General features: G+C 35.2%; 18 protein-coding genes and 2 long non-coding RNA genes across 31 annotated transcripts in view; 9 read left to right on the forward strand and 11 right to left on the reverse strand.

Moving 5' to 3' along the window:
* Ald1 (Aldolase 1) overlaps positions 1–619 on the reverse strand; it is a 14,973-nt gene extending 14,354 nt beyond the window's left edge. For 2 of the 3 annotated variants that reach the window (XM_053760976.2, XM_064436634.1), the window contains exon 1: positions 490–619. Coding sequence is in view for 1 of the 3 variants with exons in the window: in XM_053760975.1 (XP_053616950.1) it covers positions 383–425 (43 nt within the window). In the remaining 2 variants the exon portion in view is untranslated. Of the gene's footprint in view, positions 1–382 lie in introns of all 3 variants that reach the window. The other variant, XM_053760975.1, reaches the window with a different exon arrangement.
* Positions 620–2,437: 1,818 nt separating this feature from the next.
* On the forward strand, positions 2,438–10,077 carry LOC128679368 (fructose-bisphosphate aldolase-like). Its single transcript, XM_053761549.1, has 9 exons — positions 2,438–2,497; positions 3,366–3,481; positions 4,046–4,137; positions 5,535–5,709; positions 6,476–6,679; positions 8,187–8,302; positions 8,704–8,803; positions 9,280–9,479; positions 9,895–10,077. Exons 2-9 carry the CDS (start codon positions 3,370–3,372, stop codon positions 9,988–9,990), a joined length of 1,095 nt encoding a protein of 364 aa, XP_053617524.1. The 5' UTR covers positions 2,438–2,497; positions 3,366–3,369; the 3' UTR covers positions 9,991–10,077.
* A 5,332-nt stretch (positions 10,078–15,409) lies between these two features.
* On the reverse strand, positions 15,410–24,048 carry Orco (Odorant receptor co-receptor). Its single transcript, XM_053761481.2, has 11 exons — positions 23,905–24,048; positions 21,936–22,035; positions 20,861–21,071; positions 20,249–20,385; positions 19,453–19,613; positions 18,319–18,505; positions 17,560–17,773; positions 16,954–17,053; positions 16,571–16,675; positions 16,343–16,498; positions 15,410–15,767 (listed from the first exon to the last, which is right to left on the reverse strand). Exons 2-11 carry the CDS (start codon positions 22,033–22,035, stop codon positions 15,717–15,719), a joined length of 1,422 nt encoding a protein of 473 aa, XP_053617456.1. The 5' UTR covers positions 23,905–24,048; the 3' UTR covers positions 15,410–15,716.
* Positions 24,049–30,360: 6,312 nt separating this feature from the next.
* Positions 30,361–72,097, reverse strand: LOC128679384 (uncharacterized protein). 2 transcript variants are annotated; one of them, XM_053761577.1, is made up of 4 exons: positions 71,766–72,097; positions 67,323–67,400; positions 40,555–40,700; positions 30,361–33,895 (listed from the first exon to the last, which is right to left on the reverse strand). In XM_053761577.1, the coding sequence occupies exons 2-4, from the start codon at positions 67,390–67,392 to the stop codon at positions 33,269–33,271; spliced, it is 843 nt and encodes a 280-aa protein (XP_053617552.1). In that variant the 5' UTR covers positions 67,393–67,400; positions 71,766–72,097; the 3' UTR covers positions 30,361–33,268. The 2 variants fall into 2 exon arrangements, with proteins under 2 accessions (XP_053617552.1, XP_053617551.1); XM_053761576.2 differs by lacking the exons at positions 67,323–67,400; positions 71,766–72,097 and adding an exon at positions 48,033–48,500.
* Positions 72,098–73,899: 1,802 nt separating this feature from the next.
* Positions 73,900–88,308, forward strand: LOC128679331 (uncharacterized). 4 transcript variants are annotated; one of them, XM_053761478.1, is made up of 6 exons: positions 73,900–73,992; positions 82,897–83,138; positions 83,674–83,811; positions 85,787–85,910; positions 86,739–86,967; positions 87,501–88,308. In XM_053761478.1, the coding sequence occupies exons 2-6, from the start codon at positions 82,903–82,905 to the stop codon at positions 87,767–87,769; spliced, it is 996 nt and encodes a 331-aa protein (XP_053617453.1). In that variant the 5' UTR covers positions 73,900–73,992; positions 82,897–82,902; the 3' UTR covers positions 87,770–88,308. The 4 variants fall into 4 exon arrangements, with proteins under 4 accessions (XP_053617453.1, XP_053617452.1, XP_053617451.1 ...); XM_053761477.2 differs by lacking the exon at positions 73,900–73,992 and adding an exon at positions 78,432–78,675; XM_053761476.1 differs by lacking the exon at positions 73,900–73,992 and adding an exon at positions 81,420–81,446.
* A 6,789-nt stretch (positions 88,309–95,097) lies between these two features.
* On the forward strand, positions 95,098–106,367 carry LOC128679191 (uncharacterized protein). The gene is made up of 8 exons (XM_053761256.2): positions 95,098–95,273; positions 99,675–99,833; positions 101,602–101,761; positions 102,785–102,843; positions 102,996–103,192; positions 103,653–103,763; positions 104,840–104,942; positions 106,004–106,367. The coding sequence occupies exons 2-8, from the start codon at positions 99,695–99,697 to the stop codon at positions 106,153–106,155; spliced, it is 921 nt and encodes a 306-aa protein (XP_053617231.1). The 5' UTR covers positions 95,098–95,273; positions 99,675–99,694; the 3' UTR covers positions 106,156–106,367.
* A 2,931-nt stretch (positions 106,368–109,298) lies between these two features.
* Positions 109,299–119,664, forward strand: LOC128679190 (alpha-tocopherol transfer protein-like). The gene is made up of 8 exons (XM_053761255.1): positions 109,299–109,436; positions 114,160–114,311; positions 114,777–114,936; positions 115,410–115,468; positions 115,889–116,088; positions 116,620–116,730; positions 117,291–117,393; positions 118,198–119,664. Exons 2-8 carry the CDS (start codon positions 114,164–114,166, stop codon positions 118,347–118,349), a joined length of 933 nt encoding a protein of 310 aa, XP_053617230.1. The 5' UTR covers positions 109,299–109,436; positions 114,160–114,163; the 3' UTR covers positions 118,350–119,664.
* A 2,465-nt stretch (positions 119,665–122,129) lies between these two features.
* Positions 122,130–138,733, forward strand: LOC128679189 (alpha-tocopherol transfer protein-like). Its single transcript, XM_053761254.1, has 8 exons — positions 122,130–122,243; positions 132,475–132,634; positions 134,268–134,430; positions 135,508–135,566; positions 136,817–137,013; positions 137,226–137,336; positions 137,411–137,513; positions 137,738–138,733. Exons 2-8 carry the CDS (start codon positions 132,481–132,483, stop codon positions 137,887–137,889), a joined length of 939 nt encoding a protein of 312 aa, XP_053617229.1. The 5' UTR covers positions 122,130–122,243; positions 132,475–132,480; the 3' UTR covers positions 137,890–138,733.
* A 410-nt stretch (positions 138,734–139,143) lies between these two features.
* LOC128679187 (aldo-keto reductase AKR2E4-like) lies at positions 139,144–146,436 on the reverse strand. Its single transcript, XM_053761252.2, has 7 exons — positions 146,191–146,436; positions 142,998–143,084; positions 142,232–142,402; positions 141,510–141,626; positions 140,573–140,740; positions 140,151–140,351; positions 139,144–139,767 (listed from the first exon to the last, which is right to left on the reverse strand). Exons 1-7 carry the CDS (start codon positions 146,266–146,268, stop codon positions 139,579–139,581), a joined length of 1,011 nt encoding a protein of 336 aa, XP_053617227.1. The 5' UTR covers positions 146,269–146,436; the 3' UTR covers positions 139,144–139,578.
* Positions 146,437–147,476: 1,040 nt separating this feature from the next.
* On the reverse strand, positions 147,477–152,725 carry LOC128679188 (aldo-keto reductase AKR2E4-like). Its single transcript, XM_053761253.2, has 7 exons — positions 152,537–152,725; positions 151,856–151,951; positions 151,282–151,449; positions 150,705–150,821; positions 149,957–150,124; positions 148,848–149,054; positions 147,477–148,180 (listed from the first exon to the last, which is right to left on the reverse strand). The coding sequence occupies exons 1-7, from the start codon at positions 152,570–152,572 to the stop codon at positions 147,992–147,994; spliced, it is 981 nt and encodes a 326-aa protein (XP_053617228.1). The 5' UTR covers positions 152,573–152,725; the 3' UTR covers positions 147,477–147,991.
* Positions 152,726–157,595: 4,870 nt separating this feature from the next.
* slx1 (nuclease slx1) lies at positions 157,596–160,662 on the reverse strand. The gene is made up of 4 exons (XM_053761257.1): positions 160,117–160,662; positions 159,457–159,508; positions 158,869–159,060; positions 157,596–158,445 (listed from the first exon to the last, which is right to left on the reverse strand). Exons 1-4 carry the CDS (start codon positions 160,293–160,295, stop codon positions 157,996–157,998), a joined length of 873 nt encoding a protein of 290 aa, XP_053617232.1. The 5' UTR covers positions 160,296–160,662; the 3' UTR covers positions 157,596–157,995.
* Positions 160,663–160,920: 258 nt separating this feature from the next.
* LOC128679186 (uncharacterized protein) lies at positions 160,921–163,278 on the forward strand. Its single transcript, XM_053761250.2, has 4 exons — positions 160,921–161,171; positions 161,295–161,826; positions 162,217–162,420; positions 162,825–163,278. The coding sequence occupies exons 1-4, from the start codon at positions 161,086–161,088 to the stop codon at positions 163,149–163,151; spliced, it is 1,149 nt and encodes a 382-aa protein (XP_053617225.1). The 5' UTR covers positions 160,921–161,085; the 3' UTR covers positions 163,152–163,278.
* Positions 163,279–163,359: 81 nt separating this feature from the next.
* Pi4KIIIalpha (Phosphatidylinositol 4-kinase III alpha) lies at positions 163,360–196,493 on the reverse strand. Of its 4 annotated transcripts, XM_053761246.1 has the most exons (41): positions 196,307–196,493; positions 195,304–195,514; positions 194,205–194,926; positions 193,769–193,882; positions 193,023–193,200; positions 192,473–192,523; positions 191,764–191,864; positions 190,902–191,052; positions 190,193–190,388; positions 189,828–189,938; positions 188,868–189,041; positions 188,413–188,553; positions 187,911–187,980; positions 187,265–187,376; positions 186,631–186,642; positions 184,770–185,043; positions 184,209–184,310; positions 183,315–183,516; positions 182,459–182,596; positions 181,726–181,830; positions 180,901–181,092; positions 180,058–180,274; positions 178,972–179,172; positions 178,424–178,556; positions 177,944–178,018; positions 177,296–177,393; positions 176,481–176,612; positions 175,830–175,954; positions 174,662–174,808; positions 173,610–173,791; positions 173,041–173,170; positions 172,502–172,681; positions 171,401–171,521; positions 170,934–171,124; positions 170,488–170,554; positions 169,744–169,865; positions 169,250–169,438; positions 168,390–168,512; positions 167,674–167,797; positions 167,282–167,441; positions 163,360–166,413 (listed from the first exon to the last, which is right to left on the reverse strand). In XM_053761246.1, exons 1-41 carry the CDS (start codon positions 196,403–196,405, stop codon positions 166,188–166,190), a joined length of 6,399 nt encoding a protein of 2,132 aa, XP_053617221.1. In that variant the 5' UTR covers positions 196,406–196,493; the 3' UTR covers positions 163,360–166,187. The 4 variants fall into 4 exon arrangements, with proteins under 4 accessions (XP_053617221.1, XP_053617223.1, XP_053617222.1 ...); XM_053761248.1 differs by lacking the exon at positions 192,473–192,523; XM_053761247.1 differs by lacking the exon at positions 186,631–186,642.
* A 1,165-nt stretch (positions 196,494–197,658) lies between these two features.
* On the forward strand, positions 197,659–199,707 carry LOC128679320 (uncharacterized). Its single transcript, XR_008405745.2, has 4 exons — positions 197,659–197,777; positions 198,111–198,135; positions 198,478–198,534; positions 199,490–199,707. It is a non-coding gene; the product is annotated as an uncharacterized LOC128679320 (long non-coding RNA).
* Positions 199,708–200,193: 486 nt separating this feature from the next.
* Positions 200,194–202,017, reverse strand: LOC128679323 (luciferin 4-monooxygenase-like). Its single transcript, XM_053761463.1, has 4 exons — positions 201,970–202,017; positions 201,588–201,734; positions 200,989–201,154; positions 200,194–200,463 (listed from the first exon to the last, which is right to left on the reverse strand). Exons 2-4 carry the CDS (start codon positions 201,612–201,614, stop codon positions 200,336–200,338), a joined length of 321 nt encoding a protein of 106 aa, XP_053617438.1. The 5' UTR covers positions 201,615–201,734; positions 201,970–202,017; the 3' UTR covers positions 200,194–200,335.
* Positions 202,018–202,535: 518 nt separating this feature from the next.
* Positions 202,536–204,527, forward strand: LOC128679324 (uncharacterized). Its single transcript, XR_008405746.2, has 4 exons — positions 202,536–202,654; positions 202,986–203,010; positions 203,371–203,427; positions 204,310–204,527. It is a non-coding gene; the product is annotated as an uncharacterized LOC128679324 (long non-coding RNA).
* Positions 204,528–204,979: 452 nt separating this feature from the next.
* Positions 204,980–212,070, reverse strand: LOC128679321 (luciferin 4-monooxygenase-like). Its single transcript, XM_053761460.1, has 11 exons — positions 211,881–212,070; positions 211,347–211,554; positions 210,806–210,998; positions 209,865–210,011; positions 208,658–208,826; positions 208,180–208,314; positions 207,469–207,600; positions 207,009–207,089; positions 206,156–206,302; positions 205,557–205,722; positions 204,980–205,291 (listed from the first exon to the last, which is right to left on the reverse strand). Exons 1-11 carry the CDS (start codon positions 211,971–211,973, stop codon positions 205,164–205,166), a joined length of 1,599 nt encoding a protein of 532 aa, XP_053617435.1. The 5' UTR covers positions 211,974–212,070; the 3' UTR covers positions 204,980–205,163.
* Positions 212,071–212,871: 801 nt separating this feature from the next.
* LOC128679322 (uncharacterized) lies at positions 212,872–222,747 on the reverse strand. Of its 2 annotated transcripts, none has more exons than XM_053761462.2 (11): positions 222,360–222,747; positions 220,329–220,536; positions 219,656–219,845; positions 218,596–218,745; positions 217,872–218,022; positions 217,511–217,651; positions 216,972–217,100; positions 215,726–215,806; positions 215,071–215,217; positions 213,780–213,945; positions 212,872–213,143 (listed from the first exon to the last, which is right to left on the reverse strand). In XM_053761462.2, exons 1-11 carry the CDS (start codon positions 222,429–222,431, stop codon positions 213,016–213,018), a joined length of 1,563 nt encoding a protein of 520 aa, XP_053617437.1. In that variant the 5' UTR covers positions 222,432–222,747; the 3' UTR covers positions 212,872–213,015. The 2 variants fall into 2 exon arrangements, with proteins under 2 accessions (XP_053617437.1, XP_053617436.1); XM_053761461.2 differs by having other exon boundaries at positions 216,972–217,103; positions 222,360–222,746.
* A 909-nt stretch (positions 222,748–223,656) lies between these two features.
* Positions 223,657–231,478, reverse strand: nesd (nessun dorma). Its single transcript, XM_053761458.2, has 10 exons — positions 231,334–231,478; positions 231,046–231,226; positions 230,488–230,701; positions 229,984–230,213; positions 229,343–229,503; positions 228,820–229,030; positions 227,806–227,978; positions 226,971–227,078; positions 226,337–226,488; positions 223,657–225,889 (listed from the first exon to the last, which is right to left on the reverse strand). The coding sequence occupies exons 2-10, from the start codon at positions 231,224–231,226 to the stop codon at positions 225,796–225,798; spliced, it is 1,524 nt and encodes a 507-aa protein (XP_053617433.1). The 5' UTR covers positions 231,334–231,478; the 3' UTR covers positions 223,657–225,795.
* A 1,437-nt stretch (positions 231,479–232,915) lies between these two features.
* LOC128679294 (cytochrome P450 4C1-like) lies at positions 232,916–243,372 on the forward strand. 2 transcript variants are annotated; one of them, XM_053761428.2, is made up of 13 exons: positions 232,920–233,072; positions 233,590–233,687; positions 234,373–234,569; positions 235,539–235,645; positions 236,773–236,860; positions 237,244–237,429; positions 238,106–238,181; positions 238,811–238,967; positions 240,150–240,257; positions 240,836–240,904; positions 241,591–241,765; positions 242,358–242,537; positions 243,077–243,372. In XM_053761428.2, the coding sequence occupies exons 3-13, from the start codon at positions 234,380–234,382 to the stop codon at positions 243,262–243,264; spliced, it is 1,524 nt and encodes a 507-aa protein (XP_053617403.1). In that variant the 5' UTR covers positions 232,920–233,072; positions 233,590–233,687; positions 234,373–234,379; the 3' UTR covers positions 243,265–243,372. The 2 variants fall into 2 exon arrangements, with proteins under 2 accessions (XP_053617402.1, XP_053617403.1); XM_053761427.2 differs by lacking the exon at positions 233,590–233,687 and having other exon boundaries at positions 232,916–233,072.
* Positions 243,373–243,793: the final 421 nt, after the last annotated feature.

Raw genomic sequence — 243,793 nt, forward strand, 5'->3', positions numbered from 1 at the left:
TCCTAAATTTGGAATTCTAATAACAGCAACTAAGACATTGATCAATTTTTAATTATAATTTTTAAAGAGATAAAAATAATATATTATCTTGGAATACCTAAAATTCAAGTAACTTTAAATAATAAAATAAACTGAAAAATATAATATAAGATATTACTGCATTCATGATAAATTAAATGTTGTCATGAAACCATGATAGGTAAGATGACAAAAATGTATAATTGACATAAGTAACATCTATTAGCATTGTCATAGATTCAGATAGTTCTGTGTAAAGTAAAATAATAATAGTAATAATCTATATTTAAATACCTACGTCACAAGAACAACGTAAATACCGGGAAATATTGAGAAATATATAGGAAATCAGTAAAAGCATAACCTTTTAAAACTTTTGTATTACGAAAATTGATAACTCTTCTCATCAGTAGCTTATTAAAGAAGGATTATTTTACACTAAAATTATTTTACAAAAAATAATGTACTTACATTATTATATAAAAGGCCAAAATTTATAAAACACAGACACTCCCGAACTGATACACAGTTGGTACTACTGTCAAACTGCATGAAGTCGAAGAGAGGACAAACAAAAAGGTCATTTGAAGGTCTAGTGATAGCATGCATAACTAAACCATAGAATATGCCATCTATTGGTGAGAGCGCAATTTACTGAAAATTATTTTACGCCGTGCTTGCGATAGTAATAAACTTCAATTTAATAAAGTTATATAACCGTTAGATGGCGCAAAAATTAATTTTGCAATAGTATTTACATACGCACAAAATCAATATAGTAATCATTAATTAAATTACGATCAATACTTAGAAAAAATAAGTTCAACAGGTCAACATCACTATATTTGTCAAAATTGTAGATTTGCACCATGTTTTTTTTTCAGGCAAAGAAAAAATAATACTTACCTACCTACTTTGTTTTACCATGAATAAATACTCACAAAATCGTGTTTTTATCAGCATCATAGAAAGATAACGCTCCATACATTTTGGATAAAGACATGACTCTGGCTCATTGGCCTTGAACTTAGCAAAACCCATCTAAAAAAAAAAAAAGATGTTTTAGCATATCTACATTACCTACTAGCTGTTGCCCGCAGGCCCGTCTGTGGTAGCTCAGGTCATTGACCATATTTATTTAAAATTTCATCATAACGGTCTTGCGGTTTAGCTGCGAAATCTAGAAAGTCTTTCGAATTTTTATGGATGTAATATGAACATAAAGTCACGTGCATTTGTTATAATAAGTAGGTACCTAGGTATATTATGTGTAAGTACCTATACGAAGTAGTATAGTAAGAAGAGGATAGATCCTATTATGATTAATTTCAAATTTTTGAAAAAGGTGCTCGTGAGGAGATTTTCGTATTAGTCGCCGCCGGCTACACACTACTTATACCCCAAACAATCAAGGATAATCAAGGGATCAAGTTATATTTTATATAAGTACTTAGGTACCTACGTACTTTGTCACATGGGGCGAGAAAGAGGGGTTGAACAAAACCGAATACGATATGCATGTTTCAGCGATGACGAATGGATAGCCGGTGGCAAACTTCATGTCCGTATGGACATAAAAAAATTAAATTTTATTCATATTTTATTTTCCTTTGGTAAAAAAAATCATAAATAATTAATTTATTTGCAACCGTTTACAATATAAAGATCATATATAACATCTTATGTGATTTATGTAGGTAAGTATATTTTTTAAATAAAATTCTAATGACGCGATTAAGTTTGTACTTAAACAAGTACGTTATGTAAAATAAAGGAGAGAATGTTAGATTAAAGATAATTTAAGAGCCTCATGGCTGAGAGTCGTGGTCATTGCGTGGAATGAAACACACACAACAACTTTCTTGGCATTATTAATGGAGTGGTTTGCCATTGCCTTCTCCATTTCACACACAAGTTAATAATCAACCAGTGTGCAGGTTTCCTCACGATGTTTTCCTTCACCGGAAGCAAGTGGTGGTCGATGAAAACTACTATACATGAGTCAGATTGGTATACAAACTCATGTGGCACGAGTAGGATTCGAACTTGGGACTTTTCGATCCAAAGGCGGGAGTCTTAACCAGTGTGCAACCACCTTCGTATGTAGATATTTAAACACCAACACCGCTTGAATGAATACTATAAACCATAAATTATATGTTTATACCTAGGCTACTTCTGAGCATAAATACATACCTATTACCGTTTAATCATTATTTTCATTCTGTCTTTTTAATTTTAGTCGAAGTCCCATATAAAACGGTCGAGCAGTTTGGAAATTCGGAAAGATTGCCCTACACAAACAGACAGACAAGAAATATATGTGTTTCTGCCCGATCCGTTAATATATACTTTCCTAATCCCCATAATAAAATGTTTAAACAAACAGATAACCTTATCGACAAGTGATAACTTAATTATTTAAGTATTAAGTAACTCAGTTCTTGTTTATATCTACAATTGTGAGCTTGTACAATCCGTAAGATTTTTATTACAATTATATATTAGTAGGGTCCAAACTTCGCTCTGGTAAAACCATAATAAAAAAAAGTAACCTATGTTACTCCTGAAGGTTTCGTCTGTCTCTGTGCCAAATTTTAGAAAAATCTGTCCATATGTTTTTGAGTTTATTCAATCCAAAAAAATATACAAATCTTTTCTCTTTACAATTTTTATATGGAAGTGTGGATTTACTTTCATTACACTTCAAACACTTTTTTTGTTAGCTTATACATTGTATTGTTGGGCCAAGTTCTCTCTCTATTAGTCGTGTTTTATGTGCAGTTAGGTACATTGTTATATTTCTACAAGAAATATAGACATTGTTAATAAACAATTATAAAAAAAATCTTCGGGCATTACAGCGACTCACCCTGTTTAAATTAGTTTCTTACGGTATTTTTCTCAACAGTGGTCGTTCCATAATGTTGTCCAAAACTGTGTAGCTTTGATAAATATTATTTAATATATATCTATATATATCTATACATAATAAACTGTAAGTGTTACTATATTTGTTCGCGTAAAACGTGGTAGCTACTGTATGGAATTTGATGCGGGTTTTCTCAGTTGTATAGTGGATGGTCTAACTTAGAATCTTGTCTAGGTTTCATCGTGGTATATTACTTATTGAGCCCGAGGTATTGGAATTGTTAAGTTAAGAGCGAACGCACGAATTAAACGCGGGCGAAGACACGGGCAACAGCTAGTTTAGAATATGTCGTGAAAAAGTATTCAAAAAAGAACTTTACAGATGTAAAGTTCTAATTTTTGAATATTGTAAAATTGAATTTGAAGCAGACTTATATTGTAAGTATTAATATTATATTATTCTGTAAATTCTACAGCACCATGTCCACCACGTTCTCGTATCCTGACCCGAAGCTCCAGGAGGTGCTGAAGAAGACTGCCGAAGCCATTGTCACCCCGGGGAAGGGGATCCTCGCAGTCGATGAAACTAATGGTAAAATATCTATAACAATTGTTACTGGGAGAGAAGTGGTTAAAACCTTCCGCCTGTGATCGAAAGGTCCTAGGTTCGAATCCAACTCGTGCCACATGAGTTTGTATACCAATCTGACTCACGTATAGTACTTTTCATACACCACCACTTGCTTCCGGTGAAGGAAGACTTCGTGAGGAAACCTGCACAGTGTGCAGTTTAGTTTAACTTGTGTGTAAATCGTCGGTATCGTAGAGTTTACCTAATAGCTAACAAAACACTCAAATCCATACTATTTAGTCAAGTTTGGTCACAAATCTATAAAAAATTCTAAAACGATACTTTCATATTATTAGGTACTAGCTTAAGCACGCGGCTTCGCCCGCGTTTATATCCCATGGGAATAGTATTTTTTCCGGGATAAAAGGCCTTAACCTTGACCTTGACCCATGACCTTCTCCATAGTGCAAACTATACAACAAAAAAGAAGATTGGTTAATTAGATAGAGCGTGAAGAGGTAACAAACAAACTTACTTTCGCATTTATGATATTAGTTAGGAATATACAATCAACTATTGTTCCAGAGGGAATCGGTAAGCTGCTAGCTGGAGTCGGGCTGGAAAACACAGAGAACAACAGAAGGAGATACCGCCAGTTACTCTTCACAGCTGATAATGTACGTTATCCTGAATTTTTTAAGTGTATAATTAAGTCACATTTCAAAAAAAGTCAAGTTTTGTCCAAAGTCAGTTTTTCTTCGTTTGGTAGCTTACTATAATCCCTTCTTCTTGTTTCTTATTCCATTTTAAATAGGGTTGGCGCATGATGTATTTTCCTTCCACAAATGTTCGTATTCTATAATGCCTTATTAATTCCTATATTTTTCTAAGGATCAGTTTCAAATCAACAGGATAGCGTTAGGTAACAATTCAAGTGTTGAATAGGACTGGCTGGTATGTAATTTCAGGCAGTTAGTTTATTTGTCAGATTACTTTATGATATTTTGTCAGAAAGTGGTCAAACTGGCTCTAAGTATTATATTTATATTTGGCTTAGGTATTATATGTATAACTGAACGTGGGTGCATCGTAACCGTTAAAAAAATTGCATGGAAACAACGCTTGACGCTTATTTTTAAATGATAAACAATATTCACCACACATTATTGACAGTAATAGCGCGAGTTTGCAATGAATTTGTCTAGGTTGATGTGCTGTTGACTGTACTACTTACGCACAAATACGTAGATCTTTATTACACTGTGACCTAATAAATACTATATCAAAAAAATCTTGACAATATGTGCGTGAAACTTAAAACGCTCCTACACAAAGCAAAATCACTCCATGATTGGTTGTCATGGGACTGGATTTTGTTAATATTAAAGGAGGAAGGATATATTATGAGGAACATACGATTAAAAATTTCGTAGTTGCTATTTGGTATACAAAAGATTATTAAGGTAGGCAGATATTGTTATTGTTTATCTAGTTTTTCATAGCAACACTGGGCAGACGAAGCTGCGAACGTAATCTTTATAGAAAAATAATACATATACTTTTATGTATTTTTATCACTAGTACCGTGGATGGTGTTATAAGATATCATCATCTATGTAAAATAATAAGCGGGGTTATCAAAAGCCGTTGTTATTGTGAATTGCCATAGAAATCTTTAATATTAAACCTAAACATTGTAATGCGGATACAAAGTGTTATAAATAAAACAATATTATCATCGTTATAAGTACTATAAATACAAAATAATATGTATTACATTATGAGAAAGTTTATTTTTTGATGTAGGCGTAAGATATTATGATGTTTGTTACATTTTATTCATGCAAAATGTTCTCGGAGCGCACACAATGAAGCGCATTACTACTTTCCTCGAACGCACCATTAGCATCTAAAAGATGCGCTTCAAAAGGTGCCTTCTGAGTAATACAAAAACGGCCGAAGAGATAATACACAGAAATCAATATATATACTTACCAAAATTGTCTTCTAAGCTGTGGGATAATTAATAAAATATTAAAAAACATCAATAAGATAAATATTGAATGTTTCACAGGCACTATCAGACAATGTATCAGCTGTCATACTCTTCGACGAGACAGTTTACCAGAAGACAGATGACGGCACCCGCTTCATCGAAGTCTTGCAGAAGAAGAATATCATACCTGGTATCAAATTGGATAAGGACGTAGTACCTCTATTTTTATCTGAAGACGAAGTCACCACTCAAGGCAAGAAGTTTTGTTACTTTCTATTTGACATTTAACATATCCGGCAGCTTTCTAGCGATTGAGCATCGGAGCCCAGGGTCCATTTCCCTGCCCTTCCCCACGTCCCACACTCTTCAACATTCTTTATTCTCTGACCATATCGGCACGTATCCTTCTTGACACCCACCCGGCAAGATGACGTTCATCGAAAAATGTGCTTTAAATCATCGTCTGTAGACATATTTTACATTGACAATACGAGAGCTGGCAGTGAGCAGTCCGCTATTTTGTTATCATTGTAAAGTAAGTCTACAAAGTACACTTTAAATCTCAATTTCCAATGAACGTCATCTTGCTGGGAGCGGTGCGGTACATCTGTGCTATGGCCTTTAGGCCATTTTTTAATTTGTCCCTTCTAGTAGAACCAGGTGAGCAAGCGGACATAGTCGTTATTTCTTTACCCACTTAATTAATCGCCCGACACGTGTTGGTAGTCGACAAACTGTAAACAAATACCATTTCAAACCACGATATTTTCTCATGTTGAGAGCTATTAACTATAGTGCTATAGTACTATTTATGTAAATTGTTGTATTATACATAGTATAACGTAATTAAGGAAGGTCTACAATAAACCGGAATGAATGATTTGATAACAACTTTCAGTTTTTCCTGAAGTTTGACTAGTAGATAATGCTTTTAATAACCTTAATTCCTTTATTGGTAAATAAAGTTTGGACGAATAATTAAATAAAATTCATACTAATTAATATACGATTTATTTCAGGTCTTGACGACTTGGGCAAACGCTGCGCGGAATACAAAAAGCAAGGGTGTAGATTTGCCAAATGGCGTTGTCCTCTAAAGATTGGCGAAAGAACACCATCAGTACAGGCTGTACAGGACATGGCTCAGGTTTTAGCCAGATACGCGTCCATCTGCCAAAGTGAGGGGCTGGTGCCGATTGTGGAGCCAGACGTTTTATTGGATGGTAAGATGGCTTTACAGTACCGGAGAACTAGATGTGCCAACAAGGAGGATACATACTTGTGACTCTTTGTTATTCTTCTTCATAGTACACCACCACCGTTCCTTGTTATTAGATGTCGGCAATTGTTTTAAAAGTCTTGTCTAACAACTGTTTTGTGTTGTTATATTATACCAACACAATGTTTTAGTTTATGGAATATTTGTTATAAAATATTACTATATTTTATAACAAATTCATATATATATATATATATATATATATATATATATATATATATATATATATATATATATATATATATATATATATATATATATATATGGGATACTAACTCAACGATACTTCGTTACGATACTTCGTTGACTTAGTATCCCATAACACAAGTCTCGAACTTACTTTGGGGCTAGCTCAATCTGTGTGATTTGTTCTTATTTATATATATTTATATACTTATATTCATATTAATTGAATTTAGGCGATCGGAAAAAATTCTAACTAATATTATAAATGCTTGCTTTTAGCAAGTTTGTTTGTTACCTGTTACTCAACCAAACTTCTTGAAATTTTGTATACATGTAGATTGAAGTATGGAGAAGGACCTTACATCCTGGAAAAATAACTGTTCCCGTGGCAAAATTACGTGTACGAAAGTTGCGTTCCCGTCTTATGGTACCAGTTGTATGTACATGGCAGTTTTACCACGAATCGGCAGTGAAAAATAGAACCATTCGATAGGTTGAAGATGGTTTACCTATTTTTGTTTTTAAGTCGTTCAGTTGTACAGTCGACCGCAAGTCATGTTACCCTGCCTGGATCTTTATGTCACGGTAATAGGGTCGACTTTGCAATGAATTTGGGTAGCTTCATACGCTGTTGACTGTACCGAGAATCGACTTTCATTATTTTTCACCCTGTAATTACATAAACGTGAGTAGCAATCGATGTTTTATTAATAAATAATGTACTGTTTAAATTACTGGGTATGTATGTACTATGTGCTGGGGGTAACATTAATTTTTATTTATGCAAGTGTGGCCAGTGCCACACCTTATGACATGAAATTGAAATAGGTATAGGCTACAGATGGCAGGCGCCAACTTTTGTTTGAAACCATATTCTTGATAATAGCCTACAGGAGTAAATGGTAACTCACCAGAAACATAATTTTTGATGAGTTACACATTTCTAAAAAATGGGCGATTAAACACATCAAAATTTAATTGTTAGCACTAATTGCTAACATTTGGGCAGTCATCTTATGCTTCTATGTATCTATATTTATAAATGCGAAAGTCTGTCTCTGACACTCTTTTGCTAAAGAAACAACCAGAATATGACTCAGACGAGACTTGATAACATAGCCTATGAAAAAGTTTTTTTTAACCTGTTCCGTCCCACTGCTGGGCAAAGGTCTCCCCCAAGTCTTTCCAAGCCGCTCTATTCGATGCCAATTAAAAAGTTTAATTATTTATGTCTAAAACTAATTATAATCAAAATATCTTACCAGGCAACCATGACATCGTAAGAGCACAGAAGGTCACCGAAGTAGCGTTAGCCGCCCTCTATAAGGCTCTGAGTGACCACCACGTGTTTTTAGAAGGCACTTTATTAAAGCCCAATATGGTAAGTCTAAATTATACCACGTCAGGCAGGTGTCTGGTCATAAAATCACAGCCAAATCTAAACAAAAAGTAATGAAACAAGGAACACGTACAAGAGAGAAGGTATCCTGTTAAAATGTTTATGAAAAAGCTTAGATGTGAAATTTTATTTTGTTTATGAAAAGAATGAAAATGAGACGATCTTGTCAAACGAATTGTACTGACTTTACAATCTTCTCTTTTTCCCACTCTCACGTACATCCATCTCATTCAGGGCATTATTTTCTACCTTACTTTCACGTAGGTACACGTGTTATTGTCAGCGACGTAGGTACTTCATTTACTAATACCCATGAGTAGGTAGGTACATACATAGGTACGATTATTATAGAAACAAACACTACTTAAATATGTCACTTTTAGGTTACCCCAGGTCAAGATTACCCTAAAAAGAGTACACCTGAAGAAATCGCCGTGGCAACAGTAACAGCGTTGTTAAGAGGAGTACCGGCCGCAGTACCAGGTGTGTTATAGATGGATATCGTGGAATCGTTATATAACGTTTTTTTGTATGGTAGGTTTAAGTTTAGGTTAGTTAGGTTAGTTTAAGTTTAGGTTTTTCTTTAAAAATAAATACCTAATGAAATTCAATTTTGTATTCAAATTTCATTACTTATTTTTAAAGATAATAGGTATAACTAAATATTATTTTCAAGCGTCATCATGTTGCATTTATCAATATCGAACGAAAACGAGCAAAAAAGCCACGTTTTTTTTTGTATTGGAGATACAGTTTTGTTACATACAGAATTACAGACAGAATGACAGATAACGGAAAAAGGTAAAACCATGGATTTAGTAAGTACTTCGTACAACAGCGCCTACTAATTCCATGATTTTACCATCTTTCATACTGTTCATATAGTCGTGTGAAGATTAAGAAACTTACATTCTGACATTTATACTAGTGTGCAGTTTAAGAAGTCCCTTTCCTTACAGGGATAACCTTCCTCTCTGGTGGCCAATCTGAGGAAGATGCAACTTTAAACTTGAATGCTGTAAACAATGTGCAATTAAAGAAGCCATGGGCTCTTACGTTCAGCTATGGCAGGGCTCTGCAAGCGTCGGTGTGGAAGACCTGGGCTGGTAGAGATCAAAACGTGAAGAAAGCCCAAGATGAACTACTGAAAAGAACAAAGGTATGTTTTATAGTATTCTAATCCTAACTAATATTATAAATGCGCAACTAAGTATTAAAATTAACCTGCTCCCGTGGGAAACAACGCAGGCGAAGCCGTTATTATAGTAGGACTAAATGTTGCCCGAGGCTTCGCTCCTGTGGGAATTTTGGAATAAAATATAGTCTATAGCAATCTTGGATAATGGACCTTTCTAATGGTGAAAGAATTTTTTAAATCGGTTCGGTAGTTTCTTGGATTACCCGCTTCAAACATACAAACTCACAAACGCTTACCTCTTTATAATAATTGTATAGATATAGTACTTAGGTATTTGTATACCTACAAGTAGATTCATTATCATCTGCGTTCACGCAGAACAAACGTTGTTTTATCTTGTTATATCATATATGAATATTTATTTATATTGTTGCAGGCTAATGGACTGGCCTCTCAAGGCCTATATAAAGCTGGAACCGTGAAATCTGCCGCAGGAGATAAGTCCAACTTCAGTCAAAATCATAAATATTAAACTTATATAGAGCTTGAAATTCTGGTTACATCTCGTACATAATTTCTGTTTTTATGTTTTGTTAATAAAAACAATACCTTTTGTTAATTGTTGTTATATTTTTTTGTTGAAGTAGAGCGTTTATTGCCAGAAGGGCTTACCATAATAATTGATTTTATATATTTTTTATGTCAAAATCATAATATCCAAAAATAAAGTAGATACCCAATATAACAAAGTATATGCGCGAAAGCCACATGCGCGAAAGACAAAAAAATGATTAAGGGATGACTTTCTGAAAAAAATTTCCATACAAACTTGCTTCCCTTGGACGTATCTATCCACTTCCAACTAAAATTCCAACACTAGACTTACAATGCTTGGAGGCCGATATTGCAAAAACTTTGCAATGTCGGCCTCCAAATATTTTATAATATTTCATCAGTCGAGTGGAAGACATTCTTATTTTATTCCTGTACCTATTAGTTATTTGAATGTTTGTGCGAATAGTGTGTGAAATGGAGAACATGATAAATCACAGTAGTTAAGTATTAAGAAAATCGTTGAGTTTCGTTCCACGACCCTTCTCCACACTAGCGTTCGACAGTTCGCCAGTTGTATGTAATACCAATGTATACCACATTGCTGGTTTTTAATTGCGGCAAACAAAAGCACGCACTTGCCTTGAGGAATACGTCTAGAACCGTTTTTAAGCTAAAGTAAATTAAAACTAACTAAATTAAAATTTTAATTTTATATAAGTAGGCATTCATAGTATAGGCTGCAGAGGTATAATACTTATAAAAAACTAACGAACTAATTACAAGAAGAAGAAGTATGTAATATATGGAAAAATGAACGCAAACCTTCGAATAAAATTTACGTCGCTCATATTTTCAACGTGAACTTTTTCCGTCTACATGAGAATCGGCCCTCTGATTAATGATTTAATTTTCAACTTCTCCGAGGTATTGCGGAGTGCGTCGTTAAATACAATGGATGCTATTGGAATTATCCGGGTCATTTACCTATGAAATAGAGGGGGAAATTGAATTGGAAGATATGTTTGACTTCTCTGCCGACCATCTTTCAAAAAAATTAAAGGTGTTGGTCTCGTCCATATCTATTCATTCGTAACACCCTTCTTTATAAAATAAGGTTTTTGTTATTATAACTAATGTACACGCAATGTATTTTTTAATAAATTCTACTATTTCTATCTTTTAACCCATCTTGGGGAAATTTCTAAATAAATTAGGTACACAAATTTAACAAAAGAAGCTACTGAAAGAGGGCATAAATCTCGCTAAAATTAACTTTGTAGGCAAGCCTTTTTTTTGTAAATCGACGTATATTTCTGAACACAAATTCTAGGAAAGATTTGGCGGACGATTAACTATTCACTCTGTAATATTTTTTTCTTTTACTTCATTATTTTAATTTAAAAACATTTTCGACTTTGTTTAAGAATATTTTAATTAAATAATCAAAATAGTATCAAAAATCTAATTGAGACTAAAACTGGTGCACTATAAATATAAAGAGTGTACGAAACAAATTAATTTTATTTAAACTAGCTTTTAGCGAAAGTTGAACTGACATAATCTTCATACAAATTTAAATTTCATACAAAATATAGTCACTTGGGGTGACTATATTAGGGAAACTTTAACTTTGAAAAGAACTTTAACTTTGAACTTTAACATATGAAATTTTATCAAAATCGGTCCAGCGGTTCAGCCGTGAAAGCGGAACAGACTGACAGATAGACAGACAGTATAGATTTATACCTCATTGCGTCACATCACGACTCGATAAAAATACAACGCTTCAGCCAACCCTTTGCGAAACTTTGTTATTTATTTTTCAGGACAGGAAATGCTCTGTAAATACATCCCTTCAAATAAGTTACACATACCTTCCAAAGCATCTGTATTTTGGAGACAGGGACGAATGGGCCCAAATTTATTGGACAAACCTTCCCTTGGTTGTGTGTCGATTTGCCATAAAGTCAATTCGCCACTATTTGTAAACTCCAAACTTGTAACGTCGCATATGAAAAATAAATGATATTTTGTAATAAATACTGCAGCACTCTCTTTTCCTCTAAGCGTTTTTCTGGTTGTTTCCTTAACCGATGAACGTCGGAGCTCAGCTGTCACTGCCTAACTATCATATAAGTAATATACATGCAGAAGAAAGTTTGTATGTTCATTTGTTAAAAATTTCGCATACATAATATACTTAGGTTGGTAGAAGTACCTACGGAAAAAGATATAAGAGTAGGTGGAGAAATCTACACGTCTAAAACCGTGAAAAACTGTAACTTAATTATGTGTCCTCTTTACGAGTATTGTCACTAACGGTAATTTGGACATAAATTTATAGGTGCGAATTTTTAATTATGCCAAAAAAATTAAAGGCTTCATATTAAAGACCCTATTAATACATGTAAGTAATCAAAATTTAATATTATCGTTTATCACTAAAATTATTGAGGCTTGCCTTTATCCCAAAATATAATTGAATTTATGGACTTAGTTTGAAACTCCAATTATTCCAATTCATAGTTTATCGTGTTCTCTCTCTCTCGCGTGCATTGACCCTGGCATAGACAGAAAATAAATAAATAAAAAAGAATTGCCAGAATTTATCAATGAAAATCAACCTTGTGTGAACCGATGCACAGAACCTTTACTATGAAGCGTAGTAGTGAGGCACACTCGTAAGTATTATAACCAATGATTATAGATTTTTTTTGATAAATTTTGGATTTCGATTTTTTATGTTTTGACTATGCACATATTATCAATACATATAATAAAATCGAAGAAAGACCAAATTTGTACATTGGATATATTTTTTTAATTATTCATGGAATATACTTAGTTACTGATATAGATGACGAAAATATAGTTTTGGAATTTTTTGTTTGTCTGTCTGTCTGTCTGTGTGTCTATCTGTCTGAACGCGCATCACTCGAAATCTACTGGACCGATTTGCTTGAAATTTGGTATGTAGGTACCTTATATACAGGGTTGACATCTTAGATACATTTCATCCCAGTAAATGGTCAGGTTCCCGTAGGATAATTGAAAAACGAATTATGAATTAAAAATGCCTTAGAATCCCGAGTTAAAATCTTAAAGACATTTCATCCGGGAAAATGAGGAGGTCCTGTAGGAAAATTAGATACTTTTCATCCCGGTAAATGTTCAGGTTCCCGTAGGATAATAGGAAAACTAATTATGAAACAAAAATTCCTCAGAATCCCGGGTTAACATCTTATAGATATTTCATCCCGGAAAATGAGGGGGGTCCTGTAGGAAAATTAAAATAACAATCCACGGAGCCGATTTACTTTAAAATTTTATAGAAAGGTGTAAACAGAATATAAACAAATTGTTTTTATCGATTAAAGTCTGATATAGATATAATGGGCGCAGTATGTATCAATATATCAGTATAAAACTCTTCCGTTACTGAGTGACTGACTGACTGACTGACTGACTGACTGACTGACAACATACACCCGAAACTGCTGGGCGGGAATCTGAAATTTGGCATGTAGGTGGTGAGCACTAAGAGAGGATTTTTGGAAATTCTACTCCGAAGGGGGTGAAAAGGCTGAAATCTGTAAATATGAAAGTTCTACACTGTTAAAGTTAGTGACTTGAAGATTTGGATTTTGGTTGTTTACAACAACGTAATGAATACGTGTTTCAGATTTTTCTGACAATTAACCCTCAACCCCTTCATAAGGGGGGTGAAAGATTGTATGGGACTTAATACAATTTTCAAGATAAAAAGCTGAAAATTGGCACACTTACTTTTTGTAGCAAATAACAGTAATAGTAAATACAAAAAATGTTTAATTTACGTTTGTGGTTAATAAAAAACCGGGTTGTAAAACGTCATGGAAAATGGGACGGCACGTGTTGCAGAAAGCGGGAATGGGAGTAGGACCGGGAAATGGGAAGGAGACACGTAGTGGGGAACAGGACGGGACACTGAAAAAAAACATGATGGCACAATATGTGGGAAACGGTATATCTACTTTACATAACATAGCAGGAAGCGGGATTGGACAAGTTTGCGGGACGAGACACGCAGCGGGAAACAGAAAATTGAACTGAAGATGAGAAAAATGCGAATTTGAATCATATATGTTTACCAGTTTTACAGAGTACGCGATAAAAAAAATTCTGAGATTTTGCTATGAAATTCACGCGGGCGAAGCCGCGGGCAAAAGCTAGTCAGTAATATGTACTGATAGCCCCATTTTATTTTTTAGCATAATTAAAAATTTATGGTGTATAGTTTTCTCTAATATTCAAGTTGACCAATTAGCGAATTGGTTTTATATAATTTGTTTTATCACTAACAAAATTTTTATCAGAAATTCAAATTTTAAAAATGGTTTGTTTTTTTTTTTATGGCGAATTGACTGTTGTGGCAAATCGACTGTAACTTCCCCGTCCTACATCCGAGACTGAGTAGGTAAATAGTTGGCGAAATCCAATTTAGTACAGGGACAGTATAAATATTAGGGAACCGTGCAGGTGTATACTATGAAAACCTATAGAGGTATGTAGGTAGGTACATTACTTTGGAGTTATTATGGTGGTCTCGCTAGTAGTTTGTAGCTTTGAAAAATGCGAAAGTTTTATCCATAACACTTTCTCAGCTAAGGAGCTATTTATTAGATTTCTACTCGACTTTGATAGTATCTATACTTACTTATAAAAGTAGTTTCGTGTTAGCATTTATCGCAAACTAGCTTTTTGCCCGCGGCTTCGCCTGCGTGAATTTCCCACGGGAACAGTTATTTTTCCAGGTAGAAAGGTAACTCTGTGTCCTTCTCCTCACTTCAAACTACTTGTATGCAAAATTTCATGAAGATTGGTTGAGTAGATAGAGCGTGAATTGAGCGTGAGGTAACAAACAAATTTACATTCACATTTATAATATTAGTTAGGATTAAGATTAATCTCTCTCCAAACTTACTAATTTGGTAACTTCATCAATCCATGGTTCCATGCAATCCATGATTTATATCTAAGTAGGCTTACTTGCTTATGATGAGATAAAATTAAGCCTAGCACACTATAATTAACTTAATGAGATACTTTATTATACACCTATTAATATAAGTATTTTTTCTAAGGACATTATTAACTCACTTAAAAGTGACTTAAACCAATAAAAACATATTTGAACGATCAATGGCTCGCGAAGCCTATCGATATCAGTAATGGGATCTTTTAATGCCTATAAAATATTATAGGTTTACTTATCTCTGATAAAGACATTTCTTTATCATAAAGTAAAATATATTGTACTGTTTCTTGTTTGTGCAGACTAGATTGAGTCAAATGAATTTTCTAATGATAAGAAAATGAGAATCAGAAATGGTAACATATTAATAATAACGAACAAAATCAATATATGTGATTTATTCAAAAATATATTTGTTAGTACATACATTTAATAACAATTTGTAAAACTAGAGTAAAATAAAATGTTTAAGTATGTGCAAGATACTCACTACTTTTTAGTGACAAAATATAACGGTAAAACTATCTTCAACAATCTTATACAATTTTATATTTTTTAAATACTAGTTTTAATAAGTAACGCACAGACCAATTGATCTAGATGCTAAATCAGAGTCAACAAGATATATGAATGTGAAATTATGACTAAGCCATAAAAAAAATCTCCTAGTCTTATCGGTCGGTAATCGTCTACTTCAGTTGCACCAACACCATAAAGTATGTAACCACTGCGCCTAAAACCTGGAAATTAATCGCAAAATATATTATTGAACACTTTCATATTGAGACAGAAATTAAGGTATAATTTTTTTTCAACTGAAAACTTCTTTAGCGGCTTTGTACACTTTTTGATATGCGTGTGGTTTGAGGGAGGTTTTCTTGAAATTGTATGAAAATATGTTTGGGATTTAGTGAACATTTCAAAGCAATTGCGAAAAGTTGGAATTAGATTTTGTAAAAGCCAACAATGTGTGTGTGTGTGTGTGTGTGTGTGTGTGTAAAAGTTTATCTAGCTGTAGCATGTATAGTTTTTGAGATACCGGCGGGCCCTCAGACCACGCACATCACTTTTTGTGATGGTTAAAAAATGTTAAGCAAACTCGCGTCACACGTGTGAACTGAAAATTCGTAAGACGTCAAAAATGCACAACGTTTTTCACTACTGGCGGCACACCCAGAGTGCAACGCGTTTTTTTTTGTTAAAAAAATATATGTTCAAGTCTTTAAAAAATTAAAACAATTTTTTTTCTTAACAGTATATCAGTCTCAGAATTTGTTTAATATTACTGATACAATATTGGTTGATTAATACTTACAGAAGCGAATAAATCAAGTGATACCGTGAAGAACTTGGCACCAGAAATACTCATAGCTTTCTGACATTGTTGGCACACGATCTGCACGAAAGTCTTCGCCTCCTCGGATCCGTCGTACCATTGACAAGAATATGCGGCTTCCATCACTGATGAACTCTAAAAAAACACATAATTAAAAAATGATTATATATATTTTATTGTAAACAAGTCAAAACAAATTATAATTACCTCTTCTATGAGTCGGTTGCCGAAAATGCAAAAGTGGAATACTTGACCAAGAGTATAACTGAGGTAACCAATTGTACTAAATGCGTACACGTTTATACCGTCAATCTGTAAAAAATATAAATAAATAGTTATACAAGGAAACGAGGGATGTCTGCAATCCATACTTATATCAAATTTAGAATACGCATGGGGTTAAAGTTTGTATGAAAATCGCACCCAATACATTTAGCCGCCAACGGACCTGCGGGCAACAGATAGAATAAGATAGTTTCGAGACGCTAGCAGAAGCCTGGTTCGTAGCTCTTTCTCATATCTGAGAACTGCTTCTCAGCCATACAACGTCGGAGCTCAGGGTAGTCCGCATATATTTATCACAATCTCACCTTAGTCGCTTGATATGCCAACAGAGTCAGGGTGATGGTAGATATTAACATGTGGAATAGTAGAGCTGTACCGTAAGTGTCACCTATGGACGTCACCAACCTGAAAAAATGCTTTCATATATTCAGTTACACTAAAATATTCAGAAGTCCGTCGCATTACAACACCAACATTCGCGCATTTTTCACTTTACACTTTTCTCTTCCTTGATCTTCCTTTATTTAAACACAAGACAACTATCATTCTTTCACAATATTATCAATCGATTCTTATAATTGTCCAATTTAAAACACCAGTGCTCTCTCATTGAAGTAAGCTGTATGGAAATATTGAAAATGTCAACTTTCTCTCGTCTACTCATTCACTCTCGGTCACTTCATAGGTTCAAGCTGCCTCATACGTTTTCCAACGCATTGAAAATTGGCTCACTCAAACGTGCTTTGTTTAAACATCATATTATGATTTGAGTTTAGCAGTCCCTTTATTTTAATTACCTGCGTTCACAGCATTTTGTGCGAGTTTCCAATTTGAAATCGATCGTCGAAATCTTTTGCAGTATATCACACAGTCAACCAAGAATGTAATTGTGAATGTCTAACGTTACACACCTTACAACATGTTTGTGCCTCTCCACCCAATACTTGATGGCAGACCGCGCTAACATCTCCTGTTTCTGAGTCAGTCCGTTAGGGTTAGTATTCTGCTGGCCAAACGTCTGGAGCCTTCCACCGGCACCTCGCAACGTCATCCCAAAGTCCTGCTGAGTGGAATATATACCACGAATATCTAGGTCTGTTGCCTCTGGAACTTTTTCTGACTTTTCTGTGGGATTGAATTTTTGGGTAGTTAGGTGGTTGAACATGTGTTGGTCAAGTGGTTAAGACCGTCAGCTTTAGATCGAAAGGTGCCATCTCTGAACCCTGTACGTACCACGTGAGTTTGTATACCAATCTATGTAGTAGTTTTTAATAGGCCACTGCTATGTCAGATGCCTTAAGTCGACTTGAATAACATCTGACATCAGTGATAGTAATAACACACTCAATAAGAAAATAACTTTTTGACCTAATCTGATCAAAAAGTAAATGTAGTAAGAAAAAGGTTACTGGTCACCATTTATTTAATGGGAGCGTGGTCGTCAATTAGAATATACGTGCGTAAGGTAAAAATGGAGGAAGAAAAGTAGGGGCCCTGCGCTTCAACGCTTAATAGCTGAAAAAGCAATCGAGAAAGACTGGCTCTTCAAGTGTGTCTTATGTGTAGGGGACAGAAATTGATGTACATAGGTACTTCTGGCTTTCTGCACGTTTTGGTTGACTGTTAGTACAATAAATGTATGTAGAAATAAACAATCACACATCACTGACCTGTCGATGAAGCTCTAAAAAGTTCAGCAGTATTAGGTCTATACGTGTCAAGCGACGCGCTCAGCTCCATCAGAGGTTTCATGATTGCTTTCAAATGCTGCAACTGCTCGCAGGCAAAGATGAGCCACGAACAAAACATGACATCCATCAGATTTGCTATCATCATGGAGAAAAACAGCCAGTACACCTAAAATATAAACCAGTTTTTTATTATTACAAAAATTTTATTTTTGACTCGATAAAAAATATTAATGTCCACCCACAGGGAGTGTTATCTGCATTGAAAGTGAGACGACAAATTGTGTCTCCACCGTAGGACCTGGGTGCACCATCTGGGCACGTTTATTATTTAAGCGTTGTCATGGAAACTGAAACGACGACGTGAAAACTGAATCTTCACATCTGTGGTGTTTTATCTCCCAATTTCGGGCGTAAAGTCAATCTTTATGTGTCCCAATGTCCATGTTTAATCATTCACCATCATAGATCAACAAATAAAAAAAGTCAACATAGAGATGGGTTTACGGCCGTTTCGATATATCGATTTCAGTCATTTATAAAAGGACCGATAGATGGCGCTAAACTCAATTTAGAACCCGCTATGGTTTGGTTTATGCACGATGTAATATATAGATTGTCGTTATTTACCAAGTTAAAATTGCCTTCTACGTTTCACACATATTTTTGACTTTCCTGAGTCAGGCACACCTACTCAGGAATCGATCAACGTGACTCAATCTAATTGAGTATCAAATTACAAATATCAAAACAATTTATTCGCTATCTATATATATTTTAATACAGGTAGGTACAGGTATATTTCATGAAAGTCGGTTCAGCAATAAAGGCCGGTCTAGGCCGAAAGCTGCAAAGTGCTGCATACGCATTAGGTATTAACAGGAATTATAGAGATTTTTTTTCTAAATTATATTCAAAGTTTTTTTTGTTATAAATAAACTAATGATGTAGATAATGACACGCGATATCTGATGATCAAAATTGGAAACTATTGAAATATATTAATTTGAAATCTAATTGTTTTATCCGTATTTGTGTCACCGGATTATACCTTGACCTACATTTTTTCTTTTCTTGTTCTAATAGACAATTGATGTTCAATTTCAACAGTCTAACCTGGTAAGCAAAGGCAACTATGTACATAGATCCACTCATGGCATTGAAAGGGTACCAAGCCTTTAGTGGTAGACGAGGTGCAGGCTCGCTAATCGTTTCATTTGTCTCTTTATTTGCTATCAAACGGACGGACTCCCCGAAGAAGGTTATTGTTATCCAACCTGAAAATCAGAAATTCAATTATCTATCAATTCTAGGAAATACCTTTTGTAGTATTCGAGGGAATATTTAATTTTATTTTGGTTTTGACCTTAACTTTATTTCATTTATATTTATATTCGACCTTACATCGATCGTAGGTCATAATTGACGATTCCTAAAATATTTGGGTAACAGTCTGGTTAACACGGGACTTTGGAACGCTCTTGAACTATTGACACCAATATCAAGAACCTTATAGAATAGAATAATTTTATTTCCAAGTAAGTAAGATTAATACGAAAAAAAATACAATAAAATACATGATATATTTACAATTACAATACATATATATTTATATCCGTGAGAATTTCCAATTTCACTAGCTGCGCCCTGGGGTTTCGCTCCCTTGGGATATTCGAGATAAAATGCTATTCTATATATATAGATATCTGCTTAGCAAATTTCATAGAAATCCGTCTTGCGTGCTTGAACAGACGTCGAAACATATCTTGTTTATGAAATTAGTAGAATAGTACGAGTAGGATGGGATGTTGGATACTCATAAACAGTTCATAGCACCAACTAACTTTTATGCGGAAAGTCGGTGCATAATTAAACAAATTGATTGATTGGTGTTGGGTAGGTATGTACTTACTAATAACTGCGAAAATTGTAACCGCACAGATAAAATACAAGAGGCGCCGAATTTTCGTGAGAGCAAGCTGGTGGTAACGCGCGTCTGACTCCGTGAACAACGGGTGGCTGTTCGACTGGTTCCACACTGCCAGGGTTCTGTTAAAAGTATATGTAAATTCAGGACTCCAGCTAAAAAGTTGGGTAAAATGTTTGCCGACAGCGTGGCGCCGGCATTATTCAGAGGCTCGAATGCAATGTGAGAGGTTTGTAATGTCCGTTATGTAAACACACATTTCTCTTGATTCTGTGGTAACAATGTTCAGATATATAAGTATGTGATTCAGGGAGTTTTATCTACACGCTACCGCCGATCTATTGCGATACCTTTTATTTACCGCAAGAAAAAACCAGTAATATATGCCGAATCCAGTAAAGTTCTATGAACTATGTCGGTTATACAATATCAACAATAGTTGATATTGTATAACCGACATAAACTGTGAAAGCACCGCTGTATATCGATGATGGCTCTTTATACACCAGCCGAATTTTTGCAATGAAGGTCCTAGCCGGCGAAAAATCGTATAACCTCACTGTGCCATTGACTATTTATATTAGTAATACCACTCACCTGTAGAAGCTCTTCGAATTGAGCGCGAAAAACAGCATTTTAATAACTGTATGCGCGAAGAAAAGTACAGTGATGGTGTTCGCTGTGAGCTCGTTCACTTCGTCTGAATATTTCACCATGTTGACTGCCATGCACACATAGTTGACCACTATCAATACTGCATGCACGCTAGAATAGATCTTCCGAAGAAGCATGGACATGCCAGACTCGTCTGCAAACAATGTGCTTCTTAGTTTTCTGGATAATGATGTACCTGCCTAGACACTAGCACAACTATCACATTTTTATTAATTTCTTTAAATTAATTACCGAAAACTAAAAATAATAAGAATCTAATCGAATTATGCTGCACTAAATAAAATATGAAAGTATTCGATTTATATTATTTAACATAGTCACAATTTAGTACAAGGATTGCGCAAGAAAATTATAACAACTGTGTCCAATAAAAAAGTATGTATAATGCTTTCCAATGAAATCCTTTATCTAGTGTAGTATTATAGTTTCTTCTAATAAATAAAATTGATTGATAAAAATGATGGCACCATTGCTTGGTGTAGAAAAATACTGTTTTCAAAAACGGCGTTGCAAAAAGCAGAAAAAATTGGCGCTTTCACATCAAAATCTACGGGAGATTGTTTAAGCTGAAATGTTTGCTGTACCTACTATGAAAAAACACTGGGAAACAAAAAGTAAATAAAAAATATAATTTGAAATAGAAGATGAATTAAATATTTCCTCTATCTTCCATCTCACTCTCTCTAATCTGAGTGTTCTTCCGGTTTCTTCCGCAGCTTTTGAATATCGAAGTCCAAAGTCCACCCGCAGTCTTGTCTTTCTTCAATTTCTTTCGAGTTTTTCAAGAAAAATGTCATGTGAATGTTTATTCACATGACATTTTTCTTGAAATATCCATAGGTAGGGTGGCAAAGTACGCCATTTTATAACGTCGGCCTCGTGCATATTACAGTTAACATCAAAGATGACCGGCGAAATTTCAAGAACCCATTCTAACTGTCCAAAAATGTATTTGTGTACATTGTATTTTTGGACAGTTTGAATTTCAGGTAAGTACCTGAATAATAGTTGAACAAGAAGTGCCCAGCCGCTTGCATCAACTTGATATTCGGCATCAAGTCGGACACAAGGCCCTGTGTTTTCACTTTGTTCATCATCTGTAAGAAGATACATACATATTTTTTTTATTGAGTAAAACTATTAGTGCATGTGACTACGAGGGCTGCTATTTATGTATCCGGAATAACAAAATTAAACAAACATATATTATTACATATGGTTTTATTGTTTCTCGAAGTATTCTCCGCGATGATCTATGCACTTCTGCATACGATGAAACCAATTTTCAAAGCACTTTTTCCATTCTGATTGAGGTATGTCCAAAACGTGTGTTTTGAACGCATCAACGGCCTCTTCGCGGCTCGAAAAACGTTGACCACGTAATTTATTTTTAATGTTTGGAAATAAATAAAAATCATTGGATGCCAGGTCGGGGCTGTACGGCGGATGACCCGTCAATTCAATCTTTTGACCCTCCAAAAAATTATTTGTTTCAGCCGACTTGTGGCAGCTAGCATTGTCGTGATGAAGTATGATTCTGCGTTGTGGGTTGTTCTTTCGTATTTTTTCAAAGACTTCTGGCAAACAAATGGTGGTGTACCATTCAGAATTAACCGTCCTACTATTCTCTAGTGGCACTGTAGCTACATGTCCGTTGATACCAAAAAAACAAGCGACCATTTGCTTTAAAGTGCTTCTCGCACGAACAACTTTTGTTGGATTCGGTTCATCTTGAAAGACCCACACCGTTGACTGCTGTTTAGTTTCAGGGTCATAAGCATAGATCCAGGTTTCGTCACCTGTGTAGATATTATAAACAGCTTTTGACGTGCCACGGTTGTATTTTTTTATCATTTTCTTACATCAGTCGACACGAGCCTGTTTTTGATCTACGCTCAAGTTGTGCGGAATCCAACGCGAACAAATTTTTTTAACAATTAAATGTTCGTGTAATATCGCGTGTATACTCGTCATACTAATGCCCAGAGACGCCTCTATCTCGCGGTATGTAACATGACGATCTTGCATTACTAATTGTCGCACAGCATCAATATTTTGTTGTACCACTACCGATTTAGGACGACCCTCCTTAATTTCAACCGTGAGCATAGACCGTCCACGTTGAAATTCCTTAAACCAATAATACACAGTGGTTTTCGATGGTGCTTCATCTCCAAAAGTTAAAATCAGTTGTTCGATGCACTGTTTTTGAGTTAATCCACGCCGAAAATCATAATAAATCATCGCGCGAAAATGTTCACGAGTTAAATCCATGGCAATGAAGACAAGCTATTTTCAAAATTGGCGCCAATTGAAAAAAACAAATGACAGGGACATGAAAAATATTTATTCTCTAGCCGAAGAGTTCTATTTTCAAATGTTGTAATTACTTTTTAAATATTCTAGAATTATTGGCCAGTTCCGGATACATAAATAGCAGCCCTCGTATTTAAGCCTTTGGACCCTGAAAATGACAAATTATCGTGGACTACATGCGAAAAAAATGGCGTCTTCATGCCGCGTCTGGCGTCTATCGATAGGGTTTTATTTTGCAAAGAAGATCTTCTTTTATACTAATTACAAGAAATTATGTTATTTTGTCTCGTGGTACCTCGAAAGTATGAAATAAATAAATATCTACTGAGTTAATTACGAATTATATCATCATCAATTGGCTATCCAACTAGTGATACTCTTGCATCAGATACTTTTTTCTAATGTCCACAAATTTTTATATGGAGCTTGTATGACAATAATGTATTGTGATATTTTGGAATACGTGACTATTTTGAAGTCAAAAAGCATTTCTACTTTAATGAGACCGAAAAAGTAGTAAATCTTGGAAGTAATAAAATGTATATATCGTGTTTGATTATATAAACACATTCATACTTGTTGTTTACCCAGTCGACTTTCAATATAATTTAGGATTATACATAACGAATGTTTTAAATAATTAACATTACCTTTAAGTTTTATTTCAATTGTTCCGCTGTTAAAAATGATAACTATATCTTTATTCTTCTCAATCTCAGAAGAGAAAAGTATAAAATTACATGTTTAAAACTTCGTTCCAATCACTTAAAACAATCAAGCAATTTTCGAAAGACGTCCTATGCTTTCATATAGTTTCGATCGAGTGTCCGATTCCATCGATTTTTCCGTTTCATTGTCATTACAAGTTTTGCACTGACGTGTTCCGTTTCAAAGTCACACTTTTCAGTGAAGATATTAGGGCGCGTTCACATGAACAAATTCTTCTTCTTGTCGAGTCGGAATATCTTGTCAGACAGTGTTCGACAAGTCGTTCCGACAGAGTGATCTGATACTGATGATCATACTGATAATCGCTCTGTCGTTGCCCTCATTAAAGTCCTCCATTGTGAGGATTTGAGGCAGTTGGGGGACAGCAGGAATAACAAATGAATCATATATTAAGTTAACTTATTTTCTTTGGATTGCCTTCTGTGTGAAATTATAAGTAGTATAAAAATAAATAGATTCTAAAAATCATAATTAATCAAGTAGATAAATAAAATAATAAAATATGTGAAATGTGTGTTTAAATGTTGTAAAAAAAAAAATACAAATTCACTCAAATGTGAAATGTAACAACATCATTTTGTAAGTTTGATGTTCTTTGATTTCTTTTCGCAGCAGAAAACTGAACAACGCGGAATGACAGCTGCTACACATTCAGATGCCCGGACGACTAGAGCAGAACTAGTTTTATTACCCATTCAGGCCTGAAGAAGCATGTGAAGAAAAACAAAAGCGAAATCGCTTTTGTTTTTCTCAGACATAGCTATATCCCATCCATTCCAAGTATTTAATGGATCTCACTGACAACAATAAAAGCTTGTGTCAAAAATGTCATTTTTGTAAAAAAAAACTGTTGTTGTTTTATTTACTTTTTAAATGTGAATACGCCTTTACCACTGGGAATAAACATGTGTATTATACAGCCCAGCTGTGGTTTCTTGCTTTTATTTATTAATAATACGACTATTAAGTGGTAGGTAATACGGCTATGTTCTGTGTTACATCGATCGCTATACCTATTCAATATTGAACCAATTTCTGTTTACATTGATTTGTGTGTCTTGTTCGTTTGCTTTTTAATCTATGCTCCTGTCAAATATTGTCTGATGGCCTATTAAGTTGTGTTTATTAATCGTGTGTCATTTGTTTTTACTAGGCCAAAGTAAGTAGGTACAAATAACTTTGCCATGTCTTTTTGTGATTTTATAATAATATAAATTACTAGCTGCGCCCCGGGGGATTAAATACTTAGCTTGTGGTCCCGCCTTAGAATAAGACCACTCCAAATCCTCACTTGAATGTAGTAAGAGGCGACTAAGGAACACATGCCTTAACAGCTGATAGGTAACAATAGCATCCCGAAAGAGGGTTGACGTCAGACATGGAGCTGGCTATAAAGACACGTCAGGCGTCACAGCTCCGAATGTAACTTGGGATGAGAGAGAGAGAGAGACTTGCGGGATTTTAGTGTGTAATCTCCCGGATTTACTCAACCGATTAAAAATTAAAAATGAAAATCTCTAGTTGACAATATATTGTCAACCATGCGGTTAACTGGGTCGTTATTTTAAATTGTCAATTTTGCTTCAGGCCAGTTTCATCAAGAATTCAATCAACTACTCCATTACCTTCTAGTGGTCTGGTATATACCTGTGTATATTACAGTCTTTGTACATAAAGTTAAGGGCGGGATTTATCAATTTTATCTTAAAAATACTTTTACTCAAAGGAAAAGTGCCTCTATTTGGTTAACTACAAAGGTAGAGGAGGTGATGTATATATTTAACAGTTCAAAATGTTATTATAAATTAGCAGTCACTTAATTCCTAAATTGTTTTCATACAAAAGTTTTGAGATATCCGATGATTTCTGCCTCGCGGTATACCCGGAAAAAATTCCGGGAGCCATCGGTCCGGTGTCGGTGAACGCAAAACACGACGTTCACTGGATAAGGGTTAAATGAAAAAAAATGAAAAAATATTTATTTATTACACTTACAGAGTGGAGACTCCGCTTTTCCATGGGTACAGTTTATATAAAAAGAAGCTTGTAATTGCAGATCAGAAAGTATGTAGGTATATAGGTAGAATGTACGTTACTCTATGTGTATTTATATTAATAAATATACCTACAACATAACTAATTCGCAACTGTTTTAGGAAATATAGAAAATATAGTTTGGTTTTTTTGATGTCTATGAGACTACCTACTATGTTTCAGATGGTTAAATAAATATTTCTAATCTTCAAGATTTTAATTAAATTTATATATTTATTATTAATTTTTTTGCACAAAATAACAAAAAAAAGTTATGTACAAAACGACAGAGCCGCGGTCAACTTTTTATGTTTTATACACGTATATATTTGTTAATACATACACATTAATGTTATTTATATTTATTTGTTATACTTATATATTAACTAATAAATAAATTTTGATTTGTATAACATTCAACAAGTGATTAGTACGAAATGTATGTTAAGAAAGAGTAGGATTCTCTGACACAAGCATATTTTTGCTTAGTAGAGAGTTCTTACAATATGTGTCTTTGTACACTTTTAGTTAATGAAATAAACGATTTTTTTTTTCATTATTAAGAGATTATGTAATTAAATATGTTCCTATTAATCTCTCATCAATGGACCCAACGTACATAAACTGATGAGGCTATAACATCGGACATTAATGTTTGCGTATCCTTGATCAATATTGGTCCGGCCTAATCAAGATTTTCTATTAGGTGAACCGACGTCAGTTAATGAACCTTCGTTGCTATAATAGCTATATTATTGTCATTTATATTACTTTCATATATTATTCAGTACAGTCTACTACTCTCTTATCTCTCACTTCCACTTGTCAAAGTCTGAAATTGATGATACGTATATAATTCAAAATTTAGGATATCTCAGTATTTTCAATAAATATTATACTTATTTGTTAAATTATATTATTAACAAGATAGGTAATGCATAAATGATTGTGATAATTATAACATTCAAGGTAATTTCAGCACACACTGAATGGAATTTTATGGGGTTTTCATAGTTATAATAGAGAATGGTCTAATTTAAAATCTGCTATAGGTTTCATCGCGATACTTTGCTTAAAACCCGAAATATACTTAGACAATGACAAGAGTACGCTATACATGTAGGTGAAGCCGCGGGAAAAAGTTAAAAAATTGTTTTTGCATTGTATGTGCCTCGATCGTTTGCGATGGATTTTAGTATTCATAAAACACAAAGGTATCTTGTGTGAGCATTATGTAATTTTAATATCAAAATCATCTTGCTAATAATAAAGCTTATTAATGAAGGGTGTTTTAAAAGTGAGACGAGAACTATATTATATTATGTTGCAAAGGTATGTGTTTCATGAATTATTAATAACCCAAGTAAAACTTGCAGCGCTGCGGTGTGTGTTTCGAGTTGAAATAGTCGAAGAGCTTGGCTCCAAAAAGGACGACAAAGTTGAACCTAACGTAAATTTAGAATAAGAAGAAACAGAGGGTCCTGCTAATCCATACTAATATATTATACATGCGATGTATGTATATCTGTTCCGCTTTCATGGCTAAACCGCTAGACCAATTTTGATGTAATTTGGTATGCATGTAGTTAAAGACTCCCGTTCAAACTTACTTAACAGGCTACTTTTTTTCTAATTAAATAATGATATATCTATCTATTTATACACTTTTAAACATGTTACAATTACTTATTTTTATGTTTTATACACGTATATATTTGTTAATACATACATATTAATGTTATTTATATTTATTTGTTATACTTATATATTAATTAATAAATAAATTTTGATTTGTATAACATTCAACAAGTGATTAGTACTAAATGTATGTTAAGAAAGAATAGGATTCTCTGACACAAGCATATTTTTGCTTAGTAGAGAGTTCTTACAATATGTGTCTTTGTACACTTTTAGTTAATGAAATAAACGATTTTTTTTCATTACTAAGAGATCAACCCTCGAATGACTATAATAGGGGGTGAAACTTTATATATACTTACATAATTACTTGCTGCGGCCCTACAGGTCTTGGCCTCCACGACTTTCTCTCATTTCACTTTGACCTCCCGGCGCCAAATAGTTTTACTTCTACGGGATCTCATATATTCCGGAGTCCATTTAGTGATAGCTTTGACACAGGTCTGGTGTCCCCATTCCAAATGTCCCGCCCATTCAAAATTGTGGTTCCCTTTTGATGTTTTCATTTACTTCTTTACAATTACACCCAAAAGTATAGAAGTTTCGCCTAATGGCAAAAAATCGTATTGGGTAATACGATTTAGTGGAATTTGTGGGAGAGACTTTAGTTTCTTGAGGCAGAGGTGCACGGAGGCTGTAAAGAGAGCTAAGCAAACGGCTGAGGGAGGTAACAGGTGACTATTGCGCGGGTATCTTTCTCACACAGCGAATTTCCATTGATAATTTAATTTAATTTAATTTATATTACTTACATCCGTCAATGCCTATCTCAGTTCAACACTTAAATACCTAAATTATCTCTTGGCTCTTATACTATACTACCGAGTGCTGGAACAAGTTTAGTTAAATTCTGTCTGAACACTACAAAATTTACACAATGCACATTAATGTATTAGTTTATTCAATATTGAAACAACAAACTAACAGCATGTGATGTGTTCAATTATGGCGAATTTTGATGTAGTTTTAATTCTATCTATCTAGGTACCTTTGCTGCCTTGCTTAGCTAAGGAACAATTATTGTTACATTACGTACCTACCTACATAAATATTAAATATTTATTGTAAACCAATATTGTACTCTAGTTGATCTTAAAAAAATGGCTCGTTAACAAAAACTTTTATAGTCTTAGCATTTTCATTGCCGTGCATTAAATATTTGCATGTTTTGTAGCTGTTTTTTCACATTTGTTAGGCAACATCTTATATAACCATGTTTTCGAGCAAATAATGATTAGTGATGAGATCTCTTTATGATTTTACTGACATAAAGAATTTAGAAATTTAGTTCCTGTTTGTCAACTGCAGTATTAGCAAAAACAAAACTATCGTTTTGCCCTAAAAGGGAACTAAACCGTTGGACTAAGAGTGAGTAATGTGAAGCGTTCGGTCATAATGGACTCCGGGGACCCATTAGTTACCACGTCGCGTATTGTTCGTAGCCCCGACAAAGCCTTTAAAACTCAAACCAATTCTTCTTTTTGGATATTAACAAAGCTTTTGTGTGAAATGGCGGGGTGAGATAAAAGGCTGGGATTATATTTTGCCGTGATGAAAAATTTTAAATTGGATAAATGCTATACAAATCCAAAATCATGTTGATTTACAAAGAGTATCTAATAACTCCCATTCCGGTAAGCAAAGAATTTAGAGTAGCTGACGCATGCGTAAACGTAAGTTCGTGAACTTAGTGGCTCGATAGTTTCATCGTGGAACTGCTATATAGCATAGTTCAACAAAAAAGGTGTTAGTGACAATGCGTATTTTTGACATGTCAAAAATACACTTTTTTTCCCGTAAGTAACTCTAGACGTAGGTTTAAAGATCAGCAAGGTTAGCTGGCCTGGTGATGAGTCGCTGTCGAATAATTTTAAAATGAAATTTCAAAGTTCTTAACATCGTACGGCGTTCTTGATATCCTATATCCTAATATATTGTGTCCTAATATATAGTGTTTCTTGCTCGTAGTTCTCTACTCCAAGGTGTATATCAAACTGATAGATATCTTCATATGAAAGTCAGCAGATGTCGCTTCTATCTGTCTGAATATTCCAAGTTCAGTGGGATCCGGATATTGCGTTATTCCTTGCAGGAAGTTACCCTACGCCCTACATCTTCTTCACAGTCGTATTCCTCATGGCTGAGGGTCGTGGTCATTACGTGGAATGAAACACACACAACAACTTTTTTGGCATTATTAATGGAGTGGTTTGCCATTGCCTTCTCCATTTCACACACAAGTTAATAATAATCAACCAGTGTGCAGGTTTCCTTACGATGTTTTCCTTCACCGGATACATCTAAGTACACCTTTATTACAGAAGAAGTTTTTACTCAATACCGTAAAAATTCGAATACATAATATGAATGTGATTGTATATGAGTGGAATCTTGCAACTCAATTTTGTACCAGATATCTTCAACCGACTGAGCTGATTTTTTTTCTACGCGTTTAATTTGAGTGACAATGCATTATTATGTAATGTATAATGTGATGTCATACCCAGGATCCGCTCCCGACTGGGGAATTCCTCAACACAAAATGGCTTTAGTTGTAATGGCAATGCATTATTGTGATAAGCAATATCGTATCATGATTGGATTTACTGAAATTATAAGGTCATTAAAAAGAACTTCACATAAAATTTGTTCACAACATTTTATTGCACCGTGTAACAGTTGTATAACATCAGTTATTTATCTACATTATGATGTGTATGATCGTTTAACATTTGTTTTAAGCTCAAAACTATACAGTTATGTACCTAGTACAAATAAGTAAAAAAGATCCAATCAATAAAGCATATGTTTTACTTAACTTACATAAAAATATAATTAAAATAATTGCAATCTGATAGTATTCATAGCTACCTAACGTAAAATATTTAAATTAATAGTCATCACAGAAAGTTTAAAAAAATAATTAGATTAAAAGTAACGTGAGAAATAGACATTGTATATTTGTTTGTAAACTCTTTCTTGCACAAAGAAAACACCAACAAAAAAAGAAGTAGGTAAAAATAGAGACGCGTACATAGGCGGACTTATCCCAGAAAGGGATTTTTTCCAGTCAAACAAGAATTAAAAATTAAGAAAAATATATTACAAAAATATTATTTCACTATGTATGTCATTATTTTTAAGCCTCGAAACAAAAAGAGGGGTGTTATAAGTTTCATCGCTAAGTGTGTCTGTCTGTGTACGTGGCACCGTAGCTCATAAACGGGTGAACCAATTTGGATGCGGTTTTTTTTATTTGATATAAATCTTTTATGTGACGGTTCTCAGATATGTTTGATCAAAATCGGTTCAGCCGTTCAAATGTTGTAGCAAAATGAATATTGAAAGTCGGGAGTTTTTTTAATTTGTCCAACGAAACAAACTTGTTCACACTGATGTGAAATAAGGCTAGGTAATTATTTTATATCTCACATAAAAAATAATATACAAAAGTATTAAAATGCAAAGAAAGGTTACATAGGTAGTTTTCTAAAAGTTTAAATAGAGTAATCACAAATAATTTATTTACAACACTGAAGGAAGCACAAAGGTTTGAAATGCACAACACAGAGTAAGAATTTACAGATATTACTATGATTTCGGTGGTTAGTGATATAAAGTACAACAACAAGTTTCTAGTTAAACTGTTTCAGTTTCAAATTTGCCTATAAAATATTACGAGTGAAAGAATAATCTAATTAAAGTTTTTTTCTCTCACAAGTCTCATTAAATAAACAATCTTACCATAAGTCGTCTTTACAGCAATATGTATTTTTAGTAAATTAATTTCACTGTTAATAAATGTTTTATTTTACAATGCTTGTGATAATATTTAGTTTATTTTCGATAACAATACGACGAGTAAGTACTGTGACGATCGTTTACATGTTAAGACTCGAAAGAAAAAAACCTACTTTACAATGTCCCGTGTGAAATAAAATAGCAGATACACTGAAGCTAGCAGACGAAGCGAGTCTTTTGTTGTCATCTCTGTTCCGCATTGAGGGACATTTATTTTTTTAATTTATTCATTGCAAAATATTTATTGCTTAGAACATTTTCATCAATGGAGGAAATATCAAAATTGAAATGTGTAATCATCAGCTACAAGAGTTCAATAATAAATTAAGTCATAGGTAATTAATCATAAAAAATTAAGAATTGGAAGTCATTGGGAAAATCGTGTCAATGACACTTTAAAGTTGCCACAATAAAATAAATAAATAAATAAATGTATCAATGCTATTTTGATATTCTCTATTTTCCCGTTGCATAGTGGGAGAACCGATTTTTTTTTTAATTGAGCATTCTCAAAATGTTATTCTTTATAAGATTGTAATAATTCTATTACTTTTAAAAAATATAAGTATAGTATGTGGGTACCTATTACGTAGATTTGTTTTATTATTTATTTTTTCACTCTAAATAAATGTAAATAAAAATTAGACCCAACGAAAGTATATCGATTATTAAACGGTTTTATTTAGCTTGTTTAATAATATAGAATTTAACATTTGCAATACGTAGTCAATTTGGAATTTTAGTATTGTAAGAAATAGCTATAGTCAAGGTAATTTTAGTAGAAAAGTGTAAAAGTACCCTGGGAAACAATGTTACATGTCTCTAATGGTAAACGCCTACATAATATATTTTTAGATCCTAATCTAAATAAAAGTATAAAACAATGTAAAAATTATAATTTTGTGCGAAAATCACTATAGAGTATAAAATTCTACTTTTGTTTGTGTCTAAAAGACAGACATAGATGTGGTTTAATGCTTAGAATCACAAAACTGTAGAATCAATCATCAGTGAACAATAATATCAATATTAATCACAGTAATTTTCAAGAACTAACAAGAAACATGCACACTTTTTTGGTGATATTCATTTACTAACGGTACCTTTTTATGACGTCATCGACAGACAATGAACTTTCCCATAAAGTTTGAGCTATCAACCCAGGTGTACAAATTCACACTGAAAAGTGGAAAAATCAGTTCGTTTATTCTATCATAATACTGTGTATTTTTAGCAATTTTCAACCAATTACTTAAGTAGCAGAAAATTTAATCTCATTTATTTTCCAAACATTTTAGAAGATATTGCTAGTTGGCAAAATTAGGTAAGTACTAAGTTTCCAGGCCACAGTTTTGAAACATGAAAATATAACTTACTTTTACTCTCATCGAAATTAATTTACAGAGGTCGCGTTTAAATGTCTTTCTAGTAAAGATTGTTATATATATATACGGCTTAATAATTTCACTTATTGCAGATTTCTATGTGATCGATTAAAATTAACAAATAAATAAAGAAATACGAGCTATCGTACAATATTCCTAATTTAATCTATTATATTTTCCCATTATATTTCTTTTCTTGGCAACAATAGTAAATGAATAAATTTATGAATCTTATGAACAAAATATTCAGGCAATCATTTTAGGTTATCAGTGTAGCAGATTAATACCAACTTTCCACGTTAATTTATAATATGACTGACTAAATGTCTACTTCGCCACAATGTGTAACATTGGCCTACACTCAGTGCTAAGCTATCACGCAGCGAGTGTCGTGGGAGCCGGCGGCCCCTCCCGCCGACGATTCTGGGGGGGGCTCTGCCGACCGCCCGCCCCCGCTCCACTCCAACGCATCAATCATCTCCATCAACTCCTTAAAAACAGCTATCACTCTCCAATTATATTTCGCCGAGCACTCCACATACCCACATTTCCAGTGTTTACGAACTAAATTAACGATATTTCGTCTTTTTTCCCTGGAATCGCCGCAAGCGCTTTCAGCTAATGCAAGTTGTTGCAAGCCGCTTGCAGCCGACGGTGTGTTGCTGCACAGCAGATCCTGTTTATTACCAACGACGAGTACGGGAACGTTCCTCATGTCCCTACTTTCAACCATTTGGTCTCTCAATGTCCGTATGTATTGGAAAGTCTCAACATTTGACAGATCGAACACGAGAATGTATGCAGTAGCGTTTCGGAGACCGTAAAATCGGTAATGAGCCCACTCGTAGTACGAGTTTATGGGAAAGTATGGTATAACCGGCACGTCTGTTATTTTGACTTCGTAAAGGTGTTCGTTGATGATCACCGAGGGGTAGAAAGTGTGTTTTCTGTCTGTTGGCACGTATTCTTCGGAGAAGTCACTCCACACGAATTGCTGTAACAAAAGTTTTCAGTTCATTATAGAGACCGGGTATAGTCCATATATCCTAATCTAACTAAGTATAATGGGGCGAAGCGGATGACTCGGCAGAAAAGAAATCTTACTAAAGTATTAGTTGCGCTGCTCTCGATTCCTGTAGGAATTTTGTGGTAAGAAGTATATTCGTAAGTCTAATTGTATGCCAGATTTTGACAATACCACGCAGTAGTTCTAGCATTAACAAAACAATACATATAAAAATTTCTTAAAATGTGTATTTATACTAAATTAATAAACATATTTCCCACTCTAACAATTTTCATTTATTTTATATAGAATTGTTTTTATACAGACCCCTTAATTATAATTTATACTGAAGGTACATATGGGAAGCGTATCTATTTTCTCTTTATTTACGTAGGACTTTTGTTTGAAAACATGCGTGTTAACTCGGTGCTAAAATTGTTCTTATATAGCAAACAGCGTTATCTTCTCTTCAACAAAAAATTACGTATTCATATTATTTCGCTTTTAAATAGTTAACTGGAAGAAATCTTTCCATGGAATTAGTCGCCGGGTGCTAGTGCTTTTTCTGTTTCTTTTGTCTTTGTGTTTTCTTACACAATAAAGTTATTTCAAACAAACAAATTATCTAATTAACTATGTAGTAAAGGATTCTTTCAATTTTCGTAAGTATTGGTACGCACTGTTTGTACCTTCGCTTGTCCCAAATACCCAAAACACAGTGGATCTCATTTTCAGATCCACTTAGGATCTTAAGCCGTAACCGAGTTAGTTAATGGATAGCCCAAGTTTGGGACCCTTAATCAAGATTCTAATGAATGAATCTTATACAGAGGTTCTACCTCACGTATATAAATAAGTTTCCTTCAACTGGGTAACATTTGCTTTTGTATAGCCAGCGGGCAACCGCATTGGCGATCCAATGCGGTTATTGAAGCAGAAACTGACTTTGCCCAGCAGTGGGACTCAAAATTGCGCTAAAATATATGGTCAGAAGCGGCGGTAGACAAAAGGTGAAAAAAAAATCTAACTAACAATGTAAATCATTTCACTTTACTTATTCTCAAAAAAAAAAAAGATGACAACATTCGCCAGGTGAATTTTAGAAGCACGAAATCGAAGTCCACTTAATCGGTTTTCTCCAATATTTTTCTGGATTGTTTCTGCATTAATAAAAAAAAAAATAAGCGTCGAACGAATGCATCGATCGATCGTTTTTCATTGGTAAATTTGTTTCAAAACAAAATGTATGAAGTGATCTTCGATTGCGTGAGAATCGGGCTCCGAATGCACGAGTCCATGAGATTTGAACCAATCGACCACCGTCAGACTTCTCGTAACACTTCAATTGCGTTGTCGTGGTTTTCAGGGCTATGAGGCTGTGGAGTCAGGGGTCAGCGTAAAAAAGAAACCTTACAATTTCCAATATTCGGCTGTGATTTTACGACCGGTTACCAGCCTAACTTTAGCCCTCTTTACGAATGTTATTTTTTGTCAGCTTTGGCCGCCGTACCTGGGCTATGTGTCCTTTAGTCACCTCGTACGACTTCCACGGGAGTATATGGGGGGCTAATTTAGGGCGGAACGATACGCTGCAGTACAAACTATTAATAATATAAGCTATTAATTACGATTAATAGTTCAAACCATAATTGTCAATTAACCCAAAATCATGGCCACCCGATCTTAAACTAATTAAACTACACCAAACTGCGTCGTTAATCAAGCATGTAATTTCGTAATCAGGAGCCAAATCAGCTCACTGGATATGACAGACTTCACTGGAACAGTAAAATAACGCCTTTAATATATTAAATTTAATTACTCTGTTATCTTAATTTTGATATCGCAACGTTATAGAATGTTTTGATTGAAATTTGATTTATTTTTAAGAGTTATTTGTACTGTGAGTCCATTCGGTTTTTGCGATATTTTCTCTCAGTCCCCAAACATAGCCAGCTTGTGTAGGTACTAGCCTAGTAACAATAGGTTGTCAGGAAGACACGAAATGGACATTTATATTAATATAAATGAAAACAAATTCAAAACATAACTATAAAAGTAAATATAGATATTTTGCTAACCGGCTGGCTCCTAATGAGATGGATGTGCTTGCTTTCCTGAGGATTGTTTCTGGCAACGGGGTTCCAGTTTAGAAATTGCCACTCTCATTTCCTTCTCCTGGACCCCTGGTCCCAGGGACGAACAGTTAGGGAAGCTCTGTTCTAAACCACAGATTATATAATCTCAGCAACTACTACAGATTGCGACGAGTCCTACTATGTGTTCAATTATTTATTTAACAATTTATGTACAGTCGAGCGCATGCCACATTACCTTATCTTTATGACGTGATAATTTTAGTTTGACAAATCTATTTGCCCAAATATCGATAAGCATTCTGTCAACCTGTTATTGTCCAATTTATTTATGATTAATGACTATATATATATGTATATACACACTTGAACTATTTGTTAAAATTAAAAAAAAAAAACTAAAATAAAAAATTTGAAATTAATTCAGATAAAAAATTGACACTAAATTGCCGTCGTCGTGCGGTAAAGTTCCCAGAAGGCTGGCGACATTTCCTCTTTGTATGGCCAAACTCAAACATTGGCCAAAATAGTCACCAGCCCTTGGGTCCCCAGAGACATCGACCAGACGTGCGGAAATTTCTTTGTAAAGGGTTTTTGCATCCGCACCCCAAGGTCCCAGGGTCTTTACAGCAAAAGGCATAAATATGTATGGCTCTCCCAGAGATGCATATTTACGCCTTTTCCGCACTCTGCCGCCAACGCAGCCGCACCAGCCTTACAGGCAGTCGCTGCTACGTAGGATGGAGCTACTGTACCCGCGCACGTCGCATCCCACACCAACAACCGCCCATTTTTCCACGGAATGAATGTTATACCGTTAGGCCTCTTACCGTCATCTCTTGAAATGCCAGTAAGCTCTAGAACTGCTGGCACGCCGGCACTGGTAAGAGCGCGACGGATGATGTCATTCAGTGCAGCATGGCGTGAAATGCGGCCTGCACTACGGCGACAAGCCAAACCGTGCTGACCCAAGTGGTCGACATCTTCCCCACAACGACAGCGATGTGGTTCATTAGTTCTGGCCCCCAATCGAAGGCTCACTGCCAGACTAAAGGCAGTCTTGTCCAGTAGTGTACCTACACTAGCTGAAGGAATAGCGTTCAACCAAAAACCTGACTCTGGCTCACAGTTTGCCAAAAGACGAAATTTTATAATTGTATATGCAAAATGAGGGTTCATATTAAGTAGACGGTGGGAAGACGACTCAAATTTTGAAATTTGCTCATCAACAAAAATAAAAAACGCATCTTCCAATAACGGCGCTCCCAGGAGGTGAAGTGATTGCTCGTCTACGATTTTAATATTAGGTGCCAAAATATTAAATGACGTGATAATAACGGCGAATTTGAAATGAATTAAGTAGCTTCATGTGCTATTGACTATACACATAAAAACAAGAAAGGAACAGTAGAGGAGAAATCACAGTTGTAATTTTTTTAACCATTCTCTCTCTTGCCATTTGCCATCTGCTCATCTGAGCGTTTTTTCTATTTCTTCTTCAGTCGTTAAGCGTTGGAATCCAAGATCGTTTCTATTTCCTACTTTTTTCTTCCCCACTTCGCACTGTCATCGGAAAACTTCACTCAGATCATTGGCAAGCACTTCTTACTAGGTTACATGAAGATAATTTTCGAATTTTCTCAATTTGCCAGAACCCAGTGGAGTGTCAAGCACTTTGAAAGTATTATCATTATCACAATATTTTTTACACTGGTGTTTCTAATAATATAAAGGCCTTCGAATAGTCGTCAAAATAAAAAAATGTCATCTACCCTATCATTAACTTTAATCATCCCTAAACACACAAAGCTATTATAATACATAGTGCCACTAAAATATTCATAGATCCCGTGTTCTTAAACTGTGTTGGAATCCGACTCTATTACTATACATTCATATTATATAATGGGATTTGGGATGTTTCACTACATTGAACTAAATTATCGTACAACATAATTATACAGGACAAAATTACATACTTTGCATATTTCTGCAAGGTTAAAGTTAACGTTAAAGTTGACTTGTGCAACACACCCTAAATAAATAAAGAGTAATTTTAACAAATCTATTTAAATTCTTGTTTCTAACAAGTCTAGTGCTGAATACGAGAAAAATATTACGTAGTTCGATTTTATCTATTTCTTTGAAGTACCTAAGCATTCAATTTGTTTTTTTTTTTAATATGTAATTTATTTATGAAATTACAAAAGTATTTTAGAGATACGATTCCATAAATTCATACACATATTTCTAACTTCATGGAATCAAGAGCTCTCTTCGTTCCTCATCTGGCTAATAAACATTTTTTTTATTGCACATTGTTTTCAATAACATATTGTAAAAAATTTGCAGTACATGGAATACAAAAATTTCAATAAGAGATATAGTTGGTACAATAAAAAAAGAACTTACAATTTCAACTTTCCATGCCAAGTCCGTGCAACGAATTAGCCAATTTGTATGAACAAAAAAAATTGTAGGTAAGTATGTATTGAAACAGATTTATTTGGAAAAGAACTTTGCTTTATCATCTAAATCAAATCGTAAAATTTATGTAGTGGAAAAAGTACCCTGTAAAACACAATTTATTACTTTATAAAGTAGCAATTTGTGTAATAAAATTAATTAAGCACATGAAGTTAATAATGGAAGCCATTGTGCGAGACGACACGGGAACCTCATTTAGGCAGAATTTTGAAGTATATTACAAAAAAAAATCTACTAATTATAAATTATCACCATCTTTCTGAAAGATGGGCATTGATATTGGTGCTTGTTATTGATTTATATATATTTTAGATAGGTACTTGATTTATACTGGCTCTCGGTGGTAAAATCTTTTTAAGCGGCAGGCAACGGTGCAACGAAGAATGACAAAGTCAAATCATTTTTTCAGAGATTTGTACCGTTTGATTACAATAACACCGTTTGTATAAACTTTTGTTTGATATTTTTTCAACAGAATACACAAAGTTTTGTGTATGTTTACAGCAATTGTTCTAACGAATTCTGTAATTAGGCCTTTTTTATTCTGTAAGTTCTTATTAGTTAATATCAATTTATAATTAGAATTCATGAATAGAAATTTATAAATAAAAAAAAAGTAATATCACTTTATTACATTAGAAAAGTCACCGTGTACTTTAATCACAGACTTTAATAAAATAAAGTTTTATTCTCCTACTGAATAGAACATTCATTATGTGGAAAATAATGACCAACGTTATGTATAGAGTTCCGTATACCTATACAAATGATACAGCAGTACAGACTACAGCATATCTATCGATCCAACTTCATTGCAATATCGCCTCTAAAACCTTTACGTTAAGGTCCACACATAGTGACTCCACGTGCAGTTAATTGTACCAAGAGTACCGTTCCAATTTAGGCAAACCGTAGGATCGTATTCAGCAGGTTCTAATTGTGTACCTACCTTCTTTAATAGAAGGGTTTAATTTCGTTTTAATTAAACATATTAAGTGTTACATAATGTGGGTTTGCGTGGCGGCCTCTCCCACCCTAGAAAAAGGATCACTCCGATTATACGCATACCATAACGATGGCCACCAAAATCTATAATATTCTACGAAAATTATTTATCAAATGTAGCTTAGTTTGTTAAAATATTTCTTTATTTTTCACCAAGAAACAAAATAATCTGATAAAAACGTGATGAATAGGGCTTTAACATTTCGAAACTAAACACGTTGGAGTTTCGTTGTTTGTATAAATGCTAAATCTAATTCAGTCAATAGCACAAGATTAAACCATCCAGCGATAATATTTCCAGATTAACACCCGTTTAAAGCAGTTACAGAGGGAATGGGTTTAATTCTTTCATCTCACATAAAGGCATAATTAAATTCTCGACCGAGCTTCCGTACTTCCGGGGTCTGAGAATGGTATAATACAGCGATCATTAATTTGGGTTCAACGAAAAATAGAAAGCGAAATTTTTTCAGCAGTTTCTTTCGCGTGATATAGTAGATTATTTCCAGTGATACTTAATGCCTATGATTGCACCACGTATTGCGTGAGCCAAACGTTATTACATGGGGAACGTAAGCGAAAGAGGGTTACGTAAACTAAATTAAATTACGTGGAGAACACATGTATGGCGATGTCGATACCGTTTGATCCAGGCAGAAGATACAATTATTATGCTGGCTTGATGTGGTCAGGGAGGATGTGAGTGCCAATTTGCAATGATCAACTAAGGATGTCGAAGATCTATGTGGAGAAGAAGAAATCTCAACAACTGTGGAAGTGAAAACGATAAGATGAAAGAGACAGAGAGAACATAGAAGGTCGCTTTTACTCGGAATATATCCAGCCCGCATGATATCTTTCCTCCCCCTAAGTGTTTTTTAACATCCAGGTTGACAACCCAGGGAGAGACCTGGGTTGTTAACCTGGGTGTTCAAAATCAGAGTCATATCTTCAAAATTTTAATCGTCTATTTGAAATACTGACCCGTGGCTGCACAGCCCCAAAAGAAGCGAAGTTAAGAAAGAAAGAAAACGTTCCGAAAAGAAGATGGCGATGCACCTGGATAATGCTGGTTTTGCCCACGGCTGGCGCACCGAGCAGCACAACCTTGATGAGGTCAAGGCTGTCAGGGCTCGGCTCCACGCTGGGGGCCCCTCCCACTGTCATGGAGGCTCCTCCCCTCTCCAAGTAGTCCAAATCCAGTTCTGCAAAAAAAAACACACGTGTAAATTTTATGGTCATAGTTGATCGATTGAAATGGAAGCAGAATAGGAAGGCCGTTGACACAATAGGATTATAATAAAAAGTTGGTTGAAAAAGGGCCTTTTCTGAATAAATGATTTGACTATGTCCAAAATGAATGCGAAATTACGGCTGTTTCAAGTATGAGCTAGTTTGTATACACTCGACCACGACGCGTCTGGAAAGCCAATACCGCTCTCGACTATCAGTTGTCAAGCTTCATAAATAATTTGCAGGATAAACATGGATATGCAGTAGTCTATGTTTATCTATGACTATTTCAAATTGCTAACATCTGTAAATGCATGTTCAAAAAAATAATAGTAAACCTAATCATAATATTTTCCAGAAAATGTATCAAATAGAAAAAAAAAAACGGGGCACATATCTCGCTGTAAGACCAAGAAATGTCGCATTTATCAAGGGGGATTTAATTTATCTTTTATCTTTTGTAAGCAAAGAAAGTAATGTACAGAATTAAGCGGCATCAACAAAGCTAATGGAGCGATGCTGGGAGCTTATAGCCCGAGATAATTAAATCACTTAGTATAAATTTCTTTCAGCGGATATAATTCTTAGGAAATTAGAGATAAAATTCCATTTTCATTAACCATTTTTTTACATTCTACTTCCGTGATGTGAAATTATTCCACAATAAAATTTAATCAGTATTACATATTAGTATATCTGTATTACATATTTGTATACTTGTTATATAGTATATCTGTATTACATATTTGTATACTTGTTATAAAGTTAGAAATGGCACAGATTTACAATAAACTTTTTATCAACAGAGCGATGATGTTTGATTATTGTTTGTCATTATTTACTTAAAATATGTAGAAAAACATCAGTGAAGGAAAACATCGTGAAGAAACCGGAACACTGGTTGATTATTATTAATATCTTCTGTGTGAAATGGTGAAGAAAATGGCAAATCACTCCATTAATAGTGCCAAGAAAGTTGTTGTGTTTCACGAAATGACCGCGAACGACCCTCAGCCATGGCTGAGGGACTACGGAGGAATACGACTATGAAGAAGAAGAAGATTATTTATTAAACTTCTCCTTCTTTCAAATAAAAAATTCTAATAGTTCCAAAACAAAAATATTTATTTTCGAAAATACAATCAATATTTGACATAATCACATAAACTTATGGCTTTTTCTACCACTTAAACAATAGGTGATGCAAAGAGAGAAAAACATGTTTTATTTGTTTAATATTTCTTTACTATTGTAAAGTACTTTATTAAGTATGATATATAAAAAAATATATATATCGACTGCACTATGTGCACGTACATACTTCAAATCTAATTATTTCAAATCATATATTTTAGGTTTGTGTGAACTAACCTATCCAAATTTCTTGAAATTTCGCCGCTACATACACGTCTATACAGAGGGTGATACTTGTCTTGCAGCACCTGTATATGTTAACATTTTTTTTAATTTATTGATACCTAATATTAGTAATCTAGTTTTGTTAGCAAACAAAATAACGTAAAGCTTCACTGGTGAGCTGTGTCCCTTTGGTTGCGAAGTTAAATTCGTAAATTGTGATTAGGTAAAATTAACTCACAGTAAAATTTATCTCACCGTAAGCCGGATAAGACGATGTTCGTGAAGTCTTACACTGTTCTCAATCTTGCTTCAAATATTTAGCTTAGCATTTATAACATCGATTTTAATGGAGACATTTCGGGATTTGGAAATTGCGTGCTGACTTCGCTGTCTTAGGATTTTCGGGACAAAAATAACTTATCTATTCGAGGTTATAGACGGGTAAATACCGAATTTCATTCAATACCACGGATAGATTTTGCGTGATTAAGTAACACTATCATTCACATCCAAACGTTCTCATATCAGTTTGGTACATAACATGGCCGACTCGAGTAAAGGTACTTACTGACATCGCCGTAATGGGACATAACACAATTCAACTTTTCAACTTCAATTAAACTTTATGAAATACAGTTAAGTTTTAAAGTAAATTTATTCAAACATGTCCCACTAATCGTATTAGTATAAATGTTATTATTAAATAGACATACTAATTACGAAATAACATTGAAATTCTAACCTACCTACTTCCTAGTAATATTATAAATGCGAAGTTTGTGAGGATGTATAACTGTATGTTTACTACTCTACGAAAAATATTTTTAGACGTATTGTTATAAAATTCGGTGTACGTGTAGAATATAACATGGAATAACACATAGGGTACTTTTTATCTCGAAATTATCGCGGGGCGCAGCTAGTGAATCAATATATGCAACTGGAACGCGCAAGATTGAAAGAGAGACACAACAATTGTATCACAAATTGTGAAACGCCGGTCGTAAACAAAGTTATGAAACTAATTTTAATTTTATACTTTCAGAAACACTAACGCTATGCTGTACACGCACACTATGCCCCCGGGGCGTTGCAGTCCTAGCATATAATTTATACATCCCATTCAATTCAATTATAAATGCGAAAGTAAGTTTGTTTGTTACCTCTTCACGCATTATCTACTGGACCGATTGTTATGAAATTTGGTACACGGGTAGAAAATAATCTAGAGTAACACATAGGGTAATTTTTCACAAAGCCCTGGAGCACATATAGTTTTATAATAAACAAACGCACACTTTGCCGCTGTTTAAATTCAAAATTCTTTATTCAATATAGGATGATATACATCACTTATTGACGTCAAAAAAATTACTTAAACTCAGTCTACTGCCGACTTCCAAAGCGCAGGTGAAGAAGAAGCGGCGCAACAAACTTCACCGCGGCCTTTTCTCCAAAGACGTCAATTAACAAATGTAGGTCTTATACATATAGATATTAAAAATTAAGATAACGAATTCACATCATTATTTAAAAAATGACAAAATTTAAATAAATAAATAAAAATTTATAATATTTTCAATAAAATTATTGAAAATTGACAAAAAAAAAGTTATATAATATAAATAAAACTAAATGTACAAAAGGTACGTAATCATGTCTTAAATCAATTACATATGTTATGAGGATACTGCACCATGCTTAGGCTGTAGTATGTACAATACATATTTTATATGGTCCAGGGGCCATATAAAATATATGATGGCTTAATGTGCTCGTACCGTTAATATTACAATTTTCTGTCCCAGAGAACGGAATTCGCTTTCGATGCAAATCAACTTATATACGGCAATAGGCTTATAACGCCGATATGAAGGGATCGGTTCAATGTGGTTTAGGTATATTGGTTTTCAGTATTCTCCCGTAAGAGCCATTTTAGTACCTTGATGTTGAAATATTTTTATTATCTGTACAGTCGGGAACAGATAAATCTAACCCTCCTCTCTATCTAACTCACTACTACAGGCGTCAGGTTATTTTGTCCCCGACTGTACCTAACAACGAAAAAACTGTAGCTGTAGGTATTCTTGTGTCCAATTTTTTAAGCTCGGAAACTGTTGGGGCAGCAAAGTTATAATTTACATTTTTATACAAATAAAATTTTAAAACATACTTTTATTGTTAAATTATTTTGTAATCATAGTATATAAGCAGTACTAACAAATTATATGAGTCTCTGTTACTTAAATAAATAAATTCATTCATTCGTTAATCAAGCTGATCATAACTTTGGTAAAAATATATGCCAAAAGAAACGTTTACCTCCAAACATAAATTGGGACTGTGGAAAAACTTTTTTTCTGTATCAACAACATTATCAGCTTTTGTTTTTTTCTGCACTATAAAAAACATCTGTAGTAAAAAAAACATCTGTAGTAAAAAAAAACATCTGTAGTAAAAAAACATCTGTCGGTAGTTCTAACGGCCGTGGCGGTAGTAACACGGTTAAATGAATTTCCATAACTACCTTTAAACTTTCGCGTTGCATAATTATATACCTATGAAACGACAGGTATTAAACGCGCACATAGCTTTTTTATTTCCCACACGTTTCACGGACCTTGTTGCAAAGGTCCGTGGTCACTGGGCGACTGCTCAAGAAAGGTATGTGCGCGTTTAATACCTGTCGTTTAATATATAAAAGAATTTGCAGACCAACTACTTGTAGTAAGACTTGGTAGTAACAGGGGTAAAAACGCTTATTCTTTAGAGGTCCAATTCTAGGACGGAACCACACGCCACCTAAATCCAATCCTTATCACCTCACAAGTATTAATGCTCGCAAAATGGCGACAAAATCAATGTTCTGTCGGATTATTTTGATTTATTCTTCCGATGCAATTCCAAAAGCTGATTACGTTCATATTCCCGAAAACGCCAAAAATAAATCTGATTGCTTCGAACCCTTTTCAGCTTTTTGTTTGCCATTTTGCCGATGTCATTTCTGTATTTCACGTATTATTTTATCTTATTTTTTGATTTATTTTTTGATCACAGTATTTAATCTTTGATTAATACCTATTTATTTCTTTAAAAAAACTATTCGCACATAATAATTTATTTCTTGTCCAATAATAACGTCAAAGCATTAATACTGATATCTCTTTAATCTTATGTTACACTAGCTGCGCCCCGGGGCTTCGTTCCCGTAGGAATTTCGGGATAAAAAGTGCCCTATGTGTTATTCTTTATAATTATATTCGTTTCATAACAATCCTTCCAGTAGATTTTGCGTGAAAGAGAACGTTTGTTCTCTTTCACACAAAATGACAGGATTACGAAAGAGACATCGTCATATATTTTTTTAATAATCATTACTAATTTATTGAACGCTGGCATTTTCCCGCAGTTTCGCCTGCGTAATTTCCAGTGATTTTATTGGAAATTATTATCGTCATTATCTCGGGTTCCAAGCAGTGTAGTATCGCAAGTTAAACCATTTGCTATACTATTTTGGAAACCACAACAGTTGTTGCAAGACAGACATAAATTCTAAAAAAAATGTTTTGGTTTATATTAGTCCCATAAAGATAATACTGACCTGAAAAGTAAATATCATGATAATGAATTTGAATTGACTAAGTTTCCAATAAGAAAATATTTGTATAAAAATATCATAAAGACGATATTTAGTATTTAGCTTTAGATTTAACATGAACAGAGTCCAGTAACTTATTCAAAACAACAGAGAAATGCATTGTAATTAATATTAGTACTTAAGTTATTGTAATGATTAGAAATTAAATCAATAGTATCATTATAGTTAAAATATGTACTTGTATATTAATATTTTGACGACCTCGGTGGCGCAGTGGTAAAGTGCTTGCCTCTGAACCGAGAGGTCCCGGATTCGATCCCCGGTCGGGCCATGATGGAAAATGATCTTTTTCTGATTGGCCCGGGTCATGGATGTTTATCTATATATATTTTGTACTTGGATGTTTATCTAATGTATTTTTATAAAATATGGTATCGTTGAATTAGTATCCCATAACACAAAGCTCGAACTTACTTTGGGGCTAGCTCAATCTGTATGATTTGTCCTAATATTTATTTATTTAGTTGTTGCTTTAATATCTATACTGAACTACACATACATGTACCAATCTAGAGCTATTTGAATAAACAATAAAAAATATGACAAGTAGGACTATAAGGAATTCAATTCTCATCAGTACTAATGGTAAGAATACTTAGTCCGACTAATTAACGACTATCGCCTTACCCACCCGTTGATGTAGTACGAGGTGACTAAGGGATAGTATTGGTAACTGGTAGCAAGCAATAATGCAATAATGGTAATGCGAAAGTTATCCTCATAAACTTTCGCATTTATATTATTAGTGTATTGCATCCTCATGTATGCGTTTGTTTGTTACTCTTTCACGCAAAATTTACTGGACGAATTATTATGAAATTTGGTACACGGGTAGACTATTACCTGGAATAATACATAGGACACTTTTTATCCCAAAATACACACGGGAGCGTAGCCCCGGGGCTCCGCTAGTTCCATGTGTATTTATTTCCAAGAGTGTTGATGTTAGGCAGGCAGGTAAAATCACACACCATATCTTAAAAATATTATTTTTTTTATTTTTAAGCTGATCCTGGGCTTCGCCACAGCTCCGAATGAAACCTATATACATTCCTACATTTGAGGATTAGAGAGAGACACTCAATCGGACTACTTGGATTAGAGGAATCAAGACAACACACATTAAATTGAATTTAGGCATTATTTAATGAAAAGTAAGGGTCACTCACGTGTGACTATCGACAGAAAAATCGACTATGTAGTTTTAGTCAAGTACTTATTTCATTAATAATGTATATTTCTCACGACATTTTAATCAAACGATTTTAAGTTACTACAGAGATTTACACAGTTACTGGGCACAAAAAAGGGCGTAAATACAGCTTAAAACAAAACATACATCGTAGATTAAATAAAAAAAAGCGACGCAAAATATGAAAGGTGTGATCATAAAGAAGGAAGATACCTGACGCGTGTCTAACAGGCACTTTGTAACGTATCATATTAGGGGACCTTTATCGCTTCAAGGAGAATGTTATTACTTATATGCTGTGCGCGGTTTTGTCGTTCAGCGACATAGATGGGTTTATACCGGGTAAAAACGTTTACGCTCGGTTTGCGTTGCGAGACATCTCTGTTTAGTTATGAAATGCAAGAGTTTTTGCGAGATAATCGTATTGAATAAATGAGATAAGATATAAAGAATAAATGATAGGAAGGCAGAAATATTTTAACCATATAATTAGTGGAACAATAAATAAAAGACTATAAGTAAGTACTTTTGTAGTTATTATTAACTATGTAATTTTCAACGTGTAGTCCCTGCTAAAGGACATACAGCATTGGCAACTCAGGCAACTATAGCATTTCCAAAGGGGGTTGACGTCGCGCAGGCGGCTGGTTGTAAAATCGTCACCGAGTCTTCAAAACTGCAATTGTTACGTTTTACGGTAACCCCGAGCTCCGCGGCGGCGTCACAACTCCGAAAGCAACCGGCGTGTTAATACGAAATTGAAAGAAAAGAAAGGGTACATAAGTCTCTCTCTCTCTCTCTCTCTCATTTTCGAGTATGAAAACAACAAAACACGAATTTAATTCGCCCATCGAGGGGTTCTTTTAATAGTTTATGATCCGTCGCCTGATAAAAACTACAAAATACGAATCAAATTCGCGCACCGCCTAAAAATTTTACGGGTACCTGGAATTCAACGCGATTAAAAAATATGCATTTTTCAATAATTTTTCCCGTAGTAACAATAAACAAATAATATAATAAAGACTAGCAAGTAGGTACATATTTTTCAAGAAGACGGTCCAATTTTTCGCACGTGTTAATGACATAACTCACCAAGAATTTTATTTGGTTTTGTGCAATTTCCTCTGGGATTCTCATCGTCTTTGTCTTGTCTATTCGAATTGTCAAATCTATTCATCTCCGCACATCACATCAATTACACATCCTATACAAGTCACATATATTTTCACATTTTACTTCGTTTCTAAACATATATTTTATTCGAATATATCACGTAACTACTTTAACCCGCCCATTGTTTCATATTTAAATGATTTTAAAACTCATCACCTTAACAAATATTTCACAAAGTTCCATTTAAGATATGAATTTATCTTCTAGTCATGTTTAGTCAAAATCTCACGATATACTCATTTGTCACACGAAAAATCGGATATCGGAAAGAGTTGTAGTTTGAAACGAGGTCGAATTTTCTCGCCTAAGAAAATTGGCGGTAAAATTTCGCGCGCAACGCACCCATCCTCTCCGGGCATTCGGGAGGCACTGATCTTCCCACCCGTACTGCTTCATCTGTTGTATTCCTTTTATGAATAGAAATTACAGCCTCCTGAAGCAATGCCAATTTAACATCTTTCATCTCCTTTTTTCTGCTTGAACAATTTTTTGTCGTCCATTGTCGTTGGAATATTGGAAATAATAATGATCACGCACAAAGTAAAATTGAATGTTATCAAAGTGTTTCATTTTTGTGTCCACAAAGAAATCTCTAAATTTAAGGGAGTTTTATAAACATCCTTAAAATATAATAAAGATTTTGTTTTTCTATATCTTTAAATCAAGATGTTTTGTATCAAGATACGTAATACGTTTGTAAACCATAAATATTTATATATATCCAGAGAGAGAGATGATTTGCCATAACATTGTTAAATTAAAATCGTGAATATTTTCACATTGATTGAAAAATCCTTTTTTTCTTTATATCATACTAGCTGCTCCCCGGGGTTTCGCTCCCTTGGGAATTTCAGACTAAAAAGTACCCTATGTGTTATTCCAAATTATAATATATACCCGTGGACCAAATTTCATAACAATTGGTCCGGTAGATTTCGCGTGAAATCTCTCATCGGATGTGCAGTGCGAGGTAGACAAAGAAAAGTATAGGACATCATCGATTTCGACACAAACACAAAAAGGACCGTTATATACCCAGTGATGAATTAACGAGTGTCAGCGAAAACGAGAATATCTCTGGTTCATTTCGTGAAACGATTGAGCTTAGGAAATGTGACGCCGCGAAACCTAGTGTCAACGTTAAAATAAAACTCAAAATTTTGTAGATTCGTGATTTTATAACCGGCCTTCAACTCTCCGTGGGAATGCTATCGTTGCTTATCTTTAATCGCCTCGTACGATATTCACGGTGTAATATGCGGTGGAACCACACGCTTATTAACATTTTTGCCCGTGCTGGAAATCGAACTCAGAACCTCCGGGTCTTGGACGGGCGTGTTGCCACGGAGCCGGGTATCTCTAACACCAATAACTTTATACACACATAACTAAACAGTAATCTGTTTCAATAATAACTTAGTAAACTATATTCAACATTGTTTATTTAAAACGGTCTATTAATATCTGGAAAAACGAATATTTTATCATCGTTCACAAAATGAATATAGCATTATTTACATAATATACAAAACAAAAGTATAACACATTTTTTTCTTCACTTCTGCCGGAACTGCCGAGTGCCGGCAGAAGTGAAAACTTGAAAATTAACGTTGTGCACTTTTGACGTCTTAAGAATTTTCGATCAGGGGCACGTGTCCTGACACGAGTTAAACATTTTTTACCCATCATAATAAATGCACAACGCCGCTAAAGAAGTTTTCACTTCAAAAAAATGGCGGTAGATGTGGTATTATAGATAGTGTAATACTCTAACTATAACTCTACTAATAATTTATGAAGAGAAAGCATCTTCATTAAAGGATATGGGATTGTAATGTCTCTAGACACTATCAAGAGAAAAGATGAAGATACTGCCAGAAAATTATATTGGTGGCTCCACACTATCGCCATAGGTCAGACACATAGCCATATTGCGTAATTTGTATGTGAGTTTTAATTTAGGGCGAGGAAAAACCAGCAATGTGCGTCGAAACCGCAAAATTTTGCGTACCATTTACCGTCGCTGGAGCGAGCGACTCAGTTTTTTTACCGCATTTTTAGTAACCGTTGTTTTTAATACAGTTGGTTTCTAAAATTGATATTTTTAAAGCTATATATTAGGACAATATATAATATATTAGGACATATTACACAGATTGAGCTAGCCCCAAAGTAAGTTCTAGACTTGTGTTATGGGATACTAACTAAACGATACTATATTTTATAATGTATACATATATAGATATATCCAAGACCCGGGCCAATTAGAAAAATATAATTTTCGATCATGACCCGACCGGAGCTCCAACCCGGGACCTCTCGGTTCAGAGGCAAGTCTGCTTTTACTTTACCACTGCGCCACCGAGGTCGTCAAATTTATTCTTTTATTTGAGTAAGTATAAAAATAATAGTGAACTGTTGATAAAATATAAAATAAAAAATTTAAACAGCTTCTATTAAAATATATATATAAATTTTCAATAATTTTATTTGAAATACATATTTTATTTTATTTATTTATTCAAATTTTGTCATTTTTAATAATGATGTAAATTCGTCCTCCTAATTTCTAATATATATATAAGACCTATATTTGTTAATTGACGTCCTTGGAGAAAAGGCTGCGGTGAAGTTTGTTGCGCCGCTTCTTCTTCACTTGCGCTTTGGAAGCCGGCAGTAGACTTAGTTTAAGTAATTTTTTACGTCAATAAGTGATGTATATCATCCTAAATTGAATAAAGAATTTTGAATTTGAAAATTTGAATTTGAATGAAATGAATCGACTTCTATGATACGTATCATTAAATAATAATGTTAGCCATGTGCTTGAATGGAAATCGATGCCAAGTAAATAAGTAAGGGGTTATGTATTTGATTAGTTAGGCATCCTATCTAATATTATAAATGCAAGTTTGTGTGTTACCTCTTCACGCTCTATCTACTCAACCAATCTTGAAATTTTCCGCACTTGTAGTGGACATAGGGGGTACCTTTTATCCCCGGAATAATAACTGTTCCCGTGGGAAATTCACACGGATGAAGCCGCGGGCAAAAACTAGTTTTACGTTAAGATTTAACTTGACCTTTGTTATTTCATGATTTTAAGTGTCATGGAAGACGGTACAAACCTCGTAGCCCGTAGCGGCTACGCCAGCCAGCTAGAACACGCTACGGCGCAGCTCGTGCGTTCGTAGCACATTCGTAGCAAGTAATATATTCGTCTCTTACCGCGGAAATTATTAATGAACTAGCGACCCGTTGAAGCTTCACTTGCGTAAACACAACATAATAAATTATACATCTAACCCTTCTTTAGGAATCAATCTATATATTGGTGAAAACCGCATGAATATCCGTGCAGTAGTTTTTTTGTATTTTTCGTCTTTATTATCTTATCGATTTTTAGTCTTTATCGTGAACATACAGACGCCGTAGAAGGCTTTGTTTTATATTATGTAAGGACGATGTAAGGAAGGATTGACTAGCTGTTGCCTGCAATTCCGCTAGCGATAGCCTATGTTTGACATCGGTTCATTAACTATTTCCGTTTCAAATTTCACCAAAATCTAGGCAGATTTCGCCGTGAAAGTGGACAGACAGGCTTTCGTATTTATAATATCAGTAAGATATGATTATTATGGATATATGTGTTTACTTTGTATGGATCATTTGGTCTGATAATAAGTGATTATTTATTTATTTAATAAACTTAAAGATGAGTTCATCTGAGCACCTGCGTGCTGCCTTCGCTTAGACAAAATGTCATACTACGCGGGTTAAAGTCAACGTAAAAGTTGGACTGGTGTAACTCACTCTTAAGTCTTGATTATCAAGAGCAACATTTTGTTTCCACCTCAAGCCATTTCTAAAACCTTACTTTTTACTTGTAAAGGTGAAAAGCAAAGTTTGCCAGATCCACTCGATTTCAAGTTGGCAACTTCGTTAATCCTCGTAACCTCGGCGCTCATCGCCAGCCCTAAAGGTACGAATCCATCGTATAGATATTTATGGCCAAGATATTTTTAGATGTACTTAATTCATCTTCATTTTGTGCCTTGTGCGAATACTTTTCTATTCTATATCAAAGGTATTGAAAGATTTTATTTCAGACTAACTCCATATTGGGTTAGTATACAATACTAATAAATTATTCATTTATTTAATTATTTGGATCTGAATCCATCTCCGATACAGGTGATTATAGTAACTCAATGAAACTGCTAATTGAAGACTCCATATCCTCCCGTGGAATACGTACGAGGCGACTAAGGGACACATATCCTTGGCAAGTGATAGGCAATAATACCATTCCTAAGGAGGCGTTAGGCCGGTTGTAAAATCATAGCCAAATCTTCAAAAATTTTAGGTTATTTTTAACTCGAACACGTGAAGATGAGTGAGTGTGATTAAACTGTTGAATGAAGATATTTGAAATTTTAAAAGAGATTCTTTATTAAACTGAAAAGCAGAAGGAAAATAAACTTTGAAATTCTGCCAGTGAAAAATGAAATCAATGCGGCGTTTTCGATAGACAGAGGACTAAGACTTTCTGTACGGTTTTCTTTTTAAAATACTGTGGTTAAACAAAGCAGAGTTGAGATTTTGGTAATCTTAAAGCAAGAGGCATTTTTTGAGCTTGTGTATAGCACCTTAGACATCATCTTCGCTTCATATCACACCTTGTGATCAAAAACATCACATCACACCTTGTGATCAAAAACATCACATCACATCACACCTTGTGATCAAAAACATCACATCACATCACACATTGTGATCAAAAACACCGAAATCATTGATTTTTAAGAGATTTTTGTATACTTTCTTCATATAGGTCTTCTCTCTCGCCTCATCGCTTTTGGTGGAATTAGGCCTGGAGTGTTTTGTATCATTCTTTAATTTACCAACTTTTAGGTTACTTTGGAAAGTTCTATAAGAAATACGTAAAAAATTATGAGCGACAGATTTGATATTCTCTTTGAAAATTAATACAGCGTGAACATTTTTATTCTTCACTTTGATTGAAATTGATTGGAATTTGAAAATATCATTTTCGTAACTATAAAAATATTATTATTTGGAAACAAAATTTATCATTATAGTATATATTGTGCGTGTGATTATAATATACTTAAATTTTACATAAAGAGATATTATGTAAAAGCTATTTATAATATAAGCTATATACAAACATAGTGATGTTTATTCTTGTTATTGCTTCATTTGAGGTTCCTAAATTGAACTGAGTTGCATTGGAATCGTTCTGTAAAAGTTTATGGTAGACCTGCAGTACCTTACACATCTAACACACATTTAAGTACATATTTACGCAACTCAGTTCAATTTAGGAACCTAAAATGAATCGCATTCATAGAAAAAAATAAGTCGATGTTACGAATTTGCGATGCAGTTCAGTTTAGGTCGTAAAGTGGATCGCGTTAAGAGATGATGGTAAGCCCCCTGGTATTATAATCTGATTGGTGATATGACTGCGAATTCACCATTTTTGTTTTAAATATTATGATTTTCAAAGTTTGTTTTTGAAATACATAAGTACTTCATAAGTGGTAATAATAACAAATATGTTAGGACCAATCACACAGATTTAGCTAGCCCCAAAGTAAGTTCGAGACTTGTGTTATGGGATACTAACTTAACGATACTATATTTTATAACAAATACATATATAGATAAACATCCAAGACCCAGGCCAAAGGGAAAAAGATCATTTTACATCAGAGGCAAGCACTTTACCACTGCGCCACCGAGGTCGTCAATGTCGAGGTCATCACCACCACAGAGTGGTGGGATATTGTTACACGCCTTTAGGCAGGCGGTTAAGCAAGAAATATTCAAGTATATTCATTAAAATATGAAGTCGTACCTACCTATTCATTATTGGAATGGATTTTATAAATGTTTCCCTCGTAATCACATAACAGCTATGTATTTATAAATCACAGCTATTTAGCTAGAATATTAATAGGCATTACACATATCCGTATCATAACACAGTACCACATGTAATACAGGCTACACACTATCGCCGAACTCGGACAGACGCCGAAGAATGAATGTACATTGCGTAGTTTGTATGACAACTTTCGTTTATCGCAGTGAAACACCAGCAATGTATTGCGCCAAATTTTAGCGAACAGTTCAGCGATAGTGTACAGCCGGCATAATATCCGCAGAGTAATATCGCAAAATGACTCGAGCGCCGCGCGCTACTTCGCCGATATCCCCAAGGCAATAACGCAAAAAGCCTTATTCTCAAGAGAATATAGATACTCGTATATCAGATACTGGACCACGGTAATAAAATTAAAAAATATGTATCTGCAGTTTTTCATTTGAGACAAATTAAAGGTAACGCTCAACGGCTGAAGAAGACGCGGGGAAAATTATCAGTGGGCGAAGTACGCCATTGTGACGCAACGACAACCATATTGCAATGTGATTGGCTCGCTGCGTCTCACTTCGAATCGATTCGATGGTGTGAAGTGAAATGCAAACCCACACTAACCCCTCAGATCAGATGAGAGATAGATCTGTATAATTTTTTTTTATTTCGTATTTTTTGGTTACTTTCAAAATGATATTAGAATTTAAGCCACAGTTGACGACCTCGGTGGCGCAGTGGTAAAGTGCTTGCCTCTGAACCGAGAGGTCCTGGGTTTGATCCCCGGTCAGGTCATGATGGAAAATGATATTTTTCTGATTGACCCGGGTCTTGGATGTTTATCTATATATATGTATTTGTTATAAAATATAGTATCGTTGAGTTAGTATCCCATAACACAAGTCTCGAACTTACTTTGGGGCTAGCTCAATCTGTGTGATTTGTCCTAATATATTTATTTATTTAGTTTAGTCAAAGCATTTTATGTACTTATCAAAAGTAGATATACAGGTCGAACAGTATACAAAAAACATGATTGTGATCGAGTGCCAAGTGCCCCGGCGCTTTTGGCGCTTTGAGTAAACGCCCGATAAAAGCCTGTAAACGTCGAATAAATGCCTATTGTTTAGAAATAAAGTTTACCTGAAAATTTATATATTTTTTTATTCAAATATATAAATTTTCATGTCTACACACACTTATCTTCATTCAAATCTTAGTGATGATGAATGAAGATAAGTGTGTGTAGACATCAAAATCAAGCCATATTATTAATATAAATATTTAGATACATCAATGAGAATTACCTTTAAATAACGTTAATTTTCAAACTGTAATTTTACAACAAGACTGTGATTATTTAATGGCTGATATTTGATTAAAAAAATTGATTTACAAAATACTGATATTAAATTTCATTTAAAGTGAAGTTCGCACTTTACTTTTTATAAGTCTATGTTATTATTTTTTGTGCCCAGTGATTGGGCATTTATTTGGACGTAAACTCATTTATGCCAAATATGCCAAGTTTATGCCCATTGTGTCCATATTTGTTTCTTCCTTCGACCCATTACTTAACATAAATAAAATATAAAGAGATGACGTTTTTTCTTTAACTTTAATAAATATATTTGTCCTGCAGTATCTAGTACATTATTATTAAATTAAAAAAGTCTTTTACTGTCGTTATCTGTCATGATTGGAACATTATTGTACACTAACAAATACACCTTATTAATACACATTTTTTGCACAATTATTTGATATTGAAATATAAGGTACAACAACAGTATTTTAGGTACATCATTCATATGAGCAACCAGTTTTAGCGATATAGACCAACATTTAAAATACTCAGCATTCAAGTGGTGCTTCTCCAACTGAACAGGAAAAACCACTTAACAATTTTACTCGAAGTACGAACACAATAGGTATGTTTGAGTGTATTTTTCCTCCGCCATCCGAATGGTCGCGAACTCGATTTGCTCAAAAATTTTCCCGTATTCTTTTTCATCTACGATGCGGAAAAGAGTATACCTATTGTATCTATCGCTCCTCCCCTTATTCACTCGGGTAAAAACGTAATAAATTATACACTTAAACTTTCCTCAGGAATCACACTATCTATTGGCGAATATCGCATGAAATTCCGTGCAGCAGTTTATCGCGAACAGACAGACATGGTAGTGAACTTTTATAATATGTAAGGATAAGGATTTTATTTTGCCTTTAACATATTATAACAAATGGGAGATAAAATAAAATGGGGTCTTTATAGGACTAAAGAAGCTAAAACATTATTTTTAACTTTTGTCTGTCTGTAAATTTGTTTGTTTGTGCATCAAGCAAAAACTTCTGGATGGAATGTTTTGCGGTTCTCATAATTGTGCAGTCTAACTTAAAATTTGGTATAAATAGGTTTCATCGCGAAAGAACCCGACATTGAAATGAACGCGGGTGAAAGCGGGGGATAAAAGCTAATATTCAATATTTTATTGCATCTACAATGACAGGATGGAACAAAAAAGTATATTTGGGGGCCCTGTCACCTGTCAGGCACAGCAATTGGGAAATAATAGAATACTTATTTTCGCAGAATATGATAATTAGATTTTGCCCGCGGCTTCTCCCGCGTGGTTTTCATGATTTTCATACAAATTTTACCCTCCTAGTAATTTGGGATATATAGATTTTCGAAAAAAAAATCTATGTCTGAACTTGTCTTTATGCATTTCAATTTCATCAAAATCGATCCAGAGGTTTATAATAATATTTATATATTCGCATTTATAATAATATTAGTAATAGATATATTTCTTACATCATACGATTCAGAAATTCTGAAAGTTCTACATTTTTTAGGGTAAACACAATAATAAAAAAAGGATTATTACTTAATAAAAAAATCCAAACAAATTTCGCGTTGTTGCCATAATAAATGAGGTCGTTTAGCATACTAATTGAGATGGAAAATAACGAATTCGATAATTAAAAGTTAACAAGGCGTGGGTTCGTTAAAATAAAAAATATGTTTTACGCAATAAATAATTTCTTTGTTTTTGAGCAGTTAACAACACAAGTTATTATTTTCTAAATGGAACAAAAAATAATTAATCGTTTATTTTACTAAATATTACATTTTGATTATAACACGATAAAAAAATATTGAATTTGTTTATGTATTATGAGCTTTGTCCGCGGCCTCGCCCACGTGAAGTTCCTACGGCAACATTTATTTTTCCGGGACGAAACGTACCCCAAGTCCATCTCCGTACCTACTTCAAATTACATATATGCAAAATTTCAAAATGATTAGTTCAACAGATAAAGCGTGAATAGGTAACAAACAAACATACTTGTACTTTTATAATATTATTAGTTAGGGTGTTCAAAATAACAGGAAAGTGAACCCTAGGCACCAAAGATTAAGAAAACTAAAGACAACGATCGAGCTAGCGCAACCAAATGAGAACATTTCCATACAATTTCCGGCCTATCTCGTACAAAACGGCGAGATAGACGTTGTAAAGAGGCACACGATGAGAGACAAAAGATATTAGCACTCTGTCCCGTTTCCTCACGTGTATTTTCTAATACGCGTTTCTCTTTTTTGTATGCGAAACGATAGATATGACGAACATAGTTTTTTATGTCGTCAAGTATGATGTGCGTGCCAATGGTCTGACAACTAGGGATGCCGACGACCGTGCAAAGTGAAGCCTAAAAGGTAGGAGAACAGACCCTGGACTCCGATGCTCAACGGCTGGGGAAGAAACCGAGAAAGCGCTCAGATGAGAGAAAGAGAGAGTAGCCTAGTCAGTTGATAATAATAATTGCATTCCCAAGTACCTGGATTTGATGTCAGCGGCTGATTGGAAATAAGCAGAATCTACAATTTTTTACACGGCGTCACAGCCTCGAAAGTAACTTAAAACATATAAAGATGAAAGAGTTGATTATATACCATAAGCAACTACTATAGGTATCGCTTCTTTTTGTTTCCATTCACAAAATATTTCGACAAAAAATAATCCGGGAGAAGAAAATACTCTCTTTTATTCTCAGCGCGGGACGTGACACGATCTTAAGACACTCGCCTTATCTGCAATACCTCACGCACAACACGCGCACTCCTCATTTCCTGAATAGGGTTGAGGGCACGGAATATTTTTTGCGAAATTGTAGCGAAGGTATAGCGTTTATTTGCAAATATGTCCGTCGGTTGATTAGGATAGAGTTTCGATTCTAGCGTTAAAAGGGAGGGCGAAGTTCGTATCTTTTTTAATCGTTTATTTTTTTAAACTTTTCGAAAAAATTATATTTTTTGATCAATATCTAAAAAAAATCTTCTTCCTCTTCGTAGAGTCGACCGTTCTAATTGCAACACGTTTTAAACAAACGAATATACTTCACCCTTATAATACAATTTTGAAGGTATGAATTACATTATATTCACTAGTGGCCCGTCCCGGCTTCGCAAGTGTAAAAACATAATAATTATGATAGGTACACTGAAACTTTCCTCTGGAATTATATTATGTATTGGTGAAAACCGCATTAAAATCCAAGCATCAGTTTTTGAGTTTATCACGAACAGACACAATGGACTTTGTTTTATAATATGTATAATAATAATAATGACAGAACTTTTCTTTGACTTTCTACTTTTTGCTCATTCAATTTTTAATCCTGCACCCATGTCTCTATGTTGTTACACTTCGAAGTACGGAACCTGTGTAAGGAACCCTAAAACAATCGTTCCAACAAAAGTTTTCCCACTACAATCTTTACTATCCTAAGTCTTTGTATGTGTATCTAGTTCGTACACATAACGTAACAACTACGGGTAACTTTTATTACAAGTGAAACACGAGGTGGCCACAGAATACTTAATAGTAAAGCAGAAGATACTTTTGGTACAAAACCAAGAAGAAATTTTGGTAAATTAAAAAAAAAAAAACGAAAATATGTGATGTTTTTACAAAATTTCGATTTTGTTCGAATTTCTTTTTAAAACGCAAGAACATTTATTTTAGAATCTTGAAAACTCATGTATAAGATATATGCTTGCTTGTATATCACAATAATGTAGTCGAGTCAGTTCTTTATGCAATCCTAATTAATATCGGAAATGTAAATTGATATTATAATAGTAAGTTTGTTTGTTTGTTACCTCTTCACACTTTATCTATTCAACTATCTTCTTGAATTTTGCATACATGTAGTTTGAAGTATGGAAAAGGACATAAGGTACATTTCATCCCGGAAAAATAACTGTTCCCGTGGGAAATTAACGCAGGTGAAACTACGGGCAAAAACTAGCAAGTAATATAAAAAGAACTTGAGTTTATTCTATTGCGTTGTGCTAAGACTGAAAGCGCCCATGCAATCGAAGATACATTTTTATTGGGTTGTGCAAATACTGAAGACCGTGCGTATATATTAAGATACGTGTACAAGCCGGTGCTAATAAAACCACTGACAAATACCTCACAAGGGGTCCAATGGATCGTACCTAAACATCTAACCCCTACGACATAACCTGTGTTTATGTCTCTGGTCCCCACTCGACCTCAATCGGGGTTCACAAAAAGGGACGTGATTGGGGTACAAAACGCGAATTCTATTTTTCCCTGGCGACATTTTCTTTTTTTAACGATTGCAAAGTTAAACATGGAACAGGTTTTTTTTATTTAACCTATTTTGTACCAGCAATGGCCAAAACCAAAAGGTCTCCTATTGTCATGCCTCAGCTATTTACAGTTGGTCGTGGATTTAATAAGTACCTACTTTGTACGGAATACCTGATAATTACATGCAGTATATCTACTGTCATATGGTTTTGATATTATGTAGAAACTTATTTATTAAATATATTGCTGTCGTTATATGCTATTCCTATATTTTTGTCCATTTTCAATAGGACTTAAGAATATTAAAATATTTTATCTTGTATATTAACCTTGCGGATATAAGAACGAAATAAACCGATTTTAATCCCATTTCAAATGTCGTGTTTGATGTATTTTTTGATATTTTAACAAACGAATCTCCAAAATATTTACTTTTTATTTTATAGAAAATCTTTGTAAGTACTTAAATATTTCTTTTAGGATTTAATAACAAATAAATATCATAAATAAAATTGTCCGCTGCATCGAAACTTTTTTATTAATTTTGTTACGAAAATCGATCAAATTTTAAAAGTATTAACAACGTTTCATTCTCTTTTTCATTTTCATTTCATAATGCCACATGATAAATTCATAAAAATCTGCTTTTAAAGTAAGTTATTATCATGAAACTGTCATAAATTTTAATTAAACCATTAACTCTCATAGCACCTGCGTTGTGTGCAAAACCGTAATTAACCGGTAAAACTAAGAGACCCAGCTGGTTTAATCAAGGTAACTGCCGTAAAATAAATTAAGTTCAGTTTTTAACCTCTGCTTTAGAATCTGCTGAATATAACTGTTATAACAGTAACTTTACCCTATCATTTGATAGATCGGTATGTATAGCTAACAAATTATACAGTTTGGGACGTCGCAGCTTCGAATGTAGGAAATAGGAATACGCGAAGATGAGAGAGAATATTCATCTGTTGGATGATACGGATCATGGATACAAATGTAATACCAAATTTCACCCAAATTTAAATATGTGCAGTTTTCATTGAATATAACATAAGTATTTATTTTATGACGTTCATATTATATGATGTTTTTCAGTATGATGTCAGTAGTACTACGAGAAGTAGTACGATGATTTTTATTTTATTTTATAATATCCAGCATAGAGAAAACGAAACTAATTTTCATCCATTGTGGATCCGAGTGCAAGGAACACTGGAAACTAATACATTAATTAATTAGTTCAATAGAATAGAGCCAACAATTTCCATAATGAAAATAAGTGTCGTGTTCGCTGCTAACTGGCGTTTATGTATTGCATTAAACTGCAACTGCAATTAACTTAAGTACTATATGTAAACACTGTAAACGTGTCTTATAAACTACATTTCCAGTGGAAAATAGACGCGGGCGAAGCCTCGGGTAAAAGCTAGTATGAAATAAAGGTAATTACGGATAAATAACTGTGCCCAATATTCACACCACTGCCTGTTCAAACATCAAAGGCGTATGATCAAAGTAGCGGAGTAATAATATTCAATGATATTTGAGGTCCTCAATAATGTTGCCAGTTCTGAGACATCTGGTTATTTCCTTTGAGAACTGAGCAATTTGCGAGATTTGAAATCAAAATGGCGGAAATTTCAAGGGAACATTTTGAAACGGAAATATCAAGGCCTTCAGATTGATAGGTAATTAAAATATTATTGTGTAATGGTTTAGATGTCCACCTGTGATTCGAAAAGTCTTAGATTTAAATCTACTTCAGTAAATGAAAACACCGTGAGGTAAATTGATAAATTAAATCTGTTTCAATTAATTTTGCTTACTTAAGTACGGTCGACTGTACTTTGTCTGTGTCTGACTGTACATGACATGAATGTACTTAGAATATCACGTTCAACAGCATATTAACTTACATAAAATCATTTTAAATTCATACGTTCACATAACCTTATATAACTTGACGTCCAAAACGAAAAAAATGTGTTTCCTCGAAGTAAAACTTGTTGCGTAAGCTCTAATTGTGTGATAAAATAATGTATAATATAAAAGCTTGTTGTGTAAGTAATATTGTATAAATAACACATTTAACATGTGTACAATATTACAAACATACAAACAAACATTAACCTATAAGCATTTTGGTGCCATTTTGGAAAAAAGACCAGGTAAAATTCGAAATAAGAACTCCAAAAGATTCCAATTCGCCAAAGGAACTTGGCAAGCGCACATTCGAGATTGCCAACGTGCATTTTTGCGGCTGCAATTTCTCACTGCTCTCGTGCGCTGAAGAGGTTCGAATGCTGCATTTTTGAAATATATTCATTATTATTTGGCCTAGATATCTATCAATTTTGGAATGCTGAAACAACAAGTCTTTCCGAGTTTAGGCTCCAGCCCAGGATGGGCTTTGTCAAAACACATGTACAAAATGTATTTGTATAAAAATGTCTCTTTATTTCATTCTTCAGTCTTTCATGTTGGTAATTAAATGAAAAGAACGTGCCTATCTTCCCGCGCAGTTTAACAATTTTGAGTGGTGTTTGCATCAGTCAACTTTTACGAAAGACGCGAAACTGTATTATGTACCTGAGGAATTCTACCCAATGGAGAAGATAATGCACTTAATGACTTATTATCAAAGGTCACATTAGCGGTAGGTAATCTACTATTTTTCAAGCGATTTAGCTATGGCAATAAAACTAGACAGGTATATTTCCTAAATCAATATTTAGTTATTCAAATTTTCCACAACAAAGACAAGAATAACGAAACCTAGAATAAATAAGTAAATAAGGAAAAAATTATGTTGAACTTTGCTTTTAGTGATCGCCCCAAAATAATAATTTAACTTTAATATTATTCAACAAGCGTATTAATTATAACAGTAATGATAGTTTCAACAGTTTGGGGTCCGAAAATTTCTTGGACACCCTAAACTTTAATACGATTTCATAAAGTCCGCACGGGCGGAATAGTTATTTAAATAATTATTATGGACAAAATTCAACAAGCCACAGTATACTAAAATACCTACTTAGACCCATGCCCCATTGACGACCTCGGTGGCGCAGTGGTAAAGTTCTAGCCACTGAACCGAGATGTCCTGGGTTCGATCCCCGGTCGGGTCATGATGGAAAATGATCTTTTTCTGATTGATCCGGGTCTTGGATGTTTATCTATATATGTATTTGTTATAAAATATAGTATCGTTGAGTTGGTATCCCATAACACAAGTCTCGACACACTCACACACTTAACACACAACTTACTTTGGGGCTAGCTCAATCTGTGTGATTTGTCCTAATATATATATTTATTTATTATATATTTATTGCTCAGTTGCACTCCGTCGTGCTACGTCACACATGAGAAATGGTCGGTAGGACCTGAGAAGCGAATTCTGGGCTTCGACGCTCAATGGCTAAACAATACTGGTTGATCAAGTCATACTTCACAAAATTTGTTAATGTTTTTTCGAAATCCTTATACTTACATTTATAAAACAAAGTCCTTCGCCGACTAAGTCTTTTTGTTCGCGAAAAAACTCAATAATACTGCACGGATTTTCATCTAGTTTTTACCAATATTTAGTGTGATTCCTATGGAAGGTTTAGGTATATAATTTATTATTATTATTATTTTTACCCGAGCGAAGTCGGAACGGGCCGATAATATATAATATTTTAAGAAAAACACGACCCAATTAAAATGTATAATACGATTACTTGAAATAACGGCAGAATCAGTAACTTTATAACTTGTTCGTATTAATTAAAAGTTTAATGGACGGCGGGAAGCATCCCCTTATCATTTGTTGCCAGTTTGTGCGAAAATTACTTTCTAACGACTAGATAAGGATAAGGATTCAATTTGACAATCTCTAAGGCACCTACTACAGTAATATTTTTAAATAAGTATGTAAATATTTATTATTTTTTGTACCTTGCGATCTCTGAAGCTTTTCGGTTTCTTCTTTTGAGATTCAGATCAACACAATCGCCTAAGTACTCGTAGGCATGAAAAGGTTTATTAGGACCGCAGTGGCTGGAGCGATCTACTCTCATGAGAGAGAGAGGATGAATGGCCGAAAAATGTAGGAAAATGGATAATGTAACCAGGAAAACGCTCGAATCTGATGAAAGAGACATGAAAATCGTGATTGGATTTGTGATGATAAATAGTGAAAAACGCAAATTTTCTTTTTAAAAATCTATGTGAAACGCAAATTAAAAAAAAAATTAATAAGATGATTCATTCATCATCCCTTTCTCTCTCTTTCTCTCTCTCTCTCTATAGCAATATCGGCGTGAAATACACCAGCGTGGTGATAACATTTGTTTTTGTAAATATTCTTAACCTATTTCGTAAAATCTGTTCGTTAGACTATATTCTTAAGGTGGGGAAATAAATTTCCCAGCCGTTACAATATAGTACCTAGGCAAGTATAATAGCATACTCAAATAATGTTTAATAATAGTGTCCACAATACTACCACCTCTGTAACTTGTAACTGATGCAAACTTTCCCATCTTTAATGGCCGCCGAAGTGACAGCTGAACCAAGTTTTAATGATATTATGGTTGGCCAAAGGAAATTAATGGAAAAGGTAGAGTAAATAGAACTACCCTTTGACAACGATAATTATATTCTGGACACGAACTTCGGATATCTACCGGCTGCTACAATTCTGTGAATTAAAACGGATGCCTTGCGAATCTATTACATTGCTTAAGTTTGTGATATTTATGCCAATCCTTCGCAGATAGTGTAGTTGTTTCTGGGATACTGTATTGAATTTTTTTCTTCTTTTCTTGCGTGTCTATGGCAGATCTATGTAATATTGGATACTATAATTTGTCTGCCTGTTTTGAAAGTCCCAAAATTACTTAATTCTTTTATAGCATCTACTTATGGCCAATAGAGGCAGAAAACCTTAACTCTAATAACTACTGATCTTCTGATAAACTCATCTGAGCGATTTCCTGGTTCCTTCCATTGCCGTTGAGTGGGGAGCCAAGGACCCGCTTTCCTACTTTTTCATCTGCTATGGCATGAACATTTATTTATTAATTATTTATTAAATAAATACAATGACACGTGGCTGGTATGTAAGCTACTAGCATGTGTATTTCCACTTTAAAGCTTTCATTCACAGCTTTCATTAGACACAAGTTAAATATGCAGCTATGAAAGCACAGAGCAAAAGCTCTCAGAGGACGTTAACAAACACACAAGTAAAACATACAGCGTGTTTCTGAAGGCGAAGCTGTGAAAGTTTAACAGACGCTTTTAAGAGTCTAGTTGCATCCCGTGAGTTTGTTTACATAGGAATTTAGTTGTTGTTCCCAGGGCGCTCTGACTAGTGGTGAATTTTCAATTAAGATATGGGATATGTTAATGTGTTGTCGACCGTACCTCTCTGTATACAGAAAAACAACGTAAATAAAAATATATTATTTTGGTAAAAGATACATACCTACCTCTCGGGAGGGCGCCAGTCTGTCTGCGTATTAAGTTATTGTTTGTTTAGAAGGATGTTATTCTTAACTAAATATCAATACTTTATTATTCAACAAAGTCGCTTCTCACAGTCTGTCTGTCTCTATGTTATGTTTGTTATGCTATGATCTTTAAAAATAAGCAACGGATTTTGATGTGGGCTTTTTTAATAGATAGGTAGAGTGATTCAAAAGGAAGGTTTACATTATATATACATTTATTTTTGCCCTTGTGATCCTTAAGTCTATGTTTGTATACAAAATGTATGAAAAAAGAAGTAGCAATTTAGTTTATATTTAATTAAAATACTGAATTAATATTAAGAGCAAAGCGTCATGCATCAGTTTCGCGTATATTGCTATGCGGCGTCCCCAGGCGCTCGGCGCCACTCTGCCTGGCTCATTTGGCAGTTCTCCAGTTGTATAGATGCCCATTTAACTTGTAAATGTTACTTAACAACACGATTTTATCTAAGTTGCACACTTTTATGGCTTGTTTTCGTTTGAAAATAGTGGTTTTGAATTAATTTTCATCTATCCCTGACATGCCGTGGTGCGCCTAATTACGTACAATATACTGAACTAAGATAGTACCTCCCTGTGTATATCGTGATATAGTCAATTGAATTACTAATTTTCTTATAGGTTCCATGCAGGCATGATCACTCCTGATGGTGCGTGACCACCGCAACCAATGGACCAATGCAACACCTGTCACACGCGCATTGCTGATTTTGTGGCCTAGGATCTTTTGCCACAGAACCTTGTAATGAATGAAATGAAATTACATCGTCTCTCTCATCCTTTAAACACAATAATACACAATAATAGTGTGACGTGCTAAATAGATGATAATGCTGAGGGTCTCACAAAAACGATCTTTCTACCATGTTCTCAGGTGATTCCTAGTCATTAGCATGGCATCCGTGTCCGGCAGAAGGGGTAAACCCAAATAGAAAAGAAGATGAGGTAGGTAGATTCATATCTACCTACCTCAACTTCTTTTCTATTTGTTATCCTCACGGATGAGGAGAGCCGATCTCGAAGATAAGGCATCCCTAGACATCTATGCGATACATAAGTAGTAGCTACTTATAAAACAAAGTCACGTCTCGCTATCTGTCCTTATACGCTTAGATCTTTAAAACATTCGCAACGGATTTTGATGCGGGTTTTTTTAAGTGATTCGATTATGGTTTACGGGCCGCTAGTACACGTGTTTTAATATTCGTATAAGACGTGCATTTGTTAATTGACGTCTTTGGAGAAAAAAAGATGCGGTGAAGTTTGTTGCGCCGCTTCTTCTTCACTTGCGCTTTTGAAGTCGGCAGTAGGCTTTTTTTAATGTCAATGATGTATATTATCCAAAAATGAATAAAGAATTTTGAATTTGAATGTATGTCTAATTCAAACGAAACGTAGCAAAATTTTGAGGGAAATAAGACTTTGTTTTTACATGAAGCGCTTTCAGTGTGGCGCCTGACCGCCGCCGGTAACAGTTTGGCCCTGGGCCAGTGGAGCAGAAATCAAGCTCTGACTAAAATATATAATCAAAGGCGCCATGTAACAATGAAACCTGAAACGTTGTAAACAACTGGGGTTTGGGAGCTGTTACCTTGTTTGTCTCTTTTTAATAACTACTTTCGTTTTATTGATCTACTCGTATCGAATAAAACTTCGCCGCTGTCTGAGAAGGCGCTCCTACACTATAGTCACTACAAGGGCCGCATTATTATTTACTTTCATTAATTAACATTAACAGTTCTTTTTTAATGCCATATTATAAAATAAATAATATTAAAATACAAAGTAAGTACTTAGGTACTAAAATTTCGGAACTACCAGTCAAGTGTCGACTTTATTAAATAAGCGGAAAAGGAGATTGAAAGGAATCATATGAGTCACGACCTCACTTTTGCTTCTTATCAGACAAGAATACTATCAAGAGTACTCAATTCTAAAATAATGATCTCCGTAGCGTAGTTGTCACCACGGTCGGTGGAGGTCCTGGGTTTGATTCCCATCGCGGGCAAATACTTGTGATCACAGATGTTTGCCTGCGGTTTTGGGGTTGTTGTGATTGTTTCTGTATCTGTGTTTATGTCCATCGAACCATGGATAGAAACTTAGTGCTGGCCGTTCATTGAAAATAATAAAAAATGTGACTTACGTATAGTGTACTTCTTGTCAGAATGCCTGGAGTTCCTGGTAGCTTGGGAGGTGCGTCTCTTATACCTCATTATGTATTCTGTAACAATAATCAATTTATAACATACGTATTATTTATATGTGACAATGGACTAGCATCTATAGATGCCGAATTCAGTACGTAAGTGAAAAATTAGGAAACCGAATACGGGTTCCTACTTTTTCACTTGTAGACCATGGCCTCCGACGCTCATTGGCGGAGGAAGAAACTGAGAAAACGCTAAGATTAGAGAGAGAGAGAGAGAGAGAGAGAGAGAGAGAATATTCTGTAACAATCATCTACAAATAGTTGATGATTGTTACAGAATATTCTCTCTCTCTCTCTGTCCTGTTCCTGTCTGACTAAATTGCTTTCTGATATCAAAATCAAACCAAAATGATTATTTACACGCAGAGCGTGTATATTTTCCAATAAAACATGATCAAGAAAAGCCGCCCTAACGAGTAACAGAACGACTCCATACCATATCCTGTCGATGGCGTAGGAGGTGAATAGGGGATAAAAGAGTAGCGTTTTTGTATTTGTAATCTACACGCAAAGAAGAAAGCTTTAGGCAAGTAAAGCATTCTCCTGGACGGTGGACGTCTGGCAATCGGCCGGGCGTGAAGTCACAGTGGAGTTTTCAGTAAGATGTATATATGTTGACCCCGGTCTTTGGGGCGCTCACAACGGCGAACACCCAAAGATAAAAAACAAATCACATCAAAGAATTTATGAAAATTTTATTTTATTTATTTTTGTACACGCAACATAACAGTGTAAATACAAAGAAATAAATAAATAAATATATTAGGACAAATTACACAGATTGAGCTAGCCCCAAAGTAAGTTCTAGACTTGTGTTATGGGATACTAACTCAACGATACTATATTTTATAACATATACATATATAGATAGATAAACATCCAAGATAAAACTTGCAAAATAGGAAACTAAGTACAAAGGTACTACTTATTTCTATATAAATTTCTTCCAGTAGATCTGCGAAAGGAAAATAAAAAAGAAGAATTTGTGTTAATTTTCAAAAAGTTATTTTAGAACAGTAGTTACAGACGGAGGCTCCATTCCGTCTCCGTTTCGATGAATTATTTTATAACCTAAAACCGCACACTCCTCCGAACAAATTTCATCGTGAAACTCAGTCAGTGGCGTAATAAATAATGGTTCCAGATTACTCATTTATTATTTGTATTAAGCTGTTAGTAGGATTATTGTTTACTAGCCTATATGCTTTACCAGCGTCTATTTCCCACGGGAACAATATTTTGTCCGAGACGAATATTTGCGAGTTATTTTGGGAATCTTGGGAAAATCGGGATAAAAATTCATCTTAGAGATTTGTAATGTATCATATGTGCCCTAGATAAATTCTGTCGTAATCAGGAGCTAGGTCTAGACCTAGCTACTAGCCTACCCACTCTAGAGTGGCTTCGCAATTCTTCTTTCAGTGAGACGAAGCAAACCAATCACATTGAGGTTCCATAGAAATCTGCGTTTACTTACAAAAACTCGATGCACCATCCAGGATATAATTACCTCATTACTGCCTATTCACAATGTTAGTATATTTATTTTTATATTATGGATACAAAAGCCTCATTCAGTCTTGTAATTGGCATCGTCTTCCACAACGAGCAACTCCATTGCCATGACAACGGCTGGCACTTAGGACTTAGCAGACGAGCTATTTATGAAGCATAATTTTTACGTCAATAAAAAAATCATAATCAATCGTAGGTGATTCGAAAGAAGTTATGTTTTTGACGACCTCGGTGGCGCAGTGGTATAGTGCTTGCCTCTGAACCGAGAGGTCCCGGGTTCGATCCCCGGTCGGGTCATGATGGAAAATGATCTTTTTCTGATTGGCCCGGGTCTTGGATGTTTATCTATATATGTATATATTATAAAATATAGTATCGTTGAGTTAGTATCTATTTATTTATTTATTTATTTATTTAGTATCCCACAACACAAGTATAGAACTTGCTTTGGGGCTAGCTCAATCTGTGTAATTTGTCCTAATATATTTATTTATTATTATTTATTTATTATACCAAAGTAGTTGTTCTCAAAGTGTCCCACTGGTGGGGTAAGGTCTTCTTCTACGCTAAATGGTGAACAGACCTGTCCTGTTCGTAACGTGACTCATCCAATTTTCATTTGACGCAACCATATCTGATCATGTCGTTCTGGGACGACCTTGTTTTCATCGCCAGAAAGGATCCATTAACACTATTCCTGCAGTCCTCCAACGGTCCTATATCCGGTTATATGCATTTTTAATATAATAATTGTACCTAAATATATATATCATAAATGCTTCCTAAATGCTAAAATCCTAAATCCCAAATGCTTGCAGCTGCTTGCACTATTAAGTGCTAGCATTAGTATTTAGTGTGAAAACTCACAACTCATTATGTACATCAAACTAAGACATGAACCTGTGAACATTTAAATACTGCAAAATGTAATATTTACACCAACTTCAAGTGAATATTTTGGTTTTTTGTGAGAACTATAAGTTGGTTACTTTGGCCACAAAATTACCATCTGATACAGGATTCAATTCGTGTTGTTCTTATAAATTAGGTACAACATTTAAATATGTAAGGGTGAGTTGCACATTCAACTTTGACTTTAACTTGCGCAGAAAAACGCAAAGCTATTTTGCCTAAAAATATCATAAAGCATTCAAAGGCTAGTTTTAAAATTACTTATGTCCATGTCATATATCCAGGGCGTCAGATATCCCAGAGAGGATTTTCTTCATCGGGTGGACACACAGGTACCTAGATTTTATTTATTTACACAAATATATAAGAACCTATGTTTATTTATCGTCAAATAAGTATCTCTTTAACACACTTGCCAGTTCTTTACCACAAATCATTTAGAATTAATTATTGTAATCGTCGACGTCTTGTATATTCTGTCTGATGGACAGAGTTTTCAGATCGAAAAAGTATTTTTATTTAATAGCCAAAAGTAGCTAGTCTGCTTTGTCTGTCTTTGTAGTCTGAAATCGCATCGTTAGCAAGTTTACTTGCAGTTAAACTCCCAAACTAGACTCACTAACAAGTTAACTCGTGTTGTGTATCAAAGAAAGAACTACGCTCTCTGTACGATCGTAAGCTGTAACATTTTTGATGGGTTTAACATTTCTTTTCACCAAAGGAATACTAAAGTTTTCGTAGCATTTAAATAGTAAATTATAATTATGATAAAGTTCTACTTTCGTTAACTAAAGTTTGACGTAGGTATTATATAAACTGATTATTTGCTACCCGGCGACTGAAAATGAAAATATTTTTTAAACCTTTTACAATATTTTTCAACATTTGAATGAACAAGCGACGCCATCAACAATCCGTGCTGTTCCTTTGAACGTTTAGTTTTCGGTTGTTTCGCGTATACTTTTATTATCGCTATTAAATTTAACTAAATTACTTTCACGGCTTCAATTTGACGATTTATTTCGCACGTAAGAAAATGGATGGAAGTAACATGAAAGTAGTACAGTAATTACGCATACCTAAATTTTAACACGGCAAACTTATATGAAAATTTAAATGTAATAATTCTAAAGTGCTCTGTCTCTTACTTAAAGGCAACCTTGTCATCATAACTCCCCAGGCTATTAAATCATAAGCATCTTCCTAAATCATCGCCGAAAGGGGGGGGACATGGAAATGCGGATTGAACCTTTATAAAATAAATTGTGCGGAGAATTCACAAATTATGCCTTATGTAAATGGCAGTTGAAGTTTTCGATATCGGCGCAGATATGAAAATGGGTACCTTTGATATTGAACAAAGATTCGTGAAAAGCATCGCATTTTATTGTAACTTCGATAATGGAAAACGATGAAAGGGAAGGCATTTACGAAATCTGATTCATTGCTATTTTTAATCGGTCGTAATGTTAAAATATCCGGCTGATCCTGGCTGAAGGGGTTAACAGAATATTGCTAACATAATGTCATCAAGGATATCTGCGTGCCTAGTGACTTAAAAGTTCATGCGAAGTGGAGAGGAAAGAGTAGGAAAGTGGGCCTGACCCTGGGCATATGATCAATGGTCTATGGCTGTGTCGTAAAGCCATATTTTAGCTCAGAAGTGATTTCGTTCCAAAAAAAAATGTATGTAACGGGATGGAGAGGACACCTTAATATATTAGATAAATATATAGAGACAAACTACACGTACATGACTTTTTTTTTAATAATTAGGTATACTAGAATTTAAATGTTACAGTATCGTTTGACCATCGGATGTTCAGAAAATGCTCGATGTATTTTTTTTGCACGAGTACAAGAAGTGTTATGACTTATTTATACAGCTTGTGACACAATTCTAATACAAAACATATAACTGTATTTTGAACATGTTTTTGAAAGCCTTACCTTTTATAGCGTACGTAATTTCTTCAATTTTATAAAGCACAACCTTTTAAGAAGCCCAAGATATGACGTACTACACGGAAGACTAAATTTCACAATATTATAAGCTAAATAACAATTCAAAAATACCTAAATGAACACATTATACTATGCTATCAACGACAGATACTTTAGTCTTAATATTTTATGAAAAACGTCACAGAATAGCGCAAAATTTCGCGTATTATCCAGAAGCGTCATAAAATTACGTATTTAATACAAAATCTTTCAAAATGTGAACATTTTCATTCATAATTTTAAATATTAAAGATTATTTACGCGGAAAATTCGCTCCAGATTCATGTTTTTGACGTTAAGACAAAAGTGTTGCCAGTTAATGAGGACTGTTCTCCTTTTCAAAACATTTTTAGAATCTTATGTCAATGGATAATAGTAGTATTAGTAACAACGCTAACAAATATATAGGTATCAAACATACTCGTATGCATCTTATAAAACGAAATGTTAGCGTTAAAATGCTTATTACATTAATTTTTACAGGTAGGTATAGATATAATTTATATTTATTTATCTAAAACACATCTTAATTTAAAACACTGTGACATCTGGTAAATGTATATTATTAGTGCAAAATAATAATGCAGTGAAAACCATCATTTTCTTTCGCTGTAAACAAATATACACTATTATCAAGTATTTTTACCTATATTCATATTACTTATACTTTTACTAATGCTGGCGATCTTTCAAAGGTACCAAAATTTGTACAAATACGATTAGACCAAAGATAAAGAAAACTGTAATTTATGTTTCATTATTTTTACAATAAATTGGCTCTAATTTCAGTGTCGATCTGGCAACACTGCTTGACGCATGCGCGGCATTTTCCCGGGTTCGCCAGATGAAAGAACAGTTTTGGCACTTTTATTGATCGCAATCGCAACTGGATACGATATGAATTAACTATAATATTACAGATCGAAAATCAGCTTGAGCCTTCTAGACATCGAGCTACATGCCTTGATACGTAGTTAATGTAATAATAAAAACAAATAAAATAAAAACATTGTTTCTTACTGCTACACAAATACAATGCATATAATGTTTCCCTAGTTTTGTACTAGTCACAGGTTTTCTTGCGATATACGCCTTCAGTTTTCTACATTCGTCTCTGTCTAATGTGAGTCTTCTCCAGCGCCAGCAAACACATCTTACAACCTTATTATTTGCCGGCTTCATTCCCTCATTTCATTTCTCGGATACCAATCAGTCACTTTCCTGGTCCATTTAAAATGTCCATTTAAATTTCAGTCTTACAAAAGACTGAAAAAACTGTAATAATGTAAAAGAAAAAACGTGTTAATTTCTCAATGTTTAATATGTTTTCCAGAATAATGTTTTTCCACAACTGGGCAAAAGTCTGTCTTAGATCTCTGATTTTCAAACTAATAACGAGGTACATTTTAACCGCTTAGGGTGTGTTCGTCCGTCCGACCGTCAATTCTGACGTTAACTTTAACGTGCGCTGGTTAAAATCGATGTCAAATTTTACAGTGCTACCCATCCTCAGTCAAATAATGACTTATAACGGGCATATTGCAGCATGTTACCTGGATCGTAAATAGATTACGAACATCTAACAAATGCCAAAATCGTTTTATCTCCGTATAATCCATTATTTACAACAATATGACTGATGTCGGATAAGGAGATTTTGTACAAGGATAATGGCATTCCTATTTATACATCACTAGCTGTTGCCCGCCGCTGCACTCGTAGTAATCTATGTTTGGATCTATGTATTGCAAATTTAATTATTAAAGGCTGTTGTATGGATGCTCAGCTAGCAGAGAGTTTAGTTCTTGAGAGTTCTGGTACAGATCAAACTCGGTGCGTCGACTGTGATCTTATATAACCCAAAAACTAGCTTCCTGTGAGACAGCTGTTGCTAACCAGACGATGAGCTTGGTGTACATTTATTGTTTACTTGTTTTATTTTCTTTAAAAAATATTGAAAACTTCCGATGCCGTAGAATTTCTAGGTAAAACGAACACACACACTTCCTACGGAACCCTACCATGCTAATAAGCCCAGCTTCCTACGGAACTCTGCCATACCAAAACAATTCGGCGTATACGCAGGTCAAGGCGACAGAACCATGACTCACTCCAATCCACACAGTCGGTATAGTTGTGTCTGCGCGCGCGCTGCGTCAACGTCGCGCTATCGGTATGTTAATTTATTTTTTAGATATCAATACGTTTTTTTCCAAGTAAATACGCTTTTATGATAATACGAATAGTAAAAAGTTATAGATAATATCAAATCTATTACAAAAATTTAAACTTATTCATTGTGTTTTAGGAGGCTTTTCAAAGCTTGTAAAGTTGTAATCATTACAAAAAATGCTTTTTAAACGTTCAATTTTCGTTTACGGAATATTATATTATAATTAGGTACAGCGCATACCTAAACAAGACATATACACATAATATTTAAATTTATTTTATGATTATTAAAACAATTTATAGTTTAGTAATTGACTTATGTAATATTTAATATTCAAGAGATTTATCTAAAGGGAATTTTATTTGTTTTTCTGAAAGTCCGTAAGACATTAATTAAAAAACTATTTTTGTGAGCCGCCTCGGCAAATTTCAGCAAAATCATATTGACATTTTGATTTGGACAATATATTTCTTCGTGAATAGTAAATCATTAGCAATCAGGTAGGTAGTACACTAGTACACCTGTTTGTTTGTTCAGTTGTATAAAAAATACTAGGCTTACATTCAAACAAAACTGAGGACAAACGTATATATCGAAAAATAACGATGAACATGTTGTCAAATACAAAATGATATTATTTTGCTATCAAAACTAACAGCTAATTAAAGATATCAGTTAGTTAAAATATACCTAACTAATAAATTTATAAGCGAGTATAATTTTAATTAGTCTAATATCGTATCATTAATTATCTTAGGTTATATTAATGTTATTGAATTTATCGATAAACATATTAAGATTATAATTTCACCAAGCTAAGCATTCAGAAATCATTGTCAAACAGGTAAAAGTGATGTTACAATTTATAGAAATTCTTGACTCAGTATTTGTATCTGTGATTTATACGTATACACTGGGGGTAAGACTCAATACTTTATCTTCATTTGTTTATATAAAATATTTAAGTCATTTTATAACATAAATTGAAAAATAAGATAAGTAACACAGCGTATTAACTAACATTCCTCATAGTGTTAACGCTAATGTTAGATTTGAATCAAATCGCCTAAAGACACATGACATGTTACGATTACTACGTCCTTTGTGGCCAGTCGCATATACATTCGTGAAATAGTATAATCAACCAGTGCGCAGGTTCCTCACTTCATTATGTTCTCCTTCACCAAGTGATCGTGTAAGTGGTGGTAGATGAAGAAAACTACTATGCACATATATACACATGTGTCAGATTGGTTACAAAGCCATAGGTATGTGGCATGAGTAGAATTTGATACTGGGACCTTTCGAATTCCTTCAGTTTTTTTATTATAAATCACTAGGTGCTTCTTGTGGCTTCGCCCGCTCAAAACTCCCACGGAAACAGATATTTTCCGGGACGAAATTCCCTATGTCTTTCTCAATACTTTAAACTACATGTACGCAACATTTCAAGAAGATTGGTTTAGTAGATATAGAGCGTGGAGAGGTAACAAATCGAGAAACTTGTTTTCGCATTTATAATATTAGATACGATTATATTTTAAATTAGTTTCTTCATGTGTCTGTCTATATATAAAAAAAACTCGCAAGTTCAATATAAACCTTTTCTTATTTCCAATCCAATTTTCTTATTTCAAATCTATTAGAAATTGTACTGGGTTTGTAGTCTCTCGGATGTCAATGTAATTTTGTTTTGTTTGAGGGAAGTGGAATTCTGTAATAATATAGTGGCCAAGTGCGAGTCGGGCTCGCTGATTGGATTAGACTTGGATTGTTATTAGCTGTAAATCAATTTTCAACATCTATGCGGGGCGAGTATGTATAATATATTATCACTGTATTTTAAAATGTTTGTAAAAAAGTCGTAAAACGTTTCACAGAATAAATCTACGTTTCTACAGTGTCCTGATAGTTTTGAAATAATGTGGCTGTAACATACGGACTGACAGTACGAATCCACATTAAAGATTCCGTTTTTTTTTTCTATTTAGTGACGGAACCCTAAAGAGACCCGTATTTTCATCGCGATTTGGTTATCGACCCGGTCCTAGGTGGGCGGCGTGACGTCGCACGACGCGATTCAATGGAGTGTGTGTATGACTGAAAAGATAGACCACAAACTTTTTAAATATGTTTTTAATCACATTCAGCATTTTAAATAAAACAGTTATCCAAATAAATCCAATGTAATTTTAATTACTAAATAATGCTCTCTTACACAAAGTGAACGTATCAGCTGATCGGGTTTCAAATGAAGAATCGAAGTAGGTAAATGTTTTTTTAGTATACGTAATATTTAAATAGAGAATTGTGAATATTATTTACAGTTTAATAAAAAACTCGGTGTACAGTCAATAAAACATCAATTTACAAAAAATCATGGCAAATTCGCTGTTAACCTCGAAATAGAGGTTCATGTAGAGTAATCGACATACCGTTTCCCATGTTCTAATTCTTGGTCCAAGTATATATCAAGGCCAAAAATTAGAACACCAACTCAAATAAAGAACAGTTAACAAAATGTCTTTGTTCAAAAAAACCTTGTTTATCACTTACGTCAATCTCGCTCCATGCACAAACCGGTCGTAATTCACATGCAAATTATTTTAATTAAATCGTATAATATTCGAATTGTTTATTTATAAAGTGATGCATTATCTGTATGTATTTATTTCTCTCTGTGTTTTCTCAACCGTTATGCGTCTGAATGGTTTGAGTCCAGGACGGTCGCTTTTTCACGTCAAAATTTATATTAAATAGTATTTTCTCACAAGCTACAAACTACTGGAACGACCACCGCTGAGAAGAAATGCCGAAAGAAACTCATTTGAACAGTGTTGGTCCATATCATACCAGAAGGGCTTACCATTATTGTTTTTAACAATTTTTTTCTAATAATATATCAAAGTACCCAATGTGCATTTTGTGCATAGTAAAAAAGTATATCAAAACAGTATTTCTCCTACTTTCACGTATTTCATCCTCACGACATCAAGCTAGCACTTTTTGGGTTACAATTTTGTGGTACTGGAAGTATCATCTAATCTGTGGTTGTGTTGTGCCAATAGTATATGTAGTCATATGAATATGCGTTGGCCACTCCATATTATCATATATCTCATATACCATAATATATCTTACGACATCTACGGAGGGATCCGTAGATGTCACGCAACCCATTTATGAATACTGATGAACTTCAATAAAAAGCATTTTTTCTATTTTCTTCTATATATAAGACTAGTTTTCCTATATATTCCTTTGCATAGTTAATCGTCTATCTTTTTCGCACATACGGAAAAGAAGCAACAGCGGTTGGCAGACCTGTGTTGTGGCCAAGAAGCTTGGGTGCATGCGAGGTGACTTCCTGTATTGCTAAGATAATGTAACTTGTTCTGTACAGTCACCTGCATGTCAATCTAATAAATATAAATTCACACGTAGCTGTATATGTGCAGGTCAGTTTTTATATTAATCGCATCGTAACTCTTACGCGCCTTGGCTTAAAGAAGGGTCTTGCTTGACAGACCAGACGGAAAACGAAATAATTCTGTAAGGGATACGATTTTTCCTTTTGTGGTACGCCCTAAACAGATGTGTTTTACGTTATTGCACAATTATTTGTGCAACGTATGTAATATTTTTTTCCCGGAATTGTTAATTTGTTTTTAAAATAAGATACCCGAATGAGAACCAAATAAAATCCTAAGTAATCCCAAGTAATATTATTATAAATGCGAAAGTTTGTGAGGATGTATTTTTTACTCTTTAATGCAAAAGTTACTGGACCGATTGTTGTGAAATTTGATACACGGGAAGAATATAACCTGGAATACACCTGGAACATATAAGCTATTTTATCTCGAAATTCCCGTGGGAGCGAAGCCCCGTGGCCTAGCTAGTATTTAATAAAAACCTAATAAATCCTAAACCTATTAAATAGGTTTATCCTGGAGTTTGTCTGCTATGTTACAGACATGAAGACTGCCGCGAATGCTTGTAATGCAACACATGAGCACAATGCCTTCGTGACTATATTGAAACTGTATCAAAATTCTTGGTTTGTTGCAATTTGCGGTTGCGTTTCACGATCTGCACTGGAGTTTAGGTCTCAATTTGAATAACCAGAACTATTACAAAATCTATAAATATTGTATTGCATTTTCAATCGAAGGCTGCGAGTTACTCTAGATTGTGTCGTGCAGTTGTTGCACAATCGGGGTTTGTGGCGTTTCGGATTAGGCTTTCGTTTTTGCATGCATATAGTGTTTGCATTGTATTATTTTTTACCCAACTTTTGGCTTGCGCTTTTGTCTATTCAGATATGCCAGCACATTGTACATTCTTATTTTTTAAATTATTTTATTGGTCCTCACAAATGTTGCCGAGTTGACACACTAGGAAGATTTTTTTTTTATTTTTCTTATATTTATTTGAACAATAGATAAAGCTTAAGGGCGTACAATATGATATTTAATAGTTCAATAAGATGAGTTTGAATATAAAAGCACCCCAGTATCTTACTAAGTGATAAATGTTATTATCATTTCAACGATTTTTTTAATGATAGACTCAGATAATAATTTCTTTAATTTAGTTACTTTTATTTATTCGATTTTGTTTTGTGGGATGATGGCATGTTCTCCATTTAAAATGCGTACCCGTGGACGGTGAAACATGAAGGTATAATTAAGTTTTTCTTTTAATACCACATTGTAAAAAAAATTATACTCATGTTTTTGCAAGTCTTTGTCTACGATTGTCGACATCTTTAATTTCTTCTCCTCAATCTATAGGACCAAATACCCAATCAAATCATTTATTCAGAAATTAGACCTTCACAGGTACTTTTTCACGTCAATATATATATATTTAGACCTTCACAGGCACTTTTTCACATCAATAGATATATATATATTTCAAAATGATCGTCTTAACCACTAGGTTCCAGTGGATTTCCATCTAAAACACATGCACCGTCAACACGTCAATCATATATTCATTGCATTTTCGCCGCTATTACCGCAGCGTAAGAGTTTCGTAGTGCTTGATATATCCAGTTGACTGTATCATACACAACATTAGATGCCAGTAGACAGTGCTATGACCCTCATTATAACGGAACCGGTTCGCCGTTACTGTAAACATATAATAATGATTTATATTCCATATAATTTTGCACATTACAATCGAATTAAGTAGTTATATTTTTACAAAAGGAAACAAAATAGTCTAGTCATGTATTCCCACTAATATTTCTTCCAGAGAGATAGAAATACATAGTTTGTGACAAATGTTTAACCTTCGCATTGTTTATTGGAGATTCTCATAGGATAAGAAACTATTAATATTAATTCGATCTAATTCGCCTCCTCGGGAATGCCATTGTTGTCTATCAGCTGTCTAGGTTGTCCCATAGTCGGCTCGTACGACACCCACGGGAGAATATGGAGATATGGTCCTATTCCAGGGCGGAATCACACGCTCCAAAGAATATGGACACACGTACCTAAATCTTATTATACTGACATCCGTGATTCAAACACTAAACAATGCAAGACGTCGTTCTGAAAGACCATATTGGAAATAGCATTTGTGGAAATACCACATCCTATCACGAGTCCCCTTGACATTACACGTCTAACCATCAAATTAGGTCTGCATTTTCGCAACTTAAAGGTCGGTTGTACCTAGGTTGAACCTAGGTAGTGCCCATTTAATAACTACAGATTGACTTTTGTATTTTAGTATCCTTTTGTCTACTTGTTTTGTCACATCATGATAATAAACAAAATTTCGTAGGAAAGCAACCCTAAAATCACAAAAGGAAAATCATCTTATCCATGGACAATCGAAGAGAATATAGTATTTTTTATTAAAAATACAAATAATAAAATAAAACATAAATAATTGCAATATCAATCAAAAATGCCACCGCGAATTGTACCCGGTTCAAAAGTACCCATAACGCTAGCTGCGTTTCCTCGTTGGATAGCAATTGATAGCCTTTGAACCAGGACCCATCCGGAGCGGTAGTCATATCCACGACACCTTAAACGCCGTCATATCTCACCAACAAAGCACTTCGCCTCCGAACACCATGGGCCAGCCGTTTCCACGGCAACTGGAACAAACTCGTACTGATTCGATAAAACAGAATACTTGGCCATTTTAAGTCCCTTAAGCTGCCCTTGCAGCCGTCCCAGGAAAATGCTTGCTTTACTTTTGCCGCATATGTGCTTACACAATCGAATACCTAACTTGAAAAAAATGTATGGATCTGAATTTTCTTTCGTTATTTCGAGGTTACTTGTAAAGTCGCCTTCGTACACTTTGGTAACTAAACTTACGTAACCAGTTATAAGAGAAAATTTGTCTTTCGCTGTTTGGTGACAAGTTGTGAAAGATTTTTTATCCAGTACCATGGACTGAGCATATAGGCAAAAGTAGTAGCCAATCTAGGAGGGATATAATATAAAAATATGCTAACTGTGTATAGTAGTCGATTTATAGAATGTTTAAGTCTCAATATTATGCCAATCGTTTTTAAATTGTTGTGTTATTTGCAAGTGCTAGCTTCATTGCACAGAACTCACATAGCAATGGCTATCACAATTACTAATTATTACTAAAAAAATATCGATAATCAGTGTTTCCATGCTAATATTGTAAAAGGGAAAATTATTATGTTTATCTTTCTGTATGTTTGCGTACTCAAATTTAAATTGGTACTGATCAATATATAATGGAGAGGTTAAACATATCCTTGTTTCAAAACTAAGCCTGTAACAGAAAGTAATAGTTGTATTTTTTAAACAAGATAGTTTTTACTGCAGGCGGAAGTTTTACTCGAAGCGGTGGTGGTGTAATGGTTAAGACGCCCGCCTGTGGATCGAAAGGTCTCAGGTTCGTATCCTACTCGTGCCATATAAGTTTGTACACCAATCTAACTCATATTAGTATATATAAGTTTTTATAGACCACCACTTGCTTCCAGTGAAGGAAAACATCGTGAGGAAACCTGCACACTGGTGGACGGTTTAGGTCACGAGTGTGTTTGCGACTATCTGCCACTACTTAGATGGGTGTGAGTGTCATGTCAGATGCCTTTAGGCGATTTAGCAATAACACACTCGATATCATTACTGCAGGCGGAGTCTCGGACAATTGTAAAAGCATTGAATATTTACTTAACACAAAGAAATGAGATAATAATAATAATGTTTGATAGGTAGTTAAAATTATGTTGCATACAAAAAAGTGAACGTATTTCCCCATAGACATGACTCAATCGGAGGTCAAATTAATATTTTTATCTTTGTTACACGGTATGGAGACAAGATGACTTGATAGTGGCATTGCTAATGAGTAACAATCGGATATGATAAGAAAAAGAAATTATATATGGTTCCGCCCTAGATTCGGACCACATCCTCCTGCGGATGCCGTATGAGGTCAGTAAAATATATGTAAAATAATTAAGAGCCTAAGGAGCTAATAGACAAAAATAGCATTCCCAAGGAGCAGCAGGTCGATTATAAAATCACAGCTGAATATTCAATATTTTAAGTAGAGAAACTTCTTTCTCTACTTAAAATATTGAATAGGAACTAAAAAACTACTTTCGTTCGTCTCTCATTGACCACGATAGCTTGAACTAAACGCATATTTCTACACAGGTTTTCTAATATTTCTATAAATAATATGACTATGTTACCATAGTGGGAATGACACTTACATTACAACAGAAATGCAGGAATGGCTCCATATATACAATAACGGCTCTCACCAATGCGTTTTATTCTATTATTATTTTTTGTCTTTAACTTTTTGTACTGGTAATTTCTACAGTTAACTGGCTTTTATACACTTCCCGTAAAACATCACCAGACTAGTTTTCGTTTTTTCTATGGACCTTCGAGCCGGATCATGTATGAGCATGGTGTCTTCTAAAGAGTTAACATCATCGCTAACTACAGTAACTAGGTATTGTATGAATTATCGTTATGTTAACACATCGCAATTCAATCTTTCCGATATGGCAACATGACTCAAATTTGGCAACCATTAGTATTCAATTAAAAGTTATGGGAAGTAACCAATATGGTTACAGGTAATTTTCGGTATGCTAAATACTCATAACTATAGTTAGAACAGTTAAATATTTCAAATTCTTTTAATTGTGTTTACAAACTTTCGCATTTGATAAATTAATAGGATTTATCATCAGTGAAATAAAAATCGAAAATGTACTGCCCAACCACGGAAATTAATCCATCATTGTTTTCAGTTTTATTTCAACATTGAACAGAATGTTTGGAATCGAATATAAACTATACCGACTAAACTTAACAACAAGAAGGTTTTTGTGACTCCAATCACAGGGGGCACTGTAAGGTGTAAGTTTTTGCCATCGCAAAAAATCCGGTTACGATTGAAAGGCTGTAAATAAACTGTTCAACTATCTAAATGAACCTGAGCTGCACCAGTCAACTTTGATGTCAACTTTACATGCGCTGAAATCCCACTTTAAATCTACCTACGGTTGAACTTATTCATTCCTATCGTACTAATATTATAAATGCGAAAGTTTGTGTGTATGTATATTTGTTACTATTTCATGTAAAATCTACTGGACGATTTTTTTTTGGTAAAGAAACATCAGTTTACTCATTTTTCGTACAAAAAAATTAAAAAAAAAACGATCACTCGTGCGTTTATCTGTCCGTCCGTCTGTCACAGCCAATTTGCTCCGAATCTATTACTGGCCAACCTATAAGAATTCTATAAATCTTACGTACTCTTCACGCGATTTCAACTCGCACTTGACCGGTCTTTTATTTATTTTTATATATTCATTTATCAACATACGACACGTATTCATAGGTATAATATCAATTACAGATCAGGATGTCCCCTGCAGCGTCGTTTTCCAAGCGATGGGCTCGAGATAACCTGACCAGGGTGCCAAGCGACGACGAGCTCAAGATCCTGGAGATCTTCCCCTGGACCTGCGGGGGGGATGAGGGGGAGGCGGCGAGGAGGGCCAGGAAGTACTATAGGGCGCGGGGCCCAGGCGGCCTGAGCGACCTGTGGCATAATAGGCAGCCTGACGGGGAAGATATTCTCTCTAGCTGTCAAGATGCGTAAGTGTCAATATTTTTCGTATCACGTTTTGACATTGATGAATGGCCCTTTTGCAGCGAAGCGAAGTTTTCTTTTGGACGTAGGAACGAAGCCGCATATAAATTCTACCTAGTCTGACTGTTATTGGGGTCACAGTAATATACATTTTTAAGTGGATAAAAATGTCGAAAAGATGTTTGGATACTTCATATATCTGTCTTACCTATAAAATGTCTTAACCTAAATGACAGGCTTGCAATGACAGAGTGGATTGCAACAGTCAACTTTGACATTAACTTTAAACTGCGCGCTGCCACCGATTAAATAAATTGACGTACTTAGCTTTGTTTTGCGCAGGTGAAAGTTAATGTCAAAGTCAAAAAGTGCTATACTATTTTCTTTTGGAATTAAATTTTTATTTGGGATGTCCATTCTACGCCGCCCGCCGCCGCCGCCGCCGCCGCTACGTTCCCAGTGTACCTCCAGGTCAATGGGTTACGACAGATCTAAAATAAGGAAGAGTATGATTCACATACGATATTTTCAAACTTCCAGGTACATAGTGCCTCTCCGGACGAAGACTGTGGGTGACAGGCGACTCACAATGATCAGACTGCCGGCCCCCACGGCTATGGACCGCCCAATTTCTGCCAGAGCTTTGTTGGCAAGGTGGCTGATGATTCTGGACATCCGGTATGAGTCGTTATCAATAAAATAAAGTTGCCAGTCGTGTCTGTCTGTTTCTAAGTTTTCTTCTTTAAAACGAAATGAAATATTTTGATGCAGTTTTCACTGTTAGTTAGACATTATTAATGGTGACATAGACGGCGGCAAGAGCGGAAAATACAGTAGGAAAGCGCTCAGATTATAGAGAGAAAATATAGAAAAGGATATTTAAAATAAAAAAACTATCTTCGTGTAGTTACTACAGAATTTAAAAGAACACTTGCTTATTAACTCTGAATTATGAATATGGTTGACGTAGATTTATTATTTGCAATAATAAAGCCACTAAAAATGCATGTACGTCAATGCAAGTCTCAATTCGATCCGATTTTGAATTAAGCTTACCTACAACTAAATTAATAATTTAAATCTATGTTAGATTTTACAAATATACTAAACAAAGGCTATAAGAAAACTTCGGGCAAATTGTCTTAACGCCAAATAAATTAAAATCCATGCGAAGTAGCACAAAAGAATATTGTACCGCAAATAATGATTCTAATTCTTTTCCGGCTATACAAAAGGAAACTCGATTATAATATGAAACAATTACAACAATGGCTCTTTGTGACTATATTGAGGTCTGTTTGCACCCTAATTCTCGTCGGTGACAAGGAATATTCCTGCTAAATATTTACACCATCTGCGGAGATAATGTAAAATTAAAATATTTCGTTGATTTTCAACAGAATTAGAAGATAAAATGTAGCTTAAAATATTATCAATGACACAATAAGCTACTCAAGATTTTCTCGTGGATTTTTCTTTATAGAAATATTGCAACAAAATTGGATGTTTTTTTCGTTATGTTACAGTCAAGGCTTCGCTTTGGGAAAACCATAATTTATTATACACACCAAAACTTTCCTTAAAAATCACACTATCTATTGATTAAGACCGAATAAAAAAACGAATAAAAAAAGTCCGCTAGTTTTCAGACGCGACAGGGCGATTTCTATTTATAATAAGCAAAGAATATTTTTTCGATTCGATTCTTTATAATATAAACTTGTCCTTTTTACCGTTATTTCATTTTTGAATTGATCTGTTCAAAACAAAGTTGGAAAAATTAAAACATTCCAGACTAAGTAAACATAATGCTATACTCATATAGTTTGTATTTTTTTGCCGAATCTAAGTTATCGTTGATCGAAGGGATTGATTTCCTTCAGTGTAGCACATCAGTCTGCCCATAATCATTGCAAATTAGCCTCTATTACCACAGCATTAAGCCCAATGCAAAACTTTATATGCTTTTGAATACCAGCCATAACAAGATGTTTTTCTAATATAGATTCAGAACATGCAATACATAGTAATAAACTGTGATCCTTGATCTTGACATGTCATTCACATTCATGTCACTTCCTAAGAATCAGCCGCAGAATACAAAATAAAAATAAATAGAAGTGCACCATGAGTTTTTTTATAAAAACAAGCAGGCTTTAAATATAACAAATGATAATATATATATAAATTGAAGTTTATCTTTATAATAATACTATAGATTGTTGGGCAATTTATTTATAGCCGTTATTAAACAGTAATTATACTTATTAATTACAATAGCAATTATAATAATTAAAGTCACTTCTCATTTAAATTCGCTCCGCGAAGCCCGAGGTAACGTAAAACTCAACCACAATTCTGAAGATTCGGTTGTGATTTTACGACCAGCCCTCACGTAAACGTTAACCCTCTTTGGGTGTGTATTTTTGCTTATCAGTTGCCGAGATACAGATTTTATTGGGAGCACTTTTATGTTTTGCACTTTTTGATTTGTTACATTCAGGGTAACAAAGTCTACGTGCTCGATTAGGTATTGATGACAATGAACCTCAGAAATCGGCGGTCATGTACTTAAATGTATTTTAGGACGAAACCACCGGCCGGCCGGCGTGATGCTGCCTCTGTATTAAAGAAAACCACATTATTATTCCAGGTTACGTGAAGACCCGTCTCCATGTGAAGAAGTGGTCTTCATCGACGTTTCAGATCTCCAGCCGATGCATCTGAAGAGTCACTTCAGGAAGAGTTACTGGAAAGACTTTTACACATGTATGAAGGTAAATTTAAGCTAAAGTCACATCACACATCCACCGCTCATACGAGATCTGAGAGCAGGAGAGATTTTAAAGTGCATATTTCAATTATAAAAACCAATTTACTTAGAGAAACATTTTGATTGGTGCAGTTTGTGGAATAATTGAGGTGGCATTCTGTCTGTTGCCATTTTTTCGGAGCTCAAAGTGGAGTACGTCAAGCAGTTTTATTATTAGTAAATAGGTATATTTTGATTTACATTAAAACGAAACGTAATGTGTTGTTTTCACTGCATTGGATACGTACCCAGCGATCATGCAACAATGTTAATGAACTTGTGTGAGCACTACTAGGTATTTCAAGCAAAAAAGTAAAAAAAAATCTTCCATTTACTTCGATTTTGAATGGTCTAAATATTATTACTCAAAAATATATACTTCCTGGTACGGTATAACATCTATGGTTCGATTGAAGGAATTTCTTTTAGTACTTCAAATTTTTATTTCCTCATCAATCCACATGGTTGGGTTTATTATTGTTTCCTATTTTTATTTTCCGGGAACGGATACTCCTAGGAATTCATGGTTCCTGGAATGGAAGAAACACGCTTTTCTATTATTCCAATGTTTTGGTACACGGATAGAATGCAATCTGGAATAATACATAAAGTAGGTACTTCTATTCAACTATCACAACTGTAAAATATTACGACTTCAAACACTACTTTCAAATCAAAATTCAGTGAATTTATAAATTATATAAATTAATTATAGATAATATATCATGAAATTTCCACGGGAGCGAAGCCCCGGGGCTCAACTAGAAGTAAAGATCAATTTTACATTTTCCAGACGGCTTATCCTCGTCGTTTCGCCGAAGTCCATGTGATCAACGCACGTCATCTGAAAACTATACCACTCCTGCTCTTGCACATAGGATTGTACCCTTGGAAGAAGCAACGAGTACACGTGCACGGAACCGTAGGAGATATAAACCATGCCATGGGAGTCGACTATTTTCCTATAGAAAATTTGCCATTTGAGTACGGTGGACGGGCTGGGGCCATGAAGGATCTCAATGGTAAAGTATAGCAAAATATATCACAATTAACTTTTGCCCATGGCTTTGCCCGCGTAAATATCCAACGGGGGCTGTTTTTATCGGGCTGAACGGTACCCTATGTCCATCTCCATACTTCACACTATATGTATGCAAAATTTCAAGAAAATTAGTCTAGTAAATGGAGCCTGAAGAGGTAACAATCAAACTTACTTTCGCATTTATAGCAAAAAGTTGTACATGTATGTTTAGTACCCGAGGACGGAAGGATGTCGTACGAGGCTACTGTCGTACTATAAGGGACACAAAGCCTCTTTGCAATTGATAGGGAATATCATTCACAATCACAACCCCGATCGCAAAAGGGAAAATGCAAGGAAGAGAGAGTTGTTGTTTATAATATTAACTTTTTAATACCCGAGTTATATCTTTATAACTCAACTATTAAAAAAAAAAACTGGAAAACACCGAATGTGGAACATCGTATTTTGTAGGTACACTACAGTCCAATGGAGCTGAAATTGGCGATCCTTATAAGTAAATTAAATTTTCAGATGAATGGACAAAGAAACTCCTGCTGAACTCAAAATGGCTGCAATCAGAAGAGCGTAAGTTCTACGAGACTGAGCTGAAACCGGAAATGCGCACGCGCACGCGCCACAAGAGCGCCGTGCGCACACTCGGCGGGAACAACGAATCCTACGACATGTTGTCGCGTACGCATTCCTGTCGATCGCTGAATAAAATTGAAGATATTGACGAAGGACCCTATGGTGCATATAGAACTCTGCAGTTGACTTCCGATGGTGGATTCTATGTGTGAATTGTGAAAATAATTTATATTGATGAAATGAACATTATATGAAAATTGTTCCTATTAAATAATACTTATTTTCGTCTGTGAATCCCATCATAATGAAGGGGGATTTTATCGTAACGATGATAATTCAAACCAGTTTTTTTACCAAAATGAAATTTTTTGTCGCCAGAGAGATCATATTGCATATCTCTCTTGTCTTGGCAAAAATCACGTACAAGGGCCCATTAAATGGCCGAATGTTTTTCATTTTGTAACTATAAAGTAAACATGGCTGATGGCCATCCAAATAAAATAAAATCATTACATATCCGTTTACCCTTATCCCACTTTATGTGGAGTCGGTACAGCATGTCAGCCTGTCTGTTACTTACTTTGATTATTTTATTTCACTTTTAATTTTATCATACTTATTACGCAATAATAAGTATAGAATACAACAAACTGTCTTTATACGACTAGCTTTAATTGCCTGAATGAATACTTCATAGTTTTAAAAACAATACAGATTTTTTTACCACATTAAAATATTCATAAAATTTGTATATTTTGTTTTTTTTTTCTGTTTATTTACTGAAGTTTTTTTTTTCATATGGGGAGTATATACTTAATTGCACATCTATTACATATTATTTATTGTAACACATACAAATATTGTAAACCTAATCGTATCGAAACTGATATTTTTGATGCGAAAGTTTTGTTTGTTACCACTCAAAGAATCTTCCCGAAATTTAGAGATTTTCCAACCAATTTTGCATACAAATAAGACGAAAGCGAAGGACACCTTTCTTCATAGGAAGTAGATTCGGGCAAAGCTGCGGAAAATACTAGTCAAATGTAATATAACTAAAGAGTTATGAAGAATATAACCTGTCTTAATCTTAATCCTATTCTCGGGTAACAAGATCGAACCTCTTATCTGTTGAGCATTCTGCAGGAGCACACTGGTATCAAGGGAACATATTAAGTTATTTTATATATTTTACTATCCTACTATACAATCAAAACGCCTCATTTTCTCAAAATGCAGAGATAACAGAATGGCGTGCAATTTGGTCGAATGCAGCGGCGGCGGGTGAAAGGCATCGGTCTGCTAAGTGCAACACGACCACGCGAAATAAGTGTAGACACGTTTACACATTTACGACGAATGCATAAGTGTTTCGTCGTTTCTCCATCATACGGATAAAGTGAGAAAATCACTTAATCCGTGTACATATATACACCTAAAATACAACGGTTTATATACTTTACTAAGTCTTTGGATTAAACAGGATATAAAATAAAAAAGAAGTCATTTGAAAAATAAAAAAATATTTATTTAGCATAAATGTTATGCGCATCAACAAAAAATAGGAAAATTTGGTCTTGTCGCAAGAGAAGGATTCAAATTTGGCAGAGTATGTATTTGTGTCCAACGAGCCAGCATCCGTGTGGGCCGTTGAGTGTGGTCTGAGTCTGGTGGTATAAACGGTCCTCGAAAAAAGTGCCAGCTAAGATAATGAGCGGTGATCCACTAGCGACAGAGCGCTCGTGCGCTTTCTAATCGCGTGTACAGTCGCCGACAAAAATGTGTCGACATTTTGAACGCCAGCCATACTTTTCGAAAGATTTTAAGTAAATGAACGACAAATTTGTTTTAAGTATCTTCATTCAAATTGAATTATTAACCCGTGAAGTTTATGACCTCTGACATAATACGTAAATGGCTGTGTGTATTATACAGTCTCTCTATTCCTCTCTTCTTAGGGGTCAGCGTAAAAAAAAAAACTTAAAATTCGGCGGGTATTTCACAAACATCGCCATGTGAAATTTTAAGTGTATTGCATTCGATGGCCAGTATCTGAACATCAGAAGTAGAGACATAAGTATTTACACATCCTAATAGCCGCACTATTATAATGCAGTGGATCCAGGAGTATTTGAAAATTCTGCTAGATCCATTAGTTAGCAGTGGAACCTACAGTCCAGAACGAACTTATCGCGGTGAGAGTACCACAAATTTTAAAATATGTGCGCTACAGTGGGTTGCTTTTTAGGTTATAAACGTGATACAATGTAATGTATATACAAACACATATAATTAAAAAAATATATAAAGTATTCAACAAACTGCACAATAGTATATAATTTAAAAATATATAGAGTATTCAAACTGCTGCTTCTCCTGGGTAAATTGAAAGTTATCTTATTAACTTAAACTATTTGGACATTTTAATAAATGAAGCGAAAATCAGAATTAAATAAGGTCAGTATTTAATTCTGATTTTCGCCTCATTTCGTAAGATCTGTTTTCAATAAAATAATACATTATTTTTTTACAAGTTTCATGTTTTTATACGAAGTATATCTTTAGGTCTAAAGAGTGATAGACAAATTTCGAAAGAAATTACACAATTTAGAATATAACCTAGAATAACACATAGGGTACTTTATATCCCCCAATTCCCGGCAGCGAAGCCCCGGGGCGCAGCTAGTTATTAATAAAATAAAAACAAACAACTTGACCAATTCATATAAATCATCGGGCGTGTAAAATCAGCTCTGAATTTTCACAATAGTACCGTAATCGTATGTTTCTTCAAATTTAATGGTAATGAATCTGTTTGACACGTGAAAATGTGTTTTATAACCGAGGCGTAAGGGTTAATTTACCTTGTAGTAAAAACAACAGTTAATTCGAGGCAGCAAATCGGCAAGTGAACCTCTATGCTTCCACGCAACGCGTCGCGCACTAGTAAAGACGAATACGGTGACCAAAAATCGTATCTAATTTTTCAGTTTATTTTTAATCAAACGGATATTCAGAAATTTGAACTCGTAGGGATATTATCGCGTAAATTTTTATTACAAACAAACCTTTGGTTGCGAATAAAACTGATCATCGATATTTATCCCGATCCAATGCTCCGTTTGGAATGTAGGACAAAGAAACAAACACAAATTCACATTCGTAGTGTTAGTATGGATCATAGTATGATAATAGAAGATATGTTATGTTTATTCGGAAAGACCTTACATAAATTATAAAAAAGATGTTGCGTCTGTCCTTATGAACGCGTATTTATTTTTTATAAACGTATTTTTGTACAGTATTCGCCAATACATAGTGTAATTCGTGAAGAAGGTTTAGGTGTTTAATGTAATTTGTTACGGTTTTACCCGAGCAAAGCCGGAACCGGTCCGACTTTACTCGGGTGAAGCCGAAACCGGTAGTTAGTAATAAATCTATCCTAACATATACAGGTGAGCGTGAAGATTGCATAAAAGAAAAGATTATGCCAAACAAATAATTTATTTTGTTTAAGGTGTTAGCAATCCAGCCGTGTCCCAAAAAACATGATGCCTTTAAAACACTTTAATTTAAAATTAATAACAATTATAGATTTTAATTAAAAATTGTCATGTTAATATATCTATTATATAGAAATCTTGCGTTACTGAGTGACTAACTGACAGACAACGCACAGCCGAAACTACTGGGCGTAGAAAGCTGAAATTTGGTGTGTAAGTTCCTAGGACAGAGTAGGGGAGCACTAAGAACGAATTTCCCGAAATTCCCACAGGAAACGTACGTTTGGGCAAAAGCTTGTAAAATATAAAAGTCCTATATTTTCCAAACAGCGTGGACACCAAAAGAAAAACTAAGGTGGAATATTTATTGCTGTGTACTCCAAATTTAGCAACTCTTACATAAGCCGAATACACGCATCGCGCGATGTCTGCAAGGAGGATGACTGATGCAAAATCCGCTCCGATTGATATACTTTGATTCCGGCGGATTTCAGATTTCACTAGTATTGTACGTGTATGATTTCTAACAACAGTGTTATAGGCAATGTACAGGTTGCACGCACGTACCTTTTTATATCTCGGTAGTTTCGGGACGCGATAAAAATATAGGTGCGCATGCAATAAGAAGTTTAAAATTAGTTAATGTTATACGTACTTGTATGACCTCTTAATAAGTCTAGTATACCTATGTGCTAAATAAATAATAATTAACGTTTTATTTATAAGAAGTTAAATAAGACGAGGTTTAAAACTGAACTTAAATCCGTTCTTTGTTCAAATTCAAAATTCTATACATGCCTACATCACTTTTTGACGTCAAAAAAAAATACTAAAATATAAAAAAACCTCGTTTATTGGAAGTAGATATTAGAAAGAGTTTATGTATAAATTTTAAGCCAAGTATAAAAATAATCCACAGATACTAATCAATTAAATAAGTAATATGACAGAATAGAGTAGATCGTATCCAACAGCAGAATTATCGCAATATCTGTTTTATCTAGAGCACATATATTTTCTTTTTTTAAATTTTCAAATTTCTACCCTATTTGGAGAAATATATAAGAATCCCACAATGGCAAATACATGGAACGCAGCGCCAGCACACTGCACCGATACGCTGTTATTAAAACGTCACGGTTTGATTCTTACCCCGATCGGCCTTTAACAGTAAAAATTCGTTTGAATGCCGAAGAGAACTCATTGGATTTCCTTGCATTGGTGACGCGAGACTGTAACAACCATGTCTGCTATGATTTCCTCTAGAGACCACAAGATGGAGTTCTTCTAAACGGGCGTGAAAACATTTAATGTCTAACATTCTACTTGGGACAAAACTACATGATGGCGATGTATGTAGGATCTGTCAATAGAATTTTTACAATATTCACAATTTTGTAAAATCTCATCAAAATTTATTGTGTTCGCCAGGTCTACGTTCGCGGCGAACAACAAGTAATTTATTTATATACTAGATGTTGCCCGGGGCTTCGCTCCCGTGGGAATTTTGAGATAAAATATAGCCTATAGCAATCTTGGGTAATGTACCTTTCTAATGGTGAAAGAATTTTTGAAATCGGTTCGGTGGCTTCGGATATTGCCCGCCTCAAACATTTGTATGTTTGAGGCGGGTAATACACGAACTCATAAACGCTTATCTATCTCTTTATAATAATTGTATAGATTCAGGGCATGCAACAGCTTTATTGTGTTTAACATACTTAGTGCTTTACATTTTACAAAAGGTACATTTTTGTGGGTAGGTAAGTATTAGGTTAGCAAGTTTTTATACGACTTTTTTACTTCGCATTATTTCGGCGGATACATTATTAGCAAAACCCTAGGACAAGCATACTTTGAGAATTGTTGCTCTGTATTTTGCGTAAGCACACACTTTTTAGAGACATTAAAATGCAATTTTCTGTTGATCATCAAATAGTTGCGACACAAAATTGTTCCATCCTAAACACAGACCTGTGATCCTAAACTATTCACTCGGCTCGTCTCACCTTTGTGGTTTGTGTGGCCGTGACTATTTCTGCTTAACCGACTGCCAAGAAGTGTTATTATGTCTTTCTCATATTATAAATAGCGTGATTTAAATTTGAAGAATTTGTACAAATTTCATTAGTTTACTCTTTCCTTTCTTTAACAATTTCTCTCACTACTAGGCTAAAGCCTCCCCTAATTCCTTCCATGCATCCTATTCTAATTCATCTTACTCCTAAGTCATCCGACATTGCTATAAGTATTTACTTAAAATAATGACAGATGCCTTTAACGCCTTAATCTGACACCAGTTTTAGAATAACACACTCTATAAGAATGACTTGATATATTCATGACAAAATTTTACTTTAGACATGCTTCAAAATTCAAATCATTTATTCAGAAATTAGACCTTCACAGGCACTTTTTCTCGTCAATCTTTATATTTATAGTTATTTCTCACAAGCTACAAACTACTGGCTACTGGCTACAAACTTCAGACCTATACCTGTCTCATGCTAAAAAAGGATGTTTTGTAGTAAAACGTGTATCTATTTTTAACTTGAGTAAGCACTCACATAGACAAGTGCCTCTCTAAAATTAGATATGTAAAAAAATAATAGGTACACATAGTATAGTGAGCACCAAATCAAGCTACCCTAATCCATTGCAAACTCACCTATATAACTGACGCATAGAGATCCAGAGTGACTGGACGACTTAATGTGCGGTCGGCTGTACATTTACCTGACCACGAGCTATGGAAGCGAACTGTATGCCACAGTTATGCTATGACTCATTTTGCACTTGCACAACATAGTTTGACGGTTTCATAACGAAAACTATACACTGTATCACGTTGGACCCTCAAGCTAAAACAGATGTTTTGTTACCTATAGGTACTTATTAGTATAGTTTATTATTAGTATAGTTAGTAGTCAGTTTAAAGTATGGAAAAATTTCATTACGGAAAAATCTATTAGTGGACAATTTACGCAGTCGAAGCCGCGGGCAAATGGTAGTATATAAAATATTCTAAACTAACTTTTTAAAAGTAAGGAAAAGGACATACTTACTTTAAACTAATGTACAAAATGAGCATATATAGGTAGAATATCAAACAAACCAACCTTACTTTCGCATTTGTAATATTAATTATGATTAAGACAGGATATGAAAGTGTGTCTGTTTATCCTTCTTACACGTCAAAATGGAGCCGTGAATTGAGGAGAGCTGAGCCCGAGAGTAAAATAGGCTACGTTATGCCGAGGGCGGGTTCGCTGTCAAAATTATTAGTCTGTTTATAAATTTAGCCTTCGCAACTTTTCTCCACACGTATTTTTGTAATAGTAACTTGTATCAACATAACATCACGTTGTATATTTTGTAATAATTACATAGCTGCCATAGTTTAAACCGCGATTTGGGTAATTTTGTAACTACGCAATATTTCAACTCCAAATATTACAATAAATGATCCTATTCACTATATTAGAGGAACCGCAATAAACTAGGACCGCGGTCCTAGTTGTCGAAGCACTGAATTTGAGTTTCCTCGGGCCGCAGTGGAGTCAGTTGGGTAGATTGGGATCGAAGGACAAAAATACTTAAATAAGTTTTACAATAGCGGATATGTACTATATGTTTTGCTAACTATATGATTTGCTATAGATTTCTTAAGTATTTTAATGATTACGTATGACGTAATGTTCTTTATTAAAATAATTTTGAATATTTATTTTCTTGTCTTTAACCATATAAGTTCCATTCCGTATAAATTTGTTCTTATGTGTTCAGAATTTATAGTCTCCTTTTTAAATAGAATTTTACATGATCATATACTCTCGTTTACAAAACATTTTTTCCGTGTAGATAGAAATACGAAAACTTCGTGTATCTTAGATGTTACAGACGTCTTTGCCGTACATGATGAGTCATACATTTCTCGATTAATCTACTTATTGTGAACCCTCCATCCTCCCTCCTATTGCACCTGCAAGCGCGTTCATGGCGCGTGACGAAATCATAAAAAGAGCAGACTGCTTCTACCGAACCCATTCCCGAGAGCGCGTTTGCCCGCGCTTCGAATTTCAAAATTAATCATAGATTTTATTTTTTACTTTTTTTCCGGCCAGTGCTAAGAAAAACGCAAACACGTTGCGTTCAAGTGCCAGTGTTTGTATAGTTGAAAGTTTGGCGTGTGACTTGATATTCCATTTTAAAGGTGATTGTCATTTATTTAATTTTTTTAATAGTGTCCTAGTGATGTGATTTTGGATGCGTAATGGTAAGGTTTTCAGAACGAGTCAGATTAATAATATTTGCAAATTTGAAGAAATTGACGGAATATAATAAGACATTTAATTGAATTATGTAAACTACTATAGTAATTAATAACTAATAGGTACCTTATGGTCTTTTTCTTCATTGAACAATCGCATCGAATCTTAATTGAGTATGTGTGGTCATTGTTTTGAAGTATGTAACAATCATTTGTTATTCCTTATTTATTTTAATTACAATAAATTATTATAAACGCGAAAGTGACTTTATCCAAATGTATATTACCTCTTCACGCATTAAGTAGGTACTTATTCAATCTATATTTTATAGAAAAAAGTACTGCCCCCGTGGGAAAGACACGCGAGCGAATAAATACATAACAATAAAAAATTTCATTCAAACATTCGCCTATAAAATTACTGAGGACAGGCATAGAGAGATATATATATATAAAACTACAATTATTACAATAAAAGTACCCACGTACTTCGGTTAATAATTTATGAAAAACCAAAAATACTTTTCATGTCTATCTTTGATAGTCATTTGATAGTCATTCGTGTCTAGAATTTTCTACGGGCTTTACTAGGGTTGTAGGAACGTTCCGCGATTCTGGCATAGTTTTACATGATTTTCAATGCTTGATTTTGATTTGAAAGAATATAAATAAACACACTTTCATGTCTAACTAAAAAGTATGGAAATATGGATTAGCGCTTTATCACCGGCAATTTTCATCAAATTTGAAAGATTGGTGTCCCTATCTTGTCAGAAAGACGTTTTTGTTGCAACCCTAGTTTTCACTAAATTGGCTACTTCTTATAATTAGGTATTAAAAATAATAAAAAAGTACAGAATCAGTGGGCGTGAAATTAGTATTTGTGCTGCAAAGAATTCCGTTTCACGGGTTGTTATGGCATTATACCTATCTATATATATATAACTAAGTAAGTAGTGTATTTTATTCTAAGTATAGGTACCTTTCTAAACGTACGGTATTATGTAGAATAAAAAGATTTCATCCAGTCTTGTTGGCAAAAAAGTAAACCAAATAATCTATGAACATTTCATTGAACAGATAATAATTGTCGGTTATTTTTTTAATCAAAATAATCATAGCGCTTGATTTGTAATTTTTTAAATGATGTGCTACAACAGAACAAGTTATAATTAAAATTTTATTAGTTGTGTGTCCATGAAAATTTTGAAAATAAGAAAATAATTTCAATCCGCAAGATATATATCAGCTAGGTAGTATATAATTATATCATTTATCATTAAGTTTTAATTCAAGGCTCTGTCTAATGCAAAGGGGTTCAAATACATGAAAACTGCTGTCATAGACAGAATATTAACGATCTTTTTCGTCGAGGGTCAAAACTAACTTCTATTATGCAAACTCAAGCACGCAGCTTAACTTCCATACCAAGTCATGTCATTAGTCATTACTCCATGAAAGGGTTAAGGTGCACGTCCACTTTTACATACACATTGATAATTAGATTGGCTTCATACATCTAACTATATTGTGTATACCTAAGCAATACATCACGTGCAATTTATACTGATATACATAATTTACTTCACTTTTTCTAGCACTTCTGGTATGATATGGACCAACCAACACTGTTAAATAAGTTTCTTTCAGCGATTCTCCCCAGCATCATTCGGAAATGCCAGTATAGTTTGTAGCTTTTAGAGAAATTAATATCTGATATAAAATTTGAGGTGATAAAGTGCCTTTGAAGGTCTAATTTCTGAATAAATGCTTTGAATTTGTAAAAAATAACAGATTTTTAATAAATAATTTAAATAGTCACTAATAATAACCAATCATAGAGAAAGGAGACAGATATAGGTACATCTGTCTCTTTTAAAATTTCTAGTTTAGTCTCTTTAGTTAGTTTCTTTAGTCTATGATATAAATGAAGAATTCTAATGCACAGGCACAGGCACTAAACGAGAATGTATTTATTCTACGTATTTTTTGTCTCGCTTATTACGAGTACGGAGTTTTAAGCTAAATTTATCTCAATATCTATTTAGAAGCGGAGAGTAACCAGTAATGGATTTGCGTTCTAAATTTAAATAATAAAAGCAATCATTTGGAAAGTGTAATATACTAAATCCATAATTTGAGATGGAATGTTTTTATGTTGGATCGGGGCTAATTATAGACAAGAAAACATGAACAAAACTTATCTTCTACTTAAGTACGTAGGTACCGACAACACATTCACTTGTGCTTAGGTACCGTTATTGTTACCCATTATTTTGGAAGCATTAATTGAAATTCAATACTTAATATATCTTGCTTCAGAAATTCCTATGTGTGTTATTAAATCGTAATTACCTACCTACTAAACCAACCTCAAAAATGTGTAAGTTAGATATATATAATAAAACTAACAAGGGCCGAGTCGCACTCGTCTTGAAAAAGGTCTACTACTTATTGTAGTTGTTATCGACAATTATCGCACGTGAGTGACACGTATTGTTTATTATATACCATACACATTCAAAATATATTCATAAAAAAAAATATTCGTATTTTAAAAATTACCAGATTTATGTCTTCATTACAAAAAATAAATTAAGTACTTATAGTTTTTTTAAAACGTTTTTTGCACTTTTCTCTCTTCCTTATTCGAATCCGTTCCTTTTCACGAAATCGCTACCATAAACAAAAAAGAGAGAAAAATTATAGAACACATCAAAACGCTTTCCACTGTAAGTACCTTATAAAAAGTCCAGTTAGTTTACGATCAAACTCTAAACGATCAAGTAAAAAATATATAATGACAAGTCACGTACATCGATCTACCCAAAAACATTGTAAACTCACCTCTATTACCATGACATTGAGGTCCATGTGGGGTAACTTGCATGCAGTTGACCGTACATTGCGAGATACAATAAGCTATAGATTTTTTGGGAGGAACTGTCTTTAGCTGGCCAGTTGGCACTTGGCACATAGTTCAATAAACTGAGATAGTGCAGTGTTCAAGTAATAGCTTTTTTATAAATTGATCTTTTTTTATGGACGATACTTTTGTGCGTCTTTGGCCTGTTTCATTGCTCGCTGACGAATAGATAAATATATAATAATATATATAACCTAAATGTAACATCAAACAGAAGCGTTAAAAAGTGGATAATGGTGCTATGGACCAATCACATCACACAGATTTATTTAGTATAGTTAGTTTATCCTGTCCGATTACAATATGATATTTTGTCAGAAAGTAACACAGATCCTTATTGATTAATAAATATTCTAACTATAGTATTAGAAATCTAAAATAAGTTTGTTAGCTTCAAGCTTCATCCACACATCTAATCTTCTTGAAAACTCACAATATGTTACGAGTGAAGCCGCGGGGCAATAGCCTGAAAAAAATCGTTCGTTTACCCATACTAATGTCAATATTGTGGTCAAATAATGAATGCCAAAAAAATATTTGACCACACGCCTCGATCTGCCTCCTCAGACCAAATAGTGAATAACCTAAAATATTTGTATGACTTGAATGTTCCTAAATTATACTAAGACGCTTAGATTCATTACACAGTCAATTTTTACGTTAACTTTAAACTGTGCGCCGCCGCCAATGAGATAAAATGGCGTACTTGTTGGGTGCAGGTTAAAATTAAAGTCAAAATGTAACCGAATATTACAGTTCTTTCATCACATAAAATTATTACAAGACACGAAACTGACCAGTGAAAGCAATATAAAAAACACATAACTTAAATAACTTTTTATAAAAAACCGTTACGGTATTGCGTGACTTCAGAGCGGCGTTATTTTTAGTCAGGTAACGTGTAAGAGAAACTTAAAAAATATAAATGCAATTTCTTGCGTTAGAAAATATTTTTTTTTAAATGTAGAAAAATATATTTTCAATATAAAGTTTAATAACATATTTTTCTTTTAAAAAATAATCGAAACCTTTTTTGTACATGATGATGACATCAAAAAATTATTCCCAGTTTTCACCCGGGCAAATTCAATCCTCCCATTTACTTCTCGATTTTTGGTGGATCTGATGTTGCTCCTGAGGATGTCGTATATCGTACGACTAGAGGATACATAACAGGTATCTGATAAGCAACAATAGCATTCCCAAATAGAGTTGAGGTCAGGTAGATTGCCAACTGTAAAATCACAGCCGAATCTTCAAAATTTTAAGGTTATTATTTTACTCTGATTGCTGGCTTCACGCAGCGTCCCAGCTCCGAACACAATCAGAAATATCAGAAGATGATATAGCGTCTCGCGCCTCCACCTCTATTTTAACCAGAAGAAGAAGACCTATAACTTAGTGTTTCTGTGTTCCAGGACCAGTCCAGGCTGCCAAGATGACTCTAGAACAGCCAACAGGCGAGATGTGGCAGAAGATCCGCGAGGAGCTGAACGAGAATGCAGACACCAAGGACGCCGACCTCGCTCACATCAAAGAGTGGCTGAAGAAGGAGCCACATCTGCCTGACGAATTTGGTGAGTCGTCTCTCTTATGTGTTGTTATCCAGTTAGTTATCTTATATGTATTTGGCTGAAGTTACATTGTATCGGTGACACAAGCCAACTTCTAAGATTTTAAATAGGTAAAAATGTAAATAAGTAGTTATGAAGTAATCCAGAATTACAACACAATTTTAAACACGAAATTTAAAAGGTATCTAAGTTATTTGATAGTTAAAGTATATTAAATATTTAGTTAATTAATTATCTTCTTTTACTTTTAAATTGTCACGTTTATGATTATTTTAAAAATACATTTGATCATTATTTGCCTTACCTTTTCTAATTCATCTGAGTTCGGCGCAGAATGTCTTCTCCCTGCACGATGTTCTTTGAACTACCATCCTTACGTCACTGAAGGTGTGACCGTGATCCAAGCAAATACTCCTGTTCAAGAGCCTTCTAAAGGGGTTTGAAGATTTGTGGCATACCTACTGCCGCCATTTTGATTTTTTTTCAAAATCGCGGCCAGCCATAAAACGTATATAAATCGATAGCTGAGATAAATACCAACAAAAAATTTTAAAACAATGACCCTCGTAAAGTGTCAGGTTTCTGAGATAATAACCGTCAAAGTTGATCACGTGACATCCATAATTATAAGCAAGGGTATGTGTTCTGATGAATAAAGATGTTAAAAAAAAAACTTTTAGAACAAATATGTATGTTGCATTGTATCTGGATATATTTTTCAACTTAATAACATATTTTGTGACCATCTATGTGTGAGTGCAGTATCGTCATTAGATTTAATATGACATTTGACATTATAGGGTAAATGAAAGTAATAGGTACCTCTGTAAAACCATTTACTACATAACACAAGATAGGAATAATCATAAAATTAAAAATTCTCTTTACGTTTATATTGTGGCATAGTTTTATGGTTACCTACTTACTACAATTTCTCTTTGCGAAAATAGTTATATAAACCTGGATTTCTTTTTACATTGGCACAAAAGGGAAAACAATTAGAAGTACAGTTTCGGAACAGTATTTTTATTGCCCGATAAACAATTTAAGGCATCATGCTTTTAGTATACACAATTTAAACACTTTTGAGACTACAAACACAAAAATCACATTCATAACATCAATACAAAAAACACTTTTTGACTTTCTTATACACATAAAACAAGTAATAGTTAATTACTTCCTCCGCCACACTCCCCCCACCCCCGCTTGTAGTGTGTCTCGCTTGCACATTAGAATAATACAATATATAATCTATTTTCTTGTTATATATAACACCTAAAACAATACCTAATGAACAGTACGTCTCCATTGACTTTTTTGTCGTAGTATAAAATATTCTTATTAAGTACATAGTAGCCGCAACATGTAGAAATATCATGAGGCATAGTTATCTATGTTTTATTATTAATATTATCTTTACCTATTAGAATATTTTGTGTATGTTTACACATTGTTATACGCAATAGATGGGATTATAGTCGCTATTAAAAAAAAAAATAGAAATCACGTGATCAACTTTGACGGTTATTTTCTCGGAAACCTGACACTTTATGAGGGTCATTGAATTAATATTTTTTGTTGGCATTAATGTCAGCTATCGATTTATAAAGGTTTCATGGCTGGCCGCGATTTTGAAAAAAAATCAAAATGGCGGCAGTAGGTATGCCACGCTCCATAGTAAAATCTTCAAACCCCTTTAAATCCTGATCAAACTGCCAAGTGCCTCTTGAACTTATCACTAATATTATTAAATTTCGCCATCTTAAAGATGACCAGCGTATCATGACCTTCCTGCGCGGCTGCAAGTTCTCCCTGGAGAAGACCAAGCGTAAACTGGACATGTACTTCACCATGAGGACGGCTGTGCCGGAGTTCTTCACAGACCGCGACGTTAACCGGCCAGAATTACAGGAGATTCTCAATATGGTGTAAGTTTTTATTAAAATTATAAAATAATAATAAAGGTCAAATAATACAGGTTTGCATTGATGAAATTGTCAGTCGGTGCGAAAAACTGGCCTTTAAGCGAAAACCGGTTCGCACCACACACTCTGGTTGCATCGGTAAATAATCCGAAATTTTTCCTACACCTGTGTAAACCTTAAACAATATTTTTATCCAAACCTGATCTTTCTGCTTCATACAAGAACTTAATGAGACCAAACCAATGAGTAGGCAATAGTTGTGACTATTAATACCATGGCAATACATACTTATCGAAAATATGGAATCGAAAAAATCGGGTTAGAGCATAACTTATCCAAATCCAATCTGTTATATATTGCCCACAAAAATAAATTGTGACCTTCCCATCTATTTGTGCAGCTCACCGTAAGTAATTATATTGTTGACTGTATCGACGGGATACGATTAATTATAACCGTTTATGCGAGATGCCTTGCCTTCATTAGGTATGCCAAGCCGACCAATATGCTTTAAAACGGGTAAAAGCTAGCTTGACATATTGCACGTATCACGAGTAGTAGTACGAGTTATATGACTTTCAAGCACTCTCTCCAGCTTTCCTTTATTTCTATCAACTATTTGTGAATGTACTTATACTTGCGTTTTGCAGTTGTACATTGCTTGGTTTCTAATTGAGTTAAGCGTTGACTCAAGATAGAACACAGCAATGTACGGCGATAGATCAAAACATAACACATGTGATTCGTTTCTAATTTGAAAATTACTCATAATTATCTCTATCCATTTAGCGTAACTACTCACAAATTAATGTGTAAATTAGATAATGCATTAATTAGATGTTTTCTTTTAATCTAAGAAAAAAAGACTTCCATGTTATACTTACTTCGCTGGCTCAGCAATCCAAAAAGGATCTAGGGGTCCATTGCCAGAATTTTTAGATGTGATCTAACCCTGGTGTAAAGTGCTTAGTAAACATCCATTGTCATACCTATAATGTAATATTTAAATTATTTTATTTTTTTCAGACAAATGCCCCCACTACCTGGACTGACACCCGATGGACGACGTGTCATTTTCATGAGAGGTAATCTTAAAATTATATAATCTTACTCGACCAGGAGAAAACTAGGGAAAAATTATATACATATTGTGCTACTTGAACGAGTAATAAAAATTGGTTACCTATTGTATTAAGACGATAAGAGTTAATTTTTATTTCATTTAAATACTTTCTAGGTCTGGACAAGGATGTGCAAACGCCCAACGTAGCTGATGCCTTCAAACTGGCCTTCATGATGGGTGACGTCAGGCTGAACGAGGAGAAGGAGGGTGTCGCTGGAGACATTTACGTCCTAGACGCCTCTGTCGCCACCCCCACACATTTCTCAAAATTCACCCCCACTTTGGTGAAGAAATTCCTAGTCTGTGTTCAGGTTAGTATTGAAACAAAAATTGATTTAAACAAAATCATATATTTGATCCCTTTTTGTCAATCGGCAATAGTCCGATTTGAAACGGTGCTTGTAAGAATGATGCTTGTACTGATTTTTTTTGTTTCAAAATATTTCATAAAAATATAGTAAGCTACTACTTAAACATGGTAAGCCACTACATAAAATGCTTAGTAATTTTGAGACTATTGTAATCAAAAGAAATACAGTCACTATTTTGTTTTATAGTAAATTTAGTAAACAGATGCAAAATTAAGGTTTCATAAAAAAAACAAACATTTTTGAATAAGATACATACGTCATGTTTCGTTTACTAAAATCAGGGGAATAGTGAACGCAATAAATTTCATTTACTTTAACTCAACTATTTGACCACACGCGTGATGGTCTCTCACTCCGTATGGTCAATATTGAATAACCCAAACATAATGTCCTTTAACAGGAGGCCTACCCAGTCAAACTAAAGGCGGTGCACGTGATCAACATCTCACCTCTGGTTGACAAGATCGTCAACTTTGTCAAACCTTTCATCAAGGACAAGATCAAAGAAAGGGTGAGTACAGTCAAATCATCATCATCGCTAGTCATTTTGAAATCCCTATAGTGTCTTGTGAATATATAAACTCGTCGTAGCGCTGAGGCCACTGCCTCACCACGCTCCACTGCGCATGAGCGATTACTAGTTAGCTATAATGGTGGAGCATCAGTAATGTGGTTGTGATGTTTAAGTTAAGCACGAGGATGGGGCACTTAACCTTGCTTTTGACTACAATCCCCACTAATAGCGCCTTTCTTATGCCTGCTATAAATACATGCACTATCACTTAACAGCTCCCGTAACTTTGGCTCGACTCGCGGGCGAATTGATAAGTTTTAACTTTTGCATTCGGACAAACAAAAAATAGTATGTTTATTAGTATATTTAATAGTATGTTGTAACGCGAGCAAAAACTAACAAAGTTCGAAGCATTCTTCGTCAATAGTGTATAATAATCAATAGTTAGTAATAGTCTAATAGTATAACATCTTACGAATTCTTTTTCATTAATACTATTTTGTCGAATGGGAGAGGAGAAATATACAATAATAAATAATAAATTAATTATTATGCATACTTGCTAAATATCTACATCGAAATAATACTTAAAACCTTACTGTAATCCGTTAGGATAATAACGTCATAAACACTAATTGATATTAGGTACATTGCTAATTTTAAAAGCGTCAACTTTATAATTTATTTCTGTATATTAGTCATATGACCTATAGGTTTTGTACTTAAATAATATTAATATTCACTCACATCATACACCTCGGTTATGAGCTACGCGTCATTGCTACATTGCGTCGTGTCGCTCCGTTGTGCCCCGTTGTTTTCCATAAGGTTTTGAACCTGACGTGCGTTGACAGACGTCGAATCACCATATAATTTCTGAGGTGGCAAGTAACGGAACACGACGCTCGCATCGTCGTGCCAGATTTACACCATTGCCAATCTATGTGAGGACTATATTTAGTCTTGGTTGCAATTTTAACCGAATGGCGCACTTGTGTTTTTCTGCACAGGTTAAAGTTAACGTCAAAATTGACTGATGCAACGAAACCTTAAGGTACTATTTAATGTTTCAGATCTTCTTGCACTCCGACGCGAGTGAGCTCTACAAGCACATTCCCAAGGAAATGCTGCCAGCCGAATATGGCGGCAACGCCGGTAACATGTCGGATTTACACAGTAAGTGTACTGGATTACATATTAAATTAAACCAGAATTAAAATTACATACAAGAAGCTAAAGAATGTGTCTGTTTGTGTCACGCACCTTGGAACCGCTAGATAATTGATTTATATCATCATCACTTACTGCCTTCTTTTGACCACTGCTGGGAATGTCGTCCTTCTTGGTCTTAAAAAAACCAGTTTCGTCCGGATATAGGGCTCTTCTTCTATATACTAGGACTTTTTACCCCAAAATTTACCATAAAAAAATTAAAAATAAACAAAACATAAAATTGGGTGCAATAAAATAGTAAATAAATGCATATCAAGAATGACTGAATTTAATACATTACAATAAATCAAAAACATTATGTAATTCGTAACTGTTAAAAGTATTTTTATATTTAAAGTATTTTCTTATATAGGTACTTATATAAGAGTAGTTGTATAAACATTTTCAATTTAGCTTTATTTGGGATTCCTTTTTTTGCTGGATTTTATTCTAAGGATTTAATTTTAGAAATAGTGACAATAAGAATTTTAAATTTATTTATTTATTTTTTATATTATATTTCTACAGGTCTCATCTGAAAATCAGTGTATCGCCCCTCTGGGTGATATGTGTACTGAGATGGGCCTTTTTGTATTGCTGCAACACAGTACACTCGCTCAATTGTGCTATGTGAATACTGTGTTTTATTTTGTGTTTTTAGTCTGGTTGTGTATTGTGTTGTTGTTTTACAAATAAATGATACAAATATCTATCTATCTACATGATTAACTGTAAATTATATTCTTCGTTTAATTATGTATTTAATGGCTCTCTTGATTAGGACCTTCCAGGCAATCCAAATTCATATTGATCTTGAGTTTAGTATTAATAAATCTTAAATACTAATAATTTGATTACTCGATAATGCACATTCTCATAAAGACATAATGAAAGACGAAGCTAATGAAAGAGACGATGAAGATTTCCAACCTCTCATTCGCTTGTCCCGTGTCATCAGTACACCGGTATATCGGAAAAAGGGAAAATAAATATAAAAATAACACTAATATGTAATAACATTTCAGATGCATGGGTAAAGAAAATGGACGAGTACACAGACTGGTTCAAACAGCAAGAGGATGTGAAAGCCAACGAAGCCCTGAGACCAGGCAAGCCGACCAACTACGACGAGCTCTTTGGAATCGACGGTTCCTTCCGCCAGCTGGTCATAGATTAAACATAATTGTATTCTCAATTTAGTAGGATTACTGTCAAAGAGATTCTCATTATTTAGATAGCATCTATTACTATCGCTTTTCGAGTTACCAGCGTTAATTACCATACTTAATGTTGTCAACCAAAGGTTTTGCTCAATTAGGTGTTGATATTATTGATCTTTTAAATCTATCGGTTTTTTTAAACATTTGATTGAATTAAATACTCTTTTTTATTATGCATTTTTTTATTCTTTACGTATACTTTAAATTAAGTTTGTTTTTTTAATTTAAAATATTGTCAGTTTCTTTTTATAAAAGTACTTCGTTCTCCTGTGGGTATATCGTATTTAAAAAAACGTTATGTTGCTAAAAAAAATATAGGTACCTTCCGATTGGTGAAAATTTTTTGAAAATCGGTTGAGTAATTAGAAAGATTACCTAGGACTGCACAAAGTTCGAAACACGTCCTCTATATCAATAATATTAGTGGTTATTTCGACCTGGATGGTCCATTCATCTCCAACCACATTCCAAAAGGGATATCAAATGAGGCTTACGGAATATAGTTATATTCGTAAAGAATAAACACTTTTGTTATGTTATGTTAGCGCCATCTAGTTGTTCGAATCGTAACAAAGTGACGAGTCGAATCTTGATAGTTCAGCATACTGCCGGCTCCACACATCGCGGAACATTTCGCCGAATTTTGACGGATTTATACTGCTCGCGGATAGTGTGGAGCCGGCATTAACGCGAGAGTTTAATTCACTAAAGAATATCAGCTCCAGACCACCGCTCCGTTGTTTTGATATCCACCAACGGACAACAAGAATATCTAACGAAGAAATTGTATAATGCCTTGTATGAATTGTCGAACAGTTTTCCAGATTTGGCGGATTCGATATACATTGCTGGCTCTTCATTGTGGTATATAAAAGCTCATACTAACTACGCAATGTTCACGAATTCGCGTCAGCATGTGTCTGAATTCGGAAACAGTGTGCAGCGGGCATGAAGTTTCGACGTATGTCAACGCTAGTATTATAACGTTTGAAAAAGAACGGAGCCACAACGTAATGCTTCGTCGCAACGGAACAGCGGGCATGGCTCTTAAACACAGAACTACTTATCACCCAAATTTCTTGCACAAATCCGATGTAATGAATTAGTTCACTGTCAAATAGATTACGTGAAAGTAACTGAAGCGTTCAATCCACTTGCTCACGAGGTATAACTCGCTTGCAATATAAAAAGTAGACTAGCCTAGTGTGGCAAGTAGGTATCATGTTGAAATATCCTAGAATAATAAATAGGAACGTATGTTTACTGACGACGTGTGGTGTGATGCAGTGGTGGTCAAGTGGTCTGCTGTGACCTAAAAGTCCCAAGTTCGAATCCTACTCGTGCCACATGAATTTGTATACTAATCTGATTCGTGTATAGCACTTGTCATAGACCACTACATTCTACCAGTGAAGGATATATCTTACAGGAAAATCTGCACACTAGTTCAAACAGTGTGTATGCGATTACTTGTGCGACGAGGCAGATAGCCGTAAAAGACATATCAAATGCCTTTAGGTGATTTGAATAAACTATAACACCGGTGTTAGCAATTAACACACTCGAAAAGAAAGATTAGTGGGAAATGACCTCATTATGAATGAGATACAACAAATTGAATGGATCGACTTTTCATACAAACAAACGTAATAACCAAATTCAACGCGTGAATGTTTAAAGCCAATATTAACCTAGTTTCATATAGAAACTTATCCAAAATTTTCACCCACATAAAAATATATGCATTATATAAATACATTTTATCATACAAAATTAATCTTATGATATGATTTATACCAATTTTTTTCATTCAATCATTCAATGTATGTAGGTCTTCGCTCGGGGGAAACCATAAAAAATGCCACAGGCCTATCTCTGTGCCAAATTTCCTCGCCATCCATCATCCATCCAGTACCTAGTTTTTGAATTTATTCATTACAAACAAAAAAATAAAAATACAAATCTTTTCTCTTCATAATATTAGTAATATGGAATCTCTTCATAATATTAGGTATGGAAGTATGGATGTTGGAAAGTTTATAATTTATGAGGATGTAAAGACATGCAGTTCAGTGCTCCCTGTGTTTGACACGTGCAAGTTGAAAGCAAAGTTTAAATATGTAATTAAAATCTTGTTCAATGTTAGAAAAAAAAAACGTTTAATTCAACAGTCCTTTCTAAGTTTATGCTAATTTATTACACTGTGTTTATTACACAGAAACTGTGAACAGAGGAAAAAAAAGCAGGTAATATTTGTAGGTATTCGCGCACTGAGAGTTCCGTACAAAAGTTTGTAGTATAAAAACTTTTGTTTTAATCTAGTAATTAGTAATTTAATGATTTTGTTCATCACACGACGACATGGCAGAATATGTTTGGTTTACTTTATCGCAAACATGTCTGTACGCATATTCGTTAATAAATATTTTCTTTCTTGTAAAGTGATCATTTTCTACCGCCACGAAGGGAAGATCTGTCCGCCAGGCTAGGTATTGCTTCTGGGGGACACGGCTCCGACGGTGTCATGTCGGAGGTTGTACTGTTGCTCCACACTGCTCTGCCCAAGCGACCTGCTGCTACCAATTAGGAAACAATACCCGTGTACCGAATTTCATATAAAACCGTCCAGTAGATTTTGCGTGAAAGAGTAACAAACGTATTACCTACATGCTCACAAACTGTCGCCTGTCTCATCAATAATATTGGGGACGTTTAAATGGCTGTTGATGAAGAAGAGGAACAAACGATTGCTTCATCGAACGATCAAGGACAATCGATCAAGAATATTGGAAATAAGAAGTCAAAATGGTATATTATATTTTTTGAAATACAACAACAAAACGTTGTTACCCGCTCGATAAGGCCATGCCTTTTATAAGACAGGATTGGCTCCCAACCAGGGAACACGTAGATGATTTATTACAAGATCATGATTGTTTGGCCACACCACACGTCGAATGCAACAAGATCTCCCTAAAAACACTAAAAGCTAGCGAAAAAATGATTTTCGAAATTCGATATTTACGAAACCCTAAAGATGATAATTTTGGCAATTCTCGCGGTCCATTGGATTATGAAGATTGGAGTAAAAGTGACGTGTCGCAATCGCAAAGCAACGCAGCGGGCAAGGTCTCGATGTCTGTCTGTCGCAAGATTTATCTTAGTTTGCTTTGACTGTCGGTCTGGTTTACCCGCGTCGCCCATCTTCATATTGTTTACCATATTTCGGAGATTTAATGTGAGTTTCATTATAATGTACGGTAATAGTGAGAAATTTATTTCATTTAAGAAAATACTTAGCTATTTTATTAAAATTTTGATATCTATAAAGGAAGCTTTCCTTTTTATGATTTATGGACAAAAAAAAATATTTTTAAATTTTAATACTATATTTCATACAATTTACACATCACTATGAATAATGATTCAGTTTTTCCAGAAGGCTAACTGGTACCGAATGCTTTTAGCATGAAGTCCGCCCTTTGATACCATTTTGGTAAATTAAGTTTGAATAAATAAATAAATAAAATAAAAATATTTATAATACCTAACAAATAACACCCCTGGTGGGTACCAGGGTGCCGAAGGCGTCCATTGGTTGCGGTGACCACATCCCCATCAGGTGGGCCGCATGCCTGATTGCTTGCTCAATACTATTTAAAAAAATAAAGACTTAATTTTCATTTTAGATCAGAAGAAAGGATTTTAGATAAACTAGAATAGACCAATTTTCTCCTAATTATTCTTGTCAGTCTCCTTTATGTCTTATATTAGTAAAGAAATAGAGAATTATATATATATATATATATATATATAGACAAAACGTGTAACGGTGGGCAACAGCTGACAACCTAACTAAACTGCATCCAACATTGCCAAACAAGTTTATGTCTCAATCGGCAATGTATCGTAAATCCAACTACTAGAAATGATTCTAGTAGTTGGACTACAATTACACAAAGTTGGAATACATGAGTATTTATCGGATATTTTACAATAATTCACGATTAAAATACAGGCGCCAAAGATGGCCGTAGTTAATTTCAAAATCTTTATAAAATAGGTATATTAAGACTGAGTTATTGCACCGTCAACTTTAATGTTAACTTTGACATGCGCAGAAAAATGCAAAGTACGTTATTATAATCTAAACGACGAGGGTGGCGCGGCGGCGCTCAGTTTAAAGTTATCGTCAATGTTGACTGGTGCCAACCACTTTTAAATTTTATTTAAAAACTCTTTGTTATGACCGTAAAATTTTTAATTGAGAACTAAAAAATATTTAAAAATAAAATATGTAGAAACCATAACGCTAATCTTATTACTTAAAAAATCGTTTCCATAAACATATTATATAGGTACATATTTGACGACCTCGATGGCGCAGTGGTAAAGTACTTGCCTCTGAACCGAGAGGTCCCGGGTTCGATCCCCGGTCGGGTCATGATGGAAAATGATCTTTTTCTGAGTGGCACGGGTCTTGGATGTTTATCTATATATGTATTTGTTATAAAATATAGTATCGGTGAGTTAGTATCCCATAACACAAGTCTCGAACTTTGGGGCTAGCTCAATCTGTGTGATTTGTCCTAATATATTTATTTATTTATTTATTATTATAAAACAAAGTCCTCTATCGCGTCTAATCATACAGTTTTCACCAATAAATGTGATTGCTTAGGAAGGTTTAGGTATTTATTTTACCCGACCAAGTCGGAACGGGCTGGAATTTTTTTATAATTATTTTGAAAACTGCAAACAATCAGTAGCATGTAATTTTTTAATGAATACTTTATTTAAATGTATTTGTTATACATGTCACGATTTCAGAATTTTTTCATCTCATTATTATTTTCAACAATGAATACTTTATTGTTAACTAGATTTTGCCCGCAACTGCGCCTGCGTTTATTTCGTGCGTCCGCTCATAACTTATTATTATCGATATCTCGGGTTATACGCAAGGTGCGTATGCGTCGAGTTATGCGATGAAACCTATACCAGACTTTAAGTTAGACCTTCCGCTATATAACAGTAAAAACCGCATCAAGTTCAACCTGGTAGTTTTTGCGTAAACCGCATCAAATTCAACCATGGTTTAATTTGAATTTGAAACAAACGTACAGATTACAAAAATTAAAAAAAAAAAGTTTTGGCTTATATTAGTAGTCTCATAAAGACCGTCATAATTATTTCTCTATGTACAGACATAGCCCACTTACAGTTTTATTATATGTATAGATTGTTTTCACTTGTCATTACGTCTATATTTTCTTAACACTTTAAATTATGCGCGCGTCATGTCTCGATTAAGTAAGTGCTTATATTTAACTCATCACAATAATTTACGATAATCACATTGTTATGTGTCATTGTCTATGTTACTTTGTACAAGTTCATAGTCATTATCTTAAAGCGGTGGTAATCTAGTAGGTAGGCGTCTTAATTGTGGCTTTAAATCTAAATTGAATCCAACTCATATACTTAATACCACATGGGTCAGTACACTAATCTAACCCTCAGACCACACTATGAGGACTGAGTTTTTGCAAAACGTCGTAACTCGCTTATTTGTCTTTCACAAAATCTAATTCCATTTTTCACAATTCTTTTGGAATGTTTACTGAATCCCAAGCATAATTTCATAGAATTTCAAGAAGTGGGCCCTCATACCACACTCACATTAGGAAATTAAGTACAAAGGTACTAACTTATTTCCGTAAAAATTTCTTCCAGTACCTAGACCCGCGACAGAAAAAAAAATATCATAGTGATAAACTTAAATACATATTGCATATATAGATACTAATAATATATAATATAGGTACATAATATATGTAAATAAATATTAGGATGAACTGAAGAGGTAATGCGCTTCTTATTAGTGGAAACTATTATTTTTTACATCAATATCAAATCAAGCTAGGGTGAAAACAAAAATTATTTTTTCTTTATCAAATAATATTATTAAATTAAAAAATTCAAAGTTTCAGTTTCGGTCAAAAATCACGATTCCATAGTTTCTTTTTTTTTTGTCTCGGATCGTAGTTCTTATAGGCCACAATAGTCTACTTGTCATGAAGCTAAATCCTCTCTCCCTAAAAGCTACTTTACTCTAGTTGCTATCTATATAAGACGATTTTGTTGCCTATCAGCTATCAAGACTATGTCCTTTATAGTCCTTTGTATCCCTATATTGTCTCCAAAAGTCTTTGCGAACGCTAGACTCCGACGCTCAACGGCTGAGAATGGAACCGGAAAAACGATTGAGATAAAAGTCTGCCCTTTAAAAACCTGTATGTTTAAACGAAGTTAGTTTATAATATAATAGCATAGGTGCAATTTCGACAACACCATGACAACGTGGCCTTGAATGTGACCAGTTCATCAACCTTGGCCTGGCTCTAGCTAATGGAATATGAGGAAATATGTTGCCCCACTGTCCAAATTATGAGTTAGACATTGCAATTTGATTCACCCAATCTTAAATTTAAGAGTCCTATTAATATTATAATTATGTCAGAATTTGTGAGCATGTACGTTTGTTACTCTTTCACGCAAAATCTACTGGACCGACTGTTATGAAATTTATTACACAGGTAGATTAGGTATAATCTGGAATAACACATAGGGTACTTTTTATTAAGAGACTTTTTATTAAATTCCCAAGAGTACCTATAAAATTTTGAAAAATGTAAATATTTAGTAGCTAGGTGAATAGAAGAGAAAAAAAATAGGTATTTGTGGATTTTGGTCACCTAGGTGAGCCATCAGGTGATCACCTAGGTAATCAAAGTGGTATGAACCAAATGTAACTGCGGTTTTGTCTGTTGGAAGTTATCATTGTAAAGTGTGATTCTTTTTTTTTTGTTGTGGAATGAAAAAACGTTATATTAGCCCTATCACCGTTGAATAGAGATCCATGTTGCACAGTACAAAGAATAAAATCATATTACTACTTAGGAGTTAGGAATTCTTTCCTTTGTCTTCTGTACGTGACTTGAGATAATTAAAATTTATCAACAAGCTATCTTTCGAGACCTCTACGGGTCGGTTAAGATCATTAAAGACAGCAGAAAATAACTCTTATGTAATGTGAAGATTAAACATGTGAAAATAAGTTTCGTTTGTTGTTATTATATTTTATTTTTATCTTCTACAGATCTAATTTTCTTGAAATTCAACAATTTTTTTTTAATGTGGAATGTTTTTTTATTTTGTACTAACTATATTAATTTATGGTATAAATAAATTCCCTGCTGAATATGTTTCAATCTACCATATACGGTGTCCCGTGTCCCGTGTCTGTTTCGCCCCGTCTCCCATCCCATACATGACCCGTGTCCCTCCGCGTTCCTTTATACAACATACTGTATTTATATATTTGTAAAAAAATAGTATATACTGACTAGCTAGTTCTAGCTAGTTTTATAATAGTTGTAGCTTAAAGGTCATCAACAGACTGATATACTCGAGGTCCCAGGTTCGAAACCCAGGTCAGGTCATGATGGAAATAATATTTTTCTGATTGACCTAGGATATTTATGTACCTACATATGTATATAAGATTATTATTGCAACAGGCGTTACTTGGGGCAAAAATATTTTTTTTGTATGTATGTTTGTAACGCGATAACTTTCGAACTATTGGTCCGATTTTGATGAAATTTAAAAAGTATGCAGGATCTGTCAATAGAATTTTCAAATTCGTGGGGCATTAAAATAGATTAAGTCGAAATATTCACATTTTTGTAAAAACTCACCAAAATTTATTGTGGTCGCGAGGTCTAACTTCGTGGCGAACAACTAGTATAGTATTGTTGAGTTTGTATCTCATAACACAAGTTTCGACATCTGTGTTATTTAACTCCATGGATTTAATAAGTACTTCTTTGTACGGAGTATCTACTAATTCCGTATTTATCTGTAAATATTTAATTATTTATTGTTTTCAATTTTAGAATAATGTCAACCCCGGTGCTCTGTCAGCCGACTGGGGAAATGTGGCAACGGGTCAAAAGGGAACTGAACGAGAACATAGAGACCAGGGACCGGGACGTTGCCTACTTACAAGATTGGCTGAGGAAACAACCGCACCTGCCTGATCGGTGGGGTGAGTGGAAAACGAATGTTCTTCTTTCATCTGGACAAGAACAGTCCCCCATAATAACTTTAGTTGCATCCAGTGGCGAATTAATGCAATTGCTGCCAGTAAGCAATTAATATTATGCCGCCCCTTTTGCCGCCCTCTAAAATCTGCCGCCCTAGGCTCCAGTCTACTCAACCTAATGGTAAATCCGCCACTGGCTGCATCACAAATTGAACCTCGTTCTGGCATTGTAAGCTTTTATTTATCTTGCAATGTAACTGTCACTATGTATGCCCTATGTCTGTTATAGTGGAATCTTGCAACTTAATTTTGAAGCAGATATCTTCAAGCAATGGAGCTAAAATTTAGTTTAACAATTGACATTCAACGAACCCACGAACGGCAGCAAAGGGATCCAATAGGGGTTCCGTTTTTACCTTTTGACGTTCGGAATAATAAATTTTTAAACTTTGAACATCTGAATTGCAGACGACAAACGCCTGATGAATTTCCTCCGAGCCAACAAGTTCTCCCTGGAGAAGGCGAAACGCAAACTGGACATGTACTTCACGGTGAGGTCCGCATGTCCGGAGTTTTTCACCAACCGGGACGTCACTCGTCCTGAGTTCAAAGAACTACTAACCAAAGCGTAAGTTTCATAATTTTAGGTAATGCAACAAAATTCTTTATTTCGAAATCCACCAATCTTCTTGAAATCCTACCTAATATTATAAGTGCGAAAATTTGTGAGGATGTATTCATATTTGTTACCCTTTCACGCAAAATCTACTGGACAGATTATTATGAAATTTGGTACACGGGTGGAATATAACCTAGAATAACACATAGTATACTTATCCCGAAATTCCCATGGGAACGAAGCCCCGGGGCGCAACTCATAGACCTCATATAGTTACAAATAGCCAGCGCAATATGGAGTAAACAAACAACAATAGGCGCAGCGGACGGCCGTGTTTCATAACTTATTTTTAAAACATGTTTTGTTAGAAATTTGGCGCTGCGGACCCGGCATAAGAAGGGCAATGCATACCCCATTTCAACAAAAAAATAGTTAAAGAATATATTAATTATGTACTTATATGAATTTTTATTTAATTTCAGTCAAGGTCCACCTCTACCCAAGATTACTCCAAAAGGCTACAGAGTCACTATAGCCAGAGGTACTAATTCGAAGTCTTAATATATAAATAATAATAATAAATAGAGAACATACGTCGGCCCACATTATATACTCAGCAGTAAGTTTCGTGGGTCCGGTGGACATAAACACATATACGAGCAAAACACACCCAGAACCGCAGACAAATACCCAGTGATCACAAATGGATACAACCCAAATCTAACCCAAGACCACCAGATGGTGACCCGTTGACTTCTATCATCAAAAAATTTGCCACATAAATACATACCTATGTAAAAATTTACTTAAATTATAAGTCTATCGCAGACTTCCAAAGTGTAGGTGAAGAAGAAGTAGCGCAAACTGCACCGTAGCCTTTCTCCAAACTTTATATTTTCTTCCTCAGTTTATCATTTGTCTTATGAAAATTAAATAAAAACAAATGATTTGTTGTTTCTAGCGCTGGACGACAATATAGACGCTTCCCATTTGACGAATGCGTTCAAGCTCATTTTTATGATCGGTGACGTCCGAATGGGCCTAGAAGAGGAGGGGGTGGTGGGGGACGTGTACATACTCGATGCCGCCCGCGCTATATCGCCGAGTAACTTGGCTAGGGTTTCACCATCTCTTCTGAAAAAATTCTTAATCTGTGTACAGGTACCTACCCACTTTTCAATTATAACTTGACATTTTTTACTAGCTATTTGTGTTCCACTGTTGGGCAAAAGCTTTCTAATCCACGCATCCCTCCCTGTATTTGGTGTTTTCCCTCCATTTCAGTTCCACACTAAAATTTGAATTTATTTTATGTAAAATTAAATCGTCGCTGAACAAGATTATGACCGTTCGAAGTGGAGAAGATCCTGGACTATGGCGCTTTATTACTAAAGAAATAGCTTTAGATTTCAAAATTATTTGTTTATTTAGGTTAATATGTACATCAATTATTGACGTCAAAAATTTAGTTTTAAAAATATGTCTACTGCCTTACCTAAACCGGGAAAACGCAATTATCAAAGAAATAAAAAATAACATTCACTTGCGAAAACATTTACATATATATAAGCATGGAATTAGTAGGTAGGTACTCCGATTACTAATTCCATGCGTAAGTTCCAAGTAAGTTCCAAAAAAGGAATAGGTCAGTTGTGTACCGATTTAAAAAATATATATATTTTTAATTTGTAGGAGGCATACGCGGTGAGAGTTAAAGAAGTCCACGTGGTGAATGCTTCTCCACTAGTGGACACGATCGTGACGATGGTGAAGCCGTTCCTGAAACAAAAGCTGAGGGAAAGAGTAAGCATGATGATCTACTTATCAAATACTTATCATTAAAACCATGGGATCCCGTGGTCTAATCAAATGTCAAAGGTCTAAATCCTCTGTATAGTGTACCCACTCGTGTGTCAAAAATGAGTTTGTATAGCAATCTGTTCCTCTATAACGTTTTCCATTTTGACCATGTTTGAACACAGTTTGACCACGCATAACCTGCCTTAACAAACTAGGTAATGCATTGCTGCAGCAACTACTGCCGATATTAAAATAAAGATTACCACGCCATTGCAATTTCCAATCCATTAGAACTTAGAACTATGTAGGTACCATTGCTCAGTCGTGGTCCATTCGACGACGCAGCACGCTGTAGCTCCGTTGTTTTCCATAGTTTTAAAACAAACGTGCGTCGATGTACGCCGAAACTCACTGCTTTTTTCTCCTTTGTCTCTCGACGGCCTTCAAAACTTGCCTTCATGGCTCTTAACACTCGTAGACTTCCAGTTTTTGTTCCACTTCAGATTCTGAATTTAGTGAAATGTAAGACGTACCTAATTGCAGTTAAAAATATTACTTTTCAGATTTTCATCCACACAGACATGAAAACTTTATTCGAATATGTTCCAAAAGATGTATTGCCCCCGGAATATGGCGGTACCAGCGAATCTCTCGAGGAATTAACAAGTATGCATAATTTGATATACCTATATCTATCATTATATAAAACACTTCCGTTACTGAGTGACTGACTAACTGACTGACTGACACTGGCTGACTGACAGACAACGTAGAGCCGAAACTATTGGGTGTAGGAAGCTGAAATTAGGCTATCTAGATTCCCTGGGGAGTGTAGGGGAGCACTACAAAGGGATTCCCTGAAATTCGGAAAACGGAAACGGATTTTCAAAAGCTAGTCTACACTAATATAATAGCACTGTAGGGTATGTCTATTTATTTGATCGATTATATCTAGAAGCTACTATCAAACTGACAAGTTTGCCCCTGGCAAAATCTGCTGGCTACTGGCAATATTGCTAAGATTGAAAGATTGTCTGCTTAAAGAATACTTGCGTTGATATAGTAGTATTCGAAAAAGAAATGTTTTACACCAAGTCCAATGGCGTTGCACAACCGCCATGTTTGTTTTTTAACATCACCTATCTAAGAACACCCGGACAGCTAAGACGAATGTAACGATACCTCAGTTATGTAAACCCGTTTGCGTTTTTGGAAATATGAGGTAGGTACTTAATAAATAATTACTACGTCTCACTGCGAATCGACTCATATGCTGAGGTGTATATAGCAAAGTCGCACAAAGCACACTAGTCAATATTTTTCAGGTGCTATTCGAGGAATAGTTGAAATGTGTTACATCTAAACACATTGAGCTAACTATTTACTATATTTATTCTTGAAAAAATATATTTTTTTCAAAACTCGTGTATGTACAAGATCGAATGATACTATCATTTTTATAATTTCCAGAGATCTGGATCAAGAAGCTAGAAGATTTTAGAGACTGGTTCATTGAACAGGAGTCTTTAAAAGCCAACGAAGCACTCAGACCAGGCAAGCCGACAAACTACGACGAACTCTTCGGCATCGACGGCTCATTTAGACAACTTTCCATTGATTGAGAGCCTTCACAAACCATGGTGGAGCGGAGGTGCGCGGTTGTAATAAAACAAAAATCGACGAGAAACTAATTCGGAAAAAACACAAATGTTTAATTTCTTAAGAGTCGTTGCGATGGGTAATAGAATTTCTATAACGGTATTGTTCAACAACATTATATGACTGATGTTTTATCATATTTTTCAGTGTTTTATGATAAGTTAAATTATATTGGATTTTTGGAAATTATCAAGGTAAAGACTTTGTCGTTCATAAGGTGACGGGATTGATAATTTTATAGAATGTGCCTATGTTTATTGGCAAATTTTACAAGGAATTTAACTATATAATAGTGTATTTCTTTTCAATGTAATTAATTGTTTCAAATTCTGCCAGAAACTTGCAATTTAGGAACTCAAAAGGTGAAGTTGCAATATTTATTTCTTTAGTCTTCTTATATTGTTATAATTTACGCGTATACTAAATTAATGCAATATATTATTTAATATTTTATATAAAATTAATCCAAAATAGAATTTATTCTTAGAAAAAATATCGGGAATTACTCTTAAATTCATTTCTTATACAGACGAGAAAAACTAAAAATATGCACTTAACGCTTATTCGTGAATAGTTTTACTATTCACCTATTATTAGTGCGTAGAATAGGTAAACTGACACAGGTGTTAATGTCACTTTATTAAACAATCAGCCAATTGTTCCGCGATCAACAATCTTATCTTACGATGGAGACTAGTAAAGAGAGAGCAGGAAAGTGAATCGTGTGCTCCGACAACGATTATATTGAGGAAGAAACCAAGAAATTGCTCAAATGCGAGAGAGATTCTAACAAAAGGGTGAAGTGCTATAGTCAATTTTGACGTTAACTTTAACTTGCGGAGAAAAAACGTCATCTTCTCTAAGCGATGGCGGTGCAAAAGTTGAAGATGATCAAAGTTGACTGGTGCAACCCACTGGTTCAAAAGTACCTCGTTTGTTATACCATAGACATTGGTTTTAAGTTGTTTTATCACGAATAAAAAATGACAGTCGCTGATAATTTTTTTCTCGCTATAGATATATCATTTCCGATTTAAGATAATCAAATTTTCATATCGAAATTATCTTTAAAAAGTGTACAAAAAATAAAATGAAACCGCGCACTTATTTTTCGAACAAATTGATTTTAATTTTAGTTCTAGAAAAATTATGATAGTTTAAAGGGAAATGTAGGAAGACATGGTTCTTGCACACAAGTGTGATAAATTATAGCCACGTAAGTTTTTTTATATACATAATTTTTGTAAAAAAATTATAATAAAGTATTCTTAAACAATATTGATTTTATTATTTCTACAATAATCAATCTTACCAATCTGATTCTGTAAAGTATCACATATTGTTTTACCTATTAAAAGCCCAAAGTATTGTATTTCTTAAGATTCTAATTAAGTATAAGAATATACTATTATATTCATGGTTTCCTAACATATTCTCACTACAACATATAGTGCAAATTAATATTATTATTATTAAATATAGTATACATCAGACATTTGACGCACACCAAAGAAGCCTTATACAAAGTTGCGTATAGGTTATTAGGAGGGGGTATTTGTGTGTAATATTTATACAGGTGTGAAAATCTTATTCAGTCTTAACCAGTGTCCGTATCGCCAAACAGTTCTACAAGAGCGAATTCAGCATACGTTGCTGGTTTTTCCTTGCGGTGGATAAAACATGCCAAACAAACTACGCAACGTTCATTAATTCGAGTCGAGATCTGTCTGAGTGTGTGCAGTGCTCTCATTGCTAACGACAGATTATCACAAAAACTGACCATTGCTTCATCAGCTTGAAGGAAACATCGAATAATCTTCCCATTGTTTCGTCATTGCCATGCGCACAATGACTGCGTCACGATTCACGATAATCCTTTGTCCAATTTGCTGTAGTAAGCAGTTATTTTACATACAAAGAAGGTCTTGTTTCGCGTAAAAATTTAGACATGTGAATGTTTGATTTACGTGATTAATGCTATTTAATAGATTACGATGGAAAAACATGCGCATTGCAATTATTCTCATTATCGTAACTAGATTGATCATGCTTTCATCTAAACATAGCACTTTATTGAATATGCACGCTTCTGATAATTTTATGTTTCGTTATTAGGGAAAATCGAACCATCATCACAATAGCCCAAATTCAAAGCGTTTGTTTATTCAAATAAACAGTACAGTAACAGGCGGTCAGATTTTATATTCGGTGATTACTAGACCAGTGTCCAGTACATGTCTAGTCATCACTTAACAGCCATGAATTTTACCTGCCTTCTGTGTAGTGCAACCTCTCAACAAAAACTAATAAAGTACGCGTCATAACGCGCATACAAAATTTCTCATTACCTAATAAATAGATAAAAAAATATATAAGGACAAATCACACAGATTGAGCTAGCCCCAATTCCATCAGGACCCGACCAGGGATCGAACCCGGGACCTTTCCGTTCAGAGGCAAATACTTTACCACTGCGCCACCGAGGTCGTCACAACATTTACTAATCATTATTTTTAGTATTTGCCCTGCGCAGAGCTACAAGGTTTAGAAAACGTTTTTGTGCCCTGAGCGTCATCCATCCAAAAGATCATATTATGTTACCACTGTGCCCCAATCCCACCATAAAAGATTGACGTGGTTGAAGACTTTCACAAGATCCCAAGACCCAGGGCACAATATTAGACTCCCTGCCGAGGTTATCCCTAGATACTTCGTGTTGTAACACGAAGTATCTTCAAAACGGACGTGAAAGAATTTATTCTGTGCCGGCAACGCGCGTGTTATACCCCTGGTGTTGCAGACGTCCATAGGCTGCGGTGACCATTTTCCATCAGGTGGAGGCCCTCATGCCTGTTTGCGTGGTGAGTAGTAGTATAAAAAAGGAGGTTAAATTAAAGGTCCCTAAAGGGTTTATGACATTTGTGACGATCTACTTCATGACGTAAACAGGAAGTAATTGAATTATGACATCAGATCACAATTACAATACCATTTTACGATACTGATGAGAGGCATGACATTAATGTAAGATTTAGCAGAACTTTCATTTCCTAAAGGGATTCTTGTAAACATACAGATAGTATTATTTCGTACGTGTCAATATTTAGTTAGGCACCTTTTTCTCAATACGAGAGTGTTTGCACAATATGTCAATTCTATCTATTTGTTCTGACGTTTGCCATTTCATTCTAACCATATTGCCTTTGTCACAATTCTTAAGTAAGTTTATTGAAGTCCCTTACTATCTATCTTGTCTTCATTTTAAGCTACGAAATTACGTATTTTTACTAAGTACATTATAATAGTACAAATAATCAGCTATTGAACAATTATGTAATAAATCCATATCGTGGATGTCTAACGAGGCGATTAAGGGACACATCCTTGGTGGCTTGGCAACAATAGCATTTCCAAGAACGTCAATCAGGCGTCACAGCTCCGAAGATGAGAGAGAGTTAGAAACTGAATAATTATTGGATAGGAAGAATTAAAATCTTAATTTAATTAAATATTATTCTGTACCTGACACGATATTGAATCTTCTTTCAGTATATTATTGCTAACTAGTGTCAGATTTTATTCAAGTCGCCTTAAGGCAACTGACATGACGATATTGGGTGTCCTTTAATATTAGTAAGAGCACGAAAGTGGATAACTGACGAATAAATAACTACGAAATGTGTACACATGCCTGCTGCAATCAATGCCCGTGTGTTTTCTCGCAAGTATAATGAAATTCATTTCTCAACAGTGCAACTCAGTTCAGTTGACACAGAGTCTCGCGGTGCGGTGGTCGCCACTGCTTAACTCGTGTTATCGTGTTCAATTTGTTTATCTTTTTCTACATTACTCATAAAGTAAGTACATTTTCAATGAAAGTTTTATGCTAATTTTGAGTCAGAAGGTTTTCAACTTTTTGTTTCATTTTATCACTTGTCTATGGATCTTAATTAGTATAATTGACAATTAGAAGTAATAAATCTTAAATGAGATTAACATCATTTTTCTCTCATAAATTTTTAAACAAAGAATACAAAAAAAATTAATCGGTTTATTTTTGACGAAGTATATTGACCATTTTTTATATTAATATTTTTTATTTCATCCGAGGAAAATAATAATAGCATGATTAACAGTAAATCCTTTAGGAAATTGTCAAGTTTTTTAAATATTTAGTATGTAAATTTTACACTTCGTTAGCAATACTTCGTACTCAGTTAAAGTTAAAACTGTGGTTAAACGAGACTAACTTTCTTTATTCTCGTCTCCTTGTCGCTCGCAAACCGGATTCCACACTGCAAATATTGGACGAATGACATACTTTAACTTTTACCAAGCGAAAAGTGACTTAGTAAACAATAGACTTTCCCAACTTAATTAAAAATCGCTGTTCATGTGCACATACCACCAGCGAAGACTTTAAACATTTGAGCTGTATACGAAGGTACGTAATTAAATATTTTTATTGGCTACATAGTAAGTATAAAACAAAGTAGCTATCCGCTGTCTGTAGGTTAGGTTTATAGATATTTTATTCCCAAAAAAAAACACATAATCACTCACATGAGAATACAATTAAAGTGAATTTTACAATTTTACCTCGTTTGTGTATGACACTGCACTCAAATAACACATTCACATTCAGTTAATATTCCTACTGTTATCAAACCAGTTAATAATGTTCTACAATATACACTCTGTCTGTATATGTCCCTATGTATGCTTAAATTTTGAAACTACGCATCGGATTTTGATGAGGTTTTTTTTTACTTGATAAACTGATTCAAGTGGAAGGTTTAAGCGTATAATTAATTACGGTTTTACTCGAGCGAAGTCTGTAAACCGCTAGTTTAGAATATGAAAAAATGCCTGTGATTGTCTTATTTCTGAATTTGATTTGATTTGATTCAATCGTTACAGTTAAATGGTTAAAATGAACTGACTTATACATATGTACAGTCAACAGCCCATCAACCTACTCAAAATCATTGCAAAATACGAATTAACCGTTTGAAAGTAATGCTTAAAATATTTCAAATATTTAACTAGAGAAAATATTTTTTATCGCATTGTGTTGAGCACTTTTCGGTGAGTTTTAGTGGATTCATTGAAAAATTACATTTAAACCGCCATTGTGATCATTTGCGCGGGAATGACCGCTACGATTTTAAATTTTAAAGTACTTTTAGTATTAATGTGAAATTAATTTGTAAAAATATAGTCTATAAGCAGTACTAACAAATAGAGTCTCTGTTACTTAAATAAATAAAAATCCATTCATTCATTTCAAAAGTTAGTTAAAATTTATCAAATCTCTGCTCAAAAATTTGCATCAACAGAGTTGCCAAGTCGAGACAATAATGTCTGGCTCGTTGCAATATTTAACCAACATCTTGTAAGTACATAAGTACATTTCGCAACATCAACGAGCGCAACCTGCATCTGTACCGCACAGACACAGGTTGAACATGGTTTTTTCACTTGTTTTTATTTTATTGCACACGTCTGTTAACAAATCTTGCAATATTTTAAGTCACGTACCATTTACGATTAAACTGTTTCGAATATATAAAACAGATGATAAATATAATACTTAGTTATTCAGTTGCTGGTTTCGAATATATAAAACATACTATAATACTTAGTTATTCAGTTGCTGTTGATTTTTGGTTTCGTTCCAATTTTAGATAAAGAAAAGAAAGAAATAATATTTTTTCAGTTCTTGCATGCTCGTAAAGTTTCACATTATGATTGGATGTAAGCCGCCTATAAAATTAAATTTTAAAGCGTAAAGTAAAAACTTCGTCTATGAATTTCTTTTTTGCTCATGAACTTAAAATAAAATGTCATATAAAGGTAAAGTTGAAAAATTACAGACATGTAGGTATAGTGTATTTGTCTGTGAGCAAAATATTAAAAAAAATATCGCTTTACTGTTGTCCGATTTGTTGAACTAAGGAAATCGGCCCACGTGACCGCAGAGGTCTGGGTCTGGGTCTGGGTCTTGGTGTGTACAGAACATTTCTATAACCTTATACACAAATTTTACTTAAAATTATCTTTTTAATCAAATAAAATTATATTAAATAATAAAAAAAATTAAATTCCAACAAAAAATACCATTTATCTTTGCAATACTTTTTTTATTATCTAACGATTGAGTTGTACCAGGCAACTTTGTCGTTGACATTTGACTTGCGCGTCCCCCAAAATGGCATATTGCGTTTTTCTGCGCACGTTAAAATTAACGTCAAGTCAGTTGGCGGTGCAACCCACCCTAAGTATCAGATTTGGTTTGAACAACATATTTTAGTTGAATATAATAAAATATTATTACAATAACTGACCGCTCTGGCTGAAATAGGGTCAGACAATGTAATATTTTTATATAGGTATACAAGTGGTTTCTTTTTTTTAATACCACCCAGACATTTTTTATTGGATCGAGTATGACGCAAATGGCCAAGAAACCGAGCAAAAAGAACATTCATTGACTCAGTATTTTCGCCAATCAAAATATGTTTTCCTAGAACACAAAAAAAAGATTATACGCACTCGACGAAATATCTACTTTATAGATATTTATCCTAACTAATATTATAAACGTGAAAGTAAGTTTGTTTGTTAACTGTTCGTGCTCTAAATGTAATTTGAAGTATCATATGGAGAACGACATAGGGTTCTTTCATGCCGGAAAAATTAATGGTTCGCTTGGGAAATTTAGGCGGGCGAAGCCGCGAGCAAAAGCTAGTGTAATATAAAGTTTATAAAATTTTTTGTATTGTAATTATAGTTTTAATTAATTATTTGTAATTCATATCCATACAAATGTTATGAAGAGAAATGATTTGTATTTTTGTTTTGAAATTAACGATTTTGATGTAATTTGGCATAGTGACAGACTAAACCCTCTGGAGTAATATAGGTAAATTTTTATTATGGTTTTACCCGAGCGAAGCCGGGACGGGTTGCTGGTACATCATAAGCCAGACTCATATTAGCAGTTCATTAGTTTTAAACGATATTTCTATGGTTCAACTCCGCATGCATTTTATTAATTCATAGGTAATCGGATTAAAATGCCGGTATATGTAGCTTTCTGCTATCTCACTCATACAAATTGTATGAATGAAGCCGGATACGGAGTATTATCCCACATGTAGTCAATTACTTTATAACAACTGCTGTATCAATCGTGCTGTCTTTTCATCACGTTTAGAATTGATTGAGTCGGGGAAAAAATGGGGAATTCCCTTCAGAGCATGGTGTTGAGCCTACGCTGTGGTCAATTGACTGACGTACAGTACATTGCTTATTATAAGCTGAGTAATGTAGCTGCGCTCTAGGAATTTCGAGATAAAAACTACTTACATTTGGTTATAGCGTTATAACCTCAATTTGGGTTATAACCTCAATTCACACCATTATTTCCAATTGATGCTTATATTATTTTATTGCATTTTTGTAATAATTATTTTATTGCATTTTTATAACAATGGAAAGGAATATAAATGAAGGGAAACATCAAACTAAGTTAAAGACAAAGCTAGAAGATCTTTGTGTGTTTATTTTTTCATCTAAATCTATCTATCTATTACGAGTATTATAAGGAGGTAAGCGTTTGTGAGTTTGTATGTTTGAGGCGGGTAATCTCCGAAACTACCGAACCGATTTCAAAAATTATTTCACCATTACAAAGGTACATTATCCAAGATTGCTATAGGCTATATTTTATCTCAAAATTCCCACGGGAGCGAATCCCCAGGCAACATGTAGTTCTATTATAAAGAGGTAAGTGTTTATGAGTTTATATGTTCGAGGCGAACAATCTCCGAAACTACCGAACCGATTTCAAAAATTCTTTCACCATTAGAAAGGTACATTATCCAAGATTGTTATAGGCTAAATTTTATCTCAAAACTCCTACGGAAGCAAAGCCCCAGGCAACATCTAGTCATTTATATATAAATCACTTTTTAATGTTACAAATGCCAGTAGAAGATGTACTTAGATATAACTTGGACATTACTATCGTCACTAGAGCTACCTTAGGAACAACTATTGCAATACAATAACATTAGCGCTTCTGCCAACAATTCTTACCACGGCGTAAATCATCCAAGAGTTTTGAACCTTATGCTTCTAATCCCATAGCTCAATATTCCTCGTTACCTTAGGGCCCTAATGTTGTGTGGTAGTTGTGCAAAATTATTTCTGACGACATTGTCCTTGGAGAAGTACCATTGGTCGGGCGTGCGGTTATGGTGCGCAAGCGCAGTTAAATGTTACGAAATCAAAATTACAGCAGCAATCAACTAACAAAAGAATGCGCAGTAAAAACGTTCTTATTTCTAGGTATTACATAAAAAACCTGATGAAAATTTGGTATGATGTCGTTAAATGTCTTTTGATTTATTCTCGACTTGTACGAAACAGTGGTCTTCCTGTACAACGACTTCCTTCCTTTTGAGCTGTGACGCCCTGAAGTCCAAAGTCGAGGTAAAAAATCAACCATTACCTTTTGAAGATTTGGCAATGCTTTTAGTTGTCAGGCTGTCTGCTTGACGTCAACCATGTCTGAGGACTCTTCTCCATTTCACACATTAGCTGATTACTCATCAACTACTTAGTGTAGACTTCCTCACGATGTTTTCCTTCACCGGAAGCAAGTGTTTAAATATACCTCATATTTAAACATTCATGGTATACAAACTCATGTGGCACGGATAGGATTCAAACCTGGGATATTTCGGTTCTTTGTCGGGCGTAAACTACTACTACTGGACTACCACCGCTCCAGTCAAAAGCCAGAAATTGCTTAGCGATTAGTTAACAAAGCTCACAAGTAACATTCCAACGAACGGGATCGTTCGATCGCTTTCATATCGCGCACCCTCTTGCCCACTAATTCGTTCCAATGATTATTCCAAGGTTTATTCCAGTATCATGTCATATCGGTGCGATAAGATACGAATTCACAAATTTCCGGTAAATACAATCGCTAATCGATACCTATCATCCAATTTCGAAGAGAGTTTTGGTCATTGCAAATATGTATTAATAGCGATAAAAATAATCATCATCCGCCTACCCTTATCCGTGGCGTGTGGTCCCGCCCTAGATTAGGACCACTCCATATCACTAGGGAACACAAAGCCTTCGCAACTGAGAGGCAACAATATCATTCCCAAGGTGGGTTAACGTCAGTCAGATGGGCGGTTGTAAAATCAAATCTTCAAAATTTTAAGGTTTATTTTTACGCTGACTCTGGGCTTCGCGACGTCATAGCCTCGAATGCATCTGGAAACACACACGAATTTGAGTAAGTGTATCTACCCTTATCCCATTTTATGTGGGGTCGGTTAGCCTCCTCCACTTCTCCCTGTCTGATGTTAACCGATCTATTACATTCCCTAAAAGTAAATATAGTATCGGTTGATATGAAATCTTGATGCGTTTTCTATAATTAGGTAGGTACCTACCTACTGTTACAAAACGAATAAGTAATTTGATAAATCGCAATGCGCAAACGCAGATCTATTTATCGTTTTAAGGAAATATACGTGCAGTAAATGGCATAATTGAATATTTATGAACCTTCGATAAAATGAAACGCACTTCTTAAATAATTCCAAAAACATCTTCCTATTAAACTTTTGTTATTGGAATATATTTTGTAAATATTAAAAACGCCGTACTTATGTGAAAACACGTTGAAACAACAGCTAGCAAACAAACACAGAAAGTAAAACTTTACTGTTTACAAAAAACTCACAGACTTCATCGCACATGATACGAGGATAATTCTAACAATAAAAAGCCTTAATACACACGGTCCTGGCCCCAAAACCTAATGCCAGCTCCACACTGTCGCCGGACTCAGACACATGCCGACGCGAATACGTAAACATTTCGTAGTTAGTATGAGTGCTTTTATTTACTGCAAGGAAAACCAAGCAATGTATACTGAATATGCCATAGTTTGGCAAACTGTTCGACGATATTGTGGCACATAAAATAAAATACCTTGAAATGACAAGCAAAAGACGGATGATTTTTTTTTTTTTAATAACAACCACGGATAATATAAGGCTTGATATAGAGGGCGTTTGTAACCTTAATTTTCATATTTATATTTATAACATACTTGTTAACGTTAACGTTATAGCATCTATAATATGCACACACATCTTTAGCATAGTTATATGTGCGAAACTGGGGTGAATAACTAGTTTTAATAAAGCTTTAGTATTCATTAAGTAAGTCGACAGAAACGTACCTCTAGAATTAAATCAAGATGTCGTTGAAGCTGGCCCGTGTCTTGAATGCCTAATCAAGATACAGCTCTAGGCTAAGAATTGTTATTCTTTGTTTTGTCCCTTTCTTTCGAAAAAAATACTGCCAACTTTTGTCGCCAGCCACTTATTATAACACAAAAGTTGCAAATTTGAGATTCTATATCCTCATGTCTTTACAAAGATCAATGTGTGTTGTTCGTGAATTGGTTATTTCTGTATTTATTATGAGGCATGTGTTTCGCGCCCTAGAATAGAACCTCGCCCAATCTCCTGTGGATAGGTAACAACATAATTATAAACTAGGTTGCCATCAGGTAGACAGCCGTTCCTAAAATCAGACCCGAATCCAAAATCCATAATTGTCGAGTTAATTTTTTTACACTGACTCGGAGCGTCACAGCCGGAGTGCAACATGGAACACGCAAGTCTTGATAGTTACTAAGCTCTAAAAATTTGATTAAAGAAAATTTTCTGAGCTATCATAATCTTCCAATATTTAATGATAGATGTTGAAAAGATCTTTAGGAACAGGCGCACACCTAAGAGTTGTTGTAATCCGGGATGAAATTGTTCACTAGGAAAGCGTTCACTAGGTTCCAGCGTGCTCAACGGCCGAGGAACAAAGCAGGAATCGCTCAGGTGAGAGATCAACAGAAAAAAATGTGTGCACATAATCTGGATTCGTTAAACATCTGATATCAATATTATATTTGAAATCGATTAAAAATAAGGAAGAATACCTACATATAATTATGCATACGCCTCTACAGAACCGCATCTGATGTTACGTTGACCAGTCCATAATTATAATTTAAATCATTTATATGAAGACGTTGTTTTTTATTGCAGTTAGGTATACCAATTATATAGCTTAGTAGGAAGTTAAGTGGATATAAATGTGTACATAATGGAGGGAAATAAGAAAGAGACTAGACCAGATCTAATGCTGTAATATTTATAATTATTGTGCACATAGAAGATAATTAAATTAATTAGGTAAAATCTGGTGGTAATCTTCCGTGAGAGCGCGGTTTTACCCCAATTGATTGTTTGTAAACTGCCATCTCTTCTAGTAGGTATAAGTACGACAGGGAGAGGTGAATAGGTACGTAATCAGATATGTCCCACTTTGGGTATGTTTGTCTAGGTTTCAAGTTGTCTGTCCCGCAGGACCTAGCAACAAAATGACCGGCATTTATTCCCTTGGCCGTGAGAAGAAAAGAGGTTCTCTCTCATTTCCGCATATTCAGGTAGCTGTAACTTCGCAAAACCCTGACGTAGTCAGCGTAATATATAAACTTAAAGTTCTAAAGATATGGACTTCACAACCGGCCGCTTTCCTTATGTCAACTGCTAATGGAAATCCCAATGTTGCCTAGGCTGTGTCTCGATCCTTCATTTATTAATATGTGTACGTTGAAAAAATCTTTTAATTTTGTATACCTACCTACCATACCGAAACTAAATGTGCACATTATTTATACATTTGTTACGATCGTCTTAATTTGAAAACTTCGATGGTTTTGAAGGCACATAGCTATCTATATTTGGTCTTATGCTTGACAAAATGCAATTTCTATGTAATTTTGTGCAATAAAGTTTTAAATAAATAAGTATACGCTTTGAGAATAATATCAAATGTCCAGTACATTTACTTGAACACGGAACCAACAACTGTTGAATCACAATCGTGTGTCAATACAACTGAGTACTTAGGTACTATGAAATCGTAAAGTAAATTATGTAAACGAGTACCTATAGGAATGAGTACCTTATGACTTTCAGTTGTAATCATATAATTTTTGATGATGCATATGCCTAAAATAAGTATATAGTAAACAGGTGAGTTGATGTGACGTGTTTTCGTTAGCTTTTATATAAAAATATCTGCTCTGACGTGCACTTGCAAGGATTTATTTACCAATATATAACAATATGAAATTGACGTGAAAAAAGGAAAGGCTATATAGCCGTCAGTGGGTTGATGTAGGCTGATGATGATGATCCCCCCGACGGGTTCCCATCTTGTCGCGATGGTGGGGCTTAGTAACCGGGGGGGCTGGTCTGACACAACCAGCCACCCCGGTGAACAAAGAGGAACCCAAGGCCCAGAGACTTTGGTGGGTGCTCTGGGCCTGGTGGACGGTCCCCTCAGTAGTACTGCCATTGGCTGGTGACCCGCCACCAGCCTTTGGATGTGGAAACTAGAGGGGACCAGAGGTGGGGTCGCGGGGTTTGTCCTCCGCGACCACAGCGCGGCCGTGGCGCTAAACACGGTGCGGTGGGGCCGCAGGGGAAGAGGAGAGTCGGTATGTCTCTCGACGATCCCCCTGTCCTCTGCGGCCGAAGGGTGGCTGCCTCTGTATCGGGTGCAATGTGTGGGTGTCACCTGCCTATCACCTCTTGCGCCCGTACAGAGGCAGACTTGGGTGCCCTGTGGCACCCAAGACTTTGTGTGTGTGTTATGTGTGTTGTGATCGCTGGTCCCTTCAGGACCAGCGGTCGGTGATGCCCGCTCCCCCCGTCAGCTTTCTGACTGGTATGCGGAGCGGGCTTGATGGTCCGCGCCACGCTCGCGTGGCGTAAGGGGCGGGTGGTTAGCACTTGTGCTTGCTGCCCGCCCAGGTCGGGGCCGAAAGGCCGGCCGGGGGGGCGTCGCGGTCGAATGCCTAGCGACCCCGTGACGTCCCCCATAACGGCAGCGTGAAAACGCCCCAGGGGTTTAGTGGGTAGGCTGGGCCGACTAGCGGCCCAGGAGTCCCACACTCAGTGCGTAACAAGCATTCCCCTGGGTAAACAACAAAAAAAAAAAAAAGGCTGATGATGATGATAATGCTTATATTGAACACATCAAACAGTTACACAATGTTTTTTTTCTGTCAAATCCCAAATCGTACAATCTAGTTATGGCCAACGATTGGTATTTACAATAAAGAAAAGAAAAACTATTCAAAAAGAAAGCTAAATTATATTAGTATATAATTCAGATTAGGTAGTATTTGTAATCAATCGTAATTATACTGTAAAATTAGCCTGTGTCACTCTCAAACTATTTTTTTTAGCACATAACCTCAATCCAATGCTTCAAAAAGAATAAACAAAAACACTTTCACACCTATAATATTATTAGTATACACATATGGATGGATAGGATGAACAAGATAGTTTATAATTATTGGTTATTTTGGAGCTCTATATCTCTATAACTTAGGAATCTATTTTAAACTGTGGTATGAATTTAAATGCTTTGGGTTGGGGTTTAGGGGAAATAGTCATAATGACTAAATTTTCCTGAATGTTAACGTTTTAGTAACAGAGTAAAAATATCAAGATGAATCTACACTAAACCATGTGTGCAATAGCATGGTCAGATCGTTATCTGGTTATATTTTTGTACCATTATTATTTGGTAAATGCGTTAATCGCATTTTAGTCTCTACGTTTAAAGTTATAAATAACTTTGTATATCAAAATGAGGTTTTTCCCAAAAATTACATTTTTGACACAAAGCTTTTATTGTTGTCAGAGATATCATGCGTGCTTCAGGGGCAACACATTTGTTATAACCTTTTACTTTCCTAATCGTCGTCTGTTCTGTTTCTGGTTGCACTCTTGAGTGTGATCCAAATGATGGAAAAGCGGATCCTGGGCTCCGGCGGTCAACAGCTGAGGATGGAACCGGGAAAACGCTCAAATGAGAGAGAATTAATAAAGAAAAAAAAATTGAATAAGTTAAAGTATGAAGATTTGTTTATGTCACAACTTCTCACCAATCCAATATCTGTTTCAGATAAAAATGAAGCTGAAGACTCAAATTCTGGAGCAGCCTACAGGAGAGCTATCGAAGCAGATCCGAGTGGAGTTGAACGAGGACGTCACCACTAGGGACCACGACCTGGCGCAGATCAAGGAGTGGCTGAGGAAGCAGCCTCATTTGCCGGATGAGTGGGGTGAGTAGACAGGTGAACTCTTGCGCCATTCACAGAAGAATCATAAATTAATAATTGCAGCAGACTTCATCTTAAATCGTCAGAAATATTAATACGAAAAAATAAATATCATTATACACAATTAGCTATTTTACATCATGAATTACATCAATCAAACTTTTTTAGATTTAGATTTTCTTGCCAAAACCGTTTTATAATTATTAGTATGGGTCGTTTAGGTAAGTCCAAAATCGCCAAAAAATATGAATTGTTTTGTTATAAAAAATCTTAGGAAATACTTTGGATAACAAAGTGTTTCCTAAGATTGTTATTCAATTGTTATTCAAAATTGTTATTCAAAGTGACCTGAGAAATATAGATTTATAAGAAGCGTCAAATAAAAATTTAGGCTGGTCGCCTAAACTTTTACTTATTACGCCGTAGCACTAAAGTACGTTAGTATAAGTAAACATTTTATTGCACCAAAAACAAGATGCAATTTTGACACAAGACAACTTGATAAATGTACACTAGACGGCCTTACCGCTGGTGCAATCTCTTCCAGGCTACCTTGAGGAAAGGAGATACCTATGAATATAAATGGTGGTGCTAAGAGTAATGAGAATGAAATAGTAGATGTACTGACTGAATTAAACGATAATGAAAAATAACAATTGCTCTTTGAACCTGTACTTAATGAGACTGAATACGTTTTACCATCAATCGATTGGAATAAACCACACTTCAATAACTAATTTAATGATAATAAAAAAAGTATTACGTAAATGGGTATTTCCTTGTTAAAATCCTTGCAACTTTTAACCGCAAAAGCTTCAACATTGTTTTTTTTCGTCCTCATTTTTACACACCACTAACTAAAAAAACTTTGTTTTTTTTTTCACTCTTCGTCTATTTGAAATGTCAAGTCATGTTCTCTAGTGAATAAATATCCAATTTTAAAGCATTTAGAATTACAATTTAAAACAGTTCCTTGATCTAGATTTTTAGTTTTGTATGCTATTAAAAAAAATTCACCAGGATGTGTTTATACGTATACTCAGTTGCATATGAGCCGTATTCAAATTATTAGAAAATTCGTCATTAGGATTAAGAAGATAAGATTAGTATCATAGAAGGCTTTGAATACAATGGCAACGCACTAAGATAAAGAAGATTTGAGAGAACAAAATATTACATAAGTAAATTCATTTCCTTCATATTCAATTGAAATAATTTTATTGCCTTGATAAATAACCAGTTTCATAAATACCGGACAATATAGCCGATAAATTACTGTGTTTATAAGATGCTTCCTTTGTTAAGTAAATTATATCATAGGTAAGACTTGCAATTTATTGTTATTAGGATTCCGTTATTTTTTCTAAAATAATTCGTTCTCTAGCTCTTAAGAAAAATCTAAACCATTTTAGTATTTAGTTCCAACATAAATTCGAACCGACATAACTTCAAACTGTTTAGAGATTATTTACATTCGGAGAGATATTATTATTATTGATTCAAATTTAAATTCAATGTTTAAACTAAAACTGATCAATATCATGAACGATTTTCGTATGGTGTTTCGCAAGGTAGTGAACTAGGCTTTCTTGTTTTTATATTTTGTATCAATGTTGTAATAAATTATTTGTTTCAGAGGACCGGCCGCTGCTGACGTTTCTCCGGGGTAGCTCGTTCTCCCTGGAGAAGTGCAAGCGCAAACTGGACATGTACTTCACCATGAGGGCCGCATGTCCGGAATTCTTTACCGACCGCGACTGCGCCTCCTCCAGTCTGTCTGAAGTACTTGACGCCAAAGTGTAAGTTGACATTTTATGTATTTAAATGAATTTTTTGGAAGATACGTCCGTTCGTGACGTATGTGACTTAAAAATTTTGACAGAATCGGTTGTAAATCAGATTTAACCTACACTAAAAGGTAAGTTAAACAAAAGCTTGTAAAATGATGAAACTAGATTTTTCCAAGAAGGATATGCGTGCTATTGGTCTGACAATTAGCCGACCGTACAAATTGAAGAAAAAAAAAAGAAACACGTACCCTGGACCTCCTATGGTCAATTAAATGAATGAACTTTATTCTACTTGTTCTTAAACCATTCCTAAATGAAATGGATAAATTTAAATACTGAATAGATTTTGATATTGATAAAAAGTATTACGAACAAAAAGCATGCGAAGAAAATATTTATAATTATGATCATCTTGTTTTGGGTTCTTCACACTCTGACAATAAAAATAAACTCTCAAGTAAAGTGTAGTTTACTTTTTAATTATAGACAACAAAGTACCATATTTATTGCCAATAACTGTGTCATCATAAAAGGAAACATAGAAAATTAGCAATTACTCATCGAACGATCTTGAAGAGTCTGAAGAGTTTAGTTCAATCATTGCATAATCATAAGTTGCGATACTTACCTTGAGGTAAGGCCAAGGCGCAGATTAGTGGCCTCTGGTGTCCGAGATGTCTTATTGCTCATTGTTTTTCTCACTTTATCATCTGTATCCAATAGTGTAGTGGTTAGAAGGCCGCCTTCTAGACGTAAGGTCTCAGGTTTAAATCTAAATAGTGTTTTTTTACAGATTGTTATTATTAATTTAAAATCACAATTTCTGTTATAAGAAAATGTATCTCTTTCCCTATCTGAGTTCTCCTGTTCAATCCTCAACCCTAAAATGTCGGAGTTTAGAGTCTGCTTTTCTTTTTTTGGAAATTATTTGCACTTGTTATCACAAATATTTGCCTGCGGTTCTGTGTGCCGGCTTCTGTATTTGTGTATATCGGACCCGCGACACAAGCTCAGTGCTTAGTATGCTTGGCCATGTTTGGCCATTGAGTGTTGGCCATATATTTATTATTTTGTTCTTCTTTTCAGGCAAGGCCCTCCTTTATCCGGCCTGACACCTAATGGCCGGAGAGTGACTATCTGCAGAGGTCAGTAAACTTAACTTGACGATCAAGTCATACACGGCGTCTCTCAGAACATGCATTCCAATTAGCTATCCTAGCACAGATCAAGTGACTTTTTTGTATACTTTTTGACCTCGTAATTCGTGTCCTTCGTTATACGATTAGAAATATATATGTATAAAAGAAAATAATGGTAAGCCCTTCTGAGTTTCTTTCGGCATTTGTTCTTAGCAGTGGTTGTTCCGAAATTCCAGTAGTTTGTACCTGTTTGAAAATGCTTTATGGTTCAATAGCCTATGAAGGTCTAATTTCGACATAAATGATTCAAACTTTCAGTTAACATCCGTTTTTGCGATTTAGTTTAGGACATTATCATACATTCGTACCATCAAGTTAATGTAATGCATTTGAATCATTCCGTAAAAGTTGAATGTCCTGTCCTGCCTCTTGTGCTTACCCTTAGTACTAACTAATGGTCATAATAAACCAGTCACTTACCAAACAGGTTGGAGATACATTGAAAGAAGTGCAACAATATGAATTTGCAACATGTTTATGGCTTGAGAATAACGTAATTTTACGGCGTAGTTTGTTGCTGTTGATTTGCGGCCCACAGTACAATGACGGCTTAGGGTTATTTTTATACGGAAAAGAAAACACTCGAACGTGTTTTTTATAATCTGCCCTTTAAAAGGCTAGCTTCATTTGTTGTTTATCCAATTTACTTAATTGGCTATTCAACTGGGTAAAAAAATAAAACGTATGAAGGTATTTTTAAATAATCATACACGATAATTAAATGTTACATTGAACAGTTTTATTAATTACGTCATTTGCTATTTTTTCGAGTATATACAAAATGTTTTTGGACTCAAAATCATGAATTCAGTAAACTAATTCCATGGTCCATATAAAATTTTGTTTATAACATTAGAGAAAAGTATATGATTTGACTAGTAGGAGAATAGCCAACGTGATGCAAATATAAGTTTTTTAAACACGTGGTGACCAATATTCAAGTTGCGGTGATGTCAGGATCGGACAATGGATCTACTTATTTACTTACAGTTTTTTTGTTGATGATCTAGTGATAACGATGAGCTGTTTAAATACCTACCTAATTGTAAAAATTTCCATTCGGTCGAGTCCATAAAGTGTAAAATATATTTAATATTGATTATTTATTTTAGTTTCAATGATTTTAGTTTCCTATGACACTTTTTCATTTACATTTTAAGAAGACTTTTTACTTAGTTGTCTTTAAATGATTTCAGGCATCCATCCTAATCTGGATTCGCAACAAATCACAGATTCCTTGAAACTCGCTCTTATGATCGGCGACATAAGGCTCAACGAAGAGATTGAAGGTGTAGCTGGCGATATCTACGTGTTAGACGCGGCCGTGCTCGGGCCAAGTCTTCTCACGAAACTCTCACCGGCTACTGTCAAGAAATTCATGATTTGCGTTCAGGTACTTACCTATTTTTTTGAGTTCCGTAGCCGTTATGTTTGTCTATCTGCCCATCGTCCGTTAAAACTTCTGCTAGATGCCGCATTCGCTGAAGCTCTTTAAAATATAGTACATATTAATTTTTAAATGCCCTCAGACATGGATACGAAGATTAAAATATTTCTTTTATATGCGAAAATGTTTGTTAATATAACTTTTCTTTATATTTTCAGGAAGCTTACCCAGTGAAACTGAAAGAGGTGCATATTGTTAACACATCGCCAATTGTTGAGCGATTCATCAATTTTGTTAAGCCCTTCCTCAAGGAAAAGATTAGAAATAGGGTTAGTGTTACCTTTAAAGAAAATTCAAATAAACTTAGTTTAGCAGTAAAATAATTCGTTGTTCTTATTTACAGATCTTCATCCACAAAGAACTAAAAGATTTATACAAGTATATACCACAAGACATGTTACCTGTGGAATATGGCGGATCCAGCAGTTCTATGGACGAACTTCATGGTAATATTACAAAATATATATTTATAGCATTTTTTTTCTGTATTGGTGAAAAAATATAGATTCTGTACCGATAAATATAGCTTTTCACCATGAGGAAACTTTTTAAACTGTCCATATCACCTTGATAGCAAAAATATAATTTTTGAAATAATATTTCTTAAAAAAGATTTTCTCACCCCTCATTAAAACAGTGATTTTTAATTCACTTGTGATTTATATTCCAGAACAATGGAAGGCCAAATTATTGGAATACCGTGACTGGTTCATTAGCCAGGAGCCGCTCAAAGCCAATGAGACACTTAGACCAGGGAAACCGACCAACTATGACGAGCTCTTCGGTATAGACGGTTCATTCAGACAACTGGCGATCGACTGATCGTATTGTGTATCTGTGATATTTTTTATTTTAAGGCCGTATCCATAGTTAAACTTAAATGTAATTAATTTTATAATTAATTGTAGTTGAAATGCCAGACGGCCCTTAAAGTGTGTGAACCTATGTGTGAATTATTTTGCAGAAAAGGATATTTACTTGACTTGACGAGTGCACTGCCGTGCCCATTTAAACATATAATTTTGTTTGTTCATTTATGTTTCAGGATTTTAACTGTTAAATCACAATAATAATGCCTTATATATTATAAAAGAACATGAATTTAGTTTCTGGTGTTTTTATTACTGATGACTTATTGTACTTAAAAATCATAAAACATACAAATTAAAAAAATACTTTGTATTCCGTGAATAAATCAAGACATTTTTGATTTCATTTGATTGACCATGACCTATTTGTAAGCGACAATGTTTTTCTTTAGCTAGATTAATTTGTATACTTAGGTACCTAGTATTTTTTTTTCTGTAATGGACAATTTGATAATATTAGTAATATAGTACAGCTGAACCAATATTTTTTTCTTTTCTCATTGAAGATTCGCCCTTGGTTGCCACGACCAGATTTTACAATTCTGTATTCTGTTCTAAGAATAATTTTGATGTCGAATATGCTAACATATATGGACGTCACAATGCATTTTTTATCTGTTATAAATGTACACTGCAATTTTCGTTTTTCCGGTATACTACGTGAGTTACCTATAAGATACCTACCTACTCATAACAAACTTCTTCAAAAGTAAGATTAATTACATAGATTTTTGGTGCTAAACAGATAAAGATGTAATTTTGTATACTACTTGCATGTAATAAAATGTTTGTATGAATTTGTTTCTTTTATTTTTAATTATATTAACCTAGGAATGCCCTCGCATATGTAATAAGTGTTATCAAAAGCCATAGCCTAAATAAGAAAGAGTCGTTAGACAGTTTGGAAATTGTAATTTTTACGCGTCGGTTCTTACAAACATTACAGTGTTCAAATAGTGCGTAATTTCAATGTGCCCGACGACGCTGGCAACAAACTGATACGAATTGATAGTTTTGAAGCTAGATCAGAAGCGTTTGGAGCTACATGTTTCTCAGAGCGTTTCGACCGCTGCGGCCGCGCTCTCAATTTTGCAAGTTTTAACAAAGTAAAGAGAATTAGATAGAGAAAGAAGAATTAGCTTTTCTGTCTGACTTTAAAATAATTAGGTATTCTTTCAATTGTAGTTTCAAAATAAATGAAAACAAATTATTTAGGAATAATATTTTTATTCACCTTTGTATCTTGTAGGTACATTATATAAATTATTGCATCGACAAAATTCGAACATTTAATCTATGGTACCTACAAAGATACGAATACATACTTCGTCGTATATATCCAAAATACTGCGGGGTGCTGGCGACGAAAATATTTAAATCAGACATTTGCCTAAATATTGGCTCATGAGATCGAATATATTGGCCAAAATTACTCAAAAGCTGCTTGCAATCGGTCTATGTTTCATTCTTAGGAAGATCCAGCAGTGGACTGCTAGCTGTGGCTAATATGACTTGGCCCTTTTTACATTTCATTTAACTATTGAGAGTAATTTAATTTGAATATTTGTTTCTGCTGCTTCAGTTCAAGCTGAATAAGAAACCAACAAGCCCCACAGACAAAAACCTAAAACTAGGCCAAAATTTAATCCATGTTGAAGGGGTAGTAGGGATGGTCTTTCCAATCACTGTTGTCTAAAACACGTCGGTTCTGGTTGAATTTGCTAATGGTGACAATCTCTTCTGGCGTCAATTTGAAGTCGAAAACGTCGATGTTTTGTTGCAAGCGGCTCTTGTTGGTCGATTTTGGAATGGGAATAGTTCCTCTGTCGATCTGTAGACAAATAGGAATAACATTTTATTATTTATATGTTTAACTAGCGTTTCGCCTCGGCTTCATTCGGGTAAAACCTTAATAAAAAGTAGCCTATAAGGATCACTCCTGAAGGTTTCGCATATTTCTGTGCCAAATTCATCAAAATTGGCCCAGATAAGTTTTTGAGTTTATTCAACAAAAATACAAATCTTTCCTCTTTATAATACCTATTAGTGTGGCTTTGCAAATAGAAACCTCGGCACCTCCTTTATACCCGCTTATACCCCTGGCACCCAGTACTATACAATAGTTTCGCTTTATGAAAACATCAATATTATAATTAAATAGTTCAATGATCCTTAAAATTTCGTGAAAAACATTTCGATGAAACATTTTCTTACCAAATATCTGAGAACAACTTGGCTGGTGCTCTTGCCGTACTTCTTGCCGATGTCGACGAGGACCGGCTCGTCGATCCTCGGTGGGGGCGCGTCCTGGACGTCCCTGGCGACCATGAACCCGAACGGACTGTACGCCATCACTGTGATGCCTTTGTCTTGGCAGAAGGAGATCAAGCGCTCCTGAGTCAACGCCGGGTGGACCTGGAAAATTATCGTAAAGCCAAATTAGTCAAGATAGGTGGGATTCGCCGATACTAGCTCCCTGGATAAGGCTGCATGTAGCCATTTCGTAGACTACTGGCAGCTGCTCCAGCTGGCTGCAATGAATATGAATAGGCTTTTGCCTGTACTATCCAACAAGCAATAAAAAATCGTTTTGTTTTAACATTTTATCCATCCACACACAAAAATAAGTCACTTACCTCAATTTCGTTGACAGCCGGCACGATTTCGGAATTGTCAATGATCCTCTGGATCTGTGCGCTGTTGAAGTTGGAGACGCCGATGGACTTGGCTAGGCCCTGCTTCTTGGCTTCCTGCATGCCTCGCCAGGTGTCCAAGTAGTCAATATTGTCGAAGGTACCGTCGGCCTGTAAGTAGTTACATGGATTTCATCAAAATTACCACGGCGTTTCATCAAAAGTATGGCAGACAGATATAATTTCGCATGAAATAAATAATAAAACACATAGGAGTAACCCCAAAATAAGTAGTAAGAAACTTGTGTTATGGGATATTATTTAACTCAACGATACTATATTCTATAACATATATTGATAAACATCCAAGATCCAGGTCAATCTGAAAAAGATAATTTTCCATGTTGACCTGACTAGGATCGAACCCGGGACTTCCAGTGTAGCAGTCCGGCACGATGACCATTAGGCCACGGATGTCGTCAATTACATTATAAGTAACATTAGTACGTAAATTTTGCTACCAATTAATTTGTTACTGAAATATTGTTCAACATAGGTTGTCAATAAAGTTCTTCCTAGGTGTAACTACTTCCTTTAATTTATTTCAAAAATACATATACCTAAAGTAATTAAAATTACTTCCTAATATAATATACTTACATATTAAATGTATTTGAAGCAGTAGGAATAGACTTCTTGGGTAAAAGAATATTAACTACGGTTATAGATTTTTCAATATTAATTCAATATTAAAGTTTATTAATACTACTTGACTCGAAAAGCCAATTTAACAAAATATTTTCATGCAAACAATGTTAAAATATCTACACTCTAGTTGAGGTTTTGTATCTAATAGATAATATATAAGAAAATGGCGAAACACTCCATTTACCAAAAATGTGTGTGTGTATTAATGTAATTCCACATAATAGATACGTACTTTCTGTGCGCCGGGGGTGTGTATGAGGTACAAGTCAACATAGTCCAAGCCCAGCCTCTTCAGGGATTCCTTCAAAGCCGGCACTACTTGGTCAAACGCATGCTTATCATTCCACAGCTGAAATTTAAAAAAAAAAGTATTTTATATAAATACCATTAGATCTTTAAAAAACCAGTAATTTTATTTTTGTGTTGCAGTTTTTTACAATCACCAAAAATCAAAATTTTATTGGATTTACCTAAATATGAAAAATTTGACACAAAATACACAATTTTTTTACGTATTAACTACCTACACACTACAAATTTAATTTCAAAACACCTACGGCATACATATTAAACATACGACCTATCAGAAAATGATTAACGCATACGGGTTATTTTTATTCGTAAATAGGTATAACACGTAAGTAACATAAAATACTTACCTATATTGTCTTACTATGTCGTGACTAAGAACCTATGATATAATTATATGTAAAACTAGAATAGTACTTAAGTAGTAATAATGCAGATTCTCTGATTTTAGCATTTGAAAAATCGTTCATGTTTGCATTTTGTTTTGTGCTTGCTTGCAGTTTTAGTACCTATAAATTATATATTTTTAGGGGTTTTAAGATATATTGTTATTGCCGTTGTTTTGTATTCGAACAACGGCAATATAAAGACCTAAATGCCATAAGGTCCATTTTGATTTGGACGACCACATCATTATTTATTTACCTTAGTGGTGATAAACAAGTCCTCTCTCTTGACGAGGCCCTTCTTGATGACGTCAGCGATGCCCTGTCCTATCTCCTCCTCGTTTTTGTAAAGGGACGCTGTGTCAATGTGCCTGTAACCGGCTTCTATAGCGTCGATTATAGTCTGTCGCATGTTGGCTCGATCCGATTCCTGTCAAAATTTAATAGCATTAGTATGTACGACACATGGAATTAGTAGACGAAGTAGGTACCTAATTCCATGGTACGACTTCACATATTTTTCAAGAACGTATCTAGAAATTAACACATAAATCTTTATAAATCTCTAAGTAATTCCAAATAATAAATATACCTAGTTAAAAATTCGTTTTCTTTTTCATCTCTCTCTCTTCTGACTATTCCCGGTCGCTTCATCAGCTGTTAAGCGTCAAAGCCAAAGCTCTGTACTATGAGCTTTGTTGTCTCCTCTGTACAAGAGAAGTAGCCCTGACGTTAATTTTATATTTTTTATTGTAATTTGGCGTTCAGCTTCACGGCAACCTTAGTTATCAGAGAGGATATTTTATATTGGCGCAAATACAGCGTAGCATTGTCATTATCTGGTGTTCATGCGATACCGCGGGCAATACCTACCACTAGACGTCACTATAATAAATACTACTAACCCCTCCCCACCCCTTGACTGATGATATCCATCATGTTCGTTTGTTGAATGAAATAAGCTCGAAGATATAGATTTTCATAACATGAAATCACATTTGCAGAAGTAAAATAAAAATTCTTACATTTGTGGAATACGTGCCAAGAGCGAGAGTTGGAATCATGTTACCGTCGTTAAGTCCTGCCTTCGGGGCCTCCACCGAGACTACAACCTGTAATAAATTATTAAAATAAATACCTAGTACACAAGACTAAATGTTAGCCTAAATATTTCCGCTATTGGTAGTTGGGTCGATTTCCAGGGCGGGCAATTTGTACTTGTGATAAAAGATATTTGTCTGCTGTTCTGAGTGCGTTGGGACCTTCTCTGTCCACCAGATCCGCGATACACTTCGTGCTTAGCGTGAGTCCTTGTATTGTTCAGCTTTTGTTTATTGTTTTTATGTTAAATACACCCTATGCATTCTTTATTCGTAAAGATTTAAACCAACATGAAGTAGACATATACACACTAGTGGACCAAATAATCAACCGGTGTGTTCTTCGCCACTGTCTTTATCGGACTAAGAGCTGCAGGCCTACCATCAACTTTTACAGAACGATTCCAATGCAACTCAGTTCAATTTAGGCACCTAAAATTAATCAATACTATACTAAGACTAAAAATTAAGTCGATTGTACGAATTTGCGATGCAGTTCAGTTTAGGTCGTAAAGTGGATCGCGTTAAGAGATGATGGTAAGCACCCTGGTCAATGAAAATATATGAGTGTTACACGAGCTCATGTGATACGAGTACAATTCGAACCCGTACCGTTTCGATTACGAGCGATGTTAACCACTGAGCCACCAAATATTAAGTACCTACCTACCTACTGCAAACTAAACCTTGACTCATAGATATTTGCGAGATATAGTGTATTTTTTACAAGTAGGTACTCGTTGTTCGATTAATAATAGATAGGTACTTATGTATAAAATCGTGATCAATCTAATTGCATATTAGTCAGGTTGGTCAGGTCGGCCACGACTTTAGATACGATACTAGAATCATACCCAGCACAACTAAGGTATATTTTAAAAGTTGGACCTATGATCTTTTTCTTATATCTAATATCAAAAACTTAAACTTTAAAATAATATTAGTGTAAGTAAGAGAACTAGTGAGATTATAATATATTTTGAAAATATATAACTCATTTTGGGCATAATTGGGTTTTCAGTGGTACTGGTGTTGTTATAGTAGAAGTGTAGCTTCCCCCAAATACTTACTAATATAAGTGCAACTTAAAGGAAAACTGATGATATACAACTAAAGTAAAATATTTGACAATAATAATGAAATGAAAAAATGAATCGAGCAGAAATTGAACCCGCGCCCTTGTGTGCGCTATCTATTTAAATAAAGTAAAATATACGACAAAATCTGCAATCTATAATATCTGTAAAAGCAAAATTTTGGATGTAAAATAATAATGTTTACTAAAATAAAAATAATAATTTATTATTTTAAGAAAATTAATATAAGAGGAAGGAAGTACCTATCTATACCTATTACCATAATTTTCACATAAATCCGTTTTGTTTAGCAAAAAATGCCTTGAAAAAAAAAGTTAATTTGCATGTGCAAATTCTACAAACAAATCATATGAGAGCTTGGGATTATTCCAATGAGATAACTGGTTTAGACCTTGTTTAACAACAAAGGGTCGTTGACCGATCAAACTCTAAGCAAAAAACGGCACGCTTCCACTGCTTAGATCCACGGTAGCACAGATTATACAATACTTCCAGTACTTTTGGTTAAAAAATATGTAATACCGACTCCACGCTGTCGTCGAACAGTTTGCCAAACTATACGTCAAGCACTCATACGAACTACCTACGCAATGTTCGTGCATTCGCAATGGCATGTATTCGGCGCCGAGCCGGCAAAGGTATCAAGTATCTTCCTAATATGTAAAAAGTTTTACATAAGTGCGTTAATACATTATTATTAAACCAAAAATTGTATTTATTATTACTTATGAAAAATAAATGTAAGGATCTGGAAATAGGTGGGTTTTAAGTTTTATTGCCATTTAAAATATTTATCAAAAACAAATCGAAATCATTTAATCAGGTATCTATCTAAATATAGAAAGGTGACTGACCGACTTAATCAAATAAAGGAGCGATTCCACTGTGAATTTTAAAATGTTCATTGTTTGAAGTCTCAAGATAATGTTTATATAGCTACCTATCTTAGCTTTAACCTGCGGCTCCGCACGCAGCAAAAGGTAGGTACCTACATATAATCTGTCTACATTAGCTACGTCACTCGTCAGGTCTCCGTCCGACTATGTATCCTGCACACCTAATCAACCTGGATCCTATGCCGTTGTGACGTGAAAGAAAGACAAACAAACAAAACACAATGTCACTTAACAAAATGTCACATTAAATATTATTAATACGTGTATTACAGCATCTATGTGAGGTACCATTTATTTATATCATATTTATGCAAAAATATTACTATTGTTACCTCCTTCGCTACAGTTTCCTCATTCTGTTGTTTGTGGAAAAACACGCAGTAAAACTTGGCAAAAATAAGGGAATTAGCTTTTTTGTTTATTAAGGTTGTACCTTCTAACGTTACATCATAATTACCTTAATTAACTTTCATATTACCCCAAGTCCTACCAATATTATAAATGCGAAAGTTTCTGAGGACGTAGGTACTTATGTGTGTACGTGTGATGAGCTTTGACGTTTGAGTTCGTGCGTGTGTATGAATGTGTGGTCTAGGTGTAGCCAAAACATAGTTTGAATATGAGATTGCACATTTAAAAATTGACAAAAAACAATGAAATCTTTTTTATATATAAAAATTAAAACCTCTGACCACGAGTTTATAAACTGGCCAGTGGAAACGGCTTGCCTCTCATCTGCCAAAATAAGAGCTGAAGGTATCCAAAATGCTGAACATCTGTACATTTGACAAACATAGCTAAGAACACACTCGATGAAATTCTGTCTGTTATAAGAAACAACAATGTTAAGGTAAGCCCTTCTAGGGTGATGGGGACCACTATTGAAATGAGTTTCTTTCGGCGTTTCTTCTCAACAATGATCGTTCCGAAATGCCAGTAGTTAGTAGCTTGTGAGAAATTACTATAAAATTTGACGTGAAAAAGTGCTTGTGAAGGTCTAATATCTGAATAAATGGTTTTATTGATTTGAATTGCCACAAATATGTAGCCAAAAATTAATTTCGTTCAAAGCTACATAAGTAATGAAATTTCTCTTCAACAATAAAAAATAAATAATTTACTTACATGAATAGCGGCCAAAAGGCACACAGTCAAGGTCGCTAGGGCCATCTTCTCAGAGTCAACGCTAGGTTCACACTGCATGGTCTATAAGCACAGGAGCTTATTATATAAGAAGCTTCAAACTTGAAAAGCTGGTCTTGAGAGCTTCAACTTGATTTTATATACCTATTCAAACAACACTGAGTGTTTATCAATAAATCTAAGATAATAGCTGACTAAATAAATCAGCTAGCAGGAGACTCAAAGCCAATTTCGGGTACTGACTAGATTAGCACCGATTTTAATAGCACCTTGTTTTCACGAATGATTACGAATAATAATATCTATGATGATTAAATATATATGAATGATTACTAATAACTGCGGAGTAATAAATATATGCCATTTTTGATGTTTATTCTAATTCCTAATTTTAAACATTGTGCAAACATCACAACATGCGTTTTAGTAAGCACTTTAATAATGTCTACTAGTTTATACTGGTGTGTATGATACATTATGCTTTTATTAACTTTTAAATAAACACGATAGATAATCAGGCCTCGAACGGGAAACGAAGTCACGACCACGTAATGTGTATAAACAAATACCTACTTAGGTACTTCTGTGTCGACGCTCCTACAATATATGAATTAGATTCGTGGAAAGTGTCTAATTCCCAATGAACTGAATTACTTAGTCGATGACAATAGAAAAAGTGGTAAAACGAAACTTACTAATCTACCTACTTAATTATTTTTTTATAATTTGATCCTTTGAAACAGACTTTATCAGGTGCTTATAGCAATTAATCATTTGGTGCTGTTGAAATAGGTGCTAGCCAAATCAGTGGTAATCAAATGGCTAGCTAGTCAAATGGTTCGGGTATCCATTTATGGAAAAATAGGGAATTAATGAAATTTACATTCTTCATAACATGTTATGTTGCTAAAAGACCACCTACCGTTATATTAATTGGGTAGTTTTTTTGCTTTTCATTTGACAGGATTAGCTGGAATAAGATAAATAGCAACGACCTCTTCTAACCCGAATAAAGAATAAAGATATATTATTAAACATATTGAAAATAGAAGAAGGAAATGTCAAGATACTTATAACAACACGAGACACAATACATATATTTTAAAAGCAAAGTTGTTATCCAGAAATTCCCACGGGAGCGGAGCCCCGTGGCACAATGCACCAAGCATTTGTACTACGGACTAATATTTATTATAATACCAGCTACGTCTTAGAGTTTCGCTCCCGTGGGAATTTCGGGATGAAAAATAAGAAATAAAACAAATGTGAAGGTTATAAGAATGTATTTTATTACTGATAAAAATCTAAAACTTATGGAAATAAACATGGCATCCGAATAAGATATTTCACTAAAATCTACAATATTTCACTAACTTTTGCCCGCGGTTTTGCCCGTGTGAAATTCTCACAGGAACAGTTCCTTTCTCGGGATAGAAGATACTGTATGCTTCTCCCATACAAGTAATTCTATGTATGCAAAATTTCAAGAATATTGGTTGGTTAAGTAAAAGATGAAGATCATGATTTATCGAACCAACCAATGTCCTTGAAATTACAACAAACAAACAAAATCACATTTGTAATACTAGCCGTAATCTGAACTTTGCTTCTGTAAATTTTTGAGATATAAAGTTTTCTATACTTATGCTATTCCAGATTATATTCTACTTGTGTACCAAATTTCCTCAAAATCGGTTCAGCAGATTATGCGTGTCTGAGTGATAAACTCAACATCCAAACTTTCGCATTTATAATATTAACGGGAAGTCAGATTCATTAGAATTCACGCCTTATTGTAAGGAAAGTGGATATTCTCCTTCCAGATAGAGAAATCAAACACGCTGTGGTCCTGGTTGAAGCGGCTGATGGTGGCTACTTCATCATCAGTCAGCTTGAAGTCGAACAGGTCGATGTTCTCAGCTATACGAGCCTTGTTAGTCGACTTGGGAACAGGAATCAGGTCTCTGTCAAGCTGGAATGAGAAAAAAGTCAACTGTAAATAATATTTTAAATAGTTTAGTTCATTAATGTGTATCCAACATCCTGCCACTAGATGGTGTAGTCGTAAAATTCATCTTGCAGCCTTTAGGCAACTCGAATAAAATCTGACACCAGTGTTAAAAAAAAACACTTTAGTGCCCAACTTAGTATTAAAATAATTTAACATATTATAATATTTTTTTTAGTTTAGAGATACATTAAGGTGACTAAGGAATGTCTCAGCTTCTGTTATCCCAACAATAATTTGTTTGAGATAACGCGGAGTTTCAGACACCCCTGTCCATAAGATTTTGTGCGGGAGTTTGTGTGTAAGGAGGGCAAAAAATGTTACAAAAGCCTAGCCTTATTGACTAGTGTTAACAATAACACACTCGATATGATGACGATGATAACTCTTTCTTATTCTGTGACCAAGGTCTTGTGGTTTGAAAAAATACTGAAACATACAACAGGTACAAGAACATTTTGTGGTCTTCCAAATCAAAAGGCACCTTATGGCGGCTAGCACTTAGGTCTTTATTGCCCTTGTTTTGTATTGGAACAACGGCAATATAGACCTAAGTACTAGCCGCCATAAGGTCCCTTTTGATTTGGACGACCACATTTAATTTTCTTGTTTGTGTTAAGTACCTACTCACCGAATACCTCAATACAATCTGACCAGTTGTCTTCCCGTACTTCTGAGCAATCTTCACAAGAACAGGGTCGTCGATCTTCGGCGGCGGCGTGGTGGAGTTGTGGCGGGTGCGCGTCACCAGGAACCCGAATGGACTGTACGCCATTACTGCAATCCCTCTGCTTTGGCAGTGGGAGACCAGCGGCTCGGCCGTCATAGCTGGATGCACCTGGGTTTCTTATGCGTGATCAGGTGATCGTCGTTACAGAGATATTGTTTAATGCCAGCTCCACACTGTTGCCGAACTTGACACATGCAGACCCGAATGCGTGAACATTGCGTAGTTAGTATGAGTGTTTTTATTTACCACAATGTATACCGAAAGTTTGGCAAACTGTTCGACGACAGTGTGGATCCGGCACATAATGTGTATAGCGCATGACAAAAACTTCATAATCGTGCTATTAACCGTCGAGTGACTTCCTCGTTGGGAACCACCGATCTTGGTTACACCACCTGGTCATGCATTATCATAATAATGCATTGTTATCCAATACTGTATATTCTTATTGGTGATTTGGTAACTATACTAGCTTAGTTGACAAGTTTATATGTTTTTCATTTTTATTGTGTCGTTATTTGTCTGTGTAAACTGTATGTTATAATATTGTACAATGTTGTTATTGTTAAACATGATCAGTGAATTTGTAACAAATCAGTGTAAACAACTACTTTGGAAGAGCGGGCTCACCAAACACAAGTATTTTATACTTAAATGGAGGACCCAATCATATGTGAGCTATTGTAAAAAAGAGTCTAATAAAGATATTATTATTATTATTATCCAAACTCTCTCTATCATCTGAGCATGTTCCCGATTTCTTCCACAGCATCTGAGTGTCAGAAGCCCAGGGACCGCTCTCCTAATTTTTCGTCTCCACCTTCGGACAGTCGTGTTCGACCCAAGTAATTTAAACTAAACGTGTATATAACATTTCAGCTCAATCGGTTGAAGATATTTATCTCAAAGTTGCAAGATTCCTCTCATAGTTCGTAGAACAAACATAGTTATCCTTATTCTCATACATTGCAATACAGGCATTGCAATTTAAATAAAAGCTTTAAAAATACCTCTATCTGATTGACAACAGGCTTCACTTTACAATTGGCGAGGAGTCTGTCCACTTGAGATGCGTTGAAGTTAGAGATCCCTATAGACTTCGTGAGACCCAACTCCCTGGCGTCCTCCATACCTCTCCAGGTCTCGAGGTAGTCAATGTTATCCGGGGATCCGTCGTTCTGGAAATATTATTCTATTTAATAATTTAATACAAGCAGAAAAATCTGTAACTTTCACTTCAGAGGAGCAAGGAGAAAAACATATAATAGTGCCACTTCTTCCCTATAAACTTAATAATTTATATGGAAGAAGTAGCTCTTCTCATAGGCGAATTCAGAATTATAAAGATCTTTCCCCACACATCAGGCCGTGCCAAGCACGTGTAGGACCGTATTTCCTCAGTAGTTTAGAAAAAATAATATCGGAGCATTCATTGTATATAATCTCAATCAACCACGACAATTCTCGTGCCGTGTCTTTACTGCCACAACCCTGGCACGGCCCTGACGAGCTTTATTCCACCAATGAGCTTGCCATCCAGCTCCACGGCTTTTGAGTTTCGCAACTATTTGATCTGTTATTGTGTTAGTAAACGTATTTGTAAATAATTAATTCATAGATATTATACGCATAAATAACACAGGATAACAGCATCAGATGATTGAGCTGTGATACATGATTTGAGTCTGATTTTTAATGAGATTTTAAGATTTCAAATCTGAGCCTGGAATTTCTGTTTCAGATCAATGTGTAATTTACCTTGGTGGAAAATGGGAAATGGATCAGGAACAGATCGACGTAGTTCATCTTCAGCCTGTTGAGTGACTCTCTGAGGGTTGTGACGACTTGGCTCCGAGCGTGCCTGTCGCTCGGCAGCTGAAAGGATAACCATCGTAGGTTACAGTTCGGTGAATAAATGGTTAATATGGTGATATAGAGTGTAGGGCCGCTCAATCTATTTTCTTTAGAAACGTGTTTGTGGTTCTTAGGTAGAAAACATACTAAAAATCCACGTTTATGGGTGAAGATTAAAGGTGGGAGTTTAAGGTTCTCATTTATCTTCGCTAATACAACATCAACGCGGTGGGTCGCGTCAAGAACAATGTTATTCTGCCGAATGAAAGCGCTTACAAAATTCTCCACAACTTTTGTTCTATAGATATGTCAATTGTTTTGTTCACCTAACCTTACCTACCACTTATTGCTTCCAGTAAAGTTTATAAGAGAGACTCGTAAGTATACTTAAATATGACGACTGACGAATCAATTGTCTCTACTTCGTTAGTGTTCCTTTAAATATAGAAGTATACTTATAATAATGGTTTACCCGCTTTACCTTAGTCGTAATAAACATCTGGTCCCTGGAGACCAGGCCCTGGCGGACGGCATCAGCGAGCCCCTGGCCTACTTGCACCTCGTCATTGTACAGCACTGCCGTGTCTATGTGGCGGTAGCCGTCTTCAATGGCCCAGAATACCGCGTCCCGAACCTCGTCTACTGGTTTCTAGAAGTTTATATTATTGTCCCTTTATTTATAACTATGACTACACGATGACTACCTTATGTAGGTTAAATAAAAAAAATATGATATTTAAAACTCAATTTTAGCTAGGTATTTCATAATATTTGAATTCTTTAAGTAGTAACGAACTAGTTAGTAACTAATAACTCGAAACGACTCCGCCCTGTGATATTTTTAGATTCTGATGATTTTAAATTTTCGCTAAGAAATTGATAAAATGTGGTGGTCATTTGGGCCTAGATAGCCCTAAGTGAAAAGGAAAGCCGAAACGATGAAAACACACAAAAAGTTACGCACTGCCTTGACCTTATGTGCTACGCAAAGCATTTACCTATATCCTATATTTATACATAATTCATTTGGAAACCTTGATGTGATAAATACATACGTCATGAGCGGTTCCTCTTCCAGTACCAAGCGCCACAACTGGTATGGTGTTGCCATCATTCAGCTTCTTGCGAGGTGCTTCTCCTGCAAGGGCAATCTGGGACGGAAAAAGGTTCCAACATTAGCAAGGAATTCTGAGAAAGAAATTCGTGTGATTTTTGTGTAAACATATTTGGCATTTTGCCATTATAGTAAAGAGAAACATTTGGCTGTGATTTAACGACCGGCCGCCTGCCTGGCGTCAACACTTTAAAAATGCTATTGTTGACAATCAACTTTTATCCCAGTCACCGCACAAGACATCCACGGGAAGATATGGAATCTTCTTATCCTAGACAGGGACCACATGCCAGTAATTGTGTATGGGTATATGTATTACAACAACTAAGTACCTATATAAAATAAGTAGATTAGGTTCCTACCTATCTATTTAAAGATTTTATTTCAGATTGACCTGGGTCTTACATTATTTGTTATTAAAATATACTTATCGTCAAATTAGAGCTGACCTACTTTGGTGTTTACTCAATCTGTGTGATTTGTGCATATTATCTTAGTTATTTTTATATATCTTGTAAAAATTTCGTTCTGATAGGTATACCCATAGATTTTAGTAATATTAGTTATTAATATTCTTTATTTTGTAGTAATTAGTGCCGAACTAATCGAAAACATTACTTACATTGATCCCACAAAGAAACACCAGAATATAACGCATGTTCTCCCAACTAAAACTGTCACAGTACTAAACATAAAAATAAACCAGTTCCGCTGACTTTACTGGTATTTTTTATTATACATACTATATGAATGAAACTAGTTTATTCTACACAGTCGTACAGTAGTACTTCTGACCACCTTTTGTGGATAATGAGAGTACAGATAATTCTCAGCACAGCGCAGATATAAATGTGGACGTCCAAATCAAAAGGGACCTTATGGCGACTGGCACTTAGGTCTTTATTGCAGTTGTTCGAATACAAATAAACGGCAATAATGGCGTAAGTGTCCCTTTGGTTTGGACGACCACAAATGTGGACAAATGTGAGTCAATCTTTAACTATCTATTGGTGAAAACCGTACAAAAATCCGTCCGGTAATTTTCGAGTTTATCGCATACAGGCAGACTGACTTTATAATATGTAAGGATACTACTTTATATTATGTAAGGATATTTATATAAACTGCATTAATGTTGACAAAAGAACTTGTTCTACAAATTGCTATGCAGCATGTATGCAGCCCAGTCGTGTCTCGTTACCGTCTCGTCACATCACAAGGTTAAATTGTAAGTATATGTAATATCTATAAAGTCAGTTTTAAGTCGCTTAGAAATCCAGGAAGCCCGGTAATTTTTTTTTTTTGGGAAATTTAAAGTCTTAAATTTGACAAGAAAAAAAAAATAGTTTCTTCTGTTTCAATCATTATTTTGATTTGGCATAATAATTTTTATGCCTCTACGGTTTATCCGGCTCTGAAAAAAAGTAACAGTGTAGCGTGACAAAAGAAAGTGATTTCATTCCAGCTATTTGCTAATGGCTGAGCAGATCATGAGAATATTTACACAATTAACATTGCACATGGATGCCAAAGAAATTACCAACGGTTATGCGAGAAAGGAGTTTTTCATTTGGCGGTATGACATTAATTACGCTGATGTGGTGATAGGTAACTGTTTGCTGGCTCGCACTAAGAAACTTATCCAACGTGTGCAAAATTCATTTGCTCGATAATGTTTCTCTATACCCCGCAGAGCTCATATAACCCCATATCTCAATAAAAATGGTTTGCTAAACATGGAATCTCGTCGCAATCTTCACTTTTCAGTTCTACTTTTTAGTATTATTAAGAATAAATGTCCTCCCTATTTATTTGAAAAACTAAAGTTTTGCCAACGAGCCAGACAACCTGACCAATTGAACTAACTGAATTGATCTAGCTGCCTTTAGGGGGAGCTTCAGGTACGCTGCTACACGCTGCTGGAATAATATACCACCTCCCATAAGAACGTCATTTACTGTTATTACTTTTAAGACTAAATTAAAAAAATATTTAAGTAGTTCGCAGACGCATCGTAATTTTGCAGCATTGGAATTTTGTGTTTTTCTCATGTGTTTATTATTAATATTTTTATATTTACGATTTGATTCTAATTTATTTTAGTTTACCTAATATAAGTGTTGCGTAGTGCCACAATCTAGTTACGTAGTTATAAGTTTTAAATTTAGTTTTTAATTTAAGTATGATACCCGCAGAAAACCAGCGTCATGGCCCAGCCACGACACATGCTGAGTGTGGGCCACTTTGGTGCATGTTTTAATTCCGGATTTTATTGTCAACTTAGTTTTAATTGTCATTATGTACCAAATAAACTATTTTTCTTTCTTTCTTTAACAATATTAGTCGCAACTACGTCGTGGGATTCTACGATAAATAAATGGCACGTAGGTACAACTTTAATACATTTAGAATGGTGTCCATGAGAATAGCTATTTAAAGATGTTACGGCGGGCAATAGAGACAAGACCAGGAAAGATGTTTGACCACCTTAATCATGAAAATTTTATGAAATTATATATTACTGTAAGTAAGTAAAGTACTTTAAAATTTATTCCTAATTGAAGAAAAAGTCGAAGCTTGAAGACAGAAAGGAAAGCCAAGAATTCAGGTATAAGTTGAAAGAAAAGGCACAGGTTGTGTCGTATAGACTGATAAAATCTATGGCAGATGATAGATGAAAATTAAGACTGCTCCGCCGAATGAACAATGTTCAAAAAAGCTTAAATGGCGAGAAGACCCACCGCACAGCCATAAATAAGTCCTCGCCCTTGGAAGTCGCTAAACAGACTGTGCACTCAAGTGCTGGTATTAAGATAGTCAGGTTTTATGAGTCTCTTTTATCTGACTAGGTAGGTATGCTCGATAGTTCCCATAATGACACTGTAGTTTCACCTTGAAATCAACGGTGCATCGCTAGCCTGTCCCGATTACATGCTGTATTCAGGCTGACTTGATGGCAACTTCTGATGAAGCCGTGTTGAAATGACTCCGCTCTAGCAAAAAAGGATTTAGCAGCCAGTGATGTAACGTTAACCATCGACACGCAAAGAAGAATGCTTGATACAAAAATCTTTTGAAGCCACCGCCGACAGGCCTTTGACAATTGACCATGCTGTACAGAATTTATGAGTTGGTTGAATCGGCATTTCCTTTTACTCATTCGTGATTCAATCGCGATGAAGTCTTGACAACACTAGCTATTATATTGCAATCAACGCAAATGAAATGGGAAAGGCCTAGATAGCTGTGCGTCTACCTGGAACGCCATCACCCTGAATGTAGGTGTGACATCGAAGTGAATGTTGTGGAATACAAATTGATCATCAACTTTCCAGGCACGACGACTGTATGTAGGTTAATTCGTAAATTGGATACATTTAGAAAGAGTCACTTGGCTTAAAATAACACTGACACCAAAGTTTTAGGCTAAAACTAAAATAACAAAATCACAGTACAATCTACCTGACTTCCGTATCCGGCATACCTAGCTAGCCTAGTAATAGATTACCTGTTAGGACTACTAAGTACCCTTCGACTTGTAGCCGCCTGCATCTTTGTCTATGTATAAAAAGCCTATAAGTCCTCCTGAAGGTCTACTAAGTTTGCGCCAGATGTCATCAAAAACGGTCCGTATTGGCATTGTATTTATAACTTTATGTCGCACAAGGGACGTGCATTTTTTAGATTACGATATTTTTTTTTCTTTTTACGCTGAGTGGGAGGTAGCTATAGTAGTATAGTAGGACCTATATAATTTGTATCAGCAGTAAACACTTTCAGATTAGTGAGAGTCCAAGGTGTTAAACCAAGAAATGAATTCTCGGAAAGATGTAAATGACTCTCGCTGTTAATACAACTCTCATTAACGCCTTGTTCATAAAAAGCAATAGCCTACTCATTTTTAAACTTGAAAAAACTGTGCTTTAATCGATTTGTAAATACTCCCATATCTTTTACTTTTTTAGTTGTATCTACTTTTTACTTAATTCAGTTTGTGAAATGTTTATATTGCAAGTCGATCAATTAATTTATACATCCAGCACCAAAACGTGCGCCTCCGAACCAAAAACAAAAAGAAAGTTCAAACACGCGCTCCATATTTGTGCAACATTGATAATTTGCAAGAAATTGTTGCGGCGGCGGTCGTTTTCACACTGCGGCAACCGTGACTGCTAACTGTAAACGCATTTCTTACTGGCAGCACGTTTAAGAACATCCATATAGGTACGTACTTATTGGCATGGCACAATAGCTGGCTGCCACTGCCTGCTCATTCAGACGTGAGCCATCCCGTTAGCCGAACTTTCCGCACGAAGCGCGCTATGCCAACGGCGACATAAAACAAAATCTGACGTAATTTTTGGAGGGAACAACAAAAAAGATGGCGCACAAATTCTTATTTCTTTTAACAGTTTTAGTTATTATATCTTCCTGTGAAATGAAGAGGAGGAAAGACGCCTACCCGACAGAAAAACAGTTGGAGCTGCAAAGAAAAGAGACTACCCCAGTTGATTTTACAAGGCTTGTGGTGATGAGGGTGGTGTACGGACTAGCAAAAGTGCTCGGATTTCAGGAACCTATTAGTGAAGTGTTGAATGGTGCTTTCGTGCCGCCAGGAGCTGATGATGATGACGATGATTTTGATGATGATGGTGACGATATATTTGACTATTAGGTAATTTAATTACTAAATACAAAAAATGTTACAATAACACCAAAAATTAATTGCATTTATTATTTTATTTCAAAGCATATCATTTATTTTCGATTTGTTTACGACTTCATTTATTGTCTCGTATTAAGTTTTTAAGAGTTATTTATTTTTTAACTTATTTTTTGTAATATTGTAATATTTTTGGGCCTTGTTTTGTCGCTGTTTAGTTTGTTTCTATTTATAGTAGCGACAATAAGTAAATGATGTATGGTTTTCACAATATTTTTTTGTTTCGACAGCGGGCAAGCAACTCCAAATTATATATCTTTCTTATTTAATTAAGAGTGTATGTATTTATTTTTCTTCTACTGAGAGAAATTAGAAATATATAATAATATAGAGTTGTTAATATAAAATATTTATTTTTAACATAATATCTCTAATGTTGTTACAATGAGTTTACCACTATCTTACACAGCAATTGTACCTGCATAAATACGTAAACATAAACAAAGTAAGCAATATCATTGTTGAATAAGATAATTTTACAAAAATACTAAAAATCATGTAAATATGAAACAAACACATTCCTTTCAATGGAAATATTTTTTCATAATCTTTCATTACTTAGACTTTTTAATAACGACTGTTTTTTATATGATTTTTATATTGTAAGTACCTATAGAAAAAAGCAGTTATTATACCTAATAGATGAAAGTACCTAATCAATTTCCATGTTTGATCTACTTATGAACTATAGGCATTAGACATGCGCATGCGCACTATATGCATTTATATTTATTGCTTATTATTGTTATTACTGCCTTTATCTATAATGTCATATGAAAATGGAAATATTTTCACTTGTATCGTTGTATATTGAAGGAACATATTCCATATTTGAAAATATATTTTTATTTTACTACGCTAGGTCTATTTATATATTCTTAATCCACTTCACACGTTTTTCTGACTTTTTCCAGAATACATATTATGTAAATAATAGAATGATTAATTTATGCACGACATACTTATAAGTGTATTGTTATAAAGTATTTTATTTATTCATGTACCTGGTAGAATATATTAGGTAAGTAGGTATTTATTTTAAATCAATATATTTTATTAGGTTTTTGTACAGAATTAAAGATCTTCTTGAAACTAGCTTCCTTTTATTTTAACGTTCAATTGAAGATTTAATAGTACTAGATAGTATATTTTATCACTTGTGATCCGGAGACACAGTTGCAGAATATAAAGTTACTTATGCTTACCACAAAAGTACCAATAGGTAGTTACTACTGAGGTACTACGAAGGTTAGCGTAAAAGAGAGGTCTATGTTAAGCTGTGGGCAGAAAAGGGCTGAGATGACGATGCTTACTAAGACAAAAAAATGCGAATTATTTAAAAAATATATATATTTACGTCATAAATCATCACATTCAAGCGACCAGCGAGATTCGTTAACAACAAATCCCTTGTCTTGAGAACATAAGCCTTCCCGGTCACTGCCTTCATCGTCTTCCATATATTCCACGTTTTCCTCATCTACTCCACCAACGTTAACGCCGTCATTACAGCCTTTCATTTTCCTTATCAAGTCACCCCATTTCAAGTAAGTGCTACAAAACGGACATATTCCTCCTACGGGTAAAAATTCACACGGTTGAAGGAACAGTTTTGATAGACAAATCAAATGACTTATTAATACACAGCCGGGATTCACGCAGCTAACTTTTGAGGTGTTAGTGGTGATATAACTGAAGCACAGTTGACATTCTTCGTATATGGCTGTTCGTTTTATGTTTTTCTTCAAATTTCTGCTTTTCACGAGCCCACGACAGATCTTCATATGTTCGGGTGGGTTTCTCTCAATCTAAAAATATGTATTAGATAAAACACAAAACACTTTAAATAATTAAGAACGTGGTCAAAATATGGTACTTAACTAGTAGTAAGTCTAATAAATTAACTAATCTTGAAAATCTCAGCTTCAGATTTCTTAAATCTCACAACATCAAAGAGTTGTGAGATTTACGAAATCAAAGAGTTGTCAGATTTATTAAAAAATGGCTTAACATAAATTTATGGATGCCCCTAGCCAGCAAAGCAATATTTATAATTTAAAAAAGTAGTATTATATGTCGTAGAAGGCCCTTATCCAAATAAATCTTCGTCATTAGTCTGGCGGATACAGTTAATGATTTTAATTGGTCCTAATAAATTATTAAATTGAAAATGCGAGATTGCCAATAAAGAACTTCTTAATGAAATGAGAGATTGCTATTATAGAACTTACAGGAAATTCTTCAAAATATTCTTCTTCGAGCCACCTAATTATCAACGGGAGGCGACACCAAGGGCCTACTCTGACCATTTCTGTCATAACACGCAGTTTGAATTGGAATTCCGACTCTTTTCTTGGTATCTTCTTGAGATTAAGATGCTGTAACCTAATCGACTTTGTAGGATTCTGCCACGCCCATTCAAACTAATAGAAAAATAAATATATATCTTATTTAGGCTTTCTCTTATCATGTCGTGATCCAGGGGTAATTCGCGGCTGTGACGCCCAGGGTGCGAATAAAAAAATAATCTGTAATATTGAAGATTTGAACTTACTTGATGTCAGTCGTTTGATGGTTGAGGGCAGGCAGCCGGTTGTAAAATAACAGCCGAATCTTCAAAATTTTAAAGTTTTTTTAACCCTGGACTTCATGGCTTCACAACACCAAATGCAATAATGAACATGCAGAGATGAGAGAGAGCGTAGATTTATAATTGTATACTAAATCTACTGTGATAGAGTATGGTGTGGTATCTAAAATAATGGCCTTTTTAACCGACTACAAGGGCTGGATAAAACAGCAAATTAAACAACACTTACTCTTAGTGCTGATATGTTATTTGGAAAGCCATGCACAATCAACACCATTTTCCTAAAAAAAATAATAAGCTAAATAATCCTAGTTAATCCCTACTAATATTATAAACGCGAAAGTAACTTTGTTTGTTGTTCCTCTTAACAGATTATTTACTGGAACAATTGTTATGAAATTTGGTACACGGTACAAAATAACCTGGAATAACAAACACATTGGGTACTTTTTATCTCGAAATTCCCACGGGAGCGAAGCCCCACGGCACAGCTAGTTGAAAAATAAACCAGAAACTTTACAATAATTTCAATAAAGACACAATCAATATATATTAATTATATATATAATATATTAATTCAAAATTTCTGATAAATCTGAATATTACCTGCGTTAAATATTAGCTAATATAAGCAAGATTCTATCACTTGCCCACCAAATAAATAAGGCATATTTCCAGAACATTTGTTGTCCCACATGTTATTATCATGTTATCATGTGGCTTATGTATGTTTCATCATTATAAAAACTTAAAAAAACTGGCTCTCTGATCTCAGCGTTCCCAATTGCTTCTCAGCTATGGAGCATCAGAGGCCAGTACCTATCTGGGAAAACTTAAACTCTTTTAACTTAAAATAATTATCTGGTATTTAGCACATGTTGAAACTTACCAAGGCCCTTTATTACTGGTGCGGTAAGCGCCCCCAGCCCAAGTTCCTCTGTTATGTTGCATAATTCGTCGGTTGGGGTCTCTAGTATAACCAATGTAAATTCGACCTTTGTATTTAGGATTTGTACAATATAACAAATAGACTCCAAAGAAGTCTTCTACTAATTCTGGCGCGGACATTGCGGAAGGCAAGGCAACGGTATATCCCACATAGGATTACATCTATTTTACTGATACATGTACTTCATTTCTGTAATTCCTGAAATAAAATATTTACCACTTCGGAAGTGATACCTATCGATGTTTTATATAAAACCCTCAGGAAACCTTCGTAGTTTTCTGAACCGTCACGTCGCAATCAGGAGAAACCATATTTTTTTTGTAATATCTTCTACAAAACGTTGTAATTTCTGTAATGTAATAAATAATTGTTTACAAACTAAATGAATTCCCACGCAAACTTGGCCAACAACTCTATTTATTTCTGTTTTGTTCTATTCTAAATTCTAGGTATTGTTATTTGTTTACTTCTTTTGACATTGACAAGTATGATAACTCGTTTCATTCTACGCTTATTTTTCGCTGCTATGCTTAGGTACTAGTACAGTCAACTGCAGATTAACCTACCCAAATTCATTGCAAAATTGCCGCTATCATTATTTTTTTAAATACTTCCTGTACATACAATATTATATTTCCTATTCTTTGACCTATTGCTAGTAACTAATTAGTAATCTGTGCCTATTGTAATCCTTTACAGGATTTTGTTTTGGGAATCGGAATGTACATACCTACCTACTGTTATTAATATTTTGTAAATGTCAAAAACAGCTGTTATGTGCCTTGCCTGTGTTTACTAATTTAGGTTATAATAAAATACTTGCCGTATTCTTGCGGAAGCGGCTTTGTCAGCTCTTTTTCTCTTTTTTAATTGCGCTGTGTAACTTTGTTACTAAGGTACCTGGTTAAAATGAGTTGTAGTAATTATAATCTAATTAGTACTAGTGATGTGCCGGAAGACCAGCCTGGAAACCACAATACAAAAATATGCGGAATGTGAGTAGTAATGAACACAGTTTTAATAAAGTTTGTTTGTTTTATAATTACAACACAATATATTGTAATATAGCTAGTGCAAACTATAGCCACACCAATGTCTAACAGTCTTATTATTTTCAGATGTAATCTAAACACTAGCAAGTATTGCTGCCCAAGATGCGAAATACTTTATTGTTCATTAGACTGCTATAAATCTGAAAGCCACACAATATGCTCTGAAGACTTCTACCGAGATTGTGTCAATGAGGAGTTAGCTAACCTCAATGCTGATGACGACACCAAAAAAAAAACTATTGAAATTCTGAAGAGAATACAAAATGGTGAGAACCTCGAATTAGCTTATGATGAGAATGAGGCAGCTGCAGACTCAGATGATGAGGTGGCAGATGATTTGGAACAGAGGATAAAAGACTTGGACTTAAATAATGCAGATGAGATGTGGAACGTGCTAACAGAGGATGAGAAAAATGAATTCCGGGCTTTATGTAACGCTGGAGATGTCACATCTATAATACCACCATGGGAGCCGTGGTGGATGTACAGTAAGGAAGAAAAGTTAGTGGAAGAGGTCAATGAAAAGAATATGGAAGATGTGGAAGCTCTAAGGAATTGTCCTGGTTTGAAACCTGTGGTTGAATTTGGCAAACTAACTGTAAGTTTTAAAGCCTTATTTTGAATTAAAAAAAATGGCATTTTAAGAATAACTTGCTGCACTATTCTTTACATGATTATAGGATAAAATGATTCCAGGTTTTACTTTACCATTTTGCTATTCACCTCAAAAATCGTGAGGTGAATAGCATACCTCATACATAATTCATTTAAATGCATGAAACATGAACATTCCCACAAACTATTGTTATTCCCATTCCATTGTCTATTCCCATTATTTCGGGTTTTCCTTTCTTTTTCTCATGAGCCAGGTGCCAGGTAATTTGATCCTGTTGATTCTTACAAACACTTATATTGGCATATGAACTCCCTCTCATCTGAATTCTCTTAAAGTAACTGTAATAATAATGCAACTAAACATAATTTTCAGACAGTCCAGCCCTCAGCCACTATCAAAATGAACATTGCCAATGTCTTGACCGCTTATGCTTTCATAATGAGGTACTTCAACGGAGAACTGGAACCTATTGAAGGGACTATTTGCTTCCTGATGATTTGTGGAAATCTGGGCTCAAACACAAACTATGATGATTTGGCTACTGCTGTCGAATCGGTGGCACAGAAATGTTTGCAGGTTAGTATTTTTATTATTCCTTTCATATCAGTTAAAATTTTAGTTTATGGTTTATGGTTCTGTTCTAGAATTAGACCACTCCAAATACTCCCATTGAATAAACTGACATAAAGCCTTGGCCTCTTATAGGCATTCCCTAAGAGGGCTGATGTTAAGCAGTCGGCCGGTTGTAAATTCACAGGTGAATCTTCAATATTTTAAAGTTTTTGTTTAATCCAGGGCTTCACTGTTTCACAGCTTTGAATGAATTTGAGAACATGTGAAGATGAAAGTTATTAACATTTCTTAGAAAAAGATAAAAGCCTTCAATCATAATAGTGACCAATATGTATTATTATATTTCCCATGTTCTCATTTATATATAAATATTAATATACATATATTACATACTTACTTTTTTTCAGACTGAATTCATTGAGACTGATAAAGAGAGCTTAGAAGTAATGAAACACGACACTTTTCTCATATTACAAGGGCCAAGCCACGACAACAGAGATCACTACAGCAAAGCCGCCTTGTCCCATTTACACAAAGTATTTGGTGAGGCGAAGAAAACCGAAAAAGGGGACAAAAAGTCAAAAGAAGTAAACAAAAACGAATTCTCCAAAATATTCCCAGATCACAAACAGGAGCATCTTCCAAAATTAGAAGTCGTTAAACTGAAGAAATGTATGAAAAAGCTAGAGTTTTATTTGTCATATATCGAAAGTTATGGAATGGACTTTGAATAATAGTTTAATATTTTATTTGCTGTAGCAGTTATAACGAGCAAACTTCTTTTGTGTCTCGTTGAGCGTCCGCGAAAGTGTTATGGATAATCTGAGTCAACTAAAATAAAAATGAATATACTTACAAATCTTTATGTATATCATTTTTAACTTAGCTTCCCTTTTACTGATAATACATTGAGAACAATGGAGAATATAAAAAAAAACTTGATTTATACCAATTGCTTTATTTTCAACAACAAGAAATTGCAATCACAGGAATGTCATTATATTTCTTTACATACACTAATATATATATCTGAAAAATAACATTAACTGGTTAATAAGTTTTGTATACGGATCCAAAGTTTTGATAGTTTGTGTTACAAGGTTGTGAATAAATTGTATTAATGTTTTTAAAAAACACAGACCCTTTGAAACCATATTAAAACTAGAATACTACAATAAATATTAAGTAATATTTATAAATATTAAGTAATATTTCTTATAATAAGACCAAATATATTTAAATTAGAGATTTAAAGTGTCATAGAAATAAATATACTAGTTTCTCAAAGATTCATAGGTATTTAACTATTTCAATGTAATGTTTCACATCATATTCAAAATTATAGACATTTTCAGATAAAAATAATGGCATAATTGATACAAACGTCAATCAGTCAAAGATGCATGATGTATAACAAAATTTTTATGCATGAAAACTACCAAAAATAATTTAAATCTCGTAAATTTTTAGAAGTAATTAATTTAATAATAAACATTATTTAATGTTTTGTATTTCAATACGATAATTATTTCAATAATTATCGGTACAGTAAGTAAACCAACCAAACCGTAGGTTAAGAAACTAAATAAATATTACAGGAATAAATGACACGCATTAAAGCAAGTTCCGAGACTTCATTATATTTTATACATATATAAAACATGTAAATAAACATCCAAGAATAAGGTCAATGTGAAAAGATCACGTTCCATCTTGGCCGGACCGGGGATCGAACCCGTGACCTCTATCATGGCGACAGCCACAGCATGATAACCATTAGGCCACAAAGATCGTAAAAATTACAATTAGCTTGCAGAAAGCACAAATGTTTCAAAGATAATTTAGCTAATACAAAAATAAATTAGTTAAAACACAATAATACTTCAGTATCAATAATAATTTCATGGAAAATAGTAGTACCATAAACACAATTTCTTTTTCATGTAAATTACTTCAAATAATTTCTAAAAGTAGTGTATATTAGCGAAGTTACTATTGCCTGTGAAAAATGGTAATTATTTTGCATTAGGATTTTAAAATTATTTTTGCCAAAAATTATAAAATAAGCCTCAACATTTTCTAATATTTAAAATAAGTTAAAAGTCCAACTAAAAGTTATAAATATAATGACAGTAATTAATTAAGATAGATTCGCAATCAGCTAACTTTTACTATTTTTTTACTTATTTTTGAAATTATAACCCATAAAGAAATGTATATTTGAAACATTACTGAAATATTTATATATTCATGGATTTTAATATAAACTACTGGCATTAATATTGAAAAATAAGTACACATTGAAACATATTCAGAAGATGGACATTTGTTCTATTTTATTCGCATAAGTGTTGAATATTCCTAAATTATATTTCTACTTAAACCAATATCACTTTAAAGAATAAAATACCACAAGTCCAAAATTATGATATAAATCTCAAAGCAGATAGGATACTTTTGTATGACTTTTGAAAAGTCAGAATACGGCACATTTTTATTGAAGCCCAATGCACATTGTGCACGCAGGACTACTATAACTGTTACAATAATGATTAGATAATATACAAACTGATACTCAGTGGTGCTAGTGTTTTAAATTTGTAACAACAGATTTTAATTTTAACCAGTTAGGTACCTCAGGTTAAAGGATGCAGGCATACAAAAAGAGAAGTAAATACTTTTTATTTCCATCCCTATCTTTCGACAAATTTCAGCGAGAATGCTAGTGAAAAATTTCACAGTGGGTGCTACAATTTCAATAGGTGCTTTAGTACGGCCAAAATTATTTAGAAAGCAACCGTATCTGCTTTGATTCCCCCTCCGCCCCCCACCCGAACATGGCTAACAGGTAAGTTCAAACACCTTATTAACACACTCCCATATATTTATCTATTGCTCTTCGCTGCGCTACGAGTCAAATAAACTTATGTCAAAACAATAAATAACAGAAAATCGCCTTTATGGCGATTCGATACAAAGTTCCATACATTAACACCTAATTTCCAAAAAATAAATCGAGAACAGGTAGATTAAACACTGACGTCTAAACAACGTTGCAACGCCGGAACTGATTTCAGTTTTGCAGGTGATATTTTGTTCGCGATAACACTCCTCGCGTGCAACGCTGTGTCTGCGGATGTTTCGTAAAACGCGACGGGCGCAGTAAATGTAATTTACAAGACATGAAGAAAAAGAAAATATCATTATTCTACAACTAATAGGAAGATAAAAGCATGTAAAAAAAACATAGAACCAAATATAGAAGTAAATTAAAATATAGAAGAGACATAGAACTAAATAAAAATTTAACAGATTTATATTAAAACTGGCCTCGTGCGGAAATCGAACCCACGACGTATCATAAAATTTTGTTAAAAACATTACTGTTTAACAATATAAAAGACAGTTAATGTATATAGAGTGGCGGTGTAATAAATAGTTAAGACGAACCGAAAGGTCCCAGTATCGAATCCTATTCGTGCCACATGAGTTTGTATACCAATCTGACTTATGTATAGTAGTTTTCATCGACCACCACTTGCTTCCGGTGAAGGAAAACATCGAGATGACATTGCACTCTGGTTGATTATCAACTTGTGTGTGCAATGGAGAAGTCAATGGCAAACCACTCCAACAATAGTGCCAAGAAAGTCGTTACGTGTGTTTAATTCCACGTAATGACCACGACCCTCAGCCATGAGGAACACGACTACGAAGAAGTATATAAAGTTGTTACCTCGCGCAGCGAACACACTAGCCTAAAAAACCAACTAATAGGGTATTTGGTTCTGATAGTACTGTATCATATCATAGGTTCTGGTCCTGAAGTTGAGGAAAGAGTTGCGGATGACCGAGAGCATGTACGCCGCCGCCTCCTTTTCTGTGGAGTTGGGTGCGAACCGCGAGCGCAGCAGGCGGATGGTCTGCCCGCGGAAGCAGGGGAGGCCGGTGTCCAGCATCAGCGACACCATGGATATTATCGCTTCTTGGTATGGCCTGCATGTGTGTTATTATAAATATATAAGGACTAACACAATGTTACATGTGTCTTGATGTATTGTGTTTTGTGTTGTTGCGTTTGGAAAATAAACTTTCTATCTATCTTGTAGTTTGGAAAATGCTCCACCGACAAGAACAAAGTTCTTAAATTAATTGATTGATCTATCTATCACACTAGCGCCACCTACATTTTTAATAATTTACCATTTAATTATTAGCGATAATTAAATAAGAACTACAGGATATTATGCTGCATAAGTTAAAGAATTATATCTAAATAGTATATAGTATTATATTTTTCCATTACACAAAATGTTGTCACATTTTACGACAAGAATTTTGTATCGCCACCGATTTCTGTTATGTAAATTGTGGCGGCAATTGTGCAATAGAAAACTGTAATTCGTCTCCACTCCGCACGATCATCGACATCACTAGTTGTCCGACCATTGGCATATTATGCTTGACGACATCAAGCCAGCAATTCTTGGGTTTGCACTTTCTGCCAGGGCCAGGCGGGAGCGGCATAGCCAAACATTTGTTCTCTACGTAATTTGCCGGTCTACGCAATACGTGGCCGTACCATTGCAGTCGGCTCTCCTGGAATTTATCTACTACTAGCGGCCCGTCCCGGTTTCGCTCACATAACATTAAAATATACACCTAAATCTTTCTCGGGAACCACCACTATCTAAGGGTGAAAACCGCATAAAAAATCCGTGCAGTAGTTTTTGAGTTTATCGCGAACACACAGACAGACAGACGCGGCAGAGGACTTTGTTTTATAATATGTAAGGTTAAGGATGTCACGGAAATGAAGACTGGCTGGTGGCGCTAGTGTGGCCAGTCATTAAGAGCCACTGACCTGACGGCGAGGAAGGCCTGCACACAGAGCTCACAGAACCAGCGGAAGGGCGGCGCCTCCATCTTGCCGCCCATCACCATCACCATCTCGTCCGTCAGCTTGATGTCCGGCTCGAAGCCGAGGTTGCCGCCCGGAGACGATTCGAACATGAAACCGAAGTCTGGACGGAGATATAATTAAACATTATCGTCTCAGCCACAGGAAGGCCCCTACTAAAGACTCGCAAAGATCGATTGAAGATAGAAAATGGAATAAAACGCATTTTGTGAAAATTTCAGGTGTCCACCTATGTCGTTCGAGACATTGAGCCATCTGACGGACCCATATTGCACTTGCTACCAATAACTCATGCCAAACCTACTCATTCATCGTTTTTTCAAAATACTACTTACCGATATGTATGATGTGTCCGTCCGTGTCGAGCATGATGTTGCCGTTGTGTCGGTCCTTGATCTGGAGCAGGAACCCGATCACACTGTACGCCGCCATCGAAGTCACGAAGCAACGTCGCGCCGCCTGCGCCGAATTAAAACAACTTTTAGGGCCAACCATAGATTATCCAATATATTTTTTGGCAAGTTTTATTTTGCTAAATTACTTTATTAGAAATCACAGGACACCCGAACATACAAACAGAGGTAATAAAACATATAGACAGACAGAACATAAAAACAGTTAAGTTGTCTTTAGACTCTGGATATTTATTTATAGGTCTATGTACGTACACATTAAAATATTACAGAAAACAAGTACAAAGAAAAAAGGAAGTAAAGAAAGCTGTGTCCCACTGTTGGGCAAAGGTTGGACTCTCCCATCCGTACAGCAATGGGCCATGAAAATGGCTGATGATAATACACAAACCTGTATGAATTTGTAGATAATACGGGAGCCCGCACTCGCGAGAAGTTTTTAAAACATTTTCTGTCTCTTTCTCAGTCTGCTCTTTCTGACCCGACCTCTCCTTACACGGTGAAACGTATAACTATTTCTATATCTATGTATACACCTCTCAATACATAAGAAAGAGAGGTCGGACCGCAGATAGAAGAGATAGCAATACATCACAATAAAGTAGGGCTCCAATATTATCTATAGCCTCGTGACTAACCTGGAACTCCCTGGTGGTCTCGTCACCATATTTCTTGATGAAGTACTCGTACATGCCGATGTCTGTCTGCCGGCCGAGCTGGTCACGTGACTTCGCGTTCGGCACGCACTCTATCACGCCGCACTGGATATTAAATATATATAAATAAAATATATAATAAATATATACGAACAAATCACACAGATTGAGTTAGCCTAAAAGTAAGTTCGAAACTTGTGTTATGGGATACTAACTCAACGATACTATATTTTATAACATATACATATATAGATAAACATCCAAGACCCAGGAAAATCTTAAAAATATAATTTTCCATCTTGACCTGACCGGGGATCGAACCCGCGACGTCTAGTGTAGCCGTCCGGCATGATGACCATTAAGCCACGGAGGTCGTAATTATTAATATTATTATAATTATTTACTCTAATAGTCTTAGCACAGACTATAGACCATTTGCATGGCTCCTACAGTCGAATTTCGATCGTTCGGGGCAATCGTGGTGAGAGGTGCGGGGTCTGCTCCCAACGCTCAATATGCCTACCAACAGCCCTTGTTTTAGCTCCCAATTCGTAAGCTAAATGATGCGTTGCAACTTTTGAAAAGTAAAATTAACAAATATACTGTATCATTAATATTTTGTGACTATCGTGACTGTATTGGCACGATGCTGAAATCGGGGTGAAAGAAACGAAAAATACACGAGACATTTTTTTCTCAGAGACGAAGCCACAGACAAAAACCGGGCGTTCGTCGGGATCCACCTTTTAACATTAGTGGACCGCGGGCACCTTTTCCTGCCATTGATCCACCTCAGTTCACCTAGGTAATCTACGGGCATATTAATAATTAATAGAGCTCACCCCGGGCGCAGTAGCGACAACCTTGTACGGGAACAGATAAAGGTCGAGCCCCACTTGCTGGAAGATATTTTGGAACAGCGAGATCACTTGCAACGCCAGCATGTCCTGTCTCACGTCATCGCCCACTTTGAAGATGGCCGCCTGCCAGGACTCCGCTGCGATTGAAGTGAAACGGTCTTTTCCTTCTTCCTGAAATCGAGGATTTATTTTCAATGTTTTTATCATTTAATTATTACGCTGAAATGTTTATCACATTTGTCGATAAAAATATGAAGTTTATATAAAAAAATTGTAAAGTCAGTGATGTCAAAAATTGCCTATGAAGTTCTTATTCGACTTTTATAATATCCGACACCAGTGTTAGAAAGAGAAAGAAGTAGATAAAGAAGATTCACGAAAAAATCACGCCAGAGACTTGAATAGAATCTGACATCAGTGGTAAAGAGAGAGAGAGAGAAGTAGAGAAACGAGTTTGATGAAAAGTCATGTCTCACCGATGGAGGTTCCTCCCCTGATGCTATGGCCATGGCTACGGCTTCCATCTCAGCTATGCCGTATCTCCTCACTCGGAATCTCGCTAAGTAAGGAGCTTTGGCAGCGCTCTGCATGGGCGTGCCTGAAATGTGTATGAAATTTGAAAATCTTGAATGAATTTATGGTCATCATCAAGATGTACATAGGCTGTTATGGGCGAGCCAAAAAATTCCACAATTACCGATTAAAAGTCGCTTGCGTCTGTCTGCGACTTTGACACACACATTGATTGTAGACTTTAGTCTTGAAACATTGTGGAACTTCCGGCGAGAAAATATGACATGTCCGTAAAGACCCACGTTCAAATACATTTTTATACAAAATTTCACCCCCCATGATAGTCATTTTGTATGAAATGCTTTCGCAGATAATTTCACGCGGGCGAAGCGTAAACTAGTTTATTATATTTCCGTTCATCTGTAGTAAGGGTGTATTTAGACACATAAGTCCAAGTGAATTTCTCTGCGAAAGCGGAACAGATATGATTTTCATGCAAAATTTCACCCCCCAATATAGTAATTTGGTGGTTGATTTTTATTTAGACTTTATTTGGATTATATGTGTCCAAATAAAATACAGCCTTACTAAAGATGAAAAAAAAAATTCTTTCCAATCATTAATTTAGTATTTAATTACAAATATTAAATTCTTGATTGTGTGGCTGGTTGCATTTTATTCAATGATCCATTTAAATACACACTTACCACTCTTGTAATCAATGTCTACTACCATGGAGTCAGGATTCGACGGCAAGTAACAGCCCGGTTGTACCTGTCATAGTAAAATTGATAATAATTAATATAAAACATAAAATACCGTTTTAGAGAGGAACTCAAACGTTGCTACCGTGCCATTTTATAATTTTACAGCAATATATATTAGACTTTTTAGGATACCACTATGAATTACTTTAAAATGTATAGCTTTGATCTAATATTTGATTTATTTTCAACAAAATTCGAATGGACTAGTTAGAAAAAGCCGATTTTGGTTTCTTTATGAGTAAGATCTTGTTTTGTCCTTAGTTAGCTGTTATGAAGAAAAATCCTCAATAATTGTGCTACAAAGTATGAAATAGGGTCAGGCTCCGACTGAACTGAGGAAGAACACCAGTTTCTTCCGCTCTAATGAGAGAAAGAGAGACACTAACCTTAACATTCTTCAAAGCCTCCAGACACGCGCGTTTCCTCTCAGCACCTTTCGGGAACGGTCTTATAATGCCGCTGATGTTGGTGATCTGGCTGAAGAAATCGAACTCCCGTTCGTAGAATGCCTTCGCGGGCCCCGACAGGTCTTCCACTATGGACTTCGTTAGCCCCTCGAGGATGTCGAAAAGGGCCGCTGGGAATGGGTGAAACATTAAATTCACACAACAACTACTTATACAGGCTCACTTTTGATAAGTTGACACAATAAACATCCAGATGTTCTTTATAAAATCAATTTATATAAGGAATAATTTATTTAAGCTGAACTATAGACGGATAAACAGGGGCGCGGGTTCATTTCCCTTTCGATTCCAGAGTTTTTTCATCTCATTATTATTTACTACATAGTTATTATCTTAAACAGTTTTCTTAAGTTAATCATAAATAAAGAAGGGATAGCGAAACTTACTGTCTTTGTTATGCATCTCTTCGTCGGTGTACATGTTCGTATGCATGTTCCATATCAGCTGATGAGCCACGACTTGAGACTTCTTGGCAAGGGACTTGATCAACTCCGCTACGTAGCCCATCTACGAGAAAACAGGAGTTAATTCGGTGGAAAAAAATAAATTGAAAAATTATTATTTAAGTTTTAAACACAACCGTTTAATCACCCATATTATTCTGTGTGGTATTTTAAATTCTGTTAATTTCTATTTCAAATGTTTGGCCCAAGCATGGTGCAGTATCCTCATAACATATGTAATTGATTTATGACATCATTCCTTACGTTTTGTACATTTAGCTTTTTATTTATATATATTTTTTTGTGTGACAATTTTCAATAATTTTATTGGAAATACAACTTTTATTTTATTTTATTTATTCATTCAAATTTTGACATTTTAAATAATGATGTAAATTCGTCCTCCTAATTTTTAATATATGTATAAGACCTATATTTGTTAATTGACGTCCTTGGAGAAAAGGACGCGGTGAAGTTTGTTGCGCCGCTTCTTCACCTGCACTTTGGAAGCCGGCAGTAGACTTAGTTTAACTATTTTTTTTACGTCAATAAGGGATGTATATCATCCTAAATTGAATAAAGAATTTTGAATTTGAATTCAAAATGTATACTTTTTCCAAATGATAAAAACAACTTATATGGAAAAGTGTGTCTGATTTGACTTGATAATAACTACGTATTGTCATTAGATTATAGTGTTTGCTTATTTTAAATAATCTTTTTGTTCGTTATCAATCCTATTTGAAATGGGGTGGCGCATGATATGTTTTCTTCCACAACTAAATAGTGCGATATATTTTATTTTTAAATTCGTGTAATAGCCTATTGCGAGTCTCCTTACCGTGTCGTGTCTCAATGCTTGAATCAGGTGTAAAATAAAACTGCAGAGGAAGAACATGACGTCAGAGTGTTCACCGCTGCTTATGTAGACTGAGAGGGAATGTGGGCTTATACTGAAGCCTACTTCAGTATAAACCCACCCACATACATAAGTAAGGTCTATTATCATGGGTCGTAGCTGAAATGTATTCAATCCAGACTCACCGTGTCATGCCTCAATGCTTGGACCAGCTGCGGGATGTATAGCAGTACTGCGGAGGACGGATATGACGTGAGAGTGTTGACCGCCGCTTGCGCTGAGAGGGGATGAGGGGGGTATTGACGGCTGAAGTACGATAAAGCTTCTACTGGAGACACGCGGGCCCAGGTTACCATGTGCACTAACTGGAAGTTAATAATCATTACAAGTAAATAATGTACCTAATATTACTTGTTTTAAAATACTTATGATGATTTCGAATATGAAAGATTGGTCGTAATTTGAAAAAAGCCGGTCACGTGACTTGAACTCGCGGTTCGAGGATCCGTAACCAATAATACTTACGAAGTTGATCAATATATCTTTGCGTATGTATGCACTCATTTTGTATGAAATTAACTGCAAATTTAAGTTTGTTATTGTTTTTTTTTTGTGATACAACTATAAATGACCAAATTCGCGGAGGTTTCTTTATGTATATTTTGCAGGCAAGGCCACGTTTATTGGCAAGTTAAGATGTATAGGGATATAAAAGTAATCTAACCTCATGGGCGTCGTTAAGCAGAGTCTCTGTGGTGACCAAGTACTTGAGCGCTTGAGGCACGTGGCATACTGAAGTTGGCTGAGCTTGGACTTTCCTTCTAATCTCCGCTGTAATACCCTCGTTCTTTAGTCTGGGGGTGATAAATAAAGTTTACACAAGTTGACCATTTTAAAAATAAGTTCGGACAAGCTAATATGACTATAAAATAGAGCTGATTGATAATGAGGCTTTCTTCATCTGTGATTGTTATTGTGTGAACAAATTGTTATTTTGTATTAGTCTACAGTACTTTACACCTGCAATACAGCATATTTTACGTCCTAGCTTAGGCACCATTCCTTTTATATTACCTAATTTCAATACTAATATTTTATAGTAAACTAGCTTATCCCGCGGCTTCGCCCGCGTGAATTTTAAACCAACATGTTTTTCAAACAAACTTCCATGAGGAAAAGCTGCTCGCTGAGGAAACATTCTGATTCTGAGTTTCATTCCACGTAATGACCACGACCTTCAGCCATGAGGAATAGACTATGAAGAAGAGGAAACAATAAATTAAAAGAACGCACCTCTCTGGTAGGAATATGGCCAGAGTAGGACTGATATCCCAAGCAAGCTTAGCGTAGTCACGCCAGGTCCTGTCTGTGTTGGGCTTGGAGCGCCAGGTCGCTATATTGTCCTCTCCCGGCACCGCTTGCTCCGGCCGGCTGTGAGGATTGTGCCACGTCACCAGGAACTCTATTTCTACCGCCTGAACGGGAAAAAAGCGATGTTTTAACAAATTTATCAGTTTGTATACCAATCAGACTCATATATAGTAATTTTCATAGGCTTTCAGTGAAGGTAAACATCGTGAGGAAACCTGTGTTATTATTTATGGTAACAAAATATGGCTAGTAATGCCATCTGTTGAAGTTGTATTCCGTTGATGTACTTATTTTGACAGTTTGAATAATAAAGTCAGGTATATGTAGTAGACTTAATTCACCTGGGTTAGTTCACCTAGGTTAATTAAGTATACAATTATATTTGGTAGACTTAATTCACCTCTTTCTTGAAAAGATTTGGAACTTTTCTTTTTTTGAAAACAAGATTTAAAATTTTCCTATTTTTTGGAATGAGCGTGTACTTTATTAACCTGCACCAGTATGTATGTCAATACTTGCCCTTAAATGACCCTTATCTTTTATGATGCACTTATTGTACCTATGGATCTATGTGACTGCAATAAAGATTTATTATATTAGGTGACTTGAATAAAATCTGACACCAGTTTAAGCGATCACACTCGAGAAGAAAGAAACAAATTATGATGATGATGGGTCATCTCACTATGAGAATTTGCTGAAAATCCAATATCTCATCGAACAATACTTCGTTTAAATCGATCAATTTGATTTTGTGAATATTTTATTATAGTAAAGTAAATATTCACAGAACTTCGATAAATGTAAATACATCCAAAATTCAATTGATCATCAATGAGATTTGACTAAACCGTAGTTTTAGATATGAGTTTATTTTTTATTTCCAGTTACATTACCAATAAAACACGACGTCACAACATTACTAACTTCAACAAAAACGTCTAAGGGATCATCAATGTTCAAGAGAAACTCACCATAAGTTCCAGTATCAGGTTCCGTTTCCTGACATAATCCTTGACGAAGGTGTCCTGGGACTTGGCGGGCGGTTTCACGCTGCGGTTGGAGCGCTTGCCCGCCACGCTGCCCGCCCCGCTGCTAAGAGTCGTCGTCGACATCGGCACCTTTACAGATACAGTTTGATATCACGATATTTTCGTTTTCTTAATAACTTAATAAGTAACAACATAGTCTTAAATAATTTTATTTAAGACTGTTGTTACTTATTAAGATCAAAAGATCAAATATTCTATTGAAATATTTCTATTCAGATCCAAATATTTCTATTGAATGAACAAAGGATATAATATATATTTTTTATTAATAGAACACATTTTTTTTAGTATACAAAAAAGAAAAATATATAAGAAAATTGGTAACATATTGATACGTTAGTCGAGAAATTATAAGGTGTATACGGTACGATTTCGTGTTTATTCCCTCTAGCTTTGTAGATCTCGTAATACTGCGGACATATTGATTTAACTAAAGTTTTTCGTTTTCCACGTAATTAACAAAGAATGAATTTCTTAATAGTGCATTTTTACTAAATCAATGCCAAATATACAAAATATAAGTTTAACTCTGCTCTAAATAATACGGAACCTTTCAGGTAATAACTCTAACACTACAAATATATGAGGCCGTCCAAATCAAAAGTGACCTTATGGCGGCTGGCACTTAGGTCTATAATGCCGTTGTTCCAATACAAAACAACGGCAATAATGGCGTAAGTGCCGGTGCCATAAGGTCCCATTTGATTTGGACGACCACATATACTAATATCCACCCATAAATATATATACCATACAGAAAAATATTAAAAAACATAACTTCTACACTAAGTCAAAGCGGTGGTGGCGTAATGGTTAAGTTTTGGATGTGGATCAAAAGGTCCCAAGGTTCGAATCTTACTCGTGCCACATGAGTTGGCCACCACTTGTTTCCGGTGTAGGAAAACATCGTGAGGAAACCTGCACACTTGTTGATTATTGACATGGGTGTGAAATGGAGAAGACAATGGCAAACCACTCCATTACTAACGTCAAGAAAGTTGTTGTGTGTGTTTAATTCCACGTAATGACCACGACCCTCAGCCATGAGGAATTCGACTATGAAGAAGACACTAAGTCAACAATAACATACCGTATTGATCCAGCCTGTGGTTTGCCTGCTTCCTATATCGCTGCTGTTCACTGACGAGCGATTATCAGTGGGTGAATTCGATGTGTATATGCTCTGCTGACTGGAGGGGCCCATCAGCTCGAATTCTAGAGTAAATAACCTATATTTTATGAAACTTCAACAGACCAAGAGGAGGAATTAAAAATATTGAATAGATTTTGATGTAATTTGGCATAGGGGGCAGGGTAGAAGATGACAAGTTCAAATATGAGCATCTGCAATGCTCTCATAATTGTTCTGTTTTAAACTTACAATCTTACAACCTTCAAGTGGCTGAACTGGTGAAAATTTACGATTAAAATTTGCCCCCTAGAGGATGAAATTGTGGGGTGAAAAATCTAGTTACCGCAGTATAGTACTGTTCTTAAACCAAATTTGACGAATCGAGCGACGATTAAATGTGCTACTTACAGATTTTTCTTCCAAAAATTAATTTTCCCTTCATTCAAATTATTTATTTGTATAAAAATAGGTAATATAAGATGTTACATATTGCTTAGTGCCTATTGTCAGTATTTATTTGCTATGATCAGATGTGAATTAAACTCTTTTTTTTTCTTCTAAAAATCGAACCCCCAAGAGGCTGAAAATTGGGTGAAAAATCCCAGTTACCGCCAATGTCACTGCTCTTTAAGTACTTCTTGTCGGAGTGCATCAGCTGCCAGAACTTGATTAGAGACATGATGTCCTCCCTCAGAGCGCCGGAGGTTCGCGAAGGACATTGTAATCCTCTGCAGAAGTAATCTAGGTAAAACAATATCGGTTATTCATAATTCATATTAATAATGTTAATTTTTGTCAGACTTGTGTATACATACAATACGTATACAATATATTAGAACACAAAGTGCGCCATGCTGCGCCGTCAGCCATACAAAATTGGTCTTACTTATATTACCTAATGGTTGTATAAGTAAGACCAATTTTATATGGTAAATTCAAATTATACAGGTATATATCATAAATACTTTCATGATTATTTTTCTATTTATATTAAATTGTCAGACATTTATATATTTATTGACAGATATTACCTTTAACTTTTTAAGTTGGTACTGGAGACCTTGATATTTTCATATATTTGATATACATTTCCAATAACAACTTATTGGAAACCTAGTGGTTAAGACGCATATGAATTGAAAAATCACAGGTTAGAATCCTACTCGTGCCACGTGAGTTTGTATACCAAACTGACTCGTGTATTTTCCATAAGCCACCACTTGCTTCTGGTAAAGTAAAACATCGTAAGGAAACCAGCACACTAGTTGAATATTTAGTTTACTGGGACACACTAGTGACTACTTGCCATTAAATGGCGGAAGGTAAAAACATGTCAGATGCCTTTAGGCGATTGTGGCTTTGGTGTAAATCTGACACCAGTGATAACGAAGAAACAAAGAGCAAAAGACAAAAATATAAATTACCTAAACAAGCGCTGTAAACCCGCTCGCGAAGGATGTTGCGGGCTAACGAACGGGGTAAGATGTCGCCTTGTAGAAGAGATAAGCCGCAGGATAATAGCCTGTAAATATATTGAGATAAGACTTCAATGTTGCAAATATGGTACATAAATATTTCACAAAACGTGCATTACTGTATACCTAAAAAAAGTAATCTTCAGCATTGAAAAGGCGCGAAAAGATTAATTTTGAGCGTTTTGTGACATCTCAGGCATCCGTGGGCTGTGGTGACCACTTTCTATCATGTCGACCGCATTAATAATATAAAATCATGATTCTTGCTTAGAATGAATACAATTAAAGGTCATTTTTTAGCGCTTACTGCGGTGTTCAGGCGTCATGACCAAAAATGCATGACATATGAAATATATAAAGGAAATTATTTAACAAAAATGTTCAGTTAGTTTAATCGGCTCCTAAACTAGGGAAACCCTACATCTTGGGAAGCTGGAGCACCGTTACTATGAAGGCTTATTCCAAGAGAAAGAATATTTATTTGCTCAAACATTATACCACAGTACAAATAAAAACAAATGTAATGTGTGAAACAAAATTATACAACACATTTTTGTTATTTTTATTTATTTCATTATGTACATAAAGAATATGTACCTGAATCTCACTCCAACTGCTTCGACATGACGGTTAATATTATCATGTACATCGCCAACTGTGATTGGTAAAGATCTGAAAAGGTTAAATTATGTGAACCTCTTTTTTTGTGTGTGTGTTTTGACAATTATTTTCTCATGAATACATTCATAAGAAAACTAAGCATGTCAAAAGGTTATTCTGTTGTGTTGACCGTGAAAATAAATACAAAGATGTAAAGGATTAACTAATGTATGAACAAACCAAGAAACATTAAATAACTTAATTCTACATGGTAACGAAAATAGCATTATTTTTTGAAACTGTACAACACTTTAATTAATTACGTAATTTTATATTTTTTTGAGTATATTAGGCATCACTATTAGCACATCATTGTCATAAAAGCTCCATATATTTTTTTGTTTTTGACATAACAAATAAGTATCTGATTTGACTAGTTGGAAAGTAGCCAATTGGGCTTGAGATAAGTTCATTCACCTGTGGAGCAGACTGGCGAGCATCTCGACTTTCTCCAAGCTGTTATACTTGGCCGTCTCGGCCACTTCGCAGAGGTACCGCACCCACACCGCGTGCGCGGCTATGAATGGCGGCTTGGGCTCCAACTTCGTGCCTGCAACCATTTGTTTATGTACACATAAAACTTATATGTGACTAGGTATTTGCCCGCGACTTTCACCCCCAATATAGTCATTTGGGCTTTTAATTCTTGATAAAATAGTCTATGTTTGAACGGGATTTTTTAACTACATGCGTAATAAATATCATCAAAATCGGCCCATCGGTTTAACTGTAAAAGCGGTACAGACAGACTGTCTATTCTTATTTATAATATTTATATGGTTGTTCCGCAAAGGAAATTCGTAGCGTCTTGAGTTCTAAACGCCACATTCTAAATTCAAATATATGAGTTTCAGATCTTTGCCAGCCAGCAACTCTACAATCCGGGCTCATAGATTACGGATATGAGAAGATAAGGTGTAATAGATCATGGATAAAAGAAGATATGACTATCACATTTTTCTCACCTTCGTAAGCAGCCAAAGGACTGCACTCCTCAGATTGTTTGGAGAAGAGCCCCATCTTGCGGTCCACAGTGCACTGCCACGCGGCGAAGATCTCCTGCAGCAGCCGCAGCTCCAGGTCCGGCCGCGCGGTGCTCAGCCACTGCCAGCACTCCACCGCCACTGTCACCGCATCTTCGGTGAATATCTCCACTTGTGACCACGCTGGAATTATATGAAATATTAAATGTGAAAGTTTGTTTGTTTGTCCTTCTTTTCCGTCAAAACGGAGCTGTCTGCGGACACTGCGACCACCATTGCATTTTGGTGAATTGATATTAGCATAATTATATTAGTGTAACATATATTAGCATAATTATGCTAGTGTGGTAATTTTTTTTAGTTTTCGCAAATAAAGGAGACATTTCAAGTTTTTCATTACACAATGAAGTTTTACACACATTACACAGTTCACAAACTTCACTTCCACTCACATACGCTTCCTTCAGCGATGTCTACTATCTCATTCCCACACGCCAAATGACGGACACAGTTCCCTTGACAGCGCCCGTTCATAAAACAGAAGATTATCTCAAGCTGCTTTTAAACGTTCGCGTTGCATATATATATAGACGTTTCGGACCTTTGTAACAAGGTCCGAAGCGTCTGGGAAATAAAAAAAAGTTATGTGCATGTTTAATACCTGTTGTTTAGTACATAATCACTAGCTTTTCCCCGCGGCTTCGCCCGTATGCATTTCATAGTAAAATCTCGATCATTCTTTAGGAAAAATTATGAAGAGTACGTTTTCCAATTTTCAGCTTTCCATCATTAAAATTGTATTAAGTTCCATACAATCTTTTACCCCCCCCCCCCCCTTTTGAAGGGTTGAGGGTTAATCTCAAAAATGTATTCATTAATTTGTAGTAAACAACTAAAATCCACATTTTCGAATCACTAACTTCAATGGTGTAGAACTTTCATATAAAAGATTTTCACCCCTTTTCCAAAAATCCTCTCTCAGTACTCACCTACACTCCCCAGGGAACCAACATGCCAAATTTCAGCTGTACGTTGTCTATCAATAACTCAGTAACGCAGATAACTGACCGACAGAATGCAGGAGCCCCCTGGCAGTGGGCGCGGTGTGCGGCTGCGAGGGATGATGCTTCGCGTGCACGAGCAGCGCGGTGGCGCGCCACAGCGCGGCGCGGTGCGCTGTCTCGCTCCCACTCGCGCACGCTTCCTTCAGCGACGTCTGCAGTCTCGCTCCCACGCGCCATGTGGCCGCCTCGCCGCCGCCCTCCGCGTATACTGCGCCCGATATCTGTTAACGTTTAAGACCGGATGAGCTAAATCTGGAAATCCTATTTTTAATTGAACTTGGAGCAAAAATACATTTTTTGTATCTATGTATGTAACGCGATAACTTTCGAACCGTTGGTCTGATTTTGATGAAATTTAAAAGGTATACAGAATCTGTCAATAGAAATTTTAGGTTCGTAGGACATCAAAATCGATTAGTCGTTTTTGAAATATTCACTATTTTGTAAAAATTTATTGCGTTCGCGAGGTTCAAGTTCGCGGCGAACATTACAACTAGTATTATGAATGCGAAAGTTTGTGAGGATATATGTATGTTTGTTACTTTTTCACTGGACTGTTATGAAACTTGGTACACTAGTAGAATATAACCTGGAATAACACATACTTAATACTTATCCTGAAGATTCCACGGGAGCGAAGCCCCGGAACGCGGCAATTATTTAAATTAAGAGCAAAATGAATGATGTGAATTAGATAATGATACAATTAGGACTTCGCTGTTAAACGACGGTCAGTAACGCAAGGGAATCCTGAGTAACGCAGCAGAGTCTCACATAAAAGCACTCAAGTAAAATGAAACCCTAGATTACGATACAATGAATATAATAATAACGATGAAGAAGTTACCTCGCCAGCATAACGACTCCGCTGCGAAACAACGGCCAGTAACGCAGCGGAGTCCTGTGTAACGCAGGGTGGTCTCTTCTCCAACGCCGCTCGTGGTAGAGGCGCCGACATGCGATTCAAGCCGGCGGCGCCTAGTAGGGCTCCGGTGGCGAGGGCTAGGCCACAGTGGTGCCATAGCGTTGAGTTCGGGACCTGGAATGAATTTCAAAGTTTCATTTTTTTTTTCAATTACGAGATGTTAAATGGAATAAGTCCGCATTTATACGCGTCTCTTTTTTTTTTATTATTTAATGTATTCTTTGTGCAATAAAGAATCTACACACAATGTAATTATTGCCGCAATTTTTTTATTATCGTCAGAAAGATCCACAGCTGGTGTATGATTATTTTTAATTATGTATATAGGTATTGTACTTTATTTGTTTTGTGTTTGATGTAGTCTCTCAAGGAAGTGACGAAATTAAATGAGGACGCTGTCGTCTGTTGGCTGGCAACACTGAGTGTTCATCAACTAGTCTTGACTATTCTATTTGGTATTGCAATGGCAAATATTGTAGTTCGTCAATAAACGTTTTTTTTTTTACTTTATTGACAGATTGTATTTCTTACACTCTGTGAAGAAATTGAAGAAAACAAATCAAACACGATTTTTGTGTTTTTTAGCGCCAAAGTAAGTTCTAGACTTGTGTTATGGGATACTAACTCAACGATCCTATATTTTATAATATATACATATATAGATTACATCCAAGACTCGGGCCAATCAGAAAAAGATGAAGATAGTGTAAGATATATATATATATATATATATATATATATACATACCTGATTAAGATATTCCTGCAAATGTGATCGCGTAGATTGTGGCGCCCACTTCATTGCTTCTTGGACTATGCCGTGGCAGCGGTCAGCGAAATCTTTTACGATACACTGAAATTTAAGGACTTTAAAAATAAAAGCGACATATCAAAGATAATCCAACAATTAGGTTACATTCTGAAAAAAAGGTATCGCTATTTTCTACAAATCCTTAGTATTTATTAATGGCAAAAACTTGCAACACCCAAACCGTGCATTAATTTGTTTACAGGTTAGGGTTAGAGTTCTTATTCCAATGTAACCAGTCTAAATTTCAATGCTGTTGTATACATATAAATACACGTGACTGCACTTATCTATTTATGCAAATATTTCTATAGCAAATAAGCAGGCATGGAATAAAAAATACATATTAAAAAAAAACCGGCTCCTTTATTCAATATTCATATTTATGCATAATATATCATCTATTGGTCATCGTCAAACTACCCTTATCCCACTTTATGTGTGGTCGGTACAGCATGTCAGTCTCCTCCACTTCTCCCTGTCTGATGTTAACCGATCTGTTACTTCCTTTTTAGCCATATCCTGCCTAAGGCACTCAATCCACCTCTTCTTCGGCCTGCCCCTACTATCATCTATTGGTGCCGTATAAAAAATCATCTGGTAGTTTTTGAGTTTATCGCGTACAGACAGATGCAACAGGGGGACTTCTTTTCTTATCTGTGTTAGAATTTACCTCTCTGCCTTCAAGAGTATCTTGAAGCTGCAACGTGAAGTCTGTCCCTGGCACCTTCAGCAGCGGCGTCTCTTGGTTCGCATCCAGCTCCAAGCTGAAGCTCAGTACTTGCAGGATGTCCAGCATAGACCATAGTACCTACGGGATATAGGTCTAAATTATTTTCTTCAATGCTCATGCATGAAAAATAGAAATTGTGGTACAGTTCAGCATGTATAGGTATTTATAGAAATGCAATATTTAATAGAAACTGAAAAAAATTCAGGCAAAAAAAGTATGTCTGTTTAAACATTTCCACAGCTTGTGATAAAATTTAGTGTGCGTATAGTTGAAGACAAGAGTTAAAACATAGACTCCCCGAGACGCCATAACCAAAGACCTTGTGATATTTGCCGAATCCGAGCCTGAGGTGATTAATGGACGGCCCCTTAATCAAGTTTATTTGTTAGACAAATTAAAAAACCCCCGACTTTGAATATTCATTTCGCTACAACTTTTAAACAGATTTTCATGAAACATGGCCAAGAACACTCGGGATAAAATTATCTATGACAAAAAAAAAAACTAAACGAAAATCGGTTCATCCGTTTGTGAGCTACTATGCCATAGAGATACGTTAAACTTATAACATCTCTCTTTTTGAGTCGGGGGTTAAAAACAGAATTTAGTGGACTCTGAAGTTCAACGGTCGATGACTTGACAATACATCAGGAAATCGCTAAAATGACAGACAAGAGAAAAACAAAGAAAGACATTAAGTTAATAGATAATGTATCATACACGAATCGGTAAAATGAGGGACAGAGAAAAAGAAAGAGATAAGAGATATTGAAAAGAGATAGAGAAATCGTGTTACCCGACAGTTCCACAAGAGATGCGGGAACCTATCGACCAGCCCCGCGAGCCACTTGTCCGCCACTCGCCGGATCTGCTTGTGGATGTGGTTGAAGTTCACCAGCAGGAATTGCGCGTGGCTCTCCAGTTCGCGTTCGCGCGATTCGTCCTTCACCTTCTCCGACATCACGTCCAGGAACTTTTGGAATACTTTGTCGCCGACACTGTGGAAGAGGGATTCATCATCATGTAATTCAGGTTATTTTCCGTGGACTCCACAGCTCTGTCTCTCTCTAACATAACTAATTCCTTCACTTCTTGATAAGACACGACGCCATCTCTTTCTATTATTTGCCTAGTCTATATCACGGTCTTCCTTTACTTCTATAATATATCTAAAGAAGGCATCGAGTCGTTTCAAGTGTACTAACATTTTCCCTCTTCTATTTTCATTATGTTTAAGAATTTTTCCTCTTTCTTACTAATTATTTCTTTCCAGTTAATCCTTTCCAATATTAAATTTATACATAAGTAGTTATTTTATTATTCTACACGGCCCATTTAAGTATGTATAAACATTCTAGAATATATTGTCTAATCCAATAGTGACAACTACATCAAAATCCATTGGGTTTAAAAGAAGAATGCTTAGAAACTGACGGCAGCGGAATACAACTTTGATTACTATCTAGCGATAGTGGATTTAAAAAAATGAACCAGTCTAATTTTCACTATACGCTCAGTACATAAAACATAACACCCAAAGAAATATATTATAAAGAAAGAACACACATTTTTTTACTATTTTGTTATTTCAATACCTATATGAATTTAATTTTTTAGCCTATCTGCCTGCCTACTACATACTGTAAATGGTTGATTGGCTTTTAAAATGACAATTTACAATTCGCCTTACCTGGCAACACATTGCCACATGCCGGTCTTGTCCTTCTGCAGCGCTGTGTCGCTGAGGTACTCGATGATTGGCTGCAGGCTCGGCTCCGGCGAATTGCACACCCTGAAATTAACCAATCATCGTGCTTTCGATCCAGTCGTACATATAAAAGAACACATGCTAAAAAATAATGGATGCAATGGTGGATCCCATGAAAGGATCGCTTCTAGTATGTTTCAAGTCAACCAGCGAAATTTATGACGAAAGGTCATAAAAATATTTTTCTAGATCTGAATGTTGGTAACATCAATTTAAATAAATAAATAATATATGAAGACAAATCACACACAGATTGAGCTAGCCCCAAGTTTTATTTCGATCAATTTTTTTTTGTACCATATACTATCCATTTAGTATTAACTTGATACATATTAGATAGATAATATTTTTATTGCACCATTAACAAAAGAAACATACATCAGTTTTAACTAGGCATAAAAAGGAACAGTCCAATCGAAAGTCGCGAAAAACTGGCACAATTTGACCTAAACACGGGAAGTCAAATAAAATCTTGTAACTAACCTCAAAGTCTCCACCCAATAAACGCTGAGCAAATACATGCAGGGCGCAAACGTCAACTTGTTGACAATGACAGTAATATCGGGCGGGTGTTCCAGAAGATTCAAGATCTGCATCTTCAACTCCTGCAGCTCCGCAATCGACACGGAATCGTTCCTCACAGCAGACGTGTACTGAAGTTCGCGCATCTCTGAACGCAGCGACGTTTGCGAGACAAGGTAAGGGGATTTTACCGCTATCTCTTTCACTCCGTTGTACCATTCCTGCGGCCATAGACCTGTTGGTGTTGAGTTTGATGAAGGACATGAATTTTGTTCGTTTGAACTGGCATATTGCTTTTTGGATAGCATAGTCCACGCCACGAAAGACGTCCAGCTGCAGTATGTGACATTATCGATAACAGAAGGCCACGTTGTTGTTGTTAGTGACCATGAAGCTATAGATAATATTGCAGCCTGAACTGCTAAGCGCTTCTGCGGGACATTATTCGTAGCGCCGACTCTGGTGTTTTAATTGCTCAAATGATAGTACTTGCATGAGCTTGCAGCTTTAATGAATTTAGCATTTTTTTATAACTGCACAAGGAATTCGAAGGCTTTTAAATTTCTCAGCAATAATGAGTAAAAAATCAAAGGGAATATTCATCATAATTAAAAACACGAGAAACCATCAAAGGGCTGTTAATTTTTATCGAGTAAGTGGGAAAATTCATTTATTATTCAATCATTTAAAACGGGGAAATAAAGGCTATTCAATCAGGTACCATTTCAAAACATTGATGGAATATTTTTAGACTGTATTGCAAGTTTGATTAGGCAAAATTAAAATGTTCACTCAATACTCACTCAAAAAGCATAATCTATGACATTCCTACAAATTAAGAAAATATTAGCCTGCACTTGAAATTAGAAAACCTGCTTTCTTTTTAAACGTTATGTAGAAATTGGCCATTACTCTATATTTCTTTTTAAATTAATAAAGAATTCAGCAAATTTACAAAAACTGCCAGCAAAATAAATGTATTCTAAATTCAATCTAGCTATTTTTGTTTCATCAGATTTCCCAATTTCCAGCCAGGTTGCATCTAACAACGCTTACTACACTCGACCTAAAAAGCACACTCGTTTCCAAATAAATACACACACTAAAAACTTGGTCCAAACAATTTTGGAGAATGTCACACATGAATTAAGTTTACAAACTAGTCATATCATGGTGATATATCTATCATTTTTTCGTATAGTAATATTCCCAATACAAATGTAGTGGTTTCAGTTCTGAAAAGTTGCTAAAAATTAATAACGCGTTAATAATAACGCGTAATTCATTTTTAGCAACTTTTCAGAAGAGACGGAAAACCGATTAATTTTATTTCATCATCATCGGTAGCCCAATATACTGCTGGATCTATACCCAGCGGAAAAGAGGAATGTTCTGTCAATACGTGTAATTTATGCCATTCACCTCTTCTTCCTATCTGTATAAGCCTTTCTCAATATATGCCATTCACCTCTTTTCCGTGCTAATTATTCCTCTATTAATTTTATGTCCTAGTCCCATAATATAATTATATAAAAACCGCCAAAAATCACACGTAGTGACAGGGCACAAACGAAGATGCGTAATTATAAAAAATATGTATATTTTCTTAAAAAGTACAATTCGGCTCAAGGATATTTTTTTGTTCATAAAAAAAGTATCTTTACGAAACTTTATTTTCTTATTATTTTATCAGAGACCCTTATAACTTTTGTACTTTTAATGATAGCCACAAATTCACTGACGATATATCACCATAGACAACAAAAACCATGATAAAAACCAAAAGACATTCATCTAAAAGTCTATAAGCATCGTTACTCACGCTTTCGCATGGCTACACTCGTGGCCATAGAAGAAGAGACAACAATATTTAAATATCTATTACAACTCTGTACATATCAATAAGAAAAGAAGGTGCTTTATAATCACAGATACTTTGGCAACAGATCTGACAGCAGCAAATTAATATTTGGTCAACAAATTTATAAATACGTAGTTATACCACGGATCTAAACAGAATACTCTGTGACGGCTCTCGGGAATTCAAAATTATAGTTAGTAAAATTCATGTCGTATATTCCGTCTCGTTCACATACAGTTTAATACTTCATAATCAATGTATTAGATGTACTCAATAATGTTGTAAAAACTATCATAAAAACAACTGTCAAAATTAAGAATTTGAAGAATGTTTCAATTCAATTAATCTCTCCACTCGTCTGCCTCAACCTCACGTATCACCACACAATTTTGATAGACTCAACAGCAAAAAACAAAGAGACGCCTCATTGCCAATTAATGAGACGTCTCTTTGTTTTTTGCTTCACGGTTATCACGTGAATGTATCCTGTCAGATCCGATGCCCCAGTTAACGATTCAAAGAGTTAAAGTTGATTTTAGCATAAATCATGAATACATTTCATATGACAAATACAACAGATAATAAAGCAAGTCACCTGAGTCAGCCGCAGTGAAGCCCATTACGACGCAATATAACCAGAAGTCTTTGAACAGTTTGTGGAGCCTTGGCTTTGGGTTTTTGATTGGGGGTAATCTTTTTACCAGAACCTGAAAAGGAATGCTAATCGTTACACTTGAAACTACATATATAAAGTGTAAAGAACTACTTTTTATGCTATCCGTTTACATCAAAACGGAGCATTTGAGGTATTTTTAGTGTGGAGAAAGAAATGTTATATTTATTGACTATATTGGCGGCAGGCGGAGCCGCTGATAACAGCTAGTTAGCAACAACAACAGAACACGCAAACCTGCGAGAAAAAAGTAGAGAATGCTTTTATCATTAAGTCAGCTCTTTGTATCTCTCCCTTTCTCTCTCTCTCATTTGCGCATGTTCCCGGTTCCTTCCCCAACCGTTGAAGTCGAAGCCCAAGGTCCACTTTCCTAATTTTTCGTCTCCACTTAGCACGGTCGTCGGCATCCCTAGATTTCAGGTTTATGGCACGCATGATATGCGTATCCTTGACGTTTGTCATTTTGAGAAGTGGACATTTTGAGCTGATACGGTATTGACGACTCAAATCCGCCTTCTGTATAATCTTGATAAAGTTGAATAAGTAAATAAAAAATATATATATGTACCGCAATAACAGGCACGAGAACTCCGAGATTGCCGGCACTGCCAGACGCCTTCAGCACGGGCGCCGGCGACCTGTATATAAATGAGTTGATATGTAAAGCTCACAGTAGATGGCGGCACAAATACACAACTACCAATTACCATGGTGAACAAGTCAATGCTTAGAACATTGGAGATATGCCCCATTGCTAAGTCGCGCTCCGTTATTTTGACGTCTGTCGACACAAACAAGGCAGAAAACGCAGAAATAGTATGAAGTTTCTATGTACGTCAACGCACGTCAATATCAAAATGTAGAGAAAACAACGGAGCTACAACGCACTGCATCGACGGAACGGAGCACGACAGAGCAATGGGGTATGGCCCCTAATGCTTTAAAACAACTTATTGCCTTGAAAAAAATTATGAAAAGCTGAACTTTTTGAACGAACTAAAACTGATACGAAAACTACGAAGAGATTTATTTGTTCCATAATAATTTCTATAAATTCCTTTTTCACTTGCCTATCTGTGGCCCGCTCGCCGCCGAGCCCGAGCTGCACGAATAGCTCGAGCAGCCGCGTCAGCAGCTCGAGCCGCGCGTTCGTGCCGCGAACGTTCGCCGCTATGTTCGCGAGCGCGTTCAGAACTGCCCCTGATACGTGCCTGTGACAATTTTGGCAATTAAAAAATATATCAAATAAATATCTTGAAAATCAAGGCAATTCTTTTTTTATTTAAATTTATTCATTTACAAAGAACACTACAAAATTTAGTCATTTAGATGTGCAAAACACCTGAGGAACTTTGAGCACACATACAGAATAAATTAATAATAGAATAATTAAATTTACATGTATATATTTCAGTAGGTCAAAATTAATATAGTCACATCTTTAAGCGAACCCCGGGGCTTCTTATCAGCCGGGAATTAAACAGGGTACATGCGAGGATGAGTGAGTGAGAGGGAGAGAATATACCTGTACTGCTTGGTGTCGGTAGTGTGGTGGTAAGCGGCGCTGGCGGCCTCTACAGTGATAACGGTGAACATCCGCATTATCTCGTCATGGGCCGGGCCTGAAGGGCTCGCCAGCGCCATACAGCCCAGCTGGTCCACTATTAGGGTGTCCAGTGACGACGGAGATCGGCATAACCTAAAATTATTATTCAAATTAAAAAGTCTTTCAACTCTGGATGAACATCACTTATTGGCGTCAAAATCGTGCCTAAAAGTCTACCTTCCGAAGTTCAGGTGAAGGAGAAAATAAAGTTTCAGAAATATGATCCTGATCATCTTTCAAAACGACTGAGAACTGATCACATGTGCATGTTATTTGTTGATTACAAATTGTATAAGGTATAGTCTTCAGCAGTGAAACAAAATATAGAAATGCCGACAATCCAATACCCCACTCGATTATAATGCTCAAGATTTTGTTTTTTAGCTCGCTATTTATATAATACTAGAGCTTTTACCCACAATTTCGTATGTGTGTAAAAATCCGTTTCCCGTAGGAATTTCAGGAAATCCCTTCTTAGTGCTCCCCTACATTGTCCTAGGAACACACCCAATTTCAGCTTTCTACGCCCAGTAGTTTCGGCTGTGCGTTGTCTGTCAGTCAGTCGCTCAGTAACGGAAGAGTTATATATATAGATGTAGCCGCCATATGTGTTTTAAAATGACACATTTTACAATGATCTTCATCTTGCCGGGTGGGAACAAAGACCCGACCGACCTATTTACTTGGTTATATATCTAAAGTTAAAATTCGCAGAGCTATCGTATTTGAAAAATAAAATTAATTAATACACCAACCCTGACTGTATTGTCAACGCTGACGGCACTTTCGCTTTCAGCAAGTTCGACGAACAACTGTATGAATCACATTGAAATGTGCTCTAATTAATGTACTATGACATAAAGTCGTAATTGGCCTGACCTTTGCTGGAAGAACTGCAGTATGGTGTCGGTAGTTTTGGGTGTATCCTTCAAGGCCACAGCCACGTGACCCAGCATTATCACTATGTTCGTACTGATTAATGATGATTCACTGAAAATAAATATAATAGTTTTTGTCACATCCAATATTTAAAAAAAAAATTTCAAACTTGTTTATATCGAAACTCCCGCAGCAACAAATCAAATCATCAAATAACTTTGGAAGAATATATAAATGCAGTACATACATATAACGTTTCTCATATTTTGTAATTCTGCCTTCTAGTGGCGGTAATCGCATTCACACTAGTTAGGGAACTAAACAGAAATTAACACCCCCCCCCACCCCTTTCCACCTATATATACCTGTCGCTGGTCTCAGCAGTGAACAGCCGGTTGCTGACGGAGCCGACCAGCGCCGGCACGCAGAACGGGTCCACAGTGAGCGCCGCCTCCAGCGCCACACACAGATTCTCTATGGCCGCGTCGCGAAGTTTCTCGAACGGCGTCGATTTTACAGGTACCCCCGTTTCTGTCAGCCCCTGTAGCTCTTTGCCTTGCACTGTAAACGTCAGAGCTCTATCATTATCTATTTATTTAATAAACTTTATTGTAACAAGTAAATAACATAGATACAAATGGACGAACTTAATGCTAAACGCATTCTCCCCCAACTAACCATTAGGACTATTAGCTAACTACAATTTTGATTTTATGCTGTATCAGATACCACTAGTACACTACATTTTCTATTTTAGTCTTACCCCACCTACAAGAATATAATTGTAAAATTATTTGATGATTAAATACTTCTTACATCTCTTGAGTAAGACTATTACTTAACTGTCACTGAAAATAAATATAAAAGGTCATTCAATTTTATATTTAGCATTGAATCATGTAAATTAACGGGCTTCATACGTGCCACAATCATATTTTAATCAATTTCTTTTATTTATTAGCGAAATCTAAAAAAGAAATGACGAATGTTATCCGCTTGTAACATAGTAAGTATACATTTAAGAGTAAACTTCTGTCCAGCAATGGCTTTCTTTCGCCTTTATAGATGACTTACGGGTGACTTTCATGTGTTCCTTGCCGGTTTTCTCCAGTTCCAGCTTGTGCAGCTTGAAGAGTATAGGCGAGGGCGTAACAAGGAAATCTCGCAGGCAATATATCGATGTGTTCGCGATCGTCGGGAATTTCGTTGCAAGTTTGCCGAGGCCCTGTCACATGTTTAATTTTATTTATTTAATCTTCATTGCAATAAATACTATTTTTAAGTAGACAACGCTATCATGACACTTCCGGTGTTGCACGTCGACGAAGTGTGGTGACAACTAACACAAAATGTGTAACAGTATAAGGTGGGCCGATAAAACGATAATATTTATTTATAATCTTTTCCAAGGTCCCTTATTCCCCATTTCTGTTTTGCTTTTTATCTCGCCTCATCTCAATTGGTTAAAGGTATACTCACCATAGTTATAAAAAGGTACGGTAAGGTATTAATACTAGCTAGGTTAATATTAACTTTATATGTTGTGTTGTTTTAGGTTTCCCCTGCTGCCATTGACCGGTGTCCAAACACCGGTCAATTGCCGCTGTAGAATTTCTAACCGATTATAATTCTTAGTAATAATCACAGTGTCTTTCTCAACCTTGACATTGGCAAAATCATCGTTTGGCCAAACGATGGAGCCATAAAATTAAAAAGTGAAGTGAAGTGAAGGTGGGCCGCGAAGCATACAATTTTAACACAGCCTATTGAAACTTGTGTTCAATAAAACATTCTCAATCACACATTGAAATGATAAATCCGATTTAACAAGGTGGCACGTAATTTTTTTTAAACATCTATTTGAATAGTGTCGAAATAACTTAACAAGTTACAATAGGAAAAGTCAAATGAAATATAAATGTAAATAAATACTTACTTCGAGACAGACCATCAACAGGGGCATATGTGCTAGTATCAATTTATGATTGTGATTCGAATTTATTTTTTCTGTCAACCGACCGCACAAAGAATCCGCTCCTGGAAACAAAAATTTATTGCAATATGAGTTGCACGAATCAACTCTTTCACGTAAACTTTGACCTGGCAGTTTCGACAAAACGGCGTACTTTGCGTTTTTCTGCGCAAGTTAAAGTTAACGTCAAAGTTGACTGGTGCAACCTACTCTACGTCTATATCCAGCGACCACCATCACAGTGTTATCAAATCTTTATGTCTTGGAAATTGATAACAACGTGATGGTGGCGCTAATCCAAATATGGCGTTATAATATACCTAAAAATAAATTTATTGGGATACAATCAAATGTTAGTATTGCATTAGTATTGTATATGTACATTTTAATATATAGGGGGAATGAAATCCAGGTTATCGCTAAAATATTCCAAGCTTTTAATTAGCATTATTCAATAAAAAGTTAATTAAAATTCACATTACTATATATCCAAAAAACGGATACTATATCGTTTCAAATATCAGATTAATTTCTCAGCAGCTTTGTGTATTAAAAGTTGCTACAATAAAATGTTAGTCATGTAACAAGCAGAATTAAACCTAATTACAAATGATATACGTGTGAAATTGGAATGGTCGATTATTCAGGGTTGCCACTCTCACACAAGAGATACCTATTAATATTGTTAGAGCGTTTATGAGTGCTGGCACATCATAGTCCTGATCTGGAAAAATTTAATCAACCCTGTTAAAAATATAATACATTTTTATATATATAAACTTTATCGTGCCTAAATTTGATAAGACTAATGCACAAAACATAATATATAAGGAAAATAAAGATAATAAACTATACATACTTAAATATCTGTTAATTTGTAATTATAATATAATAAGATACTTGAATATAAATACAAAGCCAAAACAATTTTAGTGTTTATACTTAACGTCATTAATTGCAATTTATTTCAGAAGAATTAAGTATATTAGAACAAAGAAAGATAAAGACGAGTAGAGAGCATGAGAAAGAGATAGAGCTATATTTTAAGAACTTTCCTTTCTATCAAAAGTAAGTCACTATCAATTTTTCCCCGTAACTAATAAATATATAACAGTTAACTTTATGATATATATTTATTTCCCGGGCTTCGGGACGTCACAACCCTAAATGACATTAACAGGCAACATAAGTGAGAGTGAGAGAGTATATTCTTAAAAACCAACCTGTTTCATCCCCTATAGCCCACACGAGTAAGTCAACACAAGCAGAGTTAGCCATGACGTTAACTTTGAACTTGTTGACAGAAGCGAAGTTGGTTTCCTTGTCCTCCCGCTCGGAGGCGTCGTGGTGGCGAGACTGCAGCTCCGTTTGCCCGCTCAGGAAGAGGCATTTTACGAATTCCTGTATTGAATATATAGTTCACTTGATGTTGACCGGGGCTTCGCTCCCGTGGGAATTTTGAGATAAAATATAGCCTATAGCAACCTTGGATAATGTACCTTTCTAATGGTGGCAGATTTTTTTAAATCGGTTCGGTAGTTTCGGAGATTAAACGACTGAAACACACAAACTCACAAACGCTTACCTCTTTATTTAATAAAAGTATAGATTATGATACCGGGTGCAATTGTTGTTTATAATTATTACTTAAGAGGCGTTATTATAGAGCTGATGCAATTTTTTTGTCTTGTGAATTATGTTGGAAGGATTATTTATTTTGCAATTTTAATAGACAGATGTTAAAAAATCTCAAGTTCTCCCAATCTTCGACATTTTGACTCAAGTTTTTTTTGTGACGCGTTTGGAGGTAAATCAAGGGCTGTAACTTATGGAAAATAAAATTAATTAATACAGATGTACTTGACACATGACTTTCAGATTTTCTGCCAACCCTGACTGCGTTGGCAACGCCGGCGGCTGTTTCACCGGTTGCAAGGCCGATTGGAATCTCATTGAACTGTGCTGATACCTGAACATCCTTGGTAAATGGACCTGGTAGATTTTTCTGATGTTGCAATATCTCTCTTAGAAGAGTCACCATCACCAGATTCAGAGTCTCAGAGAACGATTTGTATGGGAACACCTGAAACATAATCATATCTATACATACACTTTTATTATTATTACCATACATGATTCTGTATCTTTTTCTCTCGATATCGCCATGTTTTGATGTGCGAGAGGGTCCGCGACAGCGGCGCCAAAATGCGGGACCACCAAACCACAGAGTATGCTACATGAAATATTGAAATAAAACTCACATAACAATAGTACTGCTATACTTTACTAACTTTTTACTGACTAGTCGGGAAGTTACTCTATTGCTATCTATACAAATGGTGTATACTATAAATATGTTTATTTAGTTAACTAATGCATTGTATAGTATATAATGTTAACCTCACTTGTATCTGACCAGACGCATAAATATCTTCAGCTTCTTCATCTAAGAACGCCAATAGGTCTTTAGTCAGCAGCTCTTTCGCCAATGACAATATTGACTGCAGATAGGTCACGTAAAACTGAACATTGATTCTCTTCTCTGGTGACTCCGAAAACCTCATATATGGAAACTGATTGAAACTAGACCCGAACTTGTTGAAAAAGTATGTTGTCGGATCATATGGTACTGAGTGGTAGCTATGCAAGGAACCTCTCTTGAGAGTACCACCTGAACTGTCTATTGTATCAGTCCCATTTTCTACTATATTCTCATTGTCAGGATTCAAATTCCCGGACAGTGACCTCGGAATTATTGGTCTAAATTGATTAAATTTCCTTTTCTTGTCTAAAGTTGAATATTCAAATGTTGGTTCCGGTTCTTTCGTTTTAACTGGGCTAGGCGGCTGAGGAAATAAGCGACAAAGTAATGGAGGATCGACTGTTGCATATCTTCCCATAGACCTGGCAAGACCTATCAAAAGTGGTATCGTGCTCTTGCACAATTGTAGCTTGGTCACTGCATTTGATTCCTTACTTTCGTGGCAATTGACTATGATCCTTGTGAGGTTTGACATAAGGTCTATTTGGGCCTTAATGATCTCTTCTCTGATGGAAGGCTGTTTGGACGCGATGTCGGATAGAAGAGTGTTCAGGCAAAAGCTGAACTTCTCTGCCATTGGTATTCCTGCAAAACATAAAACTTCTATTTCAGACTACAATAACCAAATTCAAAAGATAAGTAAGAAGCCAGTTATGTAGTTATTTGTGTATGTCTTTGGCTTTTTTGTATGCCTTTTGATGAAGCATTCTCTCTGTATGTATAGTATGACAGAAGGAGGAGTTGTAAGTTTAACGTGTCTGTGTTTCTGTCTTATGTCTGTGGCATCGAAGCAGCCAAACTTCTAAACTGATATAACTGGCAGATATATAAAAATTTAATAAATTAACAGATTGTGTAGTACTGGTGCCTGTGCTATGTATACAAGGTTACAATACAGGTTGTATTACGGGTCACCAGTACCAAGTAACATTAAAAAGTCACTCTACACTATGAAAACTCACTATCAGCATTTTTCACCCTGCACAAAGGTTCCTCAAACTGTGCAGTGGAAAGGCATTTCAGAACCTTCAGGAAGTATGGCAGCAGCTTATCCTGATGTTGCAGATCACTGTGCAGGAAGTATAGCCCGAGAGCTATGCAAGCATCTTGACTGCGAGTGGTGACAATGAGAGAACATCCGGCTTGAGGACACAGCATGAAGAGAGTGTTCACCTATGAATAAAAAAAGGTAAAGTGTGAAACAGAATCCTGCACTGGAGGTTGGTGGTTAAAAAGTAATATTAACATGTTCTCAGATAGTCTAACTACTATCTGGTAGTAAATACAACACACAGAAAGAGCCGAGACAAGAGGGAAGTAAGAGATAGTAATAATTTTATGCATATTTTTTTGTGAATTGAAGATTTTAATGTCTACATTTATTATCTAAGGACTTTAGACATAATATTTAAGAGCATCTGCTTGAGTTAATTAATTATACAGTCAAACTCAAAGTGTTTATTCAGAAATTCACCTCAAATTTTATATATATAGCATTTCAATAAAATATGATTATTACAAATCCAAATATGCCTAAATTAACATAATACTTATACAAAATCATGCATGTCCTTTGGCAACTGTCAATCAAGTTCATCATAAGTAATATAAAAGTATTCATATTCATTTAGTAAAAAGTTCATGATTAGGTTCATAAATTATTTTTCCAATAGCCTAAATTTAACTGGATGGTGTCAATGCAATGAGAGAGTACAGTAAACTACAACTGAAAAGGTGATAAAATATCCGACGTCAGAGTTGAAACTATGAGATCATTATAAACACAAAAATATACATAAGTCATAGAAAATGGGACAGACACGTTGTTGAATATTATTTCTTAATAAACCAGTAACAATACAGACGATTAGTATGAATCTTGATTCTAAATAGGTAGTGGAAATGCAAGGAAAACAGGAAAATTAATTTCGAAATGTTACAAAACACGAATATGTGCAAACTTACCTTTTCCCATGGTGTCGGGTTTATGTTGGACAAGCAACGCGCCAAATGTTGCACAGTCTGTCTGAAAAACTCGTGTTCATCCATAATTTGTGTGAACATCGTACCTTGTGTAAATTTTATTACATTTTTTGTTGAAAAATTAAAACTCGGTCGCTTTTCAGATCCTGCCTATCCCTTCAGCTTATCTCACAAATGAAACTGAAGTTTTGACAGTGACATTTTGTCAATAGCACGTTCTTGTTTACGTAGGTATATCCGAAGCCGTACATAGGTAATGTAATGTAACATTTATTTTCAAAACCCAAAATAGAAAAATAACAATTTATATATGTGGAAAAATATTGTAAAATAAAACTGACACCACACCCAACGGGCCACAGCAATAAAATAATATAAATTATAATAAATATAAATAGGTAGGTTTGATAATCACACACAAATTTAAAACCACCTAGAACTAAAAACAAATGCGAAAGGTAGAAATTATAGGCGCGATGTTTCAATTATTTTGGGGTGCCTATGCATATTTTTTATAGAATTTCTATAATCTGAGGAGATATGATGGGAACCCCAGAGTTAGAATAACAAAACGTTTATTTTCAAAGTGATTCATGTGGATTCATCGCAGTACTTTGTTGAGGGTGCCCTTCACTTCAGCCGTGGGAAGCAATTTCTGTTAATATGTTTGTTGATAAATTATTTCAATTCATATCTATGTTCTAAGCGGAAAATTACATTTCAAATTTATCTACCGCATATACTATAAATGATATATTTTTATAGTATTCATAATTGCGTTCTGCTATTTACTATGCTTCGTTCAAATCAAATTGGATAGGTATAAGGCGTATGATCCCGCCCCGCATTCATATATTATATGAATTGCTTCACGTATGTAACACATCTATATCTCTACATATAGATACAATATATAAAAACTTTTTACTTTCTAAACAAAAAATAAAAAATAAAAGCGTACTTAGGTAGGTAACAAAAAAGACTATCTCTATTTTTGCAATCTACGATGTAAGACTGTAAACCCTGAATAGAAAAGGTTTCACTGGCCTTTTCCTGTTGGTATTAAGTATTTACTTATGGCTCCACCATGTTATTATGAATGGTAAAACTGTAAAAATTTTCGACCTCGAATACTCATAATAGGTTCCGAAATATAAAAATTTATGAAATTACAATGTATTTACGATAATGATATTTACATTGATAAATGGGATAAAAACATTATTTTGCAGCGCATTTGAAATAACGGCGATTATTACTACACCATCATCATTACTCGTAAAATGGACAATTTAACGCTAAAATGTGCAGATAACACTAGTATATAATGGGTGCGAAAAGGTGTTCACTTCATGTGAATAGTTAGAAGTAAACCAAGGTTCGGGTTATTCTCTCTACAAACATGTTTAAAAATATTGTTGTGTTGTTTATGGTCGTGATGCTGGCTGGATACGTAAGTTAAAAAGAAAATTAACTTTGCAGTGGCTTTTTATTTTCCTGAAAATAAAAAAGTTAAACCCTGTCCTACTAATCCTACTAAGTACGTAATATCACTATAAATGCGAAAGTTTGTGAGGATGTATGTGTGATGTTTGTTACCCACGCACGCACGCAAAACGCAAAATTTACTGGACAGATAGTTATGAAATTTGGTACACGGGTAGAAACCTGGAATAACACACACGGTATTTTTTTTATCCCGAAATTCCCACGGGAGCTAAGCCCCAGGGCGCAGCTAGTAATCTATAGGTACGTGCCTACTCATTGACCATTTTATCTATTTCAGAGCCACCAGGAATCCAGTACAGCTGGTAAGTTTATACAAAAATTCCGTGTTACAGTAGGTACTTATTCTGAGTTTCTTTGTTTATGACAAAAAAGATAAATGCAAAAAAGATAAAAGTTATGTAATTGATTCAATTGTTTTACTTTACCCATTACATTTAAAGTATTTACATTTTTAATATACAATACAATAAAGCTCTTCGATCTTCATCAAAAAGAAAAAGCATCTACTTTAGGCTAAAATATGTTTTGTCTCGTTCTGTCAATAGGTACCAAATGTAAAGTGTGACAGTGACAAAATATACTTTAGCTTAAAGTATGCTTACCTTTTTTATGAATAACAGGATAAATAAAATAATATGTTTTAGGCGCCAGCACTGGCGGAAATGTAGGCGGCAGTGGAGGTGTCGGCGGAAGTTTCGGAGGTATGTGTCAAATATCCAAACAAAAAATCTACATAACGCACTCCACTTGCACAGTTACACATAATATACTGAATAGTGTTGGTAACCGTTCCAAATCCTGCCATACTTATACTATGCCGGCTATACACTATCGCCAAACTCGGACAGATGCCGACGCGAATGCATAAACATTGGGTAGTTTGTATGAGTTCTTTAATTTACCGCAATGAAAAACCTATTGTTAGCCGAACTGGTCCGCGATAGTGTGGACCCGGCATTAGAGGCCGCTTGACGAAATCCCGCAGCAAATGCAGCAAATGTGGGATCCTATCATGAACACATCGGCCACGTTGTTCTGTCAACGACTTTTCTCGTGATGCAGCCTTTCACTACTATGGCTTTGATTCAGAGTCGACAGAGTCAATTTAATTTATTATACTTTTTTATCCAATTATAGTTACTCGTATTATAAGTACTTTTAATACACTAATTTTATATTACAAACTAGCCGCTCGCCCGGCTCCGCTCGGGTAAAACCATAATAAAAAGTAGCCTATGTCACTCCTGAAGGTTTCTCCTCTGTGCCATATTTTATCAAAATCGGCCCCGTAGTTTTTGAGTTTGGCCAAAATCTTTGGTCAGCAATAAATACAACTAAGTATATATTGGTAATTAAATGATATTATAATAACTTTTTTAAATTAACAATGAATTTATCAAAAATCACATACAAGCAATCGGCGGTAATATTTGTATCTGTCAAAATATTTAAATCAAGAATAAAACAATGTCTTTCTTTTTTATCAGTGGCCAGTAAAACATTAATCCTGGACAGAGTTTATTAAGTACAAACAAAAAAAAACAAATCTTTTCTCTTTTTATATTAGTGTGGATTGGTGTATAAAAGTTATTTATTTCTTTTTACTTATATGATAAATTACCTAGGTATATATAAATATTATATGTTATCCGGCAGTCGGTTTGACCGCTGGGGCTCAAGGCAGCGCCGGTGCCTCTGCTGGCGGCCAGGCCGGAGCACAAACGAGCGCAGGCAACGGAAAGTAACCTCACTTCACTAACATTTGAAGAATTGTTTTCTTTTTCTCGTATCTCTTGTATCTTTCAAGCATCGGCCCCATAACTTGATACTAATAACGTTAACTATATAACAAAACAATAAATTATACTAACGAATGAAGATTGTTTTATTAACTAACTTTTTTCAGGAGGAACCTCACTTCACCAACGTTTGAAGAGCCGTCTTTTATTATAAATTTAAACTTTGGGTCCGGGACCCATAACCTGATAATTTTAATGTTAACTATTGTACTAACGAACAATAACAAAGATGTTTTGTGACAATATGAAGAATTATCAGTGATAGATACGGTAGTATATCCTGCTTTAAAAAGTAAAGAAAACAAGCCTGTATTTTAGTTTTATATTAGCGTTAGATGATCATTTAAATAAAACCTAGGATTTTAAAACACCGGCATATACAGGACTAAGTAGATAGCTGCGTTTGATCGACGAGTTTTTATAATTTCTTGAAAATTGCTTTCATACAATTTTATCCGTTGGATCAGTGAACTTTTGTGAGGTGGGACGAATGTAAGGATAGGACAATAATAACTAAGAATCGTTTTTATCAATGTATTAGAACTCATTAAACAAATATTGTTTAAGATGTCTTGTGATATTTTACAAGTAATTATCCCTTATGGTTACGGGTAATAACGTAAGAAAAACAACACATTGCCCAACATTAGTCGGAGTAAGCGGGACGCAGTAATCAGTTATTTATTGCTAATTCTTCGAGACTTCACTCTCGCTGGGCCGTCAAAACGAGTTTCCTTAGCGCGGCCCGAGCCAGCTTGTCTGTGGACGTCAGCGGCAGTTTGTCTAGGAACACGACACCTCCGCGCAGCTGCTTGCTGGACGATAGTTTTTCTGTAATTATTTATTTACAACTTACACAAAATATGACACAGGATAATTAAACATGGATTACACTGTATTTTAGATATAAAGATTAAATATATATTAAATATATATTAGGACAAATCACACAGATTGAGCTAGCCCCAAAGTAAGTTCGAGACTTGTGTTATGGGATACTAACTCAACGATACTATATTTTATAATAAATACATATATAGATAAACATCCAAGACCCGGGCCAATCAGAAAAAGATCATTTTCCATCATGACCCGACCGGGGATCGAACCCGGGACCTCTCGGTTCAGTGGCAAGAATCTTACCACTGCGCCACCGTGGTCGTCAAAAGATTATAGTATTATACAATTTAGAATGTGGCTACATCAAACCAACAGAGATTAGAAGGCACGAACACGTTACTAAAGTCCTCTACTATCTCTTTTCCCATATCGTGTGTTCTCTCCAATCTCAATTGTGGTCCATGTCTAGGAAATGACAAGCTTGGATCTGGCAACCCTAAATGGGACCTATTTTACCTGCAACTAGCTCCTTGATCTGTTCAGCAGTGACGTCACTTCCGGGCCTCCTCACCACACACGCCACCGGATGTTCCCCGTCTTCCGGGTGAGGTATATTGGTCACACCGGCGTCGAGAACGCCGGGGTGCGAGCGGATTAATTCTTCTAGTTCCACTGGTATTACCTGGGGAGAAAATGAAAAGAAATGTTTTGGCTATAGTATCTATACAGTCAACAGCACATGAACCTACCCATATTCATTGCATATTCGCCGCTATTACCGCGCCATAAAGGTTCATGCAGGGTAACTGGCGAGGCAGCACGGTTCGTTCTCGTTCCGCTTCACGCAGATACTTTCCGGGCATGGTTGCTTCGGGGGGTATATGTGTCGAATAGCAGGTCGGCCACGAGGCCGATTTATATGAAATTGGAATGAATATAGTTTAGTTATGTAATGACCTAAGGTCAAATATAGGCTATCGTGGGCGGAGCTGCACGGCACTGAGGTAGATCTGTCACACTAGTGTGACACATAACTGTATAAGATTATTTTTTTTCACAATCAAACATGACAGAATTATTTACTGTATAAAACAATTTTTATACAAAAAACTCACGTGTTGTGTCCTGTACTTGATCAGCATCTTGAGCCTTTCAACAAAGTAGTAGTAGTCGTTCTCATCCCTGTAGAAGATATCGCCAGTCTTGAACCAGCCGTCTTCGGAGAACGCCAGGGCTGTCTCCTCTGGGGAGTTATAGTACTCCTGAAAATAACATGATTTCTATATGATTCCGTATGTCACAGTTAAAAACGAACCCTTTATAGGATCACCTCGTAGACCGTCTAATTTGCCAAAATTTATGACATGTGACGCGGATACATGTTTTATTTTTTCTGTGAAAAAAATCAAACTTTTAAGTCTACGCGATCAAAAGATATATGATTATTTTTTCATTGACAAGTCAGGTATAAATATGATCCCGCCCCGCATTACATACATTTTATGAATATCTTCAAGTACACATGTATATGTAGAGATATAGATGTGTTGCATACAATATATAATAACTTTTTACTTTTTAAACAAAAAATAAAAGCGTAGGTAACAAAAAAGATAAGTAGACACAGGCATAAAAGCGGACTATCTCTATTTTTGCATGTGAGACTCTGACTCTTTGCATTTGATGTGAGACTCTGAACCCTGAATATTTTTAGAAAAGATTTCACTGGCCTTTTCCTATAGGTATTAAGTATTTACAACGACTAAGTAAGTAGGCAGGTAACTTATATTACTTATGGCTCCACCATGTTATTATGAATGGTAAAACTGTAAAAAATTTCGACCTCGAATAGTAGGTAGGTACTCATAATAGGTCCCGAAATATAAAAATTGATGAAATTACAATGTATTTACGATAATGATATTTACATTGATAAATGGGATAAAAACATAATTTTGCAGCGCATTTGAAATAACGGCGATTATTACTACACCATCATCATTACTCGTAAAATGGACAATTTAACGCTAAAATGTGCAGATAACACTAGTATATAATGGGTGCGAAAAGGTGTTCACTTCATGTGAATAGTTAGAAGTAAACCAAGGTTCGGGTTATTCTCTCTACAAACATGTTTAAAAATATTGTTGTGTTGTTTATGGTCGTGATGCTGGCTGGATACGTAAGTTAAAAAGAAAATTAACTTTGCAGTGGCTTTTTATTTTCCTGAAAATAAAAAAGTTAAACCCTGTCCTACTAATCCTACTAAGTACGTAATATCACTATAAATGCGAAAGTTTGTGAGGATGTATGTGTGATGTTTGTTACCCACGCACGCACGCAAAACACAAAATTTACTGGACAGATAGTTATGAAATTTGGTACACGGGTAGAAACCTGGAATAACACATACGGTACTTTTTATCCCGATATTCCCACGGGAGCTAAGCCCCAGGGCGCAGCTAGTAATCTATAGGTACGTGCCTACTCATTGACCATTTTATCTATTTCAGAGCCACCAGGAATCCAGTTCAGCTGGTAAGTTTATACAAAAATTCCGAGTTACAGTAGGTACTTATTCTGAATTTCTTTGTTTATGACAAAAAAGATAAATGCAAAAGTTATGTAATTGATTCAATTGTTTTACTTTACCCATTACATTTAAAGTATTTACATTTTTAATTATAGATACAAAATATAACTACCTAAGTACATATACAATAACGCTCTTCGATCTTCATCAAAAAGAAAAAGCATCTACTTTAGGCTAAAATATGTTTTGTCTCGTTCTGTCAATAGGTACCAAATGTAAAGTGTGATAGTGACAAAATATACTTTAGCTTAAAGTATGCTTACCTTTTTTATGAATAACAGGATAAATATAATAATATGTTTTAGGCGCCAGCACTGGCGGAAATGTAGGCGGCAGTGGAGGTGTCGGCGGAAGTTTCGAAGGTATGTGTCAAATATCCTAACAAAAAATCTACATAACACACTCCACTTGCACAGTTACACATAATATACTGAATAGTGTTGGTAACCGTTCCAAATCCTGCCATACTTATACTATGCCGGCTATACACTATCGCCAAACTCGGACAGATGCCGACGCGAATGCATAAACATTGGGTAGTTTGTATGAGTTCTTTAATTTACCGCAATGAAGAACCGAACTGGTCCGCAATAGTGTGGACCCGGCATTAGAGGCCGCGTGACGAAGTCCCGCAGCAAATGCAGCAAATGTGGGATCCTATCATGAACACGGCCACGTTGTTCTGTCAACGACTTTTCTCGTGATGCAGCCTTTCACTACTATGGCTTTGATTCAGAGTCGACAGAGTCAATTTAATTTATTATACTTTTTTATCCAATTATAGTTACTCGTATTATAAGTACTTTTAATACACTAATTTTATATTACAAACTAGCCGCTCGCCCGGCTCCGCTCGGGTAAAACCATAATAAAAGGTAGCCTATGTCACTCCTGAAGGTTTCTCCTCTGTGCCATATTTTATCAAAATCGGCCCCGTAGTTTTTGAGTTTGGCCAAAATCTTTGGTCAGCAATAAATAAAACTAAGTATATAGTGGTAATTAAATGATATTATAATAACTTTTTCAAATTAACAATGAATTTATCAAAAATCACATACAAGCAATCGGCGGTAATAATTGTATCTGTCAAAATATTTAAATCAAGAATAAAACAATGTCTTTCTTTTTTATCAGTGGCCAGTAAAACATTAATCCTGGACAGAGTTTATTAAGTACAAACAAAAAAAAAAACAAATCTACAATCTTTTATATGGTATATATAAATATTATATGTTATCCGGCAGTCGGTTTGACCGCTGGGGCTCAAGGCAGCGCCGGTGCCTCTGCTGGCGGCCAGGCCGGAGGACAAACGAGCGCAGGCAACGGAAAGTAACCTCACTTCACTAAAATTTGAAGAATTGTTTTCTTTTTCTCGTATCTCTTGTATCTTTCAAGCATCGGCCCCATAACTTGATACTAATAACGTTAACTATATAACAAAACAATAAATTATACTAACGAATGAAGATTGTTTTATTAACTAACTTTTTTCAGGAGGAACCTCACTTCACCAACGTTTGAAGAGCCGTCTTTTATTATAAATTTAAACTTTGGGTCCGGGACCCATAACCTGATAATTTTAACGTTAACTATTGTACTAACGAACAATAACAAAGATGTTTTGTGACAATATGAAGAATTATCAGTAATAGATACGGTAGTATATCCTGCTTTAAAAAGTAAAGAAAACAAGCCTGTATTTTAGTTTTATATTTGCGAAGCGTTAGATGATATTTAAATAAAACCTAGGATTTTTAAAACACCGGCATATACAGGACTAAGTAGATAGCTGCATTTGATCGACGAGTTTTTATAATTTCTTGAAAATTGCTTTCATACGGATAAAATTCCGTTTGATCACTGAACTTTTGTGAGGTGGGACGAATGTAAGGATAGGACAATAATAACTAAGAATCGTTTTTATCAGTGTATTTAAAACTCATTAAACAAATATTGTTTAAGATGTCTTGTGATATTTTACAAGTAATTATCCCTTATGGTTACGGGTAATAACGTAAGAAAAACAACACATTGCCCAACATTAGTCGGAGTAAGCGGGACGCAGTAATCAGTTATTTATTGCTAATTCTTCGAGACTTCACTCTCGCTTGGCCGTCAAAACGAGTTTCCTTAGCGCGGCCCGAGCCAGCTTGTCTGTGGACGTCAGCGGCAGTTTGTCTAGGAACACGACACCTCCGCGCAGCTGCTTGCTGGACGATAGTTTTTCTGTAATTATTTATTTACAACTTACAAAAAATATGACACAGGATAATTAAACATGGATTACACTGTATTTTAGATATAAATATTATAGTATTATACAATTTAGAATGTGGCTACATCAAACCAACAGAGATTAGAAGGCGTTACTAAAGTCCTCTGCTATCTCTTTTCCCATATCGTGTGTTCTCTCCAATCTCAATTGTGGTCCAAGACATGTCTAGGAAATGACAAGCTTGGATCTGGCAACCCTAAATGGGACCTATTTTACCTGCAACTAGCTCCTTGATCTGTTCAGCAGTGACGTCACTTCCGGGCCTCCTCACCACACACGCCACCGGATGTTCCCCGTCTTCCGGGTGAGGTATACTGGTCACACCGGCGTCGAGAACGCCGGGGTGCGAGCGGATTAATTCTTCTAGTTCCACTGGTATTACCTGGGGAGAAAATGAAAAGAAATGTTTTGGCTATAGTATCTATACAGTCAACAGCACATGAACCTACCCATATTCATTGCATATTCGCCGATATTACCGCGCCATAGAGGTTCATGCAGGGTAACTGGCGAGGCAGCATGGTTCGTCCTCGTACCGCCTGACGCAGATACTTTCCGGGCATGGTTGCTTCGGGGGGTATATGTGTCGAATAGCAGGTCGGCCACGAGGCCGATTTATATGAAATTGGAATGAATATAGTTTAGTTATGTAATGACCTAAGGTCAAATATAGGCTATCGTGGGCGGAGCTGCACGGCACTGAGGTAGATCTGTCACACTAGTGTGACACATAACTGTATAAGATTATTTTTCTTCACAATCAAACATGACAGAATTATTTTCTGTATAAAACAATTTTTATACAAAAAACTCACGTGTTGTGTCCTGTACTTGATCAGCATCTTGAGCCTTTCAACAAAGTAGTAGTAGTCGTTCTCATCCCTGTAGAAGATATCGCCAGTCTTGAACCAGCCGTCTTCGGAGAACGCCAGGGCTGTCTCCTCTGGGGAGTTATAGTACTCCTGAAAATAACATGATTTCTATATGATTCCGTATGTCACAGTTAAAAACGAACCCTTTATAGGATCACCTCGTAGACCGTCTAATTTGCCAAAATTTATGACATGTGACGCGGATATATATGTTTTATTTTTTCTGTGAAAAAAATCAAACTTTTAAGTCTACGCGATCAAAAGATATATGATTATTTTTTCATTGACAAGTCAGGTATAAATATGATCCCGCCCCGCATTACATACATTTTATGAATATCTTCAAGTACACATGTATATGTAGAGATATAGCTGTGTTGCATACAATATATAATAACTTTTTACTTTTTAAACAAAAAATAAAAGCGTAGGTAACAAAAAAGATAAGTAGACACAGGCATAAAAGCGGACTATCTCTATTTTTGCGATCTACGATGTGAGAATCTGAACCCTGAATATTTTTAGAAAAGATTTCACTGGCCTTTTCCTATAGGTATTAAGTATTTACAACGACTAAGTAAGTAGGCAGGTAACTTATATTACTTATGGCTCCACCATGTTATTATGAATGGTAAAACAAGGGAAGTTGTGATTTCCCAAATAGTCGATAGATGTTAAATGTAGTACTGTACATTTTATTCATTTATTCATATATTAATTTTCTATTTTTACAGGATATCCTATACGACCTAGATAGGATATGAGAGGATATCCTATCCTATCACTTGTAACTTACTGTGAAACTTGGTCCGTAAGTCCATAATTCGCCTTTCGTATTTGGTGCGGTAACCACTGCGCCTGTCTCTGGGTCTACCAGCTGCAAATAATAAGCTTATATATATAAGCTTATATATATAATATATATAAGGGATTAGGGAGTTATGTGGTAATTAACATGTTAACATTCAAGATTTGACCCACACAAACATACGAACAGGCAAGTTAAAACAAATGTAAAAATAAAACAGGTATGTACTATAGAAACATTATTTTTTTGTGGGTAATAAAAATTGCAATTTGATGCCGGCTCCACACTGTCGTCGAACAGTTTGCCAAACTTTAGCGGATTCGGTATACATTGCTGGTTTTTCATTGCTATGAATAAAAGCTGGCACTGATACTAACAACGCAATGTTCACGCATTCGCGTCGGCGTGTGTCTGAGTTCGGCGACAGTGTGGAGCCGGCACGACGCACCTTCAACTTTGTATGAGGTGTGGGCTTCCCGCAGTTGCCTATTGGTCCAGACGGACCTGGCAGCATCACTGGACCCATGGACTCTGTTTGACCATACATAACTAAAACGCGTGTATTTTGACTCACGCGATCCTGAAATATAAAAACATCCATATCCTTATGTGGTCGTCCAAATCAAATAGGGGCCTTATGGCGGATAACATAAGGCCCCCATTTGATTTGGTCTTTATTGCCGATGTTCCAATACAAAACAACGGCATAAGTTCCGGGCGCCATAAGATCCCTTTTGATTTGACCATACGCAACTAAAACGTGTGTATTTTGACGCACGCGATCCTGAAATATAAACATCTTCCTTATATATGTTGTCGTTCAAATCAAAAGCGACCATTTGGCGGCTGGAACTTAGGTCTTTATTACCGTTGTTCCAATACAAAACAACGGCAATAATGGCCTAAGTGCCGGGCGCCATAAGATCCCTTTTGATTTGGACAACCACATATTACAAAACAAAGTCCACTGTCGTGTCTGTCTGTACGCGATAAACTGATGCATGGATTTTCATGCATTTTCATCAATAGATAGTGTGATTCCTGATGAAGGTTTAGATGTATAATTTATTATGTTTTACTCGAGCAAAGTCGGGACAGGCGGTTAATTTGAAATAAAAACATGCAGGTTGACTTTTTACATTAACGAAAACATTCTTACCTTTAATCTAACTAAAATATCCGTGTATACAGCTCCTCCAGTTAAAATTATGGTATCAAAGCAGGACAAATCACAGTATTTCTCGTTGTTTAGTATGGATGCAATGATTGGAGGTCCGCATAATACAAATTTGGGCTGGAAGAAATAAGTCTAGTCTATAGTCAATACGAGAGGAGATGAGGGAAGATGGTATCTTCCTCTGCCATAAAATGTTACAACATGTACCTACTTACTTACTTATATTTTTTGTTGACATTTTATCAAATTGTACGCTATTTGAAACAAAAAAAATATACTTATTGATTTTAGAAGAAATTTATAAAAGAAAACTTATTTGAAAAGAACGGCTTATTTTTCAATCAATTCTGTTTGTATTATTCTTTTCAGTAACTACACTATAAAATTAGTGTTACAAATATGCAAGAATAAGACGAGACTCAGCTAGTCTTGGACTTGGCCCTGCACCAACAGTACCTACCTTGTATTGATTAATGACATCGACAACATTGTCAATAGTCTGTTCCGAGGTCTGTATCTTGCACTGGTTACGCATAACCATGCCGATAGGATTAAAGAAACCAGACACCCAATGTAACGGGGACAAGTTTAAAGCCAAGTTTTCAGACCATTTGATCTTTGGTTTCCCTCTGAAATGACAAGTTTATTTTTTAGACAAATAAAAAAAAACCCCGACTTTCAATATTCATTTCGCTACAACTTTTGAACGGCTGAACCGATTATGATCAAACATATGTAAGAATCATCGCATAAAAAATTAGCTATCAAATAAAAAAACCGCATCCAAATCGGTTCACCCGTACATACACTTAGCGGTCAAACTTACAATACCACTCTTTTTGCGTCAGGGTTTAAAAGTAGTAGATTGTATACCGAGAAAAGAAAGTAATAGATTCTGATCTGATGAGATTATGTTTGACCGTAAACACACAAATTTTGAATTTAACTAATATACGATGTAATATACTATCTTTCATATCTTGATAGTGTTTTGCGATGGCTAATTCACGCGTCAACTCGTGAACGGGTGCTGCCGGGGGAAACTGGTCAGCTCGATCTTTAATTAACAGTTTTTTTGTTTGGTTAATTATACATATATATAGGTATATATATTTTCCTTTCATCAGCACTTGATCACAATCATAATATGTTTCAGTATACCTTTTGACCATGTACTTTATTGTGTACTTACATTGTTATATTACTAATAAAAAAATATACATAAATTTATATTTAAAAAATGGTAAGCCCTTCTGGCATAATAGGGACCAACACTGTTTGAATGAGTTTCTTTCGGCATTTCTTCTCAGCAGTGGTCGTTCCGAAATGCTAGTAGTTTGTAGCTTTGGTAAACATCATTTAATTTAGAATATGACGTGAAAAAGTGCCTGTGAAGGCCTAATTTCTGAATAAATGATTTGATTTTGATTTTTACGACGAGGATAATAAAAAAAAAATAGAATTGTTACAGCGTCCGTCAGTTATTCACATAAGGTCGGCAAATGTTTTACATGAAAAGAATGTCATAAGCTTCATTGTCATCAAGATACCTAGATCTTGTTGATCTCGCGTGTCAAAAACATAATGTCCTTGCAGTATGCGACTGTTCGCCTGACTTATATTGATAGTCATGAAAAGTCATGTCAGATGCCTTTAGGCGACTTAACTTATTTATAGAGATGGACATTTGTAAGTACTGTAGGGTCTTGGTTAGCCAAGCTTTGTGTTTGAAGGCCGCTATTTTGGACTTGCCCGTGGTGCCGCCGGTGCCAATCAGCCAGACGTACACTTTGTCTAGGTCGAAGCTCGCCGGCCTGAAATGAAATTAACCAATGAGATGAAACACTATTATATAATCCTATTAATATTATAAATGCGAACGTTTTTGAGGATGTGTGTATGTATGTTTGTTATCTTTCACGCATAATCTACTGGACCGATTGTTATGAAATTTGGTACACGGGTAGATTATAACCTGGAATAACAAATAGGGTACTATTTATCCCCAAATTCCCACGGGCTATGCAGCTAGTTGAATATACATCCGTTACAATGTAGTCATCATTAAAGAATCTTGCTTGACGTTAACCCTCCTTGGAAATGCCATTGTTGGGTTTTATTTTTTACTGAGTTTAAATGCCAATAACTTTCTTTCTCTGAACTTCGCGTGTAATTTGATGCATTCGTAGATGTGACGCCACGATGAGCTGGGTTAAAAATAAACCGGTTGTAAATTCACCTAAATTTTAAGGCTGTAAATCACAGTCCGGTTGTTGTCCGGTTTATTTTTAACCCAGCTCATCGCGGCGTCACATCTACGAATGCATCAAAGTACACGCGATTGTGAGATTTACATCAGCACACTATTTACACAGCCTCAAAATTTAGACAATTGGCCGTAAATTTACAACCGGACTTGCCTGACATCAAATATAATACAATTTTGTACAGGTTTCACCATTTGATAGTATGATTCCTGTAGAGGGTTTAAATGTATACTTAATTTATTATCTTTTTTCCCGAGCGAAGCCGACGAGGACGGGCTGATAGAAAATTATATAACTGACTGACTATATACATGGTGATAACAAATTAAAAATAAACTTACTCAAACCCATCTAAAGAGCCGTCTTCGTCATAAGAATCCAAGAATTTCGTCATCGTACAATCGCCTTCATCAAAAGTAATGATTTTAGTGTCAAAGTTGAGAGATATCGCAGCTCGCTCAAAATCCTTTGCACTTCCATTTTGGCAAAATGCAATCTTCGGGTTTGTTTGTTTGAAAAGTGAATGGATTTCGTCTGTAAGATAATTAAACAAAAAATATATTAAAGTTTATTAAGTTAAATAGGTACAATTCTCGTCCGTTCTTATTGGTTGCACATTGGTGGACAGTTTAGTTCACTAGTGTGATGCGACTACTCGCCACTAGGTGGCGGTAGATAGTCGCGTAAAAGTCATGATACCAGTGTTATGCCAGCTCCACACTGTCGACACATGCCGACGCGAATAGTAAGTATGAGAACTTTTATTTATCGCAATGAAAAACCAGCAATGGTTTATAAGTAGTTTGCGAATTCGCCAAAGTTTGGCAAACCGTTCGACGACAGTGTGGAGCCGGCATTAGCAATGAAAAGAAGAAGACCTACCGTATTTGAAAGTGTGGTCAACTCCCACGAGAGGCAGACCGTTGAGCATCGCCGCGTAGTAAGGTATATGCAAGTCTATGTGGTTACGTCCCGCCAGCGCCATGACGTCACCTGGCTGCAGACCAAACCTCCTCAGACATTTGGCTAACCGAACAGACCGTGCTAATACAGATGCGTTCGTCTCTTTCTCTCCTGTGGCTGCGTCTATCTGTAAATTAAATAATTTGCTCTTTGTTGTAAAAGTCAGCTACCTAATTAATTTTCAAATTTAACTGGTAATTTCAGTGATTACTCGTAGATCATAAAAATAAACTCTTCAAATTATTAGACATTTTTGATAAAACACATATTGACACAAATTGTATTTTAAAAAATGGTGCCAAAAAAGCTAGCTGCAATTACGTTGTTGGATATGGAGGCGAATCTTTTGTGCGATATACAATCTTCTTGTCATTAGCTAGCGAGATAGGTAAGTGTAGACAGATACTTGTGTAAGAAAATAAAATACTAAACAAAACAAACACCACGACTAACCTGATTAAGTTCTTCAGGATTCATCTTCATAACAGACATAAATAAATGTCCAAGGTGATATCCCTTTGCTTTAGATTCTCTAAAAATATCCATTTCGACGAATATTAGTTATTTATTAAGTATATTACACGTCAGTTATTTAAAAAATAAAATTATCAGCGACGTAACGTTAGCGCGTTAGCATATACATACGATTGTTTATGCGATAATCTACTTTGAACACTTATATATATCAACACGTAACTATTATATTCTGTAGATAAAAGATAAAAAACAAAATAGATACTGAATCGGAGATGTGATATCTGTAATACAATTAGCAATCATTTAAAGGAAAATTGCTTTATTTTCATCAAGTGTTGCGATGCACAAGGCTTCGTTTGGCTGATGGCGGGCTTCTCTATCTGTCTGCTGTTGCGTACTAGATTATATAAAGATATTTAAAGCCTAATGCTGGGCAAAGGTAGAAAGGTTGACTCCCGGGCAAAGCCACACTGTGGAACCAGAGGTTCGGCGGCGGAGGAGCAGAGCGCTTCTTGATAGAATGGCGGGAAACAGCATTTAACCGAAAGGCAGAAACGAGAGGCCTTCACCCAGCAGTTGGACACAAAATATGCTTAGAAACATAGATTGGTGAATTTCACGACTGTTTGAACGCGGCGTGAAGCATTTCATTAAGTCGCACATTTTTTGAATAATCATTTATAAAATTAACATTGTACCAGTACTTTACTTATTCATAAAATAGGACAATGAAATTGATTACTGTGTGTGGTACAATTTAATAAACACTAATGACAGCCCGCGGCAGCGTTCAAAACGCTCGTGAAATTCACCCAAATATGATTGGTTAATAGGGTTTTAGACAGGCGGCCGTATATAAAACACAGCCTTTCCTTCCAAATCTAAGGTTTTTACGCTGACCACGGGCTTCGCCACGTGTCATAGCCACGGATCCATGCGAAAATGAGAGAACAGGGTTTTATACGAAACAAATTCTCATCAATATTTTTATTCAGATGTATATTATACACAATATATTTACTTTTATTTCATCATCGTATACATTTACTTCTATTTCAACATCAACTACATTTACAACATATTTATTTTTATTTAAAACAGGTTAATTAGCCTATTCTCTATGAGCCTCTTGGATCAAACTCTTCAAGCGCGCTCGGGCCACTTTCCCAGTCGTTGTGTACGGCAACTCGTCCAGAAACACCACACCACCTCGCAACTGCTTACTGTCTGATAATTTACCTGAAAAAAAAAGAAAACTTCAAGCAAATTATACCAATTTCCGATCTTGCAAAACAGCTTAAAGAAATTTCAACTTAGGTTCAATTAAATCTAAAACATTTGAGCTATGGTATCCTAAAAAGAGTTACATCCAAAAGTGCAATGTAGCTAAGTAAACCTGTAGTTCTAAGTAATGTAGCTAAGTGCCTAGTGTTCTTCAAACATATTTCTAGTCTAGGAACGCTCTTTACCGAAAACGGCTTGACGGAGTGTGATAATAAAAGTTCTTTTTTATAAGAATGTAACACCAAATGTCTTCACATAAAAAGGCTTTATGTCACGTTTCTCAACTCGTGTATTGAGAAACATCATAGTTTCTCGTCGTGTTTCTCACGTTATTTAACAGCAATAAGCTCCTTGATTTGACGTCACATCGCGATTGGATGCCACTGCTCACTCTTTGTTAAGTACGTACCTATCATTCCAGCTCTATAAACATATCTTAACGCGTTATACTAGCCTTATGATATCCATCGCAGAATTGTCACAAAAGCTACAGGATTCTAACTCATTCACGTTTGTTGTGCGTGTATCTATAATTCCAACTCTATAGAAATATTTTATTGTTTCTCGCTATGTTTCTCACGTTATACTCACTAGCAATGAGTTCCTTGATTTCCGCCGCGGTGACGTCACACCCCGGCTTGCGCACCACACACGCTGCCGGGTGCTCACCGTCACACGCGTCGTATACGCTTGTCACGCACACATCCGCCACGTTTGCGTGTGTGCGTATCACTTCTTCTAACTCTACGGGGATAACCTGTTGGAAAACTTAGTTTATGAAATGTCTTCAAAACCAAAAGTATTGTTTGATGTTTTTTTTGATCATTCTTTAACATGTTTTCACAAATTAACTATCTTTTGCCCGCGGCTCCTATAAAAGATCATTCTATATCTATTCCAAATTTCATCAAAATCGCCGCAGCGAGCCGTGAAAGAGTTTTTTAGTCTTTTCATAGATCAATCGTTTGTAAACACACATTTGTATAGCCTGTCGTGTAATTGGTATGTGTTAAGTTATATTGTAACCTGTTGTGTATACCTCACTAAATAAATAAGACAGGAGAGATGAAATATCCCGATAGAATATTTTTCGGGGGGTAACAGCTAATCTAATCTTGACCAAACGGATACTAACGTCTGAAAAGCTATAAAACATAAGATAAGTAAAATAATACTAATCTTATCACGTCACGTCACAGTCATGATAACAATTACTATATACTATGCAATTAAAATAAAGATTAAACTTTAGACATAATAATAAAAGTTTTAATGACCATTGAATCTCCGTATAAACTTTGTAACTACTAAAACTGATGTCTGATTACAAAATGTCGTCTTTTCCAGACTTGAATGGAATGCTATAGTAGTTGGTAACATCGTATCATGAAAAATGACTTTGTACTTTGATAGATCAAGATATCACATGTCTGTGTAAAGTGACAATAATAAATGTGTTTATATTTATATTGAACTTTAGACTATACATGAGTATTGGTTTTTTTTAATTATTTTCCTTTGAAAATATGATGCATTATACCAGACGATAGGTTAAGCAATCGATTCAATTTCAGTTGGGTTTATTTATTTGAATGAATGGTCTTTTGATTGAATTGATTGGGAGGGCACGGAAGTATTGTATAATCTGTGGCAATGTGAAGCGGCGAAAACGTTAAAATAGCTGACTACTTAATACTTGAATACTTAATAATAATAAAAAATTCTCGATCATATTGTAACTAACTGCCGTTGTTGGCTCGGGTGAAAAATAAAATTTTTACACCGCATGATACCGGTCCGGCCAGTACTTTTTGAGTTTATCGCGACCAGACGGACAGACGCCGCAGAGTACTTTGTTTTATAATATGTAAAGATATCTTACGTGATAGTTTCTGTACTTGATGAGCAACTTCAGTCTTTCCACGAAGTAGAAATTTTCATTTTCGTCCTTGTAAAATATATCGCCGGTTCTGTACCAACCGTCTTCAGAGATCGCCTTCGCAGTTTCTTCTGGATTTTTGTAATATTCCTGAAAAATACCACCTTATTATAAGGACTAGCTATTTCCCGCGCCTTATTAGGACTGGAAAAGGAAAAGAGGCCATGTCACTCTCCAGGTATCCAAATTCAAATTCAAATCATTTATTCAGAAATTAGACCTTCACAGGCACATTTTCTCGTCAATTTTTATTTTTATATTTCTTACAAGCTACAAATTATTGGCATTTCGGATTATCTCCGATGATGATCGCATCCCACTCATATCCCTCTGTCACCAATCAAAAATCACCTCAATCCAATCAGTTGGTAACGATTGAAAACATAAATGAAGTACATGATTCAAACGCATCTAAGTATAACACGCTATCGCCGAACTCAGAGGCGAAAGAACGTAAATCGCGTAATTTGTATGCGAGCACCTTTTAAAACATGAAAAAACTACAGCAGTGTATGTCGAAATCTTCAAAGTTCGGCAAACTGTTTGCCGATATTATATAGCCGGCATAAGCGGATACTAACGGATACTACTAACTTACAGTAAATCTAAGTCCTTTACACCACAGTTCTGCGTGCTCATAAGGCTTGTGTATCACCTCTCCAGTATCTGCGTTTACCAACTGAAACAAATAGATATATAAATAAATAGAATACACTAAACACTTACGATGTTTTTAAAACTATGAGAACATCAGTCAGACTGGTATACAAGTTGGCAATAGTAGAAAATCACAAGCGGGCGGGAGGTATTTTTCTTTTTCGCTTACACTTTATAAGCGAAACGTCATAGATATCAGATTATAATTAAAAAGTTACGATAAAAGGCCAGATTCTAACGCAGTCCAAGTCTTCATTTAATCAATTGTTTTCCAATTTTTTTCTAAGGTTTTATAGCAAAATCAAAATCGAAAAAATGCGTCGAATTGAACTCTTTCGATTGAGATATTTTGTGAATCCAAAAACATTTCAAAAAATATGTGAAATGAACTTCCTTGCTTGAGAATCTAGACCAAGGACAGAATGGTTAGATTACATTATCAAATCGAAGCTGATATCCTTTTTTTAACATTCAACGAGCAAGCATATATTTTTCTTCTATTCATCCTTATTAGCAAATGTATTGTATATGACATACAAATAACTACATAACTGTGCTAATATAGTTATCGACTACCTACTGAGGTACGATTGGTGTTAACAATAAATAAATATTGGTGTGACGACTACATATGTGTCACAAGTTATTTTTTATGTTGTACTCAAGGCATTTTAAATCTTTTCTGGCAACCTTCCCATAAAACTATTAACTATTTTTAACAGATTGTAGTAGACAGACACTGTAGTTTGATTTATACATATGGTATATTCCTTTCTTTACAAAACAATGGATAATGCTTTTAACTGCCATTTTTTAATAAGTATGTTTTTACTTGGATCAGTAAAGTTTAAATAAATAAACAAAAACTATGGAAACAGATTTACATGTACATTATGTGGTTACATGCCTTGACATTTACAGTGAGACTAAACCATAAAATCCTGTCAAGAACAGGTTGGTACTAACTGGTGGTAAGAGTACGAGTTTCTCGCAGCTGCCGAGCTCTGTCCGTGCAGCTCCATCACCACTGAGCCGTCGTATGTTCTCTTCTAGTAAGTTAGCACCAGTTAGTACCAACCTGTGCTTGACGGGACTGGTTAGTCTCCGTGCAGCTCAATCACCCGTTCCACTGAGCCATCGTGCTTTCTCTTCTAAATAGTGTATGATTAGCACCAGTTAGTACCAACCTGTACTTGACACGAGGGCACGAGTCTCCCGCAGCTGCCGAGCGGCGCCGCAGGGCTCGGCCACAGCACCACGCCCATCGTCTCCGTCTGTCCGTGCAGCTCCATCACCACTGAGTCAGCGTGCGATCTCTTCTGAGACGAAAAAAAATATAAATATAAAAATTGTGAGGATAAATGTGTTCGTTACTATTTCTAAGTTTGTCAATCTATTGGACGGAGTATTATGATATTTGGTACACGGGTAGAATACACATAGGGTACGTTTTATCCCGAAATTCCCACGGGAGCCAAGTCCGGCCAAAAACTACTGGATTTATCATTTCTTATGGTTTTATCCGAACGAAGCCGAGACGAATCATAGCTTAGTAAAGGTTAATTGTATACTCAGCATTTCAGCAACTAGAACTAAAATGGATAAAAGTAGTGTTTCTCGCAAGTTTCTCAGAGCTTTCTATTCTCGTAATAAGCGATTCTATCAAAGATATATTTTTTCTTGTAAAAAGTAGGGGTCTGTGAAAAGTATAAATTTACGTTTTTACCCTGAGTTCCACTATAAGGTCTGCTGGCACCTTGGACCCGGTGATGCAAATGGAGTCGAAGCACGTGAAGTCACACGGTTTCTCTCGCTCAAGACTCAATATATTCATCAGCAGGGCCGGGCTGGTTAGGACTGTGCGAGGCTGAAAAGAAAAGTTCAGAGGATTGACATAATTATTCAGCAATGCCATCTTTATTTACCTAAAAGAACTGAACTTTAATTTGAAATTTATTTCAATTTCTGCTACTAGATTGAGCTCTATCTCTTTCTATCTCATTTGTCTATAATTTTCTGGGTCTAGAAAAATAAGAATGTATATTCCATTGTGACATACTTATGGAGCTACGAGCAAAAGCCAGTACCTTATATTTGTTGATTATGTCAATGACATGTTCAGGAGTAGACGCGGCTGAAGTCTGCACCCTGGTGTGTTTAGTGATGGGGGATAATATTGTGTTGATGTATGATGATATCCACTGCACAGGCGCAAGATTTAGTGATACTTTGTATTCTCTGAAAAAATAACGGTTCTCAAATTAGATTAGATTACTCCATCACAGCTGCCGTAACTATATCATTGTGTTTGCACACTAGTAGGTTTAATACTTATATAAAAACTATACGGTAGCCTATGTTTGACCTCGGGTTATTTGAAATGATTTTAAATAGATAATAAATAAAATTTTGCACAATTAGAAATAAATGTTTTATTTGAAGGACTTTAAACTCTTGGTTGGTTGTTCAAAAATAAGAATAGCCTTATTATAAAATTATTATAAAACAATATTATACTTTTTACGCAAGTTAAAAAGTGAGTTTATGTCGGCCTTTTTTATTTCGCCAGAGGCCATTAGAAAATGGTAGGAATTCGGAGCTTGAAATAAACCATTTTGTCAATTATAATAATTTAAGGTTCATTAAGTTCTGATCAGATAACTATCATCTGATTCATTCAGGTGTTTAGTACTATAGTTTCGAGATAAAAAGTACCATATGTATTAATCCACGGTATAGGCTGTCTCAATGCTAAATTTCATAAAAAATTACCCAGCCTTTTAAGCGTGAAGAAGTAACAAACATACTCACAAACTTGTGACATGCCTGGTCAACTCAAGCACAGTAGCTATTTTCTGTACAATAGTGTCATGTCTGAAAGCAGCCAGCTTTGGTCTGCCCGTGGTTCCGCTCGTGCAGACTAGCCATGCGAACGTTTTTTCAATGTCTATATTTGCTGGCCTGAAATCAAACGTTTTAATAACAGTAAAAAAAAACTAAATTCCATATCATATCATATCACTTATTGACGTCAATAATGTAATTAAAACTAAGTCCACCGCTTTCCAAAGCGCAGTCGAAGAAGAGTCTTTTTGATGTAAAAACTTTGGAAAAATATAATTACACAAAATCTTACGCAGAAATCACACCATGTATTGGTGAAAACCGTTAAAAAATTCGTCCAGCAGTTTTTGAGTTTTCATACAGATATAGATAGACATAATAATTGTTATCAAAGCCCAAAGGTATTTCAAAGCCCAAAGGATTTCGACTACAATATATGGCGGTTTAAATCAAAAGGGACCTTATGGCGGCTGGCACTTAGGTCTATAATGCCGTTGTTCCAATATAAAACAACTGCAATAATGGCGTAAGTTCCGAGCGCCTTAAGGTCCCTTTTGATTTGGACGACCACATATATATATTGTTATTCTAAACAGTTACTAGGAAGGAATATTCGAAAATAATTGACAGATGAGGTTTGAGTGACAAAAACTCAGTATCGAGGGATACCTATAAAAAAACCTTACTTCATTGCCGAATAGAAATGGACTTTGTCCAACGTATATACCTAATAACAATGTGGTCATGCGTAATCACTCTTAAAAGCAATTTTAATGAATTGTAACAAAAAATATATTATAAAATGGGGGAGGGGCCGCGCTAGTATCCATACTTCCGTACTAATATTATAAAGAGATAAGATTAACATAGTTTTCTTTGTAATGGACCAACTCGAAAACTACTGGACCGATTTTGATGAAATTTGGCACAGAAACAGACGAAACGTTCCGGAGCAACATAGCCTTTACTGTTTTACATGTGAAAAGCCGGGACGGGCCGCTAGTAGTAGATAAAAAGCGACACTTACTCAAACTCTCGACCATTTTGGCAGTCGAATTCCTGGATAAAGTTCTTCAAAGAATGGTCTCCTTCACCAAAAGTGACTATCCTCAGCTCCAAACCAAGGTCTGAAGCCGCTGCGGCGTAGTCTTCATACAACTCTGGCTGGCAGAACGCTATTTTGGCCTCAGTCAGTTTGAGCAAGGTTTTTATTTCATCTACAAACGAAGTGTCAATAAGTGGTAACACATGAAGGCCTTAGCTTGTATTATATATGGGTTTTGTGGTTTCATGGTCTGTGTCTGCAGTATGAAATTGAACATACTTTTTACTAATCTCTTTCTCATCATCGCGTGTTCCCTCCCGGCTACATTCGGAGCTGCGACGCCCTGAAACCCAGGGTTCGTGTCAAAATTCAACCAATAAATTTAGATTTGGCTAGACTTTTACAACCGGCTATAAACTGTTGAGGCCCTTAGTCGCCTTGTACGACATCCACGGGATTTGGAGTGATCCCATTCTAGGGCGGGACCACACGTCAATCTATACTAATAATGTAAATACACATTACTATGAAGAAAACTACAGATATGTAGTGTACACAAAGTATCAGACCCGTAAATAGCGTAGTAGGTCCACTGATTTCCGCATCTTATAGGAACTTGGACCTTTAACCCAGTCACAATTTGTCGATAACCCACCATATTTAAAAGTCGGATCAACACCCGCTATAGGCAGTCCATTAAACAGAGCAGCGTAATATGGTATGTGGATATCCAGATGATTTTTCCCACTTAAGGACAAAACGTCTCCGGGTTGAAGACCGAATCTCCTGAAGCAATTCGCCAACTGGACAGAGCGAGATAGCACTGAGGAGTTCGTCTCTTTCTCGCCTGTTGACGCGTCTATCTGTAACGATGATTTGATTAATTACTGTCCTTAATTATAGTCGATGACAATAAAGAATGTGACCCATTTATGGAAAATATAGCGCTTTAAATATTTTTTAAAGTGAGAGAATATTGATACCTACGAGTTAAATTATAAACGAGAAAATTTGGAATGATATTTTATACTTCTTCTGACAATAAATGTCAACCTTATCCTTTTCTTACATATAACAAAAAGAAGTCTTGAAGTTTGTCTGTGCAGACAGACAAACTACCGGACAGATTTTTGCGGTTTTCACCAAATCTACACAATATGATTCCTGAAGAAGGTTCGGATGTAGGTATATTTTATAACGATTTAACCGAGCAAAGCCGGGACAGGCCGCTAGTAATTAATGAACGGATTGAATGCATGAGTAAATAAATTATTTAGATACCTATTATTATTGCCATCCGGAGACATTCAAATCAATAGTGTACTTTATGTCAAACTAGCGGCCCGTCCCGGTTTCGCTCGGGTAAAATATTAAAAAATAATACTTCTAAACCTTTCTCAGGAACAAGACTAACTATTGGTGAAAACCGCATGAAAATCCGGGCAGTAGTTTTCGAGTAGTTTATCGCGAACAGACAGACGGGCAGAGGAATTTGTTTTATAATATGTAAGGATAAGAACTAATGAAACTACATGCGAAACTAAGTTCTAAGTAGAAATGAATCCGGGTTTCAATAGGAAAAAACCTACATAACTCTCGGACGGTCAATAGTGTAGGTACAGTCAACAACACACCAACCTATCCAAATTCAGTGCAAATTCGTCACTATTACCGCAGCGGCAAAGATCAGGGTAGATTGACACGCTGTCGATTATATATTGGTGTTTAGCGATACTCTAAGACTCAACCTGCCGGTGTAATAACAGTGCTTGAATTAATCCTCTGTGACTTATGTGAGTGGACTTTGGACATCGACGAAAGTGTAGTGGCGGGTCTAAAGTCCATCAAAGTGGTTGCGAAACAGTTGCACATTGACACGCAATGAATATTTATTCGAAAACTTAATAAAAAGACTAGGACGAATAGTGTCTTCGTGATTATTTTTTTAAAATAAAATGTAGTTTTTCTTAATTTAGCCCTGTGTTTAAAACTCTCTGTTTAGGGTGTTTTATGTGTCTTTATCTTGCCAATGTAAAGTAAATGTGAAAATTAATATGATGAGACAACTGTACCTACAATAGTTACAAATCTGCATTAAATGTATTTTTGAATGAAATAAACTTTAAATTATTTATTTAAAGTAGTTAAAAAAGTTCAAGAAACAATAGCCATCAAATTACTTTTCTACGAACAACCCCCGAAAGCATAGATAAGTGCTACTTCGAAGTGACGAATGTAATTCATGAAATATTCGTGTAAATATAACGATTGCGGTCGATGATTACATAAATTACAGGCATAAAAAATTAGCTACTTATTAAAAATATATAGAACTAACTGCGCCCCGCGGCTTAGTTCCGGTGGGAAATTCGAGATAAAAACTATAAAGTTATACCCAAGTACTTTTTATCTCGACATCTCCTGTCAAAATACATCCTGTATCGAGGTAAAAGTAGGTATATGTTATTCCAGATTATATTTTACCTGTGGATTGGTACTGTTATTTAATAATCCAGTACATTTTGAGTGAAAGATTAACAAACATACACACATACATTGTCACAAACTTTCGCATTTATAAAGTTAGTAGTGATATGATAGTGGTAATTAATAAAATCTATGCAAGTTCTAAAAATATTAATAACATTTGCGTGTATAAATAGAAAAACATTACAATATAACTAACCTGACATATACCATCGGGCCATTGCTTCAGACTATCGAACATTAAGCGTCCGAGATGATCATAGATTTCCATAATATCACAATTTTTTAACGAAACTACACAACAAATTGGCGCCAAACCAGACGTGTTTACGATCAGGCATATAACAGCAATGTGAGATGAACGCGAAGCTAGCGATTCCTCTCGGTTTTTTCACGGTTCATCCAAGTAATCCTTATTTTTTCCTTTCATCTTCAATTGTGCTGATGAATATGTGCCAATAATCCTTGTCAGTAAGCTTAAAGAAGGTTGAGCTAAGTTTGTTGCGCTTTGCACCGTTTCTTCTCCTGCGCTTTGGAAGTCGCAATTTTATGTAAATTTTTGACGTCAATAACAGTAGTATCTCTAAAATGAACATGTTTTACAAACTTTCTGATAAACTAATGGGTTTCAACTTTTTAATAAAAAATATGACTACCTTCAAATTGATCTACGTACTTGTACAGTCTTTATTACACGACATAGTAAGAATTCCAATGAATGCTCCATTCATTTGAATCGAGCATTTAGGTTGTCGCTGTTATTTTTCTTTATATGCTACTTACTACCTACTTTATTGTTGTTATTTTTTTTTCCATTTTTGTTTAATTATAATATTTCTCTTTGAAAACCTATTGCAAAATTTTAACGCATGCTGTGGTTAACCTGTAATTGTAAGTGCAGTTAGCTTAAGGTAATTTTATTTGTACTGATTTTTTTTTGTATGATATTGCTGTACTTATGTTGGTAACCCTATAAATAAATAAATAAATAAATCGAAATGTTTTTTATAATGCCGAAAAATTAGCTCTGTTCTCGAGTTTATTTAAAGGCATATTAAATTACCCGGATCACCACAATGTAATGTATAGGTACTGCTATTATTTGTGATAGATCTATTTCTTCCTTACACGAATTAAAAAATGGAGGTTAAACGATCAAGGTTTTACCCGAGTGGGTTTTTGTGTACAATAGGGCTAATCATGTAATGATGATAAATCTTCACATATAATAATAGTAGATAGATAAAGGCGAGACATTAAAAGTGTGATGAAAATAAACATCATTAAAGATGTGATATCACATTGGATGATGCGTGCCAATGATCTGACAACTAGGGGTGCTGACGTCCGTGAGAAATGGAGACGGAAAAGTAGGAAATGCGGACTTTGGGCTCCGATGCTCAATGGCTACAGAAGTAACCGTGAAAACAACAAAGTATGAAAATAATAAAAAATATTTTACCATTATTTTGTGGGGAAGTCTAATTAGAATAATATACAAAAAACAACCGTATAATCTTTATAAACAATATTCCACTGTCGAACGTGCTGCGTCTTGAATTTCATTCATCTTAAAAAAGTGTGAATGAAAAACTTATTTAAAAACTTATTTAAAAAATATCATTTATTGCCACATTTGGTGTAGATTTTTAACACTTTAAACAAATTAAAAGGCACTATTACCTGTAAATACATTAAATATTTAGAGCTATATATTATTATGACATTTTGCGATATAATGCATATGGCACACACCGTATTAATATAAGAAATAAAACTAAAAATTGCATGCACATTTTGGATGTTGTACAATAATAATAAATCAAGGCACGATTAATCGTACAGTCGACATCATATCGCGTTAACCATCGGAATTCTATGCCACGTAATAGAGGCGAATTTGCAATGGTTTTGGGTGTTAATGTGCTGTTTTAATGTGCACTCCATTCATTCCTACAGAGTCCTAACACGTAAACATAGACTGATATTGTTTATATGTTAGGACGTGGTTAAGATGTTATTGTCGAATTTTTATATATCATCAAACTAGGTTTTGCCTACGGCTTCACTCGCGTAATTTTCCTATCAGTTATTTTTTGATGAAAGGTACACTATGTCCTTCTACACGCTTCAAACTACATGTATGCAAAATTCCAAGAAGATTGGTTGAGTAGATAGAGCATGAAGAGGTAACAAACAAACAAACTTACTTTCGCATTTGCAAATATTAGTTAGGGTATTTCCAAAGTGAAATATTTTTTAGACTGCAAAATGTACATTTTATTTTCAAAAATGCATCTATTCAAAAGAATGCGTTGCGGGATGGTCACTATGTTATTTCATTTATCACTGACAAGTTATTGTAAAGCCAAGGTTAGTCTATGGTACTCGTACAGATAAACCTTACATGATATGTAATTGCGCCTGACCTTGCCCTACCACCAGTTTCCTATATATGACTAAATATGCTATTAAGATTCGTAACGCATTTGGACAAAATAATATATCAAAGTACACAATAAAAAGCAATGGACATCATTACACAAATATTTACTTTTAATACTAAAGTATCAATCCGTTTCTCATTTTTTAACAGTGAAATAAAGAACATAATAACCTGATTTATTCAGGCGTGTGATACCCCTAAAGTTGACAGAATAAGTTGTAGGCTGCGGTGACCACTTACCATCAGGTGGGCTGAGTTGCTCAATTGAATTTAAAAATACAGTTGTTTTATGTAAGGTACATAATTAATGGTCATAAAATGGAACATAGAAGCTCTTTCGTTTTAAAAGTCGGTTGAAAACAAGAATTGATCTATTACGGAAAATTCATTATCATTCGATGACCAATAAATATGTTTCTTTAGAATACCATTGTCATGTTAAGTGTTGGAAGATAGTTACAAATAAAAATAATAGTACATTGTTAATAATTGTTAAGAATATTGTAACAAGTTAATTTAGTTCCTATTAGCTGCCCATCCAGGGCATCCCAGTGGGTATTTTGGGATAAAAGGTAACCTATATATTCCAGATTATATTTTAATCATGTTCAAAATTTCATACAAATTCCTATAGAACATTTTACATGGCTAACAAACATCCTGACACAAATTTACACTCTGTACTAATCGATACTAATATTATAAATGCGAACGTCTGTTCCGCTTTTACGGCTAAACTGCTGGACTGATTTTGACGAAATTTGGTATGAATGTTGTCAAACACCACCGTTCAAACATAGACAAATTTTTTTTCAACACCTGAATGACTATAATGGGGTGAAAGTTTGTATGAAAATCGATCTCATGAGAAATATCATCAAAATCGGTCCAGCGGTTAGCCGTGAAACCGAAACAGATATCTAGACATTCGCATTTATAAAATACGACTTCAACTATTCTATGTGACAACAAGAATAACAATAAGTATATATGTTGATGGGGTGTTGTGATGTAAAACTTTGTTGTTTGTATAGTTTGGTCAACATACAAAATATTTTTTTTAATATATATTTTTTAAATATACGACAGACAACTTTTTTTACACAACGAACATACACAACTGAAAACTACATCCTCAAAAACAATACAAACTACTGGAATTAAAAATATTAAATACTTGTAATTGTGGTCACTGTATGTCGTCTTGATGAACGATGAGAATTTCCTTCTGAAGGTCACCTGAACCAATCGTGCAGTTTCCGATAATTTGCAGTCCATCCACCCTAAAATCAAAGCACAGATTATATAAAACTTTCAGTAATCAAACTTTTTTTTTAATATTCTGTCCGCTCACATAGGAATATGTAATATAGAAATTTGGGATTTAAAAATAAAACAATCTACATTTTTAAATTCATAAACAAAATGTATAGACAACCTGAGACACGTCAGATGCCTTTAGACTTGAATAAAATAAGACACAAGTGTTAGAAATAACACACTCGAAAAGAAAGTCGGATATAAATGAGACAAAACCAACTTTGATTGTTACGTCACGCAGACGTGTAAGTGTCCTGGACTTAGGCACTAATAAAGTCACTATTTGAAAACAGTGAATATCGAGTTAATAAATAATAAAATGTATGGAATTGACATTAGCAGCGCTAAATCACGTGATCGGTCGACATCGATATCGCGCAAGGGTTGAGCGACTCAAACCGTATACTGACTCTGTGCGTGCGCCGCTGTCCCTGTCGACCTCACAGCGTATGCATTGCTCTACACACTGCGTTATGACAGTCCCGTTCAGAGTGACTTTCGCTCCTGAAAACATCTGCACACCGACGCCGCACCGCGTTATCTTGCAGTTGTGTAGCTCCACCTGTGGCATCTTATAATTAGGGCCTGTTCCGTCACTTTCTGATATTAAGTTTTGTACAAAAATGACTTTTGTGATATAAGCTTTTATTATCGTCAGAAATATCTTATTGCATTCAATGCGTGACAAAAATAGTGTCCGCGCAGTAAACCGTTGAGGAGTTCCCTCGTCGGGAGCCGTTCCTGATTGCACCATCAGGTCGTGCTTATCACAATAACACATTGACGTGAAAACTGAAGCGACGTGAGAAATTTCAACTCTGTAGCACAACTGGAAGTAGGAGAAATCTAACTTGCAATTGATTACAGACAGACAAGCAAACATCGGGACAAGTGAAACTAAATAAAAGCTTGTAAAGCAAGCAGTCGGTTGTTAAATTACAGCCAAATCTTCAAACTATTAAGGTTCTTTTTTGCGCTGACCCAAGGATTCGCGACATCACAGTCCCGAATGCAACCTGGGTGAGAGATGAAGTAACCACCAACCTGCGCTCCTTTATGCACCACAATCCCAGAGTAGAAATTATCAAACGTGCAGTCTTCCACGTATATGTTCGCTCCCGCCATAGCCACTATGCCTTGTGCGAAATTACTCTGTAAAATCATAGGATATTTTTATTAACATGACAAAAGTAAAGTGCCTCTATCTGTCAGCTTAGCTCCCATAGTCGCCTTATACGACATTCAGGGAGAAGGATTCTGCTATTCTAGTCCTTTGTACAGTATAAATTATACAGTTAATCAACCTTGATACATATTGTTTGTGTTTTGAAACAGTACACATTAAAAAATATAAAAATTATGAACTCTGCTAAAATACTCGTATAATATTGTAATTTTCGTTTGCGTGTGATCATTATTATAACATTACATATTTTTGTTGAAACTTTGTTGTTTGTTTGTTGATTTTTTTTGTGGTGAGACAAATACGATTTAGATTTAGGTAATTTTTTGTCTCGAAGAAAATATTTCGCATTTTGAAAATTGCATTGTCGTTCCGTCACAATAGCGCACTGTGATAGGTTAGCTGCGAATCGATTCGATAATGAGATGTGAAAAGCAAAGTTGTAGTATGCCCACTGATGAATATCAAAGACACAGATATATTTGATACTGAAAACACACACTTATTATGTGATATACTTTCTTATATATAGAACACTAATACACTGCATGTACTTTGTATATGTAACTAGCTTGCCTGTGGTTACGCCCGTGTAAATCTTCTACGTGAACAGTAATTTTTTTGGGATTTCATACTATATGTATGTAAATTTTAAGAAGGTCGGTTGAGTAGATAGAGCGTGCGTGAAGAGGTAACCTGGTCGGTCTCCGAGGGGTCGGAGAGCGCGCAGGCGCGGAGCCGCAGCGAGCCGGCGCGCGCGGCCAGCACGGTGCCCACGCGCGCGGCGCTCAGCGCGAGCGCGCGCACGCTGCACGCTGCGCTCAGCGACAGCAAGCACGACCGCACGCCGGACGCGCGCAGTGTGCTTCCTGACCGGTTATACAGGGTTACTGCTATCACACGCAAAACCTCCTAAACTACGACTTAGGTACCTACACATCAAAACAACCAACTTTTATTCTACGACTTTTCGTGATTCGTAGTATTTTTTATCTCAATATAATAGATTTTTTATACAATCTAATTTGCGATTCTACGCATCTTAATCCTATGTATTAGCCAGGCAACACGAGACAGTACAGTAGCGTTATGTAGCGGAATCGAACATACAGATTATTTTTAGAAACGACATTAAAACTAAAAAAAAGAAAAAAAAAATAGATTTATTATGTTTACACAAAAGTACCTTATGCGCCCTTACAAGTCTATGCGTTAGATACCAATATCTCTGTATATTACCTAGTAGCTTTTTCCCACGGCTTTATTATATAACAGTTATTTTTCCGAGATGACAGGTACCCCATGTCCTTGCCCATATTTCAATCTACATATATGCAAAATTTCAAAAATAGCGGTAGAGTAGATAAAGCGTTAAGAGGTAAAAAACTTTCGCATTTATATAATATTAGTTAGGATTGGGATAAAACATCCCTGTCGTGTATACGCGTAGCGAAAATACGCGAAAACTCAAAAACTACCAAACAGATTTTTATAAGATTTTCACCAACAAATAATGTGATGAGGAAAGATTGGATGTATAATTTATTATGTTTTTACTAGTACGAAACCGGGACGTGCCGTTAGTTTATAGGTACTAATCTTGAATATAATAATGAGAAATCTCTGGAATCAACCAGAATTCGAAATTTGACTGTAAATCAGTCAACTATGATATTTGTATGGATTTATTAATTACAGAAATAGTCTCACCATTGAAGCTACATATAGAAACTTGCGAGAGCGGCATCTCTGGTATCTCATAGTTGTCGCTGCACACCACAACCTCTTCGGGCTCCAGTGACAGCGCGTCGTCAGCTGACGTCATGACTGTCAGCGTGCAGTCGTCAGCGAGGCGGGACACGAGGAATTTTGAGATCTCGGAGAATTCTAGTGGTGACCCGCCCTGCCATAGGGCTACAACCTGGAAAGATAAAAATAATAAAGTTTACGATTCCATATTCTGTTGGCATTTTGAGATCTTGGTGGCTCCTCAGACCAGATGTTTAGATTGAGGAGCCACATTGGATTTGCTGATGTACAAATTCCAGGATATGTGGTACAAAACTTCATCATGTGCTAAAGGGGGGTAAATTTCCTTTTAAAACCAACAGTGGCTCCTCAATTCATACATACATGTATTTCTGATACCAGTTTCTCTTGTATGAACAAACTGGAAGACATGTCGATGTCAATACTTTTCTCAATCTAAGTATAGAAGAAGTTTCATACTTACATGTTTTTTACTTTTATTCTTCTGGTATTTATTCCTGGCCTTTGCTAAATACTGCTCTCTGATAAGAGGGTTTTCATATAAGGTCCATTTTGACATGAGTCCATCAAGCCGAGCGTTCATCTCAGCACATAGCGATATGTAGTTTGGAGGTAACAGGGAATCTGAAAATTTATTGGCAACAGTCACACATAGGAGATATTAAAGAAAAATAATTATGGGAGGTCTTTATGGGAACCAATAGTAACACTGTACTAATAGAAGCCAAAATATTTTTTTATAATTTTTGTCTATCTGTTTGTTCGTGCATCACGCAAAAACTACTGGATGGAATTTGATGCGGTTTTCACAGTAGTACAGCGATGGTCTAACATAAAATCAGGCAAAGGTTTCATCACAATATGTGGCTTAGAACCAAAGATATCTTTCAAGCAGGCCAAAAAATAATAATCTGATAAACATTTTTTCATTGTTTTAAACATCCTGGTATTACAGGAATTGAGCTCTGAGGATGGAGTTCATAAATCCAATCATTTATTCAGAAATTAGACCTTCACAGGCACTTTTTTACGTCAAATTCAAAATTAAATGATATTTACCAAAGCTACAAACTACTACTTCTACAGGAGCAAGTAACTACATACCATCTTCATCCGTAATATCCATCTCACAGAGCGAAGAGTCCAATTCTTTAAGTTTATCATGAGCGTGTATTGCACTACTGCGCAACAGAGTGATGGACCTCGCCACACAATGAGGTATGCTACCGTTGTGGAGCTCTGACCACAGCTTCATACGGTCTTCTATTGTGTTCGGAAGGAGAATCTTGTCATCTTGGTCATCCCAGGGCATCCATATTTCGTTGTAATAAAATCTGAAAACAAATTGAGATGTTTTTTTCAATTCAAAATATATAATAATTTTCTTCCATTAAATATGGTTTACAAATAAATGCATCTTTCATTAACTAGAATAGACAGACAAATCTCACAAACGTCATATGTTCAATTTTGCTCAAATAAGAAAGAGTAATGCATGCTAGAAATACAAGAGAAGTGAGACAGCGCACTACACTACATGTCTTAAGTTTTGTGCTAGTATTTTGATAAGCAACTCATTCTTTAAACTTATGATAATAAAATATCAACCTCAATAAATCTATGAATTCTGCAGTAGTAGCAGCATTGATGCACTGCTCCTTCTGCTTCATGGTCGGCCACAGTTCTATAAGTGGGATGTCTTCAACGGTCTCCGGTAATGACACTGTCTCATGCTGGACACTGAGCACCTCAACACACGCTGATAGGGCTTCAAAGTCTACAGAGGTTACTGTCACACAGGCAATGCAGGGGAATCTCACTTCTGAAACATTTATTGGATACTTTGTTCTTCAATTTTTTATGAATATATCACCAATCGACTAGCTATCCTCTAAAACTAGAAATAAGGGAATTAATAAGAAAGACATAGATAACTACAGACAATGAGGTGGTATAATCAAATGAGAAGAATATTTCTGTATAATTTTAGAAAACAGCAAGATAGCCTTTATAATAACGGGCACATGATAAGGAATAAATTAGGGAGAATCAATGAGGCAAAATGTGATAATATATCAGTCTCTATATAAATTATTTACTTCACCAAGTTCAATAATTATTAGTCAGAATATTATGGACTTATATGTAACTATCAATAAGTCTTACCAAATTTTTTACAAAAATCTTTGGATAGTTTCCACAACGCGTCCCAACCAACTGGTTCCACCATAACCTCGGCTTGCAAGGTCCATTGCTCACGAGCAGTACCTCGACCAGAGCTGAATACCCGAAGCAATTCCTGGAGAATCTCGCTATCACTTCGCGAGAATGTATACAGGGAGGGCATCTGCGAGGAAACAGATAGGCATAAATAAAACACTTTTTATTTTACTTTTGCAAACAAGAAATTCTGTATAGAATGATATTATTGCGAGAGTGCTTGATGGGATTTACCTTTGTTTGGTAAGCAAGAACTTGTTTTGTTGTTTTGAAATGAACGAAAGAAAATAGAAAGTCGAACGGTAAACGAGCCGTTCCTACAAGAATTTTTTTAAAATTTGAACTTGCTGCTGTCAGTTCGTTTATCTATTTTCACTACGGTACATTGACAATGACATTATTTAGTAAAACTGAGGAATTTTAGAAAAATATATTTATTTTCAATATGGCAACTCATTTTATTGTTGGTGTATTGGTAAACCTGCGACGACGGAGGCGGCAGAAAATGATGTTTCGAAAGTTTTTCGACAAGTTTTGCATATGAATCAAGTGGAATCGAAGAGTTACCCACATAAGACATTGAAATGTTCTTATATCTGTGGAGTTACTATACTTAGCATATCTCTACAAGTATTTAATTAAATTAATCGAAACATTGGCAAGATGACGAAGGAAGATGTTTTTAAATATAATTACGAAACTATGCTATGTGTGTACCTACACGATGTAATAATTTCCCATAAAAAATATGTCATACAACAAGACCTTGTTTAATATTGAGGCACAGTATTGAGGCTAGCGTGTATGATTCAAGAGATCGCCGTGTAAACTGCATAACACTTTAATGTGGGACGTATAGAGGAAAATCCTTGTTACAAAGTGATCGTAATCTGAGATTTAATGTGGGTTAGGTCATCTACTGACCATTATGACGTTTTAATATTTACTAACTATTGCCCGCGACTTGTTATGTCTACTGTGAAAACCGCATTACATTTCACGTAGCAGTATACGTAAATATTTGATGCTTGTAAAAATGACAAATTATTAATCTAAAACATAAGTTTTATTTTTTATTGGTTTAGTTACCAAAGAGCGAAAAAAAATCTTAACTGAAATAGCTGGTTAGGTAAATTCGGTAAAGAAAGTGGAAGCATAAGAATACTACTCGTAAATTTCAATATACGTATAATTTATATCAAACACTTTGATTAAGAACATCTCATAGTATATTTATTATAAATTCTGTAATCAAACATTTTTTTTTAATTTAGTATCTGCTAAGAATGTAGGTAATGTATTAGAACTAAGTAGTTTGGTTAACCGAACAGCAGTAACTATTTGCTCAACCGAACTTGTTATACTAGAGAGAACTGAAGACAGACCAGTTACCGTTTATTATAGGTAAGCGTAATATAGTAGTTTTTTAGCCCACTCCTACATTCCTAATTTCCAATTCCAGTTGTTTTGACAGTAAAAAAGCGTTAGTAGGTATAATTTGATACGGATTTGATCTAAAGATTTATAAATGTTACAGATCCACATACCATTTTGAAATGTAGACGATTTTTTATTATTACATCAGACTTAACGAGTAAATCATCTAAATAATTGCAGGTGATTTTTTTCCATGGACGTCACAACAAAACCAAACACGCATATATAGAGTCCGTACCACGAAAGAAAGTCCGACGTGGCGCTACTGTCGCTGCGATCAAAAACGCTGCCTATCTTTTATTGATAGTTCCACAACTTGCCACGGGACTTCTTTTATGGTACGGTCTCGACAGCCAGTTTCCTCCAGTCCAGATGTACTCTCACAGTATGTTATGGAATATTGCCCATGTACATCCATACGGAGTGTGGTGGCCGAGTCTTGCAGTAGCGCTCAAACGTGTGTGACCAAGTGATTTATGTAAAACAAAAGCTAATTAATTAACGGATTTATCATTAATGTGTGAAATTTAAATCATGTAAGTTTTTTAAATAATAATAACGACCCGATTCATCGCTTGCTGATAAAGTATCTAAGTAATAGTCTATAATCAACATATCGAGCAGATAGCGTTAAAAATTGTGCCTCACTATTGTATTGGATAGGGCCAATAACATCAGGCAGATTTATCTATCAGTTAGTTTTATCTGTCAGATAATAATAAGACATTTTATAAGAAAGTGTTGAAACACGTAGAAAAATATACATATACTTAAGTAACAGGCTGACTAAAATTTTTGGATAGTCTTGAAACTGATGACCTGCGAAGTCGTGATTGTTTATGAACCCCAAAAACTCACCCTCGGATATAGCCGTGTTAGTAGAATAGTTTACTTAAGTCTGGACGACGTGGCCCGATCCCAAATTAAATGGGATAGGCGATGAAGAAGAGAAGATCACAGAATAGATTGTCTTTTTCTTTTATTTCTGACTGTTCCACAAAATGACCCACATTCTTGGTGACTTTAATTTTACAATCTTTTATTATCTTTTAGTTGCAACGTATGTTCGGGTTGAATCTGATAACTCAATTTTGAAGCAGATAATTTCAACCAATTGAGTTGATATCCTAATATTATCTATAACTGCCAAAGTAAGTTTGTTTGTTTCCTCTTCAAGCTGTAGGTATCTACAAACCGATCTTCTTGAAATTTTGCATACATATAGTTTGATGTACAGACAAAGACATGGTAGATACCTTTCATCCCGGAAAAATAACTGCTGCCGTTGGAAATCACGCGGGCGAAGCCGCAGGCAAAAGCTAGTGTTGTATAAGGATTTTTCATAAGGTACCTTTTCTCACGCAGACGTCACAAACCCGACAGATCAAATGAAATGCTGGCTTGATGTCGACAAGGATGACATGCGTGCCAATATGGTCTGATAACTAGGGATGCCGATGACCGTGAGAAATGCATGGAGACGAAAAAGTGGAAACGCGGGCCTTAGGCTCCAACGTTCCACGGCTGGGAAGCAACCGAGTGAACGCTCAGATATGCGACAACTTGGAAACATCTCCCGCTGCTTATCAATCATTTCCTATACGGTTTTATCTTACTGCATTGAACACGTGACAGACAAGAAAAATCTACGAGATTTTTCGAACAGCTCCGATCTCAACGGCTGCGGAAGAAGCCGACATAAGGCTCAGATGGGAGAGATAGCGAGAGACATCCTTACATTGCAAGTAAAATAATAAAAACTTGTAAAGATGTTTTTTTAGAAAATCATATTTTACTACAAATAGATGTATGATATTTAAAATTTAATTTTTTCAGAAATAAAATGTTTGAAGACTGCTTTAAAGTCAGCCTGCCAGTACTAATGACAGCAGTTGTGATTTTATCGTCGTTGTTATATTGGCAATACTGGCGATGGACGCACAGACGGATGTTGGAACTGGCCAAGCTGGTGCCCGGACCCCCGGCTCTGCCTATCATCGGCAATGCACTCATCTTCATGACAAAACCTGAAGGTAATTCAAACTAGTCGAATTATATATAAGCATAATACAAAAATAAGCTATCAACATGAAGCAATTTTTATTTTATATAAATTTATATACCTACCTATTGGTTTGTTCTGTAATTTTGTTAAACCCTTAACAAATATATGAAATAAATCACTGCATGGTACCTACCTATAAATAAACAAAGCCGGCCGCGTCTCTCTAAGCTTTCTTCTTTAACCATAAAACTGATTTCGATAATGTAGATTCTATGTTATACACATAGAATCTATTAGACGAAGAGTATAGTCCATATTTCATTCAAAAGTCAAGCCATATATTCCTAATGCGTATTGTCACATTCTAAGTCTCAAATAGTACACGTACCTGGGTCTACCGAAGTCATTGACTGCACATACTCGTAGAAAATTGGTGCAATTATAGCTATTAACGATGTTATTCTACAAAGTAATACGAGTAATGCGAGGGCACGTTACAAAACTAAGCTAATCAGTCAACTCAGAAATAAATAGGTATAGTTCGTCCGCATGTTATAAAATTAAATGTCTAATGTTACACAGGTATGCACGATCTAAATTTAAACGTCTAAATTTTACACAATTATGCAGGTTCTAAAATTAAATGTCTAAATTTTATAAGCACTTTCAAAATCTACTTATTCTAATAACTTATTAAAACCTAAAATGAAAGACAAAAGACATAAAATCTATTTAAGTATTTACTTGTAGTATGTACTTTAACAAAAATATAAACTCAATTTTTTGTCACCATATAAATTCGGTTAAGTACTTTGTAAGGATAAAATCTTAAAAATAAAAACACAAAGTCGCCTTACAAAATTGTTGTCTTGTAAATCATGCTTTATTATGCGTTACGAAAATGTACACAAAATTCGCGGTGTGTAATGACCGTGAATTTTTATCACGTAAGATGGACGTGATATGAAAACTTATTCATATAAAATGTTTGTTCTAGAGCAACTAAAGAAGATTGCTGGTATCTTGGACATGTACGGGCAGTACGCAAGGGTTTGGCTCGGCCCTGACCTGAATATCGTTGTGAAGAATCCGACTGATGTCAGGGTATGTAGTTTTAAGTACCTGTTAGGTATGTTATACATAATAGGTGGCGCAGTGGTAAAGTGCTTGCCACCGAACCGAGAGGTCCCGGGTTCGATCCCCGGTCGGGTCATGACGGAAAATGATCTTTTTCTGATTGGCCCGGGTCTTGGATGTTTATCTATATATGTATTTGTTATAAAATATAGTATCGTTGAGTTAGTATCCCATAACACAAGTATCGAACTTACTTTGGGGCTAGCTCAATCTGTGTGATTTGTCCTAATATATTTATTTATTTAATACAGGAAATATACATACTAAGTATGAAGGGTATTTTTTATTCAGTTCACAATACACCAGAAGGCCTACCTCGATACATACTAACACGTAGTATGTTAGTAACGTCCAAATGTTGTACCTATCTTTTTCCCATATCGTGTACGAATCGTGTAACAAAGAGAGAACTTGTGGACGGAATATAAAAACTCCCAATCCTAAGTTTGATCATCCATACTGTGTGGGAAACCAAAAAACCTTCGTCAATTTCTAACCCCCGACGCAAAAAGAGGGGTGTTATAAGTTTGATTGCTAAGTGTGTCTGTCTGTGTACGTGGCACCGCAGCTCATCAACGGGTGAACCGATTTAGATGCGGTTTTCTTTAATTTGATAGGAAATTTTTAAGAGGTGGTTCTTAGATATGTTGTATCAAAATCGTTTCAGCCGTTCAAAAGTTATAGCGAAATGAATATTAAGTGTCAGGGTCAAAATTTGTCTAACAAATAAACTTGTTGAAATAGGTAAAGTAGGCATATTGTTATTTATATTCGAAGATCCCAAAAAGTACGCATGGGGCTGCCGATTGATCGAAATTACGAGAGGCGATAGTAGACATCGTGCAACTAGTTAACTTACTTAAACTGTCAACCAGTTGTAAAGGTTTCTTCACGATGTTTTTCTTCAGCGGAAGCAAGTGGTGGTCTATGAAAATTACTACCTATACATAAGTCAGATTGGTATACAAACTCATACGGCACAACACATTCGAACCTGGCACCATTCAATCACAGGGCGAATGGTCTTAACTCCACTTGGCCAACACCGCTACAGTCTGTAGTCTAGTAGTTAAATATTTTCGATGTATTCACAGTTGTTGCTGACAAGTAACAAAGTGAACCAGAAGGGTCCACTTTACGACTTCATGAAGCCGTTTATCGGCCCAGGGATACTCACTGGAGGTATGAGAAATTGTAATTAGAACTCTTATCTTACACTAACTAATATTATATGCGAAAATAATTTTGTTTGTTACCTACATATGTACCTCTTCACGCTCAACCAATCTTCGTGAAACTTTGTAGATTGAAGTACGGAGAAGGACATAGGGTACCTTTCATTTCTTAAATATAACTGCTCCCTTGGGAAATCACGCGAGCGAAGCTAATTATCGATATTTCTCGAATCCTACAATTTCCGGGGATCTTTAAGGCAAGAGAAGGCATTTTTTGAGCTTACGTGTTACCCGTAGACGTGTGTGTCCCTTAGTCGCCTCGTACGACATCTACGGGAGGAGTGGTTCTATTCTAGGGCGGAGCCATACAGAAAGTAAACCTCATTTCAGGTCCTAGCTGGCGCAATCACAGGAAGATAGCGAATCCGTCATACAGCAAGAAGTCAGTGCACCATTACACGGAGACGTTCAACAGAGAGGCTACGGAGCTGGTCAAGGTGCTTCTGGGGAAAGACCCGGGGGTCACATTCGATTTGTACTCCGACATGGTTCAATGTACCACGCAGTGTGTTTGCCGTAAGATTACTTTTCTTTCATTGATATAAATAAATAAATAAATAAATAAATAAATAGGGACAAATGACACAGATTGAGTTAGCCCCAAAGTAAGTTCGAAACTTGTGTTATGGGATACTAACTCAACGATACTATATTCTATAACATATACATATATAGATAAACATCCAAGACCCAGGTCAATCTGAAAAAGATCATTTTTCATGTTGACCTGACCGGGATTCGAACCCGGGACCTCCACTGTAGCAGTCGGGCATGATGACCATTAAGCCACGGAGGTCGTCAAAGATATAAGAACATTAATGTTGTTATATCTGTTAAATTATTATTATTAGATTGTTCATTTCCCAACTAGTCAACACAGATACATTTTTCTAATGTCACAAACAAAATTTTAATATGGAGCGTATATGGAAGTGACGATTTTTGAGCAAGGAGAGAAAAAGCATTCATAAAATACTTCAAGAGGAAGTTTTATATGTAGGTACCTATATAATATGCACAATATTGCACCCGTGCGAAGCCGGAACGGGCCGCTAGTTAGAAATAAAATAATGTTGATAAAAGAGACAAGAGTATTAGATATCAACGACTTACTCTTGATCTGATTTCAAATTATGCTATAAATATTTGTAAATTATGTGTAAGTAACAAAATAAATTCCTCTTATTTTCAGAGACGCTCATGGGACTATCCAAGGAAGATTCTCAAAATGTTCTTCTTATGGATGACGTGGTCCAGGATACTCAAAGGTAAAGATAGTAGCTTTACCTTTAAAAACTATAATTAAACTGACATTGCGATTCGAACAGAAACTACTTATTCTGTGAAACTCGTGGAATTAGTAGGTAGTACCTACATTCCATGACTTTCATTTTTGACACAAGCTTTTATTATTGTCAGAGAGAGATCTTATAGCATTCAATGTGTGCCAAAAAAAACATGTCTGTGCAGTAAACCGTTGAGGAGTTCCATCGCAGCGAACCGTTCTTGGGCGCACCATCTGATTGATCATCATAATAATGTATTGTTATCCAAACTAAACCGGTCAAGTGCAAGTAGAACTGATGAACAGACGGACAATGAACTGACCACTATATGGAATCTCTTTAAATTACCTTTTGAGGCACGGAGTAATATAAAAAACTAGATGTTGCCCGGGGCTTCGCTCCCGTGGGAATTTTGAGATAAAATCAAGCAATCTTCGATAATGTACCTTTCTAATGGTAACAGAATTTTTAAAATCGGTTCGGTGGTTTCAGAGATTACCCGCATCAAACATACACTAACTCACAAACGCCTACCTAGATATAAGATAATAGATAATAAAAAACCAGAGAGACTAATCTCCCTCAAACTAACACATATAAAAATGTTGCAGAATCTACGACATGTTATTCAAAAAGATGACGCGGTGGTGGTTGCAGATACCATTCATAAACTGGCTCTCCGGGAACCTTCACAAAGAGAAACAGATCTTGAGAATGCTGGACACATTCACATCAGACATCCTGCAGAAGAGACGGAGGGCTTTGAAGGTCCAAAGATTATTATATTATTTTTCTCCTTAACAATTCACTTCACATAATCCGGTCCTTTGATAGGCTTGCGTGGGCATTATAAATCCAACAGAGATAGTTTGTAAATATCTAGACAAACCCCGCTCCCAGGAGTGTAAATAACTATATTTATTTAGAACCATCAAGTGTCCCACTGCTGGGTAAAGGCCTCTATTCATTTTTTCCATTACACCAACGTTTATAATTTGATTCAAAGTTCTATTTGATATTACGATATTTGTGGCTTTATCTTGTCATTATTGTTTTATGTTTATATAAGTATCCTAATCTTACCTTACTAAATGCTAGTAAAGTAAGTTAACGTGTTTAATAGGTACCTTTTTCAGGCACCCAGCATCTCACATAATGGTATCTGTTATTCTGTGAACTTTTTGTGGGAGGAAATTAATAAATAAGAAAGTTATATTAGAGTATCAATGATAGAATGAATGACTTTATTGCTTTAAACGTGGTGCAATTGGTGGATTGTATAACATTTAGCTTTCACACATTGGTCATTTCTGACGTGCAATAGACAGTAAAATTTGTCAAATTACAACCTTGACGTTAGCAAAATCATCGTTTTGGCGAAGGATGGAGCCATGAAATTAAAAAAAAAAAAACTACAATGATGTCTAATTAAATTACGTTTATGTTTTATAACTATTATGTCAGATTTTATGGTCAACTAATTCTGAACTTATCACATTATTATATAATTCTATATTATTAAATAATTCTACATTTAATATTAATGTCTATAGACCAGATAATCTCTTACAGTATAAAACATTTTCCTACAAGCCAACAAAAGTTTTCGCTTAAATAATTTAACATTGCATATATTTTTAATTTCACCAGGAACTTTATTAAATATTTTTAGTAACTCTTCATCGACCTCAGCTCAAGAGTATTCTGCTTTCTTAAAAGACATTAGTGAGTAGACATTGTTGATTTTTTATAGAGTACAAACCCTATGAAGTCATTATTTTATAGGGTTTCTACCCTATAAAATACAAGACAAGACACAACAACAAGACAATATAGACAAGACGATTTTGCTGCTTCTTTCTAGAAGAAAGAAGCAGTGTTTGTTTATTAGGGTGTATAATACACCTATCGTGTACTAGGATATAAAGAAATAAAAAAGGTGTTTTTCAGGTTGAAGATCTTGGTGAGGATGTCATGGGGATTGTCGATAGGTACATCTTGAGCGGGGAGCTGACGGACCAGGAGATCAAGTGGGAGACGTTCACCCTGTTTACCACTGTAAGTTGTTATTGTTTCAGTGATATTCATCTGTATTAATTGACAAGCATTATTCATAGCTACAGGTAAAGGAAATTGCTTTGTGTCGATGTGATGGCTAATAATGAATGAATACTGATGTTAAATGAGTAAACATTAAATGACATTCGTTATTTTTAATCTGTTCTATACAGTAATAACGAACGAACGAACGCGTGTACACGCGTTCGTTCTATACCAGTCACCGTTAAAAAAGAAACTTGCGATTGAAATCCTAGTAAGTACACAGATCAGGCCAGAATAGATGAAAAGTATTTATAATTATTACTCAATCAATGCCTACATTGTTGTGTTCCTGGTTGGTGAGAGAGACAAGAGCCAAAAGTCGGCAACCCCCTGTTGCAGACGTTGATAGACTGTGGTGACTACTTATCATCATGGGGGCCGTATGCCTGTTTCCTTTTTTGGTAGTATAAAAAAATAGAACACAACAAAGGCATACAAGCATGTACGTACTTTAGGTGAACTCGGTTCTTTTGACGTAGATCCAATAGGGACCAAGAGTATCTACGTTTTTTATTTTTCCTTTTTTATTTCAGAGTCAAGAAGCGTCTGCTAAAATAGCGAGCGGTGTGCTTCTATTTTTAGCGTATCTTCCTGAATGGCAGGTAGCTAACATCACAGTTTAATGAGATTCATAAGTTGTACGACGGCCCTGTTAAAGGCACCCAGGGTGAATTTCATTCGTGTCGCATATTTTTTTAAAATAAAGAATCTTTTTTTATATTATACATTTATAAAATTAACATTGTACCAGTCCTTTACTTATTTATAAAATAGGATAATTAGGATGATTACTGTGTATGATACAATTTAATAAACACTAATGATAACCCACGGCGGCGTTCAAAACGCTCGCCCAGCGTTGACATTATTTCAGGGTTGTCACAAAATATAAAAGACACTATACATGTATAAAAATTTTCAAAAGGCTTTTAAAGGTATAAATTTTGCTACCTACGTTCTGTTAATCTTCATTCCCTGTACAAAGTTCATATAGGTACATTTTCTGTCATTTGTCCACAGAAGTGATCCTAGTGATGGGTTTATAATCGCGATAGGTTATGAAATGTCTTTACGAAAAATTTCATTACCTAATGCGTACACATAAACTTGCCTGATATTTTTCTTAACTTTTCTTAACCCATTTATTCTTAGCCTTGACAACTGGAAACAAGCGTGGACGAGAGAGAGGGATAAAAATAATGAGTTTATGTAATTAATAAAATAAATAATTCTAGGCCATACGCAACATGGAGCTACAGATTTGAAAACTCCTAAATTATCTTTTCAGGATAAAGTCTACAACGAAATAGTGGAGCTATTGGGAGCTGAAGATGAGCCAGTGACGGAGAAGCAGGTGAAGGAGCTGCAGCATCTCGACATGGTCTTCAAGGAAACCCTTCGATATTTCTCTATAGCCGCCATGACGCAGCGCACTGTGGAGGAAGAAATTACTATAAATAATGGTATTGGCGCAAATTCAACATTGTCAGAATATATTTAGTAGAAGATACTTACATGAATTTTGGAATAAATGATTTCTATTCTATTCTATTCATGTATATATATTTATTAAGACCATACATTTTATATTTTCAAACTTTTGCTAGGAATATGGCAAACTAAATTATTAAGGACTCGTCAAACATACTTAGTTCAAAAAGTATATTAATTTAATGTAACCATATTTTTGGATCTATAACGTAACTGACTTCTAAATTTTAAATTCTGAACGTCAAAATGCAAACCCAAGTAGTGCTGGCTTTATATCGTCACGCCCATGGTCTGATAAATAAATATGCCGAATACCGTGCAAAGTAGAGGAGAAAAAGTAGGAAAACATCACATTCCATCAGACGGGTTCGCAATCCCGTTTGATAGCTCAGTAGCATGTAACAATCATGGCTTATAATGCGCGAAAGTGCTCAGATGAGAGAGAGAGAGAGAGAAAGACATCACCCGGACAGTACAATCGAAAAAAAATATTGTAAACTAGTTTCAAATATATCGTAAACTACTTTGAAATATATTGTAAACTATTTTTTTATATACTTCCAGGAAAGATAACGCTACCAGCGGGCACATCCCTAGTGATCCCCATCCACGAGATCCACCGCGACCCTCAGTACTGGGACGAGCCACTGAAGGTCAAGCCCGAGCGGTTCTTACCCCAAAACATCGGCCACCGGGACCCTAACGCCTTTGTGCCGTTCAGTCTTGGCCCTATGGACTGCTTGGGTAAGTATGAATGGTCGCACAGCTATCCAGTTTGCCGTCAAGTTTGCAGCGCACTTGACGCAGCGGTGTCTGGCTGTCGGTGTCAGCGGTGAAATTTGGCGGTGCATGGATTGGTACCACGAGCACACAACACAGCATACGTGTATTTTACCTATCACCCATACCTTTTACTTAACTTCGACCTAATTCTTTCTACACCAACAAAAGGAACTTTTCTGCGACAATTCTTTCACTACTATTAAATTATATTATGTAATTCTTTTTGGCACGATATATTGACATTTGTAATTGTATATTTGTTCAGAATTATGCTTACTAGCATCTGGATGTGTTATCAGTGAATGGGAATATTTTTATGAATAAACAATCACAATGCCATTCGTAAATCACTTTCTATAAACTACGCATAGGATTTTGTTGCAGTTTACACTGTTATTTAGATAATTTATTAGAAGGTTTATACAAACGAAACAGCGCATTATAGACCATGCCGCTATTTCTATAAACAAAACATTGAACAAGTCATTGAAAAATTGCAGGTCGCGTATACGCCACGGCGCTCATAAAAATTATCGTAGTGGTGATCCTGCGAGCCGTGCGAGTGGAGGCCCGGGGCTCCCCGCACGACCTCCCGCTCAACGTGGCCATCTCCGTCAAGCCTGCGGGCGGCTACCTCCTCACGGCCAGGCCCAGGAGGACCACCAACGGTCTGCATAGGAGCTTGTAGACCACAGAGATACTAATATATGTTTTACATTTTTATACAGATTAATATTCTTTAAATTAATTAGTATTGGTTTTTCAAATAAAGCTTTATGACTGTTAAATATTTTTAAATTCTTCTCCTTTGTTTTTCCTTTTAAATATTTACAGGATTTCAATCTCAAAAGCCAGCATTACTATTTTACTATTCATAAATCTAGATTAATGAAATGAACGTTTTAATTTATTAAGTAACTTTAAAAATAAAATAAACATTTCAACCAATTAATCTGCTAAAGCGCAAAGTCATTGTCACAAAAACCTTGTAAAAACGTGATGTAAGCAAGATAGTGAGAGAAATTCTTATAATTCAACACCCGTATTCTCAGTCCCTACCTTATTCCATGCTGTGATGAAATCCTTGGAAGAGTTGCTAAAAAAGTAAAATTCTGTTTTCCAAAACTTTACACATCTGAAGACTACATAGAACTATGTACATATATATATCTACATAATTCATAAGCGAAGGTACTATAGTAAATTGTTAAACAAGG

This window comes from Plodia interpunctella, chromosome 21 (genome assembly GCF_027563975.2).
Source record: "Plodia interpunctella isolate USDA-ARS_2022_Savannah chromosome 21, ilPloInte3.2, whole genome shotgun sequence".
In the NCBI taxonomy this organism is placed as follows: Eukaryota; Metazoa; Arthropoda; class Insecta; order Lepidoptera; family Pyralidae; genus Plodia; species Plodia interpunctella.

Bases quoted from the DNA above. Each gene is read 5' to 3' on its own strand.
- LOC128679368 (XM_053761549.1), top strand. From the start codon at position 3,370: ATGTCCACCACGTTCTCGTATCCTGACCCGAAGCTCCAGGAGGTGCTG. The intron at 3,482-4,045 runs GTAAAATATCTA...CTATTGTTCCAG, and splicing joins CGCAGTCGATGAAACTAATG to AGGGAATCGGTAAGCTGCTA. The intron at 4,138-5,534 runs GTACGTTATCCT...AATGTTTCACAG, and splicing joins TACTCTTCACAGCTGATAAT to GCACTATCAGACAATGTATC.
- Orco (XM_053761481.2), bottom strand. From the start codon at position 22,035: ATGATGAACAAAGTGAAAACACAGGGCCTTGTGTCCGACTTGATGCCG. The intron at 19,614-20,248 runs GTAAGTACATAC...TCTGATTTTCAG, and splicing joins TACAATTTTCGCAGTTATTA to GTTGGATAACAATAACCTTC. The intron at 18,506-19,452 runs GTTAGACTGTTG...TTTATATTTTAG, and splicing joins TAGTTGCCTTTGCTTACCAG to GTGTACTGGCTGTTTTTCTC.
- LOC128679384 (XM_053761576.2), bottom strand. From the start codon at position 48,117: ATGAATAGATTTGACAATTCGAATAGACAAGACAAAGACGATGAGAAT. The intron at 40,701-48,032 runs GTGAGTTATGTC...TTTTTTTTGCAG, and splicing joins AAAACCAAATAAAATTCTTG to AACTGGATTTGGACTACTTG. The intron at 33,896-40,554 runs GTGCATCGCCAT...CTTTTGTTACAG, and splicing joins GCAAAACCAGCATTATCCAG to CAATTCGTGTGGAGTGACTT.
- LOC128679331 (XM_053761476.1), top strand. The intron at 83,812-85,786 runs GTATGAGTCGTT...TTATTATTCCAG, and splicing joins CTGATGATTCTGGACATCCG to GTTACGTGAAGACCCGTCTC. The intron at 86,968-87,500 runs GTAAAGTATAGC...TTAAATTTTCAG, and splicing joins GGCCATGAAGGATCTCAATG to ATGAATGGACAAAGAAACTC.
- LOC128679191 (XM_053761256.2), top strand. From the start codon at position 99,695: ATGACTCTAGAACAGCCAACAGGCGAGATGTGGCAGAAGATCCGCGAG. The intron at 99,834-101,601 runs GTGAGTCGTCTC...GCCATCTTAAAG, and splicing joins ACATCTGCCTGACGAATTTG to ATGACCAGCGTATCATGACC. The intron at 103,193-103,652 runs GTTAGTATTGAA...GTCCTTTAACAG, and splicing joins AATTCCTAGTCTGTGTTCAG to GAGGCCTACCCAGTCAAACT.
- LOC128679190 (XM_053761255.1), top strand. From the start codon at position 114,164: ATGTCAACCCCGGTGCTCTGTCAGCCGACTGGGGAAATGTGGCAACGG. The intron at 116,731-117,290 runs GTAAGCATGATG...ATTACTTTTCAG, and splicing joins AACAAAAGCTGAGGGAAAGA to ATTTTCATCCACACAGACAT. The intron at 117,394-118,197 runs GTATGCATAATT...TATAATTTCCAG, and splicing joins ATCTCTCGAGGAATTAACAA to AGATCTGGATCAAGAAGCTA.
- LOC128679189 (XM_053761254.1), top strand. From the start codon at position 132,481: ATGAAGCTGAAGACTCAAATTCTGGAGCAGCCTACAGGAGAGCTATCG. The intron at 134,431-135,507 runs GTAAGTTGACAT...TCTTCTTTTCAG, and splicing joins GAAGTACTTGACGCCAAAGT to GCAAGGCCCTCCTTTATCCG. The intron at 135,567-136,816 runs GTCAGTAAACTT...AAATGATTTCAG, and splicing joins GAGAGTGACTATCTGCAGAG to GCATCCATCCTAATCTGGAT.
- LOC128679187 (XM_053761252.2), bottom strand. From the start codon at position 146,268: ATGCAGTGTGAACCTAGCGTTGACTCTGAGAAGATGGCCCTAGCGACC. The intron at 140,741-141,509 runs GTACGTATCTAT...AACTACTTACAG, and splicing joins ACACCCCCGGCGCACAGAAA to GCCGACGGTACCTTCGACAA. The intron at 139,768-140,150 runs GTAAGAAAATGT...ATTTGTCTACAG, and splicing joins AAGTTGTTCTCAGATATTTG to ATCGACAGAGGAACTATTCC.
- LOC128679188 (XM_053761253.2), bottom strand. From the start codon at position 152,572: ATGCGTTATATTCTGGTGTTTCTTTGTGGGATCAAT. The intron at 151,450-151,855 runs GTATGTATTTAT...ATAAACTTCTAG, and splicing joins GAAGAGGAACCGCTCATGAC to AAACCAGTAGACGAGGTTCG. The intron at 149,055-149,956 runs GTATTTTTAAAG...TAAGAAACCCAG, and splicing joins CTGTTGTCAATCAGATAGAG to GTGCATCCAGCTATGACGGC.
- slx1 (XM_053761257.1), bottom strand. From the start codon at position 160,295: ATGTCCGCGCCAGAATTAGTAGAAGACTTCTTTGGAGTCTATTTGTTA. The intron at 159,509-160,116 runs GTAAGTTTCAAC...TATTTTTTTTAG, and splicing joins ACCAGTAATAAAGGGCCTTG to GAAAATGGTGTTGATTGTGC. The intron at 158,446-158,868 runs GTAAGTTCTATA...ACATATTTTTAG, and splicing joins AATATTTTGAAGAATTTCCT to ATTGAGAGAAACCCACCCGA.
- LOC128679186 (XM_053761250.2), top strand. From the start codon at position 161,086: ATGAGTTGTAGTAATTATAATCTAATTAGTACTAGTGATGTGCCGGAA. The intron at 161,827-162,216 runs GTAAGTTTTAAA...CATAATTTTCAG, and splicing joins TTGAATTTGGCAAACTAACT to ACAGTCCAGCCCTCAGCCAC. The intron at 162,421-162,824 runs GTTAGTATTTTT...ACTTTTTTTCAG, and splicing joins TGGCACAGAAATGTTTGCAG to ACTGAATTCATTGAGACTGA.
- Pi4KIIIalpha (XM_053761246.1), bottom strand. From the start codon at position 196,405: ATGTTCACACAAATTATGGATGAACACGAGTTTTTCAGACAGACTGTG. The intron at 183,517-184,208 runs GTAAGGCGAATT...CCTCTTCCACAG, and splicing joins ATGTGGCAATGTGTTGCCAG to TGTCGGCGACAAAGTATTCC. The intron at 169,866-170,487 runs GTAAGTGTGTAT...TACACATTTCAG, and splicing joins AGACATTGATTACAAGAGTG to GCACGCCCATGCAGAGCGCT.
- LOC128679323 (XM_053761463.1), bottom strand. From the start codon at position 201,614: ATGCTGATCAAGTACAGGACACAACAC. The intron at 201,155-201,587 runs GTGAGTTTTTTG...TTTTCTCCCCAG, and splicing joins TCAAGTACAGGACACAACAC to GTAATACCAGTGGAACTAGA. The intron at 200,464-200,988 runs GTAAAATAGGTC...AAATAATTACAG, and splicing joins GATCAAGGAGCTAGTTGCAG to AAAAACTATCGTCCAGCAAG.
- LOC128679321 (XM_053761460.1), bottom strand. From the start codon at position 211,973: ATGGATATTTTTAGAGAATCTAAAGCAAAGGGATATCACCTTGGACAT. The intron at 210,012-210,805 runs GTAAGTTTATTT...ATTTCATTTCAG, and splicing joins GGCTCTTTAGATGGGTTTGA to GCCGGCGAGCTTCGACCTAG. The intron at 207,090-207,468 runs GTGCGTCGTGCC...TATTATTTGCAG, and splicing joins CACCTCATACAAAGTTGAAG to CTGGTAGACCCAGAGACAGG.
- LOC128679322 (XM_053761461.2), bottom strand. From the start codon at position 222,431: ATGGAAATCTATGATCATCTCGGACGCTTAATGTTCGATAGTCTGAAG. The intron at 218,023-218,595 runs GTGAGTATGTTT...TTATTTTTTCAG, and splicing joins ACCAGGCATGTCACAAGTTT to AGAATACAAAGTATCACTAA. The intron at 215,807-216,971 runs GTTGGTACTAAC...TATTTGTTTCAG, and splicing joins TGCCCTCGTGTCAAGTACAG to TTGGTAAACGCAGATACTGG.
- nesd (XM_053761458.2), bottom strand. From the start codon at position 231,226: ATGCCCTCCCTGTATACATTCTCGCGAAGTGATAGCGAGATTCTCCAG. The intron at 230,214-230,487 runs GTTGATATTTTA...ATTTGTTTTCAG, and splicing joins GAATTCATAGATTTATTGAG to ATTTTATTACAACGAAATAT. The intron at 225,890-226,336 runs GTCAGTATACGG...CTTTGATTTTAG, and splicing joins GACAGCGGCGCACGCACAGA to GGTGGATGGACTGCAAATTA.
- LOC128679294 (XM_053761427.2), top strand. From the start codon at position 234,380: ATGTTTGAAGACTGCTTTAAAGTCAGCCTGCCAGTACTAATGACAGCA. The intron at 238,182-238,810 runs GTAAAGATAGTA...AAAATGTTGCAG, and splicing joins GTGGTCCAGGATACTCAAAG to AATCTACGACATGTTATTCA. The intron at 241,766-242,357 runs GTATTGGCGCAA...ATATACTTCCAG, and splicing joins AGAAATTACTATAAATAATG to GAAAGATAACGCTACCAGCG.